The sequence below is a fragment of the Gorilla gorilla genome, chromosome 6 (assembly GCF_029281585.2).
Source record: "Gorilla gorilla gorilla isolate KB3781 chromosome 6, NHGRI_mGorGor1-v2.1_pri, whole genome shotgun sequence".
NCBI lineage: Eukaryota > Metazoa > Chordata > Mammalia > Primates > Hominidae > Gorilla > Gorilla gorilla.
In genome coordinates, this window is record NC_073230.2 from 88,976,255 (window position 1) to 89,218,486 (window position 242,232).

The 242,232-nt window shown below is 41.8% G+C and overlaps 5 protein-coding genes and 1 pseudogene across 14 annotated transcripts; 5 read left to right on the forward strand and 1 right to left on the reverse strand.

The window, feature by feature from the left end:
• The first annotated feature begins 1,157 nt into the window (after nucleotides 1-1,157).
• On the forward strand, nucleotides 1,158-28,289 carry LOC101149513 (cytochrome P450 3A4). Its single transcript, XM_031013170.3, has 13 exons — nucleotides 1,158-1,331; nucleotides 5,224-5,317; nucleotides 7,226-7,278; nucleotides 12,626-12,725; nucleotides 15,080-15,193; nucleotides 15,459-15,547; nucleotides 16,811-16,959; nucleotides 18,056-18,183; nucleotides 18,871-18,937; nucleotides 21,294-21,454; nucleotides 23,026-23,252; nucleotides 24,309-24,471; nucleotides 27,013-28,289. Exons 1-13 carry the CDS (start codon nucleotides 1,261-1,263, stop codon nucleotides 27,106-27,108), a joined length of 1,512 nt encoding a protein of 503 aa, XP_030869030.1. The 5' UTR covers nucleotides 1,158-1,260; the 3' UTR covers nucleotides 27,109-28,289.
• Nucleotides 28,290-49,953: 21,664 nt separating this feature from the next.
• On the forward strand, nucleotides 49,954-84,570 carry CYP3A7 (cytochrome P450 family 3 subfamily A member 7). Its single transcript, XM_031013172.3, has 13 exons — nucleotides 49,954-50,093; nucleotides 53,951-54,044; nucleotides 62,780-62,832; nucleotides 64,711-64,810; nucleotides 67,538-67,651; nucleotides 67,912-68,000; nucleotides 69,271-69,419; nucleotides 70,506-70,633; nucleotides 71,653-71,719; nucleotides 74,302-74,462; nucleotides 75,931-76,157; nucleotides 77,221-77,383; nucleotides 84,179-84,570. Exons 1-13 carry the CDS (start codon nucleotides 50,023-50,025, stop codon nucleotides 84,272-84,274), a joined length of 1,512 nt encoding a protein of 503 aa, XP_030869032.1. The 5' UTR covers nucleotides 49,954-50,022; the 3' UTR covers nucleotides 84,275-84,570.
• A 37,946-nt stretch (nucleotides 84,571-122,516) lies between these two features.
• On the forward strand, nucleotides 122,517-151,065 carry LOC101147362 (cytochrome P450 3A7). 2 transcript variants are annotated; one of them, XM_055393126.2, is made up of 14 exons: nucleotides 122,642-122,701; nucleotides 122,787-122,872; nucleotides 127,143-127,236; nucleotides 133,930-133,982; nucleotides 135,906-136,005; nucleotides 138,533-138,646; nucleotides 138,912-139,000; nucleotides 140,285-140,433; nucleotides 141,519-141,646; nucleotides 142,649-142,715; nucleotides 145,287-145,447; nucleotides 146,398-146,624; nucleotides 147,689-147,851; nucleotides 150,085-151,065. In XM_055393126.2, exons 4-14 carry the CDS (start codon nucleotides 133,948-133,950, stop codon nucleotides 150,178-150,180), a joined length of 1,329 nt encoding a protein of 442 aa, XP_055249101.1. In that variant the 5' UTR covers nucleotides 122,642-122,701; nucleotides 122,787-122,872; nucleotides 127,143-127,236; nucleotides 133,930-133,947; the 3' UTR covers nucleotides 150,181-151,065. The 2 variants fall into 2 exon arrangements, with proteins under 2 accessions (XP_063564690.1, XP_055249101.1); XM_063708620.1 differs by lacking the exon at nucleotides 122,787-122,872 and having other exon boundaries at nucleotides 122,517-122,701.
• Nucleotides 151,066-175,420: 24,355 nt separating this feature from the next.
• LOC101147010 (cytochrome P450 3A5) lies at nucleotides 175,421-207,324 on the forward strand. Of its 2 annotated transcripts, XM_019030928.4 has the most exons (13): nucleotides 175,427-175,588; nucleotides 179,209-179,302; nucleotides 180,960-181,012; nucleotides 182,866-182,965; nucleotides 188,479-188,592; nucleotides 188,855-188,943; nucleotides 190,230-190,378; nucleotides 191,451-191,578; nucleotides 192,664-192,730; nucleotides 194,887-195,047; nucleotides 202,757-202,983; nucleotides 205,307-205,466; nucleotides 207,137-207,324. In XM_019030928.4, exons 1-13 carry the CDS (start codon nucleotides 175,521-175,523, stop codon nucleotides 207,230-207,232), a joined length of 1,506 nt encoding a protein of 501 aa, XP_018886473.1. In that variant the 5' UTR covers nucleotides 175,427-175,520; the 3' UTR covers nucleotides 207,233-207,324. The 2 variants fall into 2 exon arrangements, with proteins under 2 accessions (XP_018886471.1, XP_018886473.1); XM_019030926.3 differs by lacking the exons at nucleotides 188,479-188,592; nucleotides 188,855-188,943; nucleotides 190,230-190,378; ... (4 more) ...; nucleotides 205,307-205,466; nucleotides 207,137-207,324 and adding an exon at nucleotides 183,677-185,866 and having other exon boundaries at nucleotides 175,421-175,588.
• ZSCAN25 (zinc finger and SCAN domain containing 25) lies at nucleotides 184,593-239,321 on the reverse strand. 8 transcript variants are annotated; one of them, XM_055393123.2, is made up of 9 exons: nucleotides 238,687-239,266; nucleotides 237,719-237,793; nucleotides 237,274-237,400; nucleotides 236,793-236,877; nucleotides 235,932-236,364; nucleotides 234,345-234,546; nucleotides 233,274-233,365; nucleotides 231,731-231,854; nucleotides 223,125-226,363 (listed from the first exon to the last, which is right to left on the reverse strand). In XM_055393123.2, exons 5-9 carry the CDS (start codon nucleotides 236,316-236,318, stop codon nucleotides 225,531-225,533), a joined length of 1,638 nt encoding a protein of 545 aa, XP_055249098.1. In that variant the 5' UTR covers nucleotides 236,319-236,364; nucleotides 236,793-236,877; nucleotides 237,274-237,400; nucleotides 237,719-237,793; nucleotides 238,687-239,266; the 3' UTR covers nucleotides 223,125-225,530. The 8 variants fall into 8 exon arrangements, with proteins under 8 accessions (XP_055249100.1, XP_030869039.1, XP_055249099.1 ...); XM_055393125.2 differs by lacking the exons at nucleotides 223,125-226,363; nucleotides 237,719-237,793 and adding an exon at nucleotides 184,593-186,440 and having other exon boundaries at nucleotides 238,939-239,265; XM_031013179.3 differs by lacking the exons at nucleotides 223,125-226,363; nucleotides 237,719-237,793 and adding an exon at nucleotides 184,593-185,982 and having other exon boundaries at nucleotides 238,912-239,265.
• Nucleotides 216,679-217,365, forward strand: LOC101146411 (ADP-ribosylation factor 6-like; annotated as a pseudogene).
• Nucleotides 239,322-242,232: the final 2,911 nt, after the last annotated feature.

The following is a 242,232-nucleotide window of genomic DNA, read 5'->3' on the forward strand; positions in this document are numbered from 1 at the left end:
AGGCTGGGACCATCTTATTGGAGTCCTTGATGCTGTGTGACCTGCAGTGACCACTGCCCCATCATTGCTGGCTGAGGTGGTTGGGGTCCACCTGGCTATCTGGGCAGCTGTTCTCTTCTCTCCTTTCTCTCCTACTATTTCCAGACATACAGTATTTCCAGAGAGAAGGGGCCACTCTTTGGCAAAGAACCTGTCTAACTTGCTATCTACGGCAGGACCTTTGAAGGGTTCACAGGAAGTAGCACAAATTGATACTATTCCACTAAGCCATCAGTTCCATCTCATCCATGCCCTGTCTCTCCTTTAGGGGTCCCCTTGCCAACAGAATCACAGAGGACCAGCCTGAAAGTGCAGAGACAGCAGCTGAGGCACAGCCAAGAGCTCTGGCTGTATTAATGACCTAAGAAGATGGAGTAGTCACCGGAAAGTCAGAAGGGATGACATGCAGAGGCCCAGCAATCTCAGCTAAGTGAACTCCACCAGCCTTTCTAGTTGCCCACGGTGTGTACAGCACCCTGATAGAGACCAGAGCCATGACAGGGAATAAGACTAGACTATGCCTTTGAGGAGCTCACCTCTGTTCAGGGAAACAGGCGTGGAAACACAATGGTGGTAAAGAGGAAAGAAGACAATAGGACTGCATGAAGGGGATGGAAAGTGCCCAGGGGAGGAAATGGTTACATCTGTGTGAGGAGTTTGGTGAGGAAAGACTCTAAGAGAAGGCTCTGTCTGGCTGGGTTTGGAAGGATGTGTAGGAGTCTTCTAGGGGCACAGGCACACTCCAGGCATAGGTAAAGATCTGTAGATGTGGCTTGTTGGGATGAATTTCAAGTATTCTGGAATGAGGACAGCCATAGAGACAAGGGCAGGAGAGAGGTGATTTAATAGATTTTATGCCAATGGCTCCACCTGAGTTTCTGATAAGAACCCAGAACACTTGGACTCCCCAGTAACATTGATTGAGTTGTTTATGATACCTCATAGAATATGAACTCAAAGGAGGTCAGTGAGTGGTGTGTGTGTGATTCTTTGCCAACTTCCAAGGTGGAGAAGCCTCTTCCAACTGCAGGCGGAGCACAGGTGGCCCTGCTACTGGCTGCAGCTCCAGCCCTGCCTCCTTCTCCAGCATATAAACAATCCAACAGCCTCACTGAATCACTGCTGTGCAGGGCAGGAAAGCTCCATGCACACAGCCCAGCAAAGAGCAGCACAGAGCTGAAAGGAAGAATCAGAGGAGAGAGATAAGTAAGGAAAGTAGTGATGGCTCTCATCCCAGACTTGGCCATGGAAACCTGGCTTCTCCTGGCTGTCAGCCTGGTGCTCCTCTATCTGTGAGTAACTGTCCAGGCTCCTCTTCTCTGTTTCCTTGGACTTGGGGTGCTAATCAGGCCTCTCTTTCCCTTATCTGTTTTGAATATCAAAAAAGATGTTCAGGCCGGGCATGGTGGCTTACACCTGTAATCCCAGCACTTCGGGAGGCTAAGGCAAGTGGACTGCCTGAGGTCAGGAGTTCAAGACCAGCCTGGCTAACATGGTAAAACTCCGTCTCTACTAAAAATACAAAAATTAGCTGGGCATGGTGGTGCATGCCTGTATTCCCAGCTACTTGGGAGGCTGAGGCAGGAGAATCGCTTGAACCCGGCAGGCGGAGGTTGCAGTGAGCTGAGATCATGCCAGTGCACTTCAGCCTGGGTGACAGAGTGAGGCTGTCTCAAAAAAAAAAAAAAAGATGTTCAAGGAGAAGTAGCTTAAGTGTTGGATGCTACAAACATATAGAGGTTATTGTAGATCTTATGCAGCTCTATAAAGGAATAAATAAGCATCTTCCCCATCCATCTTTAGTGGCAAGAAGGGTTTTGAGATAGCATTGATTGAGGATGATCTACTTGACAATAGTTTGGACCCAAGGAGGATAAGGAAGGAAAGTAGTGATGGATCTCTTTCCAAACTTGGCTGTGGAAACCTGGCTTCTCCTTACTAAACTAGAATTTGGATTTTACATTTTCCCCTTTATGTTGCAGTAGAAGAGGATGAATCCTCTCACTGGTGGGATCCTGCCATCCTAGAGCAGGTAGAGAGAAGAGTCACTCCCCACTGTGGGTAGTGGAGGCTTCTCACATGTCACATTTCACTTCTACCTCAATTTCACTCTTACTAAGATTTGGGAATCATAATGACAGGAAAATAGAAAATATAAACCTCATTTTAATTCTTTCACAGAAAGGTTAGAAATTCAGTGAGTTGTGGCAACATATTTTCCATCTTCTGACATTTTAACACGAATTGATATGGCTTAAATTCATTCTATTTTAAACCAGATTTTTTTGGAGATAGTCTATTTCCAACATGTTCCTTCTAGGTGACAAATGAGGGCTGTTAGTTCAGCATTTGTTACAATAAATGTGTGTAAAATAACCTCACCTTTCCAGAATCATGTCAGGAATATGAATCTAATGCACAAATGTATAACTCTATGACAAGATTGCATATATCTTTTAAAATATACCTTCCCAACAGTTCATTTTAATATCCCTATTTCAAACAAACCTACTTAGCAGGTTATGTTAAATGCTCAGGGCAGGGGAGTAAGCAAGACTGTGAGCCAGTGATGACAGCAAAAGCATCCAGGTAGGATCAAAATGGAGTAAGAAAATATTCCTCATCCCTCAGGGTAGAACTCCAAAGAGATATTCATGGGTCTTGGCCCCCTAGTGGAGGTCACTTCAAGGACAAACATGTTTGCATCTCATCTGCTTGAAGCCTGGACACAGGGGCACCATCTGTGTCACTCTGTGTGTGGTCTGCCATGTTGTGGGGCAGTCACTACAGACACAGGCAGCTGGGCAGACAATACCTTAGCCTTAGATGATGCTGGGGCAGCCCAGGAGTCAGAAACTGTAGTGTAGACAATGCCCTCCTTAGGCCAACACAATTAAGTGCAATAGATGACTGGCTTTTCTGTTAGCCTCTTCATTGGAACCAAAAGCAGCATTACTCTACCAAACAGAGGGGAGCTGGAAAGAAACTACACAGTTTGCCCAGCCTAGCCTCTGCCTTGACACGGAACCATGTGAGTCTAGACATTCACCTAGATCATTCCTTGGGGACCAATGCTGCTGACACATTAACTCAATAGTTTGTCCTGGCCTGAGAGGTCATGTAACTTGTAGAAAGTTTAGAAGCAGAGATTAGTGTCATTTATTTGCCATGGCTGTGACAACAAAGGAAGGAACAGGAGCGGGAAAACCCGAGGCCACCCTGGTTTTGGTAGATGGTGCACACGCTTCCACTAACTGTTCTGGGGCAAAGATCCAAATGCACTATTGGGCCTGGCTATGCTGCTTCTGCTGGGTCCCCCAAACATGAGCCTCCATGCCATTTCTCAGTTGTATTTTACCACATATTGTCACAGTCACCGGATTTGTACAGAATATTTGGAACCTATACTGTCTTAAGGGCTATCCTTTAAAGAAGAGAAAACAAGGTTTTAATTCAACTGTCTGGAACATTTTATGTTTACTTATGTGGAATACTACATCTTTTGTTGTAAATAGGAGGGAATGTGGACATTAGAAGGCCCCTACCTTTCAGCTAAAAGCCCATATGAAGCATATGGATCCATTTATACACACCATGCTTTTCAGCTACATTTTCCTAATTTGCCTCTCTGGGGCCAACCTTGTGGGACTAGCAGATTCATGGTTGAGTTGAAGGATGGTGACCTCTTCCATCAGCTTTTCTTCTTCCTCCAGTCTTCCAACCCTCAGTAACATCAGACTGGGAAGGTCTTCAGACATCATGACCCATCAAAGATGAGTTGCAAGCAGGCCTGCCTTAGGGAGCAGCAGCCTTAATGGGTTTTCCTACAGAGATAGTTGATGGGCAGATGCAATAAACTGACTGCTTTGTGATTGACCACCTTGAGAAAAATGATCATGTCTGGCTGTGTTAGTCTTTTCTTGCATTGTTATAAAGAAATACCAGAGTCTGGGTATTTATAAAGAAAAGGGATTTAATTGTCTCATGGTTCTGCAGGCTGTACAGAAAGCATAGTGACTTCTTCCTCTAGGGAGGTCTCAGGAAATTTACAATCATGGCAGAAGGTGAAGGAGAAGCAGACAGATCTTACATGGCTGGAGCAGAAGCAAGAGAGGGTGGGGAGAAGGTGCCACACATTTAAACCACCAGATCTCATAAAAACTCATTGTCACGAGGACAACACCCAAGGCGGGATGGTGTGAAACGATGAGAAACTGTCCCTAGGATCCAATCATCTCCTACCAGGCCCCACCTCCAGTATTGGGGATTGCATTTCAACATGAGATTTTGGTAGGGGCACAGATTCAGACCATATCACTGGCACTGTGCTAATCAGATGAATATCACCAGTTGGAAGACTAGATTCCACAAGAGGAGGAATGACCTGGAAATTGGGTTCTTTAGTTGTGATTCTTCTGCACACTGTCATTCAGGGAAATATGAGTCAATCATCCTTCCCAATAGGTCAAATCAACCAGATCATCTGATCACAGAGACTGAGGTGTAGCTGAAAGCTGCTCACATTTCTATGAGGTCAATGGAAGCCTTGAGCACAGTTGTCAATCTGTAGAAATAAGGACTCTGTGACTCCTCCAAGACCTCTCTGTGAATGACGGTTTAAGAAGGACCAGATCCTAAAACAGGGTCAGAGCTTAGAGGGAAGGGAAAGCATAAAAGCCTCTGAGCAAATTCTAAAGACAGGGTCACCATAGGCTCTCAGTGACCCTCTGTGACTGAGTGGATGCAGTGATGCAAAATCTCATCATCACTGCGGAAGACAAAAAAATGTCACCCTTTCTACCTAGGATGAGAATCCCCAAATTTGGGGAGAGGCCACTTACTAAATAGACGTAAAGGAACAAAGTGACCTGGAAGAATTCCTGCCTGAACCTCTCAGGATCATTCACATTTGAGAACATTTATCAAATATTCATTCCAGGACTGGGACCATGAAGACTTCAGCTGCTTTGAGCTAATCATTGTAACTTTTTGGTGTCTCATGGTGGAGGCAGGAAAGGACCTGATGAACAAATATAATCATTGCTGTCAGAGTTACTGTTATTATTTCTTGCCTTAATGTTACCTCCTTCTCTTGAGCATTCCAGTTCCTCAGTCAGTGACTCACCAGCCCCTATATCTATAAAGTCACAATTGCTGTGACTAGATTTCTGTTTCACTTTGTAGATATGGAACCCATTCACATGGACTTTTTAAGAAGCTTGGAATTCCAGGGCCCACACCTCTGCCTTTTTTGGGAAATATTTGGTCCTACCGTAAGGTGAGTGTTTTTGAGCTCACTCTTTTGCTTCTTATGATTGCCAAGAGCAGCTTAGTTCCATCAGTAAAAATGCTTCTCCTCAGGGGGAAGGTCTGAAGTTTTACACTTTCAGAAACAGTGTGTAGGCATCACCCAGAACATGGCAATGTTTACCCTGGGGCTCTCTTGCTAACTCTCAGGAACCTCAGGTTTGCCTCAGTTGAACAGCCCAAATCTCAGGTAGATCAGCAACCTGATGCTCAGAACTTGATGTGCAAACTTTGTGAGCGCCATAAAGAAGGTTTTCTTTTTGCTCTATGCAGGTTCCCAGGAAGGTACAGTCATACTTAGTTAGTATTAAAAGTAGGAAAAGGACCCCCTGATTGTGACTTGTTATCTGTGTACATGAGAGTCAAACTTTCCTCTCTGTAGCAAGAGCTCTTGAGTAGCCTTTTTTCCCTTCCTTCTGGACAGCTTTGAAACCCAATTTATTAGGGAGCCCAGGTATTTACCTTTGGGTCATTTGCACCTGCTTCAATCCTCTCCGAAAAATGCTAAATTCCCTGAGGGTATCTCCATGGCTCTACCCCAGCTCTTACTCCCCATGACATCTTTTGCAGCTTTGAGAGACAGAACAAAGGGGTTCTGCTTTACTTCTTTTCCTTCAAAGGCTGCACCTTATGGGTGAGTCTGATCACAGATTGGATATAACTGAGATGAGACAGTGGTTGTCAATCAAACTCCGATATTTAAGCACAAAATGAATTTGTGGGGGGGTTTTTTTACACAAAGGCGGAATCACATGCAAAATCACTAGAAAGGGGATGATTTGATGAAATTATTAAATATTCAATTTTGCTGAATAGAATATAATACGTGCCACGTGGACCGTGAACTTTGGCCGAGCCTTTGTGCCTAACCTAGTCTGATGCTCTGCCCAGGGTCTGGGCCCTGGATGGAAAATTAGGAGCCCATGTCCACATGGCCAGCCGCAGCAGTCAGCTCTTTGGCTTACATCATCTTTCCCACATACCTGAGGCTTGTTTCTCAGATTCTAATTCTCTCAGGTGAGGGCTTTGTTGCCTAATTACTATCCAGGAATTTCATATTTTTTCCATGTGCAAAAGCAATAATTTCCCCGCCACCTTTTCCAGGTCAACTCTTTAGTAGATGTACCCCCAAGATGCACATTCCTGGGACCTTTGTTTGCACAGTTAAAATGTCACCCCTGAAATGTCGATACAGGAAGGTTTGTTTTTAAGTTTCAGTGAAAACTCTGAGCAAGTGTTGTAATTTGCTGTGTCCGATGTGTAGAGGGGACATTTTCTCAGAACTTCCATGTTAAGCTGGAAAACTGGAAAGTGAGTTCACTTTGTCATTCTGTCACTCATTCATTTTCTCACTCAACAACATGCCTCAGACTTACCTAAATCTGCTAGACTAAAGGAGTTCCCTGGTGTCTGTAACTTTCCAATTCTGCTAGAACTCTAGAGCGAGCTCATGAAATAAATGAAAAGGATGACAAAGAGATAAAACACTGTGCATTCTCTTCTGATGCTAATTCACTTTCCCTCAGCCTCAGTTTCCCCATGTGCCCCTGGAGGTGATCATTCAGGGATTCATGAGATTTTAGAGACAACACATGAAAAAGCAAAAAGACATCAGAAAGACAAGGAGGTACTTAGTATTTATACACAAGGATAAGTCATTCAGTATCCACAACACTTGGAGAGAATTCAAGAGTGATTTTAAATTTCCCTTTTCAAATACCTCCTCTGTTTTCTATTTCCTTTATGACGTCTCCAAATAAGCTTCCTCTAACTGCCAGCAACTCTGATTTCATTGGCTTCGACTGTTTTCATCCTAATTAGAGGCAGGGTTAAGTACATTTAAAATAATAATCAAATATTATTTTGTTTCTCCTCCCAGGGCTTTTGTATGTTTGACATGGAATGTCATAAAAAGTATGGAAAAGTGTGGGGGTGAGTATTCTGGAAGATTCCATTGGATAGACTTGTTTCTATGATGAGTTTACCCCACTGCACAGAGGACAGTCTCAGCCCAAAGCCTCTTGGGATGAAGCTCTTGTCAACCTAACTACAAACAGAGAGAAGTTCTCTGAAAGAAGAAGATATTTATTTGGGTGTAGAGTATTGCAATGGGAATCTGCATGCCTTTATAAACTATGTGCAAATTCAGGGAAGTAAAGCAAGACAAAGAGGCTCCAAGGAAAATATGAGGAGGATTTCTTATCAGTTTTGAAATAATTATCCTTCACTACAAAGATCAGTAACAAGGGTGACGCCACACCAAGGTTGGACAGGCAGTTGCTGGGCAGGTGTCCTTGCAGAAATATTTTTTTTAATGTTGGGATGGCCTTTGTGCAAGCTTGTAGCTTTGCAGAGTCTTTTGTGATAGTTTTGTTATCAGGCACACAAGCATGAGAATCCTCTCTTCATAGCCTTCTTTGATTTATTTGTCAGGGTTTTTAAACACACACACACACACACACACACACACACACACACACACACACAACTAGTGACATCATTTTGGTTCTAACAACATTCACACTGGTTATTGTAAAACTTTTTGAAGGTTGTCCTACCAAGGATCCCACGTGTCACCAGGTGTCAAGTTCTACAGTCTGAACTAGGCTGGGAGCATTGTGATTACTTTTCTCCAGACTTTGGTGGCCCAGGGACTCACAGCATCATGCTCTGTCCAGTGTCTGCCTATTCCCCTCTTCTTTTTTTTTCCTTAGGTGCCCTTTTATTACATGCGTTGTCTCAGACCCTTCTAATATGTGCTCATAAATACATCATATAATCTCCTTCCCACACCAATTCACTTTCAATTAAAAGCCAAAACTCTTTCATTTAGACTTTGGATTTAAAGTGCTTTTGAATGAAGGGTTGAGAGATAATACAGAAACAGATTGGCAAACCATTTATACTCTGCTGTTGTTGTTTTTTTAATTTTATCTGCAAGTGTGGAACTTTTCATTCTGTTTTGTTATTAAATTTAAGCCAAGACTTTTTAATAGAAGGGTATATAAGCATTTCTTTGTCTATACCTTTCTGCTGAATTTGAAGAAATGCTGAATATTCTTAACCACTGGCGGGCCGATGGACTGTGATTTTATTTTATTTTTTATTTTTAGTTTTTTAAATTATACTTTAAGTTCTGGGTTACATGCGTAGAATGTGTAGTTTTGTTACATAGGTATACACGTGCCATGGTGGTTTGCTGCACCCATCAACCCGTCACCTACATTAGGTATTTCTCCTAATGCTATCCCTCCCCTAGCCCCCCACCCAACAACAGGCCCCAGTGTGTGATGTTTCCCTCCCCGTGTCCATGTGTTCTCATTGTTCAACTCCTACTTAGGAGTGAGAACATGTGGTGTTTAGTTTTCTGATCTTGTGATAGTTTGCTGAGAATGATGGTTTCCAGCTTCATCCTTGTCCCTGCAAAGGACATGAACTCATTGTTTTTTTATGGCTGCATAGTATTCCATGGGGTATACGTGGCACATTTTCTTTATCCAGTCTGTCATTGATGGACATTTGGGTTGGTTCCAAGTCTTTGCTATTGTGAATAGTTCTGCAATAAACATATGTGTGCATGTGTCTTTACCATAGAATGATTTATAATGCTTTGGGTATATGCCCAGTAATGGGATTGCTGGGTCAAATGGTATTTCCAGTTCTAGATCTTTGAGGAATCACCACACTGTCTTCCACAATGGTTGAACTAATTTACACTCCCACCAACAGTGTAAAAGTGTTCCTATTTCTCCACATCCTCTCCAGCATCTGTTGTTTCCTGACTTTTTAATGATCACCATACTACCTGGCTTGAGATGGTATCTCATTGTGGTTTTGATTTGCATTTCTCTAATGACCAGTGATGATGAGCATTTTTTCACGTGTCTGTTGGCTGCATAAATGTCTTCTTTTGAGAAGTGTCTGTTCATATCCTTTGCCCATTTTTTGATGGGGTCATTTGCTTTTATTCTTGTAAATTTGTTTAAGTTCTTTGTAGATTCTGGATGTTAGCCCTTCATCAGATGGATAGATTGCAAAAATTTTCTCCCATTCTGTAGGTTGCCTGTTTGCTCTGATGATAGTTTCTTTTGCTGTGTAGAAGCTCTTTAGTTTAATCATATCCCATTTGTCAATTTTGGCTTTTGTTGCCATTGCTTTTGGTGTTATATTTATGAAGGCTTTGCCCATGCCTATGTCCTGAATGGTATTGCCCAGTTTTTCTTCTAGGATTTTTATGGTCCTAGGTCTTACATTTAAGTCTTTAATCCATCTTGAGTTAATTTTTGTATAAGGTGTAAGGAAGGGGTCCAGTTTCAATTTTCTGCATATGGCTAGGCAGTTTCACCAACACCATTTATTAAATAGGAAATCTTTTCCCCATTGCTTTTGTGTGTCAGGTTTGTCAAACATCAGATGGTAGTAGATGCCTGGTGTTATTTCTGAGGCCTCTGTTCTGTTCCATTGATCTATATTTCTGTTTTGGTACTTGTACCATGCTGTTTTGGTTACTGTAGCCTTTTAGTATAATTTGAAGTCAGGTAGCGTGATGCCTCCAGTTTTGTTGTTTTTGCTTAGGATTGTCTTGTCTATGTGGGCTCTTTTTTGGTTCCATATGAACTTTAAAGTAGTTTTTTCCAATTCTATGAGGAAAGTCAGTGGTAGCTTGATGGAAATAGCATTGAATCTATAAATTACCTTGGGCAGTATGGCCATTTTCATGATATGGAGTCTTCCTACCCATGAGCATGGAATGTTCTTCCATTTGTTTGTGTCCTCTTTTATTTCATTGAGCAGCGGTTTGTAGTTCTCCTTGAAGAGGAGAACTTCACATCCCTTGAAAGCTGGATTCCTAGATATTTTATTCTCTTTGTAGTAATTGTGAATGGGAGTTCACTCATGATTTGGCTCTCTGTTTGTCTATTATTGGTGTGTAGGAATGCTTGTGATTTTTGTACATTGATTTTGTATCCTGAGACTTTCCTGAAGTTGCTTATCAGCTTAAGGAGTTTTTGGGCTGAGACGATGGGGTTTTCTAAATATACAATCATGTCATCTGCAAACAGAGACAATTTGACTTCCTCTTTTCCTAATTGAATATCCATTTCTTTCTCTTGCCTGATTGCCCTATTCAGAACTTCCAACACTATGTTGAATAGGAGTGGTGAGAGAGGACATCCTTGTCTTGTGCCGGTTTTCAAAGGGAATGCTTCTAGTTTTTGCTCATTCAGTATGATATTGGCTGTGGGTTTGTCATAAATAGCTCTTACTATTTTGAGATACGTTCCATTGATACCTAGTTTATTCAGAGTTTTTAGCATGAAAGGCTGTTGAATTTTGTCAAAGGCCTTTTCTGCATCTATTGTGGTAATTATGTGGTTTTTGTCATTGGTTCTGTTTATGTGATGGATTACATTTATTGATTTGGTATTTTGGACCAGCCTTGCATCCCAGGGATGATGCTGACTTGATGCTGGTAGATAAGCTTTTTGATGTTTTGCTGGATTTGATTTGCCAGTATTTTATTGAGGATTTTCGCATTGATATTCATTAGGGATATTGGACTAAAATTCTCTTTTTTTGTTGTGTCTCTGCCAGGCTTTGGTATCAGGAGATACTGGCCTCATAAAATGAGTTAGGGAGGATTCCCTCTTTTTCTATTGTTCAGAAAAATTTCAGAAGGAATGATAACAGCTCCTCTTTGTATCTCTGGTAGAATTCAGCTATGAATCCATTTGGTCCTGGACTTTTTTTGGTTGGTAGCCTATTAATTATTGCCTCAATTCAAAACCTATTATTGGTCTATTCAGAGATTCAACTTCTTCCTGGTTTAGTCTTGGGAGGGGGTATGTGTCCAGGAATTTATCTATTTCTTCTAGATTTTCTAGTTTATTTGCATAGAGGTGTTTATAGTATTCTCTGATGGTAATTTGCATTTCTGCGGGATCAGTGGTGATATCCTTTTTATCATTATTTATTGCATCTATTTGATTCTTCTCTCTTTTTTCTTTATTAGTCTTGCTGGCAGTCTATCTATTTTGTTGACCTTTTTAAAAAAACCAGCTCCTGGATTCACTGATTTTTTGAAGGGTTTGTTGTGTCTCTATCTCCTTCTGTTCTGCTCTGATCTTAGTTATTTCTTGTCTCCTGCTAGCTTTTGAATTTGTTTACTCTTGCTTCTCTAGTTCTGTTAATTGTGATGTTACTGTGTCAATTTTAGATCTTTCCTGCTTTCTCTAGTGGGTGTTTAATGCTATAAATTTCCCTCTACACACTGCTTTAAATGTGTCCCAGAGATTCTGGTACATTGTGCCTTTGTTCTCATTGGTTTCATAGAACATCTTTATTTCTGCCTCCACTTCCTTATTTATCCAGTAGTTATTCAGGAGCAAGTTGTTCAGTTTCCATGTAGTTGTGTGATTTTGAGTCACTTTCTTGATCATGAGTTGTAATTTGATTTCACTGTGGTCTGAGAGACAGTTTGTTGTGATTTCTTTTCTTTTACATTTGCTGAGGAGTATATTACTTCCAATTATGTGGTCAATTTTAGAATAAGTGCGATGTGGTGCTGAGAAGAATGTATATTCTGTTGATTTGGGGTGGAGATTTCTGTAGATGTCCATTAGGTCCTCTTGGTCCAGAGCTGAGTTCAAGTCCTGAATATCGTTGTTAATTTTCTGTCTTGTTGATCTGTCTAATATTGACAGTGGGGTGTTAAAATCTCCCATTATTATTGTGTGGAAATCTTAGTCTCTTTGTAGGTCTCTAAGAACTTACTTTATGAATCTGGGTGCTCCTGTATTTGGGTGCATATATATTTAGGATATTTAGCTCTTCCTGTTGAATTGATCCCGTCACCATTATGTAATGCCCATCTTTGTCTCTTTTGATCTTTGTTGGTTTAATATTCTTTTTAAAATAAAATATTTTAAACATATGAAACATTATGGAGAATGGCATGGGAAATATCCATGTATGCACCACCCAGCTTAACAAATGCTCTACTGTCATTTCTAACCATGGTCTCTTTGAAGAGCTCTTTTGTCTTTCAATGTCTCTTCCTTGTTTGGCCCACATTATCCTTCATCATATGAAGACCTGGGTGGCTCCTGTGTCAGACTCTTGCTGTGTGTCATACCTAATGAACTAGAACCTAAGATTACTGTGTATTGTACAACTAAGGGATTATGTAAAGTCAGGATCAAAGTCTGGCTTCCTGGGTTGGGCTCCAGCTGTAGAATAAGGCTGTTGATGTTTAATCAACTTTGTTTTTTTCACACAGCTTTTATGATGGTCGACAGCCTGTGCTGGCTATCACAGATCCTGACATGATCAAAACAGTGCTAGTGAAAGAATGTTATTCTGTCTTCACAAACCGGAGAGTAAGCATTCATGTGTTGAAATTAAAATACTGATTGATTGATTAAATTTATATTTTGAAATTCTTATATATTCATAGACAGTTGCCTAAAAAATGTCCAGGAAGGTTTCACGTCCACTTCATCCTGTCCCCCCCGAACGGTAACATCTTGCAATCTTGCATAACTATAAATACAGTATATTCATGTTACTATAGTACAGGAAATTGGCATTGATACAGTTCACAGAGCTTATTCAGATTTCACCAGCTTTATGTGCCCTCATTTCTGTTCTATGCAAATTTATCACAATCGTAGATTTGTGTAATGACCAGCATGATCAAGACGCAGAACCCATTTGTGTTCTATACAAATTTATCACATCATTAGTAGATTTGTGCAACGACCAGCATGATCAAGATGCAGATCCACTCTGTCTCCATGTGGCTCCCTCCTGCTATCCTACAGTCACAAGTCTTTTTCTCTGACAGGGTCCATATCAGAGCAAACTATTTTTTATTTTGAGGTGATCAATGTATTAATATGCCCTTTTCTGGATTGTACTTTTGGTGCCATGCTTGAAAGTTCTTTGCCTAGCCCTCCTTCCTATATTGCTGTTTTTTTCTAAAAGTCACAAAGTTTAATGCTTTACTAAATGTAGCTCTATTATCAAATTTGTGTTATTTTTTGCATAAGGTATGAGATTTAGATCAAGGTTCATTTTTTTTGTGACTTATGGCTGTCCAATTCCTCCAACGCCATTTTTGGAAAGGTGGGTATATTGTTAAAAATCAACTGGGCATACTTCTTTGCATCTCTCACGTACTACTGTGTCCCATTGATCACTGTGTTTATTATTCCACCAATACCACACTGTGTTGACCCTAGTAGCTGTACACTAACTCTTAACCTCGTGTAGAGTGATTCTTCCCACTTTTATTGACTTATTTTTTCAGATTTGTTTTAACTCTTCCTGGTCCTCTGCTTTTCCATAAAAATTCAGAATGAGTTTCTCAGTGTCTACAAATAAACGTGCTGTTATTTTGACAAGAATTGAATTAAATATATAGACCAGTTTATGGAAAATGTGTATCTTTACTGTTTGATCTTTCAATTCATGAACATAGTATGCCTCTCCATTTCCTTAGATTTTCTTTGATTGCTTTTAACATCTTGTAGTTTTCAGCATAGAGATTCTGTACATGTTTTGTTAGATTTACAGCTAAATTATTTCATTTTTGTTGGAATGACTGTAAATGATATTATGTTTTTCTTGTATTTTCAGATATTGATTGTTGTTACATAGAAATGTGCTTTGATTTTGTGTGTTGATCTGGTATCCTAGAACCTTGCAGAACTGACATAGTAGTTCTAGGAGTCTCTTTGTATATGCCTTGAGATTTTACACATTGTCAATTATGTCACTTGAAAATAGAGACAATTCTTTTATTTCCTTTCCAATCTGTATGCCTTTTATTTCTTTTCTTTTGTCTATTGCACTAGGACTTCCCAGTATAATGTTGAGTAAATGTGGTGAATTTTTGAATTGTTCCTAATCTTAGGAGGGAAGCCTTCAGTTCTTTCATCATTAAGCATCCTTTAGATGAAGTGGGCTGTTTTTTTGTAGATTCTCTTTATCAAATTGAGGAATTTTCTCTCCCTAGTTTGCTGAGTTTTTATCATAAATGAATGCTGGAAGTACTCATAAAAAAAATGGCTATGGAAGATGAAAGAAAGTTTCAAGCATGTTGGCTTGATAGGCCAGTTCCAAGTTGGCAAAAATAATTATCTCTTTTTTCTTTCTATCGATGAAATAAAAAATTAAGAGACAAGAATGTTTATGGAATTGCATTATTTCTTCAAAATATGTTCCTAGTTTTAAAGGTATTACCTACTTTTTTTTTAAAACCATCACATTGAGGCACCTCTTTTTCACGTTGCCCATGCTGCTGGAGAACATAAAGACAGCTTGTCTGAGGCAACATACAGTCCACCAAAGTCACCTGCTTGTCTGTCTCCACTCCCTCTCTACACTGCAGAAGTGCTAGGTCTTGATTCTGTCTATTCTACTGGAAGAACACATTCTCTACCACGTGGATAATTTGCATGTAAAAGGAGACTGGGATATAGAGGCTGGAGACGACATCAGGGTCTCCTGAACACTGCCGCCACCCCCCCTGCCCCGCCCCACACAAATACATCCCAGGACACTGGGCATCTGGGATAAATCTCTATTGAGCATCTAGCATAGGGCCCGTCACCCAGTAGACAGTCACTAAATAGTTGTTGAATACGTGATGCCTGTTTAACACATTTTCTACAACCATGGAGACCTCCACAACTGATGTAGGACAAAATGTTTCTGCTTTGAACTCTAGCCTTTTGGTCCAGTGGGATTTATGAAAAGTGCCATCTCTATAGCTGAGGATGAAGAATGGAAGAGATTACGATCATTGCTGTCTCCAACCTTCACCAGTGGAAAACTCAAGGAGGTATGAAAATAACATGAGTTTTAATAAGAAACTTAAAGAATGAATCTGGTGGGGACAGGTATAAAATAAGATCACAGTCCCTTTCCAAGGGGTAGTCCACTGAATTTGAGCTGCCTAAAAATGGTCTTTTATCTTTATGTACATAAAAGACATCACAAAATTCATTATAAAATGTCACTTAGTGCTCCATGCTGGGGAAAGCCATGTCCTTCTGGGACTAGAGTCTGCACATTTAACTATGGGTGCTGTTGTGTTTTGTGCTTAGATGGTCCCTCTCATTGCCCAGTATGGAGATGTGTTGGTGAGAAATCTGAGGCTGGAAGCAGAGACAGGCAAGCCTGTCACCATGAAAGAGTAAGTAGAAGCACAGCCATGGGGTTCTGAGCTGTCATGAACCCCTCCAGCTGCCTGCCATGGAGCTGATATTCCTGCTGTTGGGTTATTCCAGTGACCAGACAAAAGGAGGGCTGTGGTAATGCAACTTCAATGGGTCTCCCAAGATAGGGCAGCTCCGATGAGGAGGTGGGGCAGCTGGAGGAAAAGGATCTTCTCCCCTGTGCACAGGGGCCAGGGTTTACATATCCATTAAATTGTCACCTTGGATATTCTAGAAGACTAAATACATCCTTTAGGGGGAAAAAGTGTGATTGTACCAAAGTTTTAAGCATGGAGTGTATGGGATGGTGGAAGGGGAAGGCACTTGTTATCTGTTGGTTGGCAGTGAGTAGGGTGGGAAAGTTATAATGGAGAACTTAGAATAACTGATCATTTCATGTTTTTTTCTGAGTATATCAGTAGAATACTAAATATTAAAATTCCTACCATTTCTTTTTCCTCCAGTCTCAAAGAGAGAGGGTGGTAAAAACACCATAGGTAGGGCAAGCCTATTATTTGCTATCTATACTTATGCAGGAAAAACTGGTGTAATCTGAGTTTGTCCTGGGCAGACCAGGGATATGTGGTCACTCACTATAGACATTTCCAAATCAAATTTTGAGAGATTTTTTTTTAACCAGGACATTATTGGTCATTATATTTTACAAAAATAATTCTGCTGTCAGGGCAACCTCAGCTCACCACAGCTGGGGATAGTGGAATTTTCCAAAGCTTGAGCAGGGAGTATAGAGAATAAGGATGATATTTCTAGGAGCTCAGAACAGGGTACTGTTGCTTTGTAAAGTGCTGAAGAGGAATCAGCTCTGGGCATAGAGTCTGTAGTCAGGCAATGTCACCTGTCTTGAGCCCCTTAGGAAGAGTTAATTATTCTACTCTTATTCTGCTGAAGCACAGTGCTTACCCATCTTGTATCATCCACAATCAATACATGCTACTGTAGTTGTCTGATAGTGGGTCTCTGTCTTCCTATGATGGGCTCCTTGATCTCAGAGGTAGGTCTAATTCAGTTCAGTGTCTCCATCACACCCAGCGTAGGGCCAGCTGCATCACTGGCACCTGATAACACCTTCTGATGGAGTGTGATGGAAGGTGATCTAGTAGATCTGAAAGTCTGTGGCTGTTTGTCTGTCTTGACTGGACATGTGGGTTTCCTGTTGCATGCATAGAGGAAGGATGGTAAAAAGGTGCTGATTTTAATTTTCCACATCTTTCTCCACTCAGCGTCTTTGGGGCCTACAGCATGGATGTGATCACTAGCACATCATTTGGAGTGAACATCGACTCTCTCAACAATCCACAAGACCCCTTTGTGGAAAACACCAAGAAGCTTTTAAGATTTGATTTTTTGGATCCATTCTTTCTCTCAATAAGTATGTGGACTACTATTTCCTTTTTTTTCTCTTGCTCTCTTAAAAATAACTGCTTTATTGAGATATAAATCACCATGTAATTCATCCACTTAAAATATACAGTTCAGTGATTTGTAGTACATTTGAAGATATGTGTGACCATCATCATTTTAAACTTTAAAACTTTTTTTTGTCAATCTAGAGACCTCATACATTTTTAGCTATCAGCCCCCTGTCACAAACCCTGTCATCATATGCAACCACTAATCAACTTTCTGCCTCTATGGATTTGCCTATTCTGGACGCTTCATAGAAATGATATTAATTCATCAGGGTTTTTTATTCTCTAGTTCATGAATTTGTACTTTAGTCTGTATCATTTTCTTTCTTCTGCTGGCTTCAGGCTTAGTTTGCCCTTCTTCGTTTACTATGTTGTGGCATGAATATAGATTATTGATTTGTGATTTTTTTGTTCTTCTAAATTTAGACATTACAGCTATAATTTTCCCTCTGAGCACTTCCTTTGATAAATCCCATGAGATTGTGGCCTATCACATCTTAGTTTTTGTTCACCTCAAAACAGTTTCTATTTGCCCTTTTGGTTTCTACTTTGACTCATTGGTTACTTAAATGTTTATTATTTAACTTCCACATATGTGTGAGTTTCTCAATTTTCTTTCCCTTATTGATTTTATCTTTATTCCATGATAGGTGACAGAGATATGCTGTGTTATTTCTATCTTGACTACCTACTATTTCTTGAACAGCAAGATTAATTTTGAGCTCCAGATTACGATTTGGGTTATTCTAGGAGACTGTAGTCCAATAGATAAAGGCAAAGAGATTAGGGCATTGAATTTTGTTCCTTTTATCCTTCAAAAGATGCACAAGGGGCTGCTGATCTCACTACTGTAGTGGTGCTTCCTATGCATAGACCTGCCCTTGCTCAGCCACTGGCCTGAAAGAGGGGCAAAAGTCATAGAAGGAATGGCTTCCATTTGAGAACCTTGATGTCTTTTACTCTTCTGGTTGGTAGAGAAAACTAGAATTGCTCCGGGTAAATTCTGCACATTCACAATGGATTTCTTTTTCTGTTTTTGTTTTGTTTTTCCTACAGTAGTCTTTCCATTCCTCACCCCAATTCTTGAAGTATTAAATATCTCTGTGTTTCCAAGAGCAGTTACAAGTTTTTTAAGAAAATCTGTAAAAAGGATGAAAGAAAGTCGCCTCGAAGATACACAAAAGGTAAAATCTGGTGGTAGTTATAGGAGGATGTTTAGTTTTTCATAATTTTTTAGATAATATACATATGATCAGTGCAGTTACCTGTATGTTTTTAAAGAATGCTTTTAACATGAAGACTGCTCATGTTTAGAGCAAGATAATTCATTTGGTAGAAATGCAGAAAGTGGAGTTTGGGGAAGGAGATATAAGAATGAGTCAGAGACAGCACATGAAATTTGATATCAGACACAACAATTAGTATGCCATGGCATAAATTTTATTGAGATAAAACTTTACCTCTTTACTTCCCTTCAATAAATTGTCAGAGGATAAACATTACTATTAGGAAATATATTTTACTGATATTATGCTTTCCCCAGATCATAGATTGGTAAAGACTCATTTCAAGTACAAGCCTGTTATTTTACACATTCTCAAATGAAAGTCCCTATCAGGCCACCTGCTGAAGTGTAGCGTGTGTTAAATTTGAGCCATCTCACATGATAGCCAGATTTGTTTCAGGAAAACATCCTGCTTTCCAAGGATTTAGAAGGGTATTTTTTTCACTGGTGACTCAGGCAATACCCATCAGATTTCTGGTCTTCAAGGAGCCATATTCTCAGAAGGGAGATCAAGGACTGTGCTTGTGATTTACTTCTGACTTCAGGAGCCACTTTCTGTCAATGAAATTTCTCTTTTTGCTTCTAGCACCGAGTGGATTTCCTTCAGCTGATGATTGACTCTCAGAATTCAAAAGAAACTGAGTCCCACAAAGGTAACCAGAGTGTTTCTGAGGGCTACTTGTGGGGCACTCACAGGGAAGGTCTTGTTCTGAAAATGTGCAGGAAGTATTCCAGGATGATGAGAATTTCTGCCACATAGCAGAATGACACATGTTTGGATGTTATAAGTGGTAGTTGGAGGCACTTTCTAGAGGCATGCAGGCATAGATAGCCATGTTCTAAGATTAAAGGGCAACCCTAAGCAAACCTGGCATGCTAGAAAGTCAGTCCGCGGTCTGTGGATCACCTACATCAGATCAAATGCCAATTCTCAGCCTCCTTCAGATCCACTGAATAAAAATTTCTGCCTAGAAATTTATTAGATTGCTGAAAAAGTAATTGTGGGTTTTTCCATTACTTTTAATTGCAAAAAAAATGCAATTAAAAGTAATGGCAAAAACCACAATAACTTTTGCAGCTACCTAATACATCTAACATCCAATCAGGAGCCATGCTGTTCCAAAAAGGGTGATTTTAACTGGCAGTACTTGTTGAAAGTGTGTTCACCAGGTTAATCTACTGCAAAGTTATTTTCCCCTTTGGAATGGATTAGTAACTTGTGAGGAAAACCTCTGAGACCGTGTAAATATCTTCTTTGTCTTCAATGTTTCACCTACAAGTTTTACAACCCAGGTATGTTTTTTACTGAAGTCACTATTACTATGACAGTGGCAAAATGATGACCATGGTCAATTCCAAGCCACCAAGACTTGGCAACCATCTCACAAAATTCCTGAATATTTAACTATTGGTTCTAGAGAGCAGGACTGGGCTTACTCCAGCATACTGCTTTAAATATATCCATGTCTACATCCACTTTTGTCTGTATGTCTATGTATCTATCTATGTATCTATCTAGCTATGTATCTATGTATCTATCTATCATCTATCTATCATCTATCCATCTATCATCTATCATTTATCCATCTATCATCTATCTACTTATCTATTATCTATCATCTATCTATTCATCTATCTATCCCAATATATAACTTGCTGTGATAAAGGAAATAGTCTATTGTTTTACTGTTTCATATAGAAATCACTAGACACATATGGCTATTGAGCACTGGATATGTGGCTAGTGCCATTGAAGATCAATTTTAAACGGTATTTCAGTTTAATTTAATAAAATTTGATTTTAAATAGCCACTAGTGGATAGTGGCTACCATATTGGACAGCAGAGCTCTAAACTTTGAGATTATAGTTCAATTTCACATCAGTATCATCAGGTTCATGATAACTGAATACTATGATTAGGTAGTTGAATTTACTTATAACTGCATCACAGAAGTCTTCACTGGTAAATCATAGCTCTGTCGACCTTTCTCACACTCCTTTCATATTGGTTTTGGTTGTGAATTACATGGTTGGAGCAGGCATCATATTTATTTCTATGTTCCAGGTCTCTAAAGGTCCTAATCCAGTCCTGATCAAACAGACCGGTGATGGACCATCCTGAGCTTCTCTCAGGAGAAAAATCAAGAGGGGCCCAACTTGTAATCATAGGAGCTTATGCTATTTTAATGCCATCCATCAGACTACAATCAATTACCACTCATCTAGCTTTTTGTCCATCTCTCATTCTTGCACATCCTGAGATAGTCAATTCTGAGAACTGTAGCCTAGATCTATCACCTAATGCCTCTCAAAGATATAATCCGTGCTTCTCAAGCTAGGCTATGCACACAAATCACTGCATCTTGTGAAAGTTCAGATTTTGAATCAGTAGTTCAAGGGTGGGGTTTGAGATTTTGCATTTCTAATGAGCTCTCAGATGCTTCTGACCCATGGACCACACTTCGAGTACCAAGAAGTGGTCTGTAGACCAATACTGGTCCCTTAAGTTCCCTCAAACATATCTACGGGAAACAGCCTTTAATTTTCCCTACACTTAACCATTAGTGTTGCAAATTCTCTCAAAGTTTGTCAAGATATATTGTAGCTAAAATAAATTACATTTTTCTTGGGGGAGAGGACTACCTCATATTAACTTACAATAAAGTACTTTTAGGATCATTGAAGGAACACACCCATAACACTGAGTATGTTATGCGGAAATGCTCTCTCTGGAAATTACACAGCCGTGCAGGTGGTGGGGGTGGCATGAGAAGGAGTGGGTGGCCCACATTCTCGAAGACCTTGGGGAAAACTGGATTAAAATGATTTGCCTTTTTCTGGTTCTGTAAGATACACATCAGAGTGAAACCACCCCCAGTGTACCTCTGAATTGCTTTTCTATTTTTTTCCCTTAGGGATTTGAGGGCTTCACTTAGATTTCTCTTCATCTAAACTGTGATGCCTTACATTGATCTGATTTACCTAAAATGTCTTTCCTCTCCTTTCAGCTCTGTCCGATCTGGAGCTCGTGGCCCAATCAATTATCTTTATTTTTGCTGGCTATGAAACCACGAGCAGTGTTCTCTCCTTCATTACGTATGAACTGGCCACTCACCCTGATGTCCAGCAGAAACTGCAGGAGGAAATTGATGCAGTTTTACCCAATAAGGTGAGTGGATGATACATGGAGGAGGGAGGAGGTGAAACCTTAGCAAAAATGCCTCCTCACCACTTCCCAGGAGAATTTTTATAAAAAGCAAAATCACTGATTCTTTCACTGACTCTATGTAGGAAGGCTCTGAAAAGAAAAAGAAAGAAACATAGCGAATGGTTGCCACTGGCAGAAGCATAAGATCTTTGTAAAACGTGCTGGCTCTGGTTCATCTGCTTTCTATTACCACAATAATGCTAAGTAAAAAACCTCCAAAAACCTCAGTGGCATCTAACAATAAGCATTTGTTGCTCACACTCATTTCACATTGGTTTTGGTTGTGAATTACATGTTTGCAGCAGGCAACATAGTGGTGTGTGATGTCCCCTTAGCTGTATCCACATATGGACACAGGAATTTGCTCTTTTTATCTCTTTTTATTTTCTTGGTTACAGACATGTGACCTTTTCTTTGAAAGGTAACAATCACTTTCTCATATGTTATTTGATGCTAGTGGTCATAGCCTATTAGTCACATTTGTTTCAATGAGAAAGAAAAACCAGTACACGGTTATGCTGAGGATTTCAGTCCCGGGGGTGAGAGCCGTCTCGAATGTCTCCCCACTTCATAACTCCTCCACACATCATAGTTGGATAGTGAGCTCTGCTGAAGTTGGCAGGACTTGCTCTGGTCTGGCTGTGGTCTGATGGAGCCTGGCCCTGGGTGTGCTGTGCAGGCTGACTTAGCTCTCCCCACACCTATCTCATGTTCCAGTCAGGCAGTAACTGGTGAAGAAGCCAAGCTAGGAACCAGGGTATCTGGCTCCTGAGCTAAAGTCTTAAAACACTATCATATTGCCTTCCAAATATAACACCAAACACTAGGTGCATATCACCCACACTGTTTTCAGACCTCTGCCAAAACTGGGATTCTTTGTGGTATGAAGAGACACGGCTTTGGGGCTGGCACGGCTGTGGCAGTGAGGTGAACACAAAGGGATGTTCTTCAGAGATTACAGTCCAGCCCTGAAGCAACAACTAGGAGACTGTTTCAGCAAGTGAGGACAAGGCTGTGTGGGGTTCTATCCTCTTTATAACTTCCACTAGCACTGAAATCGTATTCTCTGGTTACATCCAACCAGAACCTTCTTTGTCATTTTTGGGATAGAAAGGGACTAGTTTATCCTCAAATTATTTATAGAGATTTTATATAATATAGTGTTTCTCTCCACATTTTATGTATATAACAAAAGTCCTCCTTTTAGTGTGTGTATACACATATATATACACATATGTGTGTGTGTATGTGTGTGTGTGTATAAATATATACACGGTTATGCTAAGGATTTCAGTCCCTGGGGTGAGAGCTGTCCCGAATGCTTCCCACCTTCATAACTCCTCCACACATCTCAGTGGGCCACTGGGCACAGCAATGGGCATGACAGTTATGAAAACACTTTATAAATGCTTCGATCCTTTACCAGTATGAGTTAGTCTCTGGAGCTCCTAATACTTCATTAGTACTGCATGGACTGAGTTAAAAGTTAATTCAAAATCTCAATTTATCCAAATCTGTTTCGTTCTTTCCAGGCACCACCCACCTATGATACTGTGCTACAGATGGAGTATCTTGACATGGTGGTGAATGAAACGCTCAGATTATTCCCAATTGCTATGAGACTTGAGAGGGTCTGCAAAAAAGATGTTGAAATCAATGGGATGTTCATTCCCAAAGGGGTGGTGGTGATGATTCCAAGCTATGCTCTTCACCATGACCCAAAGTACTGGACAGAGCCTGAGAAGTTCCTCCCTGAAAGGTACGAGGCCCCTGGGCAGGGAGCCCTCCCTGAACCAGCCTGGTTCAAGCATATTCTGCCTCTCTTAATCTACAGGACAGTCATGTGGTTGTATAATTATTTGCTTGTATTTTTATATTTAGAGATTCTTTTAATCATCAAATTGATTATTGTCACACTTTACAAACCATAGACTAGAAAAAAGAAAACTACAGTCATCCACAATTCCAACAACTTACGATGAAGGTCATCAGTTATGTCCTTATGGGTCATAAGTGTCCAAAATGTAAGGACTCTTTTAAAAACACATGATCACAATGCTATTATTATGTCCCCCAAATGAATATTTTTTTCATAAATATAATCAAATATTTAGGAATAACATTTTAATAAAAAACATGCATCTAATCTTCAAAGAATTTTATAGCTTACTGGAACAGATAGACAAAGAAAGCAGTGATGATACTGCATTACACTGGTACAGTAGCATCATATGCCTGTGTAAATTATCTGACTTCAACTATTCCATGGAGGTGTGGGGGAGAAAGAGGGAGAGATGGAGAGAAGAAGGAGGAGAAGGAGGGAGAAGACAAGGTAAGGAGGAGAAGGAGGAGAATTAGAAAAACAAGAGAGGAGATGAGAAGGAAAGTGCAAAATAACAATTTCAAAATAGTGCAAGACAATTTCCCCTTCTCCTTCCTCATGACCAATGTAAGTGTGACTTGAGGCAGGAACCTACTTTTCCATCAGTCAGTCTCATCACTTATGTACCTTTTATAGTGTGGACTCATCACCACCCTGAATATAATTTCAGTGTTTAGAAATAAGTATTCTTTGCAACACTATTTATCTCATCTCAACAAGACTGAAAGCTCCTATAGTGTCAGCAGAGTAGAAAGGATCTGTAGCTTACAATTCTCATAGCAAAATAAGCATAGCAGGATTTCAATGACCAGCCCACAAAAGTATCCTGTGTACTACTAGTTGAGGGGTGGCCCCTAAGTAAGAAACCCTAATATGTAACTCTTAGGGGTATTATGTCATTAACTTTTTAAAAATCTACCAATGTGGAACCAGATTCAGCAAGAAGAACAAGGACAACATAGATCCTTACATATATACACCCTTTGGAAGTGGACCCAGAAACTGCATTGGCATGAGGTTTGCTCTCATGAACATGAAACTTGCTCTAATCAGAGTCCTTCAGAACTTCTCCTTCAAACCTTGTAAAGAAACACAGGTTAGTCAATTTTCTATAAAAATAATGTTAAATACACTCACTTAATCTTTTAATAATTTCTTCTATGGGCCAAGGAATCTATTTGGACCTATCTATGATCTTTAAGGGTGCTTCAGTTCTGGAGTTCAAAAGCTGTAGCATCAAAAACATCATGTAAAGCCCATGTAGATTAGCATGGCATAATTATCTTCAGTCTCCTTGAACTTGAGCAAAGTTTACATTCAGTTTCAAGTTTATTGGAAAGATGGGGAAGTATTTTGCACAGTCATGAAGTGTAATGATTACCTTGTTGTGACTTTTGAATGCTGCTCTTCCCAACCAGAACTTGGAGAAGCTTTCTCATGAGAGTGGCTCCCAACCACTAGCTGTACATTGGAATCACCAGGGAGCTTTAAAAATTCATGATGCCTGGGATATCACAGAAATTCTAAACTAATTTGCCCAGAGTGTGGCTTTAAAAGCTCCCCAATTGCTTCTCATGTGAAGCCAAGGTGGAAAATGACTAATTTAAGGTAGTTCTATTGGATATGAAGGACTACCACAGTCCAAGGCCATCCTTACTGACCTCACCTTCCAGATGCCTAGCTCCATCCAGCTGGGCTCCTTTTCAACCCAATTATAACTCTATTAATGTTGTTCCCGGCCGGGCATGGTGGCTCATGCCTGTAATCCCAGCACTTTGGGAGGCCGAAGTGGGCGGATCACGAGGTCAGGAGATCGAGACCATCCTGGCTAACACGGTGAAACCCCGTCTCTACTAAAAATACAAAAAATCACCCTGGAGAGGTGGCAGGCACCTGTAGTCCCAGCTACTCTGGAGGCTGAGGCAGGAGAATGGCATAAACCCCAGGGAGCGGAACCTGCAGTGAGCCGAGACTGGGCCACTGCACTCCAGCCTGGGTGATAGCGAGACTCTGTCTCAAAAAAAAAAAAATGTTGTTCCCTTTCTCCTCATTTTGTTCTTATCTTTCAAGTCCTAGTTAAATCCCCAAGCCCCTCCAAAGTGTCTTCTCCTCCTAGTCCAGGGCCCATTTACTTCTCTGCTCTGTTATTGGATACTGGAGGCTATTATCATAAATTTCACAATTTGCCATTAAATCATTGAGTTTTCTTCTCTATATTTTCTTTGAATCTAAGAATGTCTTCCCCCCTCCATTAACAATATCCTCTCATTTTATTCCTTTTTAAAATATCCCAGTGGTGCCTTGCAAGGGACTGTATCTAATGCAAGCATTTGGTAAATGTTTAAGGAGTGATGTGCAGTTGATGGCTTGCATACATATATTAAGCTATTTAATGTGAACCTTTAAACAAATGCCATTCGTGCATATGCATGTGTGTGTGTGCATGCACATGTGGGCATGCATGTCTGTCTGCAGTGAAAATATATTCAGGGTTTTTGAAAATTTTTAAATAATAAGGTGTTATATTTATAGAAAGATTTGAAATATTTTCTCTGAAGAAGTTAAAGAACAGATGTCATTGATTCATATTAAACAATACCCTATAAATCTTATTTCTAGGTCTCATGTATTTATTATTCAATTCCACCCCTTAAGTAGGCTTTCTATATAGGAGAGGAAGAAGACAGAAATAGTTTCCATATTATTTCCATATTCCATATTATTTGTGGCTTTAGGCCAGCAGTGTAGCTGTCTCATATGTGCTCAGACAGGGGACTCAGCCCTGAATAAAAGTGGTCCTCTGGCACACCTGGGATGGGGAAGGTACTCCTTGGTAAGCTCCCAACCTGGCACTTCTTGATCTCCCTGGCAATTTTCTTGCCCATTACTCCATGGAGATCAGAATATCACTCTGTTGTGTCCCCTCAACACAGAAGGAGTGTCTCAATAAGAATGGGGCTAAAAGTTGAGTCCAAACACTAGGAATTGAGAGGTTCCCCACTTGCACCACCCTTGGAAGCCAAGAGAAGATGTTAAAAAATAAAATGATAATGCTTCCTGAAGGTGTCTTCCCATCTTTACACTGGATGGGTTCAATTGGGAGGAATTATTGGACTCTGGAAGTTGAAGACTGTCCATATAATTAAAATGTACAATAACTACTCAGGGTTACCTTGCAAGTTTCAACATACACAAAATTAACTTTATATGACTCTTCAAAAATAGTTTGCCATCATACCTAATAATCTGGTTTAAATTTTAAAAACTCATCCATTTTACTTAAAATTTAAATCAAAAAAGAACACAGGTTCCCATGAATTTGTCTCAGGCCTGGCACAGAATAGTACTCCATAAATATTTTGTTAAATGATAGATGATGAATGCTCTCACTGTCCAATCTTCACACATCTTATAGACTAAGTATAAAGAATCCAAGATTTATAGTGCTGAAAGTAGTTTTTATATGTTTACAAAGCATTATTGTCATTACTGCATTTTTTTTGCCCATTACTCCATGGAGATCAGAATATCACTCTGTTGTGTCCCCTCAACACTGGAGTGTCTCACTCACTTTGATGCTATACTTTCTACTTTTGTTTATTTAATGCTTCTCAATATGCTTGTTTAACTGTTGCAGATCCCCCTGAAATTACGCTTAGGAGGACTTCTTCAACCAGAAAAACCCATTGTTCTAAAGGTTGAGTCAAGGGATGGCACCGTAAGTGGAGCCTGAATTTTCCTAAGGACTTCTGCTTTGCTCTTCAAGAAATCTGTGCCTGAGAACACCAGAGACCTCAAATTACTTTGTGAATAGAACTCTGAAATGAAGATGGGCTTCATCCAATGGACTGCATAAATAACCGGGGATTCTGTACATGCATTGAGCTCTCTCATTGTCTGTGTAGAGTGTTATACTTGGGAATATAAAGGAGGTGACCAAATCAGTGCGAGGAGGTAGATTTGGCTCCTCTGCTTCTCACGGGACTATTTCCACCACCCTCAGTTAGCACCATTAACTCCTCCTGAGCTCTGATAAGAGAATCAACATTTCTCAATAATTTCCTCCACAAATTATTAATGAAAATAAGAATTATTTTGATGGCTCTAACAATGACATTTATATCACATGTTTTCTCTGGAGTATTCTATAAGTTTTATATTAAATCAATAAAGACCACTTTACAAAAGTATTATCAGATGCTTTCCTGCACATTAAGGAGAAATCTATAGAACTGAATGAGAACCAACAAGTAAATATTTTTGGTCATTGTAATCACTGTTGGCGTGGGGCCTTTGTCAGAACTAGAATTTGATTATTAACATAGGTGAAAGTTAATCCACTGTGACTTTGCCCATTGTTTAGAAAGAATATTCATAGTTTAATTATGCCTTTTTTGATCAGGCACAGTGGCTCACGCCTGTAATCCCAGCAGTTTGGGAGGCTGAGCCGGGTGGATCGCCTGAGGTCAGGAGTTCAAGACAAGCCTGGCCTACATGGTGAAATCCCATCTCTACTAAAAATACACAAATTAGCTAGGCATGGTGGACTCGCCTGTAATCTCACTACACAGGAGGCTGAGGCAGGAGAATCACTTGAACCTGGGAGGCGGATGTTGAAGTGAGCTGAGATTGCACCACTGCACTCCAGTCTGGGTGACAGAGTGAGATTCAGTCTCAAAAAAAAAAAATGCCTTTTTGAAGCACGTACATTTTGTAACAAAGAACTGAAGCTCTTATTATATTATTAGTTTTGATTTAATGTTTTCAGCCCATCTCCTTTCATATTTCTGGGAGACAGAAAACATGTTTCCCTACACCTCTTGCATTCCATCCTCAACACCCAACTGTCTCGATGCAATGAACACTTAATAAAAAACAGTCGATCGGTCAATTGATTGAGCAATAAGCCTAAAAGCACTCATTCCTTTTCTTTTCCAAATTCTTCCTTTATTTTCCCTTCCTGAATAATTTAGTCCTAAAGCCATTAGGTGGGTTGCAGCCAGATGGTGGCCACACATTAAGGTAGAGAAGAGAGAGTCATGGTGGCTCCAAGTCAGAGACCAAGGAGGTTCATGTGGAGAGACATCCTGGCCTGGGTGTGGGAGTCCAAGCAAGCAGAGAAGGGGTTGACGCAGAGGGGTGGCTTGCAAGAGCAGCCAGAGCCTAAATAGGGTATGGAGAACCCACATGAGGTGAGGAGGGCATCCATGAGTGGGAGGGGTTGGGTGAGGTTTGGCTACATAAAGGGGATTGATCAAATAAGTAAATATATTAAGGATGATAGAAGCCAGGCTTCTCACCTTTGCAGAAGGGAGTCATGGATTCAGAAAGGGAGAAAACTAGCATGAATCCTATGAAATTAGATTGGAATGGATGTATCTGTGTATATTCATACCCTTGTAGATAGATAGATGGGTAGATAGATGATAGATAGGTAACAGATAGATGACAGATAATGAGATAGATAGATGTAAATGTATGTCTATATTTGTGTGTGTGTACAAAAAACATATATTCCCTACTTCTCTCCACTGATAGGGCTAGGTAACAATGACATTTCAATAGCAATGAACACACTTAATGCCCCGATCTTGGCTTATGAATACCATTTTCCACTGAAGGGAACCAGAGCTCTTTAGAGAAATGGCTGATGCCAGGGCAAGAATTAAGAATGTTCAAGATAAGTTTAGGACACATTTTGTGCCAGGAAGCAAGAAAATTTTCAAATAATTTCCAAGTAATCTTTGGAAATGATACTTGAAAATGACTTCCAAATGACATTTCCAAATGACTTGCAAATGATTTCCAAATGACATTTGGAAAAACCTAAAGACTCCATCAAAGAACTATTGGAACTGATAAACAAATTCAGTAAAGTTGCAGGATACAAAATCAGCATACAAAAATCAGTAGCATTTCTATATGCCAATAGTGAACAATGTGGCAAAAATAAAAAAGTAATCCCATTTACAATAGCCACAAATAAAACTAAATACCTAGAAATTAACTTAATCAAAGAAGAGAAAGGTCTCTACAATGAATACTGTAAAACATTGATGAAAGGAATTGAAGACACAAAAAAGGATATTTCATGTTTATATATTGTGAGAATCAACATTGTTAAAAATGTCCACACTACTCAAAGCAATGTACAGATTCAATGCAATCCCTCAAAATACCAATGACATTCTTCAAATAAATAGAAAAAATCCTACAATTTGTATGGAACCACAAAAGACCCATAATAGCCAAAGCTATCTTCAGCAAAAAGAACAAAACTGGAGGAATCATATTACCTGACTTCAAATTATACTACAGAGGTATAGTAACCAAAATGGCATGGTTCTTGTATAAAAACAGACACATAGACCAATGAAATAGAATAGAGAACCCAGAAACAAATGCAAACACCTACAGTGAACTCATTTTTGACACTGCTACCAAGAACATACCCTGGGGAACAGAATGTCTCTTCAATAAATGGTGCTGGGAAAGCTGGATATCAATATGCAGAAGAATGAAACTAGACACCTATATCTCACCAGACACAAAAATCAAATCAAGGTGGATTAAAGACTGAAATCTGGCTGAGCAGGGTGACTCATGACTGTAATCTCAGTACTTTGCAGAACTTTGAGAGGCCAAGGTGGGCAGATCACTTGAGGTCAGGAGTTCGAGACCAGCCTGGCCAACATAGTGAAACCCCATCTCTACCAAAAAATACAAAAGTTAGCTGGGCATGGTGGTGCGCTCCTGTAGTCCCAGCTAGTCCAGAAGCTAAGGTGGGAAAATCATTTGGACCTGGGAGGTGGAGGATGCAGTGAGCCAAGATCATTCTAATGCACCCCATCCTGGGCAACAGAGTGAGACAGACTGAAGTCTAAGACATCAAGCTATGAAACTGCTACAAGAAAACATTGTGGAAACTCTTCAGGACATTGGTCTGGGCAAAAATTTCTGAAGTAATACCCCACAAGCACAGGCAACCAAAGCAAAAATGGACAAATGGAATCACATCAAGTTAAAAAGCTTCCGTGCTGCAAAAAAAGTAATCAACAAAGTGAAGACACACACCACAGAATGGGAGAAAATAGTTTCAAACTAACATTCTGACAACAGATTAATAGCCAGAATATATAAAGAGCTCAAACAACTCTGTAGGAAACAATCTAATAATCCAATTAAAAAATGGGCAAAAGATTTGAATAGACATTTCTCTCTCTCTTTTTTTTAATTTTGAGACGGAGACTCTCTCTGTCGCCCAGGCTGGAGTGCAGCGGCACTATCTCGGCTCACTGTAAGCTCCTCCTCCTGGGTTCATGTCATTCTCCTGCCTCAGCCTCCCGAGTAGCTGGGACTACAGGTGCCCGCCACCATGCCTGGCTAATTTTTTTGTATTTTTAGTAGAGACGGGGTTTCACTGTGTTAGCCAGGATGGTCTCGATCTCCTGACCTCGTGATCCACCCGCCTCAGCCTCCCAAAGTGCTAGGATTACAGGCGTGAGCCACTGCGCCCGGCCTGAATAGACATTTCTCAAAAGAAGACATACAAATGCCACATAGGCATATGAAAAGGTGCTCAACATCATTGATCATTAGAGAAATGAAATCAAAAACTACAGTGAGATAGCATCTCACCTCAGCTAAAATGGCTTTTATCCAAAAGACAGGCAATAATAAATGCCAGCAAGAATGTGGAGAAAAGGAAACCCTTGTACACTGTTGGCGTAAATTAGTATAACCACTATAGAGAACAGTTTGGAGGTTCCTCAAAAAATTAAAAGAAAGCTACCATAAGATCCAGAAATCACAGTGCTTCGGTATATACCTGAAAGAACGGATATCCGTATACTGAAGAGATATCTTCACGCTCATGTTCACAATAGCCACTACTCACAAATGCTAAGATTTGGAAGCAACCTAAGTGTCCATCAACAGATGAATGGATAAAGAAAGTGCTCCACTTATACACAATGGAGTACAATTCAGACACGAAAAAAGCATGAGATTCTGTTATCTGTAATAACATGGATGGAACTGGAGGTCATCATGTTAAGTGAAATAAGCCAGGCACAGAAAGACAGACATTGCACGTTCTCACTTATTTGCAGGATCTACAAATCAAAACAATTGAGCTAATGTCTGGGTCTTAGTCAATTTTGTACCCTAAGTACTGCGAGCACAGCTTTTAAAATACATGATAAATGCTTTAATACAGGAATGAATAGATGAGAGGCACAGGGTGCCTCTGGGTGTTCTTCTGATACATAGTATCCTCCTTGACATATTCAGTACAACTCTCAGCAGGTAAGTCTCTTCATGTTATGTTACTTTCTGAGGAATTAGGTGGCAGAACATGCCTTCTACTATTTTCCTTTGCAGAACAAGACCAGTTGCATTAGTTGGGACACAGTGCTGGCTACATTTGAGTCCCAAGCAACGATTAGTCTATTGCTGAGATTAATTAGTCTATTTCTACAGACTTAGAGGGGATGACACACAGGGGCCCAGCAATCTCACCCAAGTCAACTCTGCCAACCTTTCTGGTCACCCACCATGTGTACAGTACCTTGCTAGGGTCCAGGGTCATGAAAGTAAGTAATACCAGACTGTGCCCTTGAGGAGCTCACCTCTGCTAAGGGAAACAGGCACAGAAACCCACAATGGTGGTAGAGAGGAAAGAGAACAATAGGACTTTGTGAGGGGATAGGAGGCACCCAGAGGAAGCAATGGTTACATCTGTGTGAGGAGGTTGGTAAGGTAAGACTTTAACAGAAGGGGTCTGTCTGTCTGGGCTTGGAAGGATGTGTAGGAGTCATCTAGTGGGCACGGGTACACTCCAGGCAGAGGGAATTGCATGGGTAAAGATCTGTAGGTATGGCTTGTGGGGATGGATTTCAAGTATTCTGGAATAAGGACAGCCATGGAAACAAGGGCAGGTGAGAGGAGATTTAACAGATTTCACGCCAACATGGCACATGTATACATATGTAACAAACCTGCACGTTTTGCACATGTACCCTAAAACTTAAAGTATAATAATAATAAAATTAAAAAAAAATAGAGTTGATGCTAATGGCTCCACTTCAGTTTCTGATAAGAACTCAGATTCCTTGGACTCCCTGATAAAACTGATTAAGTTGTTTATGATTCCTCATAGAACATGAACTCAAAGGAGGTCAGCAAAGGGGTGTGTGTGATTCTTTGCTACTGGCTGCAGCTGCAGCCCCGCCTCCTTCTCCAGCACATAAACATTTCAGCAGCTTGACTTAAGACTGCTGTGCAGGGCAGGGAAGCTCCAGGCAGACAGCCCAGCAAACAGCAGCACACAGCTGAAAGTAAGACTCAGAGGAGACAGTTGAGGAAGGAAAGTGGCAATGGACCTCATCCCAAATTTGGCGGTGGAAACCTGGCTTCTCCTGGCTGTCAGCCTCGTGCTCCACTATCTGTCAGTAACTGTCCAGATTCCTCTCCTCTGTTAACTTGGACTTGGGGTGCTCTCAGGCCCCTGCTCCCTTATCTGTTTTGAAGATCAAAAGAGATGTTCAAGGAGGAGTAGATTAATTGTTGGATGCTACAAACACATAAAGGTTATTATTGATCTTATGCAGATTTATGAAGAAATAAATAAGCATTTGTCCCAGCCACCTTCTCATTTTGGTAACTAGGAGGGTTGAGGGACAGCATTTGGTAGTGGGAATGATCTGATTAGGTTAGATTTGACCTATACTAATCAATGAAAACCCAGCAAAGGCAGATTACAAACTGCTGAACACGACGGGGAGTGTGATCCTCATCCCCTTCCCAGGTTCTCAGGATTCTGGGGACAGGAGGGAGCAGCTTGGGTTTTTGTCTCATTACCTTCATTTTCTGGGTTCTCTGTCTGCTGGAAGAGATGTGTAGAAGTTTGTCCCCTGTGGACCTGGTGGTTCCTGCTCCTCCAACTTCCACCCCAGGATATTATTTACATAACACACTGGGGAACACCAAGACTTCATGGGAAGCTGTCCCCTGGCTCTTCCCTCTTTCCTGTGCCATGTCTCAAAACATCCCCTCCCTCCTATGACTCACTCCTCCACCCTGTCATACACAGAACTATTTACCTTGCAATGATTAATCTCCAGAGCAAAGGAGACTTGGAGGAAGTTTTGAAGATTTATTCTTTGCTTTAATCTTTTTCCTCCCGTCTCTGGGAGGCTAGCATTAATATAGAGCTTTGTTTCTCACCTAATGGGAATCTGCTAGCAGCCTGAAAAGGCAGGAGCTGTGAAAGCCAATTTGGATTTTACACATTTTTCCCCTTTGTGTTACAGTAAAGGAGGACGAACCCTCTCACTGGTGGGATTCCTGGCATCCTAGAGCAGGTGGAGAGAAGAGTTACTTCCCACTGTGGTTAGTGGAGGCTCCACCTGTCCCATTAACTTCCACCTCAATTGGACTTTTATTAAGAGCAGGGAACCACAATGACATGAAAATAGACACTATAAACCTCATTTTAATTCTTTCACAGAAAGCTTAGGAATTCAGTGAATTGTGGCAACATAGTTTCCATTTTCTAACATTTTAAAATGAATTGATATGGCTTAAATTCATTCATTTTTAAGCCAGAATTTTTTGGAGATAGGTTATTTCCAGCATGTTCCTTCTGGATGATAAAAGAGGGCTGTTAGTTCAGTATTTGTGACAATAAATGTGTGTAAAATAACATCATCTTTCCAGAATAATGTCAGGAATATGAGTCTAATGCATGAATGTATATCTCTAAGACAAGACTGCATATGTCTTTTTAAATATACATGCCTGACAGTTTATTTTAATACCTCCTTTTTGAATATACCTGCTTAGCAGATTGTCTTAAACTCTCAGGCAGGGGAGTAAGCAATTCTGTGAGCCAGTGACGATAGCAAAGGCATCCAGATAGGATCTGCATGAAGTGAGAAAATATTCCTCAGCTCTCAGGGTAGAACTCCAAAGAGATATTCATGGGTCCTGGCCCCGTAGTGGAGGTCACTCAAAGGGCAAACAGATTGGCATCTCATCTGCTTCTAGCCTGGACACAGGGATATCAAATGTGTCACTGTGTGTGTGGTCTGCCATGTTGTGGGGAGATCACTAGAGACTCGGGCAGCTGGGCAGACAATACTTTAGCCTTAGATGATGCTGGTGTAGCCCAGGAATCAGAAACTATAGGGTAGACCGTGCACTCCTTAGACCAACACAATTACATGCAATAGATGAGGGGCTTTTCTGTTAACCTCTTCATTGGAACTGAAAGCGGCATTACTCTACCAAACAGAGGAGAGCTGGAAAGAAACTAAAGAGTTTGCCCAGCACAGCCTCTGCCTTGACATGGAACCATGTGAGTCTAGACACTCACCTAGATCTTTCCCTGGGGGCCAATGTTGCTGACACACTAACTCATTAGTTTGTCCTGGCCTGAGAGATCATGTAACATGTAGAAGGTTTAGAAGCAGAGATTAGTGTCACTGATTTGCCATGGCTGTGACAACAAAGGAAGAAACTGGGGTTGGAAAACCCAAGGCCACTCTGGTTTTGGTAGATGGTGCACACACTTCCACTAACTGTTCTGGGGCAAGGATCCAAATGCACTATATGCTGCCTCTGCTGAGATCTCCAAATATGACCCTCCATGCCATTTCTCAGTTGTATTTTACCACATATTATCAGAGTCACTGGATTTGTACAGAATGTTTGGAACCTATACTGCCTTAAGTGCTACCCGTTATAGAAGAGAAAACAAGGTCTTAATTCAACTATCTGGAACATTTTATGGTTACTTATGTAAAATACTGCATCTTTTGCTATCAACAGGAAGGTACATGGACATTAGAAGGCCCCTGCCTTTCAGCTGAAAGGACATATGAGGCATATGGATCCATTTATATACACCATACTTTTCAGCTGCATTTTCCTAATTTGCCTGTCTGGGGCCAACCTTGTGGGACTAGCAGATTCATGGTTGAATTGATGGCTGTTGACCTCTTCCATCAGCTTTTCTTCTTCCTCTAGTCCTCCGCTCCTCAGTAACATCAGACTGGGAAGGTCTTCAGACATCCAGAACCCCCAGTTGGGGGAGTCCATACATGACCCATCAAAGATGAGTTGCAAGCAGGCCTGCCATAAAGAGCAGCAGCCTTAATGGGTTTTCCTACAGAGATAGTCAATGTACAGAGGCAATAAACTGACTGCTTTGTGATTGATCACCTTGAAAAAATGAGCATGTCTGGATATATTAGTCATTTCTTGCATTGCTGTAAAGAAATACCTGAGGCTGGGTAATTTATAAAGAAAAGAGATTTAATTGGCTCATGGTTCTGCAGGTTCTACAGGAAGCATAGCGACTTCTGCCTCTAGGGAGGCCTCAGAAAATTTACAATCATGGCAGAAGGTGAAGGAGGAGCAGGCGGATCTTACATGGCTGTAGTAGAAGCAAGAGAGGGTGGGGAGGAGGTGCCACACACTTATAAACCACCAGATCTCATAAAAACTCATTGTCACGAGGACAACACCCAAGGCGGGATGGTGTGAAACCATGAGAAACTGCCCCTAGGATCCAATCACCTCCTATCAGGCCCCACCTCCAGCATTTGGGGTTACATTTCAACATGAGATTTGGGTAGGGGCACCGATTCAGACCATATCACTGGCACTGTGCTTATCATGAATATCACCAGTTGGAAGGCTAGATTCCACAAGAGGAGGAATGTCCTGGAAATTGGTTTCTTAAGTTGTGATTCTTCTGCACACTGTCATTCAGGGCAATATGAGTCAATCATTCTCTCCATAGCTGAAATCAACCAGATCATCTGACCACAGAGACTGAGGTGTAGCTGAAAGGTGCTCGCATTTCTACGAGGCCAGTAGAAGCCTGGAGCACAGTTGTCAATTTGTAGAAATAAGGACTCTGACTCCTCCAAGACCTCTCTGTGAATGACGGTTTAAGAAGGGCCAGATCCTAAAACAGGGTCAGAGCTTAGCGGAAAGGGAAAGCATAAAAGCCTTTGAGCAAATTCTAAAGACAGGGCCACAATAGGCTCTCAGTGACCCTCTGTGACTGAGTGGATGCAGCGATGCAAAATCTAACCATTACTGCTGAAGACAAAAAAAAAAAAAAAAGTCACCCTGTCTACCTAGGATGAGAATCCCTAAATCAGTGGGGTCCACTTACTAAATAGACATAAAGGAATGAAGTGCCCTGGAAGAATTCCTGCCTGAACCTCTCAGGAGCACTCATGTTTGAGGACATTTATCAAGTATTCACTCCAGGATTGGGACCATGAAAACTTCAGCTGCTTTTAGCCAATCACTGTGACTTTTGGGGTGTCACAGTGCAGGCGGGAAAGGACCTGATGAACAAACATAATCATTGCTGTCGGAGTTACTGTTATTTCTTGCCTTAATGTTACCTCCTTCTCCTGAGCATTACATTTCCTCAGTCAGTAACTCACCATCCCCTATATTTATAAAGTCACAATCCTTGAGACATGATTTCTGTTTCACTTTGTCCATGGACAAAGTGGCCCAGACCTCTCAGTAAAAATGCTTCTCTGCAAGAGGAAGGTCCGAGGTTTACCCTTTCAGAAACAGTGTGTAGGCATCACCCAGAACATGGCAATGTTTACACAGGGGCTCTCTTGCTAACTCTCAGGAACCTCAGGTTTGCCTCAGTTGAACAGCCCAAATCTCAGGTAGATCAGCAACGTGTTGTTCAAAACTCGATATGCAGACTTTGTGAACACCATAAAGAAGATTTTCTTTTTGCTCCGTGTAGGTTCCCAGGAAAGTACAGTCATTGTTAGTATTAAAAGTCGGAACAGGATCCCTTGATTGTGGCTTGTTATCTGTGTACATGAGAGTCAAACTTTCTTCTCTGTAGCAAGAGCTCATGAGTAGCCTTTTCCCCCTTCCTCCTGGACAGCTTTGAAACTCAGTTTATTAGGGAGATCAAGTATTTACCATTGGGTCATTTGCACCTGCTTGAATCATCTCCAACAAATGCTAAATTCCCTGAGGGTTTTTCCATGGCTCTACCTTAGCTCTTACTCCCCATGACGTCTTTTGCAGCTTTGAGACACACAGCAAAGGGGTTGTGCTTTACTTCTTTTTATTCAAAGGCTGCACTTTATTAGTGAGTCTGAGGAAGGGGTGGATGTAACTGAGATGAGATAGTGGTTGTCTATCAAACTCGGATGTTTTTTTTTATATACTTTCAGTTCTAGGGTACATGTGCACAACGTGCAGGTTTGTTACATATGTATACATGTGCCATGTTGGTGTGCTGCACACATTAACTCATCATTTACAAGGTATATCTCCTAATGCTATCCCGCCTCCCACCGCCCCCAACCCCACATCAGGCCCCAGTGTGTGATACTCCCTTTCCTGTGTCCAAGTGTTCTCATTGTTCAGTTCCCACCTATGAGTGAGAACATGAGGTGTTTGGTTTTTTGTCCTTGTGATAGTTTGCTGAGAATGATGGTTTCCAGTTTCATCCATGTCCCTACAAAGGACATGAACTCATCCTTTTTTATGGCTGCATAGTATTCCATGGTGTATATGTGCCATATTTTCTTAATCCAGTCTATCATTGACAGACATTTGGGTTGGTTCCAAGTCTTTGCTATTGTGAATAGTGCCACAATAAACATACGGGTACACGTGTCTTTATAGCAGCATGATTTATAATCCTTTGGGTATATACCCAGTAATGGGATGGCTGGGTCAACTGGTATTTCTTGTTCTAGATCCTTGAGGAATCACCACACTGTCTTCCACAATGGTTGACAGTCCATTGTGGAATAGTTGACTAGTTTACAGTCCCACCAACAGTGTAAAAGTGTTCCTATTTCTCCACATCCTCTCCAGCACCCATTGTTTCCTGACTTTTTAATGATCGCCATTCTAACTGGTGTGAGATGGTATCTCATTGTGGTTTTGATTTGCATTTCTCTGATGGCCAGTGATGATGAGCATTTTTTTCATGTGTCTGTTGGCTGCATAAATGTCTTCTTTTGAGAAGTGTCTGTTCATATCCTTTGCCCACTTTTTGATGAGATTGCTTGTTTTTTTCTTATAAATTTGTTTGAGTTCTTTGTAGATTCTGGATATTAACCCTTTGTCAGATGAGTAGATTGCAAAAATTTTTTCCCGTTCTGCAGGCTACCTTTTCACTCTAATTGTAGTTTCTTTTGCTGTGCAGAAGCTCTTTAGTTTCATTAGATCCCATTTGTCAATTTTGGCTTTTGTTGCCATTGCTTTTGGTGTTTTAGACATGACGTCCTTGCCCATGCCTATGTCCTGAATGGTATTGCCTAGGTTTTCTTCTAGGGTTTTTATGGTTTTAGGTCTTACATTTAAGTCTTTATTCCATCTTGAATTAATTTTTGTATAAGGTGTAAGGAAGGGATCCAGTTTCAGCTTTCTACATATGGCTAGCCAGTTTTCCCAGCACCATTTATTAAATAGGGAATCCTTTCCCCATTGCTTGTTTTTGTCAGGTTTGTCAAAGATCAGATGGTTGTAGATGTGTGGTGTTTGTTCTGAGGCCTCTGTTCTGTTCCATTGGTCCATATCCCTGTTTCGGTACTAGTACCATGCTCTTTTGGTTACTGTAGCCTTGTAGTATAGTTTGAAGCCAGGTAGCGTGATTCCTCCAGCTTTGCTCTTTTTGCTTAGGATTGTCTTGGGAATGTGGGCTCTTTTTTGGTTCCATATGAAATTTAAAGTAGTTTTTTTTCCAATTCTATGAAGAAAGTCATTGGTAGCTTGATGGGGATGGCATTGAATCTATAAATTACCTTGGGAAGTATGGCCATTTTCACGATATTGATTCTTCCTATCCATGAGCATGGAACATTCTTCCATTTGTTTGTGTCCTCTTTTATTTTGTTGAGCAGTGGTTTGTAGTTCTCCTTGAAGAAGTCCTTCACCTCCCTTTAATTTGGATTACTAGGTATTTTATTCTCTTAGTAACAATTGCAAATGGGAGTTCACTCATGATTTGGCTCTCTTTCTGTTATTGGTGTATAAGAATGCTTGTGATTTTTGCGCATTAATTTTGTATCCTGAGACTTTGCTGAAGTTGCTTATCAGCTTAAAAGGATTTTGGGCTGAGACGATGGGGTTTTCTAAATATACAATCATGGCATCTGCAAACAGGAACAATTTGACTTCCTCTTTTCCTAATTGAATACCCTTTATTTCTTTTTCTTGCCTGATTGCCCTGGCCAGAACTTCCAATACTATGTTGAATAAGAGTCGTGAGTGAGGGCATCGTTGTCTTGTGCTGGTTTCAAAGTTTTTGCCCATTCAGTATGATTTTGGCTGTGGTTTTGCCATAAATAGCTCTTATTATTTTGAGATACGTTCCACCAATACCTACTTTATTCAGAGTTTTAGCAGGAAGGGCTGTTGAATTTTGTCGAAGGCCTTTTCTACATCTATTGAGACAATTATGTGTTTTTTTAATCGTTGATTCTGTTTATGTGATGGATTACATTTATCAATTTGCATATGTTGAACCAGCCTTGCATCCCATGGATGAAGCCCACTTGATTGTGGTGGATAAGCTTTTTGATGTGCTACTGGATTCAGTTTGTCAGTATTTTATTGAGGATTTTGGCATCAATGTTCATCAGGGATATTGGTCTAAAATTCTCTTTTTTTGTTGTGTTTCTGCCAGGCTTTGGTATCAGGATGATGCAGGCCTCAGAAACTGAGTTAGGGAGGATTCCCTCATTTTCTATTGATTGGAATAGTTTCAGAAAGAATGGTACCAGCTACTCTTTGAACCTCTGGTAGAATTCAGCTGTGAATCCATCTGGTCCTGGACTTTTTGGTTGGTAGGCTATTAATTATTGCCTCAATTTTAGGGCCTGCTATTGGTCTATTCAGACATTCAACTTCTTCCCGGTTTGGTCTTGGGAGGGTTTATGTGTCCAGGAATTTATCCCTTTCTTCTAGATTTTCTAGTTTATTTGTGTAGAGATGTTTATAGTATTGTCTGATGGTAGTTTGTATTTCTGTGAGATCGGTGGTGATATCCCCTTTATCATTTTTTATTGCATCTATTTAATTCTTCTCTCTTTTCTTCTCTATTAGTCTGGCTGGCGGTCTGTCAATTTTTTTGATCTTTTCAAAAAACCAGCTCCTGGGTTTCACTGATTATTTGAAGGGTTTTTTGTGTCTCTATTTCTTTCAGTTCTCCTGTGATCTTAGTTATTTCTTGCCTTCTGCTAGCTTTTGAATGTGTTTGCTCTTGCTTCTCTAGTTCTTTGAATTGTGATGTTACAGTGTTGATTTTAGATCTTTCCTGCTTTCTCTTGTGGTCATTTAGTGCTATAAGTTTCCCTCTACACATTGGTTTACATGTGTCTCAGAGATTCTGGTACGTTGTGTCTTTGTTCTCATTCATTTCAAGAACATCTTTACTTCTGCCTTCATTTTGTTATTTGCCCAGTAGTCATTCAGGAGCAGGTTGTTCAGTCTTCATGTAGTTGTGTGGTTTTGAGTGAGTTTCTTAATCCTGAGTTCTAATTTGATTGCACTGTTGTCTGAGAGACAGTTTGTTGTGATTTCCATTCTTTTACATTTACTGAGCGTGCTTTATGTCCCATTATGTGGTCAATTTTAGAATAAGTGTGATGTGGTGCTGAGAAGAATGTATATTCTGTTGATTTGGGGTGTGGAGTTCTGTAGATGTCTATTCAGTCCACTGGGTGCAGAGCTGAGTGGACATGAACATTTTATCAAAGAAGAAGCACAGCTATCAAAAATACAGAAATATTGAACCTTGTTAATAATAAAGTGGCTGGCCTCTGGTTCATTCCTGTAATCCCAGTCCTTTGCAAGGCTGAGAAAGGAGGATCACTTGAGGCCAGAAGTTCAAGACCATCCTAGACAAGTCAGTTCAAGACCAGACTTCATGTCTACAAAACATCAAAAAATTAGCCAGGCATGGTGATGCATGCCTGTCATCCCAGCTACTCAGGAGGCTGAGGCAGGAGGATTGCTTGAGCCTGGGAGGTTGAAGTGGCAGTGAGCCATGATTGTGCCATTGCACTCCAGCCTGGGCAATGCAGCAAGACTCTGTCTAAACAATAATAATAATAATAATAATAATAATAATAATAATAATAATAAAGAAAACGGTTGGGACGCCATTCCTTACTTATTCAATACACAAAGTTAAAAGCAATTTCTACTTTCTCTATTTTTTATTACTAAAAAAAGCTGAACCATTCTCACAGCCTGAAATGCTTCTCACCTTCCCCTCTTCTATACAAACACTTCTTTGTTGATGATAATGCAAACAGTGTCTCCTTTAGGAATACTTCACACCAGGTAGTTCCAGATCCCCTTATCTCTGCCTTCCCAGAGCTCCTGGTGTTTCCCCAGTTCCCTCTGGGTGGTGAAGTACCCCCACCTTGGGTCTCAGCATGACTCATTCTTTGAAGGTCTTGTTCACATTTTCCCTTATGGTTCTGTTCCCCTGTGTTGTGTCACAGCACTGGGCAGAGTGGACAACCCATCCACACCGAGAGAGAGGGCCCCATGGTTCTGGAGATAACCATGTAACCAATCAGAATAGGGCATTGAGGGCTGGGTGTCAGGCATGGGCTGCACTTGGGCGGGCAGGCCCCCTGGAAAGTCACAGGATTTGGCAAGCTTCCTAGTAACATCTCTCCCTGGGGTCCTCTTGGAACTTCATGCAAAAATGCTGGATGCTGGTTTATTCTCGAGAGATGGTTCATTCCAATAATCAATGAAAGTCATGTCCCAACTAAAGTTCATAAACTCCAGTTTGTAAACTGAGATAATCTCAGCTGAATGAACTTGCTGACCCTCTGCTTTCCCCCAGCCTCTCGGTGCCCTTGAAATCATGTCAGTTCAAGCAGCCCCATGAGGCATTACAATGTTTAGTTATTTCAGTGTTTATTAAACCTTGCCCTATGCTGACCCCAGGTGAATCACAAGCTGGACTTCTGACAAGGACAAGCTATGATATTCTTTTCAATTACAGAAAAAGTAAGTTAACTGATAGGATTTTTTAAAGATGTTACTAGTTTTGGAAAGGTAATTTGTGCACATGGTAAACAAGAAGGTATAAGAGCATAATGCTTTTATACTGCTGAGAATAATGTTTTCTCTAATTTTTTTTTGGTAGATGCTTTCATCAGATTAATAAAATTCACTGCTATTAGTTGTTGAAGGTTTTTTATATCATGAATGGGAGTTGAATATTATCATGTATTATTAATATATTATTATTGAACTATCAAAGGCTCTTCCTAAAACAATTGAGATGATCTTATAATCGTTCTCCTTTAATCTGTTGATGAGATCATTGGTATTTATACTTTTTCTCTGTTAACTATTCTTGAGTCTCAGGTTTAAATTCAACTTGGTCATGGTGTATCATCTTTGAACACTCCTGCGGCTTGCTACTATTGTGTTCCGGATTTTTGCACTGATGCCGATGAATGAGACTGGCATGTCATCTTCCTTTGCGGTCCTGATTTTTTTCAGATTTGGATCATGTGGCCCTCATTGAATGAGTTGGGCGTGATGCCTTCTTTTTCATGTATCTGGATTGATGGGACACTTTGGAGTCTCTCCAGATGGCCCTCAATGGTCCCTGCCTCCTCATTGTTAGGCTCCTAGGCAACCCTTTCTCATTTCTGGTAGGCCCAGGAACCTGTGGGTTTTATGTTTGTTTGTTTGTTTGTTTTTTGAGTTGGAGTCCTGCTCTGTCTCCCAGGCTGGGGTTGGAGTGCAATGGCCTGATCTCGGCTCACTGCAACCTCCACCTCCTGGGTTCAAGTGATTCTCCTGCCTCAGCCTTCTGAGTAGCTGGGATTACAGGCATCCACCACCACTCCTGGCTAATTTTTGTATTTTTAGTAGAGACAGGGTTTTACAATATAGGCCATTGTGATCTCTTGGACAGGCTAGTCTCAAATTCCTGACCTCATGATCTGCCTGCCTCAGCCTCCCAAAGTGCTGAGATTACAGTCCTGTGCCTCCAAACCCAGTGAATCTGTGGTTTTTAAAAGCTCCTCAGGCATGTGAATTCTGTGAGCATCCCGGGATGACAGCCACTGTGTGTCCAGCTGTTAAAACTGTGAGAAAGCACCAGCGGGACCCTCTCCAGCACTTGCCTGCTGTGGTCATGAAAGAGGCTTGTTGGGGAGATGATGCCCTGGTTGACTCCTGAAGGATGGTTAGGAATGCACCAGATGGAAGCTGGGTTGGACCCAGTCAATGCTAAAGAACAGCTTGTGTGGACATGAGGAGACATGAACACATCATTTTTGTAGAGCCTGGGGAGTAGCCAATCGCACCATTTGCTTAAAACACCGTGTACAGTTGGAGAAGTGGACTGAGACAGGCTGAAGAAGCTGACAGTGGCCAGATGAGAAAGTGTCTTGTGTTACTTCCTAGAGATACTTAGATTTTATCCTGTGAGTGATAGGAACAGTTGCAGGGACTGAAGCCGAGGAAGCATGCTTCAAGATTCCATGTTTTTTGAGATGCTGTCTGGTGGCTGAGTAGGGAATTCCCTGGATAAGTCCTGCCCAGGGTAGGCAAAAGAAGCTAGGAGGTTACTGAAATAAGGAGTATGAGAAATGGTGTAGGTTTTGCTGATGTTTTGTAACACATCTCATGACAATCTTCATTTCCTTCACCAATTTCCTGTTTCATTAATTCCCTTCCACGTGCTCTTCTGAAATTTTTCTCATATTCTTTGATTTCTCTTTTACATGTTGGTTTCATCACCTTTTACTTTTTGCTTTCCTGGAAACACAAATGATTCTGATTGTGACATGCCAGAATTATTTGCAACATTCCCCTTTCTGCTGAAACATGAGCTCACTGAATACACAATTTAGTAAAGTGTAGGATGCACATGTTGTTTTCATGGTCATAACCAGCTCTGTAGCATTTTATTACTACACTGGCAGTGTGCTGGCAGGTGTAAAGAGAAATATTTATCTCATGTGTGGCTGACACAACCTGCCAAGTTGTTTTAGGAGCCTTCTTGGAATCCCAGTAAGAACACCACTGATGCAATTTGAAATCACAGCATCCTGCTCCATGCCCTGGCTTCATGGCTTAGTCACGTCTGAAGTCTATTTCTAACTATCTGTTTCCACATCTATAAAGTATGAGTTAAATCATCCTAATACTACTCATCTTACAGAGTTTTCTTGCTGATATTAAGAGAGTTGGGAAAGAACTGTAAAAATTTTGAAGTGCCATGGAGATGTTAGTGGTTACTTTACCAAGAAATAGACACTCTAGAATGGAGTAGAAAGCCAACAGTTATGATTAAGTCCTCCTCCTCTTCTTTTTTTTTAATTTACAAAGAAAGGTTTAATTGACTCACAGTTCCATATGGTTGGGGAGGCCTCAGGAAACTTGCAATCATGGCAGTTGGCAAAGTGGAAGAAGGCACCTTCTTCACAAGGTGGCAGGAGAGAGAGAGCTCCTCTTCTTTTTTGTTGTAAAGTCTGCAGAAGTGCATATACTTCAGGGCAAGGGCAGGCAGGGAGAAGAAAGGACATTGCTTCACCCCAGTCCTCACTGACAAGTTTGCTAGGGGACTTCACTTTGTCCCAGCATATGGGACAGAGCTCTGGCCACTACCCACTCAGAAGGCCCGAGCTGCACTGCTAGTTCCCCACTAACTCTGTGTGTCCTTGGGCAAGGCTGGGCATATGTCAAAAGATTATGACCCTGGGCTCTCCAGCTACAGAATCTACATATGAATCCTGGCTCTGCTAGAGCAATTAGTGATGTAACCTTGGATGGGTCACTTAACCTTCCTGTGGCTTAGTTTGCTCATCTGTAAAATAGGGCTCATAACGACATCAATACCATGGGGTTGTTAGACAGATTGAATCAGTTAATGCAGGGTAAATACTTAGTATGACACGTATTCACTATCATTTCCTTGAGTAAGAGCTGAGTGTGAGTGGGTGTGAGAATGTGTGAAACCCTTTCACTGCAATCTCAGTTAAGAAACCCATCCATAATTTAAAGTTCAGGGCCTAAATGGGTGGTTATCTTCTCCCAGTTGCATCCTATCCCACCTTTGCTCTTCTCCTGCCCATAGGAGCTGTTGGTCTTTGATTGGGCTGGAAGACCTGGTGGACCCTAAGTGATCTATAAGAGAATGAGAATAGAGGACAGGGAATGTCTTCAAAACTCCTAGAGGGACACAGAGGCTGAGAGGCAGGCAGTCCTGCAGGGGTCTTCTGATTGGGACAAGGAGGACCTTGGTCTTCATAGGCCAATTCTGGTCAGTTTCCCCCATGGACAGATGAGGAAACAGATCCAAGAATATCCAAGGTCTCACACTTCCCATCCATCAAGTCTTGTTGATTCTGTTGTATTCATGTCTTTCAAAGAGAGAGAGAGTGTAAGGAAAGAAAGAAGGATCAACTGTGTCTGATACCACTGGGAGCTTAAGTAAAGGGTTCTTTTACTTCATAGCATTTTTCCCAGTTTGTAATTCAGTACTATTTTTGTCACTGTTTAGTATCTCTTTGTCCTATTAGAGGGATAGCTTCATCAGGGCAAGGATTTTGATTCTTTAATATTTAGTGCTTGCCACATGCCCTGAACACAGCAGGCATACAGACTAACCAACATACAGTGGCATCGAAGTGAGACACCTACCTCCTCCAGTGCCTAGAGTACATGTCCATAGACCTGTCACTCTCCTCAACACCACCCCCAAGCATGAGGCCCAAAAGCATTAGCTAATCCCCTCCTCCAGCCACCAAAACTTAAAGGCCAGGTGTGGTGGCTCCTATCTGAAATCCCAGAACTTTAGGAGACAGCAGCAGGAGGATCACTTGAGGCCAGGAATTTGAGACGAGCCTGGGCAACATAGCTAGACACCATCTGTACTAAAAATTAGCTGGGCATGGTGGTATACCTGTAGTACCATCTACTAAGGAGGCTGAGGTAGGAGGATCACTTGAACCCAGGAGGTGGAAGCTACAGTGAGCTATAACCACAGCACTGAACTCCAGCCTGAGCAACAGAGTGAGACCCTGCCTCAAAACAATTTCAAAAATAAATAAATAAAAACAAAACTTAGATACCACGTGGTCACCCCAACATGCAAAATCAAGTTTTCCCCTACTGAGAAGAATGGGGACCTGAGAGCTGAGTTACAGAGAGATAATCTACCTTTTTTGTTTTTGTTTTTTTTTGGCTTACATCCTCGAGATCATGACCTGTGAAATTTGAATCTAATACACAAATCATTCCAGAGCAATGTTGCTTCTCCCTACCACCAGTAATTCACTTGGCCACTGGAAGTCAGGACAAGCTTCCCAGAAGAGAGGTACCACTTGGGCTACCAATATAAAAGGATGAAAATATCGGAGTGAAGGTGTTCCTTGCATCACTGAGTCCCTGGACAGCCTGTCCACTCATGCTGATATCTGAGCCTAATGCTTCTCTGAATGTTGAGATTTAACTTTGAGACCAAGAAAGAAGAAACGTCTTTCATTGTTGATAAGGACATGATTTTTCTCACACTTTTACGATTATTTTTCCTTAGCTGTCCTATAATTATCTGCTTATTTGTCTCTTCTCCATGTGCTTAGGGTACAAAGTTGACCAAGACCAAGAATAATGTCTGGGAGCACAATACTGACAGCACAGCTTTAAAAACATGATGAATGCTTTAATACAGGAAATGAGTAGGGGAGAGGCAAGTGGTGCTTGGGTGTTCTTCCAATACATAGTATCTTCCTTGACACAGTCAGTGCAGCTCTCAGTAGGCAAGTCCCTACATGTTAGAAGATGTTACTTTCTGTGGAATTAAGTGGCAGAACATGCCTTTGATTATTTTCCTTTGCAGAACAACACCAATTGCATTAGTTAGGACACAGTGCTGGCTGCATTTGAATTCCAAGCAACGATTAGTCTATCACTGTTGGTATAGATTCCAACCAGTCACACCACCTCCTGAAGTTTGTAGGGCAGGTAAATCTTCATCTTAGAATAAAAATCATCTTAGCCAAGTATGTGTTTTAGAGGAAAGAAGAAAACATATTCGTTTCCATAAGAGTTTTGTTTCTAAAAAAATAAGAAAGGCTCTTGGTTTAGGTGAGCTAATGAAGTTGTTGATAGTTATCAGATGACACTGGAATCTTTACTTGTCAGAATGTGTTCTGTGACCTCTCGGTGTGGCAACATAGAGAGGGAGATCCTCCAGCAATGCCACTGATATGGTCAGAAACTGCATCTTTCTTTCTCCCTGCTGAGATGGAGTCCTTTGTTCTAGAAAACCCAGGGGGTGCCACTGGGAGTAATCCTTGAGACAGGAACACGAATCTCAACCAATTTGTGGTTGCAGCCTTGAGTCTCACTATTTGCCATGGTGATGCTTAGTAGGGAATGGCAGGTGCACCAGAGCAGCAGAGGACTTAGCAGAGGACTGTTAACTTTTTATAATATTTTATTGTGATCAGTAGCAGTTGGGAAGCTACTTGCAGTCACTGAGCCTCAGTTTCTACATCTGTAAACTGGGGATAGTAGCATGGCCCTATTTAATGTGCTCAGCGAAGCCACTGAAAGGAGACAGAAATGTTCCAGAATTCCCTGGACTTTTATCCTACTTCTCCTGGGGATTGTCACCCACCTACCCACGTCTGTCCTTTGTTGCTCTGACACTTGCTGTCACTTCTTTTCTTAGGTACCTCTCTGTAGGGCTCCATTATTCCAGGGATTCCAGAGTTACAACACATGCATACCACCATCCAAGCATGTTTATTTGTCTCCTGCCTCACTAGGCTGTCCCCAGGGAACATGTGGCTCCCAGCACACACCTGGCACAACACTGCACATGACATTCACCCACTTGGCCTTGAATCTGACAAGGAATCTGGCATGATGTTCACCCGCTAAGGCCAGGTGCCAAGCAGCCCTGGAGGCTTAGGGGCCAGAGGGATGGGAAAAGTTGTCTTTCTGGGGTGAGTATCAGTTTCTGCAGGAGGGCTGAATGTGAGAAAGAATAAAGAGAGAAGGAAGCGAACAAGCACAGCTTAAACATTGCCTCTTTCTATTGAGTTTTAAGAACGCTGTGATTTTGTTTGTCGTGCAATCCATTCCTCAGGCCAGGCAGACACAGAACTTGGGTCTGAGTGATGATAATGAGCTGATATAATTTTCACACCCTCATCACTGAGATCTCTCCCATCAGGAATGGGTCACAGGGCTCACAGGTGGCAGCAACTGTTATTACAGGCCTCATCTCTACCAGCTCCTGGTACCTGCTCTCCTCCCATTAGAAAATCCTCCACTTGTCAAAAAGGAAGCCATTTGCTTTGAATTCCAATTCCACCCTCAAGAGGCTGGGACCACCTTACTGGAGTCCTTGATGCTGTGTGACCTGCAGTGACCACTGCCCCATTGTTGCTGGCTGAGGTGGTTTGGGCCGACCTGGCCATCTGGGCAGCTGTTCTCTTCTCTTCTTTCTCCCCTACTGTTTCCAGACATGCAGTATTTCCAGAGAGAAGGGGCCACTCTTTGGCAAAGAACCTGTCTAACTTTCTATCTACAGCAGGACTTTTGAAAGCTACAGAGGAAGAAGCACAAATTGATGCTATTCCACTAAGCCATCAGCTCCATCTCATCCATGCCCTGTCTCTTTTTTAGGGGTCTTCTTGCCAACAGAATCACAGAGGACAAACCTGAAAGTGCAGAGACAGCAGCTGAGGCACAGCCAAGAGCTCTGGCTGTATTAATGACCTAAGAAGATGGAGTGGTCACCAGAAAGTCAGAGGAAGTGACACACAGGGGCCCAGCAATCTCAGCCAAGTCAACTCCACCAGCCTTTCTGGTCACCCACTGTGTGTACAGCACCCTGATAGGGACCAGAGCCATGACAGTGAGTAAGACCAGACTATGCCCTTGAGGAGCTCACCTCTGCTAAGGGAAACAGGCCTGGAAACACACAATAGTGGTAAAGAGGAAAGAAGACAATAGAACTGCATGAAGGGGATGGAAAGTGCCCAGGGGAGGAAATGGTTACTTCTGTGTGAGGAGGTTGGTGAGGAAAGACTCTAAGAGAAGGCTCTGTCTGGCTGGGTATGAAAGGATGTGTAGGAGTCTTCTAGGGGGCACAGGCACACTCCAGGCATAGGTAAAGATCTGTAGGCATGGCTTGTTGGGATGAGTTTCAAGTATTCTGGAATGAGGACAGCCATAGAGACAAGAGGAGAGTTAATAGATTTTATGCCAATGGCTCCACTTGAGTTTCTGATAAGAACCCAGAACCCTTGGACTCCCCAGTAACATCGATTGAGTTGTGTATGATTCCACATAGAATATTAACTCAATGGAGGTCAGTGAGTGGTGTGTGTGTGATTATTTGCCAACTGCCGAGGTGGAGAAGCCTCTTCCGACTGCAGGCAGAGCACGGGGGGCCCTGCTACTGGCTGCAGCTCCAGCCCTGCCTCCTTCTCCAGCATATAAACAATCCAACAGCCTCACTGAATCACTGCTGTGCAAGGCAGGAGAGCTCCATGCACACAGCCCAGCAAACAGCAGCACGCTGCTGAAAAAAAGACTCAGAGGAGAGAGATAAGGAAGGAAAGTAGTGATGGATCTCATCCCAAACTTGGCCGTGGAAACCTGGCTTCTCCTGGCTGTCAGCCTGATACTCCTCTATCTGTGAGTAACTGTTCAGGCTCCTATTCTCTGTTTCCTTGGACTTGGGGTGCTAATCAGGCCTCTCTTTCCCTTATCTGTTTTGAATATCAAAAAGGATGTTCAGGCTGGGCGTGGTGGCTCACACCTGTCACCCCAGAACTTTGGGATGCTGAGCAGGTGCACTGCCTGAGGTCAGGAGTTCAAGACCAGCCTGGCTAACATGGTGAAACCCCATCTCTACTAAAATTACAAAAATTAGCTGGGCATGGTAGTGCATACCTGTAGTCCCAGCTACTTGGGTGGCTGAGGCAGGAGAATTGCTTGAACCTGGGAGGCGGAGGTTGCAGTGAACTGAGATCATGCCACTGCACTCCAGCCTGGGTAACAGAGGGAGATTCCATCTCAAAAAAAAAAGAGAAAAAAAAGAAAAAAAAGAAAAAAAAAGATTTTCAAGGAGAAGTAGCTTAAGTGTTGGATGCTACAAACATATAGAGGTTATGATGGATGTTTTGCAGATCTATAAAGGAATAAATAAGCATCTCCCCCATTCATCTTTAGTGGAAAGAAGGGTTTAGGGACAGCATTGATTGAGGATAATCTAATAGACAAAGGTTTGTACCCAGCTTACCAAACCAGAATTTGGATTTTACATTTTTCCCTTTAAGTTGCAGGAGAAGAGGATGAATCTTCTCACCAGTGAGATCCTGGCATCCTAGAGCAGGTGGAGAGAAGAGTCACTCCCTACTGTGTGTAGTGGAGGCTTCCCGCCTGTCACATTTTACTTCTAACTCAATTTCACAGTTATTAAGAGTAAGGAATCATGGTCACATGGAAACAGAAAATACAAACCTCATTTTAATTCTTTCACAGAAAAGTTAGCAATTCAGTGAGTTGTGGTAACATAGTTTCCATCTACTGGCAATTTAACATGAATTGGTGTGGCTTAAATTCATCCTTTTTAAAGCCAGATTTTTTTGGAGATAGACTATTTCCAGCATGTTCCTTCTGAGTGATAAAAGAGGGCTATTAGTTCAGTATTTGTGACAATAAATGTGTATAAGATAACCTCACCTTTCCAGAATAATGTCAGGAATATGAGTCTAATGCACAACTATATATCTCTAGGACAAGATTGCATATGTCTTTTTAAAAATACTTTCCCAAGAGTTTATTTTAATACCCCCATTTCAAATACACCTGCTTAGCAGGTTATCTTAAACTCTCAGGGCTAGAAAGTAAGCAAGACTGTGAGCCAGTGATGATAGCAAAAGCATCCAGGTAGGATCAAGATGAAGTGAGAAAATATTCCTCACCGCTTAGGGTAGAACTCCAAATAGATATTCATGGGTCCTGGCCCCCTAGTGGAGGTCACTTGAAGGACAAACATGTTGGCATCTCATCTGCTTGAAGCCTGGACACAAGGGCACCATCAGTGTCACTCTGTGTGTGGTTGGCCATGTTGTGGGGCTGTCACTACAGATTCTGGCAGTCAGGCAGACAATACCTTAGCCTTAGACGATGCCGGTACAGCCCAGGATTCAGAAGCTATAGTGTAGACCATGCCCTTCTTAGGCCTATACAATTACATGCAATAGATGACGGATTTTTCTGTTAGCCTCTTCATTGTAACCGAAAGCAGCATTACTCTACCAAACAGAGGGGAGCTGGAAAGAAACTAAACAGTTTGCCCAGCACAGCCTCTGCCTTGACATGGAATCATGTGAATCTAGACACTCACCTAGATCTTTCCTCGGGGGCCAATGCTGCTGACACATTAACTCAATAGTTTGTCCTGGCCTGAGAGATCATGTAACATGCAGAAAGTTTAGAAGCAGAGATTGGTGCCATTGATTTTCCATGGCTGTGACAACAAAGGAAGGAACAGGAGTGGGAAAACCCAAGGCCACCCTGGTTGTGGTAGATGGTGCACACACTTCCACTAACTATTCTGGGGCAAGGATCCAAATGCACTATTGGGCCTGGCTATGCAGTCTCTGCTGGGTTCTCCAAACACGAGCCTCCATGTCGTTTCTTAGTTGTATTTTACCACATATTATCAGAGTCACTGGATTTGTACAGAATGTTTGGAACCTATACTGCCTTAAGGGCTACCCTTTAAAGAAGAGAAAACAAGATCTTAATTCAACTATCTGGAACATTTTATGGTTACTTATGTGGAATACTCCATCTTTTGCTATCAACAGGAAGGTACCTGGCCATTAGAAGGTGCCTGCCTTTCAGCTGAAAGCACATATGAGGCATACGGATCCATTTATATACACCGTACTTTTGAACCACATTTTCCTAATTTGCGTGTCTGGGGCCAAGCTTGTGGGACTAGTGTTGGCTACCTCTTCCATCAGCTTTTCTTCTTCATCCAATCTTCTGCCCCTCAGTAACATCAGACTGGGAAGGTCTTCAGATATCCAGAACCCACAGTTGGGGGAGTCCATACATGACCCATCAAAGATGGGTTGCAAGCAGGCCTCCCATAGGGAGCAGCAGCCTTGATGGGTTTTCCTACAGAGACAGTTGATGTGCAGAGGCAATAAACTGACTGCTTTGTGATTGATCACCTTGAAGAAAATGAGCATGTCTGGCTGTATTAGTCTTTTCTTCCATTGCTATAAAGAAATATCTCAGGGTGGGTAATTTAGAAAGGAAAGAGATTTAATTGGATCATGGTTCTGCAGGCTCTACAGGAAGCATAGAGACTTCTGCCTCTAGGGAGGCCTCAGGAAATTTACAATCATGGCAGAAGGTGAAAGAGAAGCAGGCAGATCTTACATGACTGGAGCAGAAGCAAGAGAGGGTGGGGAGGAGGTGCCACACACTTATAAACCACCAGATCTCATAAAAACTCATTGTCAAGAGGACAGCACCCAAGGGGGATGGTGTGAAACCATGAGAAACTGTCCCAAAGATACAATCACGTTCTAACAGGCCCCGCCTCCAGAATTGGGGATTACATTTCAACATGAGATTTGGGTAGGGACACAGATTCAGACCATATCACTGGCACTGTGCTTATCAGGTGAATATCACCAGTTGGAAGGCTAGATTCCACAAGAGGAGGAATGTCCTTGTTCTTAGTTGTGATTCTTCTGCACAGTGTCATTCAGGAAAATATGAGTCAATCATCCTCCCCAAGAGCTCAAATCAATCAGATCATCTGACCACAGAGACTGAGGTGTAGCTGAAAGGTGCTTGCACTTCTACGAGGCCAATGGAAGCCTGGAGCACAGTTGTCAATCTATAGAAATAAGGACTCTGTGACTCCTCCAAGACCTCTCTGTGAATGACAGTTTAAGAAGGGCCAGATCCTAAAACAGGGTCAGAGCTTAGAGTGAAGGGAAAGCATAAAAGCCTCTGAGCAAAATCTAAAGACAGGGTCACCATAGGCTCTCAGTGACCCCCTGTGACTGAGTGGATGCAGTGATGCAAAATCTCATCATCACTGCAGAAGAGAAAAAAAAAAAAAAGTCACCCTTTCTGCCTAGGATGAGAATCCCCAAATCAGGGAAGAGTCCACTTACTAAATAGACATGAGAGAATGAAGTGCCCTGGGAGAATTCCTTCCCGAACCTCTCAGGATCATTCACATTTGAGAACATTTATCAAATATTCATCCCAGACTGGGGCCATGAAGACTTCAGCTGCTTTTAGCTAATCATTGTAACTTTTTGGTGTCTCATGGTGGAAGCACGAAAGGACCTGATGAACAAATATAATCATTGCCGTCAGAGTTACTGTTATTTTTTATTGCCTTAATGTTACCTCCTTTGCCTGATCATTCCAGTTCCTCAGTCAGTGACTCACCAGCCCCTATATCTATAAAGTCACAGTCCCTGAGACCTGATTTCTGTTTCACTTTGTAGATATGGAACCCGTACACATGGACTTTTTAAGAAGCTTGGAATTCCAGGGCCCACACCTCTGCCTTTTTTGGGAAATGCTTTGTCCTTCCGTAAGGTGAGTGTTTTTGAGCTTCCTCTTTTGCTTCTTATGATTGCAAAGAGCAACTTAGTTCCATCAGTAAAAATGCTTCTGCTCAAGAGGAAGGTCTGAGATTTTATACTTTCAGAAATAGCATGTAGACATCACCCAGAGCATGGCAAAGTTTACCCTGGGGCTCTCTTGCTAACTCTCAGGAAGCTCAAGTTTGCCTCAGTTGGACAGCCCAAATGTCAAGTAGATCCAGCAATCTGATGTTCACAACTTGATGTGCAGACTTTGTGAGCACCATAAAGAGCATTTCCTTTTTGCTCCAGGCAGGTTCCCAGGAAGGTACAGTCATACTTAGTTAGTATTAAAAGTAGGAACAGGAGCCCCTGATTGTGGCTTGTTATCTGTGGACATGAGAGTAAAACTTTCCTCTCTGTAGCAAGAGCTCATGAATAGGCTTTTTTCCCTTCCTCCTGCACAGCTTGGAAACTCAGTTTATTAGGGAGATCAAGTATTTACCATTGGGTCATTTGCACCTGCTTGAAGCCTCTTCAAAAAATGCCAAATTTTGTTGGGGAATTTCCATGGCTTTAACCCAGGTCTTACTCCCCATGACATCTGTTGCCACTTTGAGACACAGAACAAAGGTGTTCTGCTTTACTTCCTTTCCTTTGAAGGCTGCGTCTTGTGGGTGAGTCTGAGCAGGGAGTGGATGTAACTGAGATGAGATAGTGGTTGTCTATTAACCTCAGATATTTAAGCACAATATGAATTCATGGGTTTATTTTTTACACAAAGGCAGAATCACATGCAAAATCACTAGAAAGGGGATGATTTGACAAAATTATTAAATATTTAATTTCACTAAATAGAATGTCATATGTGCCTCATGGACTGGGGACTTTGGTCGAGCCTTTGTGCCTAACCTTATCTGATGCTGTGTTCAGGGCCTGGTCCCTGGATGGAAAATTACGAGCTCATCTCCACAGGGCCAGCAGCAGCAGGAGTCAGCTCTCTGGCTTAGACAATCTGTCCTGCATACCTGAGGCTTGTTTCTCAGATTCTAGTTCTCCTAAGTGAGGGCCTTGTTGTCTAATTACTACCCAGGAATTTCATATTTTTTCCCTCTGCAAAAGCAATAATTTCCCTACTTTCACGTGCATCCTTGTGAGGAGACCACCAAACAGGCTTTGTGTGAGCAATAAAGGTTTTTAATCACTTGGGTGCAGGCCGACTGAGTCTGAAAAAGGAGTCAGCAAGGGGAGATAGGGGTGGGGCAGTTTTATAGAACTGGGGTAAGCAGTGGACAGTTACAGTTAAAGGTGGTTATCCATTGTTGGCAGTGGAGGGGGCCACAAGGTGCATGGTGGGGAGATCATAAGACTCATTGTGCAGAGAAGAATGTCACCAGGTTGATTGATCAATCAGTTGGAGCAGGGCAGGAACAAGTCATAATGGAATGTCGTAAGATTGGTCAATCAGTTAAGACAGGAGCTGGCTGTTTCATTTCTTTTGTAGTTTTCAGTTGCCTCAGGCCATCTGGATGTACACGTGCAGGCTTGGGCTCAGAGGCCTGACATTCCTGTCTTCTTATATTAAGAAAAATAAAACAAAATAGTGGCGAAGTGTTGGGGCAGCAAAAATGTTTGGGGGGTTGTATGGAGAGATAATGGATGATGTTTCTCAGGGCTGCTTCAAGTGGGATTATGGGCCATGTGGACACCTTAAAGAAAATTTTATAATGAGTTACAAGGAATAGGAATTTAGGCTGTGGGGAGATCTTGGGGCAGAGGATGGTACCATGGCCTTGTTAAAAGTAATATTTGTTGTATAGAATAATTGGTGATAGTCTGAATGTGTTTTTATATTAATTGAGAAACCAATTGAAGACACAAGTCCCGAATAACAGAAGGAGAAAAACAGGTACCAGAGGACTAAGAATAGGGAGGAGCCAAGACACCCAGTTAGAAAGTGTCCAGGTGGGTCCAAAGTAAGTATTTGCCTGGCTGGTGAGTTTTTGGTCTTTATCTTTAAGCTTTTTTATATTGTCATATACCAGGCCAGATTGGTTTAGATAAAAACAACATTCTTCATTTAAAAATATAGAGTACTCCTTTTTCAGCAATGAGTAGGTCAAGGCCTCAGCGATGTTGGAGGACGACTAGGGCTAAGGAGTCAACCTGGGTCTGAAGGACTGATAAAGTTTGTGATGTATCAGTAATGCTAGCAGAAAAGTCATTGAAAAGGCTACAGAAAGTTGTGACAGAAGTTGAAATACCTGCTATTCCAGCTCCAAGGGCAATAGTGGAGGCAGAAAGTCCTAACCCTACAAGTAGAGGGATTAGAGGAATAACTCATTTTTGTCTGGTTGGTGTCATGAGGGGGACAGGAAGTTGTTCAGTCCCATTTGCAAATTGAATTTTTTCAATTTGGGAATAAGAAATACTAGTGTACATGTACCTGTCCAATTAGCAGATAGACACATGTATGTAGTGGAGCCACAGAGGAAGAAGAGGCCTTGTGCAAGGCAAAACTGGAAATGCAAAGTGAAAAGATGAGAGGGAGTGCCAAAAGAGGTGTCTTGCACCCAGACTCTTAGGGATTTAGTGAGGGCATCAGCTCTTAGTGGTCATAATGGGGATTGATGGGGCAACTGGATAGAGGGGGAGGTTTGATTTTTTATGGTGTATGAGAAAGAGCATAGTGTCTACAACCAAACTTTCATTGCTATTCATGGGGTTCGGTATAAGTAAACAAGAAGGGGGAATGGGAGGAGAGTCCGAAGAACAAGGGGAAGGTAGCCAAGAATGGAGTGAAATGCAGGGCAAATGTCTTAAAGGAAATGAGAAGTTCTAAGAGGGGGCGAGTTGCTTGTAACCTACATGGAAGAGGTCATGAAATGACAACAGAATAGAATGGGCCTGTGAGACTGGAAGGAGATATTTTTCTTGGTCTAAGAACCATCTTCCTTGAGTGGGGAGGGATTGATAGGTGGAAACTTCAGTGGGAGAGTAAATAGGAGTGACTGATGAGAAGGAGAAAAACTGGCCATGAGGGACAGAAGTAGGAATACTGGTTGCTTCTTTAGCTGTCTTATCAGCATAATTGTTGCCTTGAGCAATGGGGTCTGAGGCCCTTTGGTGGCCTTTGCAGTGAATGACTCCAGCTTTTTTTGGAAGTAAAACGGCCTTGAGAATAATTTTTATTAAAGAGGCATTAATGATGGAGGACACTTGCATAGTGAAGAAACCTCTTTCAGCCCATATTACAGCATGGTGGTGCAGGATATGGACAGCATTTAGAGTCAGTATAAATATTGATGTGTAGTCCCTTTGCAAGAGTGAGGGCCCAAGTTAAGGCAATGAGTTTGGCTTGCTGAGAGATAGTGGAGGGGGGCAGAGCAGTAGCCTCAATGATACATGTGGAAGATAATATAGCACAGCCTGCCTTTGCTGGTGAGTGGTGATTAGGCCTGGTGGAACTGCCATCAATAAACTAACAGTGATTCAGGTGAAAAACAGGAAAGAAGGAAATATGGGGAAATAGAATGAATGTCAGATGGATCAGAGAGATACAGTCATGGGAATCAGGTGTGGTATCAGGAATAATGTGGGAGGCCAGATTGAAGCCCAGGCCAGGAACAATGGTAATTGTGGGAGACTCAACAGAGAGTGGGTATTGCTAAAGGAGCTGGGGAACAGAAAGTATATGCATCAGGTGTGAGGAAGGAAATATATTTTGGAAGTTATGAGAACTGTAGGGAGTGAGTTGAGCATAGTTTGTGATTTTGAGGGCCTCTAAAAGCATTAGGGTGGTGGCAGCCACTGCACAGAGACATGATGACCAGCCTAAAACAGTAAGGTCAAGTTGTTTGGACAAAAAGGCTACAGAGCACAGTCCCAGTCCTTGTGTAAGAATTCCTACTGCACAGCCCTGCACTTCGGCTGTGTGTAATGAAAAGAGTTGGGATGAGTCAGGAAGAGCTAGTATGGGAGCAGCCTCTAGAGCTGTCTTCAAGGAATGGAAAGAGGAGTGAGGAAAGGATTTAGGACTTATGGGGACAGCTAGGTTTCCCTTTGTGAGTTTATATAATGGTTTTGTTAGGATGGCAAAACCAGGTATCCAAAGGCAAAAGTATCCAACCATGCCCAGGAAGGAAAGGAGTTGTTTTGTAGAAGGGGTTGGGGTTTGAGAGATCAGCCAGACGTGATCAGCAGGGAGAGCCCATGTGTTTTCATGAAGAATTATGCTGAGGTAGGTAACGGATGGAGAAGAAATTTGAGCTTTGGAGGGGGATACCCAATATCCTTTGGAGAGTAAATGTTGAAGGAGCAGGAGGGTATCTTGTTGAAAAGACTCAAAGGAGGGACTACAGAGTAGAAGGTCATCAATATATTGAATAATGTGGGAAGCAGAGGGATGGAAAGAAAGTAAATCATGAGAGAGAGCTTGGCTGAAGTAATGAGGGCTGTCCCAGAAGCCTTGCGGCAGTACAGCCCAGGTAAGCTGCTGGGACTGATGGGTGTCAGGGTCAGTTTAGGTAAAAGCAAAGAGAGGCTGGGATGAGGGGTACAGGGGAATAGTGAAAAAAGCATCTTTAAGATCAAGAATGGAATAGTGAGTTGTGGAGGGAGATATTGAGAACAAAAGAGTGTACGGGTTGGGCACCACAGGGTGGATAGGAAAACAATTTGGTTGATAAGGCACAGATCCTGAACAAACCTGTAAGACTTGTCTGGTTTTTAGACAGGTAAGATGGGGGAATTATAAGGACAGTTTGTAGGCTTTAGAAGCCCATGCTGTAGCAGGTGAGTGATAACAGGCTTCAATCCCCTTAAAGCCTCTTGTGGGATGGGATACTGGCGTTAAGCTGGGTAAGGGTGATTAGGTTTTAATGGGATAGTAATGGGCATGTGATCAGTTGCCAGGGAGGGAGTAGAGGTGTCCCATACCTGTGGGTTAAGGTGGGGGGATACAAGAGGAAGACACGAAGGAGGCTTTGGGTTGGGAAGAAGGGTGGCAATGAGATGTGGCTGTAGTCCAGGAATAGTCAGAGAAGCAGATAATTTGGTTAAAATATCTCAGCCTAATAAGGGAATTGGCAGGTGGGGATAACTAAAAAGGAGTGCATAAAAGAATGTTGCCCAATTTGGCACCAAAGTTGGGGAGTTTTAAGAGGTTTAGAAGCCTGGCCGTCAATACCCACAACAGTTATGGGGGCAAGGGAAACAGGCCCTTGAAAAGAAGGTAGTGTGGAGTGGGTATCCCCCCTATCGATTACACAGGGGATGGACTTACCCTCTGCTGTAAGAGTTACCTGAAGTTTGGCATCCGTGATTCTCCGGGGGGCTTCCGAGGTGATCGGGCAGCATCAGTCTTCAGCCACTAAGCCAAGGAGATCTGGGAAGGAGTCAGCCAAGAAACATTGGGTTTGAGCTCCAGAAACTTTAGAAGCAGTGGCGATGTGAGTCGGACAGTCCAACCTCTAGTTGGAGCCCACACAGACAGGGCACGGCTTAGGAGGAATCCCAGGCTGTGGGCATTCCGAGGCCCAGTGGCCAGGCTTTTGGCATTTGAAGCAAGGTCCATGAGGAGGTTTTGAAGGAGCCCCTGGGAGCTGTGGCTTGGATGTTCTGAAGGTTTTGTATGCTGGAGACATGGTTGTGGGTTGTCTTACACTGGAGGCAAGTAGCTATAATTCAGAGATGCATTGTCACTTGGCCGCCTCTTCTCTATTATGATACACCTTGAAGGTGAGGCTATTTGAGTCCTGTTGTGGGGTTTGAGGCCTGGAATCCAATTTTTGGAGTTTTTTTCTAATGTCAGGAGTGGATTGGGTCATAAAATGCATATTAAGGATAAGGCGGCCTTCTGGCCCCTCTGGGTCCAGGGCTGTGAAGCATCTAATGGTAGGTGCTAAGTGGGCCATGAACTGGGCTGGGTTTTCATCTTTACCTTGGGTAGTTTCCTTTAGCTTGTCATAATTAACAGCTTTATATGCTGCTTTTTTGAACCCCTCGACTAGGCAGGAGACCATGTAATCTCACCTAGCTATACCTGGGGAGTCCGTCTTGTACTGCCAATGGGGATGCTCTTGGGGAACTGCCCTGATGCCTTCTTGAAGGTCTGGCTCATGACACTGGTGGGTGTCAGTGTGAGATTGGGCTAGGGTATCAACTCTTTCCTGCTCATCTGGGGAGAGGGGAGAGGTCAGGATGACATTTCAGTCACTCCAGGTTAAATCGCAGGACTGAGTTAAATATTGGAATTCCTGTATATATTTAGTGGGGTCTGATGAGAAAGAGCCTAAACGCTGATCTGGAAGAGGTCGATAGAGAAAAAGGCACATGTACCTTGACTATGCCTTCAGCTCCAGCCACCTGACTAAGAGGAAATTGTTGGGCAGGTGGAGGAGGGCTAGTCTCGGAATGAAACTGTAAGGTGGAGTGGGTGCGAGGAGGGGAGGTGATACTTCTATTATAGGGTGGGGGAGCAGAGGATGAGGAAGAATTGGGACCTGGCTTGGCCTGGTGAGGAGCAGCCTGGTGGGGAGGGGAGAGGTCAGCTGGGTTCATAGAAAAGGAGGATTCAAAGGACTCAGAGCTTAGGGTGGAGACTGAAGAAAGAGACAGGAGAGAAAGAAGAAAGATTTGGGATGAGTCACACTGGGAGCAGAGACTAGGGAGAGACTGATGTATAAAAAAATGCCTGGATGTCAGGCACCTCAGACCATTTGCCCATTTTTCAACAAAAATCACCCAGGTCTTATAAGATCGAGAAATCAAAAGTGTCATTTTCTGGCTATTTGGAACCATTGTCCAGTTTGTATTGAGGCCAAGTGGTATTGCAGAAGAAAATAAGGCATTTAGGTTTTAGGTCAGGTGTTAGTCAGAGGGGGTTTTAGGTTTTGAAGAACACAGGCTAAGGGAGAAGAAGGGGGAGTGGAGAGTGGAAGGTTGCCCATAGTGAAGGGGGCAAGCCCAGAGAAAAGAGAAGGTAGAGACATGGAGAGAGGGGGGATGGTACTTGCCTCCCAGGAAAGGTTGTGCTTGCCACCCAGGGAAGATGGTACTTGCCACCCAGGGAAGGTGATACTTGCGACCCAGGGGAGGTGGTACTTGCACCAAGGTGAATGATCAAGGCAGGCATCCCCACAGTGATCAGATACCTCTGAAATGTGGGTGAATAACCAGGCAGGTGTCCTGGCAGTGATTTAGACACCAAGGGAAGACTGTTCCCGAGTCCATGACTGGTGCCAGAGTTTTGAGTTCATGGATAAAACGCATCTCCTCTGTCTCTACCAGAAAGGGAAAGAAACTGAAATTAAGAAAGGGAGAGATTGAAGGGTGGAGGGATAGCAAGAGAGGTTGGAGAAGAGAATAAAAAGAGGCCGCTTACCCGATTTAAAATTGGTGAGATGACCTTGGGCTGGCTGGTCCGAGGACCCAAGAGGTGGATCTCCTCATGGAGTGAGGGTGAGGACAGGGGATGGGACTCCCGAAGGAGTCCCCCTGTCCCGGGTCTTTGGCACCAAATGTCATTTGCGTCCATGTGAAGAGACCACCAAACAGTCTTTGTGTGAGCAATAAAGCTTTTTAATCACCTGGGTGCCGGCTGACTGAGTCCGAAAAGGAGTCTGCAAAGGGAGATAGGGGTGGGTCAGTTTTATAGGACTGGGGTAAGCAGTGGAAAGTTGCAGTTAAAGGAAGTTATCTATTGTCAGCAGAGGAGGGGGTCACAAGGTGCATGGTGGGGAGATCATAAGACTCATTGTCCAGAAGAAGAATGTCACGAGGTCGATCGATCGATCAGTTAGGGCAGGGCAGTAACAAGTCATAATGGAACTTTGTAAGGTTGGTCAATCAGTTAAGACAGGAGCTGGCTGTTTCACTTATTTGTAGTTTTTGGTTGCCTCAGGCCATCTGGATGTACACGTGCAGGCTTGGGCTAAGAGGCCTGAAACCCACCACTTTCCCATGTCAAATCTTTAGTAGATGTACCCCTAAGATACACATTCCTCGGACGTTCTTTTCCATAGTTAAAACTTCACCCCTGAAATGTAGAAACAGGAAGGTTTTTTTTTAAGTTTCAGTGCAAACTCGGAGCAAGTGTCATAATTTTCTGTCTCCGATGTGTAGAGATGACATTTTCTCAGAACTTTCATGTTAAGCTGGAAAACTGGAAAGCGAGTCCACTTTGTCATTCACTCACTCACTCATTTTCTCACTCAACAAACATGCCTCACACTTATCTAAATCTGCTAGACTAAAAGAGGTCCCTGGTGTCTGTAACTTTCTAATTCTGCTAGAATTCTAGAGCGAGCTCATGAAATAAATGAAAAGGATGAAGAACAAAGAGACAAAAGACTGCACGTTCCCTTCTGACGCTCACTCACATTCCCTCAGCCTCAGATTCTCCACATGCCCCTAGAGGTGATCATTCAAGGATTTATGAGATTTTAGAGACAACACATGAAAAAGCAAAGAGACATCAGAAAGACAAGGAGTTACTTAGTATTTATACACAAGGATAAGACATTCAGTATCGACAACACTTAAAGAAAATTCAAGAGTGATTTTAAATTTCCCATTTCAAATACCTCCTCTATTTTGTTTCCTTTCTCTTCTGACATCTCTAAATAAGCTTCCTCTAACTGCCAGCAAGTCTAATTTCATTGGATTTGACTGTTTTCAACCCCAATTAGAGGCAGGGTTAAGTACACTTAAAATAATAATGAAATATTATTTTGTTTCTCCTCCCAGGGCTATTGGACGTTTGACATGGAATGTTATAAAAAGTATAGAAAAGTCTGGGGGTGAGTATTCTGGAAGATTCCATTGGATAGACTTGTTTCTATGATGAGTTTACCCCACTGCACAGAGGATAGTCTCAGCCCAGAGCCTCTTGCGATGAAGCTCTTGCCAGCCTAACTACGAACAGAGAGGTTTTCTGAAAGAAGAAGATATGTATTTGGGAGAAGAGTATTAGAATGGGAATCTGTGTGCCATTATAAGCTATGTGCAAATTCAGGGAGGTAAAGGAAGACAAAGATGTTCCAAAGAAAATATGAGGAGGACTGCATGTGGATTTTGAAATAGTTCTCCTTCACTACAAAGATCAGTAACAAGGGTGATGCCACACCAAGGTTGGACAGGCAGTTGCTGGGCAGGTGTCCTTGCAGAAATATTTTTGTGTAAGGTTGGGTTGCGCTTTCTGCAAGCTGGTGGTTTCGCCAAGTATTTTGTGATAGTTTTTTTATCAGGCACACAAGCATGAGAATCCACTCATCATAGCCTTCTTTGATTTATTTGTCAAGGTTTTTAATCACACACATAGGCACACAGACACACTGACACACACACACACACGTGTCATAATTTTGGTTCTCACAATGTTCACACTCGCTATTGTAAAACAACTTTTTGAGATTTGTCCTACCAAGGATCCCATATGTCACCAGGTGTTGAGGTCTTCGGTCTAAACTAGGCTGGGACCATTGTGGTTACCACTTTTCTCCAGGCTTTGGTGGCCCAGGGACTCCCAGCATCACGTTCTGTCCAGTGTCTGCCTATTCCCCTCTTCTTTTTTTCTTCCCTTGGTGCCCTTTTATCACATGCATTGTCTCAGACCCTTCGAATATGTGCTCATAAATGCATGGCATCATCTCCTTCCCACATCGATTCACTTTCAATTAAAAGCCAAAACTCTTTCATTTCGACTTTGGATTTAACATGCTTTTGAAAGAAGGGTTGAGAGATATAGAGAAACAGATTGGGAAACCATGCTCTGCTGTTTCTTTTTTTTTAACTTTCTGTGTAAGGGTGGAATTTTTCATTCTATTATTAACTTTAAGCCAAGACTTTTTAATAGAAGGATATATAAATATATCTTTGTCTATACATTTCTGCTGAATTTGAAGACATGCTGAATATTCTTAAACCATTGTGTTCCCTGGTGGGCTGATGGACTGTGATTTTATAAGGTGGCCTCAGCCAACTGCAGCAGCTGTTCCCTGTCAGAGGGGCCAGAGGTTTGGCAAGAGCGGTGGAAGAGGTGCAGTGGTGTGTTCGTTCACTAGAAGCATCAGGGAGAAGGTTTTGCCTGTTTGTATTTCATCTTCTCTCATCAAGTCCTCAGAAACCACAGTGCTGCCTGCAGGGTGCTGTGGATCTGGCATGGCCCATACAGGCAACATGACTGAGTAGAAAGGACACACAGCTCTGTATGTCCTTGGGCCCCACAGCAACTGCCCTTGAAACATTTAGTCCTTGTGAGCATTTGATGGTTTACTTGCCTTCAATTTTCCATGGACCTAATACTCTTTTTAAAGGGAAATATTTTAAACCTATGAAACATTGTGGAGAATGGCATGGGAAATACCCACATATGCACCACCCAGCTTAACAAATGCTCTCCTGTCATTTCTAACCACGATCTCTTTGAAGAGCTCTTTTGTCTTTCAATCTCTCTTCCCTGTTTGGCCCACATTACCCTTCATCGTATGAAGACTTGGGTGGCTCCTGTGTCAGACTCTTGCTGCGTCTTATACCTAATGAACTAGAACCTAAGATTACTGTGTATTGTACATCTAGAGGATTATGTAATGTCAGGATCAAAGTCTGGCTTCCTGGGTTTGGCTCCAGCTGTAGCATAAGGCTGTTGATGTTTAATCAACTCTGTTTTCTCCACACAGTATTTATGACTGTCAACAGCCTATGCTGGCTATCACAGATCCCGACATGATCAAAACAGTGCTAGTGAAAGAATGTTATTCTGTCTTCACAAACCGGAGGGTAAGCATCCATTTTTTGAAATTAAAATACTCATTGATTGATTAAATTTTTATTTTAAAATTCTTATATATTCATAGACAGTTGCCTAAAAACTGTTCAGGAAGGTTCCATGTACACTTCATCCTGCCCATCCCCAATGGTAACATCTTGCAATCTTGCATAACTATAAATACAATATATTCACATTGCTGCAGTACAGGAAATTAACATTGATACAGTTCACAGAGCTTATTCAGATTTCACCAGTTTTATGTGCCCTCATTTGTGTGGGTAGTTTTTTGTTTTTGTTTTTGTTTGTTGTTTGTTGTTTGTTTGTTTTTCGGACTGAGTCGCACTCTGTCACCCAAATGGGAGTACAGTGGTGTGGTCTTGGCTCACTGCAACCTCCACCTCCAGGGTTCAAGTGATTCTTCTGCCTCCACCTCCCGAGTAGCTGGGACTACAAGTTGCACCACCACGCCCTACTAATTTTTGTATTTTTAGTAGAGACGAGGTTTCACCTTATTGGCCAGGCTGGTCTTGAGTGTGTGGGTAGTTCTATGCAAATTTATCACATTTGTAGATTTGTGCAATGACCAGCATGATCAAGATGCAGACCCATTCCATCTCCGTATGGCTCCCTGCTACTATCCTACAGTCACGAGTGTTTTTCTCTGAGAGAGTCTTTATCAGGGAAAACTTTTTTTATTTTGAGGAGGCCAATGTATTAATTTTTTTTTATGGATTGTGCTTTTGGTGTCAAGTCTGAAAGTTCTTTGCCTAGCCCTCCTTCCTATATTGCCAATTTTTCTAAAAGTCATAAAGTTTAATGCTTTACTAAATGTAACTCTACTATCTATTTTGTGTTATTTTTTGTATAAGGTATGAGATTTAGATCAACATTCATTTTTTGTGGCTTGTAGTTGTCCAGTTGTTCCAAAGCCATTTTTGGAAATGTGGGCATATTGTTAAAAACTAATTGGGCATGTTTCTTTGCATCTTTCATTTGCTATTCTGTCCCATTGATCACTGTGTTTATTCCTCCACCAACAACAAACTGGTGACTCTAATACCTGTACAGTAACTCTTAGCATCATGTAGAGTGATTCTTCCCACTTTTATGGATGTATTTTTTCAGATTTGTTTTAGCTCTTCCTGGTCCTCTGCTTTTCCATAAAAATTCAGAATGAGTCTCTCAGTGTCTATAAATAAACATGCTGTTATTTTAACAAGAATTGAATTAAATGTATAGATTAATTTAGGGAAAGTCTTTATCTTCACTATGTTTGGTCTTTCAATTCATGAACATAGTATGCCTCTCCATTTCCTTAGATTTTCTCTGATTGCTTTTAGCAATTTGTAGTTTTCAGCATAGAGATCCTGTGCATGTTTTGTTGGATTTACAGCTAAAGTATTTCATTTTTGTTGGAGTGATTGTAAATGATATTATGTTTTTCTTGTATTTTCAGATATTGATTGTTGGTACATAGAAACATGCTTGGTTTTTGTTTGTTGATCTTGTATCATAGAACCTTGCAGAGCTGACTTAGTATTTCTAGAAGTCTTTTTGTATATTCCTTGAGATTTTATACATTGACAATTATGTCACTTGAAAATAGAGACAATTCTTTTATTTCCTTTCCAATCTGTATGCCTTTTAATTCTTTTTCCCAGTATAATGTCAAATAAATGTGTTGAATTTTTGAATTGTTCCTAATATTAGGAAGGAAGCATTTGGTCTTTCATTATCAAGAATGATTTAGATGAAGTGGGTTTTTTTGTAGATTCTCTTTATCAAATGGAGGAATTTTCTGTCCCTAGTTTGCTGAATTTTTAACATAAAAGAGTACTGTAAGTACTCATTATAAAACAAAATATGGCTATGGAAGATGAAAGAGAGTTTCAAGCATGCTGGCTTGATAGGCCAGATCCAAGTTGGCAAAAATAATTATCTCTTTCTTCTTTTTTTCTATCCATGGAATAAAAAATTAAGAGGAAAGAATCTTAATAGAATCGCACTATTTCTTCAAAATACATTGTGAGTTTTAAAAGTACTACCTACTTTTTTTATTATACTTTAAGTTTTAGGGTACATGTGCACAACGTGCAGGTTTGTTACATATGTATGCATGTGCCATGTTGGTGTGCTGCACCCATTAACTCATCATTTAACATTAGGTATAACTCCTAATGCTATCCTTCCCCCCTCTCCCCACCCCACAACAGGCCCCAGTGTGTGATGTTCCCCTTCCTGTGTCCATGTGTTCTCATTGTATATTTTTTTAAATCTACCACATCAAGGCACCTCTTTTTCATGTTGCCCATGGTTTAGGTAACATAAAGACAGAGCTCGTATGAGGCAACATACAGTCCAACAAAGCCACCTGCCTCTCTGTCTCCACTCTCTCTCTACACTGCACGAGTGCTAGGTGTTGATCCTGTCTATTCCAGTGGAAGAACAGGTTCCCTACCATGTGGAGAATTTGCATGTAAAAGGAGACCGGGATATACAGGCTGGAGACCACATCAGGTGGCTGGGTCTCCCGAACACTGCCCCCACATACAAATACATCCCAGGACACTGGGCATGTGGGATAAATCCTATTGAGCATCTGTCATAGGGCCTGTCACCTAGTAGACAGTCACTAAATATTTGTTAAATACATGATGCCTGTTTAACACATTTTCTACAACCATGGAGATCTCTACAACTGATGTAGGACAAAATCTTTCTGCTTTGAACTCTAGCCTTTCGGGCCAGTGGGATTTATGAAAAATGCCATCTCTATAGCTGAGGATGAAGAATGGAAGAGAATACGATCATTGCTGTCTCCAACCTTCACCAGCGGAAAACTCAAGGAGGTATGAAAATAACATGAGTTTTAATTAGAAACTTAAAGAATGAATCAGGTGGGGACAGGTAGAAAGTAAGATCAGAGTTCCTTTCCGAGGAGTAGTCTGCTGAATTTGAGCTTCCTAAAAATAGTCTTTTTATGTACAGAAAACACATCATAAAATTCATTATACAATGTCACTTATTGTTCCATGCCAGGCAAAGTCATGTCCTTCTGGGACTTATGTCTGCACATTTAACTATGGGTGGTGTTGTGTTTTGTGCTTAGATGGTCCCTATCATTGCCCAGTATGGAGATGTGTTGGTGAGAAATCTGAGGCGGGAAGCAGAGACAGGCAAGCCTGTCACCTTGAAACAGTAAGTAGGAGCACAGCCATGGGGTTCTGAGCTGTCATGAGCCCCTCCAGCTGCCTGCTATGGAGCTGGTACTCCCGCTGTTGGGTTATTCCAGTGACCAGACAAAAGGAGGGCTGTGGTAATGCAACTTCAATGGGTCTCCCAAGATGGGGCAGCTCCAATGAGCAGGTGGGGCAGCTGGAGGAAAAGGATCTTCTCCCCTGTGCACAGAGGTCAGGGTTTACATATCTGTTAAATTGTCACCTTGGATATTCTGGAAGACTAAATACATCCTTTAGGGGGAAAAGTGTGATTGTATCAAAGTTTTAAGCACGGAGTGTATGGGATGGTGGAAGGGGAAGGCACTTGGTATCTGTTGGTTGGCAGTGAGTAGGGTGGGAAAGTTATAATGGAGAACTTAGAATAACTTTGATCATTTCATGTTTTTTTTCTGAGGGTATCAGTAGAATACTAAATATTAAACATTCCCACCATTTCTTTTTCCTCCAGTCTCAAAGAGAGAGGGTGGTAAAAATGCTATAGGTGGGGCAAGCCTATTATTTGCTGTCTACACTTATGCAGGAACAACAGGTGTAATCCGAGCCTGTCCTGGGCAGACCGGGGATATGTGGTCACTGACTATAGAAGTTTCCAAATCAAATTTTGAGAGATTTTTTTTAATCAGGACATCATTTGTCATTATATTTTACAAAAATAATTCTGCCGTCTGGGCAATCTCAGCTCACAAGAGCTGGGGATAGTGAAATTTTCCAAAGCTTGAGCAGGGAGTGTGGAGAATAAGGACGATATTTCTAGGAGCTCAGAACAGGGTGTTGCTGTTCTGCGAAGTGCTGAAGAGGAATCAGCTCTGGGCATAGAGTCTGCAGTCAGGCAATGTCACCTGTCTTGAGCCCCTTAGGAAGAGTGAATTTTTCTACTCTTGTTCTGCTGAAGCAGAGTGCTTACACATCTTGTATCATCCACACTCAACACATGCTACTGTAGTTGTATGATAGTGGGTCTCTGTCTTCCTATGACAGGCTCCTTGATCCCAGAGGTAAGTCTAACTCAGTTGAGTGGCTCCATTACCCCCAGCATAGGGCCAGCTGCGTCATTGGCACCTGATAACCACCTTCTGAGGGAATGCAATGGGAGATGATCCAGTAGATAGTTCTCAAAGTCTGTGGCTCTTTGTCTGTCTTGACTGGACATGTGGGTTTCCTGTTGCACATATAGTGGAAGGATGGTAAAGAGGTGCTGATTTTAATTTTCCACATTTTTCTCCACTCAGCGTCTTTGGGGCCTACAGCATGGATGTGATCACTAGCACATCATTTGGAGTGAACATCGACTCTCTCAACAATCCACAAGACCCCTTTGTGGAAAACACCAAGAAGCTTTTAAGATTTAATCCATTAGATCCATTCGTTCTCTCAATAAGTATGTGGACTACTATTTCCTTTTCTCTCCCTCTCTCTTAAAAATAACTGCTTTATTGAGATGTAAATCACCATGTAATTCATCCACTTAAAATGTACAGTTTAATGGTTTGTAGTACATTTGAAGATATGTACGACCATCACCATTGTAAACTTTAAAAGATTTCTGTCATTCTAGAAACCTCATACATGTTTAGCTATCAACCCCCTGCCAGAAATCCTGTCGTCGTATATAACCACTAGTCAACTTTCTGCATCTATAGATTTGCCTATTCTGGACACTTCATAGAAATGATATTAATTTGTCAGGGTTTTTTTAATTCTCTAGTTCATGAATTTGTACTTTAGTCTGTATTATTTTCTTTCTTCTGCTGGCTTCAGGCTTAGTTTGCCCTTCTCCATTTACTGTGTTGTGACATGAATGTAGATTATTGATTTGTGGTTTTTTGTTCCTCTAAATTTAGACATTACAACTATAAATTTCCCCCCGGGCACTTCTTTGCTAAATACCATGACATTCTGGCCTATCACATCTTAATTTTTGTTCAGCTCAAAACAGTTTCTATTTGCCCTTTTAGTTTCTACTTCAACTCATTTGTTGCTTTAAAGTTTATTGTTTAACTTCCACATATGTGTGAGTTTCCCAATTTTTGTTACCTTATTGATTTTAGCTTTATCCTATGATAGGTGACAGAGATACACTGTGTTATTTCTATCTGACTACCTGCTATTTCTTGAACAGCATGATTAATTTAAGCAGCAAATTATGATTTGGGTTATCCTAAGAGACCTTAGCCCAATACACAAAGGCAAGGAGATTAGGGCATTGAATTTTGTTCCTTTCATCATTCAAAAGATGCAGAAGGGGCTGCTGATCTCACTGCTGTAGTGGTGGTCCCTATGCACAGACCTGCCCTTGCTCAGCCACTGGCCTGTAAGAGGGGCAAAAGTCATAGAAGGAATGGCTTCCAGTTGAGAACACTGATGTATTTCACTCTTCTGATTGGTAGAGAAAATTAGAATTGCTCCAGGTAAATTTTGCACGTTCACAATGGTTTCATTTTCTGTTGGTTTTTTTTTTCTACAGAAGTCTTTCCATTCCTTACCCCAATTCTTGAAGCATTAAATATCACTGTGTTTCCAAGAAAAGTTATAAGTTTTCTAACAAAATCTGTAAAACAGATAAAAGAAGGTCGCCTCAAAGAGACACAAAAGGTAAAACGTGGTGGTAGTTATAGGAGGATGTTTAGTTTTCATAATTTTTTAGATAATATACATATGATCGGTGCACTTCCCTGTATGATTTAGAGAAAGATTTTAACATAAAGAGTACTTATGTTTAGAGCAAGATAATTCATTTGGTAGGAATGCAGAAAGTGGAGTTTGAGGAAGGAGATTTGAGAATGAGTCAGAGAGAGCACTTAAAATTTGATATCAGGCACAAGAATTAGTATGCCATGGCATAAATATTATTCAGATAAAACTTTATCACAGCACTTCCCTTCAATAAATTGTCAAAGGATAAACATTACTGTTTGGAAATACATTTTATTGGTATTATGCTTTCTCTAGATCATAGATTGGTAAAGAGTCATTTGAAGAACAAGGCTATTATTTTACACATTCTCCAACGAAAGGTCCTATCAGGCCACCTGCTGAAGTGTAGTGTGTGTTACATTTGAGCCCTCTGACAGCCTCGAGTGAACAGAGGTCTTCTCTGGGAATTGAGGCTGCAAGGCTGGCTAACTCAGCTTTGCCTTCATGAGCCCTGGAGTCCAGCTGAAAGATATCTGCAGGTCAGGGAGGCAAGAAGGGGTAACCCAGGTGTCACTGAAGATTGTATAGATTTGGGGAATGTTGCAGTATTTGAAGGTGCTCCCACCAAAGCTGCTGATAAGTTCTGGAAATGTCAGGAGAATAATCTTTGTGGACATTGGTGATGAAGAAGACAGAAGAATAAAAGGCCCAGGACTTCTTCATGGGTATGCAGTTAGGACCAGGGAAAAGACCAAACAGCAATTGAACATTTTAGCCAGATTTGTTTCAGGAAAACATCCTGCTTTCCAAGGATTTAGACGGATATTCTTTTTCACTGGTGACTCAGGCAACACCCATCAGATTTCTGGTCTCCAAGGGGCTATATTCTCAGAAGGGAGGTTGAGGACTGCACTTCTGATTAACTTCTGACTTCACGAGTCACTTTCTGTCAATAAAATTTCTCTTTTTGCTTCTAGCACCGAGTGGATTTCCTTCAGCTGATGATTGACTCACAGAATTCAAAAGACTCTGAGACCCACAAAGGTAATCAAAGAGTGCTTCTGAGGGCTACTGATGGGGCACTCGGAGGGAAGGTTTTGTTCTGAAAATGTGCAGGAAGTATTCCAGGTAGATGAGAATTTCTGCCACATAGCAGAATGACACAGGTTTGGATGTTATAAATGGTAGCTGGAGGCAACTTCTAGAGGCATGCAGGCATAGATAGCCATATTCTAAGCTTAAAGGGCAACCCTAAGGAAAACTGGCATGCCAGGAAGAGTCAGCAGTCTGTGGATCACCTACATAAGATCAAATGCCAGTTCTCAGCCTCCTCCAGATCCACAGAATTAAAGTTTCTTCCTGGAAATTTATTAGGTTTCTGCAAAAATAATTGCAATTTTTGTGATTGCTTTCAATGGCAAAAACCGCAATTACTTTTGCAGCAACTTAATGCATCTAACACCTAATCTGGAGGCATGCTGTCCAAATAAGGGCAATTTTAACTGGCAATTTTTGGTGATAGTGTGTTCACCAGGTTAATCAACTATGAAGTTATTTTTTCCTTTGCAATGGATAAGTAACTTTTGGGAAAACCTCTGAGACTGTGTAAATATCCTTTGTCTTCAGTCTTTCACCTACCAGTTTTACAACCCATGTACGATTTTTACTGAAGTCATTGTTACTATGAGTGGCAAAATGATGGCCATGTTCAGTTTCAAGCCACCAAGATTTGGCAATCATGTCACAAAATTCCTGAATATTTAATCATTGGTTCCAGAGAGCAGGAGTAGGCTGACTTTGGCATACAGATTTAAATATGTCCATGTCTACATCTACTTCTGTCTGTCTGTCTATCTATCTATCATCTGTCCATCTATCATCTATTTATCTACTTACTGATTATCTAGCTATCATCTCTCTATCTATCCCAATACAACTTGCTGTGATAAAGGAAATAGCCTACTGTTTTAGTGTTTCATCCAGAAATCACTAGACACATATAGCTATTGAGTACTGCACATGTGGCTAGTGCCACTGATGAAAAATTTTAAATTGTATTTAAGTTTAATTGAATAAAATTTGATTTTAAATAGCCACATGTCAATAGTGGCTACCACATTGGACAGCAGAGCTCTAAACTTTGAGATTATAGTTTAGTTTCACATCAGTATCATCAGGTTCATGGTAACAGAATACAATTATTAGATAGTTGAATTTACCCACAACTGCATCACAGAAATCTTCACTGGTAAATCACAGCTCTGTCGACATTTCTCACACTCCTTTCGTATTGGTTTTGGTGGTGAGTTACATGGTTGGAACAGGCACTATATTTATTTCTGTGTTCCCTGTCTCTAAATGTCCTAATCCAGTCCTGATCAAACAGACCAGTGATGGGCCATCCTGAGCTTCTCTCAGGAAAAAAATCAAGACAGGGGCCAACTTGCAATCACAAAAGCTTATACCATTTTAATGCCATTCATCAGACTGCAATCAATCACCACTCATCTAGCTTTTTGTCCATCTTCAGTTGCTGTACATCCTGAGATAGTCAATTCTGAGACCTATAGCCTGGGTCTATTACCTGGTGCCTCTCAAAGATATAATCCATACTTCTCAATCTGGGCTATGCACACAAATTACCACATCTTGTGAAATTCAGACTTGAATCAGTAGTTCAATGGTGGGGTTTGAGATTTTCCATTTCGTTTTTGTTGTTGTTGTTGTTGTGTTGTTTTGTTTTGAGACAGAGTTTTCACTCTTGTTGCCCAGGCTGGAGTGCAATGGCATGATCTCAGCTCACCACAACCTCAGCCTCCCAGATTCAAGCGATTATTCTGCCTCAGCCTCCCAAGTAGCTGGGATTACAGGCATGCGCCACCATGCCTGGGTAATTTTGTATTTTTAGTAGAGAAGGGGTTTCTCCATGTTGGTTAGGCTGGTCTTGAACTCCTGACCTCGGGTGATCCACCCACCTTGGCCTCCCAAAGTGATGGGATTACAGGTGTGTACCACCATGCCCAGCCTTTGCATTTCTAATAAGGTCACAGATGCTTATGAGCCACGGACCACACTTTGAGTAGCAAGAGGTGGTCTGTATTCCAATATTGGTCTCTTAAGTTCCATCAAACATATCTAAAGGAAAGGTCCTTTAATTTTCCATACATCTAGCCATTAATGTTGCAAATTCTCTCAAAGTTTGTCAAGGTATATTGTAGCTAAAATGCATTACATTTTTCTTGGGAGAGAAGACTACCCCATATTAATTTACAATAAAGTACTTTTAGGATGATTCAAGGAGCACACCATGACACTGAGTATGTTATGCAGAAATGTTCTCTCTGGAAATTACCCAGCTGTGAAGGTGGCAGGGATGGCACGAGGAGGAGCGGATGGTCTACGTTCTTGAAGACCTTGGGGGAAAACTGGATTAAAATGATTTGCCTTGTTCTGGCTCTGTAAGACACACATCAGAGTGAACCCCCCACCCCCCGCAGTGAGACTCTGAATTGCTTTTCTATTTTTTCCCCCGGGGATTTGAAGGTTTCACTTAGATTTCTTTTCATCTAAACTGTGATGCCCTACATTGACCTGATTTACCTAAAATGTCTTTTCTTTCCTTTCAGCTCTGTCTGATCTGGAGCTCATGGCCCAATCAATTATCTTTATTTTTGCTGGCTATGAAACCACGAGCAGTGTTCTCTCCTTCATTATATATGAACTGGCCACTCACCCTGATGTCCAGCAGAAAGTGCAGAAGGAAATTGATACAGTTTTACCCAATAAGGTGAGTGGACAGTACATGGAGAAGGAGGGAGGAGGTGAAGCCTTAGCAAAGATGCCTCCTCACCACTTCCCAGGAGAATTTTTATAAAAAGCATAATCATGATTGTTTCATTCACAATATGTAGGAAGGCTCTCAAAATAAAAAGAAGGAAGCATAGGGAATGGTTGCTATTGGCAGAAGTATAAGATCTTTGTAAAACAGTCCTCTCCCTGGTTCATCTGCTTTCTGTTACCACAATAATGCTAAGTAAAAAAACATCCAAAAACCTCCCTGGCATTTAACAATAGGCATATTGCTCACACGTCTTGATAGTGAGCTCTGCTGATATTGGCAGGACTTGCTCTGGTCTGGCTGTGATCTGATGGAGCCTGGCCCTGGGTGCGCTGTGCAGGTTGACTCAGCTCTGCCCCACATGTGTCTCATGTTTCAGTCAGGTAACCACTGGTGAAGAAGCAAGCTAGGAACCAGGGTATCTGACTTCTGAGCTAAACTCTTAAACTCTATAATATTGCCTTTCAAATATAACACCAAGTACTAGGTGCATATCAACCACACTGTTTTCAGACCTCTGCCAAAACTTGGATTCTTTGTGCTATGAAGAGACATGGCTTTTGGGCTGGTCTTTGTGTGGCAGTGAGGTGAACACAAAGGGATGTTCTTCAGAGATTACAGTCCAGCCCTGAAGCAACAACTAGGAGACTGTTTCAGCAAGTGAGGACAGGGCTGTGTGGGGTTCTATCCTTTTCATAACTTTGCCTGGCACTGAAATCACATGCTCTGATAACATCCACCAGAACCTTGTTTTGTCATATTTAGGATAGAAAGGGACTAGTTTTTCCTCAAATTATTGATAGAGATTTTATACAATATAGTGTTTCTCTCCACATTTTATGTATATAACAAAAGCCCTGCTTTTGTGTATATATGCATATATATACACACACACACACACACATATATATAATACAAATCCTGCTTTGTAACTGTTTTTGTTTGTATATATAACAAAAAGAGTTATGAACCAGAAGTTTGGCCAATAATCCTTGTCGCACAGAGAATTTGCTTTTTCTATCTGTTTTCACTTTCTTGGTTACAGATGTGTAACCTCTTTTTTGAATGGTGACAATCACTTTGTCATATTTTATTTGATGCTAGTGGTCATAGCCTATTAGTCATGTTTGCTTCCATGAGAAAGAAAAACCACTACATGGTTATGCTAAGGATTTCAGTCCTTGGGGTTAGAGCCGTCCCGAATGTCTCCTGCTTTCATAACTCCTCCACACATCTTAGTGGGCCATTGAGCACATCAAAGGGCATGACAGTTATTAAAATACTTTATGAATGCTACAATCCTTTGCCAGTATGAGTTGTTCTCTGGAACTTCTAACAGTTCAACAGTACTACATGGACTGAGTTAAAAGTTAATTCAAAAATCTCAATTTATCCAAATCTGTTTCTTTCTTTCCAGGCACCACCCACCTATGATACTGTGCTACAGATGGAGTATCTTGACATGGTGGTGAATGAAACGCTCAGATTATTCCCAGTTGCTATGAGACTTGAGAGGGTCTGCAAAAAAGATGTTGAGATCAATGGGATGTTCATTCCCAAAGGGGTGGTGGTGATGATTCCAAGCTATGTTCTTCATCATGACCCAAAGTACTGGACAGAGCCTGAGAAGTTCCTCCCTGAAAGGTACGAGGCCCCTGGGCAGGGAGCCCTCCCTGAACCAGCCTGGTTCAAGCATATTCTGCCTCTCTACAGGACAGTCTGGGCTTGTACAATCGTTTGCTTGTCTTTTTATGTTTAAAAGGTTTTTTCAAATCATGAAATTGATCATTGTCACACTTTACAAACCACAGACTAGATAAAAGAAAACTATAGCCAGTCACAGTCTCAGCAACTTAAGATGAAGGTCCTCAATCATGTCCTTATGGGTCATAAGTGTCCAAAATATAAGGACTCTTTTAAAAACAAATGATTGCAATGCTATTATTATGTCCCACAAATGAATATTTTTTCCTGAATATAATCAAATCTTCAGGAATCAAATTTGAATAAAAAACATGGGTCTAATCTTCAAAGAATTTATAGGTTAGTGGAACAGATAGACAAAGAAAGCAGTGATGACACTGCTTTCCATCAATACAGTAGCATCATATGCGTGTGTAAATTATCAGACTTAAACTATTCTATGGAGGTGTGGGGGAGAAAGAGGGAGAGATGGAGATTAGAAGAAGGAGGAGAAGGAGGAGAGAAGGAGGGGTAAGACAAGGTAGGGAGGAGAAGGAGGAGAATTAGAAAAACAAGAGAGGAGAGGAGAAGGAAAGAGCAAAATAACAATTTTGAAGGAGTGCAAGACAATTTCTTCTTCTCCTTCCTCATGACCAACATAAGTGTGACTTGAGGCAGGAATCTACTTTTCTGTCAATCAGTCTCATCACTTACGTGCATTTTGTAGTGTGAACACATCAGCACCCTGGGTATAATTTGAGTGTTTAGAAATAAATATTCTTTGCAACACTATTTATCTCCTCTCAACAAGACTGAAAGCTCCTATAGTGTAAGGAGAGTAGAAAGGATCTGTACCTTACAATTCTCATAGCAAAATAGGCATAGCAGGATTTCAATGACTAGCCCACAAAAGTATCCTGTGTACTGCTAGTGGTGGGGTGGGCCCTAAGTAAGAAACCCTAACATGTAACTCTTAGAGGTATTATGTCTTTAACTTTTAAAATATCTACCAATATGGAACCAGGTTCAGTAAGAAGAACAAGGACAACATAGATCCTTACATATACACACCCTTTGGAAATGGACCTAGAAACTGCATTGGCATGAGGTTTGCTCTCATGAACATGAAACTTGCTCTAATCAGAGTCCTTCAGAACTTCTCCTTCAAACCTTGTAAAGAAACACAGGTCAGTCAATTTTCTGCATAAATAATGTTTTATTAAGAATTATTTTAACTGAAGGGTCTATATATTTAAAAAAGAATACACTCACTTAATCTTTTAATAATTTCTTCTATAGGCCAAGGAATCTATTTGGACCTATCTATGATCTTTAAGGGTGCTTCAGTTCTGGAGTTCAAAAGCTGTAGCATTAAAAACATCATGCAATGTCAATGTAGATTAGCATGGCATGATTATCTACAGTCTCCTTGAACTTGAGCAAAGTTAAATTCAGTTTCAAGTTTATTGGAAAGATGGGGAAGTATTTTGCACAATCATGAGGTGCAATTATTACCTTGTTTTGACTTTTGAATGATGGTCTTCCTTCCCAGAACTTGCAGAAGCTTTCTCATAACAGTGGCTCCCAACCACTAGCTGTACATTGGAATCACCAGGGAGCTTTAAAAATTCATGATGCCTGGAACATCTCAGAAATTCTAAACTAATTTGCCCAGAGTGTGGCTTTAAAAGCTCCCCCATTGCTTCTCGTGTGAAGCCAAGGTGGAAAATGACTAATTTAAAGTATTTCTATTGGATATGAAGGACTACCACAGTCCAAGGCCATCCTTACTGACCTCACCTTCCAGTTGCCTAGCTCCATCCAACCGGGCTCCTTTTCAACTCAATTATAACTCTACTAATCTTCTTTCCTTTCTTCTCATTCTGTTCTTATCTTTGAAGTCCTAGTTCAATTCCCAAGCCCCTCCAAGGTGTCTTCTTGACCTAGTCCAGGGCTCATTTACTCCTCTGCTCTGTTATTAGTTACTGGAGGCTATTATCATATAATTTCATAATTTGCCATTAAATCATTGAGTTTTGTTTTCTATATTTTCTCTTTATCTAAGAATGTCTTCCCCCCTCCATTAACAATATCCTCTCATTTTATTCCATTTAAAATATCCCAGTGGTGCCTTGCAAGCGACCTCATCTAACTCAAGCATTTGGTCATTTGGTAAATGTTTAAGGAGTGATGTGCAGTCAATTGGCTTGCATACAAATATTAAGTTTTTTAATGTGATCATTTAGCAAATGACATTCATGTATTTGCATGTGTGTGTGTTTGCACACGTGCACATGCATGTCTGTCAATCTGCAGGGAAAATATATTCATGCCTTTTGAAAATTTTTAAATGATAAGGTGTTATATTTATAGAAAGATTTGGAACCTTTTCTCTGAAGAAGTTAAAGAACAGATGTCATTGATTCATATTAAGCAAGACCCTATAAATCTTATTTCTAGGTCTCATGTATTTATTAAGCAACTCCACACCTTAAGCAGGCTTTCTACATAGAAGAGGAAGAAGATAGAGATGGTTTCCATATTATTTTCATATTCCACATTATTTGTGGCTTTAGGCCAGCTATGTAGCTATCCTGTATGTGTGCTCAGACAGGAGACTCAGCCCTGAGAGAAGGCGGTCCTCTGGCACACTTAGGATGGGGAAGGTACTCCCTTGGAAGTCCCAAGCTGGCACTTCTGGATCTCCATGGCAATTTTCTTGCCCATGACTCCATGGAGATCAGAATATCACTCTATTGTGTCTCCTCAACACTGCAGGAGTGTCAATAAGAAAAGTTGAGTTGAAACATGTAGGAATTGGGAGGTTCCCCCCTTACGCTACCCTTGTAAACCAAGAGAAGATGTTAAAAAATAAAACGATAATGCTTCCTGAAGGTGTCTTCCCATCTTTACACTGGATGGGTTCAACTGGGAGGAATTACTGGACTCTGGAAGTTGAAGACTGTCCATATAATTAAAGTGTACTATAGCTACTCAGGATTACCTTGCAAGTTTCAACATACACAAAATTAACTTCATAAGATGCTTTAAAAATAGTTTACCATTATACCTAATAATCTGGTTTAAATTTTAAAAACTCATCCATTTTACTTAAAATTTAAATCAAAAGGTGTAAGGAAGGGATCCAGTTTCAGCTTTCTACATATGGCTAGCCAGTTTTCCCAGCACCATTTATTAAATAGGGAATCCTTTCCCCATTGCTTGTTTTTCTCAGGTTTGTCAAAGATCAGATAGTTGTAGATATGTGGCATTATTTCTGAGGGCTCTGTTCTGTTCCATTGATCTATATCTCTGTTTTGGTACCAGTACCATGCTGTTTTGGTTACTGTAGCCTTGTAGTATAGTTTGAAGTCAGGTAGTGTGATGCCTCCAGCTTTGTTCTTTTGGCTTAGTATTGACTTGGCGATGCGGGTTCTTTTTTGGTTCCATATGAACTTTAAAGTAGTTTTTTTCCAATTCTGTGAAGAAAGTCATTGGTAGCTTGATGGGGATGGCATTGAATCTATAAATTACCTTGGGCAGTATGGCCATTTTCACAATATTGATTCTTCCTATCCATGAGCATGGAATGTTCTTCCATTTGTTTGTATCCTCTTCGATTTCATTGAGCAGTGGTTTGTAGTTCTCCTTGAAGAGGTCCTTCACATCCCTTGTAAGTTGGATTCCTAGGTATTTTATTCTCTTTGAAGCAATTGTGAATGGGAGTTCACTCATGATTTGGCTCTCTGCTTGTCTGTTATTGGTGTATAAGAATGCTTGTGGCTTTTGTACATTGATTTTGTATCCTGAGACTTTGCTGAAGTTGCTTATCAGCTTAAGGAGATTTGGGGCTGAGACAATGGGGTTTTCTAGATATACAGTGATGTCGTCTGCCAACAGGGACAATTTGACTTCCTCTTTACCTAATTGAATGCCCTTTATTTCCTTCTCCTGCCTAACTGCCCTGGCCAGAACTTCCAACACTATGTTGAATAGGAGTGGTGAGACAGGGCATCCCTGTCTTGTGCCAGTTTTCAAAGGGAATGCTTCCAGTTTTTGCCCATTCACTATGATATTGGCTGTGGGTTTGTCATAGATAGCTCTTATTATTTTGAGATACGTCCCATCAATACCTAATTTATTGAGAGTTTTTAGCATGAAGGGTTGTTGAATTTTGTCAAAGGCCTTTTCTGCATCTATTGAGATAATCATGTGGTTTTTGCCTTTGGTTCTGTTTATATGCTGGATTACATTTATTGATTTGCATATATTGAACCAGTCTTGCATGCCAGGGATGAAGCCCACTTGATCATGGTGGATAACCTTTTTGATGTGCTGCTGGATTCAGTTTGCCAGTATTTTATTAAGGATTTTTGCATCAATGTTCATCAAGGATATTGGTCTAAAATTCTCTTTTTTGGTTGTGTCTCTGCCAGGCTTTGGTATCAGGATGATGCTGGCCTCATAAAATGAGTTAGGGAGGATTCCCTCTTTTTCTATTGATTGGAATAGTTTCAGAAGGAATGGTACCAGTTCCTCCTTGAACCTCTGGTAGAATTCGGCTGTGAATCCATCTGGCCCTGGACTCTTTTTGGTTGGTAAGCTATTGATTATTGCCACAATTTCAGCTCCCGTTATTGGTCTATTCAGAAATTCAACTTCTTCCTGGTTTAGTCTTGGGAGAGTGTATGTGTCGAGGAATTTATCCATTTCTTCTAGATTTTCTAGTTTATTTGTGTATAGGTGTTTGTAGTATTCTCTGATGGTAGTTTGTATTTCTGTGGGATCAGTGGTGATATCCCCTTTATCATTTTTTATTGCGTCTATTTGATTCTTCTCTCTTTTTTTCTTTATTAGTCTTGCTAGAGGTCTATCAATTTTGTTGATCCTTTCAAAAAACCAGCTCCTGGATTCATTAATGTTTTGAAGGTTTTTTTGTGTCTCTATTTCCTTCAGTTCTGCTCTAATTTTAGTTATTTCTTGCCTTCTGCTAGCTTTTGAATGTGTTTGCTCTTGCTTTTCTAGTTCTTTTAATTGTGATGTTAGGGTGTCAATTTTAGATCTTTCCTGCTTTCTCTTGTGGGCATTTAGTGCTATAAATTTCCCTCTACATACTGCTTTGAATGTGTCCCAGGGATTCTGGTATGTTGTGTCTTTGTTCTCATTGGTTTCAAAGAACATCTTTATTTCTGCCTTCATTTTGTTATGTACCCAGTAGTCATTCAGGAGCAGGTTGTTCAGTTTCCATGTAGTTGAGCGGTTTTGAGTGAGTTTCTTAATCTTGAGTTCTAGTTTGATTGCACTGTGGTCTGAGAGATAGTTTGTTATAATTTCTGTTCTTTTACATTTGCTGAGGAGTGCTTTACTTCCAACTATGTGGTCAATTTTGGAATAGGTGTGGTGTGGTGCTGAAAAAAATGTATATTCTGTTGATTTGGGGTGGAGAGTTCTGTAGATGGCTATTAGGTCCGCTTGGTGCAGAGCTCAGTTCAATTCCTGGGTATCCTTGTTGACTTTCTGTCTCACTGATCTGTCTAATGTTGACAGTGGGGTGTTAAAGTCTCCCATTATTAATGTGTGGGAGTCTAAGTCTCTTTGTAGGTTACTCAGGACTTGCTTTATGAATCTGGGTGCTCCTGTATTGGGTGCATATATATTTAGGATAGTTAGTTCTTCTTGTTGAATTGATCCCTTTACCATTATGTAATGGCCTTCTTTGTCTCTTTTGATCTTTGTTGGTTTAAAGTCTGTTTTATCAGAGACTAGAATTGCAACCCCTGCCTTTTTTTTGTTTTCCATTTGCTTGGTAGACCTTCCTCCATCCTTTTATTTTGAGCCTATGTGTGTCTCTGCATGTGAGATGGGTTTCCTGAATACAACACACTGATGGGTCTTGACTCTTTATCCAATTTGCCAGTCAGTGTCTTTTAATTGGAGCATTTAGCCCATTTACATTTAAAGTTAATATTGTTATGTGTGAATTTGAACCTGTCATTATGATGTTAGGTGGTTATTTTGATCGTTAGTTGATGCAGTTTCTTCCTAGTCTCGATGGTCTTGACATTTTGGCATGTTTTTGCAGTGGCTGGTACCAGTTGTTCCTTTCCATGTTTAGTGCTTCCTTCAGGAGCTCTTTTAGGGCAGGCCTGGTGGTGACAAAATCTCTCAGCATTTGCTTGTCTGTAAAGTATTTTATTTCTCCTCACTTATGAAGCTTAGTTTGGCTGGAAATGAAATTCTGGGTTGAAAATTCTTTTCTTTAAGAAAGTTGAATATTGACCCCCACTCTCTTCTGGCTTGTAGAGTTTCTGCTGAGAGATCCACTGTTAGTCTGATGGGCTTCCCTTTGTGGGTAACCTGACCTTTCTCTCTGGCTGCCGTTAACATTTTTTCCTTCATTTCAACTTTGGTGAATCTGACAATTATGTGTCTTGGAATTGCTCTTCTCGAGGAGTATCTTTGTGGCATTCTCTGTATTTCCTGAATCTGAATGTTGGGCTGCCTTGCTAGATAGGGGAAGTTCTCCTGGATAATGAATTCAAGATGGATTAAAGACTTAAATGTTAGACCTAAAACCATAAAAACCCTAGAAGAAAACCTAGGCATTACCATTCAGGACATAGGCACGGGCAAGGACTTCATGTCTAAAACACCAAAAGCAATGGCAACAAAAGCCAAAATTGACAAATGGGATCTAATTAAATTAAAGAGCTTCTGCATAGCAAAAGAAACTACCATCAGAGTGAACAGGCAACCCAAAAAATGGGAGAAAATTTTTGCAACCTACTCATCTGGCAAAGGGCTAATATCCAGAATCTACAATGAACACAAACAAATTTACAAGAAAAAACAACCCCATCAAAAAGTGGGTGAAGGACATAAACAGACACTTCTCAAAAGAAGACATTTATGCAGCCAAAAAACACGTGAAAAAATGCTCACCATCACTGGCCACCAGAGAAATGCAAATCAAAACCACAATGAGATGTCATCTCACACCAGTTAGAATGGCAATCATTAAAAAGTCAGGAAACCACAGGTGCTGGAGAGGATGTGGAGAAACAGGAACACTTTTACACTGTTGGTGGGACTGTAAACTAGTTCAACCATTGTGGAAGTCAGTGTGGCGATTCCTCAGGGATCTAGAACTAGAAATACCATTTGACCCAGCCATCCCGTTACTGGGTATATACCCAAAGGACTATAAATCATGCTGCTATAAAGACACATGCACATGTATGTTTATAGTGGCACTATTCACAATAGCGAAGACTTGGAACCAACCCAAATGTCCAACAACGATAGACTGGATTAAGAAAATGTGGCACATATACACCATGGAATACTATGCAGCCATAAAAATGATGAGTTCATGTCCTTTGTAGGGACATGGATGAAATTGGAAATCATCATTCTCAGTAAACTATCGCAAGAACAAAAAACCAAACACCACATATTCTCACTCATAGGTGAGAATTGAACAATGAGAACACATGGACACAGGAAGGGGAACATCACACTCTGGGGACAGTTGTGGGGTGGGGGGAGGGGGGAGGGATAGCATTGGGAGATATACCTAATGCTAGATGACGAGTTGGTGGGTGCAGCGCACCAGCATGTCACATGTATACATATGTAACTAACCTGCACATTGTGCACATGTACCCTAAAACTTAAAGTATAATAAAAACAAATTTAAATGAAAAAAGAACACGGGTTCCCATGAATTTGTCTCAGGTCAAACCTGGCACAGAATAGTTGCTCCATGAATATTTTGTTAAATGATAGATGATGAATGCTCTCACTATCCAATCTTCACACATCTTATAGAGTAAGTGTAAGGAATCCAAGATTTATAGTGCTGAAAGTAGTTTTTATATGTTTACAAAGCATTATTGTCAGTAATTTTTTTTACTTTGATGCTATACTTTCTACTTTTGCTTTATTTAATGCTTCTCAATATGCTTATTTAACTGTTGCAGATCCCCCTGAAATTACGCTTTGGAGGACTTCTTCTAACAGAAAAACCCATTGTTCTAATGGCTGAGTCAAGGGATGAGACCGTGAGTGGAGCCTGATTTCCCTAAGGACTTCTGCTTTGCTCTTCAAGAAAGCTGTGCCCCAGAACACCAGAGACCTCAAATTACTTTGTAAATAGAACCCTGAAATGAAGATGGGCTTCATCCAATGTACTGCATAAATAACCGGGGATTCTGTACATGCATTGTGCTCTCTCATGGTCTGTATAGAGTGTTATACTTGGTAGTATAGAGGAGATGACCAAATCAGTGCTGGGGAAGTAGATTTGGCTTCTCTGCTTCCATGGGACTATTTCCACCACCCCCAGTTAGCACCATTAACTCCTCCTGAGCTCTGATAACATAATAAACATTTCTCAATAATTTCAACCACAATCATTAATGAAAATAGGAATTATTTTGATGGCTCTAACAGTGACATTTATATCATATGTTATATCTGGAGTATTCTATAGTAAGTTTTATATTAAGCAAATCAATAAAAACCTCTTTACAAAAGTATTATTGGATGCTTTCCTGCACATTAAGGAGAAATCTATAGAACTGAATGACTGAGAACCAACAACTAAATATTTTGATCATTGTAATCACTGTTGGTGGGGGAACTGGAGTGCAGTGGCGCGATCTTGGGTCACTGCAAACTCTGCCTCTCAGGTTCACGCCATTCTCTTGCCTCAGGCTCCTGAGTAGCTGGGATTAGACGTGCCCACCACCACGCCCGGCTAATTTTTCTATTTTTAGTAGAGACAGGGTTTCACCGTGTTAGCCAGGATGCTCTCAATCTCCTGACCTTATGACCCACCTGGGCCTCCCAAAGTGCTGGGATTACAGGCATGAGCCACCGCACCCAGCCCAATTTGATTATTAACATAGGTGAGAGTTAATCCACTATGACTTTGCCCATTGTTTAGAAAGAATATTCGTAGTTTAATTATGACATTTTTGACGAGACACAGTGGCTCACGCCTGTAATCCCAGCACTTTGGAAGGCCAAGACAGGCAGATCACGTGAGGCCAGGAGTTCAAGACCAGCCTGACCAACATGGTGAAGCCCCATTTCTACTAAAAATATAAAAATTAGCTAGGTGTGGTGGCACGTGCCTGTAATCTCAGCTACCCAGGAGGCTGAGGCAGGGGAATTGCTTGAACCTGGGAGGCAGAGGCTGCAGTGAGCCAAGATAATGCCACTGAACTCCAGCCTGAGTGACAGAGTGAGACTGCATCTAAAAAATAAAATTATGCCTTTTTGTAGCACATATATTTTGTAACATACAACTGAAGCCAGTATTATATTATTAGTTTTCATTTAATATTTTCAGCCCGTCTCCCCTGATATTTCTGGGAGACGGGAAACATGTTTTCTTACACCTCTTGCATTCCATCCTCAACTCCCAACTGTCTTAATGCAAAGAACACTTAATAAAAAAAGTTGATTGGTCAATTGATTGGGCAACAAGGCTGAAACTACTCATTTCTTTTCTTTTCCTATTTCTTCCTTTATTTTCCTTTTCTGAATAAGTTAGTCCTAAAGCCATTAGGTGGGTGGCAGCCAGATGGTGGCCACACATTAAGGTAGAGAAGAGAGTCATGGTGGTTCCAAGTCAGAGACCAAGTAGGATGAGGACAAACTGGGTGTTCATGTGGAAACAGCCTGCCTGGGTGTGGGAGTCCAAGCAGGCAGAGAAGGGGTCCATAGGGAGGTGTGGCCTACCAGAGCAGCCAGAGCCTAAATGTGGCATGGAGAACCCACATGAGGTCAGCAGGGCGTCCATGAATGGGAAGGGATGGGTGAGGTTTGGTTACATAAAGGGGATTGATCAAAGAAGTAAATATATTAAGGATGGAAGCCAGGCTTCTCACCTTTGCAGAAGGGAGTCATGGATTCATAAAGGGAGAAAACTAGCATGAATCTTATGAAATTAGATTGGAATGGAGGTATTCATGTATATTGATATGCTTCTAGATAGATAGATGGGTAGATAGGTGACAGATAACAGATATATGACAGACAGTTATATAGATAGATGAAATGTATATATGTGTTTGTGTGTGTGTACAAAAAAAACATATATTTCCTACTTCACTGATAGGTCTAGGTAACAATGACATTTCAATAGCAATGAGCACACTTAGTGCCAAGATTTGGCTTATAAATACCATTTTCCATGGAAAGGAACCAGAGCTCTTTAGAGAAATGCCTGATTCCAGGGCCAGGGTTAAGAATGTTTAAGACAAGCCTAGGACACATTTTGTGCCAAGAAGCAAGAAAATGTTCAAATGATTTCCAAGTAATGTTTGGAAATGATATTTGAAAAAGACTTCCAAATGATAATTCCAAATTATTTTCAAATGATATTTGCAAAAACCTAAAGACTCCACCAAAGAACTATTAAAACTGATAAACATGTTCAGTAAAGTTGCAGTTGCAGGATACAAAATCAACATACAAAAATTAGTAGCATTTCTATATGCCAATAGTGAACAATTTGGCAAAAATAAAAAAGTAATCCCATTTACAATAGCCACAAATAAAACTAAATACCAAGGAATTAACTTAATCAAAGAAGAGAGATCTCTATAATGAATACTGTAAAATACTGATGAAGGAAATTGAAGAAGACACAAAAACAGAAGATTATTCCATGTTTACATATTGTAAGAATCAATATTGTTAAAACTGTCCACACTACCCAAAGCAATGTACAGATTCAATGCAATCCCTCAAAATACCAATTACATTCTTCAAAGAAACAGAAGAAAAACTTCTACCATTTCTATAGAACCACAAAATACCCAGAAGAGCCAAAGCCATCTTCAGCAAAAAGAACAAAACTGGAGGAATCATATTACCTGACTTCAAATTATACTACAGAGGTATAATAACCAAAACAGTATGGTACTTGTATAAGAACAGACACATTGACCAATGAAATAGAATACAGCACCCAGAAACAAATCCACACACCTAGAGTGAACTCATTTTCGACAATGTTGTCAAGAACATACACTGGGGAAAAGACGGTCTCCTCTGGTGCTGGGAAAGCTGGATATCAATATGCAGAAGAATGAAACTAGACCCCTATATCTCATCAGACACAAGAATCAAACCAAGATGGATGAAAGACTGAAATCTGGCCAAACGTGGTGGCTCATGCCTGTGATCCCAGCACTTTGAGAGGCCGAGGCAGACAGATCACTTGAGGTCAGGAGTTCAAGACCAGCCTGGCCAATAAGGTGAAACCCCATCTCTATAAAAAAATACAAAAGTTAGCTGGGCATGGTGGTGCATGCCTGTAGTCCCAGCTACTCAGGAGGCTGAGATGGGAGAATCACTTGGACCCATGAGGCGGAGGTGGCAGTGAGCCAAGATCATGCCAATGCACCCCAGCCTGGGCAACAGAGTGAGACTCTGTCTCAAAAAAAAAAGACTGAAATCTAAGATCTCAAATGATGAAACTGCTACAGGAAACATTGTGGAAACTCTTCAGGACATTGGTCTGAACAAAAAATGCTGAAGTAATACCCCACAAGCACAGGCAACCAATGCAAAAATGGACAAATGGAATCACATCAAGTTAAAAAGCTTCTGTGCTGCAAAGAAAGCAATCAACAAAGTGAAGACGCAGACCACAGAATGGGAGAAAATATTTTCAAACACTCCGACAACAGATTAACATCCAGATTATACACAGAGCACAAACAACTCTTGGAAAAAATTTAATAATCCTAATAATCAAAAAATGGGCAAAAGATTTATACAGACATTTCTCAAAAGAAGAAATACAAATGCCACATAGGCATATGAAAATGTGCTCAACATCATTGATCATTAGAGAAATGCAAATCAAAACTACAATGTCATCTCTCCCCAGCTAAAATGGTTTTAATCCAAAACACAGGCAATAACAAATGCCAGAGAGAATGTGGAGAAAAGGGAATTCTTGTACACTGTTGGTGTAAATTATTATAACCACTATAGAGAACAGTTTGGAGGTTCCTCAAAACATTAAAATGGACCTATCATAAGATCCAGAAATCCCCATGCTGGGTATAAACCTGGAAGAAAGGAAATCCATATATTGAAGAGGTATCTTCATTCCCATGTTCCCAATAGCTGCTATTCACAAATGCCAAGATTTGGAAGCAAACTACGTGTCCACCAACAGATGAATGGATAAAGAGAGTACTCCACTTATACACAATGGAGTAAAATTCAGCCATGAAAAAAGCATGAGATCCCGTTCTTTGTAATAACATGGCTGGAAATGGAGGTCATTATGTTAGGTGAAATAAGCCAGGCACAGAAAGACAGACATTGCATATTCTCACTTATTCGTGAGATCTACAAATCAAAACAATTGAGCTAATGTCTGGGTCTTAGTCAATTTTGTACCCTAAGTACAGGGAGCACAGCCGTTAAACTACATGATGAATGCTTTAATACAGGAATTAATAGGTGAGAGGCACAGGGTGGTTGGGTATTGTTCTGATACATAGTATCTTCCTTGACACATTCAGTACAACTCTCAACAGGTAAATCTCTTCATGTATGTTACCTTCTGAGGAATTAAGTGGCAGAACATGCCTTCTATTATTTTCCTTTGCAGAACAAGACCAATTGCATTAGTTGGGAAACAGTGCTGGCTGCATTTGAGTCCCAAGCAACCATTAGTCTATTGCTATCACCACAGACTCAGAGGGGATGACACACAGGGGCCCAGCAATCTCACCCAAGTCAACTCCACCAACATTTCTGGTCACCCACCATGTGTACAGTACTCTGCTAGGGTTCAGGGTCATGAAAGTAAATAATACCAGACTGTGCCCTTGAAGAACTCACCTCTGCTAAGGGAAACAGGCACAGAAACCCACAAGGGTGGTAGAGAGGAAAGAGGACAATAGGACTGTGTGAGGCAGATAGGAGGCACCCAGAGGAGGAAATGGTTACATCTGTGTGAGGAGGTTGGTAAGGAAAGACATTTAATAGAAGGGCTCTGTCTGTCTGGACTTGGAAGGATGTGTAGGAGTCATCTAGGGGTCACAGGTACACTCCAGGCAGAGGGAATTGCATGGGTAAAGATCTGTAGGTGTGGCTTGTGGGGATGGATTTCAAGTATTCTGGAATGAGGACAGCCATGGAAAAAAGGGCAGGTGAGAGGAGATTTAATCAGTTTCATGCCAATGACTCCACTTCAGTTTCTGATAAGAACTCAGGTTCCGTGGACTCCCTGATAACAGTGATTAAGTGGTTTATGATTCCTCATAGAATATGAACTCAAAGGAAGTCAGGAAAGGGGTGTGTGCGATTCTTTGCTACTGGCTGCAGCTGCAGCCCCACCTCCTTCTCCATCACATAAACATTTTAGCAGCTTGACTTAAGACTGCTGTGCAGGGCAGGGAAGCTCCAGGCAGACAGCCCAGCAAACAGCAGCAAGCAGCTTAAAGTAAGACTCAGAGGAGACAGTTGAGGAAGGAAAGTGGCGATGGACCTCATCCCAAATTTGGCGGTGGAAACCTGGCTTCTCCTGGCTGTCAGCCTGTGCTCCTCTATCTGTCAGTAACTGTCCAGATTCCTCTCCTCTGTTAACTTGGACTTGGGGTGCTCTCAGGCCCCTGCTCCCTTATCTGTTTTGAAGATCAAAAGAGATATTCAAGGAGGAGTAGATTAATTGTTGGATGCTACAAACACATAGAGATTATTATTGATCTTATGCAGATTTATGAAGAAATAAATAAGCATTCGTCCCAGCCACCTTCTCATTTTGGTAACTAGGAGGGTTTAGGGACAGCACTTGGTAGTCGGAATGATCTGATTAGGTTAGATTTGACCTATACTAATCAATGAAAACCCAGCAAAGGCAGATTACAAACTGCTGAACACGATGGGGAGTGTGATCCTCATCCCCTTCCCAGGCTCTGGGGATTCTGGGGACAGGAGGGAGCAGCTTGGGTTTTTGTCTCATTACCTTCATTTTCTGGGTTCTCTGCTAGAAGGGATGTGTAGAAGTTTGTCCCTTGTGGACCTGCTGGTTCCTGCTCCCCTAATTTCCACCCCAGGATATCATTTACATAACACACTGGGGAACACCAAGACTTCACGGGAAGCTGTCCCCCGGCTCTTCCCTCTTTCCTGTGCCATGCCCCTAAACATCCCCTCCCTCCTATGACTCACTCCTCCACCCTATCATACACAGAACTATTTACCTTGCAATGATTAATCTCCAGAGCAAAGGAGACTTGGAGGAAGTTTCGAGGATTTATTCTTTGCTTTAATCTTTTTCCTCCCGTCTCTGGGAGGCTAGCATTAATATAGAGCTTTGTTTCTCACCTAATGGGAATCTGCTAGCAGCCTGAAAAGGCAGGAGCCATGAAAGCCAATTTGGATTTTACACCTTTTTTTCCCCTTTATGTTATAGTACAGGAGGATTACCTTCAGAGTGAACAGGCAACCTACAGAATGGGAGAAAATTTTTGCAACCTACTCATCTGACAAAGGGCTAATATCCAGAACCTACAATGAACACAAACAAATTTACATGAAAAAAACAAACCCCATCAAAAAGTGGGCAAAGGATATGAACAGACACTGCTCAAAAGAAGACATTTATGTAGCCAAAAAACACATGAAAAAATGCTCATCATCACTGGCCGTCAGAGAAATGCAAATCAAAACCACAATGAGATACCATCTCACACCAGTTAGAATGGCAATCATTAAAAAGTCAGGAAACCACAGGTGCTGGAGAGGATGTGGAGAAATAGGAACACTTTCACACTGTTGGTGGGACTGTAAACTAGTTCAACCATTGTGGAAGTCAGTGTGGTGATTCCTCAGGGATCTAGAACTAGAAATACCATTTGACCCAGCCATCCCATTACTGGGTATATACCCAAAGGATTATAAATCATGCTGCTATAAAGACACATGCACACGTATGTTTATAGTGGCACTATTCACAATAGCGAAGACTTGGAACCAACCCAAATGTCCAACAACGATAGACTGGATTAAGAAAATGTGGCACATATACACCATGGAATACTATGCAGCCATAAAAATGATGAGTTCATGTCCTTTGTAGGGACATGGATGAAACTGGAAACCATCATTCTCAGCAAACTATCGCAGGGACAAAAAACCAAACACCGCATGTTCTCACTCATAGGTGAGAATTGAACAATGAGAACACATGGACACAGGAAGGGGAACATCACATACCGGGGACTGTTGTGGGGTGGGGGAAGGGGGCAGGGATAGCATTAGGAGATACCTAATGCTAAATGATGAGTTAATGGATGCAGCACACCAACATGGTACATGCATACGTATGTAACAAACCTGCACGTTATGCATATGTACCCTAAAACTTAAAGTATAATAATAATAAAATTAAAAAAAAAGTCTTTGAGCAAATTCCAAAGACAGGGCCACAATAGGCTTTCAGTGACCCTGTGTGACTGAGTGGAGGCAGTGATGCAAAATATCATCATCACTGCTGAAGACAAAAAAAAAAGTCACTCTTTCTACCTAGGATGAGAATCCCCAAATCAGCGGGGTCCACTTACTAAACAGACATAAAGGAATGAAGTGCCCTGGAAGAATTCCTGCCTGAACCTCTCAGGAGCACTCATGTTTGAGGACGTTTATCAAGTATTCACTCCAGGATTGGGACCATAAAGACTTCTGCTGCTTTCAACTAATCATTGTGACTTTTTGGGGTCTCATGGTGGAGACGGGAAAGGACTTGATGAACAAACATAATCATTGCCATCAGAGTTACTGTTATCATTTATTGCCTTAATGTTACCTCCTTCTCTTGAGCATTCCAGTTCCTCAGTCAGTGACTCACCAGCCCCCATATCTATAAAGTCACAAACGCTGTGACCTGATTTCTGTTTCACTTCATAGATAGGAAACCCATTCACATGGACTTATTAAAAAGCTTGGAATTCCAGGGCCCAGACTTCTGCTTTTTTTGGGAACTACTTTGTCCTACCGTCAGGTGAGTGTTTTTGAGCTCACTCTTTTGCTTCTTATGATTGCAAACAGCAGCTTGGTTCCATCAGTAAAAATGTTTCTCTGCAAAAGGAAGGTCTGAGGTTTTACCCTTTCAGAAACAGTGTGTAGACATCACCCAGAGCATGGCAAGGTTTACACAGGGGCTCTCTTGCTAACTCTCAGGAACCTCAGGTTTGCCTCAGTTGAACAGCCCAAATCTCAGGTAGATCAGCAACCTGATATTCAAAACTTGATATGCAGACTTTGTGAACACCATAAAGAAGATTTTCTTTTTGCTCCTTGTAGGTTCCCAGGAAAGTACAGTCATAGTTAGTAATAAAAGTTGGAACAGGATCCCTTGATTGTGGCTTGTTATCTGTGTACATGAGAGTCAAACTTTCTTCTCTGTAGCAAGAGCTCATGAGTAGCCTTTTCCCCCTTCCTCCTGGACAGCTTTGAAACTCAGTTTATTAGGGAGATCAAGTATTTACCATTGGGTCATTTGCACCTGCTTGAATCATCTCCAACAAATGCTAAATTCCTTAAGGGTTTCTCTATGGCTCTACCTTAGCTCTTACTCCCTGTGACATCTTTTGCAGCTTTAAGACACACAGCAAAGGGGTTCTGCTTTACTTCTTTTTATTCAAAGGCTGCACTTTATTGGTGAGTCTGAGGAAGGAGTGGATGTAACTGAGATGAGATAGTGTTGTCTACCAAACTCAGATTTTTTTTTTTTCATAATACTTTCAGTTCTAGGGTACATGTGCACAACGTGCAGGTTTGTTACATATGTATACATGTGCCATGTTGGTGTGCCACACCCATTAACTCGTCATTTAGAATTAGGTATATCTCCTAATGCTATCCCGCCTCCCTTCCCCCACCCCACAACAGTCCCTGGTGTGTGATGTTCCCCTTCCTGTGTCCATGTGTTCTCATTGTTCAATTCCCACCTATGAGTGAGAATATGTGGTGTTTGGTTTTTTGTCCTTGCGATAGTTTGCTGAGAATGATGGTTTCCAGTTTCATCCATGTCCCTACAAAGGACATGAACTCATCATTTTTTATGGCTGCATAGGATTCCATGGTGTATATGTGCCACATTTTCTTAATCCAGTCTATCGTTGTTGGACATTTGGGTTGGTTCCAAGTCTTTGCTATTGTGAATAGTGCCACTATAAACATACGTGTGCATGTGTCTTTATAGCAGCATGATTTATAATCCTTTGGGTATATACCCAGTAATGGGATGGCTGGGTTAAATGGTATTTCTAGTTCTAGATCCCTGAGGAATCGCCACACTGACTTCCACAATGGTTGAACTAGTTTACAGTCCCACCAACAGTGTGAAAGTGTTCCTATTTCTCCACATCCTCTCCAGCACCTGTTGTTTCCCGAATTTTTAATGATTGCCATTCTAACTGGTGTGAGATGGTATCTCATTGTGGTTTTGATTTGCATTTCTCTGATGACCAGTGATGATGAGCATTTTGTCATGTGTCTGTTGGCCGCATAAATGTCTTCTTTTGAGAAGTGTCTGTTCAAATCCTTTGCCCACTTTTTGATGGGGCTGTTTTTTCCTTGTAAATTTGTTTGATTCTTTATAGATTGTGGATATTAGCCCTTTGTCAGGTGAGTAGATTGCAAAAATGTTTTCCCATTCTGTAGGCTGCCTGTTCACTCTGATGGTAGTTTCTTTTGCTGTGCAGAAGCTCTTTAGTTTCATTAGATCCCATTTGTCAATTTTGGCTTTCGTTGCCACTGCTTTTGGTGTTTAAGACATGAAGTCCTTGGCCATGCCTATATCCTGAATGGTATTGCCTAAGTTTTCATCTAGGGTTTTTTATGGTTTTAGATCTGACATTTCAGACTTTAATCCATCTTGAATTAATTTTTGTATAAGTTGTAAAGAAGGGATCCAGTTTCAGCTTTCTACATGTGGCTAGCCAGTTTTCCCAGCACCATTTATTAAATAGGGAATCCTTTCCCCATTTCTTGTTTTTGTCAGGTTTGTCAAAGATCAGATCATTGTAGATGTGCGGCATTATTTCTGAGGGCTCCGTTCTGTTCCATTGGTCTATATCGCTGTTTTGGTACCAGTACCATGCTGTTTTGGTAATAGTACAGTTTGAAGTCAGGTAGCGTGATGCCTCCAGCTTTGCTCTTTTTGCTTAGGATTGACTTTGCAATGCGGGCTCTTTTTTGCTTCCATATGAACTTTAAAGTAGTTTTTTCCAATTCTGTGAAGAAAGTCATTGGTAGCTTGATGGGGATGGCATTGAATCTATAAATAACTCTGGGCAGTATGACCATTTTCACGATACTGATTCTTCCTATCCATGAGCATGGAATGTTCTTCCATTTGTTTGTATCCTCTTTTATTTCGCTGAGGAGCGGTTTGCAGTTCTTGAAGAGGTCCTTCACATCCCTTCTAAGTTGGATTCCTTGGTATTTTATTCTTTTTTAAGCAATGGTGAATGGGAGTTCACTCATGATTTGGCTCTCTGTTTGTCTGTTATTGGTGTATAAGAATGCTTGTGATTTTTGAACATGGATTTTGTATCCTGAGACTTTGCTGAAGTTGCTTATCAGCTTAAGGAGATTTTGGGCTGAGATGATGGGGTTTTCCAGATATACAATCATGTCATCTGCAAACAGGGACAATTTGACTTCCTGTTTTCCTAATTGAATATCCTTTATTTCTTTCGCCTCCCTGATTGCCCTGGCCAGAACTTCCAACACTATGTTGAATAGGAGTGGTGAGACAGGGCATCCCTGTCTTGTGCCAGTTTTCAAAGGGAATACTTGCAGTTTTTGCCCATTCAGTATGATATTGGCTGTGGGTTTGTCATAAATAGCTCTTATTATTTTGAGATACATCCCATCAATACCTAATTTATTGAGAGTTTTTAGCATGAAGGCCTGTTGAATTTTCTCAAAGGCTTTTTCTGCATCTATTGAGATAATCATGTGGTTTTTGTCTTTGGTTCTGTTTATATGCTGAATTATTTATTGATTGGCATGTGTTGAACCAGTCTTGCATCCCAGGGATGAAGCCCACTTGATCATGGTGGATAAGCTTTTTGATGTGCTGCTGGATTCGGTTTGCCAGTATTTTATTGAGGATTTTTGCAACGACGTTCATCAGGGATATTGGTCTAAAATTCTCTTTTTTTGTTGTGTCTCTGCCAGGCTTTGGTATCAGGATGATGCTGGCCTCATAAAATGAGTTAGGGAGGATTCCCTCTTTTTCTATTGATTGGAATAGATTCAGAAGGAATGAATGGTACCAGGTCCTCCTTGTACCTCTGGTAGAATTTGGCTGTGAATCCGTCTGGTCCTGGATTTTTTTTGGTTGTAAGCTATTAATTATTGCCTCAATTTCAGAACCTGTGATTGGTCTATTCAGAGATTCAACTTCTTCCTGGTTTAGTCTTGGGAGGGTGTATGTGTCCAGGAATTTATCCATTTCTTCTAGATTTTCTAGTTCATTTGTGTAGAGGTGTTTATGGTATTCTCTGCTGGCAGTTTGTATTTCTGTGGGATCAGTGGTGATATCCCCTTTTTCATTTTTTATTGCACCTATTTGATTCTTCTCTCTTTTCTTCTTTATTAGTCTTGCTAGAGGTCTATCAATTTTGTTGATCCTTTCAAAAAACCAGCTCCTGGATTAATTGATGTTTTGAAGGGTTTTTTGTGTCTCTATCTCCTTCAGTTCTGCTCTGATCTTAGTTATTTCTTGCCTTCTGCTAGCTTTTGAATGTGTTTGCTCTTGCTTCTCTAGTTCTTTTAATTGTGATGTTAGGTGTCAATTTCAGATCTTTCCTGCTTTCTCTTGTGGGCATTTAGGGCTACAAATTTCCCTCTACACACTGCTTTAAAAGTGTCCCAGAGATACTGGTATGTTGTGTCTTTGTTCTCATTGGTTTCAAAGAACATCTTTATTTCTGCCTTCATTTTGTTATGTACCCAGTAGTCATTCAGGAGCAGGTTGATCAGTTTCCATGTAGTTGAGCAGTTTTGAGTGAGTTTCTTAATCCTGAGTTCTAGTTTGATTGCACTGTGGTCTGAGAGACAGTTTGTTATAATTTCTGTTCTTTTACATTTGCTGAGGAGAGCTTTACTTCCAACTATGTGGTCAATTTTGGAATAGGTGTAGTGTGGTGCTGAAAAGAATGTATATGCTGTTGATTAGGGGTGGTGAGTTCTATAGATGTCTATTAGGTCCGCTTGGTGCAGAGCTCAGTTCAATTCCTGGATATCCTTCTTAACTTTCTGTCTCAATGATCTGTCTAATGTTGACAGTGGGGTGTTAAAGTCTCCCATTATTATTGTGTGGAAGTCTAAGTCTCTTTGTAAGTCTCTAAGGACTTACTTTATGAATCTGGGTGTTCCTGTATTGGGTACATATATATTTAGGATAGTTAGTTCTTCTTGTTGAATTGATGCCTTTACCATTATGTAATGGCCTTCTTTGTCTCTTTTGATCTTTGTTGGTTTAAAGTCTGTTTTATCAGAGACTAGGATTCCAACCCCTGCCCTTTTTTGTTTTCCATTTGCTTGGTAGATCTTCCTCCATCCATTTATTTTGAGCCGATTTGTGTCTCTGCATGTGGGATGGGTCCCCTGAATACAGCACAGAGATTAATTGAGACTGCTATTAGTAAACAAATGCCCATGACTAACCAGCAAAATAAACTGCTACTATTAAAAACCAAATTAAACTCCCTCTCCTATGAGGAAGAAAGTAAATGACTTCCAGAGTGTTTCAAGGACCAAAAGGGTTTAGAAGAAAATGAAGCCAAACGAAGTAAATAGAAAAGAGGAGGGTATTTGTGAAAAAACATTTTACATGGTCCATTTTCAAGGCATGATAAATCTAAGTACTGGCAGCCAGCCTGTAGATGTAACAAACCACACAGCTCAGGCACCTAGAATGTCACAATAAGTGAACAGAATGTAGAGGAGGGGGCAGCCCATAGAAGGAAAGAAAGTTTCATTATTGGGAAATAGATACTTAAGGAGGGAAGGGGACTGGGATACAACCTTATAAGTTGGATAATGAAAGTTAGGTGATATCCGGGAAGATTGTAACCCTGTAGTACTCGACCAATGAGGAACTGGGGGAGGGACTTGCATGCTAGGAGATAAATTACCTACTGCAACAGTCCTGGGTGTGCCTGCCTACCAGACACCCGATCTTGGAAGACCACCATTAAAAGTCTCGCTTCTGCTGTTCTTCATGTGTCCAAGTCCATTCTTTGGGTTTGGATGGGTGAATGTCTTTACCACAGGGGCTACACAGTGGGTGTATATATTTATAGAGTATATGGGATTTTCTGATACAAGCATACAGTGTGTAATAATCACAGCTGGGTAAATGAGCTATTCATTCCCTCAAGCATTTATTGTTTGTGTTACAAAGGATCCAATTATACTCTTTTAGTTATTTAAAAGAGTTAGTTATTACTGACTAGAGTCACATTGTTGTGCTATCAAACAGTAGGTCTTATTCAGCCTTTCTAACTATGTTTCTGTACCCATTAACCATCCCCCCTCTACCTATCACAGTCCACTCCAGACCCTGTTTGCTTGGGTATCACCAGCGGAGGCTGCACAACAGCAAGGATTGCTGCCTGTTCCTTCCTCTGGAAGCTTCGTCCCAGAGGGGCACCCACCAGATGTCAGCAAGAGCTCTCCTGTATGAGGTGTCTGTCAGGACCTACTGGGAGGTGTCTCCCAGTCAGGATACATGGGGGCCAGGTACCCACTTGAGGAGGCAGTCTGTCCCTTAGCAGAGCTCAAGCACTGTGCTGGGAGAACTGCTGTTCTCTTTAGAGCCAGCAGGCAGGAATGTTTAAGTCTGCTGAAGCTGCCCCCACAGCTGCTCCTTCCCCCTGGTGCTCGGTTTCAGGCAGATGGGAGCTTTATCTATAAGCCCTTGACTGGGGCTGCTGCCTTTCTTTCAGAGATGCCCTGTCCACGGAGGAGGAATCTAGAGAGGCAGTCTGGCTATAGTGGCTTTGCCGAGATGTGTTAGGCTCCGCTCATTTCGAACTTCCTGGTGGTTTTGTTACTCAAGCCTCAGTAATGGCAGATGCCCCTCCCTCCACCAAGCTCCAGTGTCCCAGGTTGACTTCAGACTACTGTGCTAGCAGCGAGAATTTCAAGCCAGTGGATCTTAGCTTGCTGGGCTCTGTGGCGATGGGATCTGCTGAGCTAGACCACTTGGCTCCCCGGCTTCAGCCCCCTTTCTAGGGCAGTGAATGGTTCTGTCTTGCTGGCATTCCAGGCACCACTGGGGTATGAAAAAAAACTCCTGCAGCTAGCTCCATGTCTGCCCAAACAGCCGCCCAGTTTTGTACTTGAAACCCAGGGCCCTGGTGGTGTAGGCACCTGAGGGAATCTCCTGGTCTGCGGGTTGTGAGGACCGTGGTAAAAGCATAGTATCTGGGCCAGAATGCACCATTCCTCTTGGCACAGTCCCTCACGGCTTCCCCTGGCTAGGCGAGGGAGTTCCCTGACCCCTTGTACTTCCCGGGTGAGGTGATGCCCCCTCCTTCCTTTGGATCGCCCTCCGTGGGCTGCACCCCATCTAACCAGTCCTAATGAGATGAGCTGAGGACCTCAGTTGGAAATGCAGAAATCACTCACCTTCTGAGTTGATCTCACTGGGAGCTGCAGACTGGAGCCTTTCCTACTCGGCCATCTTGACCACAACTCCTTGTTCGTCTTGCTTAAAATATCTATCTCTTTAGTAAATTTTTCATTCGTATATTCATTCATCTTTGTTGGCTTTATGCTTTTTCTTGGATCGCACTGAGTTTCTTTAAAATCAAAATTTTGTATTGTTTTTCCGATATTTCATGTATTTTATTTTAGTGAGACTCCACTGCTGGAGAGTTAGCGTGATCTTCTAGGGGTGTTATAATACTCTTTTTTCAGACCTCCAGAGCTGTTTCTCTGGATCCTTCTCATCTGCATAAACTATCTCTTCATAATACTTTTGAATTTACTTAGTTTCTTTCTTTCTTTCTCTTAATTTTTTTTTTCTTTTTATTTTGAGATGGAGTCTTGCTCTGTTGCCAGGCTGGAGTGCAGTGGTGTGATCTCGGCTCACTGCAACCTCTGCCTCCTGGGTTCAAGTGATTCTCCAACCTCAGCCTCCTGAGTAGCTGGGACTACAGGCGCATGCCACCATGCTCGGACTAATTTTTTGTATTTTACTAGAGATGGGGTTTCACCATGTTGGCCAGGATGGTCTCGATCTCCTGACCTCGTGATCCGCTCCCCTCAGCCTCCCAAAGTGCTGGGATTGCAGGCGTGAGCCACCATGCCCAGCCTGAATTTACTTTCATGTGGATGGGATTTTCCCCTGCTGATGATGTAACTATAATGTATATTGTGTGGGTTCATTTGGTTTTGAGTCTGGGTTCTTTCAGTGGCAATGACTCTGTATGAGTTCCTTGGAAATAGCTACCCTTTTTGAAGAGGCTTTCTTAAATGTTGTTTATAGCAATGATGTGCTGTGTGTGTGAGCAGTCTCACTGCCTCCTGTGGGGCTGGCATGGTGAAGGGCTCAGGAAGATTATCTTGTTTCCCGGGGCAGTGCACTTGTGTCAACAGGTTTTGTATTGGGTTGTGCAGTTTGACCTGCAAGACAGAAGGTGGCACTTATGGGAAAGAGCCTGCTGTGGCAAAAGCAGATGGATAGATACTTGATCTTGGTTTACTGGGAGTAGCTTCCTATTGCTTCAGACTTGAGCTGGGCTGTAAAATACACAGTGACAGCTCCTTGCTCAGTCCCTGAGGTGACGCCAAGGTAGAGTAGAGCTAAACGGTAAAGTCTGCCCTTTGATATCCCAATGGCAGATACAAGTACCAGAACTGATGGGGTTGTGGGAGGAGCTCCTAGTGAAATGCCCTGAAGTCTTCAAAGGAGGGGAGGGGACTTCCCCAGCTCCATTGCCTGGGCAGGCAGGAATATGATTCACCTTCCTGTCATTCGTCTGTCCTGGTGCTTGCAACACTCAGATCAGATGGACAAAATTGTCTATTTCAAGGCTGCAATGTGGTCGAGCACTGTGACAGGTGCCTGTCCTGCAGGTCAGCATCAAGATGTCTTCTGTGCAAGACATTATCCCTCAGCACAAACGACACAGCTTTTTGGTTCTCCTGCTGTGCACTGCAGGAATGCTGCTGCCCCATGTGGAGGAAGAGGGGTCATGCCTTTCATGTAAGCCTGGGCCCTGAGGGCACACTGCCAGTGGGGATGCAGCTGCCAGTGGGGATGCACTGCCAGTGGGGATGCAGCTGCCAGTGGGGATGCACTGCCAGTGGGGTATGCAGCTGCCCTTAATAGCCTGAAAATAGCTATCCTCTGGTGTAACTGTGCATCTTTGTGAGGCACCATGGCTGTGCCCGATACAGTAGCTGAGAGGAAAGAGAAGTCCTAATCTCCACATCCACACCCAAGCAGCAAGGCCACCTGGCCACTGGGGTGGGGCCATTTTGCTCTCTTCCAGAGCAAAACACAGTGACCCCTTCTGTACTGGAAGTCATTCTCGGTCCACAAGTGGGGAGTTCTTGAACACAGAAAAGCACACGCTCTGGTCTCCTTTATCTGAATGGGATACCCCATGGGGTGCTGCACTCTCCTTTCCCTTACAAGTAGCACTTACTGAAGGCTAGACTACTGGGAACACTGCAAAATCCCCTGGGTTTAGCAGATAAATTTCAGGGGATTTCGTGTGTGGCTGCTGCACACTAAGCAGGTGTCAAGGAATGTCTGCAGGGTCTATGGTGATGTGGAGACACAAGAGGTGAGGTTTCCTGGGCAGGACACTGAAGCTTAACAGGTGTACCACTAGTATGATGCCTGCTGCCATAGCTCAGGTCTGAAGGGAGAGCAAGTCACTCAACCCAAGCTGGCAGTCTGGTGTAATGACCTCAAAAAATTCCACAGTCACTGCTCATATCAGTGTTTGCATTTGCAAGGGCAGAGAAGGTTTCCCATCATTTGGATACTGGCAGTGGCTTCAGGGTTAGGGGAGCCAGAAACAACTCCCACTTACCTTTAAAAGCTCTTTAGTTTAATTTGGCCTCACTTGTCAATTTTTGTTTTTCCTAGTCATAAATTCTTTCCCAAGTCTGATGTCCAGAATGGTGTTTCCTTAGTTTTCCTCTAAGATTCTTATTGTTTGAGATCTTCTCTTTAAATATTTCATCTGTCTTGGTTAATTTTTGTATGTGGTAACAGGTAGGGGTCCAGTTGCATTCTTCTGCACATGGGTAGCCAGTGTCCCAGCACCATTTATTGAACAGGGTGTCCTTTCCCCATTGCTTATTTTTGTAGACTTTGTGAAAGATCAGATGACTGTAGGAATGTAGCTTTATTTCTGGGTTCTCTATTCTGTTCCATTAGTCCATGTGTCTGCTTTTGTGAAAATACCATGCTGTTTTGGTTACCATAGCTTCATATTATGGTTTGAAGTCAGGTAATGTGATGTCTCTGGCTTTGCTATTTTCCTAAAATTGCTTTTACTATTTCAGCTCTTTTTTTGATTCTATATGAATTTTAGTATAGTTTTTTTTTCTAATTATGTGAAAAATGACATTGGTACTTTGAGAGAAATAGCACTGAATCTATTGATTGCTTTGGTCTGTATGGCCATTTTAACAATATTGATTCTTCCAATCCATGAGCATGAGATGTTTTTCCATTTGTTTATGTTATCTATTATTTCTTTTCATAGTGTTTTGTAGCCCTCCTGGTAGAGATCCTTCACCTCTTTGGTTAAATATATTCCTGGGTATTTTTGTTTTTCTGTTTGGTTATTTTAAATGGCATTGCATTCTTGATTTGGCTCTCAGTTTAAACATTACTGATGTATAGAAACACTACTGATTTTTGTACATTGATTTTATATCCTGAAACTTTACTGAAGTCATTGATCAGATCTAGGAGTTTTTTTGGCAGAGTCTTTTGAGCTTTTCAGATATAGAACCGTATTTTTAGCAAGAGAGATAGTTGGACTCCTTCTTCTTCTATCTGGATGTCTTTTATTTTTTTCTCTTGCCTAATTACTCTGGCTAGGACTTCCAGTACTATGTTGAATAGGAGTGGTGAGAGTGGGCTTCCTTTTCTTGTTCCAGTTCTCAAGGGGAATGGTTCCAGCTTTTGCCTGTTGAGTATGATCTTGGCTGTGGATTTTTCATAGGTGGTTCTTCTTATTTTGAGGTATGTTCCTTCTATGCCTAGCCTCCTGAGGGTTTTCATTATGAAGAGATGTTGGATTTTATCAAAAGCTTTTCAGAAGTCTGTTGAGATAATCATGTATATATTTTTTGCTTTTAATTCTGTTTATGTGGTGAATCATATTTATTGATTTGTGGATGTTTACCAGTCTTGCATCCCAGAAATAATACCTACTTGATTGTGGTTGCTTGTCTGGTAAATATTTTATTTCTCTTTCTCTTAAAAAGCCTAGTTTGGCAGGATATAAAATTCTTAGCTGGAGTTTATTTTCTTTAGCAATGCTGGAAATGGATCTTCAATCTCTCCTGGCTTATAAAGTTCTGCTGAAAAGTCTCCTGTGAGCCTAATGAGGTTCTCTTTGTACATAGTTCAACCTTTTCCTCTACCTACTTTTAAGATGTTTTCTTTAGTGTTGACCTTGAATAACGTGATGAATCTACGTCTTCATGATCCAGATTTTTAACAGTATTTCACAGGTGTTCTCTGGATTTCTTGTATCTGGATGTCTATCTTTTTAACAGGATTAGGGAAATTTTCTTGAATTATTTTCTCAAACATATTTTCCAGGTTGTTTACTTTTTCTTCTTCTCTCTCAGGAAGGCCATTTGTAGATTTGATCACTTTATATAACCCCATATTTCTCAAAGACTGTTCATTTTTTAAAATTCTATTTCCTTTTTCTTTATCTGACTGGGTTAGTTTGAAACATCAGTCTTCAAGCTCTGACATTGTTTTTTTCTGCTTGGTCTAGTCTTTGATAAATCTTTCAATTGTATTTTGAGATTTCTTAAGTGAATTTATCAATTCTAGAAGCTGTGATTGATTATGTGGTAAGATGTTTATCTTCCTTCATTTCCTGGGTTGCTGTAGAAGTTTCTTTTTGTTGATATTCAACCTTGTCTTTGACCTTGTTGAGGTTCCTCGCAATCCATGCTTTGAATTCTTTATCTGTAATTTCTAGGTTTCCATTTTGTTTAGGGACCATTGCTGGAGAGCTAGTGTAATTCTTTGGTGGTGTCATACATTCACATTTTTCACGGTGTCAGAATTCTTGCACTAGTTTCTTCTCATCTGGAGATATGGCACTTCTGTAATTATCTTGCAGATAGGGTTTGTTTTATTTCCTTATAATATTTTTGGTTTCTCTTTCTCTACCTCTCATCAGGAATGTGAGTGCACAGAAAGTTGGATAGGATTTTTTATTTAATTTTAATTTTATTTTATTTTGAGATAGAGACTTGCACTTTTGCCCAGGCTACAGTGCAGTGGCACTCACTGCAATCTCTGCCTCCAGGGTTCAAGCAAATCTCCTGCCTCAGCCTCCCGAAGGGCTGGGATTACAGGTGCCTGCCACCACACCCAGGCTAATTTTTTGTATTTTTTAGTAGAGACGGGGTTTCACTATGTTGGCCAGGCTGGTCTCAAACTCCTGACCTCATGATCCGTCCCCTTCGGCCTCCCAAAGTGCTGGGATTACAGGCATAAGCCACCGTTCCCAGCCTAGATAGGGTCTTTTATCTTTGTTTCTGTAGCCTTATGCACTTCTGTTGCAAGTTTTATATTGGTACATATGCTCTTAAATGTTGTGTAGTTTGACCTTCAGGCCAGTAGACAGCGGTATTTGGTGAGAGCCAACTGTGGCCAAACCAGTTGGGTCTATACTTTATCCTTTTTCACTGGGAGAAGCTCTTTGTTGCCTTCAGCAATGGGATGATATGTGGAATGCACAGTGGTCTGAGTGCCTTGCTAAGCCCCAGGGACACTGGGGGCCAGATGAGTGCATCTGGACTGGACGGGCCTGCCTACAGGTCACACAATAGCAGGCACACACTCCAGCACCAAGGAAAATCCAGTGGTGGCCTGGAGAATCAGAGGTGTGCTTGAGCATGAAACGGAGAAATTTCAGTTTTCTTACATAATCCAAAACTGAAATAAGACTGCACAGGAAAGTATCTTGATAAAATGTGAGATGTTTGTTTTTTAGGCAAATTCTCAAGAAGGTAAAGAAAAACCTTCTTCAGCAATCCTATTCCTGGGTACATACCCAAAGGATTATAAATTATTCTACTGTAAAGACACAAGCACATGTATGTTTCTTGCAGCACTATTCCAAATAGCAGACTTGGAACCAACCCAAATGTCCATCGGTGATAGACTGGTTAAAGAAATTGTGGCACATATATACCATGGAACACTATGCAGCCATAAAAAGGATGAGTTCATTTCCTTTGAAGGGCATGGATGAAGCTGGAAACCATCATTCTTAGCAAACTAACACAGGAACAGAAAACCAAATGCTGCATGTTCTCACTCATAAGTGGGAGTTGAACAATGAGAACACATAGACAGGAGCGGAACATCACACATCGAGGCCTGTCAGTGGGTGGGGGGTTAGTGGAGGGATAGCATTAGGAGAAATACCTAATGTAGATGACAGGTTGATGGGTGCAGCAAACCAGCATGGCATGTGTATACCTATGTAACAAAACTGTATGTTCTGCACATTTATCCCAGAACTTAACGTATAATTAAAATAATTAATAATAATAATAATAATAATAATTTTGGGGCATGCAAGTAGCTGTCTTTCAGGTTCTACTTTGATGTACATACTCTGAGAGAATTAAACCTGTCAAAAAAAACTTGACTTTCAATGGCAGGCACTGGAATTGACCCTAATAATGTGCTTTGGGGTAAGCCTACTTCATATTCTCAACCTGTCTGCAGTAGTCGTTAGAATCTGAACTTCCTAAAGTTCATGTGCAAAGTTGAGTTAATTGTTTAATATTCAACAAGGATTATGCCAGTAAGATGGTAGGAAAATATTAGATATGTGTCATCACTGCTGGTATTATTTAAATTGCAACATATTTTAGCTGGCTGCTGATGTCAGCCACCATGTCTGCATTTTATCTCTGTCTCGTGGTCTGCAACCTTGGAAGCTTTGAACTTAGCTCATAGAATCCTGGGCATCAAGAACATGTGGTTCTAATGGCTAGATAGGGAATGAGAGTAAAAGGATCTTGGTCAAGTGAGTAAAGGGCAGATTTGGAGGGGTCTGGACTCCTGTCAGACTTCATTCTGACAATACTGTTCCAGTTGTCCCTTTGTTTCCCCTTAATCCCATGTCTGGTCTGATCTGGCTGTTTCCCACCTTCCAATTTCTGCCTTCTTCAATGCTCCCTTCCATAGGTCACTCTGTGGCTCAGAGACCCTGCTTAACAAATGCCCAACCTTTCAATTATTTGTTCAGTGACATTTAAACTCATGTCTCCCCTTTTTGATACGAAGAAAATACATTATTTAATGTAGGGCTACTCTGTAACTCTTGTCCTCTCTCTCAGCAACTACTGAACTGTTTTCACACTGAGCAAACATTTATGGAAGGACTGCCAAGAGTCAGGTATTAGGCTTGGTAATAACCCCCATTCTCTCTAGTCAAAGCCAGCACCAGCCAGACTTGCAGATCTAGGTCCCAAGCCCACTGCAGATCACAGGCCAGGGTCTGGTCTCCTCTGAGCTCCTTTGAGAGGGAAAGACAGAATCATTAACACCCATTTAATAAATGGGGCAACTGAGGCTGAGGGGGTTTAAATAACTCATACAGAGCCTGCACATCAGTCATATTCTGAGGATCCCTACTTGCTCTCTTGTCACTACAGAATGAGAAGAGATGTCTCTGGAGTCCATAGAAAGCCCAGGAGCCTGGCTGGGTGTGGTGGCTCATGCCTGTAATCCTAGCACTTTGGGAGGCTGAGGCAGGCATATCACCTGAGCTCAGGGGTTCAAGGCCAGTCTGGGCAACATGGCAAAACCCCATCGCTTCTAAAAATACAAAAAATTAGCTGGGCGTGTGGCGCATGCCTCTAATCCCAGCTACTTGGGAGGCTGAGGCACAAGAATTGCTTGAGCCCAGGAGGCAAAAGTTGCAGTGAGCAGAGATTGTGCCAGTGCACTGCAGCCTGGGCAACAGAGTAAGACTCCATCTCAAAAACAAAAACAAACACAAGCAAAGAAACAAACAAAAATAGAAAGCCCAGAGGCCACCTGCGTCAGGTTCCCAGCCACACATTTTCTTGTCCTCCTCTGTCTCTGGCATCTTCTCACAGATTCTTAATTCTTTGTGGTTGCACAAAGTCAAAATCCCAGAAAAGTTACCACTTCACACCCACTCAGATGGCTATTTTTTTTAAAGGAAGATAAGAAGTGTTGGCAGGAACGTGGAGAAATTGGAATTCTCACCCATTGCTAGTGAGAATGTAATACAGTGCTGCCACTATGGAAAACAGCTTGGAGGTTCCTCAAAAAGTGTTTTTTTAAATTATTATTATACTTTAAGTTTTAGGGTACATGTGCACAATGTGCAGGTTTGTTACATATGTATACATGTGCCACGCTGGTGTGCTGCACCCATTAACTCGTCATTTAGCATTAGGTATATCACCTAATGCTATCCCTCCCCCGTCCCTGCCCCACAACAGTCCCCGGTGTGTGATGTTCCCCTTCCTGTGTCCATGTGTTTCATTGTTCAATTCCCACGTATGAATGAGAACATGTGGTGTTTGGTTTTTTGTCCTTACGATAGTTTGCTGAGAATGATGGTTTCCAGCTTCATCCATGTCCCTACAAAGGACATGAACTCATCATTTTTTATGGCTGCATAGTACTCCATGGTGTATATGTGCCATATTTTCTTAATCCAGTCTATCATTGTGGGACATTTGGGTTGGTTCCAAGTCTTTGCTATTGTGAATAGTGCCACTATAAACATGCGTGTGCATGTGTCTTCATAGCAGCATGATTTATAATCCTTTGGGTATATACCCAGTAATGGGATGGCTGGGTCAAATGGTATTTCTAGTTCTAGATCCCTGAGGAACCGCCACACTGACTTCCACAATGGTTGAACTAGTTTATATTCCCACCAACAGTGTAAAAGTGTTCCTATTTCTCCACATCCTCTCCAGCACCCATTGTTTCCTGACTTTTTAATGATCGCCATTCTAACTTGTGTGAGATGGTATCTCATTGTGGTTTTCATTTGCAATTCTCTGATGGCCAGTGATGATGAGCATTTTTTCGTGTGTTTTTTGGCTGCATAAATGTCTTCTTTTGAGAAGTGTCTGTTCATATCCTTTGCCCACCTTTTGATGGGGTTGTTTGTTTTTTTCTTATAAATTTGTTTGAGTTCATTATAGATCCTGGATATTAGCCCTTTGTCAGATGAGTAGATTGCAAAAATTTTCTCCCATTCAGTAGGTTGCCTGTTCACTCTGATGGTGGTTTCTTTTGCTGTGCAGAAGCTCTTTAGTTTAATTAGATCCCATTTGTCAATTTTGGCTTTTGTTGCCATTGCTTTTGGTGTTTTAGACATGAAGTCCTTGCCCATGCCTATGTCCTGAATGGTATTGCTTAGGTTTTCTTTTGGGTTTTTATGGTTTTAGGTCTAACATGTTAGTCTTTAATCCATCTTGAATCAATTTTTGTATAAGGTGTAAAGGAAGGGATCCAGTTTCAGCTTTCTACACATGGCTAGCCAGTTTTCCCAGCACCATTTATTAAATAGGGAATCCTTTCCCCATTGCTTGTTTTTGTCAGATTTGTCAAAGATCAGATAGTTGTAGATACGCAGCATTATTTCTGAGGGCTCTGTTCTATTCCATTGGTCTATATCTTTGTTTTGGTACCAGTACCATGCTGTTTTGGTTACTGTAGCCTTGTAGTACAGTTTGAAGTCAGGTAGCGTGATGCCTCCAGCTTTGTTCTTTTGGCTTAGTATTGACTTGGCAATGCAGGCTCTTTTTGGTTCCATATGAACTTTAAAGTAGTTTTTTCCAATTCTGTGAAGAAAGTCATTGGCAGCTTGATGGGGATGGCATGGAATCTATAAATTACCTTGGGCAGTATGGCCATTTTCACAATATTGATTCTTCCTACCCATGAGCATGGAATGTTGTTCCATTTGTTTGTATCCTCTTTTATTTCATTGAGCAGTGGTTTGTAATTCTTCTTGAAGAGGTCCTTCACATCCCTTGTAAGTTGGATTCCTAGGTATTTTATTCTCTTTGAAGCAATTGTGAATGGGAGTTCATTCATGATTTGGCTCTCTGTCTGTTATTGGTGTATAAGAATGCTTGTGATTTTTGTACATTGATTTTGTATCCTGAGACTTTGCTGAAGTTGCTTATCAGCTTAAGGAGATTTTGGGCTAAGATGATGGGGTTTTCTAGATATACAATCATGTCATCTGCAAACAGGGACAATTTGACTTCCTCTTTTCCTAATTGAATGCCCTTTATTTCCTTCTCTTGCCTGATTGCCCTGGCCAGAACTTCCAACACCATGTTGAATATGAGTGGTGAGAGAGGGCATGCCTGTCTTGTGCCAGTTTTCAAAGGGAATGCCTCCAGTTTTTGTCCATTCAGTATGATATTGGCTGTGGGTTTGTCATAGATAGCTCTTATTATTTTGAGATACGTCCCATCAATACCTAATTTATTGAGAGTTTTTAGCATAAAGCGTTGTTGAGTTTTGTCAAAGGCCTTTTCTGCATCTATTGAGATAATCATGTGGTTTTTGTCTTTGGTTCTGTTTATATGCTGGATTACATTTATTGATTTGTGTATGTTGAACCAGCCTTGCATCCTAGGGATGAAGCCCACTTGATCATCGTGGATAAGCTCTTTGATGTGCTGCTAGATTTGGTTTGCCAGTATTTTATTGAGGATTTTTGCATCAATGTTCATCAAGGATATTGGTCTAAAATTCTCTTTTTTGTTGTGTCTCCACCAGGCTTTTGTATCAGGATGATGCTGGCCTCATAAAATGAGTTAGGGAGGATTCCCTCTTTTTCTATTGATTGGAATAGTTTCAGAAGGAATGGTACCAGCTCCTGCATGTACCTCTGGTAGAATTCGGCTGTGAATCCATCTGGTCCTGGACTTTTCTTGGTTGGTAAGCTATTAATTATTGCCTTAATTTCAGAGCCTGTTATTGGTCTATTCAGAGATTCAACTTCTTCCTGGTTTAGTCTTGGGAGAGTGTATATGTTGAGGAATTTATCCATTTCTTCTAGATTTTCTAGTTTATTTGCATAGAGGTGTTTACAGTATTCTCTGATGGTAGTTGGTATTTCTGTGGGATCAGTGGTGATATCCCCTTTTTCATTTTTTATTGTGTCTATTAGATTCTTCTCTCTTTTCTTCTTTATTAGTCTTGCTAGTGATCTGTCAATTTTGTTGATCTTTTCAAAAAACCACCTCCTGGATTCACTGATTTTTTGAAGGGTTTTTTATGTCTCTAGTTTGTTCAGTTCTGCTCTGATCTTAGTTATTTCTTGCCTTCTGCTAGCTTTTGAATGTGTTTGCTCTTGCTTCTCTAGTTCTTTTAATTGTGATGTTAGGGTGTCAATTTTAGATCTTTCCTGCTTTCTCTTGTGGGCATTTAGTGCTATAAATTTCCCTCTACACACTGCTTTGAATGTGTCCCAGAGATTCTGGTATGTTGTGTCTTTGTTCTCATTGGTTTCAAAGAACATCTTTATTTTTGCCTTCATTTTGTTATGTACCCAGTAGTCATTCAGGAGCAGGTTGTTCAGTTTCCATGTAGTTGAGTGGTTTTGAGTTTCTTAATCCTGAGTTCTGGTTTGATTGCACTGTGGTCTGAGAGATAGTTTGTTATAATTTCTGTTCTTTTACTTTTGCTGAGGAGTGCTTTACTTCCAACTATGTGGTCAACTTTGGAATAGGTGTGGTGTGGTGCTGAAAAGAATGTATATTCTGTTGATTTGGGGTGGTGAGTTCTGTAGATGTCTACTAGGTCCTCTTGGTACAGAGTTGAGTTCAATTCCTGGATATCCTTGTTAACTTTCTGTCTCACTGATCTGTCTAATGTTGACAGTGGGGTGTTAAAGTCTCCCATTATTATTGTGTGGGAGTCTAAGTTTCTTTGTAGGTCACTAAGGACTTGCTTTGTCAATCTGGGTGCTCCTGTATTGGGTGCATATATATTTAGGATAGTTAGTTCTTCTTGTTGAATTGACCCCTTTACCATTATGTAGTGGCCTTCTTTGTCTCTTTTGATCTTTGTTGGTTTAAAGTCTGTTTTATCAGAGACTAGGATTGCAACCTCTGTCTTTTTTTGTTTTCCATTTTGCTTGGTAGATCTTCCTCCATCCCTTTATTTTGAGCCTATGTGTGTCTCTGCATGTGACATGAGTTTCCTGAATACAGCACACTGATGGGTCTTGACTCTATCCAGTTTACCAGTGTGTGCCTTTTAATTGGAGCATTTAGCCTATTTACATTTAAGGTTAGTATTGTTATGTGTGAATTGATCCTATCATTATCATGTTGGCTGGTTATTTTGATCATTAGTTGATGCAGTTTCTTCCTAGCCTTGATGGTCTTTACAATTTGGCACTTTTTTTGCAGTGGCTGGTACTGCTTGTTCCTTTCCATGTTTAGTGCTTCCTTCAGGAGCTCTTTTAGGGTAGGCCTGGTGGTGACAAAATCTCTCAGCATTTGCTTGTCTGTAAAGTATTTTATTTCTCCTTCACTTATGAACCTTAATTTGGCTGGATATGAAATTCTGGCTTGAAAATTCTTTTCTTTAAGAATGTTGAATATTGGCCCCCACTCTCTTCTGGCTTGTAGAGTTTCTGCCAAGAGATCAGCTGTTAGTCTGATGGGCTTCCCTTTGTGGGTAACCCGACCTTTCTCTCTGGCTGTCCTTAACATTTTTTCCTTCATTTCAACTTTGATGAATCTGACAATTATGTAGCTTGGAGTTGTTCTTCTTGAGGAGTATCTTTGTGGCATTCTCTGTATTTCCTGAATTTGAATGTTGGCCTGCCTTGCTAGATTGGGGAAGTTCTCCTGGATAATATCCTGCAGAGTGTTTTCCAACGTGGTTCCATTCTCCCCATAACATTCAGGTACACCAATGAGACGTAGATTTGGTCTTTTCACATAGTCCCATATTTCTTGGAGGCTTTGTTCGTTTCTTTTTATTCTTTTTTCTCTAAACTTCTCTTCACACTTCATTTCATTCATTTCGTCTTCCATCACTGATACCCTTTCTTCCAGTTGATCGCATCAGTTACTGAGGCTTGTGCATTCATCATGTAGTTCTTGTGCTGTGGTTTTCAGCTCCATCAGGTCCTTTAAGGACTTCTCTGCATTGGTTATTCTAGTTATCCATTTGTCTAATTTTTTTTCAAAGCTTTTAACTTCTTTACCATTGGTTCGAACTTCCTCCTTTTGCTCAGAGTAGTTTGATCTTCTGAAGCCTTCCTCTCTCAACTTGTCAAAATCACTCTCCGTCCAGCTTTGTTCCATTGCTGGTGAGGAGCTGCATTCCTTTGGAGGAGGAGAGGTGCTCTGATTTTTAGAGTTTCCGGTTTTTCTGCTCTGTTTTTTCCCCATCTTTGTGGTTTTATCTACTTTTGGTCTTTGATGATGGTGACATACAGATGGGTTTTTGGTGTGGATGTCCTTTCTGTTTGTTAGTTTTCCTTCTAACAGTCAGGATCCTCAGCTGCAGGTCTGTTGGAGTTTACTGGAGGTCCACTCCAGACCCTGTTTGCCTGGGTATCAGCAGTGGTGGCTGCAGAACAGCGGATATTGGTGAACTGCAAATGCTGCTGCCTGATCATTCCTCTGGAAGTTTTGTCTCAGAGGAGTACCTGGCCGTGTGAGGTGTCAGTCCACCCTTACTGGGGGGTGCCTCCCAGTTAGGCTACTTGGGGGTCAGGGATCCACTTGAGGAAGCAGTCTGCCCATTCTCAGATCTCAAGCTGTGTGCTGGGAGAACCACTACTCCCTTCAAAGCTGTCAGACAGGGACATTTAAGTCTGCAGAGGTTATTGCTGTCTTTTGTTTGTCTGTGCCCTGCCCCCTGTGGTGGAGCCTGCAGAGGCAGGCAGGCCTCCTTGAGCAGTGGTGGGCTCCACCCAGTTCGAGTTTCCTGGCCACTTTGTTTACCTACTCAAGCCTGAGCAATGGTGGACGCCCCTCCCCCAGCCTTGCTGCCACCTTGCAGTTTGATCTGACTGCTATGCTAGCAATGAGCAAGGCTCCGTGGGCACAGGACCCTCTGAGCTATGTGCAGGATATAATCTCCTGGTGTGCTGTTAGATAAGCCCATTGGAAAAGCACAGTATTAGGGTGGGAGTGACCCAGTTTTCCAGGTGCCATCTTTCACCCCTTTCTTTGACTAGGAAAGGGAATTCCCTGACCCCTTGCACTTCCTGGATGACGTGATGCCTTGCCCAGCTTCAGCTTACATACGGTGCACTGCACCCACTGTCCTGCGCCCACTGTCCGGCACTCCCCAGTGAGATGAACCTGGTACCTCATTTGGAAATGCAGAAATCACTCATCTTCTGTGTCGCTCATGCTGGGAGCTGTAGACTGGAGCTGTTCCTATTTGGCCATCTTGGTTCCACCCCCCTCAAAAAGTTAAACAGAATTTCTATGTGACCCAGCAATTCCCCTCCAAGTTATAGGTCTAAGAGGATTAAAAACAGTTACTTAAATACATGGACTCACATATTCCTAACAGTCAAATTCACAATAGCCAAAACGTGCAAATAGCCCACATGTCCATCGATGGATGGATAAATAAATTGTGGTCTATCCATACAATGGAATATTACTTGGCCGTAAACAGAATGAAGTACTGACACATGCTACAGAATGGATGAACCTCAAAAATATTCTATGAAGTGAAGGCCAGAACATGTGGTGTTTGGTTTTATGTCCTTGTGACAGTTTGCTGAAAATAAAGGGTTCCAGCTTCATCCATATCCCTGCAAAGGACATGAATTTATCCTTTTTTATGGCTGCATAGTATTTCAAGGTGTATATGTGCCACATTTTCTTAATCCAGTCTATCATTGATGGGCATTTGAGTTGATTCCAAGTTTTTGCTATTGTGAATATTGCCACAATATACATATGTGTGCATGTGTCCTTATAGTAGCATGATTTATAATCCAGTGGGTATATTCCTAGTAATGGGATTGCTGGGTCAAATGGTATTTCTAGTTCTAGATCCTTGAGGAATCACCACACTGTCTTCCACAACAGTTGAAATAATTTACACTCCCACCAACAGTGTAAAAGCGTTCCTATTTCTCCACATCCTCTCCAGCATCTGTTGTTTCCTGACTTTTTAATGATCACCATTCTAACTGGCATGAGATGGTATCTCATTTTTGTTTATATTGCATTTCTCTGATGACCAGTGAGGACGAGCATTTTTTCATGTGTCTGTTGGCTGCATAAATGTCTTCTTTTGGGAAGCTTCTGTTCATATCCTTTGCCCACTTTTTGATGGGGTTGTTTGATTTTTTCTTGTAAATTTGTTTGAGTTCTTTGTAGATTGTGGATATTACAGATGAGTAGATTGCAAAAATTTTCTCCCATTCCGTAAGGTTGCCTCTTCACTCTGATGATAGTTTCTTTTGCCATGCAGAAGCTCTTTAGTTTAATTAGATCCCACTCGTCTATTTTGGCTTTTGTTGCCATTGCTTTTGGTGTTTTACACATGAAGTCCTTGCCCATGCCTATGTCCTGAATGGTATTGCCTAGGTTTTCTTCTAGGGTTTTTATGGTTTTAGGTCTGACATTTAAGTTTGTAATCCATCATGAGTTAATTTTTGTATAAGGTGTAAGGAAGGGATCCAGTTTCAGCTCTCTACATATGGCTAGCCAGTTTTCCCAGCACCATTAATTAAATAGGGAATCCTTTCCCCATTGCTTGTTTTTGTCAGGTTTGTCAAAGATCAGATGGTTGTAGATGTGTGGTGTTTGTTCTGAGACCTCTGTTCTGTTCCATTGGTCTATATCCCTGTTTTGGTACTAGTACCATGCTCTTTTGGTTACTGTAGCCTTGTAGTATAGTTTGAAGTCAGGTAGCGTGATGCCTCCAGCTTTGCTCATTTTGCTTAGGATTGTCTAGGGAATGCATGCTCTTTTTTGGTTCCATATGAAGTTTAAAGTAGTTTTTTTCCAATTCTATGAAGAAAGTCATTGGTAGCTTGATATGGATGGCATTGAATCTACAAATTACCTTGGGAAGTATGGCCATTTTCATGATATTGATTCTTCCTGTCCATAAGCATGGAATGTTCTTCCATTTGTTTGTGTCCTCTTTTATTTTGTTGAGCAGTGGTTTGTAGTTCTCCTTGAAGAGGTCCTTCACATCCCTTGTAAGTTGGATTCCTAGGTATTTTATTCTGTTAGTAACAATTGTGAAGGAGAGTTCACTCATGATTTGGCTCTCTTTCTGTTATTGGTGCATAGAATGCTTGTGATTTTTGCGCACTAATTTTGTATCCTGAGACTTTGCTGAAGTTGCTTACCAGCTTAAAAGAATTTTGGGTTGAGACGATGGGGTTTTCTAAACATACAATCACGTCATCTGCAAACAGGAACAATTTGACTTCCTCTTTTCCTAATTGAATACCCTTTATTTCTTTTTCTTGCCTGGTTGCCCTGGCCAGAACTTCCAATACTATGTTGAATAAGAGTCGTGAGTGAGGGCATCCTTGCCTTGTGCCAGTTCTGAAGTTTTTGCACATTCAGTGTGATTTTGGCTGTGGGTTTGTCATAAATAGCTCTTATTATTTTGAGATACATTCCATCAATACCTAGTTTGTTGAGAGTTTTTAGTAGGAAGGGCTGTTGAATTTTGTTGAAGGCCTTTTCTACATCTATTGAGATAATTATGTGGTTTTTTTTTTTTTGTCGTTGGTTCTGTTTATGTGACGGATTCCGTTTATCAATTTGCGTATGTTGAATCAGCCTTGCGTCCCAGGGATGAAGCCCACTTGATCGTGGTGGATAAGCTTTTTGATGTGCTGCTGGATGCGGTTTGCCAGTATTTTATGGAGGATTATTGCATCAATGTTCATCAGGGATATTGGTCTAAAATTCTCTTTTTTTGGTTGTGTCTCTGCCAGGCTTTGGTATCAGGATGATGCAGGCCTCAGAAAATGAGTTAGGGAGGATTCCCTCATTTTCTATTGATTGGAATAGTTTCAGAAAGAATGGTACCAGCTACTCTTTGTACCTCTGGTAGAGTTCGGCTGTGAATCCATCTGGTCCTGGACTTTTTGGTTGGTAGGCTATTACTTATTCCCTCAATTTCAGGGTCGTTATTGGTCTATTCAGACATTCAATTTCTTCCCTGTTTGGTCTTGGGAGGGTTTATGTGTCCAGGAATTTATCCGTTTCTTCTAGATTTTCTAGTTTATTTGCATAGAATTGTTTATAGTATTGTTTGATGGTAGTTTGTATATCTGTGAGATCGGTGGTGATATCCCCTTTATCATTTTTTATTGCATCTATTTGATTCTTCTCTCCTTTCTTCTTTATCAGTCTGGCTAGCAGTCTATCAATTTTGTTGACCTTTTCAAAAAACCAGTTCCTGGGTTTCACTGATTTATTTGAAGGGTTTTTTGTGTCTGTATCTCTTTCAGTTCTCCTCTGATCTTAGTTATTTCTTGCCTTCTGCTAGCTTTTGAATGTGTTTGCTCTTGCTTCTCCAGTTCTTTGAATTGTGATGTTAGGGTGTTGATTTTAGATCTTTCCTGCTTTCTCTTGTGGTCATTTAGTGCTATAAATTTCCCTCTACACATTGCTTTACATGTGTCCCAGAGATTCTGGTACATTGTGTCTTTGTTCTCATTCATTTCAAGAACATCTTTACTTCTGCCTTCATTTTGTTATTTGCCCAGTAGTCATTCAGGAGCAGGTTGTTCAGTCTTCATGTAGTTGTGTGGTTTTGAGTGACTTTCTTAATCCTGAGTTCTAATTTGATTGCACTGTTGTCTGAGAGACAGTTTGTTGTGATTTCCATTCTTTTACGTTTACTGAGCAGTGCTTTATGTCCCATTATGTGGTCAATTTTAGAATAAGTGTGATGTGGTGCTGAGAAGAATGTATATTTTGTTGATTTGGGGTGTGGAGTTCTGTAGATGTTTATTCAGTCCACTGGGTGCAGAGCTGAGTGGACATGAACATTTTATCAAAGAAGAAACACAGCTATCAAAAATACAGAAATATTCAACCTTGTTAATAATAAAGTGGCTGGCCTCTGGTTCATTCCTGTAATCCCAGTCCTTTGCAAGGCTGAGAAAGGAGGATCACTTGAGGCCACAAGTTCAAGACCATCCCAGGCAAGTCAGTTCAAGACCAGACTTCATGTCTACAAAACATCGAAAAATTAGCCAGGCATGGTGATGCATGCCTGTCATCCCAGCTACTCAGGAGGCTGAGGCAGGAGGATTGCTTGAGCCTGGGAGGTTGAAGTGGCAGTGAGCCATGATTGTGCCATTGCACTCCAGCCTGGGCAATGCAGCAAGACTCTGTCTAAATAATAATAACAATAATAATAATAAAGAAAACGGTTGGGATGCCATTCCTTACTTATTCAATACACAAAGGTAAAACCAATTTCTACTTTTTCTATTTTTTATTACTAAAAAAAGCTGAACCATTCTCACAGCCTGAAATGCTTCTCACCTCCCCCTCTTCTATACAAACACTTCTCTGTTGATGATAATGCAAACAGTCACTCCTTTAGGAAGACTTCACCCCAGGTAGTTCCAGATCCCCTTATCTCTGCCTTCCCAGAGCTCCTGGTGTCTCTCCAGTTCCCTCTGGGTGGTGAAATACCCCCACCTTGGGTCTTGGCATGACTCGTTCTGTGAAGGTCTTGTTCACATTTTCCCTTATGGTTCTGTTCTCCTGTGTTGTGTCATAGCACTGGGCAGAGTGGACAACCCATTCACACGGATAGAGAGGGCCCCATGGTTCTGGAGATAACCATGTAACCAATCAGAATAGGGCATTGAGGGCTGGGTATCAGGCATGGGCTGCACTTGGGTGGGCAGGCCCCCTGGAAAGTCACTGGGTTTGGCAAGCTTCCTAGTAACATCTCTCCCTAGGGCCCTCTTGGAACTTCATGCAAAAATGCTGGACGCTGGTTTATTCTCGAGAGATGGTTCATTCTGATAATCAATGAAACTCATGTCCCAACTAAAGTTCATAAACTCCAGTTTGTAAACTGAGATAATCTCAGCTGAATGAACTTGCTGACCCTCTCTCTGCTTTCCCCCAGCCTCTCGGTGCCCTTGAAATCATGTCAGTTCAAGCAGCCCCATGAGGCATTACAATGTTTAGTTATTTCAGTGATTATTAAGCCTTGCCCTGTGTTGACCCCAGGTGAATCACAAGCTGGACTTCTGACAAGGACAAGCTGTGATATTCTTTTCAATTACAGAAAAAGCAAGTTAACTGATAGGATTTTTTTTAAAATGTTGCTAGTTTTGGAAAGGTAATTTGTGCACATGGTAAACAAGAAGGTATAAGCGGATAATGCTTTTATACTACTGAGAATGTTTTCTCTAATTTTTTTGGTAGATGCTTCCATCAGATTAATAAAATTCCATGCCATTAGTTGTTGAAAGTTTTTTATATCATGAATGGGAGTTGAATATTATCATATATTATTAATATATTATTATTGAACTATCAAAGGCTCTTCCTAAAACAATTGAGATGATCATATAATCGTTCCCCTTTAATCTGTTGATGAGATCATTGGTATTTATACTTTTTCTCCATTAACTATTCTTGAGTCTCAGGTTTAAATTCAACTTATCATCTTAAATAAAAAAATTAAATGAATTAATTCAAACTCCTAGAGGGACACACAGGCTGAGAGGCAGGCAGTCCTGCAGGGTTCTTCTGATTGGGACAAGGAGGACCTTGGTCTTCATAGGCCAATTCCAGTCAATTTCCCCCATGGACAGATGAGGAAACAGGCCCAGGAATATCCAAGGTCTCACACTTCCCATCCGTCAAGTCTTGTTAATTCAGTTGTATTCATGTCTTTCAAAGACAGCTAGAGTTTAGGGAAAGAAAGAAGGAACAACTGTGTCTGATACCACTGGGAGCTTAAGTAAAGGGTTCTTTTACTTCATAGCATTTTTCCCAATTTGTAATTCAGTATTATTTGTGTCGCTGTTTAGTATCTCTTTCTCCTATTAGAGAGCTAGCTTCATCAGGGCAAGGATTCTGATTCTTTAGTATTTAGTGCTTGCCACATGCCCTGAACACAGCAGGCATACAGGCTAACCAACATACAGTGGCATCGAAGTGAGGCACCTACCTCCTCCAGTGCCTACAGTACATGTTCATGGACCTGTCACTCTCAACACCACCCCCAAGCATGAGGCCCAAAAGCATTAGCTAATCCCCTCCTCCAGCCACCAAAACTTAAAGGCCAGGTGGTGGCTCCCATCTGAAATCCCAGAACTTTAGGAGACAGCAGCAGGAGGATTGCTTGAGGCCAGGAGTTTGAGACCAGCCTGGGCAACATACCTAGACCCCATCTCTACTAAAAATTAGCTGGGCATGGTCATATGCCTGTAGTACCAGCTACTAAGGAGGCTGAGGTAGGAGGATCACTTGAACCCAGGAGGTGGAAGGTACAGTGAGCTATTACTACAGCACTGAACTCCAGCCTGGGCAACAGAGTGAGGTCCTGCCTCTAAACAATTTTAAAAATAAATAAATAGAAACAATATTTAGATACCACCTGGTCACCCCAACCTGCAAATTCAAGTTTTCCCTTACTGAGAAGAATGGGGACATGAGAGCTGAGTTACAGAGAGATAATCTTCCTTTTTTGTTTTTGTTTCCGTTTTTGTTTTTGTTTACATCCTCAAGATCATGACCTGTGAAATGTGAATCTAATACATAAATCATTCCAGAGCAATGTTGCTTCCCCATACCACAAGTAATTCACTTGGCCACTGGAAGTCAGGACAAGCTTCCCAGAAGAGAGGTACCACTTGGGCTACCAATATAAAAGGTTGAAAATATAGGAGTGAAGGTGTTCCTTGCATCACTGAGTCCCTGGACAGCCTGTCCACTCATGCTGATATCTGAACCTAATGCTTCTCTGAATGTTGAGATTTAACTTTGATCCAATGAAACTAGACCAAGAAAGAAGAAACGTCTTTCATTGTCGATAAGGACATTATATTTCTCAAAGTTTTATGATTATTTTTCCTTAGCTGTCGTATAATTATTGCTTATTTGTCTCTTCTCCATGTGCTTAGGGTACAAAGTTGACCAAGACCAAGAATAATGTCTGGGAGCACAGTACTGAGAGCACAGCTTTAAAAAACATGATGAATGCTTTAATACAGGAAATGAGTAGGGGAGAGGCAAGTGGTGCTTGGGTGTTCTTCCAATGCATAGTATCTTCCTTGACACAGTCTGTGCAGCTCTCAGTAGACAAGTTCCTACATGTTAGAAGATGTTACCTTCTGTGGAATTAGGTGGCACAACATGCCTTCAGTTATTTTCCTTTGCAGAACAACACAAATTTCATTAGTTAGGACAGAGCGCTGGCTGCATTTGAAATCCAAGCAACGATTAGTCTATCACTGTTGGTATAGATTCCAACCAGTCACACCACCTCCTGAAGTTTGTAGGGCAGGTAGATCTTCATCTTAGAATAAAAATCATCTTAGCCAAGTATGTGTTTTAGAGGAAAGAAAAAACATATCTGTTTCCATAAGAGTTTTGTTTCTTAAAAAAAATAATAAGAAAGGCTCTTGGTTTAGGTGAGAGAATGAAGTTAATAGTTATTAGATGACACTGGAATATTTTACTTGTATGAATGTGTTCTGTGTACCTCTCAGTGTGGGAACATAGAGAGGGAGATCCTCCAGCAATGCCACTGATATGGTCAGAAACTGCAACTTTCCTTCTCCCTGCTGAGATGAGATGGAGTCCTTTTTTCTAGAAGACCCATGGGGTGCTGCTGGGAGTAACACTTGAGACAGGAACACGAATCTCAACCAATTTCTGGTTGCAGCCTTGAGTCTCACTATTTGCCATAGTGACGCTTAGCAGGGAATGGCAGGTGCACAAGAGCAGCAGAGGACCTTCTATCTCCCTTCCTGTTAGCTTTTTATAATGTTTTATTGTGATCAGTAGCAGTTGGGAAGCTACTTGCAGTCACTGAGCCTCAGTTTCTACATCTGTAAACTGGAGATAGTAGCATGGCCCTATTTAATGGCCCAGCAAAGCCACTAAAAGGAGACAGAAATGTATCGGAATTCCCTGGACTTTTATCCTACTTCTCTTGGGGATTGTCACCCACCTTCTCATGTCCACCCTTTGTTGCTTTGACACTTGCTGTCACTTCTTTTCTTAGCTACCTCTCTGTAGGGCTCCATTATTCCAGGGATTCCAGGGTTACAGCACATGCATACCTCCATCCAAGCATGTTTATGTGTCTCCTGCTTCACTAGGCTGTCCCCAAGGAACATGTGGCTCCCAGCACATACCTGGCACAACACTGCCCATAACATTCACCCACTTGGTCTTGAATCTGACATGGAATCTGGCATGATGTTCACCCACTCTGGCCAGGTGCCAAGGAGCCCTGGAGGCTTAGGGGCCAGAGGGATGGGAAAAGATGCATTTCTGGGGTGAGAATCAGTTTCTGCAGGAGTGCTGAATGTGAGAAAGAATAAAGAGAGAAGGAAGTGAACAAGCACAGCTTAAACATCATCTGTTTCTACTGAGTTTTAACAACTCTGAGATTTTGTTTGTCATGTAATCCATTCCTCAGGCCAAGCAGACACAGAACTTCAGTGTGAGTGAAGATAATGAGCTGATATAATTTTCACACCCTCGTCACTGAGATCTCTCCCATCAGGAATGGCTCACGGGACTCACAGGTGGCAGCAACTGCTATTACAGGCCTCATCTCTACCAGCTCCTGGCACCTGCTCTCCTCCCATTAGAAAATCCTCCACTTGTCAAAAAGAAAGCCATTTGCTTTGAATTCCAATTCCACCCTCAAGAGACTGGGACCATCTTATTGGAGTCCTTGATGCTGTGTGACCTGCAGTGACTGCTGCCCCATCGTTGCTGGCTGAGGTGGTTTGGGTCAACCTGGCCATCTGGGAAGCTGTTCTCTTCTCTCCTTTCTCTCCTACTATTTCCAGACATACAGTATTTCCAGAGAGAAGGGGCCACTCTTTGGCAAAGAACCTGTCTAACTTGCTATCTATGGCAGGACTTTTGAAAGGTTCAAAGGAAGCAGCACAAATTGATATTATTCCACTAAGCCATCAGCTCCATCTCATCCATGCCCTGTCTCTTTTTTAGGGGTCCTCTTGCCAACAGAATCACAGAGGACCAGCCTGAAAATGCAGAGACAGCAGCTGAGGCACAGCCAAGAGGTATTAATGACCTAAGAAGATGGAGTGGTCACCAGAAAGTCAGAGGAAGTGACACACAGGGGCCCAGCAATCTCAGCCAAGTCAACTCCACCAGCCTTTCTGGTCACCCACTGTGTGTACAGCACCCTGATAGGGACCAGAGCCATGACAGGGAATAAGACCAGACTATGCCCTTGAGGAGCTCATCTCTGCTAAGGGAAACAGGCCTGGAAACACACAATGGTGGTAAAGAGGAAAGAAGACAATAGGACTGCATGAAGGGGATGGAAAGTGCCCAGGGGAGGAAATGGTTACATCTGTGTGAGGAGGTTGGTGAGGAAAGACTCTAAGAGAAGGCTCTGTCTGGCTGGGTATGAAAGGATGTGTAGGAGTCTTCTAGGGGGCACAGGCACACTCCAGGCATAGGTAAAGATCTGTAGGCATGGCTTGTTGGAATGAATTTCAAGTATTCTGGAATGAGGACAGCCATAGAGACAAGGGCAGGAGAGAGGAGATTTAATAGATTTTATGCCAATGGCTCCATTTGAGTTTCTGATAAGAACCCAGAACCCTTGGACTCCCCAGTAACATTGATTGACTTGTTTATGATTCCACATAGAATATGAACTCAAAGGAGGTCAGTGAGTGGTGTGTGTGTGCCAAGGTGGAGAAGCCTCTTCCAACTGCAGGCGGAGAACGGGGGGCCCTGCTACTGGCTGCAGCTCCAGCCCTGCCTCCTTCTCCAGCATATAAACAATCCAACAACCTCACTGAGTCACTGCTGTGCAGGGCCGGAAAGCTCCACGCACACAGCCCAGCAAACAGCAGCACGCTGCTGAAAAAAAGACTCAGAGGAGAGAGATAAGGAAGGAAAGTAGTGATGGATCTCATCCCAAACTTGGCCGTGGAAACCTGGCTTCTCCTGGCTGTCAGCCTGATACTCCTCTATCTGTGAGTAACTGTTCAGGCTCCTCTTCTCTGTTTCCTTGGACGTGGGGTGCTAATCAGGCCTCTATTTTCCTTATCTGTTTTGTAGATCAAAAATGATGTTCAGGCCGGGCGCGGTGGCTCACATCTGTGATCCCAGCACTTTGGGAGGCCGAGGCAGGAAGACTGCCTAAGGTCAGGAGTTCAAGACCAGCCTGGCTACCATGGTGAAACCCTGTCTCTACTAAAATTACAAAAATTACCTGGGCATGGTGGTGCATACCTGTAGTCCCAGCTACTTGGGAAGCTGAGGCAGGAGAATTGCTTGAACCTGGGAGGCAGAGGTTGCAGTGAACTGAGATCATGCCACTGCACTCCAGCCTGCGTAACAGAGTGAGATTCCATCTCAAAAAAAAAAGAGAGAGAGAGAGAGAGAGAAAAAAGAAAAAAAAAAGATTTCAAGGAGAAGTAGCTTAAGTGTTGGATGCTACAAACATATAGAAGTTATGATGGATGTTTTGCAGATCTATAAAGGAATAAATAAGCATCTCCCCCATCCATCTTTAGTGGAAAGAAGGGTTTAGGGACAGCATTGATTGAGGATAATCTAATAGACAATGGTTTGGACCCAGCTTACTAAACCAGAATTTGGATTTTACATTTTTCCCTTTAAGTTGCAGGAGAAGAGGATGAATCTTCTCGCCAGTGAGATCCTGGCATCCTAGAGCAGGTCGTGAGAAGAGTCACTCCCTACTGTGTGTAGAGGAGGTTTCCCGCCTGTCACATTTTACTTCTAACTCAATTTCACAGTTATTAAGAGTAAGGAATCATGGTCACATGGAAATAGAAAATGGAAACCTTGTTTTAATTCTTTCACAGAAAAGTTAGCAATTCAGTGAGTTGTGGTAACATAGTTTCCATCTACTGGCAATTTAACATGAATTGATATGGCTTAAATTCATCCTTTTTAAAGCCAGATTTTTTTGGAGATAGACTATTTCCAGCATGTTCCTTCTGGGTGATAAAAGAGGGCTATTAGTTCAGTATTTGTGACAATAAATGTGTATAAGATAACCTCACCTTTCCAGAATAATGTCAGGAATATGAGTCTAATGCACAAATGTACATCTCTAGGACAAGATTGCATATGTGTTCTTAAAAATACCTTCCCAATAGTTTATTTTAATACCCCCATTTCAAATACACCTGCTTAGTAGTTTATCCTAAACTCTCAGGGCTAGAAAGTAAGCAAGACTGTGAGCCAGTGATGACAACAAAAGCATCCAGGTAGGATCAAGATGAAGTGAGAAAATATTCCTCACCCCTCAGGGTAGAACTCCAAATAGACATTCACGGGTCCTGGCCCCCTAGTGGAGGTCACTTGAAGGAAAAACATGTTGGCATCTCATCTGCTTGAAGCCTGGACACAGGGGCACCATCAGTGTCACTCTGTGTGTGGTCTGCCATGTTGTGGGGCTGTCACTACAGATTCTGGCAGTCAGACAGACAATACCTTAGCCTTAGATGATGCCAGTACAGGCCAGGATTCAGAAGCTATAGTGTAGACCATGCCCTTCTTAGGCCAACACAATTACATGCAATAGATGACTGGCTTTTCTGTTAGCCTCTTCATTGGAACCGAAAGCAGCATTACTCTACCAAACAGAGGGGAGCTGGAAAGAAACTAAACAGTTTGCCCAGCACAGCCTCTGCCTTGACATGGAACGATGTGAGTCTAGACACTCACCTAGATCTGTCCTCGAGGGCCAATGCTGCTGACACATTAACTCAATAGTTTGTCTTGGCCTGAGAGATCATGTAACATGTAGAAAGTTTAGAAGCAGAGATTAGTGTCATTGATTTTCCATGGCTGTGACAACAAAGGAAGAAACAGGAGTGGGAAAACCCAAGGCCACCCTGGTTTTGGTAGATGGTGCACACACTTCCACTAACTATTCTGGGGCAAGGATCCAAATGCACTATTAGGTCTGGCTATGCAGTCTCTGCTGGGTTCTCAAAACACGAGCCTCCATGCCATTTCTCAGTTGTATTTTAGCACATATTATAAGAGTCACTGGATTTGTACAGAATGTTTGGAACCTATACTGCCTTAAGGGCAGCCCTTTAAAGAAGAGAAAACAAGGTCTTAATTGAACTGTCTGGAACATTTTATGGTTACTTATGTGGAATGCTGCATCTTTTGCTATGAACAGGAAGGTACGTGGACATTAGAAGGTGCCTGTCTTTCAGCTGAAAGCACATATGAGGTATATGGATCCATTTATATACACCATACTTTTCAGCCACATTTTCCTAATTTGCCTCTCTGGGGACAACCTTGTGGGACTAGCAGATTCATGATTGAATTGATGGCTGGTGACCTCTTCCATCAGCTTTTCTTCTTCCTCCGGTCTTCCACCCCTCAGTAACATCACACTGGGAAGGTCTTCAGACATCCAGAACCCACAGTTGGGGGAGTCCATACACGACCCATCAAATATGAGTTGCAAGCAGGCCTGCCATAGGGAGCAGCAGCCTTAATGGGTTTTCCTACAGAGATATTTGACGTGCAGAGGCAATAAACTGACTGCTTTGTGATTGATCACCTTGAAAAAAATGAGCATATCTGGCTGTATTAGTCTTTTCTCCCACTGCTATAGAGAAATATCTGAGGCTGGATAATTTATAAAGAAAAAAGACTTAATTGTCTCATGGTTCTGCAGGCTCTACAGGAAGCATAGTGACTTCTGCCTCTAGGGGGGCCTCAGGAAATTTACAATCATGGCAGAAGGTGAAGGAGGAGCAGGCAGATCTTACATGGCTGGAGCAGAAGCAAGAGAGGGTAGGGAGGAGGTGCCACACACTTATAAACCACCAGATCTCATAAAAACTCATTGTCATGAGGACAGCACCCTAGTGGGAATGGCGTTAAATCGTGCTAAACTGCCCCTATATCCAATCACCTCCTACCAGGCCCAACCTCCAGCATTGGGGATTACATTTCAACATGAGATTTGGGTAGGAGCACAGATTCAGACCATATCACTGGCACTGTGCTTATCAGGTGAATATCACTAGTTGGAAGGCTAGATTCCACAAGAGGAGGAATGTCCTGGGTCTTTAGCTGTGATTCTTCTGCACAGTGTCATTCAGGGAAATATGAGTCAATCATCCTCCCCAATAGCTCAATCCAACCAGATCATCTGACCACAGAGACTGAGGTGTAGCTGAAAGATGCCCACATTTCCATAAGGCCAATAGAAGCCATGAACACACTTGTCAATCTGTAGAAATAATAACTCTGTGACTCCTCCAAGACCCCTCTGTGAATGACGGTTTAAGAAGGGCCAGATCCTAAAACAGGGTCATAGCTTAGAGGGAAGGGAAAGCATAAAAGCCTCTGAGCAAATTCTAAACACAGGGTCACCATAGGCTCTCAGTGACCCTCTGTGATTGAGTGGATGCAGTGATGCAAAATCTCATCATCTGTAATGCCCAACCTTGTTTTTACTAACCCTGTTTTTAGACTCTCCCTTTTCCTTTAATCACCTAGCCTTGTTTCCACCTGAATTGACTCTCCCTTAGCTAAGAGAGCCAGACGGACTCCATCTTGGCTCTTTCACTGGCAGCCCCTTCCTCAAGGACTTAACTTGTGCAAGCTGACTCCCAGCACATCCAAGAATGCAATTAACTGATAAGATACTCTGGCAAGCTATATCCACAATTCACAGGAATTCATCCGATTGATAATGCCCAAAGCCCCGAGTCTATCACCTTGTAACAGTCTTAAAGCCCCTGCACCTGGAACTGTTTACTTTCCTGTAACCATTTATCCTTTTAACTTTTTGCCTACTTTATTTCTGCAAAATTGTTTTAACTAGACCCCCCTCCCCTTTCTAAACCAAAGTATAAAAGAAAATCTAGTCCCTTCTTCGGGGCCAAGAGAATTTTGAGCGTTCGCTGTCTCTCAGTCACCAGCTAATAAAGGACTCTTAATTCATCTCAAAGTGTGGCGTTTTTCTAACTCGCTCCGGTACAACAATCACTGCAGAAGACAAAACAAAAAATTCTCACCCTTTCTACTAGGATGAGAATCCCAAAATCAAGGAAGAGTTCACTTACTAAAAAGACATAAGGGAATTAAGTGCCCTGGAGGAATTCCTGCCTGAACCTCTCAGAAGCACTCACATGTGAGAATATTGATCAAGTATTAATTCCAGGATTAGGACCATGAAGACTCCAGCCGCTTTGAGCTAATCATTGTGCCTTTTTTGTGTCTCATGGTGGAGGCGGGAAAGGACCTGATGAACAAATATAATCATTGCCGTCAGAGTAACTGTTATTATTTATTGCCTTAATGTTACCTCCTTCTCTTGGGCATTCCAGTTCCTCAGTCAGTGACTCACCAGCCCCTATATCAATAAAGTCACAATCCCTATGACCTGATTTCTGTTTCACTTTGTAGATATGGAACCCATTCACATGGACTTTTTAAGAAGCTTGGAATTCCAGGGCCCACACCTCTGCCTTTTGTGGGAAATGTTTGGTCCTTCCGTAAGGTAAGTGTTTTTGAGCTTCCTCTTTTGCTTCTTATGATTGCAAAGAGCAGCTTATTCCATCAGTAAAAATGCTTCTCATCAGGAGGAAGGTCTGAGGTTTTATACTTTCAGAAACAGTGTGTAGGCATCACCCAGAGCATGGCAAAGTTTACCCTGGGGCTCTCTTGCTAACTCTCAGGAACCTCTGGTTTGCCGCAGTTGAACAGCCCAAATCTCAGGTAGATCAGCAATCTGATGTTCACAACTTGGTGTGCAGACTTTGTGAGCACCATAAAGAGCATTTCCTTTTTGCTCCAGCAGGTTCCCAGGAAGGTACAGTCATACTTAGTTAGTATTAAAAGTAGGAACAGGAGTCCTTGATTGTGGTTTGTTATCTGTGGACATGAGAGTAAAATTCCTCTCTACAGCAAGAGCTCATGAGTAGCCTTTTTTCTACTCATGAGAAGAGTTTTTATTAAAGAGGCATTAGTGATGGAGGACTCTTGCATAGTGAGGAAACCTCTTTCAGCCCATATAACAGTGTGGTGGTGCAGGATATGGAAGGCACATTTGGAGTCAGTATAAATATTGATGCGTAGTCCCTTTGCAAGCGTGAAGGTCCAAGTTAAGGCAATGAATTTGGCTTGCTGACAGGTAGTGGAGGGGGACAGAGCAGTAGCCTCAATGATAGATGTGGAGGATAACATAGCATAGCCTGCCTTTGCTGGTGAGTGGTGATTAGGCCTGGTGGAACTGCCATCAATAAACCAAGTGTGATCAGGGTGAAAAACAGGAAAGAAGGAAATATGGGGAAATGGAGTGAATGTCAGGTGGATCAGAGAGATACGGTCATGGCGGTCAGGTGTGGCATCAGGAATAATGTGGGAGGCCAGATTGAAGTCCGGGCCAGGAACAGTGGTAATTGTGGGAGACTCAACAAAGAGTGAGTATAGCTGAAGGAGCCAGAGAGTAGAAAGTATACGCATCAGGTGTGAGGAAGAAAATTGATTTTGGAAGTTATGAGAACTGTATGGAGTGAGTTGAGCATAGTTTGTGATTTTGAGGGCCTCTAAAAGTATTAGGGTGGTGGCAGCCACAGCACAGAGACATGATGGCCAGCCTAAAACATTAAGGTCAAGTTGTTTGGACAAAAAGGCTACAGGGCACAGTCCCAGTCCTTGTGTAAGAATTCTGACTGCACAGCCCTGCACTTTTGCTGTGTGTAATGAAAAGGGTTGGGATGAATCAGGTAGAGCTAGTGTGGGAGCAGTCTCTAGAGCTGTCTTCAAAGAATGGAAAGAGGAGTGGGGAAAGGATTTAAGATCTATGGGGTCAGCTAGGTTTCCCTTTGTGAGTTTATATAATGGTTTTTTAGGATGGCAAACCAGGTATCCAAAGGCAAAAGTATCCAACCATGCCCAGGAAGGAAAGGAATTGCTGTTTTGTAGAGGGGTTGGGGTTTGAGAGATCAGCCAGACATGATCAGCAGGGAGAGCACATGTATTTTCATGAAGAATTATGCCGAGGTATGTAACGGATGGAGAAAAAATTTGAGCTTTGGAGGGGGATACCCAATATCCTTTGGAGAATAAATGTTGAAGGAGCAAGATGGTATTTTGTTGAGAAGACTCAAAGGAGGGACTACAGAGAAGAAAGTCATCAATATATTGAATAAGGTGGGAAGCAGAGGGGTGGAAAGAAAGTAAATCATGAGGAAGAGCTTGGCTGAAGTAACGAGGGCTGTCCCAGAAGCCTTGCGGCAGTACAGCCCAGGTAAGCTGTTGGGACTGATGGGTGACAGGGTCAGTCCAGGTAAACGCAAAGAGAGGCTGGGATGAGGGGTACAGGAGAAAAGTGAAAAAAAGCATCTTTAAGGGAGGGAGTAGAGGTGTCCCATACCTGTGGGTTAAGGTGGAGGGATAAAAGAGGAAGACACGAAGGAGGCTTTGGGTTGGGAAGGGTAGCAATGAGATATGACTGTAGTCCAGGAATAGTCAGAGAAGCAGATAATTTGGTTAAAATATCTTGGCCTAATAAGGGAACTGGGCAGATGGAGATAACTAAAAAGGAGTGCATAAAAGAATGTTGTCCAAGTTGGCACAAAAGTTGGGGAGTTTTAAGAGGTTTAGAAGCCTGGACCTCAATACCCACAACAGTTATGGGGGCAAGACAAACAGGCCCTTGAAAAGAAGGTAATGTGGAGTGGGTATCCCATGTATCAATTAAACAGGGAATGGACTTACCCTCCACCATAAGAGTTACCTGAAGCTTACCATCTGTGGTGGTCTGGGGACTTCCAAGGCGATTGGGCAGTGCCAGTCTCCAGCTGCTAAGCCGAGGAGATCTGGGAAGGAGTCGGCCAAAAAACGTTGGGTTTGAGCTCCAGGAGCTTTAGGAGCAGTGGCAACGTGAGTCGGACAGTCTGACCTCCAGTGGGGGCCCGCACAGACAGGGCGTGGCTTAGGAGGAATCCCAGGCTGTGGGCATTCTGAGGCCCAGTGGCCAGGCTTTTGGCATTTGAAGCAAGGTCCATGAGGAGGTTTTGAAGGAGACCCTGGGAGCTGTGGATTGGATGTTCTGAAGGTTTTTGTATGCTGGAGATGTGGTTGTGGGTTGTCTTACAGCAGAGGCAAGTAGCTGTAACTCAGAGATGCATTGTCACTTGGCTGCCTCTTCTCTATTATTGTACACCTTGAAGGTGAGGTTAATTAAGTCCTGCTGTGGGGTTTGAGGGCTGGAATCCAATTTTTGGAGGTTTTTTCTAATGTCAGGAGCAGATTGGGTGATAAAATGGATATTAAGGATTAGGTGACTTTCTGGGCCCTCTGGGTCTGGGGCTGTGAAGCGTCTAAGGGTAGCTGTTAAGTGGGCCATGAACTGGGCTAGATTTTCATCTTTACCTTTGGTAGTTTCCTTTAGCTTGTCATAATTAACAGCTTTATATGCTGCTTTTTTGAGCCCCTCGACTAGGCAGGAGACAATGTAATCTTACCTAACTATAGCAGGGGAGTCCATCTGGTATTCCCAATGGGAATCCTCTCAGGGAACTGCCCTGATGCCTTCTTGAAGGTCTGGCTCATGACACTGGTGGGTGTCAGTGTGAGATTGGGCTAGGGTATAAACTCTTTCCTGCTCATCTGGGGAGAGGGGAGAAGTCACGATGACATTTCAGTCACTCCAGGTTAAATTGCAGGACTGAGTTAAATATTAGAATTCCTGTATATGTTTAGTGGGGTCTGATAAGAAAGAGTCTAAACACTGACTGATCTGGGAGAAGTCTAACAGAGAAAAAGGCACATGTACCCTGACTATGCCTTCAGCTCCAGCCACCTCTCTAAAAGGAAATTGTTGGGCAGGTAGGGGAGGGCTAGTCGCAGAATGAAACTGTAAGCTGGACCAGGTGTGAGGATGGGAGGTAATAGAAGGATTATAGGGTGGGGAAGCAGAGGCTGAGGAAGAAGTGGGACCTGGCTCAGCCTGGAGAAGAGCAGCCTGGGGAGGAGGGGAGAGGTCAGATGGGTCCATAGAAAAGGAGGATTCACAGGACTCAGAGCTTGGGGTGGAGACTGAAGAAACAGACAGGAGAGAAAGAAGAAAGATTTGGGAGAGGTCACATTTGGAGCAGAGACTAGGGAGGGACTGATGTTTAAAAGAATGCCTGGATGTCAGGCACCTCAGACCATTTGCCCATTTTTCGACAAAAATCATCCCCGTCTTGTAAGATGGAGAAATCAATAGTGTTGTTTTCTGGCTATTTGGAAGCATTGTCGAGTTTGTATTGGGACCAAGTGGTATTGCAGAAGAAAATAAGGCATTTAGGTTTTAGATCAGGTGTTAGTTGAAGGGGTTTTAGGTTTTGAAGAACACAGGCTAAGGGAGAAGAAGGGGGAATGGAGGGTGGAAGGTTGCCCATAGTGAAGGAGGCAAGCCAAGAGGAAAGAGAGGGTAGAGACATAGAGAGAGGGGGCATGGTACTTGCCAGCCAGGGGAGGTGGTACTTGCCACCAAGATGAAGGATCAAGGCAGGCACCCCCGCAGTGATCAGACACCTCTGAAATGTGGGTGAAAAATGAGGCAGGCGTCCCCACAGTGATTTAGACACCACGGGAAGACTGTCTTCCCGAGTCCGTGACTGGTGCCGGAGTTTTGAGTTCATGGATAAAACACATTTACTCTGTCTCTACCAGAAAGGGAAAGAAATCGAAATTAAGGAAGGGAGAGATTGAAGGGTGGAGGGATAGCAAGAGAGGTTGGAGAAGAGAATAAAAAGAGGCCGCTTACCCAATTTAAAATTTGTGAGATGTTCCTTGGGCTGGTTGGTCTGAGGACCCGAGGTTATAGGTGGATCTCCTCATGGAGTGAGGGTGAGGACTGGGGACTGGTCTCCCAAAGGAGTCCCCCTGTCCCAGGTCTTCAGCACCAAACGACATGTGCGTCCGTGTGAAGAGACCACCAGTCTTTGTGTGAGCAATAAAGCTTTTTAATCACCTGGGTGCAGGCCAACTGAGTCTGAAAAAGGAGTCAGCAAAGGGAGATAGGGGTGGGGCAGTTTTATAGGACTGGGGTAAGCAGTGGAAAGTTACAGTTAAAGGAGAGGAGGGGGTCACAAAGTGCATTTGGGGAGATCATAAGACTCATTGTCCAGAAGAAGAATGTCACGAGGTCAATCAATCGATCAGTTGGGGCAGGGCAGGAAAAAGTCATAATGGAATGTAGTAAGGTTGGTCAATCAGTTAAGACGGGAGCTAGCTATTTTACTTCTTTTGTAGTTTTTTGGTTGCCTCAGGCCATCTGGATGTATACTTGCACGCTTGGGCTCAGAGGTCTGACACCCACCACCTTTCCCATATCAACTTTTTAGTAGATGTACCCCCAAGATACACATTCCTCAGACCTTCTTTTCCATAGTTAAAATTTCAAAGAGCTTCTGCACAGCAAAAGAAACTACCATCAGAGTGAACAGGCAACCGACAGAATGAGAGAAAATTTTTGCAATCTACTCATCTGACAAAGGGCTAATATCCACAATCTACAATGAACTCAAACAAATTTACAAGAAAAAAACAAACAACCCCATCAAAAAGTGGGTGAAGGATATGAACAGACACTTCTCAAAAGAAGACATTTAGGCCGCCAAAAAACACATGAAAAAATGCTCATCATCACTGGCCATCAGAGAAATGCAAATCAAAACCACAATGAGATACCATCTCACACCAGTTAGAATGGTGATCATTAAAAAGTCAGGAAACAACAGGTGCTGGAGAGGGTGTGGAGAAATAGGAACATTTTTACACTGTTGGTGGGACTGTAAACTAGTTCAACCATTGTGGAAGTTGGTGTGGCGATTCCTCAGGGATCTAGAACTAGAAATACCATTTGACCCAGCCATCCCATTACTGGGTATATACCCAAAGGATTATAAATCATGCTGCTATAAAGACACATGCACACTTATGTTTATTGCAGCACTATTCACAATAGCAAAGACTTCGAACCGACCCAAATGTCCAACAATGATAGACTGGATTAAGAAAATGTGGCACATATACACCATGGAATACCATGCAGCCATAAAAAATGAAGAGTTCATGTCCTTTGTAGGGACATGGATGAAACTGGAAAGCATCATTCTCAGCAAACTATTGCAAGCACAAAAAACGAAACACCGCATGTTCTCACTTATAGATGGGAAATGAACAATGAGAACACATGGACACAGGAAGGGGAACATCACACACCAGGGGCTGTTGTGGGGTGGGGGGAGGGGGGAGGGATAGCATTAGGAGATATACCTAATGCTAAATGATGAGTTAATGAGTGCAGCACACCAACATGGCACATGTATACATATGTAACAAACCTGCACGTTTTGCACATGTACCCTAAAACTTAAAGTATAATAATAATAAAAGAGATAAACTTCATGATACATAAAGCATATCTCAATAAAGCTGTTAAAGAAAAAAATAAAAAAATAAAATAAAATAAAATAAAATTTCACCCCTGAAATGTAGAAACAGGAAGGTTTGTTTTTAAGTTTCAGTGCAAACTCTGAGCAGGTGTCATAATTTGCTGTGTTTGATGTATAGAGGTGACATTTTCTCAGAACTTCCATCTTAAGCTGGAAAACTGGAAAGTGAGTCCACTTTGTCATTCTGTCACTCACTCATTTTCTCACTCAACAAACATGCCTCACACTTATCTAAATCTGCTAGACTAAAAGAGGTCCCTGGCGTCTGTAACTTTCCAATTCTGCTAGAATTCTAGAGCCAGCTCATGAAATAAATGAAAAGGATGAAGAACAAAGAGATAAAAGAGTGCACGTTCCTTTCTGATGCTCACTCACTTACCCTCATCCTCAGTTTCTTCACATGCCCCTGGAGGTGATCATTCAGGGATTTATGAGATTTTAGAGACAACACATGGAAAAGCAAAAAGACATCAGAAAGACAAGGAGTTACTTAGTATTTATACACAAGGGTAAGTCATCCAGTATCCACAACACTTGGAGAAAATTCAAGAGTAATTTTAAATTTCCCATTTCAAATACCTCCTGTTTTCTCTCCTTTCCCTCATGACGTATCTAAATAAGCTTCCTGTAACTGCCAGCAAGTCTAATTTCATTGGTTTTGAATGTTTTCAGCCCCAATTAGAGGCAGGGTTAAGTACATTTAAAATAATAATGTAATATTATTTTGTTTCTCCTCCCAGGGCTTTTGGACGTTTGACATGGAATGTTATAAAAAGTACAGAAAAGTCTGGGGGTGAGTATTCTGGAAGCTTCCATTGGATAGACATGTTTCTATGATGACTTTATGCCACTGCACAGAGGACAGTCTCAGCCCAGAGTGTCTTGGGATGAAGGTCTGGCCAACCTAACTGCAGAGAGGTTTTCAGAAGGAAGAGGATATATATTTGGGAGTAGAGTATTAGAATGGGAATCTGTGTGCCATTATAAGCTATGTGCAAATTTAGGGAGGTAAAGGAAGACAAAGATGTTCCAAAGAAAATATGAGGAGGACTTCATATGGGTTTTGAAATAGTTCTCCTTCACTACAAAGATCAGTAACAAGGGTGACGCCACACCAAGGTTGGACAGGCAGTGGCTGAGCCAGTGTCCTTGCAGAAATATTTTTGTGTAAGGTTGGGATGGGCTTTCTGCAAGCTTGTGGTTTCGCCAAGTCTTTTGTGATCGTTTTGTTATCAGGCACACAAGCATGAGAATCCACTCTTCATAACTTTCTTTATTTGTCAGGGTTTTTAATAGCACACATAGGCACACAGACACACTGACACACACACACAGACGTGCTATAATTTTGGTTCTCACAACGTTCACACTCGCTATTGTAAAACTTTTTGAGACTTGTCCTACCAAGGATCCCACATGTCACCAAGTGTTGAGGTCTTCGGTCTAAACTAGGCTGGGACCATTGTGGTTACCACTTTTCTCCAGGCTTTGGTGGCCCAGGGACTCCCAGCATCACGTTCTGTCCAGTGTCTGCCTATTCCCCTCTTCTTTTTTTCTTCCCTTGGTGCCCTTTTATCACATGCATTGTCTCAGACTTTTCTAACATGTGCTCATAAATGCATGGCATCATCTCCTTCCCACATCGATTCACTTTCAATTAAAAGTCAAAACTCTTTCATTTAAACTTTGAATTTAACATGCTTTTGAAAGAAGGGTTGAGAGATACAGAGAAACAGATTGGGAAACCATGCTCTGCTGTTTGTTTGTTTAACTTTCTGTGTAAGTGTGGAATTTTTCATTCTGTTTTATTATTAACTTTAAGCCAAGACTTTTTAATTGTTCAATTCCCACCTATAGAAGTGTAATAAAAATATATATAAAGACTTTTTAATAGAAGTATATATGAGTATATCTTTGTCTATACATTTCTGCTGAATTTGAAGAAATGCTGAATATTCTTAAACCATTGTGTTTCCTGGTGGGCTGATGGACTGTGATTTTATAAGGTGGCCTCAGCCAACTGCAGCAGCTGTTCCCTGTCAGAGGGGCTAGAGGCTTGGCGACAGTGGTGGAAGAGGTGCAGTGGTGTGTTCATTCACTAGAAGCATCAGGGAGAAGGTTTTGCCTCTTTTTAGTTCATCTTGTCTCATCAAGTCCACAGAAACCACAGTGCTGCCTGAGGGTGCGGTGGAGCTGGCATGACCCATACAGGCAACACAACTGAGTAGAAAGAACACACAGCTCTCGATGTCCATGGGTCCCACAACAACTGCCCTTGACACATTTAGTCCTTGTGAGCATTTCATGATTTACTTGTCTTCAATTTTTCATGGACCTAATATTCTTTTTAAAAGTGAAATATTTTAAACATATGAAACATTGTGGAGAATGGCATGGGAAATACCCACGTATGCACCACCCAGCTTAACAAATGCTCTACTGTCATTTCTAACCATGATCTCTTTGAAGAGCTCTTTTGTCTTTCAATGTCTCTTCCCTGTTTGGCCCACATTACCCTTCATCGTATGAAGACTTGGGTGGCTCCTGTGTCAGACTCTTGCTGCGTCTTATACCTAATGAACTAGAACCTAAGATTACTGTGTATTGTACATCTAGGGGATTATGTAATGTCAGGATCAAAGTCTGGCTTCCTGGGTTTGGCTCCAGCTGTAGTATAAGGCTGTTGATGTTTAATCAACTCTGTTTTTCCACACAGTTTTTATGATGGTCTACAGCCTGTGCTGGCTATCACAGACCCCGACATGATCAAAACAGTGCTAGTGAAAGAATGTTATTCTGTCTTCACAAACCGGAGGGTAAGCATCCATCTTTTGAAATTAAAATACTCATTGATTGATTAAATTTTTATTTTGCAATTCTTATATGTTCATAGACAGTTGCCTAAAAACTGTGCAGGAAGCTTCCATGTACACTTCATCCTGTCCCCCCCAGATGGTAACATCTTGCAATCTTGCATAACTACAAATACAGTATACTTATGTTACTATAGTACAAGAAATTGACATTGATAGAGTTCACAGAGCTTATACAGATTTCACCAGTTTTATGTGCCCTCATTTGTGTGTGTAGGTTTTTTTGTTTTTTGTTTTTGTTTGTTTATTTTTTGAGATGGAGTCTCACTCTGTCATCCAGACTGGAGTGCAGTGGCGCAGTCTTGGCTCACTGCAACATCCGCCTCCAGGTTCAAGTGATTCTTCTGCCTCTGCCTCCCGAGTAGCTGGGACTACAGGTGTGCACCAGCATGCCCTGCTAATTTTTGTATTTTTAGTAGAGATGAGGTTTCACCATATTGGCCAGGCTGGTCTTGAGTGTGTGGGTAGTTCTACGCAAATTTATCACATTTGTAGATTTGTGCAATGACCAGCATGATCAAGATGCAGACCTATTCCATCTCCATATGGCTCCCTGCTGCTATCCTACAGTCACAAGTCTTTTTCTCTGAGAGGGTCTTTATCAGAGCTTTTTTTTATCAAACATTTTTTATTTTGAGGAGGCTGATGTATTAATTTTTATTTATGAATTGCACTTTTGGTGTCAAGTCTGAAAGTTCTTTGCCTAGCCCTCCTTCCTATGTTGCCAATTTTTCTAAAAGTCATAAAGTTTAATGCTCTACTAAATGTAACTCTATTATCTATTTTGTGTTATTTTTTGTATAAGGTATGAGATTTAGATCAACGTTCATTTTTTGTGGCTTATGGCTGTCCAATTTTTCCAAAGCCATTTTTGGAAAGGTGGGCATATTGTTAAAAATCAATTGGGCATATTTCTTTGCATCTCTCATTTGCTATTCTGTCCCATTAATCACTGTGTTTATTCCACCACCGATAACAAACTGGTGACTCTAATAGCTGTACAGTAACTCTTAACATCATGTAGAGTGATTCTTCCCACTTTTATGGACTTATTTTTTCAGATTTGTTTTAGCTCTTCCTGGTTCTCTGCTTTTCCATAAAAATTCAGAATGAGTTTCTCAGTGTCTATAAATAAACATGCTGTTATTTTGACAACAATTGAATTAAATGTATAGATCAATTTAGGGAAAGTCTTTATCTTCACTATGTTTGGTCTTTCAATTCATGAACATAGTATGCCTCTCCATTTCCTTAGATTTTCTCTGATTGCTTTTAGCAATTTGTAGTTTTCAGCATAGAGATCCTGTACATGTTTTGTTGGATTTACAGCTAAAGTATTTCATTTTTGTTGGAGTGACTGTAAATGATATTATGTTTTTCTTGTATTTTCAGATATTGATTGTTGGTACATAGAAACATGCTTGGTTTTTGTTTGTTGATCTTGTATCATAGAACCTTGCAGAACTGACTTAGTATTTCAAGAAGTCTTTTTGTATATTCCTTGAGATTTTATACATTGACAATTACGTCACTTGAAAATAGAGACAATTCTTTTATTTCCTTTCCAAACTGTATGCCTTTTTAATTCTTTTTCCTTGTCTATTGCACTAGGACTTCCAATATAATGTTGAGTAAATGTGGTGAATTTTTGAATTGTTCCTAATATTAGGAGGGAGGCATTCAGTCTTTCATCAATAAGCATGATTTAGATGAAGTGGTTTTTTTTGTAGATTCTCTTTATCAAATTGAGGAACTTTCTCTCCCAGTTTGCTGAATTTTTAACATAAGAGTGCTGTAAGTACTCATTATAAAACAAAATATTGTTATGGAAGATGAAAGAAAGGTGCAAGCATGCTGGCTTGATAGCCAAGTTGGCAAAAATAATTATCTCTTTCTTTTTCTTTCTATCCATGGAATAAAAAATTAACAGAAAAGAATGTTCATAGAATTGTATTATTTCTTCAAAATACATTCCTAGTTTTAAAAGTATTACCTACCATTTTTTTAAAACCACCGTATCGAGGCACCTCTTTTTCACGTTGCCTGTGCTGTAGGAGAACATAAAGACAGCTCGTTTGAGGCAACATATAGTCCACCAAAGTCACCTGCTTCTCTGTCTCCACTCCCTCTCTACACTGCAGAAGTACTAGGTCTTGATTCTGTCTACTCTACTGGAAGAACACGTTGCCTACCATGTGGATAATTTGCATGTAAAAGGAGACTGGGATATACAGGCTGGAGACCACATCAGGTGGCTGGGTCTCCTGAACACTGCCCCCACACACAAATACATCCCAGGACACTGGGTATCTGGGATAAATCTCTGTTGAGCATCTAGCATAGGGCCCATCACCTAGTAGACAGTCACTAAATAATTGTTGAATAAGTGATTCCTGTTTAACACATTTTCTACAACCATGGAGATCTCCACAACTGACGCAGGACAAAATGTTTCTGCTTTGAACTCTAGCCTTTGGGTCCAGTGGGATTTATGAAAAGTGCCATATCTACAGCTGAGGATGAAGAATGGAAGAGAATACGATCATTGCTGTCTCCAACCTTCACCAGTGGAAAACTCAAGGAGGTATGAAAATAACATGAGTTTTAATTAGAAACTTAAAGAATGTATCTGGTGGGGACATGTAGAAAGTAAGATCACAGTCCCTTTCCAAGGGGTAGTCCGCTGAATTTGAGCTTCCTAAAAACAGTCTTTTATCTTTATGTACATAAAAGACATCACAAAATTCTTTATAAAATGTCACTTATTGTTCCATTCCAGGTAAAGTCATGTCCTTCTGGGACTTGTGTCTGCACACTTAACAATGGGTGGTGTTGTGTTTTGTGCTTAGATGGTCCCTATCATTGCCCAGTATGGAGATGTGTTGGTGAGAAATCTGAGGCGGGAAGCAGACACAGGCATGCCTGTCACCTTGAAAGAGTAAGTAGAAGCGCAGCCATGGGGTTCTGAGCTGTCATGAGCCCCTCCAGCTGCCTGCCATGAAGCTGATATCCCTGCTGTTGGGTTATTCCAGTAACCAGACAAAAGGATGGCTGTGGTATTGCAACTTCAATGGGTCTCCCAAGATGGGGCAGCTCCCAAGAGGAGGTGGGGCAGCTGGAGGAAAAAGGTCTTCTCCCATATGCACATGGGCAAGGATTTACTTATCCATGAAATTGTCAGCCTGAATGTTCTGGAAGACTAAATGTATACTTTAGGGGGGAAAATGTGTGATTGTACCAAAGTTTTAAGCATGGCGTGTATGGGATGGTAAAAGAGGAAGGCACTTGGTATCTGTTGGTTGGCAGTGAGTAGAGTGGGAAAGTTATAATGGAGAACTTTGAATAACTTTGACCCTTTCATGGTTTTTCTAAGGATATCAGTAGAATACTAAATATTAAACATTCCCACCACTGCTTTTTCCTCCAGTCTTAAAGAGACAGGGTGCTATGAATGCTATAGATACGGTAAACCTATTATTTGCTGTCTACACTGGTATGTGCTTCAATTACGCAGGAACAACAGGTGTAATCTGAGCCTCTCCTGGGCAGACCAGGGATACATGGTCACTCATCTATAGGAATTTCCAAATCAATTTTTAGTGACTTTTTTTTTTAACCAGGATATTGTTGGTCATTATATTTTACTAAAATGATTCTGCCGTCAGGGCAATCTCAGCTCACAAGAGCTGGGGATAGTGAAATTTTCCAAAGCTTGAGCAGGGAGTGTAGAGAATAAGGACGATATAGGAGCTCAGAACAGGGTGTTGCTGTTCTGCGAAGTGCTGAAGAGGAATCAGCTCTGGGCATAGAGTCTGCAGTCAGGCAATGTCACCTGTCTTGAGCCCCTTAGGAAGAGTGAATTTTTCTACTCTTGTTCTGCTGAAGCAGAGTGCTTACACATCTTGTATCATCCACACTCAACACATGCTACTGTAGTTGTATGATAGTGGGTCTCTGTCTTCCTATGACAGGCTCCTTGATCCCAGAGGTAAGTCTAACTCAGTTGAGTGGCTCCATTACCCCCAGCATAGGGCCAGCTGCATCACTGGCACCTGATAACCACCTTCTGAGGGAATGCAATGGGAGATGATCCAGTAGATAGTTCTCAAAGTCTGTGGCTCTTTGTCTGTCTTGACTGGACATGTGGGTTTCCTGTTGCACATATAGTGGAAGGATGGTAAAGAGGTGCTGATTTTAATTTTCCACATCTTTCTCCACTTAGTGTCTTTGGGGCCTACAGCATGGATGTGATCACTAGCACATCATTTGGAGTGAATATCGACTCTCTCAACAATCCACAAGACCCCTTTGTGGAAAACACCAAGAAGCTTTTAAGATTTAATTCATTAGATCCATTTGTTCTCTCAATAAGTATGTGGACTACTATTTCCTTTTCTTTCTCTCTCTCTTAAAAATAACTGCTTTATTGAGATGTAAATCACCATGTAATTTATCCACTTAAAATGTACAGTTTAATGATTTGTAGTACATTTGAAGATATGTGTGACCATCACCATTTTAAACTTTGAAACTATTTTTGTCCATCTAGAGACCTCATACATTTTTAGCTATCAACCCCCTGCCACAAACCCTGTCATCATATGCAACCACTAATCAACTTTCTGCCTCTATGGATTTGCTTATTCTGGATGCTTCATAGAAATGATATTAATTTGTCAGGGTTTTTTTTATTCTCTAGTTCATGAATTTATACTTTAGTCTGTATTATTTTCTTTCTTCTGCTGGCTTCAGGCTTACTTTGCCCTTCTTTGTTTACTGTGTTGTGGCATGAATGTAGATTATTGATTTGTGATTTTTTGTTCTTCTAAATTTACACATTAAACTATAAATTTCCCTCTGAGCACTTCTTTGCTAAATACCATGAGATCCTGGCCTATCACATCTTAATTTTTGTTCAGCTCAAAACACTTTCTATTTGCCCTTTTAACTTCTATTTTGACTCATTGGTTACTTAAAAGTTTATTATTTAACTTCCACATATGTGTGAGTTTCCCAGTTTTCTTTACCTTATTGATTTTAGCTTTATTCCATGATAGGGGACAGAGATACACTGTGTTATTTCTATCTTGACTACCTGCTATTTCTTGAACGGCACGATTAATTTAAGCAGCAGATTATGATTTGAGTTATTGTAACAGACTCATCCAATAGATAAAGGCAAAGAGATTAGAGCATTGAGTTTTGTTTTTTTCATTATTCGAAAGATGCAGAAGGGACTGCTGATCTCACTGCTATAGTGGTGGTCCCTATGCACAGACCTGCCCTTGCTCAGCCACTGGCCTGAAAGAGGGGCAAAAGTCATAGAAGGAATGGCTTCCAGTTGAGAACCTTGATATATTTTACTCTTCTGATTGGTAGAGAAAATTAGAATTGCTCCAGGTAAATTTTGCACATTCACGATGGTTTAATTTTCTGTTGTTTTTTTTTTCCTACAGAAATCTTTCCATTCCTTACCCCAATTCTTGAAGCATTAAATATCACTGTGTTTCCAAGAAAAGTTACAAGTTTTCTAACAAAATCTGTAAAACGGATAAAAGAAGGTCGCCTCAAAGAGACACAAAAGGTAAAACGTGGAGGTAGTTATAGGAGGATGTTTAGTTTTTCATAATTTTTTAGGTAATATACATATGATTGGTGCACTTCCCTGTATGTTTTTAGAGAAAGATTTTAACACAAAGAGTACTTATGTTTAGAGCAAGATAATTCATTTGGTAGGAATGCAGAAAGTGGAGTTTGAGGAAGAAGATATGAGAATGAGTCAGAGAGAGCACTTAAAATTTGATATCAGGCACAAAAATTAGTATGCCATGGCATAAATATTATTCAGATAAAACTTTATCACATCACTTCCCTTCAATAAATTGTCAAAGGATAAACATTACTGTTTGAAAATATATTTTACTGGTATTATGCTTTCTCTAGATCATAGATTGGTAAAGAGTCATTTCAAGTACAAGCCTGTTATTTTACACATTCTCCAATGAAAGACCCTATCAGGCCACCTGCTGAAGTGTATAGTATGTGTTACATTTGAGCCCTCTCACAGCCTCAAGTGAACAGGGGTCTTTCATGGGAATTGAGGCTGCAAGGCTGGCTAACTCACCTTGCTTTTATGAGCCCTAGATTGCAGCCAAAGGATGTCTGCAGGTCAGGGAGGCAAGAAGGGGTAACCCAGATGTCACTGAAGATAGTATAGATTTTGGGAATGTTGGAGTATTTGAAGATGCTCCCACCAAAGCTGCTGCTAAGTTCTGGAAATGTCAGGAGAATAATCTTTGTGCACATTGGTGAAGAAGAAGACAGAAGAATAAAAGGTCCAGGACTTCTTCACGGGTATGCAGTTAGGACCAGGGATAAGACCAAAAAGATTTGTTTCAGGAAAACATCCTGCTTTCCAAGGATTTAGATGGATTTTTTTTTTCACTGGTGACTCAGGGAACACCCGTCAGATTTCTGGTCTTCAAGGGTCCATATTCTCAGAAGGGAGGTTGAGGACTGCACTTCTGATTAACTTCTGACTTCATGAGTCACTTTCTGTCAATAAAATTTCTCTTTTTGCTTCTAGCACCGAGTGGATTTCCTTCAGCTGATGATTGACTCTCAGAATTCGAAAGACATGGAGTCCCACAAAGGTAACCAAAGTGCGCTTCTGGGGGCTACTTGTGGGGCACTCAGAGGGAGGGCCTTGTTCTGAAAGTGTGCAGGAAGTATTCCAGGAAGATGAGAATTTCTGCCACATAGCAGAATGACACAGGTTTGAATGTTATAAATGGTAGCTGGAGGCACTTTCTGGAGGCATGCAGGCATAGATGGCCATATTCTAAGCTTAAAGGGCAACGCTAAGGAAACCTGGCAGGCCAGAAAGAGTCAGCGGTCTGTGGATCACCTACATAAAACCAAATGCCAGTTCTCAGCCTCCTCCAGATCCACAGAATTAAAGTTTCTGCCTGGAAATTTATTAGGTTTCTGCAAAAGTAATTGCGATTTTTGTGATTACTTTTAATGGCAAAAAGCGCAATTACTTTTGCAGCAACCTAATGCATCTAACACCTAATCAGGAGGCATGCTGTCCAAATAAGGGTGATTTTAACTGGGAATTTTTGGTGAAAGTGTGTTCATCAGGTTAATCGACTACAAAGTTATTTTTTCCTTTGGAATGGATAAGTAACTTGAGAAAACCTCTGAGACTGTGTAAATATCCTCTTTGTCTTCAATCTTTCACCTACTAGTTTTACAACCCATGTATGATTTTCACTGAAGTCACTGTTACTATGACAGTGGCAAAATGATGGCCATGTTCAAATTTCAAGCCACCAAGATTTGGCAATCATGTCACAAAATTCCTGAATATTTAATCATTGGTTCTAGAGAGCAGGAGTAGGCTGACTTCAGCATACCACTTTAAATATGTCCATGTCCATGTCTACATCTACTTCTGTCTGTCTATCTATCTATCCATCTATCATCTATTTATCTACTTATTGATTATCTATCTATCATCCATCTATCTATTCATCTACTATCCCAATACAACTTGCTGTGATAAAGGAAATAGCCTATTGTTTTAGTGTTTCCTCTAGAAATCACTAGACACATATAGCTAGTGAGCACTGCACATGTGGCTAGTGCCACTAATGAAAAATTTTAAATTGTATTTAAGTTTAATTGAATAAAATTTGATTTTAAATAGTCACATGTCGATAGTGGCTACCATATGGGACAGCAGAGCTCTAAACTTTGAGATTATAGTTTAGTTTCACATCAGTATCATCAGGTTCATGGTAACTGAATGCAATTATTAGATAGTTGAATTTACCCACAACTGCATCACAGAAATCTTCACTGGCAAATCACAGTTCTGTCGACATTTCTCACACACCTTTCATATTGGTTTTGGTTGTGAATTACATGGTTGGAACAGGCATCATATTTACTTCTGTGTTCCAGGTCTCTAAATGTCCTAATCCAGTCCTGATCAAACAGACCAGTGATGGACCATCCTGAGCTTCTCTCAGGAGAAAAATCAAGAAGGGGGCAAACTTGTAATCACAGGAGCTTATACTACTTTAATGCCATCCATCAGACTACAGTCAATCACCACTCATCTAGCTTTTTGTCCATCTTCAGTTGCTCTACTTCCTGAGATAGTCAATTTTGAGACCTGTAGCCTACATCTATCACCTGATGCATTTCAAAGATATAATCCATACTTCTCAAGCTGGGCTAGGCACACAAATCACCGCATCTTCTGAAATTCAGATTTTGAATCAGTAGTTCAATGGTGGGGTTTGAGATTTTGCATTTCTGTTTTTGTTGTTGTTGTTTTGTTTTGAAATGGAGTTTTCGCTCTTGTTGTCCAGGCTGGAGTGCAATGGCACGATCTCGGCTCACCATAACCTCAGCCTCCCTGATTCAAGCAATTCTTCCACCTCAGCCTCCCGAGTAGCTGGGATTACAGGCATGCGCCACCATGCCTGGGTAATTTTGTATTTTTAGTAGAGACAGTGTTTCTCCATGTTGGTCAGGCTGGTCTTGAACTCCTGACCTCAGGTGATCCACCCACCGTGGCCTTCCAAAGAGCTGGGATTACAGGTGTGTACCACCGTGCACAGGCTTTGTATTTCTAATAAGCTTCCAGATGCTTCTGACCCATGGACCACACTTTGAGTAGCAAAAGGTGGTCTGTATTCCAATAGTGGTCTCTTAAGTTCCCTCAAACATATCTACACGAAAGGTCCTTTAGTTTCCATACATTTAACCATTAATGTTGCAAATTCAAAGTTTGTCAAGGTATATTTTAGCTATAATAAATTACATTTTTCTTGGGAGAGAAAACTACCCCATATTAATTTACAATAAAGTACTTTTAGGATCATTAAACGAGCACACCCATAACACTGAGTATGTTATGCAGAAATGCTTTCTCTGGAAATTACCTAGCTGTGCAGATGGCAGGGATGGCACAAGGAGGAGTGGATGGCCCACATTCTTGAAGACCTTGGGGGAAACTGGATTAAAATGATATGCCTTGTTCTGGCTCTATAAGATACACATCCGAGTGAAACCACCCCCAGTGAGACTCCAAACTGCTTTTCTATTTTTTCCCCTAGGGATTTGAGGGCTTCACTTAGATTTCTCTTCATATAAACTCTGATGCCCTACATTGATCTGATTTACCTAAAATGTCTTTCTTCTCCTTTCAGCTCTGTCTGATCTGGAGCTCGTGGCCCAATCAATTGTCTTTATTTTTGCTGGCTATGAAACCACGAGCAGTGTTCTCTCCTTCATTATATATGAACTGGCCACTCACCATGATGTCCAGCAAAAACTGCAGGAGGAAATTGATGCAGTTTTACCCAATAAGGTGAGTGGATGATACGTGGAGAAGGAGGGAGGAGGTGAAACCTTAGCAAAGTTGCCTCCTCACCACTTCCCAGAATTTTTATAAAAAGCATAATCATGATTCTTTCACTGACGCTGTGTAGGAAGGCTCTAAAAAGAAAAAGAAAGAAACATAGGGAATGGTTGCTACTGGCAGAAGTATAAGATCTCTGTTAAACAGTCTTGGCCCTGGTTCATCTGCTTTCTGTTATCACAATAATGCTAAATAAAAAACATCCAAAAACCTCAGTGGCATCTAACCATAAGCATTTATTGCTCACAAGTCTTGATAGTGAGCTCTGGTGATATTGGCAGGACTTGCTCTGGTCTGGCTGTGGTCTGATGGAGCCTGGCCCTGGGTGCGCTGTGCAGGCTGACACAGCTCTGCCCCACACGTGTCTCATGTTTCAGTCAGGTAACCACTGGTGAAGAAGCAAGCATAGTCACGTTTGTTTCCATGAGAAAGAAAAACCACTAGACGGTTATGATAAGGATTTCAGTCCCTGGGGAGAGATCGGTCCTGAATGTCTCCCGCTTTCATAACTCCTCCACACATCTCAGTGGGCCATTGAGCACATCAATGAGCATGACAGTTACTAAAACACTTTATGAGGGTGGGGGAGGGGGGAGGGATAGCATTAGGAGATATACCTAATGCTAAATGACGAGTTAATGGGTGCAGCACACCAACATGGCACATGTATACGTATGTAACAAACCTGCACATTGTGCACATGTACCCTAAAACTTAAAGTATAATAATAATAAAATTAAAAAATAAAAATAAAAAAATAAAACACTTTATGAATGCTATGATCCTTTACCAGTATGAGTTATTCTCTGGAGCTTCTAACATGTCAATAGTACTGCATGGACTGAGTTAAAAGTTAATTCAAAATCTCAATTTATCCAAATCTGTTTCTTTCTTTCCAGGCACCACCCACCTATGATACTGTGCTACAGATGGAGTATCTTGACATGGTGGTGAATGAAACGCTCAGATTATTCCCAGTTGCTATGAGACTTGAGAGGGTCTGCAAAAAAGATGTTGAGATCAATGGGATGTTCATTCCCAAAGGGGTGGTGGTGATGATTCCAAGCTATGTTCTTCATCATGACCCAAAGTACTGGACAGAGCCTGAGAAGTTCCTCCCCGAAAGGTACAAGGCCCCTGGGAAGGAAGCCCTCCCTGAACCAGCCTGGTTCAAGCATATTCTGCCTCTCTTAATCTACAGGACAGTCATGGGCTTGTACAATCATTTGCTTGTCTTTTTACATTTAAAAGTTTTTTTATCATCAAATTGATCATTGTCACACTTTACAAACCATAGACTAGATAAAAGAAAACTACAGCCACCCACAGTCCCAACAACTTAAAATGAAGGTCATCAGTTATGTCCTTATGGGTTATGTGTCCAAAATATAAGGACTCTTTTAAAAACACATGATCACAATGCTATTATTATGTCCCACAAATGAATATTTTTTCCTTAATATAATCAAATATTTAGGAGTCAAGTTTGAACAAAAAACATGGGTCTAATCTTCAAAGAATTTATAGGTTAGTGGAACAGATAGACAAAGAAAGCAGTGATGATACTGCTTTGCATTGGTACAGTAGCATCATATGCCCGTGTAAATTATCTGACTTAAACTATTCTATGGAGGTGTGGGGAAGAAAGAGGGAGAGATGGAGAGAAGAAGAAGGAGGAGAAGGAGGAGAGAAGGAAGGATAAGACAAGATAGGAAGGAGGAGGAGAAGACTTAGAAAAACAAGAGAGGAGAGGAGAAGCAAATGCAAAATAACAATTTTGTAATAGTGCAAGACAATTTCTTCTTCTCCTTCCTCATGACCAACATAAATGTGAGGCGAGGGAGGAATTTACTTTTCCATCAGTCAGTCTCATCACTTATGTGCCTTTTAAAGTGTGAACACATCACCACCCTGAATATAATCTGAGTGTTTAGAAATAAATATTCTTTGCAACACTGTTTATCTCCTCTCAACAAGACTGAAAGCTCCTATAGTGTAAGGAGAGTAGAAAGGATCTGTACCTTACAATTCTCATAGCAAAATATGCATAGCAGGATTTCAATGACCAGTCCACAAAAGTATCCTGTGTACTACTAGTAGAGGGGTGGGCCCTAAGTAAGAAACCCTAACATGTAACTCTTAGAGGTATTATGTCTTTAACTTTTAAAATATCTACCAATATGGAACCAGGTTCAGTAAGAAGAACAAGGACAACATAGATCCTTACATATACACACCCTTTGGAAATGGACCCAGAAATTGCATTGGCATGAGGTTTGCTCTCATGAACATGAAATTTGCTCTAGTCAGAGTCCTTCAGAACTTCTCCTTCAAACCTTGTAAAGAAACACAGGTCAGTCAATTTTCTGCATAAATAATGTTTTATTAAGAATTATTTTAACTGAAGGGTCTATATATTTAAAAAAGAATACACTCATTTAAACTTTTAATAATTTGTTCTATGGGCCAAGGAATCTATTTGGACCCATCTATGATCTTTAAGAGTGCTTCAATTCTGGCATTCAAAAGCTGTAGCATTAAAAACATCATGTAACGTCAATGTAGATTAGCATGGCATGACTATCTGCAGTCTCCCTGAACTTGAGCAAAGTTTAAATTCAGTTTCAAGTTGATTGGAAAGATGGGGACGTATTTTGCACAATTGTGAAGTGCAATTATTATCTTGTTTGGACTTTTGAATGGTGATCTTCCTTCCCAGAACTTGTAGAAGCTTTCTCATGACAGTGGCTCCCAACCACTAGCTGTACATTGGAATCACCAGGGAGCTTTAAAAATTCATGATGCCTGGGACATCTCAGAAATTCTAAACTAATTTGCCCAGAGTGTGGCTTTAAAAGCTCCCCAATTGCTTCTCATGTGAAGCCAAGGTGGAAAATGACTAATTTAAAGTATTTCTATTGGATATGAAGGACTACCACAGTCCAAGGCCATCCTTACTGACCTCACCTTCCAGTTGCCTAGCTCTATCCAACTGGGATCCTTTTCAACCCAATTATAACTCTATTAATCTTCTTCCCTTTCTTCTCCTCATTCTGTTCTTATCTTTCAAGACCTAGTTCAATTCTCAAGCTCCTCCAAGGTGTCTTCTCGACCTAGTCCACAGCTCATTTACTCCTCTGCTCTGTTATTGGTTACTGGAGACTATTATCATATAATTTCATAATTTGCCATTAAATCATTGAATTTTGTTCTCTATATTTTCTCTGTATCTAAGAATGTCTTCCCCCTATCCATTAACAATATCCTCTCATTTTATTACTTTTAAAATATCCCAGTGGTGCCTTGCAAGCGACCTCATCTAACTCAAGCATTTGGGCACTTGGTAAATATTTAAGGAGTGATATGCAGTCAATTGCCTTGCATACAAATATTAAGGTTTTTAATGTGACATTAAACAAAGTGACATTCATGTATTTGCATGTGTGTGTGTGTGTGCACATGTGCATGTGCATGTCTGTCTGTAGGGAAAATATATTCATGCCTTTTGAAAATTTTTAAATGATAAGGTGTTACATTTAAAAAAGATTTGGAATCTTTTCTCTGAAGAAGTTAAAGAACAGATGTCATTGATTCATATTAAGCAATACCCTATAAATCTTATTTCTAGGTCTCATGTATTTATTAAGCAAATCCACCCCTTAAGCAGGCATTCTACATAGGAGAGGAAGAAGATAGAGATGGTTTCCATATTATTTCCATATTCCACATTATTTGTGGCTTTAGGCCAGCTATGTAGCTATCCTGTATTTGTGCTCAGACTGAGGACTCAGCCCTGAGAGAAAGTGGTCCTCTGGCACACCTGGGATGGGGAAGCTACTCCCGTGGAAGTCCCAAGCTGGCACTTGGTCTCCATGGCAATTTTCTTGCCCATCACTCCATGGAGATCAGAATATCACTCTGTTGTGTTCCCTCAACACTGAAGCAGTGTCTCAATAAGAATGGGGCTAAATGTTGAGTCAAAACACTGTAGGAAATGAGAGGTTCCCCACTTGCGCTACCCTTGGAAACCAAGAGAAGATGTTAAAAAAAAAAAAACGATAATGCTTCCTGAAGGTGTCTTCCCATCTTTACACTAGATGGGTTCAATTGAGAGAAATTACTGGTCTCTGGAAGTTGAAGACTGTCCATATAATTAAAATGTATAATAGGTACTCAGGATTACCTTTCAAGTTTCAACATATACAAAATTAACTTTATATAACTCTTCAAAAATAGTTTACCATTATACCTAATAATCTGGTTTAAATTTTTAAAACTCATCCATTTTACTTAAAATTTAAATCAAAAAGAACACAGGTTCCCATGAATTTGTCTCAGGTCAGGCCTGGCACAGAATAGTTGCTCCATAAATATTTTGTTAAATGATAGATGATGAATGCTCTCACTATCCAATCTTCACACATCTTATAGAGTAAGCATAAAGAATCCAAGATTTATAGTGCTGAAAGCAGTTTTTATATGTTTACAAAGCATTATTGTCATTAATGCATTTTTTTACTTTGATGCTATACTTTCTACTTTTGCTTTATTTAATGCTTCTCAATATGCTTGTTTAACTGTTGCAGATCCCCCTGAAATTACGCTTTGGAGGACTTCTTCGAACAGAAAAACCCATTGTTCTAATGGCTGAGTCAAGGGATGAGACCGTGAGTGGAGCCTGATTTCCCTAAGGACTTCTGCTTTGCTCTTCAAGAAAGCTGTGCCCCAGAACACCAGAGATCTCAAATTGCTTTGTGAATAGAACCCTGAAATGAAGATGGGCTTCCTCCAATGTACTGCATAAATAACTGGGAATTCCGTACATGTATTGAGCTCTCTCACAGTCTATATAGAATGTTATACTTGGTAATATAAAGGAGATGAACAAATCAGTGCTGGGGAAGTAGATTTGGCTTTTCTGCTTCTCCTAGGACTATCTTCACCACCCCCAGTTAGCACCATTAACTCCTCCTAGCTCTGATAACAGAAAAAACATTTCTCAATAACTTCATCCACAATCATTAATGAAAATAAGAATTATTCTGATGGCTTGAACAGTGACATTTATATCACATGTTATATCTGGAGTATTCTATAGTAAGTTTTATATTAAGCAAATCAATAAAAACCTCTTCATAAAAGTATTATTGGATACTTCCCACACATTAATGAGAAAACTATAGAACCGATGACAGAGAACCAACAAGCAAATATTTAGATCATTGTAATCACTGTTGATGTGGGGCCTTTGTCAGAACGCCAATTTGATTATTAACATAGGTGAGAGTTAATCCACTATGACTTTGCCCATTGCTTAGAAAGAATATTCATAGTATAATTATGACATTTTTGACCAGGAATATTGGCTCATGCATGTAATCCCTGCACTTTGGGAGGCCAGTGCACGCAGATCACCTGAGGCCAGGAGCTCGAGACCAGCCTGAGCAACATGGTGAAGCCCCATTTCTACTAAAAATACAAAAATTAGCTAGGTGTGGTGGCACACGCCTGTAATCTAAGCTACCCAGGAGGCTGAGGCAGGGGAATTGTTTGAACCTGCAGTGAGCCAAGATCATGCCACTGCATTCCAGCCAGGGTGACAGAATGAGACTGCATCTCGAAAAAAAAAATATGACTTTTTGTTGCACATATATTTAGTAACATACAACTGAAGCCATTATTATATTATTAGTTTTGATTTAATGTTTTCAGCCCATCTCCCCTGATATTTCTTTGGAGACAGGAAATGTTTTCTTACATCTCTTGCATTCTGTCCTCAACTCCCAACTGTCTGAATGCAATGAACACTTAATAAAAAACAGTTGATTGATCAATTGATTGGGCAACAAGGCTAAAAGTACTCATTCCTTTTCTTTTCCTATTTCTTCCTTTATTTTCCCTTTCTGAATAATTTAGTCCTAGAGCCATTAGGTGGGTGGCAGCCAGATGGTGGCCAACATTAAGGTAGAGAAGAGAGTCATGGTGGTTCCAAGTCAGAGACCAAGTAGGATGAGGACCAAGTGAGTGTTCATATGGAAACAGCCTGCCTGGGTGTGGGAGTCCAAGCAAGCAGAGAAGGGGTCCACATAGAGGTGTGGCCTACAAGAGCAGCCATAGCCTAAATATGGTATGGAAAACCCACACAAGGTCAGGAGGGCCTCCAGGAGTGGAAAGGGATGGACGAGGTTTGGCTACATAAAGGGGATTTATCAAAGAAGTAAATATATTAAGGATGATGGAAGCCAGGCTTCTCACCTTTGCAGAAGGGAGTCACGGATTCAGAAAGGGAGAAAACTAGCACGAATCCCATGAAATTAGATTGGAGTGGATGTACTCGTGTATACTCATACCCTTCTAGATAGACAGATGGGTAGATAGGTAATAGATAGATAACAGATCAATGACAGATAGGTAGATAGATGCAAATGTATATATGTGTTTGTGTGTGTGTACAAAAAAATTAAAAAACCATATATTTCCTAGTTCTCTCCACTGATAGGGCTAAGTAACAATGACATTTCAATAGCAATGAGCACACTTAGTGCCAAGATCTTGGCTGATGAATACCATTTACCACCAAAGGGAACCAGAGCTCTTTAGAGAAATGCCTGATTCCAGGGCCAGGTTGAGAAGTTCAAAACAAGCCTAGGACACATTTTGTGCCAGGAAGCAAGAAAATGTTCACATGATTTCCAAGTAATGTTTGGAAATGATATTTGAAAAAGACTTCCAAATGATAATTCCAAATTATTTCCAAATGATATTTGCAAAAACATAAAGACTCCACCAAAGAACTATTAGAACTGATAAACATATTCAGTAAAGTTGCAGAATACGAAATCAACATACCAAAATCAGCAGCATTTCTATATGCCAATAGTGAACAACCTGGCAAAAATAAAAAAGTAATCCCATTTACAATAGCCACGAATAAAACTAAATACCTAGGAATTAACTTAATCAAAGAAGAGAGAGATCTCTACAATGAATACTGTAAAACACTGATGAAGGAAATTGAAGAAGACACAAAAACAGAAGGATATTCCATGTTTACATATTGTAAGAATCAATATTGTTAAAACTGTCCACACTACCCAAAGCAATGTACAGATTCAATGCAATCCCTCAAAATACCAATGACATTCTTCAAAGAAATAGAAGAAAAAATTCTAACATTTCTATAGAACCACAGAAGACCCAGAATAGCCAAAGCTATGTTCAGAAAAAAGAACAAAACTGGAGGAATCATATTACCTGACTTCAAATTATACTACAGAGGTATAATAACCAAAATAGTATGGTACTTGAATAAAAACAGACGCATAGACCAATTAAATAGAATAGAGCACCCAGAAACAAACCCACACACCTACAGTGAACTCAATTTCGACAATGTTGTCAAGAACATACACTGGGGAAAAGACAGTCTCCTCTGGTGCTGGGAAAGCTGGATATCAATATGCAGAAGAATGAAACTAGACTCCAATATCTCACCAGACACAAAAATCAAATCAAGGTGGATGAAAGACTGAAATCTGGCCGAGTGCGGTGGCTCATGCCTGTAATCCCAGCGCTTTCACAGGCAGAGGCAGACAGATCACTTGAGGTCAGGAGTTCAAGACCAGCCTGGCCAATAAGGTGAAACCCCATCTCTACCAAAAAATACAAAAGTTAGCTGGGCATGGTGGTGCATGCCTGTAGTCCCAGCTACTCAGGAGGCTGAGATGGGAGAATCACTTGGACCCATGAGGCGGAGGTGGCAGTGAGCCAAGATCATGCCAATGCACCCCAGCCTGGGCAACAGAGTGAGACTCTGTCTCAAAAAAAAAAGACTGAAATCTAAGATCTCAAATGATGAAACTGCTACAGGAAACATTGTGGAAACTCTTCAGGACATTGGTCTGAACAAAAAATGCTGAAGTAATACCCCACAAGCACAGGCAACCAATGCAAAAATGGACAAATGGAATCACATCAAGTTAAAAAGCTTCTGTGCTGCAAAGAAAGCAATCAACAAAGTGAAGACGCAGACCACAGAATGGGAGAAAATATTTTCAAACACTCCGACAACAGATTAACATCCAGATTATACACAGAGCACAAACAACTCTTGGAAAAAAATTCATAATCCTAATAATCAAAAAATGGTCAAAAGATTTATACAGACCTTTCTCAAAAGAAGAAATACAAATGCCACATAGGCATATGAAAATGTGCTCAACATCATTGATCATTAGAGAAATGCAAATCAAAACTACAATGTCATCTCTCCCCAGCTAGAATGGTTTTAATCCAAAAGACAGGCAATAACAAATGCCAGAGAGAATGTGGAGAAAAGGGAATTCTTGTGCACTGTTGGTGTAAACTATTACAACCACTATAGGGAACAGTTTGGAGGTTCCTCAAAACATTAAAATGGACCTATCATAAGATCCAGAAATCCCCGTGCTGGGTATAAACCTGGAAGAAAGGAAATCCATATACTGAAGAGGTATCTTCATTCCCATGTTCCCAATAGCTGCTATTCACAAATGCCAAGATTTGGAAGCAACCTACGTGTCCACCAACAGATGAATGGATAAAGAGAGTACTTCACTTATGCACAATGGAGTACAATTCAGCCATGAAAAAAGCATGAGATCCTGTTCTTTATAATAACGTGGCTGGAACTGGAGGTCATTATGTTAGGTGAAATAAGCCAGGCACACAAAGACAGACATTGCATGTTCTCACTTATTTGTGGGATCTACAAATCAAAACAATTGAGCTAATGTCTGGGTCTTAGTCAATTTTGTACCCTAAGTACAGGGAGCACAGCCGTTAAAATACATGATGAATGCTTTAATACAGGAATTAATAGGTGAGACACGCAGGGTAGTTGGGTGTTCTGATACATAGTATCTTCCTTGACACATTCAGTACAACTCTCAACAGGTAAATCGCTTCATGTATGTTACCTTCTGAGGAATTAAGTGGCAGAACATGCCTTCTATTATTTTCCTTTGCAGAACAAGACCAATTGCATTAGTTGGGAAACAGTGCTGGCTGCATTTGAGTCCCAAGCAACCATTAGTCTATTGCTATCACCACAGACTCAGAGGGGATGACACACAGGGGCCCAGCAATCTCACCCAAGTCAACTCCACCTACATTTCTGGTCACCCACCATGTGTACAGTACCCTGCTAGGGTCCAGGGTCATGAAAGTAAATAATACCAGACTGTGCCCTTGAGGAACTCACCTCTGCTAAGGGAAACAGGCACAGAAACCCACAAGGGTGGTAGAGAGGAAATAGGACAATAGGACTGTGTGAGGCAGATAGGAGGCACCCAGAGGAGGAAATGGTTACATCTGTGTGAGGAGGTTGGTAAGGAAAGACTTTAATAGAAGGGGTCTGTCTGGCTGGGCTTGGAAGGATGTGTAGGAGTCATCTAGGGGTCACAAGTACACTCCAGGCAGAGGGAATTGCATGGGTAAAGATCTGCAGTTGTGGCTTGTGGGGATGGATTTCAAGTATTCTGGAATGAGGACAGCCATGGAAACAAGGGCAGGTGAGAGGAGATTTAAGAGGCTTCATGCCAATGGCTCCACTTCAGTTTCTGATAAGAACTCGGGTTCCGTGGACTCCCTGATAAAACTGATTAAGTTGTTTATGATTCCCCATAGAATATGAACTCAAAGGAGGTCAGCAAAGGGGCGTATGCGATTCTTTGCTACTGGCTGCAGCTGCAGCCCCACCTCCTTCTCCAGCACATAAACATTTCAGCAGCTTGACCTAAGACTGCTGTGCAGGGCAGGGATGCTCCAGGCAGACAGCCCAGCAAACAACAGCACACAGCTGAAAGTAAGACTCAGAGGAGACAGTTGAAGAAGGAAAGTGGCGATGGACCTCATCCCAAATTTGGCGGTGGAAACCTGGCTTCTCCTGGCTGTCAGCCTGGTGCTCCTCTATCTGCCAGTAACTGTCCAGATTCCTCTCCTCTGTTAACTTGGACTTGGGGTGCTACTCAGGCCCCTGTTCCCTCATCTGTTTTAAAGATCAAAAGAGACGTTCAAGGAGGAGTAGCTTCTTGGATGCTACAAACACATAGAGGTTATTATTGATCTTATGCAGATTTATGAAGAAATAAATAAGCATTTGTCCCAGCCACCTTCTAATTTTGGTGACTAGGAGGGTTTGGGGACAGCATTTGTTAGTGGGAATGATCTGATTAGCTTAGATTTGACCTATACTAATCAATGAAAACGAAAACCCAGCAAAGGCAGATTACAAACTGCTGAACACGACGAGGAGTGTGATCCTCATCCCCTTCCCAGGTTCTCGGGATTCTGGGGGCAGGAGGGAGCAGCTTGGGTTTTTGTCTCATTACTTTCATTTTCTGGGTTCTCTGTCTGCTGGAAGAGATGTGTAGAGGTTTTTCCTCTGTGGACCTGGTGGTTCCTGCTCCCCTAACTTCCACCCCAGGATATTATTTACATAACACACCGGGGAACACCAAGACTTCATGGGAAGCTGTCCCCTGGCTCTTCCCTCTTTCCTGTGCCATGTCCCAAATGGGGACTCTCTCCTATGACTCACTCCTCCACCCTGTCATACACAGAACTATTTATCTTGCAACGATGAATCTCTAGAGCAAAGGAGACCTGGAGGAAGTTATGAAGATTTATTCTTTGCTTTAATCTTTTTCCTCCCGTCTCTGGGAGGCTAGCATTAGTATAGAGCTTTGTTTCTCAGCTAATGGGAATCTGCTAGCAGCCTGAAAAGGCAGGAGCTGTGAAAGCCAATTTGGGTTTTACACATTTTTTCCCCTTTATGTTACAGTAAAGGAGGACAAACCCTCTCACTGGTGGGATTCCTGGCATCCTAGAGCAGGTGGAGAGAAGAGTTACTTTCCACTGTGGGTAGTGGAGGCTCCACCTGTCCCATTAACTTCTACCTCAATTTGACTTTTATTAAGAGCAGGGAACAACAATGACATGAAAATAGGAAATATAAACTTCATTTTAATTTTTTCACAGAAAGCTTAGGAATTCAGTGAGTTGTGGCAACATGGTTTCCATTGTCTAACATTTTAAAATGAATTGATATGGTTTAAATTCATTCATTTTTAAACCAGAATTTTTTGGAGATGGAATATTTCCAGCATGTTCCTTCTGGGTGATGAAAGAGGGCTGTTAGTTCAGTATTTGTGACAATAAATGTGTGTAAAATAACATCACCTCTCCAGAATAATGTCAGGAATATGAGTCTAAAGCATGAATGTATATCACTAAGACTGCGATATACATATTTATGTATATCTTTTTATATTTAAAAAGATATGTCTTTTTAAATATACATGCCTGACAGTTTATTTTAATACCTCCTTTTTGAGTATACCTGCTTAGCAGGTTATCTTAAACTGTCAGGCAGGGGAGTAAGCAATACTGTGAGCTAGTGATGATAGCAAAGGCATCCACGTAGGATCCGTATGAAGTAAGAAAATATTCCTCAGCTCTCAGGGTAGAACTCCAAAGAGATATTCATGGGTCCTGGCCCCACAGTGGAGGTCACTCAAAGGGCAAACAGGTTGGCATCTCATCTGCTTCAAGCCTGGACACAGGGACATCAAATGTGTCACTGTGTGCGTGGTCTGCCATGTTGTGGGGCGGTCACTACAGACTCGGGCAGCCAGGCAGATAATGCCTTAGCCTTAGACGATGCTGGTGCAGCCCAGGAGTCAGAAACTGTAGTGTAGACCATACCCTCCTTAGGCCAACACAATTACGTGCAATAGATGACTGGCTTTTCTGTTAGCCTCTTCATTGGAACCAAAAGTGGTATTACTCTACCAAACAGAGGGGAGCTGGAAAGAAACTAAACAGTTTGCCCAGCACAGCCTCTGCCTTGACATGGAACCATGTGAGTCTAGACACTCACCTAGATCTTTCCTTGGGGGCCAATGCTGCTGACACATTAACTCAATAGTTTGTCCTGGCCTGAGAGATCATGTAACTTCTAGAAAGTTCAGAAGCAGAGATTAGTGTCATTGATTTGCCATAGCTGTGACAATAAAAGAAGGAACAGGAGTAGAAAACCCAAGGCCACCCTGGTTTCAGTAGATGGTGCACACACTTCCACTAACTGTTCTGGGGCAAGGATCCAAATGCACTATATGCTGCCTCTGCTGGGTTCTCCAAACACGACCTTCCATGCCATTTCTCAGTTGTATTTTACCACATATTATCAGAGTCACTGGGTTTGTACAGAATGTTTGGAACCTATACTGCCTTAAGTGCTACCCGTTATAGAAGAGAAAACAAGGTCTTCATTCAACTGTCTGGAACATTTTATGTTTACTTATGTGGAATACTGTACCTTTTGCTATCAACAGGAAGGTACCTGGACATTAGAAGGTGCCTGTCTTTCATCTGAAAGCACACATGAGGCATATGGATCCATTTATATACACCATACTTTTCAGCCACATTTTCCTAATTTGCCTCTCTGGGACCAACCTTGTGGAACTAGCAGATTCACGGTTGAGTTGATGGCTGGTGATGTCTACCATCAGCCTTTCTTCTTCCTCCAGTCTTCCACCCCTCAGTAACATCAGACTGGGAAGGTCTTCAGATATCCAGAACCCTCAGTTGGGGGAGTCCATACATGACCCATCAAAGATGAGTTGCAAGCAGGCCTGCCATAGGGAGCAGCAGCCTTAATGGGTTTTCCTACAGAGATACTTGATGTGCAGAGGCAATAAACTGACTGCTTTGTGATTGATCACCTTGAAAAAAGTGAGCATATCTGGGTGCATTAGTCCTTTCTTACATCGCTGTAAAGAAATACCTGAGGCTGGGTAATTTAGAAAGAAAAGAGATTTAATTGGCTCATGGTTCTGCAGGCCCTACAGGAAGCATAGCGACTTCTGCCTCTAGGGAGCCCTCAGGAAATTTACAATCATGGCAGAGGGTGAAGGAGAAGTAGGCAGATATTACATGGCTGGAGCAGAAGCAAGAGAGCGTGGGGAGGAGGTGCCACACACGTATAAGCCACCACATCTCATAAAAACTCATTGTCACAAGGAAACACCCAAAGGGGGTTGGTGTGAAACCAGGAGAAACTGCCCCTAAGATACAATCACCTTCCATCAGGCCCCACCACCAGCATTGGGGATTACATTTCAACATGAGATTTGGGTAGGGGCAGATTCAGACCACATCACTGGCAGTGTGCTTATCAGGTGAATACCACCAGTTGGAAGGCTAGATTCCACAAGAGGAGGAATGTCCTGGAAATTGGTTTTTTAAGTTGTGGATCTTCTGCACACTGTCATTCAGGGAAATATGAGTTAATCATCCTCCCCCATAGCGCAGATCAACCAGATCATCTGGCCACAGAGACTGAGGTGTAGCTGAAAGGTGCTTGCATTTCTACGAGGCCAATGGAAGCCTTCAGCACAGTTGTCAATCTGTAGAAATAAGGACTCTGTGACTCCTCTGACATCCCTCTATGAATGACAGTTTAAGAAGGGCCAGATCCTAAAATAGGGTCAGAGCTTAGAGGGAAAGGAAAGTATAAAAGACTCTTCACAAATTCTAAAGACATGGTCACCATAGGCTCTCAGTGACCCTCTGTGACTGAGTGGATGCAGTGATGCAAAATCTCATCATCACTGCGGAAGAGAAAAAAAAAAAAAAGTCACCCTTTCTGCCTAGGATGAGAATCCCCAAATCAGGGAAGAGTCCACTTACTAAATAGACATAAGGAAATGAAGTGCCCTGGAAGAATTCCTGCCTGAACCTCTGAGGAGCACTCACGTTTGAGGACATTTATCAAGTATTCATTCCAGGATTGGGACCACAAAGACTTCTGCTGCTTTCAACTAATCATTGTGACTTTTTGGGGTCTCATGGTGGAGACAGGAAAGGACTTGATGAACAAAGATAATCATTGCCATCAGAGTTACTGTTATCATTTATTGCCTTAATGTTACCTCCTTCTCTTGAACATTCCAGTTCCTCAGTCAGTGACTTACCAGCCCCCATATCTATAAAGTCACAATCCCTGAGACCTGATTTCTGTTTCAGTTTGTAGATATGGAGCCCATTCACATGGACTTTTTAAGAAGCTTGGCATTCCAGGGCCCACACCTCTGCTTTTTTTGGGAACTACTTTGTCCTACCATCAGGTGAGTGTTTTTGAGCTCACTCTTTTGCTTCTTATGATTGGAGAGAGCAGCTTAGTTCCATCAGTAAAAATGCTTCTCCTCAGGAGGAAGGTCTGAGGTTTTACACTTTCAGAAACAGTGTATAGGCATCACCCAGAGCATGGCAAGGTTTACCCTGGGACTCTCTTGCTAACTCTCAGGAACCTCAGGTTTGCCTCAGTTGAACAGTCCAAAACTCAGGTATATAGGCAACCTGATGTTCAGAACTTGATGTGCAGACTTTGCGAGCACCATAAAGAACATTTTTCTTTTGCCCCATGTAGGTTCCCAGGAAGGTACAGTCATATTTAGTTAGTATTAAGAGTAGGAAAAGGAGCCCCCAGTTGTGGCTTGCTATATGTGTACATGAGAGTCAAACTTTCCTCTCTATAGCAAGAGCTCAGGAGTAGCCTTTTTTCCCTACCTCCTGGACAGCTTTGAAACTCACTTTATTAGGGAGCTCAAGTATTTACCGTTGGGTCATTCGCACTTGCTTGAATCCTCTCCAAAAAATGCTAAATCCCCTGAAGGTATTTCCACGGCTCTACCCCAGCTCTTACTCCCCATGACATCTTTTGCAGCTTTGGGAGTCAGAACAAAGGTGTTCTGCTTTACTTCTTTTATTTCAAAGGCTGCACCTTATGGGTGAGTCTGAGCAGGGAGTGGATATAACTGAGATGAGATAGTGGTTATCTATCAAACTCAGATATTTAAGCATAAAATGAATTTGTGGGTTTTTTTTTTTTACACAAAGGCAGAATCACATGCAAAATCACTAGAAAGGTGATAATTTGATGAAATTATTAAATATTTAATTTTGCTGAATAAAATGTCATATGTGCCACATGGACTGTGAACTTTGGTCGAGCCTTTGTGCCTAACCTGGTCTGATGCTCTGTCTAGGGCCTGGCCCCTGGATGGAAAATTATGAGCTCATCTCCACAGGGCCAGCAGCAGCAGTAGTAGTCAGCTCTGTGGCTTAGATCATTTTTCCCGCATACCTGAGGCTTGTTTCCCTGATTCCAATTCTTCCAAGTGAGGGTTTTGTTGTCTAATTACTGCCCAGGAATTTCATATTTTTCCCTTTGCAAAAGCAATAATTTCCCCACCACCTTTTCTAGGTCAGTTCTTTAGTAGATGTACCCCCAAGATAAACATTCCTGGGATCTTTGTTTGCACAGGTAAAACATCAACCCTGAAATGTAGAAAACAGGAAAGTTTGTTTTTCAGTTTCAGCGAAAACGCTGAGCAAGTGTTGTAATTTGCTGTGTCCAATGTGTAGAGGGGACATTTTCTCAGAACTTCCATGTTAAGCTGGAAAACTGGAAAGTGAGTCCACTTTGTCATTCTGTCACTCACTCCTTTTCTCACTCAACAACATGCCTCAGACTTATCTAAATCTGCTAGACTAAAAGAGGTCCCTGGTGTCTGTAACTTCCTAATTCTGCTAGAATTCTAGAGTGAGCTGATGAAATAAATGAAAAGGATGATGAACAGAGATAAAAGACTGTGCATTCTCTTCTGACACTCACTCTTTCCCTCAGCCTCAGTTTCCCCATGTGCCCCTGGAGGTGATCATTCAAGGATTTATGAGATTTTAGAGACAATACATGAAAAAGCAAAAAGGTGTCAGAAAGACAAGGAGTTACTTAGTTTATACACAACGATAAGCCATTCAGTATCTACAACACTTTGAGAAAATTCAACAGTGATTTTAAATTTCCCATTTCAAATACCTCCTCTGTTTTCTCTCCTTTCCCTTATGATGTCTCCAAATAAGATTCCTCTAACTGCCAGCAAGTCTGATTTCATTGGATTCAACTGTTTTCAGCCCCAATTAGACGCAGGTTAAGTATATTTGAAATATTAATCAAGGGAAGCATTTCCAAGATGGCCGAATAGGAACAGCTCTAGTCTGCATCTCCCAGCAAGATCGAGGCAGAAGATAGGTGACTTCTGCATTTCCAACTGAGTCTTAGCAACAGGCAGACCAGGCGATACCCTCCCGTGCCTCGCTCGGCAGGTGCCACACCCACGGAGCCTTGCTCACTGCTAGTGCAGCAGTCTGAGATCCACCTGATATGCTGCAGCTTGATAGAGGAGGGGTGTCAGCCATTGCTGAGGCTTGAGTAGCTTACTGTGTAAACAAAGAGGCCTGGAAGCACGAAGTGGGTGGAGCCCACCGCAGCTCAGCAAGGCCTACTGCCTCTGTAGATTCCACTTCTGGGGGCAGGGCAGAGTAGAACAAAACACAGGAGACAGACAGCCTCTGCAGACTTAAACGTCCCTGTCTGACAGCTCTGAAGAGAGCAGTGGTTCTCTCAGCATGGTATTCGAGCTCTGAGAACAGATAGACTGCCTCCTCAAATGTGTTCCTGACCCCCCCTGCCTGACTGGGAACCACTTTCCAGTAGAGGCCCACAGACACTTCAAACATGCAGGTGCCCCTCTGGGATGAAGCTTCCAGAGGAAGGATGAGGCAGAAATATTTGCTGTTCTGCAGCCTCTGCAGGTAATACCCAGGCAAACAGGGTCTGGAGAGGACCTCCAGCAAACTCCAAAAGACCTACAGCTGAGGGGTCTGACCGTTAGAAGAAAAACTAACAGACAGAAATAGCATCAACATCAACAAAAAGGACATCCACACCAAAACCCCATTTATAGGTCACCAACATCAGAGACCAAAGATAGATAAAACCATAAAGATGGGAAGAAACCAGAGCAAAACAGCTGAAAATTCCAAAAAACAGAGCATCTCTTCTCCTCCGAAAGATCACAGCTCCTCACCAGCAAGGGAACAAAACTGGACAGAGAATGAGTTTGATGAGTTGACAGAAGTAGGCTTCAGAAGGTCGGTATTAGCAAAATTCTCCGAGCTAAAGGAGCATGTTCTAATCCATCATAAGATAGTTAAAACCTTGGAAAAAGGTTACATGAATGGCTAACTAAAATAAACAGTGTCAAGAAGACCTTAAATGACCTGACATAGCTCAAAACCATGGTACGAGAACTTCCTGATGCATGCACAAGCTTCAATAGCCGATTCGATCAAGTGTAAGAAAGGATATCAGTGATCAAAGATCAAACTAATGAAATAAAGCGAGAAGACAAGATTAGAGAAAAAAAAGTGAAAAGAAACGAACAAAGCCTCCAAGAAATATGGGACTATATGAAAAGACCAAATCTACATTTGACAGGTGTATCAGAAAGGGACAGGGAGAATGGAACCAAGTTGGAAAACACTCTGCAGGATATTATCCAAGAGAACTTCCCCAAACTAGCAAAGCAGGCCAACATTCAAATTCAGGAAATACAGAGAACGCCATAAAGATACTCCTCAAAAAGAGCAACCCCAAGACACATAATTGTCAGATTCACCAAGGTAGAAATGAAGGAAAAAATGTTAAGGGCAGCCAGAGAGAAAGGTCGGCTTCCCCACAAAGGGAAGTCCACCAGACTAACAGCAGATCTCTCAGCAGAAACCCTACAAAACAGAAGAGATTGGGGGTCAATATTCAACATACTTAGGGAAAAGAATTTTCAACCCAAAATTTCATATCCAGCCAAACTAAGCTTCATAAGTGAAGGAGAAATAAAATACTTTACAGACAAGCAAATGCTGAGAGATTTTGTCACCACCAGGCCTGCCCTAAAAGAGCTCCTGAAGGAAGCACTAAACATGGAAAGAAACAACTGCTACCAGCCACTGCAAAAACATGCCAAATGGTAAAGACCATCGATGCTATGAAGAAACTACATCAATTAATGGGCAAAATAACCAGCTAACATCATAATTGCAGGATCAAATTCACACATATCAATATTAACCTTAAATGTAAATGGGCTAAATGCCCCAATTAAAAGACACAGACTGATGAACTGGATAAAGAGTGAAGACCCATTGGTGTGCTGTGTTCAGGAGACCCACCTCACATGCAAAGACACACATAGGCTCAAAATAAGAGGATGGAGGAAGATCTACTAAGCAAACGGAAAGCAAAAAAAAGCAGGGGTTGCAATCCTATTCTCTGATAAAATAGACTTTAAACCAACAAAGATCAAAAAAGACAAAGAAGGCCACTACATAATGATAAAGGGATCAATTCAACAAGAAGAGCTAACTATCCTATGAATCAGGAGCACCCAGATTCATAAAGCAAGTCCTTAGAGACCTATAAAGAGACTTAGACTCCCACACAATAATAATGGGAGGCTTTAACACCCCATTGTCAATATTAGACAGATCAATGAGACAGAAGGTTTATTTTATTTTATTATTATTATACTTTAAGTTTTAGGGTACATGTGCACAATGTGCAGGTTTGTTACATATGTATACATGTGCCATGTTGGTGTGCCACACCCATTAACTCGTCATTTAGCATTAGGTATATCTCCTAATGCTATCCCTCCCCCCTCCCCCAACCCCACAACAGTCCCCGGAGTGTGATGTTCCCCTTCCTGTGTCCATGTGTTCTCATTGTTCAATTCCAACCTATGAGTGAGAAAATGCGGTGTTTGGTTTTTTGTCCTTGTGATAGTTTGCTGAGAATGATGGTTTCCACCTTCATCCATGTCCCTACAAAGGACATGAACTCTTCATTTTTTATGGCTGCATAGTATTCCATGGTGTATATGTGCCACATTTTCTTAATCCAGTCTATCGTTGTTGGACATTTGGGTTGGTTCCAAGTCTTTGCTATTGTGAATAGTGCTGCAATAAACATAAGTGTGCATGTGTCTTTATAGCAGCATGATTTATAATCCTTTGGGTATATACCCAGTAATGGGATGGCTGGGTCAAATGGTATTTCTAGTTCTAGATCCCTGAGGAATCACCACACTGACTTCCACAATGGTTGAACTAGTTTACAGTCCCACCAACAGTGTAAAAGTGTTCCTATTTCTCCACATCCTCTCCAGCACCTGTTGTTTCCTGACTTTTTAATGATCACCATTCTAACTGGTGTGAGATGGTATCTCATTGTGGTTTTGATTTGCATTTCTCTGATGGCCAGTGATGATGAGCATTTTTTCATGTGTCTGTTGGCTGCATAAATGTCTTCTTTTGAGAAGTGTCTGTTCATATCCTTCCCCCACTTGTTGATGGGGTTGTTTTTTTCTTGTAAATTTGTTTGAGATCATTGTAGATTCTGGATATTAGCCCTTTGTCAGATGAGTAGATTGCAAAAATTTTCTCCCATTCTGTAGGTTGCCTGTTCACTCTGATGGTAGTTTCTTTTGCTGTGCAGAAGCTCTTTAGTTTCATTAGATCCCATTTGTCAATTTTGGCTTTTGTTGCCATTGCTTTTGGTGTTTTAGACATGAAGTCCTTACCCATGCCTCTGTACTGAATGGTATTGCCTAGGTTTTCTTCTAGAGTTTTTATGGTTTTAGGTCTAACATGTAAGTCTTTAATCCATCTTGAATTAATTTTTGTATAAGCTGTAAGGAAGGGATCCAGTTTCAGCTTTCTACATATGGCTAGCCAGTTTTCCCAGCACCATTTATTAAATAGGGAATCCTTTCCCCATTGCTTGTTTTTGTCAGGTTTGTCAAAGATCAGATGGCTGTAGATATGTGGCATTCTTTCTCAGGGCTCTGTTCTGTTCCATTGATCAATATCTCTGTTTTGGTACCAGTACCATGCTGTTTTAGTTGCTGTAGCCTTGTAGTATAGTTTGAAGTCAGGTAGCATGATGCCTCCAGCTTTGTTCTTTTGGCTTAGGATTGACTTGGCAATGCGGGCTCTTTTCTGGTTCCATATGAACTTTAAAGTAGTTTTTTCCAATTCTGTGAAGAAAGTCATTGGTAGCTTGATGGGGATGGCATTGAATCTATAAATTACCTTGGGCAGTATGGCCATTTTCACGATATTGATTCTTCCTACCCATGAGCACGGAATGTTCTTCCATTTGTTTGTATCCTCTTTTATTTCATTGAGCAGTGGTTTGTAATTCTCCTTGAAGAGGTCCTTCACATCCCTTGTAAGGTGGATTCCTAGGTATTTTATTGTCTTTGAAGCAATTGTGAATGGGAGTTCACTCATGATTTGGCTGTTTGTCTGTTATTGGTGTATAAGAATGCTTGTGATTTTTGTACATTGATTTTGTATCCTGAGACTTTGCTGAAGTTGCTTATCAGCTTAAGGAGATTTTGGGCTGAGACGATGGGTCCTGGACTTTTTTGGTTGGTAAGCTATTGATTATTGCCACAATTTCAGAGCCTGTTATTGGTCTATTCAGAGATTCAACTTCTTCCTGGTTTAGTCTTGGGAGGGTGTATGTGTCGAGGAATTTATCCATTTCTTCTAGATTTTCTAGTTTATTTGCATAGAGGTGTTTGTAGTATTCTCTGATGGTAGTTTGTATTTCTGTGGGATGGGTGGTGATATCCCCTTTATCATTTTTTATTGCATCTATTTGATTTTTCTCTTTTCTTCTTTATTAGTCTTGCTAGCGTTCTATCAATTTTGTTGATCTTTTCAAAAAACCAGCTCCTGGATTCATTAATTTTTTGAAGGGTTTTTGTGTCTCTATTTCCTTCAGTTCTGCTCTGATTTTAGTTATTTCTTGCCTTCTGCTATCTTCTGAATGTGTTTGCTCTTGCTTTTCTAGTTCTTTTAATTGTGATGTTAGAGTGTCAATTTTGGATCTTTCCTGCTTTCTCTTGTGGGCATTTAGTGCTATAAATTTCCCTCTACACACTGCTTTGAATGTGTCCCAGAGATTCTGGTATGTTGTGTCTTTGTTCTTGTTGGTTTCAAAGAACATCTTTATTTCTGCCTTCATTTTGTTAGGTACCCAGTGGTCATTCCAGAGCAGGTTGTTCGGTTTCCATGTAGTTGAGCAGTTTTGAGTGAGTTTCTTAATCCTGAGTTCTAGTTTGATTGCACTGTGGTCTGAGAGAAAGTTTGTTATAATTTCTGTTCTTTTACATTTGCTGAGGAGTGCTTTACTTCCAACTATGTGGTCAATTTTGGAATAGGTGTGGTGCTGAAAAAAATGTATATTCTGTTGATTTGGGGTGGAGAGTTCTGTAGATGGCTATTAGGTCCGCTTGGTGCAGAGCTGAGTTCAATTCCTGGGTATCCTTGTTAACTTTCTGTCTCGTTGATCTGTCTAATGTTGACAATGGGGTGTTAAAGTCTCCTATTATTATTGTGTGGGAGTCAAAGTCTCTTTGTAGGTCACTAAGGACTTGCTTTATGAATCTGGGTGCTCCTGTATTGGGTGCATATATATTTAGGATAGTTAGCTCTTCTTGTTGAATTGATCCCTTTACCATTATGTAATGGTCTTCTTTGTCTCTTTTGATCTTTGTTGGTTTAAAGTCTGTTTTATCAGAGACTAGGATTCCAACCCCTGCCTTTGTTTTCCATTTGCTTGGTAGATCTTCCTCCATCCCTTTATTTTGAGCCTATGTGTGTCTCTGCATGTGAGATGGGTTTCCTGAATACAGCACACTGATGGGTCTTGACTCTTTATCTAATTTGCCCATCTGTGTCTTTTAATTGGAGCATTTAGCCCATTTACATTTAAGGTTAATATTGTTATGTGTGAATTTGATCCTGTCATTATGATGTTAGCTGGTTATTTTGCTCGTTAGTTGATGCAGTTTTTTCCTAGCCTTGATGGTCTTTATATTTTGGCATGTTTTTGCAGTGGCTGGTACCAGTTGTTCCTTTCCATGTTTAGTGCTTCCTTCAGGAGCTCTTTTAGGGCAGGCCTGGTGGTGACAAAATCTCTCAGCATTTGCTTGTCTGTAAAGTATTTTATTTCTCCTTCACTTATGAAGCTTAGTTTGTCTGGATATGAGATTCTGGGTTGAAAATTCTTTTCTTTAAGAATGTTGAATATTGGTCCCCACTCTCTTCTGCCTTGTAGAGTTTCTGCCAAGAGATCAGCTGTTAGTCTGATGGGCTTCTCTTTGTGGGTAACCCAACCTTTCTCTCTGGCTGCCCTTAACATTTTTTCCTTCATTTCAACTCTGGTGAATCTGACAATTATGAGTCCTGGAGTTGCTCTTCTTGAGGAGTATCTTTTTGGCATTCTCTGTATTTCCTGAATCTGAATGTTGGCCTGCCTTGCTAGATTGGGGAAGTTCTCCTGGATAATATCCTGCAGAGTGTTTTCCAACTTGGTTCCATTCTCCCCATCGCTTTCAGGTACACCAATCAGACGTAGATTTGGTCTTTTCACATAGTCCCATATTTCTTGGAGGCTTTGTTCATTTCTTTTTATTCTCTTTCTCTAAACTTCCCTTCTCGCTTCATTTCATTCATTTGATCTTCCATCACTGATACCCTTTCTTCCAGTTGATCGCATCGGCTCCTGAGGCTTCTGCATTCTTCACGTAGTTCTCAATCCTTGGCCTTCAGCTCCATCAGCTCCTTTAAGGACTTCTCTGCATTGGTTATTCTAGTTATCCATTCATCTAATTTTTTTTCAACTGTTTAACTTCTTTGCCACTGGTTTGAATTTCCTCCTGTAGCTTGGAGTAGTTTGATTGTCTGAAGCCTTCTTCTCTCAACTCACCGAAGTCATTCTCCATCCAGCTTTGTTCCGTTGCTGGTGAGGAGCTGCATTCCTTGGGAGGAGGAGAGGCACTCTGCTTTTTAGAGTTTCCAGTTTTTCTGCTCTGTTTTTCCCCCATCTTTGTGGTTTTATCTACTTTTGGTCTTTGATGATGGTGATGTACAGATGGGTTTTTGGTGTGGATGTCCTTTCTGTTTGTTAGTTTTCCTTCTGACAGGACCCTCAGCTGCAGGTCTGTTGGAGTTTGCTAGAGGTCCACTCCAGACCCTGTTTGCCTGGGTATCAGCAGTGGTGCCTGCAGAACAGCAGTGGCTGTAAAACAGCAGATATTGGTGACCCGCCAATGCTGCTGCCTGATCGTTCCTCTGGAAGTTTTGTCTCAGAGGAGTACCTGGCCGTGTGAGGTGTCAGTCTGCCCCTACTGGGGGGTGCCTCCCAGTTAGGCTGCTCGGGGGACAGGGACCCACTTGAGGAGGCAGCCTGCCCGTTCTCAGATCTCCAGCTGCGTGCTGGGAGAACGACTACTCTCTTCAAAGCTGTCAGACAGGGACATTTAAGTCTGCAGAGGTTACTGCTGTCTTTTTGTTCATCTGTGCCCTGCCCCCAGAGGTGGAGCCTACAGAGGCAGGCAGGCCTCCTTGAGCTGTGGTGGGCTCCACCCAGTTCGAGCTTCCCGGCTGCTTTGTTTACCTTATCAAGTCTGGCCAATGGCAGGCACCCCTCCCCCAGCCTCGCTGCCGCCTTGCAGTTTGATCTTAGACTGCTGTGCTAGCAATTAGTGAGACTCCGTGGGCATAGGACCCTCCAAGCCATGTGCGGGATATAATCTCCTGGTGTGCCGTTTTTTAAGCCCGTTGGAAAAGCACAGTATTAGGGTGGGAGTAACCTGATTTTCCAGGTGCTGTCTGTCACCCCTTTCTTTGACTAGGAAAGGGAACTCCTTGACCCCTTGCGCTTCTCGAGTGAGGCAATGCCTTGCCCTGCTTCGGCTTGTGCACAGCACGCTGCACCCACTGTCCTGCACCCACTGTCTGGCACTCCCTAGTGAGATGAACCCAGTACCTCAGATGAAAATGCAGAAATCACCCATCTTCTGTCACTCACGCTGGGAGCTGTAGACCGGAGCTGTTCCTATTCGGCCATCTTGGCTCCACCCCCCGAGTTTTGGCTTTTAATTGAAAGTGTATTGATGTGGGAAGGAGATAATGCCATGCATTTATGAGCACATATTAGAGGGTCTGAGACAATGCATGTAATAAAAGGTCACCTAAGGAAGAAAAAAAGAACAAGGGAAGACACTGGAAAGAACGTGATGCTGGGAGTCCCTGGGCCACCAAAGTCTGGAGAAAAGTGGTAACCACAAGGCTCCCAGCCTGGTTTCACTGAAGACCTCTACACCGGGTGACTTATGGGATCCTTGGTAGGACAAGCCTTGAAACGTTTTACAATAGCAAATGTGGACGTTGTCAGAACCAAATGATGTCACGTGTGTATTTGTGTGTGTGTGTGTGTCAGTGTGTGTGTTTAAAAATCCTGACAAATAAAGCAGGCTACGAAGAGGGGATTCCCATGCTCGTGTGCCTGATAACACAACTATCACAAACGCTTTGTGAAACCACAAGTTTGCACAAAGGCAATCCCAACCTTACACAAAAATATTTCTGCAAGGGCACCTGCCCAGCGACTGCCTGTCCAACCTTGGTGTGGTGTCACCCTTGTTATTGATCTTTTAGCAAAGAAGAATTATTTCAAAACTGATATGAAATCCTCCTCATGTTTTCCTTGGAACATCTTTGTCTTGCTTTACCTCCCTGAATTTCCACATAGTTTGTAATGGTCACAAACTATGTGCATAGTCAGCAATACATTTTTTGTTTACTTTGATGCTACAGTTTCTACTTTTGCTTTATTTAATGCTTCTCAATATGCTTGTTTAACTGTTGCAGATCCCGCTGAAATTACACTTAGGAGGACTTCTTCAACCAGAAGAACCCATTGTTCTAAAGGTTGAGTCAAGGGATGGGACCGTAAGTGGAACCTGAATTTCCCTAAGGACTTCTGCTTTGCTCTTCAAAAAAGCTGTGACCCAGAACACCAGAGACCTCAAATTACTTTGTGAATAGTACCCTGAAATGAAGATGGGCTTCATCCACTGTACTGCATAAATAACCAGGGATTCTGTACATGCATTGAGCTCTCTCCCTGTCTGTGTAGAGTGTTATACTTGGGAATATAAAGGAGGTGACCAAATCAGTGCTTGGGAAGTAGATTTGGCTTCTTTGTTTCTCACAGGACAATCTCAGCCACCCCTAGTTAGCACCATTAACTCCTCCTGAGCTCTGATAAGAGAATCAACATTTCTCAATAATTTCATCCACAATTATTAATGAAAATAAGAATTATTTTGATGGCTCTAACAGTGACATTTATATCATCTGTTTTATCTGGAGTATTCTATAATAAGTTTTATATTAAGCAAATCAATAAAAACCTCTTACAAAAGTATCATCGGATACTTTCCTGAACATTAAGGAGAAATCTATAGAACTCAATGAATGAGAACCAACAAGTAAATATTTGTGATCATTGTAACCACTGTTGGTGTGGGGCATTTGTCAGAACTCCAATGTGATTATTAACATAGGTGAGAATTAATCCACTGTGACTTTGCCCATTGCTTAGAAAGAACATTCATAGTTTAATTATGCCTTTTTTGACCAAGCACAGTGGCTCATGCCTGTAATCCCAGCACTTTGGGAGGCCGAGGCGGGTGGATCACCTGAGGTCAGGAATTTGAGACCAGCCTGACCAACATGGTGAAACCCCATCTCTACTAAAAATACAAAAATTAGCTAGGTGTGGTGGTATGCACCTATAATCTCAGCTACCCAGGAGGCTGAGGCAGGAGAATCACTTGAACCTGGAGGCAGAGGTTGCAGTGAGCCGAGATTGCACCATTACACTCCAGCCTGGGTGACAGAGTGAGATTCCATCTCAAAAAAAAAAAAAAAAAAAAAATTATGCCTTTTTGAAGCACATACATTTTATAACATACAACTGAATCCCTTATTATATTATTAGTTTTGATTTACTGTTTTCAAACCATCTCCCCTGATATTTCTGGGAGACGGGAAACATGTTTTCTTACACCTCTTGCATTCCATTCTCAACTCCCAATTGTCTTACTGCAATGAACACTTAATAAAAAACAGTCAACTGGTCAATTGATTGGGCAACAGGCTAAACACACTCATTCCTTGTCTGTTCCCACTTCTTTCTTTACTTTCCCTTCCTGAGTAACTTATCCTAAAGTCATTAGGTGGGTGGCAGCCAGATGGTGACCACACATTAAGGTAGAAAAGAGAGTGTCATGATGGTTCCAAGTCAGAGACCTAGTAGGGTGAGGACCAAGTAGGTGTTCACGTGGAGAAACAGCCTGGCCTGTGTGTGGGAGTCCAAGCAAGCAGAGAAAATGTTGACACAGAGGGGTGGCCTGAAAAAGCAGCCAGAGCCTAAATAGGGCATGGAGAACCTATTTAGGGCACGAGGGGAGGAGGGCATCCATGAGTGGGAAGGGATGGGTGAGGTTTCACTACATAAAGGGGATTGATCAAATAAGTAAATAAAGTATACTGGAAGCCAGGTGTGTCACTTTTGCAGAAAAGAGTCATGGATTCAGAAAGGGAGAAAACTAGCAGGAATCCTATGAAATTAGATTAAAATGGATGTATCCATGTATATTCATACCCTTCTAGATAGATAAATGGTTAGATAGGTGATAAAAAGATAACAAGAGGACAAGATAATTAGATAGACATAAATGTATGTATGTGTTTGTGTATGTGTACAAAAAAACATATACTCCCTACTTCTCTCCACTGATAGGGCTAGGTAACAATGGCATTTCAATAGCAATGAGCACACTTAGTGCCCAGATCTTGGCTTATTAATACCATTTTCCACTGAAAGGAACCAGAGCTTTTTAGAGAAATGGCTGATTCCAGGGCCAGGATTAAGAATGTTCAAGATAAGCCTAGGATACATTTTGTGCCAGGAAGCAAGAAGATGTTCAAATGATTTCCAAGTAATGTTTGGAAATGATATTTGAAAATGATTTCCAAATGATATTTCCAAATGATTTCCAAATGATATATGGAAACACTTAAAGACTCCACTAAAGAACTATTAGATCTGATAAACAAATTCAGTAATGTTGCTGGATACAAAATCAACATACAAAAACCAGTAGCATTTCTGCATGCCAACAGTGAACAATCTGGCAAAAATAAAAAATGTAATCCCATTTACAATAACCCCAAATAAACCTAAATACCTAGGAATTAACTTAAGAGAAAGATGTCTACAATGAATACTGTAAAACACTGATGAAGGAAATTGAAGAAGACACAAAAACAGAAGGATATTCCATGTTTATATATTGTAAGCATTAATATTGTTAAAAATGTCCACACTACCCAAAGCAATGCACAGACTCAATGCAGTCTCTCAAAATACCAATGGCATTCTTCAAAGAAATAGAAAAAAAAAACCCTAAAATTTGTATGGAACCACAAAAGACCCAGAATAGCGAAAGCTACCTTCAGCAAAAAGAACAAAACTGGAGGAATCATATTACCTGACTTCAAATTATACTACAGAGGTATAATAACCAAAACGGTATGGTACTTGTATAAAAACAGACACAGACCAATGAAATAGAATAGAGAACCCAGAAACAATTCCACACACCTACAGTGAACTCATTTTCGTCAATGTTGTCAAGAACATACACTGGGGGAAAAGACAGTCTCTTCTGGTGCTGGGAAAGCTGGATATTAACATGCAGAATAATGAAACTAGAACCCTGTATCTCACCAGACACAAAAATCAAATCAAGGTGGATGAAAGACTGAAACCTGGCTGAGTGCCATGGCTCATGCCTGTAATCCCAGCATTTTGAGAGGCCGAGGCGGGTGTATCAATTGAGGTCAGGAGTTCAAGACCAGCCTGGCCAACATGGTGAAACCACATGTCTACCAAAAAATACAAGAGTTAGCTGGACATGCTGGTGCGTGCCTGTAGTCCCAGCTACACAGAAGGCTGAGGTGGCAGAATCACTTGGACCCAGGAGGCGGAGGTGGCAGTGAGCTGAGATCGTGACAGTGCACCCCAGCCTGGGCAAGAGAGTGAGACTCTGTCAGAAAACAAACAAACAAACAAACAAAAAACAAAACTGAAATCTGAGACCTCAAATGATGAAACTGCTACAAGAAAACATTGTGGAAACTCTTCAGGATATTGGTCTGGGCAAAACTTTCTGAAGAACTACCCCACAAGCACAGGCAACCAAAGCAAAAATGGACAAATGAATCAGATCAAGTTAAAAAGCTTCTGTACCACAAAGAAAGCAATCAACAAAGTGAAGACACAAACCACAGAATGGGAGAAAATATTTTCAAAGTCACACTCTGACAACAGATTAATAGCCAGAATACATGAAGCGCTCAAACAACTCTGTAAGGAAAAATCTAATAATCCAATCAAAAAATGGGCAAATATTTGAATAGACATTTTTCAAAAGAAGACATACAAATGCCACATAGGCATATGATAACGTGCTCAACATCATTGGTCATTAGAGAAATGCAAATCAAAACCACAATGAGATATCATCTCACCCCAGCTAAAATGGTTTTTATCCAAAAGACAGGCAACAACAAATGCCAGCGAGAATGTGGAGAAAAGGGAACCCTTGTACACTGTTGGTGTAAATTAGTACAACCACTATAGAGAACAATTTGGAGGTTCCTCAAAACATTAAAATTAACATTAAATAGAGCTACCATAATATCCAGAAATCCCCATGCTGGGTATATACCTGGAAGAAAGGAAATCATATATTGAAGAGATATCATCAGTCCAATATTCACAATAGCCACTATTCACAAATGCCAAGATTTGGAAGCAACCTAAGTGTCCATCAACAGATGAATGGATAAAGAAAGTACTCCAATTATACACAATGGAGCACAATTCAGCCATGAAAAAAGCATGAGATCCTGTTAACTGTAATAATATGGATGGAACTGGAGGTCATCATGTTAAGTGAAATAAGCCAGGCACACAAACACAGATATTGCAAGTTCTCACTTACTTGTGGGATCTACAAATCAAAACAATTGAGCTAGTGTCTGGGCCTTAGTCAGTGTTGTACCCAAGTACTGGGAGCACAGCTTTTAAAATACATGATGAATGCTTTAATACAGGAATGAATAGATGAGAGGCACAAACTGGTTGGGTGTTCTTCTGATACACAATATCTTCCTTGACACATTCAGTACAACTCTCAACAGGTAAGTCTCTTCATGTTATGTTACCTTCTGAGGAATTAAGTGGCAGAACATGACTTCTATTATTTTCCTTTCCAGAACAAGACCAATTTTATTAGTTGGGACACAGTGTGGCTGCATTTGAGTCCCAAGCAACCATTAGTCTATTGCTATCACCACAGAGTCAGAGGGGATGAGACGCCCAGCAATCTCACCCAAGACAACTCCACCAACATTCCTGGTTACCCACCATGTGTACAGTACCCTGCTAGGAACCAGGGTCATGAAAGTAAATAATACCAGACTGTGCCCTTGAGGAGCTCACCTCTGCTAAGGGAAACAGGCACAGAAACTTACAATGGTGGTAGAGAGAAAAGAGGACAGTAGGACTGTGTGAGGGGGATAGGAGGCACCCAGAGGAGGAAATGGTTGCATTTGTGTGAGGAGGTTGGTAAGGAAAAATTTTAGCAGAAGGGGTCTGTCTGGCTGGGCTTGGAAGGATATGTAGGAGTCATCTAGAGGGCACAGGTACACTCCAGACAGAGGGAATTGCGTGGGTAAAGATGTGTAGGTGTGGCTTGTGAGGATGGATTTCAATTATTCTAGAATGAAGGCAGCCATGGCGACAGGGGCAGGTGAGAGGAGGGTTAATAGATTTCATGCCAATGGCTCCGCTTGAGTTTCTGATAAGAACCCAGAACCCTTGGACTCCCCGATAACACTGATTAAGCTTTTCATGATTCCTCATAGAACATGAACTCAAAAGAGGTCAGCAAAGGGGTGTGTGCGATTCTTTGCTATTGGCTGCAGCTATAGCCCTGCCTCCTTCTCCAGCACATAAATCTTTCAGCAGCTTGGCTGAAGACTGCTGTGCAGGGCAGGGAAGCTCCAGGCAAACAGCCCAGCAAACAGCAGCACTCACCTAAAAGGAAGACTCACAGAAGACAGTTGAAGGAGGAAAGTGGCGATGGACCTCATCCCAAATTTGGCGGTGGAAACCTGGCTTCTGGCTGTCAGCCTGGTGCTCCTCTATCTGTGAGTAACTATCCAAGCTCCTCTCTTTGTTTCCTTGGACTTGGGGTGCTAATCGGGCCCCTTTTCCCTTATCTGTTTTGAAGATCAAAAGAGGTGTTCAAGGAGAAGTAGCTGAAGTGTTGGACGCTACAAACGCATAGAGGTTATTATTGATCTTATGCAGATCTATGAATGAATAAATAAGCATTTCTCCCATTCACCTTCTAATTTTGGTGACTAAGAGGGTTTAGGGACAGCATTTGGTAGTGGGAATGATTTGAGTAGCTTAGATCTGACAAAGACTAATCAATGAAAACATGGCAGAGGCAGATTACAAACTACTGATCACGACGGACAGTGTGATCCTCATCCCCTTCCCAGGCTCTGGGGATTCTGGGGACAGGAAGGAGTGGCTTGCATTTTTGTCTCATTAATTCGCTTTCTGGGTTCTGTGTCTCCTGGAAGGGATGTGTAGATGTATTGCCCCTGTAGACCTGGTTCCTGCTCCCCCGCCTTCCAACCCAGGATATCATTTACATAACGCACCAGGGGACAACAAGACTTCATGGGAAGCTGTCCCCTGGCTCTTCCCTCTTTCCTGTGCCATGCCCCTGAAAATCCCCTCCCTCCTATGAGTCACTCCTCCACCCTGTCATACACAGGATGGTTTATCTTGCAATGATTAACCTCTAGAGCAAAGGAGACCTGGAGGAAGTTTCGAGGATTTATTCTTTGCTTTAATCTTTTTCCTCCCATCTCTGGGAGGCTAGGATTAATATAGAGCTTTGTTTCTCACCTAATGGGAATCTGCTAGCAGCCTGAAAAGGCAGGAGCCATGAAAGCCAATTTGGATTTTACATATTTTTCCCCTTTATGTTACAGTACAGGAGGGCGAACCCTCTCACTGGTGGGATTCCTGGCATCCTAGAGCAGGTGGAGAGAAGAGTTACTTTCCATTGTGGGTAGTGGAGGCTCCACCTGTCCCATTAACTTCTACCTCAATTTGACTTTTATTAAGAGCAGGGAACCACAATGACATGAAAATAGACACTATAAAGCTCATTTTAATTCTTTCACAGAAAGCTTAGGAATTCAGTGAGTTGTGGCAACATGGTTTCCATTGTCTAACATTTTTAAATGAATTGATATGGTTTAAATTCATTCATTTTTAAACCAGAATTTTTTGGAGATAGACTATTTCCAGCATGTTCCTTCTGGATGATAAAACAGGGCTGTTAGTTCAGTATTTGTGACAACAAATGTGTGTAAAATAATGTCACCTTTCCTGAGTGTCACGAATATGAGTCTAATGCACAAATGTATACCTCTAAGACAAGACTGCATGTCTTTTCAAATATACCTGCCCGGCCATTTATTTTAATAACTCCTTTTCGAATATACCTGCTTAGCAGATTGTCTTAAACTCTCAGGACAGGGGAGTAAGCAAGACTGTGAGCCAGTGACGATAGCAAAGGCATCCAGGTAGGATCCATATGAAGTGAGAAAATATTCCTCAGCTCTCAGGGTAGAACTCCAAAGAGATATACATGGGTTCTGGCCCCACAGTGGAGGTCACTCAAAGGGCAAACAGGTTGGCATCTCATCTGCTTCAAGCCTGGACACAGGGGCACCATCTGTGTCACTCTGTGTGTGGTCTGCCATGTTGTGGGGCTGTCGCTACAGACTCGGGCAGCCAGGCAGACAATGCCTTAGCCTTAGACAATGCTGGTGCAGCCCAGAAGTCAGAAAATGCAGTGTAGACCAGGCCCTCCTTAGGCCAACACAATTACATGCAATAGATGACTGGCTTTTCTGTTAGTCTCTTCATTGGACCCAAAGGCAGCATTACTCTACCAGAGGGGAGCTGGAAAGAAACTAAAGAGTTCGCCCAGCACAGCATCTGCCTTGACATGGTACCACGTGAATCTAGACACTCACCAAGATCTTTCCTTGGGGGCCAATGCTGCTGACACATTAACTCAATAGCTTGTCCTCACCTGAGAGGTCAGGTAATGTGTTTAAAGTTCAGGAGCAGAGATTAGTGTCATTGATTTGACATGGCTGTGACAACAAAGGAGGGAACTGAAGTGGGAATACCCAAGGCCACCCTGGCTTTGGCAGGTGGTGCACGCGCTTCCACTAACTGTTCTGGGGCAGGGAACCAAATGTATGACTGGGCCTGCTCATGCTGCCCCTGCTGAGTCCTCCAAACCCTGCCCTTCATGTAATTTCTCAGTTTTATTTTATCACATTTTATAAGTCACTGGATGCTTACAAAATGTTTGGAACCTATACTGCCTTGAAGGCTAACCTCTAAAGAGGAGTAAACAAGGTCTTAATACAACTCTCTGGGACGTTTTATCATTACGTATCTTATATGCCATACTGCACCTTTTGCTATCAACAGGAAAGTACCTGGACTTTGGAAGGTCCCTCCGTGTCTTTTAGCTGAAAGTACATATGAGGCATGTGGATTCTTTTATGCACATCATCTTTTTCAGCCACATTTTTGTAGTTTGCCTCTCTGGAGCCAACTGTGTGGGGCTAGCAGCTTCACAGCTGAATCAGTGTCTGGCAACCTCTTCCTTCAGCCTCTCTTCTTCCTCCAGTTTTCCATCCCTCAGTCACACCAGAGGGGGAAGGTCTGCAAGGATCCAGAACCATCAGTTGGAGGAGTTTGCGCATGACTCATGAAAGATGAGTTCCAGGCAGGCCTGCCATAGTGAACACCAGGCTTAATGGGTTTTTCCTCAGAGATACTTCACATACAGAGGCAGTGAACTGACTGCTTTCTGGTTGACCACCTTGAAAAAGATGAGTGTGCCTGGCACTGTGCTTCTCAGGTGAGTATTACCTGAGAAGTATTAGTTGCTGGTTCTTCTGCACACAATCATTCAAGGACATATGGATCAACCATCCTCCTCAATAGCTCAAATCAACCAGATCATCTGACCACAGAGACTGAGGTGTACCTGAAAGCTGCCCACATCTCTATAAGGCCAATAGAAGCCATGAACACAGTTGTCCATCTGTAGAAATAAGGACTCCATGACTCCTCCAAGGCCTCTCTGTGAATGAACATTTAAGAAGGGCTAGATCCTAAAACAGGGTCAGAGCTTAGAGGGAAGAAAAAGCATAAACATTTCTGAGCAAATTGTAAGGGCAGTGTCACCATAGGCTCTCAGTGACCCTCTGTGATTGAGTGCATACAGTGATGCAAAATCTCATCATCAGTGCAGAAGACAAAAAAAATCTTACCCTTTCTACCTAGGATGAGAGTCCCCAAATCAGCGAAGAGTCCACTTACTAAACAGACATAAGGAAATGAAGTGTCCTGGAAGAATTCCTGCCTGAACCTCTCAGGAGCATTTGAGGACATTTATCAAGTATTCACTCCAGGATTGGGACTATGAAGACTTCAGCTGCTTTCAGCTAATCATTGAGACTTTTCAGGGGTCTCAGAATAGAGTCAGGAAAGGACCTGATGAGTGAATGCAATTACTGATGTTGGAGTTGCTGTTATTATTTATCATGTACCTATTACCTCCCTCTCTTGACCATTCCAGTTCCTGAGTAACTCACCAGCCCTCTGATCTATAAAGTCACAATCCCTGTGACCTGATTTCTGTTTCACTTCGTAGATATGGGACCCGTACACATGGACTTTTTAAGAGACTGGGAATTCCAGGGCCCACACCTCTGCCTTTGTTGGGAAATGTTTTGTCCTATCGTCAGGTGAGTTGCTTGAGCTTCCTCTTTTGCTTCTTATGGTTGCAAACATCAGCTTAGTTCCATCAGTAAAAATGCCCCTCCTTGGGAGGGAGTTCTGAGGTTTCACATTTTCAGAAATGGTGGGACTGCGTGCAGTGGATCATGCCTGTAATCTCAGCCTCTGTGAGGCCAAGACTGGCAAATTGCTTGAGCCCAGGAGTTTGAGATCAGCCTGGGCAACACAGTGAGACACCTGTCTCTAGAAAGAAAAAATTACCTGTGCATGATATGGTAGCCCATGCCTGTAGTCCCAGCTACTCTGAATGTTAAGGTGGGATGATTGCATGAACCCAGGAAGTCAAGGCTGTATTGAGCTGTGATTGCACCACTGCACTCCAGCTTGGTCAACAGAACAAGACAGAAAGGAAGAAAGAAAGAGAGAGAGAGAAAGAAAGAGAGAGGAAGGAGAGGAGAGGGGAGGGGAGGGGAGGGGGGGAGGAGGGGAGGGGAGGGGGGAGGAGGGGAGGGGAGGGGAGAGGAGAGGGGAGGGGAGGGGAGAGGAGAGGGGAGGGGAGGGGAGAGGAGAGGGGAGGGGAGGGGAGAGGAGGGGGAGGGGAGAGGAGTGGAGAGGAGAGGACAGAAAAGGAGAGGAGAGAGGAGAGGAGAGGAAAAGGTGTGTAGGCTCCACCCAAAGCATGGCCAGGTTTACCCCTGGAGGGAAAGTCACAAGCTCATGTCCAAAAGGCCAGTAGCAGCAAGCTGCTCTCTGGCCCAGATTTCCTATCCTGTGTACCTGGAGCTTGTTTCTCAGATTCTAACTCTCACAACTGAAGCCTCTGTTGTCTGATTACTATCTGAGAATTCTACACAATTTTACCCTCGATAAAAGCAGTAATTTCTTCTTCATCTTTCCCAGATCAACTCTTGTAGTAGATCAACATTTCTGGGACCTTCTTTTGCATGGTTAAAACATCACAGCTGAATCTTAGCAACAGGAAGGTTTGTTTTTATGTTTCAGAAGTGAAAGCTCAGAACACGCATTGTAATTTGCTGGGTGTGATGTGTAGAGGTGGCATTTCTCCATCTTTTCTGTGTTAAGCTAGAAAACTGGAAAGGAAGTCTACTTTCTCATTCACTCACTCACTTTCTCACTCAACAACATGCCTTAGACTTATCTAAATCTGCAAGACTAAAAGAGGTTCCTCGTTTCTTTAACTTTCTAATTCTGCTAGAATTCTAGGGAGAGCACATGAGATAAATGAAAAGGATACTGATGGAGGAGATTAAAAAATTATGCATTCCCTGCAGACACTCACTTTTCCTCACCTCAGTTTCACCCCTGCCCTTGCAGGTGATCATTCACGGGGTTAGGAGACTTTAGAGAGAATAAAAGAAAAAGCAAAAATACATCAGAAAGACAAGGAATTACTTACTGGTCATAGACAAGGGTGAGTCCTTCAGTACTTAGAGAAAATTCAAGAGTGACTTTAAATTCCCCACTTCAAATATATTCTCTGTTTTCTTGCCTTTCCCTTAAGACATCTCTGAATAGCTTCCTTCAACTGCCAGTGAAAGAGAGCAGGCCTGATTTCATTGGACGCAACTGTTTTCAGCCCCAATTAGAGGTAGGGTTTATTCTACTTAAAATAATAATCAACTTGTATTTTGTTTCCTCTCCCAGGGTCTCTGGAAATTTGACACAGAGTGCTATAAAAAGTATGGAAAAATGTGGGGGTGAGTATTCTGGAAACCTCCATTGGATAGACCTGCTACTGTGAGGAGGTTACCCCACTGCAGGATAGTCTCTGCCCAGGTCTTCATGGGATGAAGCTCTTGTCAACCTAAATACAAACAGAGAGAGGTTCTCTGAAAGAAGAGGATAATTACTCGGGAGTAGAATATTGCAATGGGAATCTGCTTGCCGTTATAAACTATGTGCAAATTCAGGGAGGTAAACAAGACAAAGATGCTCCATGGAAAATATGAGAAGAATCTCATAACTGTTTTGAGATAATTATTGTTAGCTACAAAGATCAATAACAAGGGTGACGCCACACCAAGGTTGGACAGGCAGTTGCTGGACTGGTGTCCTTGCAGAAATATTTTTGTGTAAAGTTGAAATAGCCTTTGTGCAAAGTTGTGGTTTTTGTAGAGACTTTTGTAATAGTTTTGTTTCCAGGAACACAAGCATAAGAATCCTCTCTTCATAGCCTTCTTGGGATTTATTTGTCAGGGTTAAAATACAATTAGTGACGTCACTTTGGTTCTGATAAAGTTCACACTCGCTATTGTAAAACTTTTCGAGGCTTGTCCTACCAAGGATCCCATGTGTCACCAGGTATTGAGGTCTTCAGTCTGAACTAGGCTGGGAGCATTGTGGTTACCACTTTTCTGCAGGTTTTGGTGGCCCAGGGACTCCCAGCATCACGTTCTGTCCAGTGTCTGCCTATTCCCCTCTTCTTTTTTTCTTCCTTAGGTGCCCTTTTATCACATGCATTGTCTCAGACCCTTCTAATATGTGCTCATAAATGCATGGCATCATCTCCTTCCCACATCGATTCACTTTCAATTAAAAGCCAAAACTCCTTCACTTAGACTGAATTTAACATGTGCTTTTGAAAGAAGGGTTGAGAGATAATAGAGAAACAGATTGGGAAACCACTTATGCTCCACTTTTTAAAACTTTCTCTGCAAGTATGGAATTTTTTGTTCTGCTTTGTTGTTTAAATTTAAGCCAAAACTTTTTAATAGAAGGATATACAAATATTTATTGGTTTATACCATTGCGCTTACTTTGAAGAAGAGATGCTGAATATTATTAAACCATCGTGTTCCCTGGTGGGCTGATGGACTGTAATTTTATAAGGTGGTCTCAGCCAATTGCAGCAGCTGTTTCCTGTCAGAGGGGCTAGAGGTTTGGTGAGAGCAGTGGATGAGGTGCAGTGGTGTATTTGTTCACTAGAAGCAAGTGGGAGAAAGCTTTGCCTCTTTGTACTTCTTCATCTTCTCCCCTCAAGTCCTCAGAATCCACAGTGCTGGCTGTGGAGTGCTGTGGAGCTGGCATGGCCCATACAGGCAACATGACTTAGTAGACAGATGACACAGCTCTAGATGTCCATGGGCCCCACACCAACTGCCCTTGCAACATTTAGTCCTTGTGAGCATTTGATGATTTACCTGCCTTCAATTTTTCACTGACCTAATATTCTTTTTGATAATGAAGTATTTTAAACATATAAAACATTATGGAGAGTGGCATAGGAGATACCCACGTATGCACCACCCAGCTTAACAAATGCTCTACTGTCATTTCTAACCATAATCTCTTTAAAGAGCTCTTTTGTCTTTCAATATCTCTTCCCTGTTTGGACCACATTACCTTTCATCATATGAAGACTTGGGTGGCTCCTGTGTCAGACTCTTGCTGTATGTCACACCCTAATGAACTAGAACCTAAGGTTGCTGTGTGTCGTACAACTAGGGGTATGGATTACATAACATAATGATCAAAGTCTGGCTTCCTGGGTGTGGCTCCAGCTGCAGAATTGGGCTAGTGAAGTTTAATCAGCTCCGTTGTCCCCACACAGAACGTATGATGGTCAACTCCCTGTGCTGGCTATCACAGATCCAGACATGATAAGAACAGTGCTAGTGAAAGAATGTTATTCTGTCTTCACAAATCGAAGGGTAAGCATCCATTTTTTGAAATTTAAATAACGACTGATCCACTGATTAAATTTTTATTTTGAAAAAAACATATATTCACAGAAAGTTACCTAAAAAATGTATAGGAAGGTTCCATGTACTCTTCATCCTGTCCCGCCCAGTGGTAACATCTTGCAATCTTGTATACTGCAATATATATCTAGTATATTCATATTATTAGGTTGGTGCAAAAGTTAAAATGGCAAACTACAGGCTGGGCATAGTGGCTCATGCCTGTAATCCCAGCACTTTGGGAGGCCGAGGCAGGTGGATCACGAGGTCAGGAGTTCGAGACCAGCCTGACCAACATGGTGAAACCCCATCTCTACTAAAAATACAAAAATTAGCTGCGTGTGGTGGCACGCGACTGTAGTCCCAGCTACTCAGTAGTCTGAGACAGGAGAATCGCTTGAACCTGGGAGGCGGAGGTTGCAGTGAGCCGAGATCACGCCATTATACTCCAGTCTGGGCAACACAATGAGACTCCATCTCAAAAAACAACAACAACAACAACAACAACAACAACAAAAAACTGGCAAACTGCAATAACTTTTGCACCAACCTAATACTATAGTACAGGAAATTGACTTTGATATAGTTTACAGAGCTTTTCAGATTTCACCAGTTTTACATGCCCTTGTTTGTGTGTGTTTATGTGTGTGGGTAGTTCTAAGCAATTTTTCACATTTGTAGATTTGTGCAACGACCAGCACCATCAAGATGCAGACCCATTCCGTCACCACGTGGCTCCCTCCTGCTGTCCTACAGTCACAACATGGAGTTTGTCTTTTTCTCTGACAGGTTCTATATCAGAGCAAACTTTTATTTATTTGAGGAGGCCAATATATTAATATTTCCTTTTATGGATTGTTCTTTTGGTGTTAAGTCTGAAAATCCTTTGCTTAGCCCTCCTTCCTACATTGCTTTTTCTAAGAGTTACACAGTTTAACACTTTACAAAATGTAACTCTATTACCCATTTTGTGTTAATATTTGCATAAGTTATGAGATTTAGATCAAGGTTCATTTTCTGTGGACTATGGCTGTCCAAATGTTCCAACACCATTTTGGAAAGGTAGGCATATTGTCAAAACTCAGCTGAGTATATTTTGTGAATCTATTTCTTATTGTTTACTCCTCCACTAATACCACACTGTGGTGACTCTAGTAGCTGTACAGTGACTCTTAACATCATATAGGGCAATTCTTTCCACTTTATTGATTTATATTTTCAGAATGGTTTTAGCTTTTCTTGTCCCTTGCCTTTCCATAAAAATTCAGAATAAGCTTGTAAGTGTCTACAAACAAACCTGCCATAATTTTGATAAGAATTAAAGCAGAGGTGTCCAATCTTTTGGCTTCCCTGGGCCACAGTGGAAGAAGAAGTGTCCTGGACCACACATAAAATACACTCACACACACACACACACACACGAATGGTCTGTGTATAGTTTTCATTATATAGCTACCACCACAGATAAGCAAAAATGTCCTTGAATAATAATCCTAATTATGCACTGCCCCATTCAGAGGGTCTTTCAAAATCATTGAACAGGTCCCAAGTTTGCAATCACTGATACAGAAAATGTACATATCTAGCTAAACTTCACTACTTTTTTGATATTTTTTATTATAAAAGAAAAGAGAACAACATAAAACTAGTGGGGTACTTGACATTGTTTTTGAGAAACTAATCCATCAGTATCTGGCTTGATGGAAGTAGTTGCAATTCTCAGTGAGTTCTCAAGGTGCTCATCAGATATTTTGGTTCTAATTTTACTCTTCGTGTTCTTCATCCTTGAAAATAGTAGCTCACAAATCTAAGTGCTGCCAAAAAGCAATGACATGAACAAGGTGTGATTGTGAAGCAAGGGATATTTGTCATTGGGAAGACAGGTCTTACAAAAGTCCAGTAAAGAGGCAAAATCAAATTTTTCTTTAAGTTGAACATCAGATTGCAGCTCTAGGCATTCCATTTCAAAATTGCCAGGTAACATACATATGTCGACTGAAAATGGAGTTGCAAATATATCAAAATATTGATGATTTTTTCAGAAATCTTGAAATACCTGTTTTCAAATTCCTGTATCAAATTGAAAAGCAAGGCTGCGTATTTTTGGCTGTTCACAGGACCGTGTTTAGCCAACATGTCGAAATGCATAAAATTGTTTGCCTTAATTTGAGCTTGCCATAATTTCAGTTTCATATGGAATGCTGTTATGGTTTGAAACATTGTATTGTTAAGTTGGTTTTCACCTTGAAGACACAGGTTTAACTCACTTAAATGGGCCGTCAAACCCACTAAAAATGCTAAATCTGTAAGCCAGTTTTCATTGTCAAGTTCTGGCACCAATTTTGTTTGATACCATAAACAGTTTGATTTCACATCACAAAGCGTAAAATCTTTACATTTTGCCTTGACTTAACCATCTTACTTCTAAAAAGTGAATGACTTGCTAGAGTCAGCATCCATACTTTTAAGGAATTCCTGAAACTAGCGATGATTCAATCCCTGGGCCCTTGTGAAATTTACAGCCTTGATGACAATTTGCATGACGTTATCTACTTTTAAAGCTTGTGCACATGGATTTTCTTGATGTATTATGCAATAATACTTCATCAAATGTGAGTTTTGTGTGGAAACTGCATCATCTATTAATTGTACAAGTCCCTCTCTTTTACCTACCATCGCCAGGGCACCATCTGTAGCTATATCACATATGTTTACAAAGGACAAAGAAAATTGCTTTAACATATTTTTCACTGCTTCATATAAATCTCTTGATTTAGTTGTGTCTTTTAATGGCATGGTGACATTTCTATTTCTTCAGTGACATTATATTCATCATCAATACCTCTAATAAAAATAGCAAGTTGTGCCGTATCTGTAGTGTCAGTGCCTTCATCCATCACCAAAGCATAAAATTTTAAATTAGCAGTTTTGCTCTCCAAATGTCTTTCAATAGATTTCCCAATTTCTCCAATTCTCCTGGCTATAGTCTGGTGAGACAAAATGATTTTAGAAATATCAGTTTCTCACGGCAAATAATATCTACCACATCTTCCAGACATTGCTTAATAAACTCACCATCAGTAAATGATTTTGATTTTTTTGCTATTAAATTTGCTACCACATAACTAGGTTTTACCTTACGATTGAGTTCGAGTTGTAACTTTTTAAAAAATCTTTTTTGTTGAAAAGACAGACTTTTTTTCAGTTCTGCTATTTTGTCCTTACAACACATACACACCAAATTTGTCAGCATGTTTTTGCATATAATGCCTCTTCAAATTGTAGTCTTTGAAAACTGGCACAAATTCCGTAGAAATTAAGCAGAGTGCTTCGCTATTTGCCTCAACAAGAAAAAGTCATTTGTCCACTTTTCATTGAACAATCTTCCTTCATCCATAATTTTTGTTTTTTAGGGTTTTCTTTTTAAGACATTGTGGAAGCCATTCTGGAATTAAAAGCATTATAATAGATAAGCAACTATATTTACTTTTATTATGGAAATTAACAGATAGGAAAATAGAAAGAACAGAAAGCAAGGTTTAATAATCAAATAAGAATACTTACATGTCTTCTAAATAATATTAAACACCTATCATCTACAAAGGTAGGTTGAAATATTATTGATAATTGCTGGGTTTTACTTGCCAAGTTGCCACAAACACACCTAATACCTGATAGTGTCAATTCAACTGTCTGTGATTAGAAGATAACACACTGGAAGTCGCACACCACCATAAAACTGAAGCCACACATGCGTACAAATGGCAACAGTGTCTGGTGTACAGCAGCGCTCTGCCTTGTCCAGAATACACACTTGAATTCTTTGTCACAATTCACTTCACGTGGCATTGCAATAGCGTCCTCTCGCTCTTTATTTTGTTAGTTAATTTTAATGGCTTTTAATTTCTTCTGGCTGAACTGTTTGCAATTATAATGCAAATTATGGATACTAGTCCATTATTTGTGGATGTGACATACTCTGATTACCCCTTTCCATTCCATTGTCATCTACAAAGTTCACACTTGAGAATCACATAGTCAAATTACAAAATTACAAAAAAAATTGCAAAAAAACTCGAAATGTTTTAAGAAAGTTTCCACATTTGTATTGGGCTACATTCAAAGCCATCCTGAACTGCATGAGGCCTGCAGGCCACAAGTTGGACAAGCTTGAATTAAACCAATAGAACAATTTGGGTATAATCTGTATCTTTACTATGTTCAGCCTTTCATTCCGTGAATATAGTATGCCTCTCCATTTCTTTAGCTTTTATTTCTTTCCTCAACATTTTATGGTTTTCAGCATAGAGGTCCTGTACATCTTTTGTTAGATTTACACCAGAAATATTTCATTTTTGTTGGAGTAACTGTAAATGATACTGTTTTTCTTGTATTTTCAGATATTGATTATTGTTACATAGAAATGTGAATAATTTTGTTTGTTGATCTTGTATCCTATAGCCTTGCAGAACTTACCTATTAGTTCTAGAAATTTTTTTGTATATTCCTTGATATTTTATACATTGACAATTATGTCACCTGAAAATAGAGACAATTCTATTATTTCCTTTCCAATCTGTATGCCTTTTATTTCTTTTTCTTGTCTAGTGTATTAAGACATCAGGTATGCTCTTTAGTAAGAATGTTGAGAGTGGGCATTTTTTAGTTCTTCTTGATCTTGGAAAAACCATTCAGTCCTTCATCATTAAATGTGATTTAACTGAATGATTTTTTTACAGATTGTCTTTATCAAATGAAGGAACTGTCTCTCTCTTCCTAGTTTATTGAGATTTTATCATGACAGCTGGAAGTACACATTTTAAAACAAAACATAGTTGTGGAAGATAAGAGAAAGTTCCAAGCATGCTGGCTTGATAGTCCAGCCCCAAGTTGGGAAAAATAATTATCCCTTTCTTTTTCCTTCTATTTATGGAATAAAAAATTAAAAGAAAAGAATTTTCAAGGAAATTGCATTATTCCTTCAAAACAGGTTTCTAGTCTTTAAGTATTACCTACTTTTCAAAAAAAAATCACCACATCATGGCATCCCTTTTTCAAGTTGCCCATGCTGTAGGTGTATTAAAGACAGAGCTGGTCTGAGGCAACATACAGTCTGCCCATCTGTCACCAATCCTTTTCTACTCTGCACACTCCTGGGGAAGGGCTAGGTCTTGTTCCTGTCTATTCCACTGGAAGAACAGTTCCCTACCACGTGGAGCATTTGCAATTAAAAGGAGACTGAGATATAGAGGCAGGAGACCACACCAGATGGCTGGGTCTCCCCACTCCCACCCCTGCCCCACATACACTCAGAAGAGGCTAGGCATCTAGGATCTCCATTGAGCATCTTGAATATGGCTTGCCATAATATCATATACAGTCAATAAATATTTGTTAAATAAGGATGCCTCTTCAATATATTTTGTGCAACCATGAAGATCACCACAACTAATGTGAGACAAAATGTTTCTGTTGAACTCTAGTCTTTAGGCCCAGTGGGATTTATGAAAAGTGCCATCTCTTTAGCTGAGGATGAAGAATGGAAGAGAATACGGTCATTGCTGTCTCCAACCTTCACCAGCAGAAAACTCAAGGAGGTATGAAAATAAGATGAGTTTTAATTAGAAATGTAAAGAATGAATCTGGGGACAGGTAGAAAGTAAGATCACAGTCCCTTTCCAAGGGGTAGTCCACTGAGTTCGAGCTTCCTAAAAATGGTCTTTTATCTTTATGTACAGAAAAGACATCATAAAATTCATTACAAAATGTCACTTACTGCTCCATGCTGGAGAAAGCCATATCCTTCTGGGACTTGAGTCTGCACATTTAACTACAGGTACTGATCTGTTTTGTGCTTAGAGGTTCCCCATCATTGCCCAGTATGGAGATGTATTGGTGAGAAACTTGAGGCGGGAAGCAGAGAAAGGCAAGCCTGTCACCTTGAAAGAGTAAGTAGGAGCACAGCCATGGGGTTCTGAGCTGTCATGAGCCCTTCCAGCTGCCTGCCATGGAGTTGACAGTCACGCTGTTGGGTTACTCCAGTGACCAGACAAAAGCAGGGCAGCGCTGCAACTCCAAAGAGCCACCTAAGAAGGAGTGGCTCCCATGAGGCGGCAAGTCAGCAAGGGAAAAGGGCCTTCTCTCCTGTGCACAGGAGCCACGATTTACTTATCTGTTAACTTGTCACCATAAATATTCTGGGAGATTAAATACATACTTTAGAAATTAAAAAAACATGATCGTATCAAAGTTTTGAGTGTAGTGGATATGGAACTGTGGGTAAGCAAGCATTTGGTACTTGTTGCCTTGCATTGGGTAAGATGGGAAAGTTACAATGGGGAACTTGGAACAATTTCAATCCCTTCATGGTTTTTCTGAGAATATCAGCAAACTATGAACTATTAAACCTTCCCACTACTTCCTTTTCCTCCAATCTCAAAAAAGAAAGGGTGCTAGAAATGCTATGTGTAGAGCAAGCCTATTATTTGCTGTCTACACTGGTATGTGCTTCAATTATGCAGGAACGACAGGTGTAATCTGAGCCTGTCCTGTTCAGACTTGGGACATGTGGTCACTCAGCTATAGGATTCTCCAAATCAATGTTGGAGAGATCTATTTTTTTTAACCAGAACATTCTTGATTGTCACATCTTACAAAAATGACTCTGCTCTCAGGGCACTTCAGGTCAGAGAAGCTGGGGATAGTGGGGTTTTCCAGAGCATTAGCAGGGAGTGTAGAGAATAAAGGATGATATTTCTAGGAACTCAGAACAGGGTGTTACTGTTTTGTAAAGTGTTGAAGAGGAATCGGCTCTGGGCATAGAGTCTGTAGTCAGACAATGCCACCTTTCTTGAATCCACTAGGAAGAGTTAATTATTCTACTCTTGTTCTGCTGAAGCACAGAGCTTACATATCTTATATCATCCACACTCAACACATGCTACTGTAGTTGTCTGATAATGGGTCTCTGTCTTCCTATGACTGGGCTCCTTGACCTCAGAGGTGAGTCTAACTCAGCTTGGTGTCTCCATCACCCCCAGCATAGGGCCAGCTCCATCACTGGCACCGGATAACTACCTTCTGAGGGAGTAGATGGAAGATGATTCAGCAGATAGTTCTGAAAGTCTGTGGCTCTTTATGTGTCTTGACTGGATATGTGGGTTTCTTGCTGCATGTATAGTGAAAGGACGGTAAGAGGTGCTGATTTTAATTTTCCATATCTTTCTCCACTCAGCATCTTTGGGGCCTACAGCATGGATGTGATTACTGGCACATCATTTGGAGTGAACATCGACTCTCTCAACAATCCACAAGACCCCTTTGTGGAGAGCACTAAGAAGTTCCTAAAATTTGGTTTCCTAGATCCATTATTTCTCTCAATAAGTATGTGGGCTATTATTTCTTTCTCTCTTTTTAAAAATAACTGCTTTCTTGACATATAATTCACATATCATATAATTCATCCACTTAAAAGGTACAATTCCATTGTTTTTAAGATAATCAAAAATATGTATGACCATTACTATTGTAAACTAAAATGTTTTTGTCAATCTAGAGCCCTCACACACTTTAGCTGTCAGCACCCCACCACAAACCCCATTGCCCTAAGCATCCAATAATCAACTTTCTGCCTCTATAGATTTGCCTATTCTGGACACTTCATAGAAATAATATCATTGCTTTTTCTCTGTTGTTTTTTATTCTCTATTTCATGAGTTTATTTTAGTCTGTTATTTTCTTTCTTTTGCTGGCTTTAGGTTTCATTTGCTCTTCTTCTTTTAGTGTTTTGTGGTGTAAATAATTATAATCAATTTGAGATATTTTCTTCTTTTAAATTTAGATATTACAGCTATAAATTTCCCTCTGAGCACTGGTTTGGCTACATCCTGTGTTTTGGTACATCATGCCTTCTTTTTGTTCATCTCAAAACAATTTCTTGTTGCCCTTTTGATTTCTGCTTTGACTCACTGGTCACTTAAAACTGTATTGTTTAACTTCCACAAATGTATGAGTTTCCCAAATTTCTTTCCCTTATTGATTTCTAGTTTTATTCCATGGAAGTTGATGTATATATGCTGTGTTACTTCCATCTTGACTATCATTTCCTGAACAGCATGATTAAGTTAAGCAGCAGATTATGGTCTACATTAATCCAAAAACTCTAGTCCAATAGATAAAGGCTAAGAGGTCAGGGAATTTAATTCTATTCCTTTGGTCACTCCAAAGACGCAGAAGGTGCCATTGATCTCACTGCTGTAGTGGTGTTTCCTATGTATAGACCTGCCCTTGCTCAGTCACCGGCCTGAAAGAAGGGCAAACATGATAAAAGGAATGGGTTCCAGTTCAGAATCATGATGTTCTTATTCTTATTACTGGTAGAGAAAATTATAATTGCTCCAGGTAAAGTTTGCATTTTCAATATGATTTCCTTTTGTTTGTTTTGTTTTTCCCACAGTACTCTTTCCATTCCTTACCCCAGTTTTTGAAGCATTAAATGTCTCTCTGTTTCCAAATGATACCATAAATTTTTTAAGTAAATCTGTAAACAGAATGAAGAAAAGTCGCCTCAACGACAAACAAAAGGTAAAATCTGATGGTGGTTAAATGACGATGTTTAGGTTTTGATAAATTTAGATTTTATACACATGATAGAGCATGTATCTGTATTTTTAAAAATAAAGACAGAGAACTTATGTTTAGAACAAGAGAAGTCATTTGGTAGAAATAAAGAAGGAGATTGGGGAAGGAGATGAGAATGAGTCAGAGAGATAGCATTTAAAACTTGAAATCAGGCACAACAATTAGTATGTCATGATATAAACAGTATTGAGATAAAATTTTACCACTTTTCTTCCCTTCAATAAATTGTCAAAGGATAAAGTTTCCTGTTTGAAAATATATTTTACTGGTATTGTGCTTTCCTCATATCACAGATTGGTAAAGAATCATTTTAAGTCCAAGACTCTTATTTTACATATTCTGCAATTAAAGGTCCTATGAGGCTACCTGCCGACTGCTGACATGTAGTGTGTGGTAAATGTGAGTGTTTCACAGCCTGGAGTGAACAGGGGTCTTCTCTGAGAATTGAGGTTGCAAGGCTGGCTAACTCAGCTTCGCCTTCACGAGCCCTAGAGGCCAGCCGAAGGATGTCTGCAGGTCAGGGAGACAGGACCAGGTAACCCAGCTGTCACTGAAGATTATATAGAGTTTGAGAATGTTGGAATATTTGAAAATGCTCCCCCAAAAAAGCTGCTGATGAGTTCTGGGAATGTCAGGAGATTAATCTATACGGACACTGCTGAAGAAAAAGGTAGGAGAATAAAAGATCCAGTACTTCTTCCTGGGTAAGCAGTTATGACCAGAGATGGAACCGGCAACTCTTTGGCCAGAAAGCTGTATCCAAAAGACAGAGAAGATGAGAAACAGGGAGGGCAAAGGCGAAAAAGCAATTGGACATGATAGCTAGATTTGTTTCAGGAAAACATCCTGCTTTCCAAGGATTTAGATGAATGTTTTTGTTCACTGGTGACTCAGATAACACGTCTTCAAGAAGCCATAGGGAGGTTGAGGGAGGGAAGTCAAGAAGGGAGGTTGAGGACTGCACTTTTGATTTACTTCTGACTTCACGAGTCACTTTCTGCCAAAGAAATCTCTCCTTTTGCTTCTAGCACCGACTAGATTTCCTTCAGCTGATGACTGACTCCCAGAATTCGAAAGAAACTGAGTCCCACAAAGGTAACCAAGGAGTGCTTCTGAGGGCTACTGGCGGGGACACTAAGAGGGAGGGCCTTGTTCTGAAAATGTGCAGGAAGTATTCCAGGAAGATGAGAATTTTTGCCACATAGCAGAACAACACACATTTAGATGTTATAAATGGTAGCTGGAGGCACTTTCCAGAAGCCCACAGGTATAGCCATGTTCCAGGCTGAAAGGGCAACCCTAAGCAAACCTAGAATGCTTGGAGGACAGTCAGTGGTTTGTGGATCACCTACATGAGATCAAATGCCAGTTCTCAGCCTCCTCCAGATCCACCAAGTGAGAACCTCTACTTGGAAATTTACATCAAACATACCGATCAGGAGGCACACTATCCCAGTAAGGGTGATTTTAACTGGCAGTACTTGAAAGTGTGTTCGCAAAGTTAATCTACTGCAAAGTTTTATTTTTCCCTTTGAAATGCATAAGTAACTAATGGGGGACACCTCTGATACCATGTAAATCTACTTCAATCTTCAATCTTGTATCTACTAGTTTTATGACCCATGGATGGTTTTGACCAAAACCATTATTACTAAGACAGTGCCAAAATGATAACCATGGTCAATTTCAAGCTACCAAGATTTGGCAACCATCTCACAAAATTTTTGAATATTTAACAATTGGTTCTAGAGAGCAGGACTCAGCAGACTCCAGTATACCACTTTAAACATGTCCATGTCTACATCTACTTCTGTCTGTCTATCTATCTGTCAATCATCTATCTGCCTATAATTTATCAATTAATCATCTATCTATCTCAACAAAACTTGCTGTGATAAAGAAAATAGTCTATCGTTTCACTGTTTCATATAGAAATCACTAGACACATATGGCTATTGAGTACTGGACATGTGGCCAATGCCACTGAAGAACAATTTTTAAGAGTATTTAATTTTAATTGAATAAAATTTGAATTTAAATAGCCACATGTGGATAGTGGCTACCAGATTGGACAGCAGAGCTCCCAACTTTAAAATTACAGTTCAATTTCAACTCAGTATAATGGGGTTCAATGTAACTGAATAAAATAATTGGATGGTTGAATTTACCCACAGCAGCATACAGAAATATTCACTGATAAATCAGAACTCTGTAGACCTTTATCACACTCATTTTATATTGTGTTTGGTTGTGAGTTACATGATTGCTGCAGGCACCATATTTATTTCTGTGCTCCAGGTCTCTAAAGGTCCTAATCCAGTCCTGACCAAACAGACTAGTGATGGACCATCGTGAGCTTCTCTCAGGAGAAATATCAAGAGGGAGGCCAACCTGTAATCATAAGAACTTCTGCTATTTTAATGCCATTCATCAGACTACAGTCAATCACCACGCTTCTGGCTTTTTGTCTATCTCTGCTGTCTTGTACATCCTGAGATAGTCCATTCTGAGAACTGTACCCTAGATCTTGTATTGCCTGATGCCTGTCAAAGATGTAATCCATGCTGCTTAAGTGAGGTTGTGCACACAAATCACCATATCTCCTGCAAGTTTGGATTTTGATTCAGTAGTTCGATGGTGGGGTTTGAGATTCTGCATTTCTAATAAGCTCCCAGATGCGGCTGGTGCTGCTGGTCCATGAAACACACTTTGAGTAGCAAGAGGTGATCTGTAGCTCAGTATTGGTCCTTTAAGTTCCCTCAGACATATACAGAGAAAAGGTCCTAAATATTGCAAATTCTCTCAAAGTTTGTCAAGCTATATTGGAATTCTCACAAAGTTTGTCAAGCTCTATTGTAGAAAATCAAATTTTTCTTGGGGAAAAGCCTACCCCATATTTACTTACAGATAAAGTACTTTTAGGATCATTCAAGGCACACACCTATAACACTGAGTATGTAAGACAGAAATGCTCTCTCTGGAAATTACAGCAGTGCTGGTGCTGGGATGCCATGATGAGGAGTGTATGGCCCACAATCATGTAGACCTTGGGAAAACCTGGATTAAAATGATTTTGCGTCATCCTGGCCCTGTGTAAGATACATATCAGAATGAAAACCACTCCCAGTGTGACTCTGAATTGCTTTTCCATTTTTTCTTCTTGGGATTGGAGAGCTTCACTTAGATTTCATCTAAGCTGTGATGTTGTACGTTGACCTGATTTACCTAAAATGTCTTTCCTCTCCTTTCAGCTCTGTCTGATCTGGAGCTCGCAGCCCAGTCAATAATCTTCATTTTTGCTGGCTATGAAACCACCAGCAGTGTTCTTTCCTTCACTTTATATGAACTGGCCACTCACCATGATGTCCGGCAGAAACTGCAAAAGGAGATTGATGCAGTTTTGCCCAATAAGGCGAGGGGATGACCCCTGGAGATGAAGGGAAGAGGTGAAGCCTTAGCAAAAATGCCTCCTCACCACTCCCCAGGAGAATTTTTATAAAAAGCATAATCACTGATTCTTTCACTGACATAATGTAGGAAGCCTCTGAGGAGAAAAACAAAGGGAGAAACATAGAGAATGGTTGCTGCTGGCAGAAGCATAAGATCTTTGTACAATATTGCTGGCCCTGGTTCATCTGTTTTCTGTTATCACAATAATGCTAAGTAAAAAAAAAAAAAAAGTGTAGCGAGAAGATGGCCAAATAGGAACAGCTCCAGTCTACAGCTCCCAGTGTGAGCGACACAGAAGACGAATGATTTCTGCATTTCCAACTGAGGTACCGGGTGCATCTCAATGGGGATTGTTGGAGAGTGGGTGCAGGACAGTGGGTGCAGTGCACCCAGCCTGAGCCAAAGCAGGGCGAGGCATCACCTCACCTGGGAAGTGCAAGGGGTCAGGGAATTCCCTTTCCTAGGGGTGACGGACAGCACCTGGAAAATCGGGTCACTCCCACCCTAATACTGCGCTTTTCTGATGGTCTTAGCAAACGGCACACCAGGAGATTATATATCCCGCGCATGGCTCGGAGGGTCCTACGCCCATGGAGCCTCGCTCATTGCTAGCACAGCAGTCTGAGATCGAACTGCAAGGCAGCAGTGAGGCTGGGAGAGGGGCGCCCGCCATTGCTAAGGCTTGAGTAGGTAAACAAAGCTGCCAGGAAGCTCAAACTGGGTGAAGCCCACCGCAGCTCAAGGAGGTCTGCCTGCCTCTGTAGACTCCACCTCTAGGGGTAGAGCATAGCCAACCAAAAGGCAGCAGAAACCTCTGCAGACTTAAATGTCCCTGTCTGACAGCTTTGAAGAGAGTAGCGGTTCTCCCAGCACACAGCTGGAGATCTGAGAACAGACAGACTGCCTCCTCAAGTGGGTCCCTGACCCCCAAGCAGCCTAACTGGGAGGCACCCCCCAGTAGGGGCAGACTGACACCTCACACGGTCAGGTACTCCTCTGAGACAAAACTTCCAGAGGAATGATCAGGCAGCAGCATTTGCGGGTCACCAATATCCGCTGTTCTGCAGCCTCCACTCCTGATACCCAGGCAAACAGGGTCTGGAGTGGACCTCCGGCAAACTCCAACAGACCTGCAGCTGAGGATCCTGACTGTTAGAAGGAAAACTAACAAACAGAAAGGACATCCACACCAAAACCCATCTGTACATCACCATCATCAAAGACCAAAGGTAGATAAAACTACAAAGATGGGGAAAAAACAGCAGAAAAACTGAAAAATCTAAAAATCAGAACACCTCTCCTCCTCCAAAGGAACGCAGCTCCGCACTAGCGATGGAACAAAGCCGGATGTAGAATGACTTTGAAGAGTTGAGAGAAGAAGGCTTCAGACGATCAAACTACTCCGAGCTAAAGGAGGAAGTTTGAACCCATGGCAAAGAAGTTAAAAACCTTGAAAAAAGATTAGACAAATGGCTAACTAGAATAACCAATGCAGAGAAGTCCTTGAAGGACCTGATGGAGCTGAAGACCATGGCACGACAACTACGTGATGAATGCACAAGCCTCAGTAGCCAATTCAATCAACTGGAAGAAAGGGTATCAGTGATGGAAGATCAAATGAATGAAATGAAGTGAGAAGAGAAGTTTAGAAGAAAAAGAATAAAAAGAAAAGAACAAAGCCTCCAAGAAATATGGGACTATGTGAAAAGACCAAATCTACATCTGATTGGTGTACCTGAAAGTGACGGGGAGAATAGAACGAAGTTGGAAAACATTCTGCAGGATATTATCCAGGAGAACTTCCCCAATCTAGCAAAGCAGGCCAACATTCAAATTCAGGAAATACAGAGAACGCCACAAAGATACTCCTCGAGAAGAGCAACTCCAAGACACATAATTGTCAGATTCACCAAAGTTGAAATGAAGGAAAAAATGTTAAGGGCAGCCAGAGAGAAAGGTCGGGTTACCCACAAACACAAACCCATCAGACTAACAGTGGATCTCTCGGCAGAAACTCTACAAGCCAGCAGAGAGTGGGGGCCAATATTCAACATTCTTAAAGAAAAGAATTTTCAACCCAGAATTTCATTTCCAGCCAAACTAAGCTTCATAAGTGAAGGAGAAATAAAATACTTTACAGACAAGCAAATGCTGAGAGATTTTGTCACCACCAGGCCTGCCCTAAAAGAGCTCCTGAAGGAAGCACTAAACATGGAAAGGAACAACTGGTACCAGCCACTGCAAAAACATGCCAAATTGTAAAGACCATCGAGGCTAAGGAGAAACTGCATCAACTAACGAGCAAAATAACCAGCTAACATCATAATGACAGGATCAAATTCACATATAAAAATATTACCCTTAAATGTAAATGGGCTAAATGCTCCAATTAAAAGACACAGACTGGCAAACTGGATAGAGTCAAGACCCATCAGTGTGCTGTATTCAGGAAACCCATCTCACGTGCAAAGTAACACATAGGCTCAAAATAAAGGGATGGAGGAAGATCTACCAAGCAAATGGAAAACAAAAAAAGGCAGGGGTTGGAAATCCTAGTCTCTGATAAAACAGACTTTAAACCAACAAAGATCAAAAGAGACAAAGAAGGCCATTACATAATGGTAAAGGGATCAATTCAACAAGAAGAGCTAACTATCCTAAATATATATGCACCCAATACAGGAGCACCCAGATTCATAAAGCAAGTCTTTAGAGACTTACAAAGAGAGTTAGACTCCCACACAATAATAATGGGAGACTTTAACACCCCACTGTCAACACTAGACAGATCAACAGGACAGAAAGTTAAGAAGGATATCCAGGAATTGAACTCAGCTCTGCACCAAGTGGACATAATAGACATCTACAGAACTCTCCACCCCAAATCAACAGAATATACATTCTTTTCAGCACCACACCACACCTATTCCAAAATTGACCACATAGTTGGAAGTAAAGCACTCCTCAGCAAATGTAAAAGAACAGACATTATAACAAACTGTCTCTCAGACCGCAGTGCAATCAAACTAGAACTCAGGATTAAGAAACTCACTCAAAACCGCTCAACTACATGGAAACTGAACAACCTGCTCCTGAATGACTACTGGGTACATAACGAAATGAAGGCAGAAATAAAGATGTTCTTTGAAACCAACAAGAACAAAGACACAACATACCAGAATCTCTGGGACACATTCAAAGCAGTGTGTAGAGGGAAATTTATAGCACTAAATGCCTACAAGAGAAAGCAGGAAAGATCTAACATTGACACCCTAACATCACAATGAAAAGAACTAGAGAAGCAGGAGCAAACACATTCAAAAGATAGCAGAAGGCAAGAAATAACTAAGATCAGAGCAGAACTGAAGGAAACAGAGACACAAAAAAACCCTTCAAAAAAATCAATGAATCCAGGAGCTGGTTTTTTGAAAAGATCAACAAAATTGATAGAATGTTAGCAAGACTAATAAAGAAGAAAAGAGAGAAGAATCAAATAGACGCAATAAAAATGATAAAGGGGATATCACCACCCATCCCACAGAAATACAAACTACCATCAGAGAATACTATAAACACCTCTATGCAAATAAACTAGAAAATCTAGAAGAAATGGATAAATTCCTCGACACATACACTCTCCCAAGACTAAACCAGGAAGAAGTTGAATCTCTGAATAGACCAATAACAGGTTCTGAAATTGAGGCAATAATTAATAGCTTACCAACCAAAAAGTCCAGGACCAGATGGATTCACAGCCGAAGTCTACCAGAGGTACAAGGAGGACCTGGTACCATTCTTTCTGAAACTATTCCAATCAATAGAAAAAGATGGAATCCTCCCTAACTCATTTTATGAGGCCAGTATCATCCTGATACCAAAGCCTGGCAGAGACACAACCAAAAAAGAGAATTTTAGACCAATATCCCTGATGAACATTGATACAAAAATCCTCAATAAAATACTGGCAAAACAAATCCAGCAGCACATCAAAAAGCTTATCCGCCATGATCAAGTGGGCTTCATCCCTGGGATGCAAGACTGGTTCAACATACGCAAATCAATAAACATAATCCAGCATATAAACAGAACCAATGACAAAAACCACATAATTATCTCAATAGATGCAGAAAAGGCCTTTGACAAAATTCAACAGCCCTTCATGCTAAAAACTCTGAATAAATTAGGTATTGATGGAACGTATCTCAAAATAATAAGAGCTATTTATGACAAACCCACAGCCAATATCATACTGAATGGACAGAAACTGGAAGCATTCCCTTTGAAAACTGGCACAAGACAGGGATGCCCTCTCTCACCACTCCTATTCAACATAGTGTTGGAAGTTCTGGCCAGGGCAATCAGGCAAGAGAAAGAAATAAAGGGTATTCAATTAGGAAAAGAGGAAGTCAAATTGTCCCTGTTTGCAGATGACATGATTGTATATCTAGAAAACCCCATCGTCTCAGCCCAAAATCTCCTTAAGCTGATAAGCAACTTCAGCAAAGTATCAGGATACAAAATCAATGTGCAAAAATCACAAGCATTCTTATACACCAATAACAGACAAACAGAGAGCCAAATCATGAGTGAACTCCCATTCACAATTGCTTCAAAGACAATAAAATACCTAGGAATTCAACTTACAAGGGATGTGAAGGACCTCTTCAAGAAGAATTACAAACCACTGCTCAATGAAATAAAAGAGGATACAAACAAATGGAACAACATTCCATGCTCATGGGTAGGAAGAATCAATATCATGAAAATGGCCATACTGCCCAAGGTAATTTATAGATTCAGTGCCATTGCCATCAAGCTACCAATGACTTTCTTCACAGAATTGGAAAAAACTACTTTAAAGTTCATATGGAACCAAAAAAGAGCCCGCATTGCCAAGTCAATCCTAAGCCAAAAGAACAAAGCCGGAAGCATCACGCTACCTGACTTCAAACTATACTACAAGGCTACAGTAACTAAAACAGCATGGTACTGGTACTAAAACAGCATGGTACTGGTACCAAAACAGAGATATTGATCAATGGAACAGAACAGAGCCCTGAGAAAGAATGCCACATATCTACAACCATCTGATCTTTGACAAACCTGACAAAAACAAGCAATGGGGAAAGGATTCCCTATTTAATAAATGGTGCTGGGAAAACTGTAGAAAGCTGAAACTGGATCCCTTCCTTACAGCTTATACAAAAATTAATTCAAGATGGATTAAAGACTTACATGTTAGACCTAAAACCATAAAAACCCTAGAAGAAAACCTAGGCAATATCATTCAGTACAGAGGCATGGGCAAGGACTTCATGTCTAAAACACCAAAAGCAATGGCAACAAAAGCCAAAATTGACAAATGGGATCTACTGAAACTAAAGAGCTTCTGCACAGCAAAAGAAACTACCATCAGAGTGAACAGGCAACCTACAGAATGGGAGAAAATTTTTGCAACCTACTCATCTGACAAAGGGCTAATATCCAGAATCTACAATGATCTCAAACAAATTTACAAGAAAAAAACAAACAACCCCATCAACAAGTGGGGGAAGGATATGAACAGACACTTCTCAAAAGACATTTATGCAGCCAACAGACACATGAAAAAATGTTCATCATCACTGGCCATCAAAGAAATGCAAATCAAAACTACAATGAGATACCATCTCACGCCAGTTAGAATGGCGATCATTAAAAAGTCAGGAAACAACAGGTGCTGGAGAGGATGTGGAGAAAACAGGAACACTTTTACACTGTTGGTGGGACTGTAAACTAGTTCAACCACTGTGGAAGTCAGTGTGGCGATTCCTCAGGGATCTAGAGCTAGAAATACCATTTGACCCAGCCATCCCATTACTGGGTATATACCCAAAGGATTATAAATCATGCTGCTATAAAGACACATGCACACTTATGTTTATTGCAGCACTATTCACAATAGCAAAGACTTGGAACCAACCCAAATGTCCAATAATGATAGACTGGATTAAGAAAATGTGGCACGTATACACCATGGCATGCTACGCAGCCATAAAAAATGATGAGTTCATGTCCTTTGTAGAGACATGGATGAAGCTGGAAACCATCATTCTCAGCAAACTATGGCAAGGACAAAAAACCAAACACTGTATGTTCTCACTCGTAGGTAGGAATTGAACAATGAGAACACATGGACACAGGAAGGGGAATATCACACACTGGGGCCTGTTGTGGGGTAGGAGGAGTGGGGAGGGATAGCACTAGGAGATATACCGAATGTTAAATGATGAGTTAATGGGTGCAGCACACCAACATGGCACATGTATACATATGTAACAAACCTGCACGTTGTGCACATGTACCCTAAAACTTAAAGTATAAAAAAAAATCCAAAAACCTCAGTGGCATCTAATGGGAAGCATTTATTGCTCACAAGACTGGATAGTGAGTTCTGCTGATACTGACTGGACTCACTCTGGTCTGGCTATGGTCTGAGGTAGCCTGGCCCTGGGGGCGTGATGGAGGCTGACTCAGCTCTCCCCACACCTGTCTCATGTTCCAGTCAGGTAGCCACTGGCCAAGAAGCCAAGCTAGGAACCAGGGTATCTGAATCCTGAGCTAAACTCTAACCCTCTACAATACTGCCTCCCAAATATAACACCAAGTGCTAGGTACATATCATCCACAGTTTTCAGACTTCTGCCCAAACTGGGATTCTTTTTAGTGTGAAGAGACCTGGCCTGTGGGGCTGACCCTGGTGTGGCTGTGAGGCAGACACAAAGGGACATTTACATCCAGTCCTGAAGATTACAGTCCAGCCCTGAAGCAACAACTAGGAAACTGTTCCAAAAGGAGGGGATGGGGCTGAGTGTGGGGTTCTATTCTCTTCATAACTTTAACTAGAACTCAAATTGTGTACCTTGGTAGCATCCAATCATAAATTTATTTTGTCGTATTTGTGATAGAAAGGAACAAGTTTATCCACAAATTATTTATTTATTTATTTATTTATTTATTTGAGACAGGGTCTGACTCTACGACCCAAGCTGGAGGGCAGTGGTGCAATCTCAGCTCACTGCAAACTCTGCCTCCCAGGCTCAAACCATCCTCCCGCCTCTGTCTCCTGAGTAGCTGGAACTACAGGCACACGCCACCACACCCAGCTAGTTTTTGTATTTTTTGTAGAGATGGGTTTTCACCATGTTGCCCAAGCTGGTCTCAAACTCCTCAAAAGAGTTACCAAGCAGGACTCTGCAACCAATAATCCTTGTGTGAAGAGGATATTTGCTCTTTTCCCTGTTTTTCTTTCTTGGTACAGATGTGTGACCTCTTTTTGAAAGGTGATAGTGACTTTGGTGTATTTTATTTGGTGGTAATGGTCATAGCCCCATTAATCACATTTCTTCCCATGAGAAAGAAAAACCACTACATGGTCATGCTAAGGATTTCAGTCCCTGGGATGAGGATGGTCTTGAATATCTCCTACATTCATAACTCCTCCACACATCTCAGTAGGTCACTGAGCACATCAATGGACATGCCAGTTATTAAAATACTTCACGAATACTATGATCATTTACCAGTATGAGTTATTCTCTGGAGCTTCTAATACTTCAATAGTACTGCATGGACTCAGTTGAGAGTTAATTCAAAATCTCAAATTATCCAATTCTGTTTCTTTCCTTCCAGGCACCACCTACCTATGATGCCGTGGTACAGATAGAGTACCTTGACATGGTGGTGAATGAAACACTCAGATTATTCCCAGTTGCTATTAGACTTGAGAGGACCTGCAAGAAAGATGTTGAAATCAATGGGGTATTCATTCCCAAAGGGTCAATGGTGGTGATTCCAACTTATGCTCTTCACCATGACCCAAAGTACTGGACAGAGCCTGAGGAGTTCCGCCCTGAAAGGTACAAGTCTCCAGGGAAATGGAGCTCACCCTGACCCAGGCTGGTTCAAGCATAGTCTGCCTCTCTTAATCTACATGACAATCGTGTGGTTGTACAATCATTTGCTTGTAAGTCTTTTTATCACAAAAAAAGTGATAATTATCAAACTTTACAAACCACAGACTAGAAAAAACGAAACTACATCCATCCACAGTCCCAGCACAAGACGAAGATCATCAATTATGTCCCTGTGGGCATTTTTCTATGCCTATATAGATTTTTAAAAATTAGAATGGTATCACTTTTTATTTGGTTTGAATTGCTGCTTACTTGATTTAACAGGAAACTATCCACTGACCTATATTACTATAAATATACATATATATGTATATATATATATAAATATATATATGTATATATTGCATATGCCATAAACCATTTAACCATGATGTTATTTCAGGTGTATAGGCTTTTTATTCCTTTCTGTTTTTTCTATGCTGTGCCCTTTAGCTCTCTGAATTTAACAGCAACTTTAAAACATGCTTCCACATTCCATTTGCTTTCAACGTTACTTGCTATTTCCTCTGTAGTAATTATAAGAGTGCAGGCTGAGGTCCTGAGAACTCCTCATCCCTAACGGTTTAAGCCACTTCACTGAAGACACAAGACAGCACAGGTCCTCCTGGTCCTATCTGTGGCTGCAGTCCTGTGCCAGCTCCCTTATACTCTCAGTAGACATCTCACACACTCCTCCTTGGAGGTGTCTTGAGCATGCTCTTCTGGGAATTCAGGGACAAGGTCAGGCCTTAGGCATAGTTCGCACTCTGGATATAGTTGGTGTTTTCCCATTACTGTATTATTAAGCAAAATTTAGAATGAAATTTTTAGGGTACTGGCTGGTGATTTAGGATGCTTGGGATCTAGACTTTCATTAGCCCCTACCCGCAAGTTTGCTGATGGGAGGAACCTTGTCTTGTTGGTCATGGTGTCCCTAGTGCTAGCATGGAGTCTGTACATAATACTTGTTCACAGAGTAAGTCAGAGCTGACCAAGTTCTCTGTTTTTTGGAGTAGAGGACTTCTATGTTTCCTGCAAGCTCAGCACTTCCACCTCCTGTGGCTGCACTAATACGAAATCAGAGACCACTCGCTGTACTTCACTTTGAATCACTCAGTCACCAAAAAGATAGTGCTTGCCATGTGTCAGGAACTTGGCCAGGCAGGGAGAAATTCATATGATTTATATAAATCCATAAATCCATATGATTTACATAAATCCATAAATTCATGTGATATATATGTATATGTGTGTGTATATATATATTAGAGAATGTCTGACATATACACAAGTATATGGTACAGACACCAGCCTATAGAATAGTTTTCCTGCATCTCCATATATCTATCACTGGTTCCAACAGCCATCAATCCATGTTAGCTGCCCCATCCAAATGCCACCACCACCCTCCTCCTGACTATCATGTTATTTTGAAGCAATAGCCTGTAAATATTTCAGAATGCTCTCCAAAATATAAAGACTCCTGTAAAAACATATGACAACAATGCCATTATTACTTTCCTCGAATCAACATTTTTTCCTTACTATAATCAAATATTTAGAAATCAAATTTGAATAAAACATGGGTCAATCTTCAAAGAATTTATAGCCTAATGGAACAGATCAAGGAAAGCAGTGATGACACTACAGTAGGGTAGCATCATATGCCCATGTAACTTATGCGACTTAAACTATCCTGTAAGGGTGTGGGGGAGAAAGAGAGGAAGAGATGGAGAGAAGAACAAGGAAGAGAAGGAGGAGGAGAAGGAGGCAGAGGAGAAGGTGGACGGGGAAGGTAGAGAGGAGGAGGAGGGGAATTAGAAAAAAAGAGATGACAGGAGAAGGAAAGGGAAAAATAACAACTTGAAATAGCACAAGACATTTTCTCCTTCTCCTTTCTCAATGAGCATGTGACCAACGTAAGTGTGAGTTGAGGCAGGAATCCACTTTTCCATCCATCAGTCTTATCACTTATGTGCCTTTTATAGTGTGAACACATCACCACCCTGAATATAATTTTAGTGTTTAGAGATAAATATTATTTGCAACAATATTCATCTCATCTCAAGAAACGCTCCTATAGGGTATGGAGAATTGAAAGTACCTGTAGGTTATGATGATTATAACGAAATAACCAAAGCAGGATTTCAATGACCAGCCCACAAAAGTATCCTGTGTACTACTGGTTGGGAGGTGGAGGGAGGTTGTTCTTAAGTAAGAACCCCTAACATGTAACTCTGTGGTTTTTATGTTTCATTAACTATTTAATCTACCAATATGGAACTAGGTTCAATAAGAAGAAGGACAGCATAGATCCTTACATATACACACCCTTTGGAACTGGACCCAGAAACTGCATTGGCATGAGGTTTGCTCTCATGAACATGAAACTTGCTCTAATCAGAGTCCTTCAGAACTTCTCCTTCAAACCTTGTAAAGAAACACAGGTCAGTACACTTTCTGTATGTTTTATTAAGAATTTTTTTAACTGAAGGGTATATATTTTTTAAAAGAATATGCATGTTTATCTTTTAATAATTCATTCTATGGGCCAAAGAACCTATTTGGATCCATCTTTGATCATTAAGGATGCTTCAGTTCTGGACTTCAAAACCTGTAGCATTAAGAACATCATGTAAAGTCCACGCAGATTAGCATGACATGATTATGTGTAGTCTCTTTGAACCTGAGTAAGTTTAAACTCAGTTTCAAGTCAATTGGAAAGAAGAAGTGTTTTGCACAATCATGAAGTGCAATGATTACCTGGCTGTGACTTAAATGGTGTTCTCCATCACCAGAATCTGCAGAAGCTCTCTCATGACAGTGGTTCTCAACCACTAGCTGTATATTGGAATCACCAGGGAGCTTTAAAAATTCATGATGCCTGTGACATCTCAGAAATTCTAAACTAATTAACCCAGAGCGTGACTAGGTTCTGTCATGCTGTCAGGTGAACCCCTGATTAGTTCTCACGTGAAGCCAAGGTGGAGAATGACTAATTTCAGGCATTTCTGGTGGATATGAAGGACTACCATAGAGCAGGGCTATCCTTACTCCTTGACCTTATGTTCCAGGTGATACATTTAAAGAAAGATTTAGAATCTTTTCTCTGAAGAAGTTAAAGAACAGATGTCATTGATTCATATTAAGCAATAGCCTATAAGTCTTATTTCCAGGACCAGTGCATTTAATATGCAACTCTACCCCTTAAGTACACTTTGTGCTTGGGAGAGGAGGAGGATGGAGATGGTTGCCATCTTATCTATGGCTTCAGGGCAGCTGTGTAGCTTTCCTATGTGTGTATTCAGGCAGGGGGCTCAGCCCTGACAGAAAGTGGGCCTCTGGCACACCTGGGACAGGGAAGATATTCCCTGGCAAGCTCTCAGGCATCTCAGGCTGGCACTTCTTTGTATCCATGGCAACTTGCTTTCCCCTCACTGAACTGAGATCAGAATGTTACTCTGTTGGTGGCTCCCCCAGCAGTGAAGGGGTGACTCAGTGACAATAGTGCTAGAAGTATGAGTCAAAACACTGTACAACTTGAGAAATTCCCCGTTTGCACTACGCTTGGAAGCCAAGAGGAGATGTTAAAAAGAAAAGAATAATTCTTTCTGAAGACATTTCCCATCATTGCACTTGATGGGTTCAACTGGGAAGGGTTACTAGACTCTGGAAGTTGAAAACTGCCCACATAATTAAACTGCACAACAGCTACTCAGGATTACCTTGCAAGTTTTAACCTATAAAAATTTAACTTTATATAGCACTTCCAAAATAGTTTGCCATAATACCTACTAATCTGGATTTAATTTTTAAAACTCATCCTTTTTACTTAAGATTTAAATTAAAAAAAAACACAAGTCCACAAGAATTTGTCTCAGGCCTGGCACAGAGTCGGTGGTCCATAAATATTTTGTTAAACGATGGATGGTGAGTGCTTTTACTATCCAGTATTTACCCAGCTTATAGATTAAGTATGAAGAATTCAAGATACATGGTGTTGAGTCGTTTTTATATGCTTGCAAAGCATTTTTGTCGTATTTTTTCTACTTTGCTTCCATCTTTTCTTCTTTCACTTCATTTATTAATTCTCCATATGCTTGTTTAACTATTGTAGATCCCCTTGAAATTAGACACACAAGGACTTCTTCAACCAGAAAAACCCATTGTTCTAAAGGTGGATTCAAGAGATGGAACCCTAAGTGGAGAGTGAGTTATTCTAAGGACTTCTACTTTGGTCTTCAAGAAAGCTGTGCCCCAGAACACCAGAGATTTCAACTTAGTCAATAAAACCCTGAAATAAAGACGGGCTTAATCTAATGTACTGCATGAGTAGTTGGTGATTTTGTACATTCATTGAGCTCTCCCAGAGTCTGTGTAGAGTGTTGTGCATTATGTAGTATAAAGGAGGTGACCAGGTAAGTGACAGATAGGTAGACTCAGCTTCTCTGCTTCTCATAGGACTACCTCTACCCACCTCTAGTTAGCATTATCAACTCCTCCTGAGCTCTCATCAGAGAATAAATATTTCTCAACAATTTGATCCATAACTTTTAAGAAAAATAAGAATTATCATGATGACTCTAATAGTGACATTTATATCACGTTTTATTTGTAATATTCTATAATAAGTTTTATATTAAGCGAAGTGATAAAATCCCCTTTACAAAAATATTATCTGATGCTGTCCTGCACACTAAAGAGAAATCTATAGAACTGAATGACTGAAAACCAGCAAATAAACATTTTTTATCATTGTAATCACTGTTGGTGTGGGGCCTTTGTCAGAATTCCAATTTGATTATTAACATAGGTGAGAGTTAATCTGCTGTGACTTTGCCCATTGTTTGGAGAGAATATTCATAGTTTCATTCTGCCTTCTTTGAAGAACATATTTTTTGTAACACTCAACGAAGCACTTATCATATTATTAGTTATGATTTATTATTTTTACCACATCTCCCCTGACATTTCTGGAACACAGGAAACATGTTTTCTTATACGTCTTGCATTCCATCTTCACCTCCCAATTGTCTTAATGCAATGAACACTGAATAAAAAATGGTCAATTGGTCAGTTGATTGGGCAGCATGTCTAAAAGCACTATTCATTTTCCTTTTTTATTCTTTCCTCTTCCCTCCTTTTCTGAATACTAAAGCCATTAGGTGGGTTACAGCCATGTGGTAGCCACACATTAAGGTGGACGAGAGAGTCATGGTGGCTCCAAGTCAGATTCCAAGTGTGCTGGGGAAGGCGTCCACATGGAGGGGCAGCCTGACCTGGAAGCGGGAGCCCAAGCAATCAGAGAAGGGGTCCACACAGAGGTGTGGCCTTCAAGAGCAGCCAGAGCCTAAATAGGGCCTGGAGAACCCACGTGAGGTGAGGAGGGTGTCCATGAGTGGGAAGGGATGGGTGAGAGTTGGCTACATAGAAGGGATTGATCACATAAGTAAATAAAGTATACTGGAAGCTAGGTGTGTCACTTTTGCCGAAAAGAGTCATAGATTCAGAAAGGGAGAAAGCTAGCATTAATCCTATGGTGTTAGATTGGAATGGATGTATCAGTGTACATTCATACTTTTCTAGATAGATAGATGGATAGATAGACAGATGATAGATAGATAATAGTTGATAGATAATTAGATAGATGTAAATATATGTGTTTGTATGTGTGAGCATGTGTGTGTGTGTGTGTGTGTGTATAAAACATATATTCCCTACTTCTCTCCACTGATAGGGCTAGATAATAATGACATTTCAATAGCAATGAGTATACTTAGTGCCTAGATCTTGGCTTATGAATATCATTTTCCACTGAAGGGAACCAGAGCTCGTTAGAGAAATAGCTGATGCCAGGGCTAGGACTAAAAATGTTCAAGATGAGCCCAGGATACTTTTTGTGCCAGGAAGTAAGAAAACGCTCAAATGGTTTCTAAATGGTATTTGGAAATGATTTCTAAATGATATTTCCATATGGCTTCCAAATGATATTTTAAAAACCTAAAGACTCCACCAAAGAACTATTAGAACTGATAAACAAATTCAGTAAATTTGCAGGATACAAAATCAACGTACAAAATTGGTAGCACTTCTATATGCCAGCAAGGAACAATCTGAAATAAAATCAATAGCCACAAATAAAATTAAATACCTAGGAATTAACTTAATCAAAGAAGTGAAAGATCTGTACAATGAAAACTATAAAACACTATGAAAGAAATTGAAGAGGACACAAAAACAGAAAGATATTCCATGTTTATATATTTCAAGAATCAATATTGTTAAAAATGTCCACAATACCCAAAGCAATATATGGATTCAATGCAATCCCTGTCAAAATACCAATGACATTCTTCACAGAAATATTTTTTTAATCCTAAAATTTGTATGGATTCACAAAAGACCAAGAATAGCCAAAGCTAACATCAGCAAAAAGAACAAAACTGGAGGAAACACATTTACCTGACTTCAAAGTATACTACAGAGCTATAGTAACCAAAACAGCCTGGTACTGGTATAAAAACAGACACATAGACCAGTGGAACAGAATAGAGACCCCAGAAACAAATCTACACATCTACAGTGAACTCATTTTTAACAAAGGTGCCAAGAACACAGACTGGGGAAAAGAAATGCAAACTATACATCCAACAAAGGTCTAACAGCCAACATCTATAAAGAACTTAAATTTACAAGAAAAAAACATTAAAAAATGGGCAATGGACATGAACAGACATTTTTCAAAAGAAGACATACATGTGGATGACAACCATATAAAAAAAAAAGGTTAACATCACTGATTACTAGAGAAGTGCAAATCAAAACCACAATAAGATACCATCTAACACCAGTCAGAATGGCTATTAATAAAGAGTCAAAAAATAACAGGTGTTGGCAAGGTTGTGGAGAAAAATAAACACTTATACACTGTCGGTGGGAGTGTGAATTAGTTCAACCATTATGGAAAATAGTGTGGCAATCCCTCAAAGATCTAAAGACAGAAATACCACTTGGCCCAGCAATCCCATTACTGGGTATATATCCAGAGGAATATAAATCATAAAGACACATGCACACATATGTTCACTGCAGTACTACTCACAATAGCAAAGATATGAAATTAACCTAAACACCCATCAATTACGGACTGAATAAAGAAAATGTGGTACATATAAACCATGGGATACTATGCAGCCATAAAAAGGAATGAGATCAGCTGAGCATAGTGGCTCATGCCTGTAATCCCAGCACTTTCAGACGCCGAGGTGGGCAGATAACGAGGTCAGATCATCGAGACTATCCTGGCCAACATGGTGAAACCCCATATCTACTAAAAATACAAAAATTAGCTGCATGTGGTGGCACGCACCTGTAATCTCAGCTACTCGGGAGGCTGAGGCATGAGAATCGCTTGAACCCAGGAGGCGGAGGTTGCAGTGAGCCAAGATCACGCCATTGCCCTCCAGCCTGGCAACAGAGTGAGACCATCCCCACATTCTGAAGTGAACCTAGCTCTGGGGCCAGGCTTGATCGTCCTCCTCAAAGCCGTCCTGCTCCTGCTGGGTGGGCTTCTGTGGCTCTGGGCACTTGCATCAGGAGTGTCTGCAGTGAAGGTCTCATGTCTGACCCTCCTGACCTCCTGAGCTGACCTCAACCTGTCCCACTATGTGTTCTCTTTTTTTCAAAAAAAGAAAGGTCTGTTACATACATGGAAAGGAAAGAAAGGAGACCAGATCTGGCATTGCTTTTCTGTGAGTGAAGAACATGCAGGAAATCGGCTATCATAATCCCTAGGAATGTGCTTCTCCACTCATTGACTTGGGAAAGGAAACAAATGAAGAAAGGCCTCATAAAAATGAGTTCACGTGAGAGGAGTTATATGCAGTTTCCTATCAATTACAGTAATAGGCTGCAAAGGGCGTGGCGGAGGAAAAAGAATTACTCAGAGGGTCCCAACAACTGCCTTCTAGTCCAAGTCCCTCTCATTTACCAAAGACACCATGCTTTTAGTCCCCCTCATGCTGTTCAGGCAGCCCAACTTGCCCATTTCTATCTACAAAATTCCACTTGTCCTTCAAGGCTCAGATCAAGTATCATGTTCTTCATGAAGCCTCCAGTGCCCCAGGCCAGGAGAGGGTCTTCTTTCCCCTCCAGAGCTCTCCAGAATGCAAATTCTGTGACAGCCCTTTTCATGCTCTGCTTGGCATCAGTCAAGTGCACCCCAAATGCTACCCCAAACAGGACTGTTTGTTCTTAAGTTGTATAAAAGATCCTGTTTATCCAAATAACCCCATCCACAGAAGAATCTATCACAGCACCTGGTGTAAAACAATGACTCAGTACAAGTGTGCTGCTACAGCTAATGATGGTGACGGTGACAATGATGACAAGGACGATGACAGCAAACACTGGAGAAAGAACACTGACGACCTTCTCCAAGAGATTTTGCCTTAACCCAGTCCCTTTGTCTCCTTGATCCTGATCCCATCCAAAGAAAAAGAATTAAGTGTGTGCTTGTCAGAGCCCCAGGATCTCACTGGCCCCTATTTTATGAAGGGTGGTGTGCCTCACAGGGTCAGCATCTGAGATGAAGCTTCCTTCCTTTTTGCCTGGCCCTGAACAGTCTTCTGCTTGTGCATCTCTTGGAATTCCCATTTGGTCTCCAATCTCCCTCCTGCACAGTGTGCCTGAACCCACAGGTCTTCAACTCAGATGTGGGGCTGAGAGGGGGGAGCAATACAAGCCTACACGATCTCGCAACTCCCTTCCCCAGTGACCTCTATGATGCAGGTTACTGGGTGCAGCTCAGAGACTACTACAGTGGGACTGAGAGCCCCATCTGCTGTTGCTCCTTGGGCCATCGGGGTTGGGATGATTGGCAGGGCAAGAATCAGCCTTTCTGGGTCTCTGGCCATAAAACCACAAAAAACTCAACAGAATCTCACCCCAAGCCTGTGAAAATGACATGAAGAGTTGACATCAATATGAAGAAATGTTCAATATGCATTTGCTGTAATGGTGAAGAATATAATGATTTGGCCCCATGGAAAAAAAAAATGAACAAGAAAAAAAAAACAAAGAGGGGCAGCAATGGGTAAACATGAAAGACCTTCACCTAACCTTGCTCTATGCTGGTTTGTAAGGAGACTTTCCGGCTCACAGTCTTCTAAAGTCCAATGGAGTACATAGGGTAAGATGATTCTTCTCTTATGGCAAACGCCTTTCTAGATGGGCACCGGTCTTGGCCTGCAGGCTGCTTGCTTAGGGGTATGGGGAGAGGAACATTCCCGTTCTCATCCTGCACATAATGCAACCATAAAAGGTTCAGAAGCTTAGTCACTCTTACAGACTTGGAAGTGTAAACTCGATCCTATAAACACCAGAATTTTTATTTCTACTTCAAAAATAAATTGCTTTTTTGAAAAAAAGAAAAAATAACTTCATTACCTACATTAAAAAATCATTATTAAGGACCACTAATGGGGAAGTAGAAGTATCCTCAAGAATAATGAGAATAATAATAATATCTCCTATGTGGTCCTTTCCAAGTTCCACAATACTTTCACGCCCATACTGTCTCTGTTCAACTTGGATGCCTTCTTCACACCACAGACCACAGGTACATCCATTTAACAAAACAATCTGAGCTTGAGTGACTAGTATGTACCAAGCACCATTCTAGGTAGTGGGGGAAATACCAGCAAAAGAAGCAAAGTTTCTACTTTCACACAGCTGAAGTTCCAGGGCATGTGGTAGAACAGGAAACAAAAACAAATTTATAATACGTCAGATAATGGTAAGGGCTACAAAGAAAAATAAATCTGGGTAAGAAAATAGAGACTGATGGGGAGTGCTACTGTAGAAGGCTTGTGTTCCAATTATCTATTGCTATGTAATGAAACCACTCATACTTAGTGGCTAAAAACAATAGCGTGCATTTATTTTCGTTCACATTTCTGGGGGTGACTAGGCTGAGCTTGGCAGTTTCCCTGTAGGGTCTCTCACATGGTTCCAGTCAAACAGGGAATGGAGCTGGAGTCATCTGGAGGGTTCCTTCTCACCTGACTGATGGTTGGTGCTAGGTGTTCACTATGACCACAGTGAGGACTATTGCTGGAATACCTCTGTGCAGCCTGTCAATGTGGTGGGGGCTTCCTCCCAGCATTGCAGCTCTGTTCCAAGGGCAAGCATCCCACCTATCACCTCTTATGACTAAGCATCACTGCCTTCACATTTAATTTGTTAGAAGTGAGTCACTTTGGTCAGTTTCAAGAGGAGAGGAACTGGACTCTAACTCTTGGTGAAAAGAGTGTCAAAGAATTTGCAGATATGTTTTTAAAACATGACAGATAGTTAGAGAAGGTCTCTCAAAATAGGAACTCACATGAAGAGAAGGAGAAAGTTGTGTAAAGGGCTTGAGAAAGTAGCTTCTAGGCAAGGAGAACGACAGGAGCTGAAAACAAAAGTGGGAGCGTGCCTGGCATGATCAGGAAGAACTGTCAGGTATGAAAGGACTTTGTTATTCTGAGAGGAGAAACCTTTGGAAAGTTCCAAACAACATGTAAAATCATCTTAGTTATATTTTTAAAAGATTATCTGGTTCTTGGATAGAGAAGAGAGTATGCAGAGAAAAGAGTAGAAGCAGGGAGACAGCTGACAAAGTCTAGGGAGAAGATGGTGGATTGGACCTGAAGCCTTGGAGGGAGTGGGAGTTGTCTATCTCTGTCAATATTTTGAAAGTAGGGCCAACAGGATTTGCTGATGGCTTAGATGTAGGGTATAAGAGAGTGACATCTAGGCTTTTTGGACTGAGCAACTGGGGCATTAGAGGGTCCATTCATTAAGATGAGGAAGAATTAGGTTTGGATGGTGGGAGGAGAATGAAGAGTTTGGTTTTGTGGTGGTAAGTTTGAGATGCCTACTTGATCTTTAAGTAAGTAGTTGTGAATATGAGTTAGAACTCAAGGGAGAAATCTACAACCCCCTGGAATCAAATAGCTCCTGGAGGTAGGAGTCAAGGATGGGAGGTGATATGGTTTGGCTGTGTCCCCACCCAAATCTCATCTTGAATTATAGTTTCCATAATCCCCACGTTGTAGGAGGGACCCGAAGGAAGGTAATTGAATCATGGGGGTGGTTACCCACATGCTGTTCTCATGATAGTGAGTTCTCACAAGATCTGATTGTTTTGTAAGGGGCTTATCCCCCTTTGTTCAGCACTTCTTCCTGCTGCCATATGAAGGACATGTTTGCACCCCCTTCAACCATGATTGTAAGTTTCCTGAGGCCTCCCTATCCCTGAGGAACTGAGTCAATTAAACCTCTCTCCTTTATAAATTACCCAGTCTTAGGCAGCTCTTTATAGCAGCACGAGAACAGACTAATACAGGAGGTAAACGAAGATTCTACCACCTCTCTCCTCCCAATCTCTATCTAAAAGCTCTCCTACCACCTTCTGAAGAGAGTGCACTTTTTGACTAGGAAGGGAAAACATGAAGCTCTTGGGTTTGCTACCATTTCCTGGTCTCTGGCCACTCAGATGATAGAACAGAGCTACGGCTAGTGTATGTGGCAGCAAAATGATTTGCTCTTCCTGAAAGCCAAACTGCTCCTCCCAAGTCGCTCTGCTTCTCAGGGCACAACACATATACTACCCATGCATTTCCATCCTCCCTCTCCCATTAGTTTAAATTCTCAGTGACAAAGAATATTGCCTGTTTTCCCGGCTTCATAGCCAATTTTTATGGAGATTTTTTTATCAAAACATATTGATCCTGGGAATGCGCTGGACAAGATGGCTCTCTGGAAGTATATCCTTCCCTGAGATCTTACAGAAAACAGGCAGGACAGGAATTCAAAATTGTGAGAGGCCCAGGTGAATTTATTTGGCTTGGAGAATTTCTGGCAAGTGAATTCAGTATAATTGCAATTGGTGGCTCAACAAACAGCTAGAGATCATTGCCTATGATGGGAGAAGCAAGATTTGCTGATGGTTTGGATGTGGGGTATGAGAGCAGGAATCATATCATTCACTAAAATAAGGGAGAGGCCAGGTGCGGTGGCTCACGCCTGTAATCCCAGCACTTTGGGAGGGCAAGGCGGATGGATCACCTGGGCTCAGGAGTTCAAGAGCAGCCTGACCAACATGGTGAAACCCCGTCTCTACTAAAAATACCAAAAATTAGCCAGGTTACAGCAGGCGTCTGTAATCCCGGCTACTCTGGGGGCTGAGACAGGAGAACTGCTTGAACCTTGGAGGCGGAGGTTGCAGTAAGCCAAGATCGCACCATTGCACTCCAGCCTGGGCAACAAGAGCAAAACTCCATCTCAATCAATCAATAAAGGAGAAATAGATTTTGAGGGTAGGAAGAAAACGAAGAGTTTGGTTTAGTGTGTGATGTATGAGATGCCTATTTGACCTTTAGGTAGTTTTTGTTTGAGACAGTGTCTTGCTCTGTCACCTTGGCTGAAGTGTAGTGACACAATCTTGGCTCACTGCAGCCTTGACCTCCTGGGCTCAAGCAATCCTCCCACCTCAACCTCTTGAGTAGCTGGGACTACAGACGCATGCCACTATGCTCAGCTCATTTTTTAACTTTTTGTAGAGATGGGGGTCTCATTATGTTGCCCAGGCTGGTCTTGAGCTCCTGGGCTCAAGTGATCCTCCCACCTCAGCCTCCCAAAGTGCTGGTATTACAGACGCGAGCTACTGCACCCAGCCTAAGTAAGTTATGAGTTAGAATTCACAGGAGAAATCTACAACCCACTGGGATCTGGCTTTCCCCCACTATGCCACTGAAACTGCTCTCACCATAGTGCCTTCTAATTGCTGAAACAGGTAGAAATCCAGGTCTTTCATTCAAATATTTACTGTCTCCTATTATGGAGTAAAGAGCCTGTAATTGGCTGCAATGCCCTTAAGTGGCCCTTGCTAAGGGAAGGTTAGTCTACACCCAAGCAGAGGCTCTTTGTGATGCAGAGGCATTGGGGCAGGGACCTACCTGACAGGAACCAAAAGCAGCAGTGCTGGAGCCAGGGTGCCTCCACAGGGACCACCTAGCTTGCTTGATACAGAATTGCAGGCCCCTGCCCTGAGATTAGACTTCAACAGCTCTTGACTCTGCTTGACAATACTACCTTTACCCCCAAGTGATCTCTAGTAAAACTCCTTTGTTTTCTAGGAACTAGGTGGAGACTTTAAACTCTGCAGGAAACAGGTCCAGTCCATGGAGTTCCAGTCCTTCTCTCAATAGCTAAAATATCTAATTGACATATTATCCTGAATGCTAAGAACAGTAATTCTCAGCTAAAGTCAATTCTGCCTCCCCCAGGGGACGTCCAACTATTTGCTCTTCCTGAAAGCCAAATTGTTCCTCCAGAAACATCTTTGATTGTTACAGCCGGCAGGTGCTACTGGCATCTGGTAGGTTGAGGCCAGGATTGCTGCTAAACATCCTACAATGCATAAAACAACCAGGACAGCCAGGCTGTGCCTCAGCAGGACGGCGGCTCCCAGCGCAGACTCCGGCCCCAGGTGGCAGCGGCAACTGGAGGAATCAAGTTGTGCGGTCGGTGATGCCAGAGTGAGCAACAGGCCTGGGCCTCTGCCCTTAGGAGGCAACTCCCAGGCAGGCCGCAAAGGCTGGGAGCCTTCGTTTCGGTTTCGCAGCGGCGGCGGCGTTGTTGGCTGAGGGGACCCAGGACACCTGAATGCCCCCGGCCCCGACTTCTCTGACGCGATGGGGAAAGTGCTATCCAAAATCTTCGGGAACAAGGAAATGCGGATCCTCATGTTGCGCCTGGACGCGGCCGGCAAGACAACAATCCTGTAAATGTTGAAGCTGGGCCAGTCGGTGACCACAATTCCCACTGTGGGTTTCAATGTGGAGACAGTGACTTACAAAAATGTCAAGTTCAACATATGGGATGTGGGTGGCCAGGACAAGATCCGCGCTCTCACGGCATAACTACACTGGGACCCAAGGTCTGATCTTCGTAGTGGACTGTGCCGACTGCCACCGCACCGATAAGGCTTGCCAGGAGCTGCACCACATTATCAATGACCGGGAGATGAGGGACACCATAATCCTCATCTTCGCCAACAAGCAGGACCTGCCCGATGCTATGAAACCCCACAAGATCCAGGAGAAACTGGGCCTGACCCGGATTCAGGACAGGAACTGGTATGGGCAGCCCTCCTGTGCCACCTCAGGGGACGGACTCTATGAGTGGCTCACATGGTTAACCTCTAACTACAAATCTTAATCAGCATTCTCCACCCATCCCCTGGAAGGAGAGAAATCAGAAACCCATTCACAGGATTATCGCCACCATCTCCTCTTTCAATTGCCACTTTTCTTTTGAATTTGAACTCTGGAGTTACTGTTCTACAGTTTGGAGGGAGAGGGCTTGGGGGTCTTCTCTTTTGTTTCCCTTTCTTTTTCCTTTTTCGGCTTTGCGTTAGGATGCTCTGACATTTGACATGAACACAAAGTTGCTAGATGCTCTTGTTGACTTCCAGCAGATGGGATGGGGGAAATACAGCAGTTCTTGGTAAAGTCCTTTGTAATAATTGATTTTTTTTATTTTGAGAGAATCTTTCATTTTCCTATGTATGCTTTTTTCCTTTTTTGTCCAATTTCCTTATCACTTGCTGTAGATGGCTTATTTTGCATTCATGCAGACTATGTTGCAAGTCTGTTTCATCTAGTAAACTGAAAATTATTGCTTAATCAAACTGTCATTTGTCTTTTATATTTAAGGCCTTTCCCCCCTTTCTTATGAGTTCTAACTTAGTAATTTCAAATGTGACCTTTTATATCTAAGACCAGTATAGTAAACTTAGCCCACAGTGGGAAATGATGAGTAATATCATTGTAATATGTTCCAGTTGCACCTCAGTATGTTAAACAGGTAATGTAAGAAGTTCTCTGAAATGTCAGCAAATAAGTTCTGAAACATACATCATGCACGAGTAGGAATAAAACCCAAGTTCCCCATAACGTAGCTAACTTAACACTGCATAAAAATATGAAAGTGTAACCCATGAAGGACACACTTTTTTTTCCACTGCAAAGTAGTCACTTGGCTGTTTTTCCTCTTTTTTAAACTTTAAAAAAACACTCTTCCCAGAAATTGGAGCAATAATGGTGTATACCGCACATAAATATTTGTAGATATTTTAAGTGACTTTTGGGCAAAACTAGAATGTGTACTTTTACCTTGTTTCAAACGCCTAAGACCAGTAATTTAAAAATTACTAACAGGTTTACTTTGTTCATTAATAAAGCATGTAACCATTCAAATTATATGCACCTTTTACCTAGTTGAAAAAAATACACATTCCTGTTTTCACATTATAGCAACTGATTAAGCTGAAGCTATAAGTCATTTTTTATAGATGAGTGATCCACATCTCCATCAATTAGAACACTGAAAAATATGTTTTATAAAAAAGTATTTAATTTTGTTTGTAGGATTAACTCATGCAAATAATAAAAAAGATACCCTGTTGGTTCAATAGTACACTGTCTCCTTTAAGGAAGGAAGCATGATGAATGAATGATGTGTAGACTTGAGGGACGACTATTAAAGTGGATGGAGGATGAGGACAAAGAACCTACAGATTACAATGAATGTAAACTTAATTTTTCTTCATGTGTAAGCAGTGTGCTCGCTGATGATATCTAGATCCTAACAAGATTACTTGGTTAGCTGGCTAGGACCAGTAACTGGATTGCAACCACTATGATAATATTTTGAACCAAATGTTAATGCTTGATGCAGAATTGTAAAGCAGCATCTGGCTCCTATATAGCCTTAAGGAATAATTTTAGTGATCCTCAAGGAATTAAATAGGGAATTTCAGAAATGTAGACTGCAAAGGCAGTATACAGGAAAAGGTGGAGTGGGTTTTGTTTATGAGTGTGTCTGAAAACTAAAATTAAGCAGGACATCTTGGTATAGTTGGACAGTATTGGTCCTTCACGCTTTGGCCATATTGTATAACGGAGCTTTTACCAAAGACGTATGAGAAGTGTAAGACTATAAAAAAAATGAACTATTCAAAGTAAAACTCTTGACAAACATTTTACTTAAAGCAGATGCAAAAGGTTATTCTCATGTAGGCTCCTGTTGGTGCAGAGGGATTTTTGATTTCAAGATGCAAGTAAAGTACGAAGTTCTCAGTTTCACTTTAGTAGAAATAGTTCTAGAAATGAGGCTAATAAACACATCTAAGAACACTGGTTGCTTTCTAAAATTCCCAAAGTTCCACCATAAATGTAATTCTTAGTGTTTTAAATGATTGCATTTTAAGGTATATAAATATGGGTTATCCAACATCAATGCTATAGTAACATCCTGAAACAAAACAAGCACAAAGGTATAAATGCCTAAACCGGAGGAAACTTGAAACCCTCATGTTAAATCTTTTTTTTTTTTTTTTGAGATGGAGTCTCGCTCTGTTGCCCAGGCTGGAGTGCAGTGGTGCGATCTCCACTCACTGCAAGCTCTGCCTCCCGGGTTCACTCCATTCTCCTGCCTCAGCCTCCCAAGTAGTTGGGACTACAGGGGCCCGCCACCACGCCCGGCTAATTTTTTGTATTTTTAGTAGACATGGGGTTTCACCATGTTATCCAGGATGGTCTCGATCTCCTGACCTCGTGATCCGCCCGCCTCGGCCTCCCAAAGTGCTGGGATTACAGGCATGAGCCACCGCGCCCAGCCCATGTTAAATCTTCAATGTAGTATTTCTAACTTGTGAAGACAGATTGGTAGGCAGCCATTCTTTTGTGTCTTAAAATAACTGGGAGCATAGTTAAAATTTTATACATCAAGTGATTGCTATTATTGAATGTTGCAGGTGAGATGTGGTTATTTTTAGTTTATTTGAAATGTCTGACTGGAAATGGGGGAGGGGGAAGGAAATATTTGAAATTTGGAAAACTCTAAACCTTTTGGTAAGAAATTGTAATTTTCACTTAAAATTTTCTTTAAGGATATAAGAGGTTTATAATTGATGTAGTTAAATTGAACAATAATCATTGGTGACTGGAGCAGGTAATTATAGCCTGCAGAAAAAAATTATAATCTAAGAATTGAAAAAACAAGATCCTGAAGTTGTTTAATTGCATCAGTTTCTGTATTTATGTGAATTTATAAACTGCAGTACGTTTTGAATGAGGTTAATCTTGTTTAATATAAGTAAATGAGTCTGTAGACTATGATCGCCCCAAACTAAAAAGTACAGTACTTGAAATTGTGTTCTTTATGGTTGTAGTGTTAGTAAAGCACTAATATGCAGAAAATAAAGGAATTATACAGTGAAAAAAAAAAAAACCAACCAGGACAGCTGCCAACAGAGAATTATCTGGCACAAAATGTTAACAGTGCAGGGGTTGAGAAACCCTGACGAAGTTTAAGAGCTAGAGAAACATGTTGCTACCTGTCATTTTCCCTGTCTCAGAAGTGGGATTAAGTCAATCTGTACTGTAGAGAGGGAGGGGACTTGAAACCAGCTTATTATTATTATTATTACTATTGAGACAGAGTCTCGCTCTGTCACCCAGGCTGGAGTGCAGTGGCATGACCTCGGCTCACTGCAACCTCCGCCCCCCGGGTTCAAGTGATTCTCCTGCCTCAGGCGCCTGCCACCACGCTTGGCTAATTTTTTTTTGTTTTTGTTTTTGAGACGGAGTCTCACTCTGACCCCCAGGCTGCAGTGCAGTGGTGCGTTATCGGCTCACTGCAAGCTCCGCCTCCCGGGTTCACACCATTCTCCTGCCTCAGCCTCCCAAGTAGCTAGGACTACAGGTGCCCATCACCATGCCCAGCTAATTTTGTTTTTTTTATATATTTTTAGTAGAGATGGGGTTTCACTGTGTTAACCAGGATGGTCTCAATCTCCTGACCTTGTGATCCACCTGCCTCGGACTCCCAAAGTGCTGGGATTACAGGCGTGAGCCACAGTGCCTGGCCAAATTTTTGCATTTTTAATAAAGACAAGGTCTCACCATGTTGTCCAGGCTGGTCTCAAACTCCTGGCTTCAGGTGATCCGCCCGCCTCGGCCTCTCAAAGAGCTGGGATTACAGGCGTGAGCCACCACACCTGGCTGAAACCAGCTTATTTTTTAAGAAACAAAGGTTCTCCTTGCCTCTCAGCTGGGATAAAACAGGTACTGAAAGTATTTTAAGCATAATCAGCCTGCAGACAACACCCATAGCACACATTATGACATGGACCAAACCTTCTTGATGAAGTATTTCCCCAGGACAGACCTTAGGCAGTTACCTGGTTCTACCACCACCCAGGGGAGAAAACAGAGTTTCTCTTGCAAAGGACAACAGCCTCCCTCATTACCCAGCAGCACGGCACATGCAGCCAGACACTGAAGGTGTACAGCATCATCACAATGTGAGGCAACCGCAGATGCCTTGTCATACAAAAGGAGGCCCATCTATGAATTGACCAAATACCTGTTTGACCTGGAGAGTCCCGGTTTACACCACTGTCCCAGCATAATAAATAGCACCCACTTTCACTCTCAAAAGGGGCAGGAAATATGGAATATTTGCCTGGAACATCTTGTCATGCCAGAAAGCAAAGAAGCTGTCAATGAGAATTAGGGTTATGTCAAAAGGATTCAGGAGCCAAGGTCCAGGGGCCTCCACTGGTCAAAGGTGAAATAATTTGAGCATCAAATTATAACTCCAGCAGACTGAACAATATCAAGTACATTTAAATCCATGAGTGCAGGCCAGGTGCAGTGGCCCACACCTGTAATCTCAATACTTTGGAAGGCCAAGGAAGGGGTAGCACCTTAGCTTGGGAGTTTGAGGCTGCAGTGAACTACAATTGCACCACTGCATTCCAGCCTGGGTGACAGAGCAAGACTCTGTCTCAAAAAAAACAATAAAAGCAAAAAGCTATGAATGCATTGATTTCTACAGACTTGACTGCCTTTACAGGAAGCAAAAAGTAACTAGCTCATTATTCTGAAAACAGGCAAATAAAGAGGAGGATCAAGCATTTTCTTGCCTTCCCTGTATGAACTATATCTAAGGGTAACCTAAGTTAATGAAGGGAAATTTCTTACAGAAATATTCCAACTACCAAATGATGAAGCATTTACAGAACTAACAAAAGAAGCAGATCTAGGCTTCTAAAATCATATGAAGAGAAACAGGGCATGTCACAATCTATAATGTGTTCTTGCCAAAATGTGAAATATGAATCTTATTACACCTCTAAACACTTCTACATTTTTAGATAATACAGAAGGCAGGGAAATATATTAAATCATGCCATGGGTATGCAAACAGAAAATGTAGAATGATTAGCTGGGCATGTGGCACATGCCTGTAATCCCAGCTACTTGGGAGGCTGAGGCAGGAGAATTGCTTGAACCCGGGAGAGGGAGGTTGCAGTGAGCTGAGACTGTGCCACTGCACTCCAGCCTGGGCAACAGAGCGAGACTCCAGCTCAAAAAAAAAAACAAAAAACAAAAAAACAAAAAAAAAAAACAACAGAAAATGCAGAATGTAAAAAACTCTCCAGGATAAATGATCGAGTTTTTTAAAATGAATAAATCTCAAGAAGAAAAGGATAAGTACTACAGATTATAAGCCTTAAGAGACAAAGCAACAAATTATATTATATTGAAAAATTAGGTGGGTTCTTAAAATTCACTGGATATTTTGACATTAAGGAACTGTTTTGTTTTGAGACAGGGTCTTGCTCTGTCTCCCAGGCTGGAGTGCAATGGCACAATCAGGGCTCACTGCAACCTCAACCTCTTGGGGTCAAGTGATGCCCCGCCTCAGCCTCCTGAATAGCTGGGACCACAGGCGTGCACCACCCATGCCCAGTTAATATTTGTTTGTAGATGAGGTCTCACTATGTTGCTCAGGCTGGTCTCGAACTCCTCTCAAGCAATCCCACCTTGGCCTCCCAAAGTGCTGGGATCACAGGTGTAAGCCACCACACCCAGCCGCCCTTACCTTTTACAGGTACACATTGAAACGGTTATAAACAACACTTGGGATACACTTCGAAACTTCAGTGGGGGAGGAAGACGGGGAGGAAGGAGTGGACAGAGATGAAACAAGATTGATTATGAGTTTATAATAAAGTCAAATGATAAATACATAAGGATTCATTTATATAGGTTTGAAATTATCTATTATAAAAAAATTTCTAAAGAATAGAAAAATACAGAAAACAAAATATTTCTTAACATTTGAATAGATATGAAAAATCAGACTACCACAATCCCATGGGAAAAACCCCCTACTAAGAGGCTTTTCTGAGACACTGTCCTAAGCTCTTGGCCCCACAGGAGATAGGGAAGAGGCCAGATAGGGAAGTCAGCAAGGCCCAGCTCCTTCTGAAGCTTAAGATATCCCAACTTGCTGAAACCCAGAGGAGTGCTGGCTGTGTATGATAAAAGAGCATCTGTGATTCAGGTAAACAGAATGATGAGTGACAAGCAGCCCTCCGAGGCCTCCCCAGTCCCCACCTGCCTTTGGAAAACCACCCTCTGGGGAAGGCCACACTCAGGCCAGAAGCCTCCCACTGAGTCTGCCTGGCTGTCAGCCCTGCCTAGCTGCTCTGGTAATTACGGGGGAAAAAAAGCTGATTTTGCACGTGGACCTCAGTATTACAGAGGAGCAGCAGCAGCCCCGTGTGGACATCTCAGATACATTTACAACCCAGTCAGTGCAGCCTCGTGGGCACAGCTAATGAGCCAGGAAGACCAAGGAGGGTCATTTGCTAAGCCAAAATTAAACACCATGCTGCCTACCAAGAACAGGTGATAAAACCACGTTTCAAAGCGGGCTGAGTAATACAGCTTTGTGTTAGTCATTACCATTTACCTTATTTACAATGGAAAATGAAAAAAAAAAAATCTCAGTAAAAGAATCTGGTATTAAGAGGCATCAGAAGACAAACCACATTTTGCAATTATAGTACACTATCAACAAAAGACAAACTCACTCACTCAGCCAGGGTTCAAAGGCACAGCACAATGACACAGCAGTCAGTCCACACTAGTTATGCAGCTTCCAGAACTTTAAACAGAAATGAAACCCTTTAGTGATGGCACAATAAGGAAGCTTCAACAGTTTACAAATATTGCATCTTCTCATTTTTAAAGAAATGTATTTTTTTTTAATGCCTACAAATATCTTTATTTTTCCTGACTTGGCACTCATGCAAAACAGGTCGCTACCAGCTCATCATCCCCAGTGGGTGTCCAGGACCCCTAGTGCCTTGGATGACAAGGGTCTAGAGGGCAGAGACCATTTAGTAACAAGAGGTAGGTGGCAAATGCATTTCAGGGCAAGATGCTGACAAAGCAATGAATACAGGCCCAGAGGATTTGCAGGAATATCCACAGGTTCTGAAGATGAGGTACATCCACGAGACATAAGCTCTACGAGGTCAACAGCTTCTCCCCCGATTTTATTCATGGATGTGTCTCAAGCACCCAGAAGAGTTCCTGACATGTTTGTTACAGGGCCTCAATAAATACTTGGGAAATGGGTCGAATGAGAATGAGGTGAAATTAATTTTATGAACTATAAAGTGCCATCAAATATAGGGCATTAATACTAGAGTACATCTTTCAGACTCATTTTAATTATAACAGTTCTTTCTAGAGAACTGTTTTTTAAAATACTCTGATGTTTATTCAGTGATCAATAGCAAAATACTAACTTCCTAACAGTTGGTGTGTTGACAGTTGTTATAGTGCAAGGAATAATGGACGGGGAAGTTTTACAGATGAGGATAGAATGTTATAGCCTGACACAGATGAGGCTCCAAATAATGTAAAATTCACACAGTTGCCTGGGAACAGATCCCAGCTGGGGAGGGAAGATCCAGCACGGGGCAGGAGGGCAGGAGTGGTCATGGGAAGATGTTCTCACGGGCACACAGCACAGATACCCTGAGAATGCCCCGGGTCATGGGCTGTCGCATGCATCCCCAACGCACAACCCCCAGAGGCATCAGGTCTAGTCTCTCATTCACCACGGCATTCCCACGGCCAGGTGCTCAGAGGATGTTCAATAAATGTTTGTTCAATGGAAAAGACAGGGGGTGGGGGAAGAGTCTGAGCTAATGACCCTGCAGGCAAGACAGAGCCCTCAGGAAGATGAGGTCCCAGCTACCAACACGTGTCAAGGTTTTGCCTTTACTCCCAGCTTTGTTCGGCAGGGGGACACAGACAGTCCACTGAAGGAGAAAATCTCAGCCTGAACTGAACCGCAGGAGACTGCTTCCCTCAAACATTGGAAAAAAAATTGTTTAGCACCACTTGGGTAAGAGATGGAAGCAGCTATGCTCTCTGGAAGCTCTAAGTAAGCCAGGCCTTGCCTTTCCCGCATTTGCGAATGGGTGGGAAGGCGATAGGACCAGTGCTTTCCTGCAGCCATCACCTTGCGCCCCGCAAGATAAATGATGAGAGAGAAAGATAAATGATGGTGCTGCCTGCCACCTGCTATGCTCACTGCACCAGCGGCTCCTGGCGGTGCTGGGTCTTCTGGTGCCGGTTGAGGATGGACCTCTGGTTGAAGCTTCGCCCGCAGGCAGGACAGTGGTAGGGCTTCTCCCCTGTGTGGATTCTCTGGTGTCGGACCAGCCGCTCCCCTTTGCTGAACCGCTTCCCGCACACCTGGCACCCATATGGCTTCTCACCAGTGTGCGCACGCCGGTGCACCGCCAGATTAGCATTCCTGCTGAAGCTCTTGCCACACTCGCAGGTGTAGGGCTTCTCCCCGGTGTGCGTCCTCCGGTGCACCTGCAGGTGCTGCCTGCGGCTGAAGCTCTTCCAGCAGTCCCCGCACTTGTAGGGCTTCTCCCCAGTGTGGCTGCGCTGGTGCACCTCCAGGTGGTGTCTCTGGCTGAAGGTTTTCCAGCACTCGCTGCACACATAGGGCCTCTTTCCCAGGTGAGTTCTCTGGTGCTTCATCAGGTACTCTCTCAGGGTAAAGCCCTTCCCACACTCCACACAGCCATAAGACTTCTCCTCTTCGTGGGTTCGCTGGTGCCTGACGAGATTGGAGCTCCGACTGAATCCTTTCCCACACTCAGGGCACTGGAAAGGCTTCCAGAAGGAGCTGTGGGTTTTGACTTCGTCAGGCAGGGGGATGGCACCGTGCTGGAGAGGAAGAAGCCCAGGCGCACTGCCTGCAGAGCCACCAGGCTCCTGCTCACAGACCCTTCCGAGCCCGGGGCCCTGGAGAGAGGCTTCCCCAAACCTCTCTGATGTCAGTGCCACCAGCGCCCCTTTCAGGTCTTCCTGTGGGGGTTTTGCCTCCTTTTCCTTGCTCCCACCGCCTACAGGACAGGAGGAGATAAAGATTGATTCTGTGGTAGCCGCAGGACATTTACATGTTAGAACTCTGCTTCACAGGGGTCCCATTCATGGTTCCTTCTCTTTTTTCCTTTGACCAACAACCTCAACTCAGGCTTTCCTTACTTCTTTTTCCTTATTTCCACCTCCATGTCTTTTTACAGAATAGTCTGCCAAATTCCAGTGCCCGCCCACTTATCTTGCTGCTAATCTAGACTTTTACTTCTTTCAAAATGTAGCTCAATAATTTCCTCTAAGACACTCACCACGATTATTCTCTTACTCTGGGCCTCTTCAGCACTGTGCACCTAACTAGCACTTTATTATTCTGTACCTATTTACATGTGACTTTGTTGGAAATGCTGTTTCCATTCATCCAGATGTCCTGCGCCTTCCCCAAACGATTCTACACCTGCTGTAGCACAGGGCAGCACACAGCTCTCCAGACCTTCCAGGTGCCTGCTCAGTCCCCTGTCCTGCCCACATGCTCCCTCTGCCTAACCAGGTTCATTCATCTGGGTCTCCTAGGAGCCTGGCAGGGGACTGACTCAGGGAAGATGCTTGCTAACTGCTGGCTGAATGAATGAAGCAGGCTTCACTGAGGCTCCTGCAGGAGAACGCCCCTAGGTAGCATATTTATCAGGACTGAGACCATGACGCTGCTGAAATGCTCAGCCTCACCCTTCCTTCATCCTCACTCCGATCCTTCTTATATTCTCTCTAAATTAACGGAACAGGTGTTTATGGAAGAGTAACAGAAAGGGGAGGAGAAAAAAAGAAAAGAAAAGGTACTGGGGAACAAAGAGGCGAAGAGAAAAAAAGAAAAGGAGAAATAAGTGGTGCTTAAAGCAGAAGAGTCCTTTTAGGCAAGATGACTAGAAGACAAAAAAAACCTGACAGTATATGCCTCCTGGTTTGATAAAATATGAAATACATACTTATCAGCTTGGATTTTGTTTTGTAAACTTTTCATGAAAATAAAAGTGTACAAGCCATTTATGTTTTGTACACGCAAAGATTTTATTTTTATTTTTTTGGATCCAGCGCTGGCTAAAAAATGTCACGTTACCCTTTTTTTCCTTTTTGTGGAGATGGGGGCCTCACTATGTTGCCCAGGCTGGTCTCGAATTCCTGGGCTCAAGTGACCCTCCTGCCTCTGCCTCACTGAGTGCTGGGATTACAGGTGTGTGTCACCACACACTATGCAAAGAATTTTCTTAACGAACCCAACCACGTAAACAGCATTCAGTTCAACAAACAGAACATAACCAGTCCCTAGAAGCCCCTTTTACATCTCCTCCATCACTATACCCTGCCATATATATACTATACATATACAGTATATACATATGCAGCATATACGAGATATATGTATATATGTATACAGTATATATGATATACATATACAGCATATACGAGATATACGTATACAGCATATACGAGATATACGTATACAGCATATACGAGATATACGTATACAGCATATACGAGATATACGTATACAGCATATACGAGATATACGTATACAGCATATACGAGATATACGTATACAGCATATACGAGATATACGTATACAGCATATACGAGATATACGTATACAGCATATACGAGATATACGTATACAGCATATACGAGATATACGTATACAGCATATACGAGATATACGTATACAGCATATACGAGATATACGTATACAGCATATACGAGATATACGTATACAGCATATACGAGATATACGTATACAGCATATACGAGATATACGTATACAGCATATACGTGATATACGTATACAGCATATACGAGATATACGTATACAGCATATACGAGATATACGTATACAGCATATACATGATATACGTATATAGTATACATATATACTATACCAACGGGAACACACTGTCCAGACTTTTTTGCCTGTTCTTGAACTTCAGGTAATTGTCTCACACATTGTTTCTGGCTTCTTCTACTCAATATCATGTTTGTGACGTTCACCTATATCATGGTGTGAAGCTGTAGTTTATTCTTTTTCATTGGTGTATAGTATTCCACTGAGTATATGTATGTGTGTGTGTGTATGTATATATAGATAGATATACAGATATAGATAGATTGCAACCTACTTATTAATTTGACTGATATTCATTTGGGTAGTTTTCAGTTTTGAGGTGTTATGAATAGTAAGATTAAAACTAAATGCAATGCACAAACCACAACTAGATCTTGGGGAAAGCTGACTATGCACTAGATGTTACATATATCGAATTTATGTTTATTTTCTTAGATGAAATTATGCTACTGGGCTATGTTGGGAATGTCATTGTTAGACAAATGCTGAAGTATTTACAAATGAAAGATTGAGATGCCTCCAACTTCCATATCATTCCAAAAAAAACCACACATTATACAGCTAAATATGGCAAATGTTAACAATTGGTGAATCTAGATAAAGACCTAAGTGTGTTCCCTGTACTAGTCTTAGCTTTTCTGTATGTTTGAAAATTTGTATAATAAGAGTTCAAAATATAAAGCTGGGGGAAAAATAAATACAATGATACCTAAGTATAAATAGAGACACTGGGAGAAAGACACAGTAGTGGAAGAGAAGGGACATAGCAGTGAGAAACCCGTTTTGAGTGCTGCACTGGCTGCTCAATTGCTGTGTGATCATGGGAAAATCAATTAACCTCTCCGAGCCTTACATTCTTCACCTTCAAAATGGATTGTACACTCATGAAGTTTACTGCACACATGGAGCAGGAATGCAATGGTTCATGATATTATTTTAACTCCCAGACCATGTACCTGACTTGCAGCTACTTCCAGGGACCATCCACTTAGATCTCAAAGTCAACAAATGGAACTTTCCATTCTTCCTCCCTCTTAGGAAAATGCTTCCCTCCCTTTCTGACAGTAGTAACATAATTTTTCCAGTCCCTTAGCCAGGATCCTAAGACGTAGACTCCTCTCTGACTCTTCTCTTTCCTCCCCTCTGGCCAATCTGTGGCCCATCCTTGGAAGCATATTTCAGTAAACCCCCTTCTACATGACCACTGGCCTGGTTCCTGCTCTTACCCCAGTGCCTACACTATTTCAACCCTCCAGACTGGCCGTACCCTGGCGTCAATCCAATTTTCCTCAAGTAAAACCTCCATCACATTACTCTGCGCAGAAAAAATTTTAAAACAAGGACCCGGAGTCCTTACGGACTCCTCAGCGGCCTCACTCTACTCACTCCTACCTCCTCCTTACTCCTCTGAGCACTCATCTTTCACTCCAGGACGCTCACCATCCTGGGAACCAGCCTGCAGAGTCCTGCATTCAGGTTTCTGCACCTGCTACTTTTTGCCTCTGTGATTCCAAATCCTGTTGTGAGTTCTTGCTCCAGTCCTTGTGGCCATTACTGCAATTACAACCCAGACGACAAGGTCTGCACCTCACCGTCTGCTAATGAGAACAGACGAACAACTGGAAGTGATCTGGGCAGCCACCTAGCTCAACCCTGCCCTGTGCATTCAGTCTCTTTACAGGTGAAGCAGCTCAGGCCCAGCCCCAAGCAGCTGTCAGTACAAGCACCAGGACAACCCGAGTGTGAATCCCAGGAAGACCTGAGAGCTGGGACAGCAAGTGAATGGTACACTTGGGAAACAGGCCTTCATGTCACCTGGCCTCGGCAGAAATGTTCAGGTATGGGCTTGAGTTGCTCTGAGTTCTGAGACACTGAGCTGGTGAGGGGACAAGGACAGAACCAGTCTCCAGAACAGTCAGAAATGGCCAGGAGGGCATGAAAATCTTCTGAGAATGGGGGCGAGGGGCTCCTCACCCCACACAGCAGCATCACTGGGAGAGGAATATCCCTGAGGGGGACCCTGGCACCAGGACACTGGCACCTTTGTCTGGGGCTCATCACTCGAGCCCCTGCTTTGTTCTGTCATCCTCTGCCGTTACAGCAATCACACATCTCCACATAAAGTATGCTGACATCTTTCTGCCACTTGCATCACTGCCACGCTGTGTCAACCGTACCCTGGACCCAGGTCTCCCAGGAGACCAGTGCCCCTTACTGTATCCCACTATTACATGCACATGGCCTCTTCCCCTGAACTCTAAGACCCCACAGGCAAGCGCCTTTATTTTTAACTCTTCATAGTGACCAGAACAGCACTGGCCACAGAGCCAAGTCCACCTCTGTGGTGAATAAATGAGTGAAGGCTGAGGGCTCCTACAAGAATCCCTTAGTAATACTTACAGCACTAACTAAACAATCTAACACTACCATGGTCACCACACATTTAGATGTGTCACCTCCCTTCATCCTCATGGCACCATGAGGACAGGTTCCATGAACAGCCCCATTCCACAACAGAGGAAACTGAGACCTGGAAAGCTCAAGGGAGATGCTCAAGGTCAGGGTCAGCAAGTGGAGGGGCAGGATGGATTCTCTTACATCCTGAAGGAAGCACAGGGATAATCTTGCTCATCCTTCAAGGCATTTCAGGATAAGAAAAGGCTAGGTGGGGTCGGTACAGATGGGTGGTCCGTGCACAACTCACAAAGAAGTTATGAAACAAAAAAGAAGAAAATCAAAGAACAAGGACAGGCCGCTCCAGCCACAGTGTTTCCTCTCCCCGCCGGCATCCTGATTCCACGCATGCAGTCTCTCCATACTGTCCCTCGCCCTGGCAGCCCCAAAGCCCCACAGTACGCTCTGCTGGCAGCCCCTGTGGGCTCTCTCTCGCTGCTCCTCCTCCCATGAGCTGCTGTCACACACAATGGCCGCATCCCCCCAGGCTCTGAGCCCAGGTCAAACCCAGCCACCACCTGAGGCCCAGCGCAGCTCTGCTTCCTCTGTGACTCAGGCCACTCCGACCTCTCCCATCGCGAAGCCCCCTCGTGCCCTCCTACGTGCACACCGTGAGCTCCAATGCTTTCGTGCACGTTAGTCCTGCCCACTTCCTGCCGCAAGAGAAAACCACTAACACAGGGCCCACATGCAGGGAGCACTCAATAAATATCTGAACAAGCTCAGATGCCCCATCTTTTGCTGTTGGTATCTTGTTCTCAAGCCCTCAGTGTCTTTAATCATGGACACAATGTAGGTGTTTGGGGGTCCTTATGACCGACCTGTCTCCATACAGCCAGAATAATGGCCTCATATTTTCCTGCTCCATCATTTGGCTCCTCTATTGACACAGGAAAGCAGCTCCTCGTGCCCCACGGTCCATGCTGGACCCATTTACCCGCCTGCCATGAAGTCCCCTCCCTTTGCCAGGAGTGCCAGAGCTACGGCAGGACCCCTCACCTGAGCTTTCAGAACTCCCCAGTTCCTCACCTGTGGGTGGAGACAGTCTTACCTGGAGAGACCCTGCAGTCCTGCGGTTCCACATACTCCCCAAAGCAGTCTATCTGGGCTGGGGTCACATGCCTCCACTCCTCCTCAGGGAAGGCCAGGGCCATATCTTTAAATGGCCCCAACCCCTGCAACAATAGGAGATTGCTATGAATAAAGAAAGAATCCTAGGCCAGAGACAGTGGCTCATGTCTGTAATCCAACTTCCTCCCAACCAGCTTCCTCCCAACAGTTGAATGGGAGTAATCTACTTGTTTGAGCCACTGCAGTTTTGAGCCTCTGTGGCTGGGGCTCAGCTTGCCCCTAACAACCAAGTCACCTCATTTCCACTCTGTAGCAGCCTCCCACTCACACCTCATGCTTGACAGAGCCTGGCAGCCACTATTTACCTTCTCATCAAGAACAAAGTTCACATTCGGCCAAGCCCTGTCTTAAGAACAAGGCTGTGATAAAATAAATGCATCCTCAATTTCTCACTCACTGCACCACGAAGAACTATTATGGTACAAGGGAGGGTCCAACCAAATTAAAAAGCACTGATGTCATTCCTCATCCCCTCCAAAGTACATCCTTGGAGAACAGGAAAGGGAAATGATGCTGGCATCCAGCCTTGCCCAAATACGGCTTGAGCAGGGCCAGACTTGATCCCCTTCTTTTTTCTGCCAAACAACACCTTTTCTTCTTCAAAGAACTCTTTTAGACTCGCCTCCTTGAGGAAGGTGCCCCACTGGAAAGCCCCCGCCTCCCTGCTACTAGTGCTCAGCACCCTGTGGAAAAGAGAGCACCCCATCTATGCTTCAGTTACCTCATTTGTGGCAGATAAGTAATGTTAACGAGGTCCAACTCCTAGTGTGGCCTGTATGGCCAAAGAGACCACCCTGCTCAATGCTTCTGAAAGCCCCAACCCTGAGTCAGCCACATTCCTGCTGAGGTTAGGGGACAGGAAAGTTTCCAAAACAGAAAAAGCAGCAGCAGAAGTACCCATAAACGGCACCCACAAAGGGTTATCTCGGGGCCAATCAGCACGGCCTAGATAGCCCTAGGGGGTTTCTATCTGTAACAGTTATAAGAGTCCATCTGTGGCTGGGCGCGGTGGCTCATGCCTGTAATCCCAGCACTTTGGGAGGCCGAAGTGGGTGGATCACAAGATCAGGAGATCGAGACCATCCTGGCTAACACGGTGAAACCCCGTCTCTACTAAAAATACAAAAAATTAGCCAGGCAAGGTGGCATGTGCCTGTAGTCCCAGCTGCTTGGGAGGCTGAGGCAGGAGAATGATGTGAACCCAGGAGGCGGAGCCTGCAGTGAGCCAAGACCGTGCCATTGCACTCCAGCCTGGGCGACAGACATAAGGTTCGATGTAAATTAATAACTGCGGCTGATGGTTCAGTGGAGGAAACCACACCATCAGGTCCACCGGGACTAGGAAGGGAGAATGACTCAACTTGGGGGCGGGAAGGGCACACTGTTGTGCAGAGAAACCTTGGGGAAGGTGAACCTCAATCAAAGCAACAGTCATGATTTCTGCAAAGGGAGTCAGAGCTCACCTGCGATCCAGCAGTAAAGAACCCGGCTGCCATCTCTTGGTCTCTGGGATTCATTGCGGGGAGGCCAGGACCCGCCTGCAGAACAGGTAGTGCTAAGCAGGGACAAAAAGCATGAGAAAGATCAGAACGATCAATGATGTTATGCTGTTAGCTCGTTCAAATGTGTCCCCTACCAGATGCGCACAACCTCAGGAACCAGAAGACTCCAGACAGAATCCCTTTTCACTCTGGTACCACATTTTCACCCGCACAGGGGCCTGGGTGTCCCTTGCCCTATTCTCAGCTGGGGCCTGGGTGTCTCCTGCCCTGTTCTCAGCTGGCAAGATTGTCCTGGCCCTGTCCCTTCAGGGCTACCCATGCTACCCAGTCACACTCTGGGAATAACCTCCTTTGAGATTCAGTAACAAAATAAAGCTACGTGGGCTGGGCGCGGTGGCTCACGCCTGTAATCCCAGCACTTTGGGAGGCTGAGGTGGACAGATCACGAGGTCAGGAGATCGAGACCATCCTGGCTAACATGGTGAAACCCCGTCTCCACTAAAAATACAAAAAAATTAACAGGGCATGGTGGCACATGCCTGTAGTCCCAGCTACTTGGGAGGCTGAAGCAGGAGAATTGCTTCAACCCAGGAGGCAAAGGTTGCAGTGAGCTGAGATCGTGCCACTGCACTCCAACCTGGGTGACAGAGTGAGACCCCATCTCAAAAAAGAAAGAAAGAAAGAAAGAAAGTTACATATTACTTTGGGGGATATGGTTTATCTGCCTACTGAAAAAGTATTCCTGCAAGTCAGCTGAATATTTCTTGGTAGTTTCTAGAAGGGATCTGAGGGAAAGAAAAGAGAAATAATATGAAAGCATGATCCCAGATATCCCCTCCAGACACCAGAGAGTAAAGGGAGAAGAAACAATTTCACTTCATCTATTTCCTAAGGTGGAGGAAGTAGCCAAGAAAATTCACAATTACACCTCGTGGGTAACTTAGTTGCTCCATTGCTGGGTTTCTGAAGAGAGTTGGCTGCACAGCACTGTTTCCTATGACCTGACATCCCCACTGTCTGCGTCTTACTCACCTTGCTCCTGGAAGGCCCGTGTCTCATCTCCAGGGTCCTGACTGAGCTGCTCCTCGGTACCTGGGTCTGGACCTTGAACTCCTTCCCCAGGGGGCATCCCCCACTCAGGCTTGACCTCCACTGGCCCCAGCTGGATGCCTGGCTCCCAAGCGCCTCTGCAAAGTGCTGTTTCCTCCTGCTCTCCCTGCCTGTGGCATGGAACCTAAGAACAGTTCCCAACACCGATTAGAATGAGGCCTGGGCAAGGCTGTTATGAAGGGAGTTGAACTAAAATCTAAAAAGAGAACCAAGAAAAGAACCATTCCAGCTTCAGGGGAGAGGAAGGAAAAATCAGCTGAGCTCTTCCCCAGGACATTAGTGAGGAAGTGAAAAGGAAGCTAAACTCACGCATCAGGCCCTGAGCAACTTTTATCTGTCCACGCCATTTGACAAGGGTCCCCTCTACCTGCCATCACCAAGCCCAAATATTATCCTGCTGAGAATTTTAATACAATATACTCACTACTAGAAAAAAAAAATTCCTAATTGAAAAAGCTGAAAATAAAAAATGCAAAGCTTAGACCCTGCAGTGAACAGGCCAGTGAGAAATAGCTGCTTTAAAGAGAGCCAGGAAGCCTGGGCAACATGGCGAGACTCCATCTCTACAAAAAATAAAAAAATTAGCCAGGCATGGTGGTACACGCCTGTGGTCTCAGCTACTCAGGAGGCTGAGGTGGGAGGATCAACTGAGCCAGGAGCTCAAGGCTGCAGTAAGCTAGGATTGTGCCACTGCACTCCAGCCTAGGCTGTTGGCTGACCCTGTCTCAAAAATAATAAATTAAAAAGAGCAAGAAAAATCAGGAGGACTCTCTCACTGAGAAGTACTCACAAAAACAAGGCATTTCTGGTCCACTTTCAAGCTCCTGAGTTGAGTAGGAAAAAATTCTCTTAGGATTCTGAAGACAGGAAGTCAGGGTGACGAGAGTGTGCATGGGAGGCTGAACTACAGAAGGACGGGGGCTTGTGAGCAAGACGGTGTCATCAGTCCTGCTCTCCTTTCCCAGTCATCCGTCAGGGGGCTGTACCACAAAGTGACCGAAATATGGCTGGAACTTCAAGGAAGCACGTGCGGTGCCAAATCACTTGGTGTCATTAGAGCAGCACCAGAGAATTGTTACACGAGCCCTATGAGCCACAGAGAAACAGTACTGCCATGGACAACCCTTTTCCGGAAAAATATTCCCCAGGCGGGATTCTCTGCCTTCCCAGAGGCATCTCTGTCCAAAGCAGGGTCAGGTCTATGAGGGACCCCAAAAACAATCACAACTGCCTTCTTTTTGCCTGATGCCCAAAAGGGAAATATGGCCAGGCCTCTGCCCTCATGACCAAACAGAGGCTTCAGGCCCTTCTGCATGGCAGCATCTCCCCTGGGAATGGCCTTTCTTGCTGAAAACGCCACTGCTCTCCAAAAAGAACTTCACGGAGTCTGAGGGCAGAGGAGGGAGGTTCCACACCTCGTCCACTCCTACTGCTTCCTCAAATCTTTGGATTCTTTAACATTCCCTGCCCACGCCAAGGGTGCCAGACCTGGATCCCCTCCTCACCCACCGCCTTGGCCTCCAGCGCTCTTTCTGTCAGGTCCTCCACCATGGCGGCCAGGGCCTTGCCACTCTCTGGGCCATGCTCCCGGATCCAGGCGTAGAACTCGCGGGGCAGGATAGTGAGGAACTGCTCCAGCACCAGCAGCTCCAGGATCTGCTCCTTGGTGTGCAACTCGGGCCTCAGCCACCGACGACAGAGTTCCTGGAGCTCCCTAAGAGCTTCCTGGGGTCCAGCTGCCTCCTGGTAGCGGAACTGCCGAAACCTCAGCCGAAAAGTCTCTGGACTAGGGTCCTCCCTTGCTCTGCCCCATGGCAACTCTTTCTCCAGTTTCACCACAGGAATACCCAACTGCTGCTGAGGAGCTTCCGCCATCTCTGGATGCTCTTTAAGCATCTTCACACTCCCTCTGAGGAGACTGAGAATGACTGCATCAATGACCCTTTTGAGAACAAGGGACACGTGAAAGGTCAGCCCATCCCAGTTCTGTCTCTACATCAAGGAATATTCCACTGGAGAACACAGTAATTACCTTTTACAAGGCATTTTCAAAAGACTGAACACAGATCCCAAAAGTCAGGTCAATTCAACATAGTAATCATTTGCTAAGCAACTATTAGGTACAGAGACTGAACAGAAAATGTCTAAGATTTTGCTTTTATACTCACAAATAACTTAGGATCTCACTGGAGAATAACACTACAATCAGAGAATAATATATAACGGGTTATAACTGGGTGAGTCACCAGGGCCTACTCTTCCAATACTAAAGGAAACATACATGCAACACACAAACACACACATATACACACACACGAGGCAGGCAGAAACAACAAATAAAATAGAGAACAAGACACACTGGGAGCTTACCCTCCTGAAACTCATATGCTGGTACAGCAGACAGAAAAAGTCAAATGGAAGCAACTCTTTTAAAAACTGCAAGTGGAGACAAGTTCTAGAAAGAAAATAAGTAGGGTGCTCTGTTAACAGGGGGCAACTGACTTGAAGAAGGCTTTTCTAAAGACATGATACCAGGCTGACTCAAGGATGAGAATGAGTCAGTCATTCTAAGAGCATTCCAGGCAAAAGCCCTGAGGCTAAGAAATTACTCTGGGTGTCCAAGAACAAGCCATATCCCAGTGTGGCTTCAGCAGTGACGAGCAGAGCTGCACCAGAAGAGGTGGCAGAGGCAGACAGAAACCAGATCACCCAGAGCCTGCGCCACAGAAAGAATTATGAACTTTATTCTGATTTCTTACTTTAGCGAGGAACTACATGTTTTATAAAAGTCATTCTGCCTGTGTGTTGACAGGGAATAGGCTAGAGGTGGCAAGAGGGAAATGGCACTTACAGTGATTCAAGCAGATGATAAGGGCTTAGATCAGGGTGGTGGCAAAGAGTCAGACAAAATCAAGACGTATTTTGGAGATTAAAACCAACAAACTTGCTGATGTCTTAGACGTGATGGTGCGCTCAACCTGAAAAAGACAATGGAGCAACATATATACCATTATGACAAATGACCTAAAGATTTCTAACTTGTACAGGCTTTACTCTTTAGAAAGCATGTGAACACATATTTCATTTAATACTTAAAACACTTCTGTAGGATGAGTGCTACTCCTCCTACTTCTCAGAAGGAAAAAAAAAGAGACTAGATGATAACTGCCTCCCAAAATACATGGTACAGATTGAAAAAAAAAATGTGAAGTCAAAAAGAGAGAAAACTAATCTAAGTCCAAGTACTCAAGGAAAAGAAGAGGCTTGAAGTAGACTGGAGGATGAGTCCTATTTACCTCCAAGTGGATTATGCGGAAGACCTAGACTGGGAAGACAGACTTGGAAGTCCAAAGCATCAGGGGAAGGAGATCCTGCTTGTCAGAAAACGGAAAGATCACCTGACTGGAGCAGAGAATGGGCAGCTGGCAGGAGGCACACCCCAAAGCTTCTGCTAAATATTCTATTGTGAGTTTGTGTATTTATCTACCCCCACTTAAATCAAGTTTATATTTTCAGTCTATTCATTGACTCTGCAACATTGAGATTTCTCTTTCATTCCTTTCTAGCTATTGCATTGGTTCACTCCACTAGTGCATTTAATGCACTACAGTGCAAATGTTTACCCATGTGTCTCCCTCTAACAGATTCCCTGGAGGCAAGAAAGATCCTCATTCACCTTTTATCTCTGCCATTTGACAAATAGAAATTGCCCCATTGCTATTCTTTATCTCCCCCCACCCATTGTGACTCTTTTGTTTTGTTTCTGAGACAGGATCTCAGGGTTTTGTCACCCCAGCTGGAGACCAGTGGTGCGATCACTGCAGCCTTTGCCTCCTAGGATCAAGCGATCCTCCCACCTCAGCCTCCCGAGTAGCTGGGACTACAGGCGAGTGCCACCATGACCAGCTAATTATTTATTTTTGTAGAGACAGGGTCTCCCCATGTTGCCCAGGCTGGAGTGCAGTGGCATGAATGTAAGTCAGTGCAACCTTGAACTCCTGGGCTCAGGCGATCCTCCTGCCTCAGCCTCCCGAGTAGCTGGGACCTCAGGTGCGTGCCACCACGCCCGGCTACTTTTCAATTTTTGTAGAGACAGGGTCTCGCTATGTTGACCAGGCTGGCTCATCACTATTCTTTAAATGAGTGTCCTATGTGATTACTTTCACTTTGCACAGAGTTCTGCTTTGGTTCAAGATCTCTTCGGGTTCGTGGCCAGCCCTGCACTAAGCCAAGCCTGGCAGAGCGGGATCAGCCTCGCTCCTACCTGAGCCTACAGCGCGGCGGCCCCTCAGCGTCCAGACCCGCAGGGCCTCGGGGCCGCTGAAGGCAGCTCCTGAGAGACTTGCCGCCCTCAGCCGGGGCTGAGCGGAGGGAGACGGGCTCTAGTACAACCCCGCTGCCGCCGAGCCCCGTTGCGGCACCAAAACCCGTCCCCGCGCCCGTTTACCACTTCACCCGCCACCCGCTGCGACCCTGAAGAGGCTCTCACCCGCCGCGGCCCTGAAGGGCCTCTCACCCGCTAGGGTCGCCAGTGCTCTCCGCGGCCCGGAAGTGAGCTGCGGACGCTATCAGACAGGTGCGAAAGGAAAGACCCGCTTCCGTGTCCTCTCTAGGATGCTCGGAGGTCTCGGCGGATGCGTCTCGATGGTTGCGGATCCCAGCCTGCTGTTCCGAACCCGGCGAGGCGAAGACCACCAGGGCTTCCCAAGGATTGACTGCCCAGCTCGAGGCGCTCTGTGGCTAGGCCCCTTTCCACCTCCGTGCCATTTCACCTGCTTGCCCTCCGTGGAAAGGACTCGGTGCATCGCCAGATACACTACTGGACACAGCACCTGCCCCAAGGGGCTTTAGAGTCCAGTCGGTCAATGCGCGACTATTCCGGCCGCGAGGGCCTTGCGCGAGGGGTAGGGGCAGAGGAGATAGAGGGCGCACTGGGTCTAACCCGCTCACTTAAGAGGCTCCTGACCCCGGGTAGTGTGCGTGCGTGTGTGTATGTGTAGTCAGGGAAGGCTTCCTGGAGGAGCCAGCATCGGAGCTGTTTTTTGTGGGGGGGTTTTGTTTGTTTGTTTGTTTGTTTGTTTTTGTTTTTTGAGAAAGAGAGAAGTCTCGTTCTGTCTCCCAGGATGGAGCGCAGTGGTGAGATCATAGCTCACTGCAACCTCGAAGCCCTGAGTTCAAGCAATCCTCCCACCTCAGTCTCCTGGGTAGCTGGGACTTTTTTTCAATTTTTTGCAGAGGAGGGGGTCTCTCTATGTTGTCCAGTCTGGTCTCCAACTTCTGGACTCAAGCGATCTTCCCCCCTTGGCCTCCCAAAGTGCTGGGATTGCAGGCGTAAGCCACCGCATCCAGCCTGAAGGCAGTCTGTCTCAACTGGGTGGCCCAGTGTTATTTCAGAATCCACTCAGGAAACAGGAAACCCTCTTGTCTTACTCTTCTCCAGCACTTTGCAAAGTGTCTGGTACAATATTTGCTAAAAATATATACTTATAGAGTAAATGAACTCCTAGAATATAACATAGGTGTTAGACCATCTCACTTTATCCTCCATGTCTCTGTCCCACTTTCATATTTTTCTTGTCTGCCCGTATTTGACTTGGGTTTATGTCTTCACCTTTTTATTAATAATCCACTTTTCAGCTGTTTCTAATGTGCTACAAAATCCACAGTTGTTGTTGTTTTGTTTTGTTTTGTTTTGTTTTTTAAGAGACAAGGTCTTGCTGTGTCACCTAGGCTGGAGTACAGCGGTGCTATCATAGCTCACTACAGCTTCCAACTCCTGGGTTCAAGCAATCCACCTCAGCTTCCCAAATAGCTGGGACTACAGGCATGAGCCACCACACCCAGCTAATCTTTAAAAAATGTTTTGTAAGGACAGGGTCTCACTATGTTGCCCAGGCTAGTCTTAAACTCCTGGGCTCGAGCAATCCTCCCCACTTGGCCACCCATATTTTTGTTTTAATTAATATATTTTTTCCATTTCTAGAATTTCTATTTGATTTTTTCCAAATATTCTAGATTGATCTTTTAAAAGAATTTACCGATATGTTTAAGCTTTTCTTTATACATAGTAAATATAGTTGAGCCTGATAATTCTGAGATCTGAAGTCCCCTCAGATATCTTTCTGTGATCTGCTATTTCCACTGTTTTTGATGGTGCCACTTCCACCAGCAGTACCTAACAGCATCCATTTCCCATATCTCATCATCTCTGCCATTATCCAGCTTTAATTTTTGCCAATTGACAGGTGAAGTAAATGTTACCTCATTTTTTAATTTGCGTGTTCTTCATTATAAGTGAGGTCAGTCATTATTCCTACTTTCATTAACTTCTTGCCTTCCCTTTTCTGTGAACTGACTTTTCTTTGTGTTTCTATTAAGCTGTTTATCTCTTTCTTATTGATTTATGAGTTCTGGGGACATTATATAATGTCCCTAGAGCATTAAATAATGTCCCCAGGACATTAATTGGGGGCATTCCTCAAACATATCTTCCTCGAACATACCACGGTACCTTGTTTCCTTGTATGACAGGCTGCTCATTTTCCTTGGAAACATTTTTGTGAAATTTCTTTGAGTTCCAGGATAAAGTGAATTTATCTAGAGAGGGTTGATATTGTTTTTCTTCCATGTAAATTTTTTTCTTGTCAGCATCACCAGTCCAAGGTCATTGTAAACCAAATTTATAATTTGAGGATTTTTGAACCATGCTATAATAGTAATATGAATTTGGGCTGCAAATATTGAGGGGTGATTTGTGGTTGCAACTTCTCAACCACAAATCTTTTTGGTTTTGTGGTTGTCCAGCGTGGCACTAAGACAAATTGCCTTGCTGGCGCCTGGTGGTAGGGGTACGGGATAGGTGACTTATCTCTCACCCTTACATTGATAACCCAGCCCTTGTCTACGGCCATACCACCCTGAATGTACCGGATCTCTTCTGATAATCCACACTTTTGCAGTCCTTGGTTTATGGGGGGAAAGCTGTCTTATCAGATGCTCTTCCTTGAGTAAACTTTAGGCATAGTTTTAAAAAATCAAATCTCTGCAAGATGATTTCTCTAGGTATTATTCTTTACTTTGATGTTATCTTATAATTCATTACTATTTTGTTACCTGATATCTTTAGATTTTATTATTTATTTTATCATTTCTGTTGTTTTTGGCAGATGAATCAGCCCAACTATTTAGTCTGCCATGTTATCAGATGTAGGATGTCTCCAGGCTTCTTTATTTGTATGTTTTTATTTATTCCAAATAGGACACTTAAAATTACATTTTTACTGCCTGTATAATATTCTGTCCTCTGAATACACTATACTTTTAAAAATTATTTCAACATGGGGGAAATAATCTAGAATATACTCTTTTATTTTTGCTATTATAAATAACCTGGAACAAGCATTCTTTTGTATAAATACTTGACCTCACCCCTGGTTATTTCCTTAGAATAAATTCCTAAAATTCGACTCCTGGGCCACCAGGTATGAATATTTTTAAACCTATTAATGCATATGCTATTATAAAATGCTTTCCAGAAAGTTCATGCCAATTTACATTCCCATCAAATGTATATGAGAGTGCTCAACTCACCAAAATTGGCTAAGACTGGTTTCTAATCTTTGTAGATTTGATTTTCATTTAATTTTTTTTATTTGACCACTTTTATAGGGCTTTAGTAAAAATTCTTCCCAAGTTCTGGCAATAAATCCATCATCAATCCTAGCTTTCACTGGTGGCATGAATTTCCATTCTTTGTGTGTTTGTTTGAGACAGAGTCTCGCTCTGTCACCAGGCTAGAGTGCAGTGGCGC

What these genes read in the sequence shown, in the direction of transcription:
- LOC101149513 (XM_031013170.3), top strand. Translation starts at nt 1,261, where the DNA reads ATGGCTCTCATCCCAGACTTGGCCATGGAAACCTGGCTTCTCCTGGCT. An exon ending in ATATTTGGTCCTACCGTAAG is followed by an intron (nt 5,318 to 7,225) that starts GTGAGTGTTTTT and finishes TTCTCCTCCCAG; the next exon opens with GGCTTTTGTATGTTTGACAT. An exon ending in TCCATTCTTTCTCTCAATAA is followed by an intron (nt 16,960 to 18,055) that starts GTATGTGGACTA and finishes TTTTTCCTACAG; the next exon opens with TAGTCTTTCCATTCCTCACC.
- CYP3A7 (XM_031013172.3), top strand. Translation starts at nt 50,023, where the DNA reads ATGGATCTCATCCCAAACTTGGCCGTGGAAACCTGGCTTCTCCTGGCT. An exon ending in AAGCCTGTCACCTTGAAACA is followed by an intron (nt 68,001 to 69,270) that starts GTAAGTAGGAGC and finishes TTCTCCACTCAG; the next exon opens with CGTCTTTGGGGCCTACAGCA. An exon ending in AACCTTGTAAAGAAACACAG is followed by an intron (nt 77,384 to 84,178) that starts GTCAGTCAATTT and finishes TAACTGTTGCAG; the next exon opens with ATCCCCCTGAAATTACGCTT.
- LOC101147362 (XM_063708620.1), top strand. Translation starts at nt 122,631, where the DNA reads ATGGATCTCATCCCAAACTTGGCCGTGGAAACCTGGCTTCTCCTGGCT. An exon ending in AGCCTGATACTCCTCTATCT is followed by an intron (nt 122,702 to 127,142) that starts GTGAGTAACTGT and finishes TTCACTTTGTAG; the next exon opens with ATATGGAACCCATTCACATG. An exon ending in ATGCAGTTTTACCCAATAAG is followed by an intron (nt 145,448 to 146,397) that starts GTGAGTGGATGA and finishes CTTTCTTTCCAG; the next exon opens with GCACCACCCACCTATGATAC.
- LOC101147010 (XM_019030928.4), top strand. Translation starts at nt 175,521, where the DNA reads ATGGACCTCATCCCAAATTTGGCGGTGGAAACCTGGCTTCTGGCTGTC. An exon ending in AAGCCTGTCACCTTGAAAGA is followed by an intron (nt 188,944 to 190,229) that starts GTAAGTAGGAGC and finishes TTCTCCACTCAG; the next exon opens with CATCTTTGGGGCCTACAGCA. An exon ending in AGAAACTGAGTCCCACAAAG is followed by an intron (nt 192,731 to 194,886) that starts GTAACCAAGGAG and finishes CTCTCCTTTCAG; the next exon opens with CTCTGTCTGATCTGGAGCTC.
- ZSCAN25 (XM_004045856.5), bottom strand. Translation starts at nt 236,318, where the DNA reads ATGCTTAAAGAGCATCCAGAGATGGCGGAAGCTCCTCAGCAGCAGTTG. An exon ending in ACGGGCCTTCCAGGAGCAAG is followed by an intron (nt 233,366 to 234,344) that starts GTGAGTAAGACG and finishes GTCCCTGCTTAG; the next exon opens with CACTACCTGTTCTGCAGGCG. An exon ending in GGACTGCAGGGTCTCTCCAG is followed by an intron (nt 226,364 to 231,730) that starts GTAAGACTGTCT and finishes CCTGTCCTGTAG; the next exon opens with GCGGTGGGAGCAAGGAAAAG.